The sequence below is a fragment of the Tauraco erythrolophus genome, chromosome 16, assembly GCF_009769465.1.
Source record: "Tauraco erythrolophus isolate bTauEry1 chromosome 16, bTauEry1.pri, whole genome shotgun sequence".
Classification (NCBI taxonomy): domain Eukaryota; kingdom Metazoa; phylum Chordata; class Aves; order Musophagiformes; family Musophagidae; genus Tauraco; species Tauraco erythrolophus.
The window spans coordinates 13,336,555-13,597,056 of NC_141480.1; the positions used below are offsets into that span (position 1 = coordinate 13,336,555).

General features: G+C 36.8%; 1 protein-coding gene across 1 annotated transcript; it reads right to left on the reverse strand.

Moving 5' to 3' along the window:
- Positions 1-62,196: 62,196 nt before the first annotated feature.
- On the reverse strand, positions 62,197-215,808 carry GABRB2 (gamma-aminobutyric acid type A receptor subunit beta2). Its single transcript, XM_086621411.1, is given in 11 exon segments — positions 62,197-62,225; positions 62,228-62,543; positions 66,215-66,265; positions 80,460-80,704; positions 81,787-81,939; positions 83,139-83,276; positions 131,311-131,393; positions 160,982-161,202; positions 214,479-214,546; positions 215,515-215,606; positions 215,732-215,808. Coding segments are annotated over 11 exon segments (1,473 nt in total).
- Positions 215,809-260,502: the final 44,694 nt, after the last annotated feature.

Sequence of the window (260,502 nt, forward strand, 5' to 3'; positions counted from 1 at the left end):
TAGGAAAGGCACTGGAAACAAAATAGGCCATCTCAGGTCCAATCTATAAAGGGCTAGCAGGGAAAAAAGGCAAGGATATAATATTTTCTATTTCATAGACTTACACCACTGAGACAACTTGTTTGCCGGCATCCAACAAAACATTAAACAGCCTGTTTCTCAAACAGGAAAAAATTGAGACATGAAGAAGTGTATGTTCTTTCTAGAACTGTAATGTAAGTCAGAGTAAGAGTAGTAAATACTCCCCTGTCAGTTCCCAGACATATACTTAGCTCATTGGATTACACCTCCTGACTAGACACAGGACAAGTCAACCCTTTTAAGAAAACACATTGAAAACATGGTTTTAACAGGTACCGTTGTTCCTGGAAAAAAATAAAAAGTTAAAAAATAAGGCTCACAAGCAGTTTCAGCCAATTGATGATTGTCAGGCAATGAACATCTTGTTCTAACATACAGCATCCTAAAGTACTTTCCAGTGTGTTGGGTAAAAGCTTATTTGTTCAAGGTCACTAATGCGCTGAGATTTGTTATTCTTAACATGTCATCAGTATAGGTCAAGTTAGTATAGAATAGTTTGGTACTTAGCTTTGGGCTTCTTGTAAATCCATTATTATTCTGAACTAAAAATGAAGCCAACAACCCCTTTTCCTGTGTTATCTGGAAAATGTGAGTTCAGTAAGCAAAACAAAAATAAGTTCACCTTACAAATGCTTTTGGGGAATGGAAACTTTGATTCAAAGTGACAATTCTAATAATATTTTCCCATTTTATTCTGAGTTTTCTTTATTCTGTGGAAAAACAAATTAAAAAGAGAAAATAAAATTATTTGAACAGAAGGAAGATATAGAAACTGTTAAATAAAAGGGCACAACGCAAAGATTTCAACCCACAAACCGAGCAAAAATATGAAATGAATGATATTTTAGATACATTTAGTATTTAATAACAGTAATTAAACCTAGTAAACTTTTTCTGTTATAAATTTTAAAATAGTTAGAAAGCAGGCTAAAGTTGTCATTAACTACTTTTATAATTAAAATACTGTCATATGGGAAACGACCAGCATTTTCAGGGATAAAGACCAGAGCGGATGATATGCCAATGATTTTAAAGTTGCCCCTACTGTGCCAAAAAAACATATAATTTTAAATTTATATTATACAATATTTATATAATCCACATCTAAAGAATAGAGTCAGAAGATTAAGCATGTTATGAAAATAGTGTCTCAACCCGAGTAACCTTTTATTTACTACAGATCAGACGGAGGTACTATCTATCCTTGGAAAGTAAATCTGCTCAGTAGTCATCAAGTCAAAACAACATTGACTAAGTAATTTCTTTAAGGAAATAACTGGGTAGGACAAGATTCTGAGAATCTGAGAGCACTCTAATTTGACATCCTTTTACAATTCAAGGTGAATACCCAAAAGTAAAAAATAAAGTATACATATTTCTCAATGTATAGATGTATTTTTATAGAACAACATGATGTTTGCAATTGTTCATGTCCAGCAGAAGGAAGAATTAATCCCTCAGGAGTAGGAAATTCATGGCTCCATTAGTCAAAGTGCTAGCCTTTTAGCTTCTGTATGTTTATTACTTTCAAACCTGATTGAAATGATTTATTATCCAATCTCCATATTTTATTATTTTGCCTTACACATCTTTCACTCAAGTGATTGACCATAATTCCCTGCAGTCATTCTAATAATAAAAGAAGTCTGTTAATATGATTTCCTCCATAGATCAATTAATATTCATCACACCTGGATAACATAAATGATTTATGTTGCGAAAGTGGAAGAAGCCTGCAGCTCTGTTCAGAACTGAAATTTTCAAGTATTTTTAACAGTGCCTTATTATATCTTTATTATGGCAACTGACCCATTTTGACGTCAGATCATCTGGTAGAAAATGAGCGTTTGGCAAAACTAAAGAGCAAGAATTCAATGCTGTATACATAAATTATAATATTGACTGATCATAATATGCTTTCTTTATATAGCTGTATTTCATGACAGTAACTTGATTAATATATGAATGGGAAACAAAAGGGATTCCATAGGGTTGAAATAGCAGAAAGAAATCGTACCTCTACTGAATTTAATAAGGCCAGGATTTCATCTCTGTCCTTACATTTTCAAGGTCAACCTCTTAAAAAGTATTTAAAATATTCAGGCCTGGTGAAATGCTGGATCTGTTATAAGTATACAAAAACTTCATAAATAGCTTGAAAAGGTACAGCTATGTTAAATTCAGATTGTGAATCTGAATTTTTCTATAGGAAAGAAAACATTTACTGATAGGAAAAGTCTTGGCCTTAATACTTCTACTTAGCAGTAATGATATATAACAAGATAACAAAATGTATGGAAATAAAAAAGACAACAGTGGAGACTGTGCAGGAAAAGATAGTGTAAATCTAATACTGGAAGGCTGAACCTTGAAGTAAGTTTGGAAAATAATTTCTGAAACAATAATGTATATTGGTGGATATTAATCTAAATACTATTGTAAAATGTTTTTTAAGTGCTGACTTTCTTCTTGGTGACTTTCTAATATTTGAACAAATATTAGTGGTGTTATTATCCACATATCCATAAAAACAAAGGTAAAACAAAGCATATGGTCCAAGAATTCTAGGGCCCAACTCTTGCATTAGGGGTCACAGATTTCTCTTTCTGAAAATGATCAGTTTCAAAAGTTCTTGTATTTTCTCTTCACAGAGAGGATCCCAGGTAAATATAAGAAATGTGCCTTTCATTTTGCATATAAAACCTTTTTCGGGGCCATGATTTGGTTTTGATGTGAACTATTTGAATAAGCTATGTTTCAGAATATACTTGTGATTATAGTTTTAAGCACGTATAGAATACTTAAGAAACAGCAAATCTAAGTATTTTTTTCTTACATAATGTCTGTAATAACAATGAAATCTGAGATTTGCCTCTCTAAATTTGTACACTTCAGATAACATGCCTATTCTTTGATTGAATGTGTCAGTGAGACAATAAAGATTATTGTTCCATATTTTACACAGCCATAATTGAGACATAAATACCAAGGTTTATAAAGTAAGTAAGAGAAGTTGTGTGTCTAAATTCAGATTATATATTCGCTAAACACATATCTAATCAATAACCTTTTGCGAACACATTTTACATCTGGACTACTTCTTCTCAATGATACATCGTTATCTTAGCAATTTTGCCTCTTGCCATAAAATGTTTTGATAAAGACAACCGGAAAGACAAGTAGTATAGACTGAAATAGTAAATGTCAACATGATTTAGGCAATGTGAACCATCATTAGCTGTCTTTAAAATGCCAATAAAAAAAAACATTGAACAAAGCACAGCAAGCACGTGGAAGAACCAAGAAATGAACTTAGGCCTTATGATTCCCTGTGAAATACCTTAGTTATGAAATCATTCCTCATAACAAATGTGGTGCATGATTTGAAAAGGCCCTTAACTTTTTATATCCCTATTATTGGTTCTCAAAAATGGATATGGACAAAGATTCAAATATTATGATTGCTTTAAATTCAGTTATAAGTATCTTGCTACCACTGCTAAATCAGCGTGCTGAAGAACCTGTGATTGTGTTGTATAGTCTGTGAATTTTTGGAGAATATTAGCAATCTTGTAAAAAAAGGAGTAAGAGAGACTGACATCATATGGACAATTTATCAGATACTAAGGAAGAATAGGAAAAATCCTAGCAGTTCTCGCTTATGAGCTATACTTCAAGTGGAAAATTTTCATTTCACTGTAGCCAGAAACACACTTAGCACCGTGTGTTCTTATCTTTCACTGAACGTTTGAAACATTTGAAGATTTTTAAACCGTTAAGGAGGATGAAAAAGAAAGTTAATAACCTCACTTTTTATTCAGTATCATGTTCAGTATTTTCACTAGACCCAACAACAGACTTCTGCATAATAGAGGATCTAACTCTTTTACAACTAGAGAAGTATTCCCTTTGCCAAAGTGAATATGACATATCTTATGTCATTTCTTATGACATGTTCACTGAGAAAACCTGAGCTGCAGGTAATGGTTGTCGTTTAGCTGGGAGTAAAGATACCTTTTCACTTTCATGCATATACCTCTCCAAGCCTTTATTATAGCTCACCATGTTTATCTGCTTCAAAGAAACTACCTGGAAAAACATAAAGCACTAATAAGGTATAAATCATTCCATCCAACAAAGAGAGTGATTGGTGACGGCAACTCCTTTTCATCCTCAAGTGCTAGACAAGAGTCTAAGTCAATGGAAACACCTTACAATGAACTTTGGCTTACACCATACATTTCCTAATTTGTAAAATGCCATAAGCACCAACAGTACAACCATCTTCTCAGTATCTGAGATCTCTAAGAAATCAGGATATAACATATGGCTTTGTGAGCAGTAATAAATTTAGCCTCAGGACTGAGTTGTGAATTGACATGTGCACATAAACTCAGAGGATAACAGTGTAAAAAAATCCAAACACACAGACTTGGATATTGTTTCCAGAAGCCAGAATTTCAGCTACAAATATATTAAAGTGCACCTGAGTCGCTAGAATCAAACTGCACACAAGCATACCCTGGGATTGAAGGAGAAGAAAAATCTTCAAATTCAAGACAAGGAATTAAATTATTCCTTTCACTAATTTGATCTATTTCTGAGACAGTCATATGGGGGTGTAATACAGTCACCACCATATTACCCCGAGTGATTAAGGCAGCAACAACAGCAGGACCTGCATTCTGTCACTTCCAATTTGTCAGGACACTGTATTCTTTAATTTCCGATTTCATCAGAGAGATCTATGCTCAATTGGGTTAAGATTCAGTTGGACAGAAGTATTTTGTCATTTATTATTTGGAAGGATACATCTCAAACAGAAAGAACAATTTCTGTGGAGTCTCACAGTTCAGTTTCTTAGTAAGAAAAGGCAGCAATCTGTGGCTCTCAGTATATTATTTTCCTGCACCCTACATTGTCTCCTTTATACTGTAGCACTTACACAGCAGATGTGCTTTTAAAAAGCCACTCTATTCATATGAAAAATGAAGGACTCTGGAAATTAGAAAAGAGGAGTTTTTTTGATCAAAAACCCTGGACAATGCCAACATTTCTTAGAAAAAATGAAGCTGATGCCAAGAACTGAACAAATTTACAAGCTGTGGGCTCATTTTTTGTGAAAGCCTACCGCAATAATCAAAGATGACAAATTAAATAATATAAAATGTATTACATATTTGTAACAAAATAGGAATTATGATTTAAATACCTGTAAAGCCAGGAAAATCCAGATGTCTATACAGATACTTCAGGACTTTTTATTAGACTATAAAAGAATGCATACCTTTGAATTAATTAAAATTGTATTTGATAAATGCATACTATTAAAATATATAATCCAGTCAGTATATTAACCAAGGTTTTACCATACATAAAGGAAAGAGTGGGGGAAAAACCTCTTGCTTAAGAACCCTAAGGGAAAAAGATTGTACTTCTGTAGTGAAGATGATTCCCTGGATCTCTAGAGCCAATTTGCACTTATTAACCATTTTTTATTGTGTTTCCCATTAGGTCACATCATAACTTAGGCCCTAGTGCTCCATTGCCTCCAGGTATCTTTTTTTTCTATGTGAAGATGGCTAAATTCAGCTTTTTAGAAGAATGTAGTTGACTTACAGTAGATTCACTTCAAATTTTTTGAAGCAGATTGTAAAGAATTTTTTTTTTTGCTTTTAAATTAGATTTTTATGCTAATTTTTACTTGGCTATCAGAAATTTTTTGGAAGGAACAACTTGGTTTATCCAATTTTGATTCAGTGAAAAATTTTGTTGAGGAAAATAGTTACTGAATTTTAAATACCCTTTTTCAGAAAATTTAAAGAATGGAAACCTTTTAGTCTGTTTGAGACTGTGCAAGGCTTTGTCCTTTATCAAAGCTTGTGACTTTTATTGTCCTTAGCACAACATTGCACAACTTAATGTACTTTAAGAAAATGAATTCAAGGATTTATGTTAAAAAAAAAGCGCCTAGCCTGAGATCATACAGCTCCCAAGATCACTTTACTGCATTGATCACTGCAGACTTTATTCATTGACCCTGCTGAATCAAAAGACTGTCAGTTTATGCATCCCAGTTTAAAGGGTGGTGGTTCAAACCAGCAGCTCTCATTCAACATCTGAATTTATAGACGTGGATGCCTGGATTCACTGATTTCTATATGCAAGTCTGAGGATAAAAAAGTTGATCTGTAAGAAATTACTCACATCACTAGGGCCTAAGTATGTTTAATTGTTTACCAAAATGTATGAAAAAAAATCCCTGAATAAACTCATGCTAACATAGCCTAGAAAAGGATTGGAGACTTTTTGTTTGGGAACAAAAATTTCAGACTCTTCTTTGACGTAGCTAGTTACACCTCATTAGTTGCTGAAGACTCATTAAATTTACACTTTAGAAATAGGAGTACATTGAAAAACAACAATAACATATCATTCTTAATAATTCTGAAGCCAGTGGATGAATTAAGAGAAGGTAAAATAGAATAGAAGTTAAAATAGATGGATGGTCATATGAAGAGATGCTATATCAAGTGGTGAATGTAAAGCCAAATGATGTCTTTGATATTGGAATAAGCAAGTCAATAATAATTTCTAAGAAACATTTTGGTAAACATGATATCAAATGTGTTTAAGTGAGAGCAATTTTAGTTATAGTCTTTGCTTCTAACTGTAGCATCTTTTTCACAGAGCTTAATACCTGGAAAAACTATTAAATGCTGATTTTGGTAGTTCTGATAGGAATCAGGAATCCTAAATATGTAACCTTATCAGAAGTAAACACACACTTCTTGAAACAGCTGCTCTCACTAACCTGTTTTTTCCCACTTCTATGTTCAAGTAGCCATTACCCCTAATAACTGTTTTACCTTCCCTTAAATGGACCTTAGTTTAGTTCAGTTAACCAAAATCCCCTGCTTTTACCTTTGAAGTTCTGGTCTAAGTGCCTGAAACAGAATCCTTTGAAAGCAAATCCACAACTTATTAAGAATCCAGAAAAATTTAAGTTTACATACCATTGTAACAGATTCACGAGAGAAGTTAATGTTCAAGTATGCTCTTAATATCCTCATAATCAACAAAGATAAGAAGTGGAAAATACATGCTAATATTCAATAGTAAAAACAGGAAAATGAAGCCTCAATGACTGAATTTTCTGGCTTTCAAGACAGACCAAGACTGAGTGTAAGGAAAGATGATGGCTATTTATTTTTACTTTATGAAATAATAATACGTCTAAACAGTTACTGGACCCTACTACATAAAAGGCTGCCTGAGGAACAGAACATCCCATTTGCCATGTCAAATTGGTACAGCAAGGTGCTGAACTTGCTGTTTTGGGTGAACTGTATCAGCATCATCTGATGAGCTTTCTCAACCTCCCTGCGCAACTGCGCTAATCAGTGATGTAGTAAGACCTGTAAAACAAATTCAGAGTAACTTTTATTTTGTACCTATTGGTGAAGCACATGACATTTCTGCCAAAAAAGCATCACAAGCAGCCATACCAGCTGGAAATACTTCAGTTTAGTGTAACAAGTGCAACCCTGAAGAGCTTTTAAAGATATAACTAATTCAGTTGAGCTTCATTGTAAATTAATGCATTGGGACAGTCAATAGTAAAGCTATTAAAAGAATGAAATGGTGATGGAATTATCAAAATTTCTCCCTTAGCCTGCATTTAGGAACACAATTTCAGCTACATGGGTCTCCAGTCAGTGGCAGTCATACATTACACTCAAACATGCATGAGGTTTTTGAGGAAAGGACTTGAGGAAAACAGTCTTACCAACTGAACAGCACTATGTGCATGCATATGAAATTTACTTCAGTTAACATGACAAAAGTGATAACACTGCAATTAGACAAAGAATGCTGTGCATCAGGCAGAAGCCTGTCCAAACAGGTGGGCCTTCCAATATACTTGAAGGTCAACAGATTCTGAATTTGCCGAGTATGTCAGTAATCATGATAACTTATAATCTTTCTCTGTTACAGTTGCTGGATCTACCCTGTACATATCTCAGCAATTAAGAGATAAGGCCCATGAAGCAGCTATACAAGCAAACTGAAAAAGAAACTAGATCCTCTTTTATTAAAGAGAAAAGAAATCTTGTTGGCCCTAATTGGAAGAAGGTTAAATAGGGAGGTCCAGTTTCACTGTGGGTTATTTGGATTTTGTCTATAATCACAAAAAAGCCCAATCTAGAAACTACAGGGAAAAAAATTCCTCAAAGTTTATTCTGTGGGACTTGCTTTGAACTAAGGATATTTAAGAACAGAGGTAGTCCAGCTTAATCATCAAAGACTTTTCCTCTGTATTTGGAAATTCTTTTTTATTTGGTTAAATGAGTCTTAAGTATATCCATTGTGCAGTACTTGAGTGAAACATAAATGTATATACAAAATGCACTCCACATGGAATATTGATGTTTTTGTATGCTTTAATGGATGCTCCAGCTATAAAGTCAAAGCGGGAAATTAATATTTAAGACAATTTGCATATATATGGATAGAAGACTGGGTTTGAAATTCTGAACCATAGTCTTTGGTCAGACTGAACGGGGTCATTTAATGAGCTAGGTGTGGACGATGTCTTTTAAGAGATTTCGTGCATGAAGCAATCGTACGAGAATTAATTCTCAAAGGCACAGCAGGCAGTGAATATCTAACTCCAAGTAACATTGTCTTAATACTATAGTTTTAGTAAGCAAACCAAAACACTATTTTTGTTGCACTGATACAAATCTTACATAACACTACTAAAATCACTGACATTAAATCCACTGTAAAAACTATAAATAAAAACAGAATTTAATGTTTTCATAGTAAAGTTCTCCAGGACTAAGCATACAAAGAATATCAGAAAATTCTGCTATTTTCCAAATTGTAGTGATTGATACATCCTCATTCCTCATGTACCCTTTTTTAAAAATTTATACCTTCAACACGGTTTCTTTGCTCCATTTCCTTTTTTTAAATCACTCTCCCTTGTGCCTTAAAAGACTGCATTTGAGCAAAAGCACCTACAGAATGTGATACCTAAGTCTGTTGCTCTCAGTGAGGTTTTCCTGTCTCTTATTCTGTTCTTCTTGATTAATCTGTCTTTACTTTCAGTCTATCTTTCTTCCCTCTCCTCCTTTGCATTTTCTTCCTTTGTTTTGCAATAAAAAAAAGTTCCTTGAACTATGAAAGAACAGCCTGACTTCGTTGATAAATTACCATCATCTAAGACCCTATGAAAGTTGGAAGAAAATTCTAATCGACTGGAAACACTCTCTCAGGAAATCTCTTACTCTATTAATCAATCTCATCCCTACAGTGTAGTCTGAAGAATATAAGAGGAAACTATTGCTGTTTCTTAGGTGTCTGAAAGGATGCTCCCCTCCATATCTGTTTCTTCTCTCAAAATCTCGCTTCTCTTTTTGTCACAGGGAACCTTTGGATCTACCAAGCTTAACTTGGGCGTGTTAAAGGATGCACCCATCCATCCACTCATCCCCACAACATGCCAGATGGAAAATAAGGAGGTAGCATTTAAACACTGGTGACAATACGATTCACTCAGTCTTCACAGTATATACAGTCCCTGGTACGAAACATTTTCACTACTAGACCTTATTTCCGAATTTCTTGCCTAAACCTGAAAGCCGTAGTTTGTTTTGAGAAGTTGAATGGCTGTCACCAGCTTGCTTGATAATACCTTATTCCAGGATTCAATTCACCACACTATCCCACAGTAGCATCTCTGCATGTCCAATATCACTACAAGTCAGAATAAGGGCTAATATTCTTTAAAAGAATCATCCTGTCAACTCAGCACAAGCATGCAGTGCAACATGGGTTTTCAGTCAAACAAAAAGCCAGCTTTTTATTTTAATAAAATGAGCCTATCATACAGAAAATGCTTCTGTACAGCAGTAATAAGACGTACTTTATAGGCTTCAGGTTGTTTGCAAAAAAAGACAGGAAGAACTGTCTCTGACAGATGAAAGTTGGGGCCCACAAACAATACTAGTATTTTTTAAAGGAATCAGTAAATATCTGAAGAGAAGTCCTTGTGATATAGTATATGTGGACTTCCAAACACTTCAGACAGTCCTCAGCAAAGGCCAAAAAAGCCTATGCCTTCATTTGCAAGAAAATTATTTTGTCTTGAAAGCAAAAGGAAGGTCCTTTTGTTAAAGTGTCAAACAAGAAAGCAAAAGCAGAAATGAATTATAAGGTTGCACAACAGAGGAGTTTAGCAGTGAAGTCTCAAAGGAAGATATCCTGGACAAGTGTTGCAGATGTGCATATATATATATACACATACACATATATGATCTGAAAATATGGTTGAATACTAAAATGTCTGTGCTAAATGTTTCATAATAATCAAAAGTAAAACTTACTACAAAGGGCTGCAGAAAGATCTCACAAAACCCCATGACTTGGCAATAAAATTGCAGCTGATATCCAGTATGAATAAATACAAATTAATGCACAGAGGGGAAAAAATCCCGAATACATACATAGGCATGGCTTCTAAAATACTTACAATTCATGAAAAATAAAAAATGGATTCTGAGGGAATATAAGCTCTTTCCTCAGCAGCAAGGAAAAGTTTAGAACATTAGACGAATAGATAAAAGAACTGACCGCAAAACAGAGAACACGTTTATAAATTCCAGTCAACCAAACTAAAAAAAAATATAGAAAAAAAAAAATGTAAAGACCAGGCTGACACGGAGGTATAGAAAAGCTTGCATAAGATGCCCTAGGCGACTATATAGCTGAACAGTGAGTTAGCTGAAAACTACTCTGGTTGGGAAAAAAATCTGTTTAAAAACAATAGTAATGAATTGAAACTGTTCCACCATCATATGCACCATATGGTCATGCAAGCACCTGTGCCAAAACAAGTGATAAGGCAGCATGGAGACAGGGATTAAATGAAGGGGGGGATGCTGTGATTACACCTTTCGGGGGCAATGATGGCTTTAAACGTTTGCAAAACAACAGACTAACTAGACCACAACATTTCCTCTCTGAAAAAAAAACAACTGAGGAGGGATATAAAGATGGCAAACCAAAAATTTCATAACTGAGCTCTTACGTACAATTTTGCCAAAATCATAACTGAAAGGAACAAATCCTTGTTGCACTTCGTTCTCCAAAATTTGGTGGGTACCAATTTACAGTTATCTGACAATCCTTTCTGTCCAACACAGGCCACTCTTCAGGCATTATATTAAGTTCATTAAAATTTATTAATTAGGCTACTGAACAACTTCTGAAATACAGAAAAAGTTTCTATACAATTTCTTTCAGTCACACAGCTGCTTTAAAGGAGGTGATTTTTTTTTAGTTAATTTTATCATCTTTTTATCTTTTTTTTACAAAAAAAAAAAATAAAAGGGAGAAAAGAAAAATGAAAAGAGTTGGACTGTTACAGACAATTGAATGATAGAATCATATTCTGTCATTTTATGTGAAAGATTTTCAGCCTCTGGAAGTTCTCATATGAACATATGAACCTTTTTTACTCTCCCTTGACCTGACCAGGGAGTTTATTTCACTCTCTGATGAAAGGATAATTTGTACTAAAACATAATCATTTTGCACAACACTTTTGCCTCCCCACCTCTAACTTCATCTTTCACCCACCTACTCGTACTGCCCCCTTCCTCTTAATCCCCCTCTTTTGAATTAAACACCCAGATCTTGCAATCTCTCTCAGAAATGCACACAAGAACATATTCCTTGGCAATATGACTCACTCCAGTGTCTTAGCCTCATTAGTAAGCAAGGCAGATGCCCAGATACCGATGCTGTCTGTAGCACATACATTTTTATATAACATCTCATAATTTATATATAAATGTATAATGCCTTGTCTTGGGAATACGGCATCAATTTTTGGTTGAACATTACTAAGATTCACTCATACTTAAAAGCGGCTTGTTTATTTTAGCTCACTTCATGGTTTTCTTCTTTAAATTTTGCCATGAATTATGCTTACTTAGAAGAAAGTAAACCCCCTTTGGGACATTTTCCCCTGAACGCATTGCATATTCCAAAATGTCAATGGCAGGATCTCTTACGGTGTAGCAGTTGACAGTCTGCATACTTTAATCAAGCCAGAAAGTTTTAATTATACTGCTAGAGGCATCGCATTAACATTTATTTTCTTTAATAAGGACTCTATGAGAAATTAAAAAAAGAAAAGGTAGAGCCTGCAGTTCTTTGGAAAGAAAAAGGAGGGCACTCCTCTATTTCTTAAAAACAGCCAAATCTGAACATTATCACCATGAAACAATGATATAATCTGCTTTCTTTTAGAGCAAGAAGAGAAAATCGTGATGTTTGATACTGTTAATTATAATGCTTTTGGATACTGTAACTGTTTCAACAATAGTAGGACCTTTAAATAAAATTCTCTTCCCTACCCATTTCCCCTTTTTCTGTCTTCTGGCATTTAGTACTGGGAGTGGGTAGCCCCATGCAGTTGGGAACTGTGCACCTGAACAAATACAGCTGTAAGAACAGCATGTGTCTTGCCCTATTTAAGCTCACCTTGAACAATGTCAAGGCAGGGGATTTTAGTTTGGGAAATGGAGCATCAAATATACAGCCTCCTCAGATGCCTGCTTTGGGAAAGAAAGGAACCATTATAAAATATCTGTTGGCCTTTGAAACAGATTAAATAAAAAAAAAGCAGAAGGACTCTGCTGTCGTCTATGGAGACAGATTTTCTCCTCATCTTAGAAGGGTAGCATAATTTCTTATAGAAATTTATTTTAGATTTAAATGTTATCCTATCATTGTCATTTAAGTCATGATTTCAGGTACTGTTGAACAATATTTTTTGATGTTTCATGAAATATATAGAATTAATGATCTACTTTTTATGGCCTATACTTTTGAGTCTGAGTTCAGAATTTGTCTTGCATTTTTAGGGATTTTTTTGTTTGTTGGTTTGGGGTTTTTTTTTAAGGATGAGCTCATTAGCCGCAGGGTTCCTGACTTCATTCCAACTCAGGTAGTTCTGTCTCTACAAATTCTCTTTCATCTTCATTTGGATACACTGTATTTCTCTCCCTAGTCTGAAAGTACTATTTATGTAGCATCACTGTTACAAGCTTTCCCTCGTTTTTTCTACACCATAGGTGGCAGCACTGTAAGAGTGAGAAAAATCATCTATATGCAATCAATAATGGCTGGGAAGGTACAGCTGGAAGATATATGATATATAGGACTGCTAATGTATGCCACAGTAGTAGGATAATGGACAATTTGGCTGAAATTGCACTTAAGTACTAGATCAGCTCAGTTCATAGACTTCTTGTTTGAATGACTGAATAGATATAGTACATTTAAAACGGTAAAATCGCCCCAAAACAATTAAGATTCCACAGCTTGAAAAAGAGACTTAAATGTCTAATACAGAAATTACATGGAGTTTAAACTCCTAGATCCAAAGACACAACCTTGAAACGACACACTTGGATTACATGAACTATAGGTAGCATATAAACTGAAGAGGGAGTTCAATAGGAAATTTCTTCAGATAAAAAAAAAAAATCTTAGCTTCTCTAAATGTTGAGAAACAATTAAGTCCTGAGAGAGTTAAGTGCCGTATCTCACTGTAGATGGCAAACCTAAGCATTCTTTTGCCTGCTCTTCTAAGGTCTCGAGCCAGTAGGTTTTAAAGCATACTGCAAACAAACTCATTTCCTCTTTAAAAAAAAAAAAAAAAAAAAAAAAAAATCCAGAAATAGTTTTCTTTTTCAAAATGGCCAGAAAAAGAGTGAGATTTTCCTCCCCCTTGCTTTCAGACAAAAACTTGCTCATTGGAGCAGTAACCCAGACTTCATTCTCTTTCTCTCTTTACGGTGGTGTTCAAAAACCTACATACCTGCCTGCGAAGCAAAATGCACAGATGCAAAGACAGAGATGCTTTCAAGCTTCCTATGAAGGCTGTGGTATTTTCCATACAAGAAGAGGTTACTTGCTGAGGTGTTAGGGGGAGAAGAAAGGTTGAGTATTACTCTCTGACCTATGAATTATAGCAGGCTATTGGGAAGATGGATTCTTAGGTTGACCTCCAGAATAAAAGCACAAATGCAATATAAAACATTAAGGAAGAGAAGTGAAGGAAAAGGAATCTTAGCTTAAATGCTGTCCATCTCTCTTCTTTTTCGTTCCTTTAAATAGAACCAATTCTCCAGCTTAGGCTGACTCCAGCAACAAGTACAGTACGAGAGAGTGCAGTGACTGCTTGTGTAACAACATATTTACAGCTGTTCCTATCTGGAACACAGGTGTCCCCTTTTGATATTTTTCTGGCTAGACAGCCAGCATAACATTTTTTTGGAGATCATCCACAGCCATTTCATAAAGAGAATTGTACATCTTCACTGCCGTAATTATAGTAATCATCTTACTCTGCAACAAGCCAAGGGTTTGCACCAGAGCAACTAATTTTGCTTTTACTCATGACTCCAAATTGCTACTACATTGTCCAACCTTCTCTCAATTAAAAATTGTCTAAATGTTTAGCTAGAGTTAAAGCAGAGCAAGTACTAATATTTTCTTCAAGATGTAGATTGGTCTAGATTTAGATTGTTAAGCAACATTGCATTTAACTGTGAAACAGAAGAAAGAACTACATTTTGAGGCAGCAGTTATGTTTTAACTTCATGTTTACAAAAAATCACTGTTTCAGTTAAAATGTACCTCAAAAACACTGGTTATATCAGCAACAATATTTAATATGGCCCTCAGTTTTGAAGAATGAAAAAGGAGGACTAAACAAGTCAGCTATGCTGGAAATTTAATTTTATAAGGTGTCAAAAATTGTATTAATCTATTTGAAATTAATGCCCAGTAGGTAAGTATAAGACCCAAAGAAATTAAACAATGGGAGTAAAGTGATGATGGATATCCTTGGTAAAAATAACAAAAAAATGACATTTTGACATCTGTAACATTTAGAAAATTCTCATAGAGATGTCATGATTGATCTGAAATTTAGCTGTGACATTGAAAACTACAGTATATATAGAATCACAGAATGTTAGGGATTGGAAGGGACCTCAAAGGATCATCTAGTCCAATCCCCCATATAGGAGTATGTCAAAAGCTGGACACTATTCAGAGAAATTTAAATAACAATGGTAATATAAAAGATTACATAATTATTGTCTCTGGTAGCTTCCTCATACAATTTCCTATATTTTTAAGAATAAAGATATTTAATCTGTCCTGTAGGCATAACATCCAAAGTCACATTAGCTTAATTCTGTTCCATACTTAAACAGTTATAAATATTTTGTGATTTTAAAATTATGTATACCTATGCAAACAAGACATTTTCAAGTAGTATTGAATTTATTGCCTCTACATAGAATATGACAAATGGCTGAATTCTCTGTAGGCTGCTTGAGCTACATTTCTCTGTTAACTGGGCTAGGAATTTAATTTTTTCACTGAGAAATTCTTAGTTAGACACAGTGTAGGACTGATCTGGCTTAACTCAGACATCTAAATGCTAGATGCATAGGTCCGAGCCAGTCACTCTCAATCCTTTTAATAATTGAAGAACAGGCATTTTTAAATGTTTATAATTAGATCAGATAAATTGCATCTCTCTCTCTCCCCCGACACTTTACAAATAAGGGAATTATCCTTGGAAACTAGACATGTGATTGCCTTAAAATTATTAAAATTTTCCATGTCACCATTACACTATGTTTTAGTCACAGTGCAAGTTGAGACAGTGAAACGAGAGTGATAATTCATTGCATGGTACTGCAAGGTCTCCATATCTTTTCTATATTCTTCACTGTAAATACCAAATGTCAAAATGCTGAACTTACTAGCTTTTAATGGAACTTCAGTTGTTGTTTCTTCATAGCCTTATGAAGTGTCCTTAAGTGTTCTTGAGAGATTAGGATAACCTTGAGAACAAAAGAAAAAGCAGAAGTAATTTACTGCAAGCAGTACAACCGCAGAGGGTATTATGTTGATGAGGGAATAGCCCTGGAACATAACAAATGCAAATAAGGGAGGCCGTAATGTACTGCATGTTTAAGAACTACTTATATAATAGGTAAGTACAGAAGAAACAATTTCATATCTTGTATGGCGGCTTTTGATGTGTTTTGTGAACACCAAAATGCCATTCCTAGAGATGGACCACTGCTTATCAGTCCTCCCTCCCTCAATGCATACATACACATTTGTAAAAATTATTAATAAAAACGAGCAGAATCAATTGAAATAGACTGTTTTACATATTTTAAAGTGTGTACGCTTATGGGATGAATGTTAAGGAAGACAGCTCAAAGTATGTTTCAGTATGAATTACTGCAACCACAGTTTAAATGAGACAACATATTTACACGGTAATTCTAGTTAATTGAAAGGTAATTATGAGAACAATATAAGTAGAGGTAAGTAGCTTCAAAAATACTCAGAAAACAATCCTTTGTAAATTTTATGAAGTTACATAATTAAAAGGGGAAAAGATAAACATTTAGTAGCTTAGGGTTTTGCTTAGAGAATACTTCTTTTTCTCTCTCATGCTCCACTGAAAGCATTTCAGATCCTTCAAGATTGTAGCATGACATTTCTAGATGTTCACGTAGCTGATGGACAAATGGGGTTCTAATTCATCCCAAGTGAAGTTAAGCAAGCAGGAATTAACACAAAATAATAAACTCAGCATTAATCTTTCATCTTTTAACTGAAGGATCAGATCTCCTTTCCACTCCAGCTGTCTGTTTCATTGTGGACCATTCCCCTGTCAGTATATTCAGTACGATGTTCTCTGTCCTGTCAAATGTTTGGATATGCAAGAAAGCAATATTCTCTAAAAAGACTTGGAGCTTCCATCGATTTGCCTGTTACAAAGATTTGCAGACTGGCAAATAACTCCCACAGGGCATTTTATTCTTTAAACTTTTTAAGTCTACAAGATCATTCATTCTCTCTTGCTCATCCAGAGATGTATGTCACTACAGAACACTTACATATTAAGGTACCACATTATTTTGTCACTTCTTCAGTTGAGCTAACTAACAGAAATAAGAGAAATTTTAAAGGTAGAAAATACAGAAAAATAGATTTCAGATATGTTAAGAACAAAGATGGAGAGTCATCAAAGTCAAACATACAATGACATTCTATCAGAACTCAAATGTTTCACTTGTGACAAAGATGTCACAGAAGAAACATGTTTTTAAATTTCTGTGTCTGTCAGTGATACTTTTCACAGTGACATCTGAACATCTCATCCACATTAGTTAGTTGAAACCCACGACACTATCTCTGCAAATGCAGGAAGGGATTGAAAATGAGAATTTTACAAATATAAGCTGAGGAACAAAAGAAATTATGGATCTGGTGTTCTAATACTCTAAAGACTAATTGCTCCACAGTTCTGCTTGAGCTGATGAGAGAAGTATTTGTCAAAACAAGAAACCAGTTTTCCAGCATCTTCTACAGAGGAAGTTATACTTCTGTAATTATCCCACTTCTATTTGGAAGTGAGTCTGGTTTATCCTGCATTATCTATAGAAACTGGTATGCTCAAATCCGTGGTTAAGTTACTGATGTTTCTCAGAAAGTAAGAACGAAATCTTTGATCTTGGAATAGCAAAATCTTTGCTCTAATTGCAAAAGATTTTATTTTTGCTTTCTTAGGAGTAACAACTTTAAACATTTTCATATGCCTTCCTATTAGTCAAATAATGTATTCTTTTCTGATTTTTTTTTTTAATTAAAGTTGCCTTTTGCAACTGAGTTCAGCTTTTCAATCAGAGTAAAATCACTTCTTTTCTTTAACTTTCCACTTCATATTTAGTGGAGACTTTTCTCTCTCTTCAGATATTCAAATTATTTTTCTCTAGTGAAGTTAATGTAGATTTGTACAGTATATGAAGATATTGCTCTCCATGTTTTACAGACTTTTGCCTCAACTATGAGGATGTTTTCTAGCCGTACATAAATCAATAGTTTAGATGATACTTCATTGCCAAAGAGTTGATACAAGGAGCTAATATACTAATCATTCCAATGCAGAAGATATTAAAGTAGGAAAATTTGTCATTTATCTCTCTAATCTAATATAATTCATTATCTAATATAATTCATTATGTAAATCTTTACTGTATGGCTATTGATTTCCAGATACAAGAACACAGAATCTTCTCTTTCTCCTTTCCTTAAAACAAAAGCATTTTAACCCACCTTCTGAGAGTTTTTAGCTACAAACCGCTCACTAACTTGGAAGCAGTGAGACTCTGGAAGCCTTTTATGCTGCTGGTTCAGGAGTAAAATATTCATTGAAACTAAAGAACTTCGTCACTCTCTCTCTGCAGTTGTCCCTGTTTTGATATCATTGAGCTTCTAGCTATACTGCTGCAAGTTTTCCTAGATCGTTTGCAGTGAGGGTGTATGTGTGTGTTATTTTTGAGGCTTAAGGTGTTGGGAGGAGCCTTGGAAATGACTGCTGAAAATGAAAAAAATATTTAACTTAGCTATTTAATTCCTCTTTGTGCTGAGGTGAAAGGGCTGGCACTCTTTTTAAATGTTTTTTGGGCAGGTGTGTGGCTTATTAAGCAATTTTCTGCATTCCAGTCTAACATATTTCCATACTCCAATCTCTGTGTAAGAAAGCTTATGTTGAACAAATTGTGGCTATTGGTATTTGTATTCCCCACACAGAGCACCCGCACTATCTAGCTCATTACTGAAAATTGCTTTAGAATGCCTTTAGTATGAAAGGTGTTATTATAGTATCAAATCCTACTCTAGTCTGCATTTCAAATTCTTGATTAAAACAGTATTTTGGGCTAACGGGTTCTCTATTAACATCTCACCTACATACTTTACCCTGAATAATTCTAAATAATTTGTTACAGCTAAGGAAGGTTAAGGCTGCTTAAAATAATAGTCTGCTATTACTGCTTCAAATGAGATGTTTATTGCAGTACTAGATTCAGTATTATAAAATGTTATACGCAATCAACTACTGCCAGTGATAGAAGCTCCTAAAAATCTGTGGTGAATGGGAGCTGTATGACCGGGGCTAGCATTGTGCACTGATATCATAAAGGTATGTTCTCTGAACATATAAGTGAACAGTAGATTGAGAGTTAATTTTTTCATTCACAGCAGAATGAAATAAAATTTTGGTAACACTAAACTGTCATCAAATGATGCATGCATAGGCTGCCTTTGCAGTAAGTATTATATATACTTACAGTTGCAAGTGTGCACATGGGACCAGGATCTCTTGCTTTTACTTTTGGGAATCCAGTCAGATGCACAGTCTTAACATACGTGTCTCCATAAAGGCAACCATAAAAATGTGCCTAAAAGAAATTAAGAAGTTCTGGACATCGAAAACCAAGGCTTGTTTGTGCATTTGTTTGCTTGGTTTAGCACCACTTTACTGTGGACTAGAAACAGTTAAGTACTCTGAAGGAAAAGCTGCCAGAGACTGCATTTGTTGTGTCCCTTGTTAAAAAACAAACTCTAAAAGCACTAATAAAATATCAAGAGTTTTTTGGTTGAGGGAGCAGAGGCCTAATTTAATTGCATGAGGTCAAGTTCAGAAGCTCTGAAACCCTGGATACCTCTGTATCCCAACCCTACAGCTGTTTAGGCTTGTAGGCTTTGAAAACCAGGCTGCTGGGGAGGCTCTGCAGGGGACACCTCTGGGAAGCCCCCACGTGCCTTCGTAGCACTTAGGGATGTGGTTTAGTGGTGGAATTGGCAGTGTAAGGCTCATGGTTGGACTCAATGATCTTAGAGGTCTTGTCCAACCTAGATGATTCTATGGTTCTGTGGTTTGTCCCAGGCTGTGGAATGGTGTCTACCTCAGACCCTCAGCCCCAGCCTGAGCAATGGCATCCCCACATCTGCAATGGCCTTGTGCTCCACTGACAGGGTGTCCCAGCCTGCCCTCGTTGTGGGCCAGTCTGGTTACCGCCATGGCTGGCTTCCCTCTCCCTGTCAGGTGTGGAGGGGTTGAAGTCGGTGTGCGAAGAGCCCTTGGCAGCCACATTGCCCTGCTCACCCACCCTGCAGCAGCCCTTCCTGCCACTCCCTGGCAGGGCTCTCCTGGCACCTTAGGGCTCTCCTGTCCCTCTCCGCAGGGCTCCCCTCAGGGCTCTCCTGTCTCTCCCTGGCAGGGCTCCCCGCAGGGCTCTCCTGTCTCTCCCTGGCAGGGCTCCCCTCAGGGCTCTCCTGTCTCTCCCTGGCAGGGCTCCCCGCAGGGCTCCCCTCAGGGACTCGCTGCCGCTCGCCTCCCCTCAGGAGGCAGGAGGAGGAGACAGGGCTGCCTCTCCACAGGCCTGTGTGTGCCAGCGCAAGTTCTGCGTTCTGTTGTGGGCCCTGATTCATGGACCGTGTTCGGCCATAAAGTGCCTCCTGGTTATAAAAAGTGGCCCCAATACCTCAGGCTTCAGAAGATCCCCCTCCATCATCAACATGAAGCCTTTTATTTCCAGGTGAAACCAAATTGCCAGTACTCCCCAGGCACTGGAATGCACCTCACCCTCACATAATTGCTTTCCTCAGCACAGGTGTAGCTGTAAGAAAACGCCTCAGTTCCATTTAAGATTGGATCTTCTCGCTGAAGAGAAAGGCCCACATCCTGGAATAAGGAAGCATAAAAGCATTAAATCTGCTTCAGAAGGGTTTAATGCTCAAGACAGCAGTGAGTAGGCTGAGACAAAGACAGCTTCGGAAGTGATCTAAGAAATTGGGTCAGACTTAGTTACCATCAGGGTATGCCAATCCCTTAAGCGACTTAAGTATGCACGTAAACTGCTTTATCAAAATACTTTCCTGACATCCTTACACACAGGAGAGTTTTTTCTACTATTCATACAGTTGATTTCCAACTCAAATCAAAGGTTGATTTTAGAAATCAAATATGTGAATTTTAAAGGAGATTCTCCTCCTTCTTGAATAACAGGTTGTAGGTCCCCAAAGGAATGAATTTTCAAACCTGCAGGCAAATGTACAGCTGATAGCCAGGAAACTGCAGCTGTAGCGATGGTCAGCAATGGGAAGATTGTGGAATTACATCTGCACAGGTAAATGTCAGATATTTCAGGAGCAGATCTAAAGAAAGAAAAGATTAGACGTGTATTTAGCCTTGTAACATAACTTGATTGAGTAGTCTTAGAAAATAGTACGGTTGATAGGAATATATCAGAGACATGCATCTGAAAAATTAAACACTGAAGCTTGAAAATCTGTAATGATTTATGGTAGTTCATAACGTTCCAAAATTAATTCTTACATATCTTGGATGATATTTACATTTTCAGAAGATTTTTGAATTAATTACTAACTTTAAACATTTCACAGCCTCTGGAGAACTGTGCAGACTGTTTTTCCCTGTGTATCTATGGCAAGGAGATCAATTTGTTTCAGGGTTAACTGTGTAGTTTAGAGAAAAGTGGGAGAAAGTACCCGAGAGATAAGTGTTCATTTAATGATAATAAAAGTTATCCATGAAAGTCATAGCCTTCAGTCAAGTACAAAAAAATAAAATCAAGTAGGATAAAGTCAGAAACAGAATTCTGATTTTTAAAAAGTGCATTCTAACTACTCTGTCACTTATGTTTCCTCCACGATAAACGAAAAGTCTGAAATCACAGTTTCCCCAGTGATAGCCAAGTAAATCTAAGCTGTAATGTTTCTTTGACAAAAGGATAGAACAAAATATTTTTGACACTGAAGAAAGTTAAAAAAAAAGTTTACAAAAATTTTTTACAAGCTCATTCTCAGTTCTGATGACCTTGCTCTCAGCACCTCACAGACTTTGAAATGGAGAACACAACTTAAAAGGAAAGACAAATAAGTTTGAGTCCTGTTGAGGTTCAAAGTTTAAAAACTCATATCTTTCAATACAAGATGAAACTTTGAAATTTCATTGGTTTTGCATCACCTTGCCACTCATTCTCTGTAATTTTAATAGTTTCTAGCAGAGATTTTCACTATGATGAATTTATCTATGGACTTGAATCAGAAGCAAGCAAAATATGTTCAATATTAAATTCAAACTAATCAGATCTACTTAATTTCTCATTTTCAAATACTTTTTCTCCTCTCTCTAACTCCTTAAGTCCAGCATAGCAGCTAAAATCCCAATGATTCATTCTCCCTGAGCAGGCACCATGTCCTCACAGTGCTGTTGATCATCCTGTGCCCTGTTTTGCCCTGAGTTTGAACTGAGTCTTGGTTCTATTTTGGTCTGAATTAAAATCCAGTGTAGCCAGGTACTGAAGGAAGCAAGACTAGCTGCTCATTATGCATCCTATATATAAAATATAGTTAAAAACAGGACCAAAAGAATCAGGATTACTGCTGTGAGAAAGTAGGAGAGGAACAGTGAAATATGGAGATTGTGAGGGAAGTGCTGCGACCTCCAGCCATCAGGAAAGGAGGAAAGATAAATAGTGCACAAGCCACCAAGGAGAATATGATCAGATACTAAGAATAAATGACCAATGGGTGGGCTGACCAGACCATAACCCGAATGATGAGTCTACAAAAGAGTCAAGAAGCCTGAGAAACAGAGCCCATAAGTAGGCAGGTAAGGAAAATTAAGCAAGACCAGCTGAGGTAGAAAAGATACTCATCCACCATTGGAATAAACAGATCAAAACAAAGGGGAAGAGTTTAAGCTTGGCAAGGGTGAGCAGAAAAGTCTTTGGCTGTGAAGACAGTCAATAATCTTGCAGATAACCATGTGAATGAGCCACAACAGTCTGACACAAATTTTCTGTCTGTCCATAGGATTATCCTTGTGCCAGAGGACCCTCAGAGCTAAGGCTACAGCTGAAGATATTACTTTGCTATGGAACTTATGTCCTAGGTCACAGTCTGGAACACACCTGGGTAACCTGGGATAGACCATACATTTTGGAATGCATTCAAGAGTCAAGTTTCCTGTGTCTGGCCTTGCAGATTTTGCCATTCTTATTTGTTTTTGTGATGCCAACTTCCATTTGACATCAGAGAGACAAGACTGCAATACCCTTGTACTGACAGGCATCCTTGTATCATGTAGCACAAGAGTAAATTGGATGGGTAAGTAGCCTGCACTCAAACTAAATTCAGGATTATTGTGAAACAATATGAACAGAAGAAATTGTGTAAGATCTGTTTCAGGTTAAATGCTCACTTGTAATCAGCCCTTCAAAACCAGATCATATTAATTTTTCTCACTTATTGAGTGATATCTAACCTCTTAAAACTTCAAAGCCATTTGGAGCATATCACAGAGTGTTTCATCCTCATTTGTATTAGTTTTGTGGTCCACATACACGATGAGAGCATTAGGAACAAAACTATTATCAAGTATCAATATCAATCTGGTTTGAGTGAACTGTGAAGAGTGAACTGTGAAAAGTGAACAACCAAAGATTGCACTGTGCAAATGGGAGCTGGGCAGTAATTGTATTGCTATAGACTTTTGAGATTTCAGAATATTCCCACTGTATATTGCAACAAACTAAAGCACTCTCAAAACTTTTCATGGCAAAGGAAAGAGGGAGAGGAGTGAAAAAGACCAAAACTACTTCCATACCTACTATTTGGATGTTCACTTAGGCTGTAGGGAACTTGCATTGTGGTTATTAGTCTGCTAGATTGAGAGCAGAAACTTTGGAGGCAGTTTTCCTTTCACAGGAACTACAACAGCTGCAGGTAGGGAAATCCTTTGTTTGGCACAGAATCAGTCTCTTGGCTAATCAGAAATTACTTTCAGGACAGGAAAAGGGATCTTTGCAAAGAAAAAAAAAAGTATATTCCAGAAGAAAATTCTTACTCCTAAGAAAAAAATTTCTTCATTCTTTTGTTTCAGCTGCAAGCTTTATCACTATAATTAAATTATTTGTTTCACAAGATAAAGCTCTTCTAGAAACTAGCATTGTGTTTGCATTTCTATTAATTATTCTAATTGCACGTTATCTTGAAAACACAGTGCTTAAATTACAGCGTTTACTTTTTTCTACTGTTTATTTTGAAGGCATGAATTTTCTCTGTACAGATATCTATGGAACTTTTGATAAGTAATTCTAATGTTTGGTTATTAAATGAAACTCACTGATTCTTAATTCAATTTAGAATTCAGCATTTGCTCATTTCTCTGATTCAGCGTTCAGAATCAATTCGCTCTATCCTGATACCTTGTTTATTTTAAAACTCACCCTGAAAAAAAAAACAGATTTCTGCAACTATTTCTTTAAAGTACATATTGCTGCCTTCTGACCATGAATTCAAAATTTACAGGTCTCAGGATCAAACAAAAGCAATCCAGTTGGCAAGGTGTGATATGACATCCTGCTTACCTTACCACCCAATTGCAATAGCGACAGATCTCTTAACATCTTGAGTTGCTAACCTTGCAAGAATCAATTGCATCAAAAGTGTTGATTACTTTAATGACAGCAACTATCACCGTTTCTGGTGGTACAGCCTCAGTGATGTTTGCTCCATCCCCCTGCTGTAGAGGATGTCCTCTCACTGCAAAGTGTGTACCCATCCCTCAGCCTTCGAATTTAAACACTCATTTACCTGTAACTTTAATTAAAGGTCCAGAATTTAACTAGAAATGGTTGAAACATTGTTGATTTTTACTGACTGCCAAGACACCAGTCACTTCTGACACAATGGGCAATAACAAAGAATAGAAGGATTTTTTTGTTGTTGTTAACTCTTTTAAAAGAAGCTAAATTTTAAAAAATCCTCATGTTATTCTACGTGCAGAGGTCAAAGTATAGACAATGCTTCTCTTGCATATTGTATTTCACAAAGCAGTGATAATGACATGATTCCAACTGTGGTACCAGACCAAGCAACAGGTGGTTACCCTGCTCAGAATAGTTCAAGACACATCACAGCAGATAAGAGAACTCAAGAATATAATGGAAAATGAAAATTGAATAGGGTTGTTAGCTCTGTGCATTTGAACAACTGCAGAAAGTTAAGGAGGACACAATGACACAATCCCTTTGTTCAGATAAGGATACTGTCTCTCCTGGGCTATTTCTTGATTTTTTTTTTAATTTTATTTAGTACTTTAGAGCTTGGATTTCCCATGTCAGTCACTTAAAAGCAACTTCTAGAAAATAAATTGAGGTATTTACTTGAGTTGCCTGAATCTGTTGACCTTCCTTGTTCTAAACTTAGAACTTAATTTTACTCCACGTTTTCATCTTTCTCCCATTGAAATGTGGCAGATTTTGAAGCACTCAAGAAGTTGTCATTTTCCAGCCTTCAAACATGAGGACATAAGCTTGCATTGCTAGGACAAGTGAAATCAAGACCTATCAACCAGGATGGTAGGTAAACAGATTTCTTTCCTTGACCTCATGTGGCTCATGAGATGATATTTGCACAAATGTATTTGTTTTGCAGAGAAAGGCTTGGAGAAGCTTGCATACAAATAGCACCTACTGCTTGCTCTGTGTGCGTTAAACCCTGAGCAACTCTGGTTTTAGTAGTTATTTCTTGAACTACTACTGAGTAAATGGTATGGCAGTGCAGATGCCTCTAATACTGTTAAAAAGTCTCTTCCTGCCTTCATGTTTTGTTACATTTCAAAGAGCAACTGTCTACATGTTTTAAGCACCATGCTGAACCACAGAGCATTACTGCCTGCACTGTCTAGGAGAGCCTGTGCAGTAATACTGTGGCAAAAGTGTCTCATAATATATAAGCGTTTGCTTGGTTGGCTCATAATAACAGGGAAGAGATCTAAAAATCTCATTCCTGAGTGAAACCAAAGCAACTGACGCAATCAATTTTTGTAACTAAAAATCCCCCCACAATTCCACACAATTTGCTTTTTAAAATCTCGTATTTATACAATTTGCTTTAGAAAATTCAACATAATGGAAAATTGAGGCACGTGGGAGAGGAGAAGGAGACATTCTCACTTTAATTCTGGCAAAGTAAATTGGAATATCTTGGCATCATAATTTACAATTTCATCAGGAAAACAAAGCAACTGTGATTTTTTTCTTTTTAAATCTATCAAAATTATGCAAAGCTTTAAATGGTTATGAAGAAAATTATACTGATTGAAATATTAGTGAGGTAAAATTGTCTAGATAAGAAAGCAGAGTTAAAGTTATTCAGGTAACTTTCTACACTTATTGATTCTCCTTTCAGAATTTAAACACAACTTCAAATTTTCAAAATATTATCTGACATTGATACATGAAGACCGCTCTATTCTCTTTCTAGACTTCTTTTTCTTCAGCCTTTCAGATATTTGCAGGTACTCTGCACTGTAAGAAAATCTTATTTTTTTTATTATCTTCAGGAATTGTCTTTTTTGAAAATACTTAGCTATTTGCTAAACAATATATGTGGCAGAGTTTTCTCCCCAATATTCTAGTGAAGATTAGAGGGAAATAAAGCTCCTGTGATTAAATTTGCTTATAAGAGGATAATACATTGTAAATCAGCAGCAACAATGGTCCATTACAATTAAAAGACATGAATTAAATGACCACTTTATGACAAAACGTTTCATAAACCATGAAAAGTAATCTCATTAAGAAGTATAAATTTTTTAAAAAAGTACAGCTGCATATGCCAAAGGTTTCACCTGATTTTGAAGTCAATATATAAAAGCAGCTGCAAAAATGGACTCTCATGCCAAGTAATACATAAATTTCAAGGGATGTGCTGTCATGTATTAATATAATTTGTATTAATACTTATTGTCAAATATAAATTTAATGTTAATAATCAGTTAAGCCTTATGTTAATATTTGAACTCAATCCCTGTACCTCAAAACACTCTTTCAAACAAAACAACCCCAAACCATAATCAAATCAGTTTAGCCTAACTTACAAATAATAAGAAGAGCAGATAAGACATCGATGGCTGTGAATTGGTGTAATCTGTCTGCAGGACGTGAGATCACACTATCACACGTTTGAAGATGTGGCCTTTGCTTATTTTGCTTTAGGAACTATGAGTGATATACTTATTTGTTATAAATAGCACATAGGTTTTGGGTTTTCTGCTTGACAGAAACTATCTAGAATACCAGAACTAAGTCAGTGAAAGGAATCTGTGAGAAAGCAAAAAGGAATAAGCTAATAACAAAGATGAAACCTTCATACTGAAAAAATAAATTTTCTGTACATGCATGTGCAATTGGTTACTAGTTCTGTTATGCCCAGCATGGCTGAAAATTTTTTTTTTTTTCTTAAAACTAAGCCATCAAGACCATAAAGCTTTTGAATCTGTGGTAATCAGGTAACGATGAGTGAAAGCAGGAGGGTAGTGGGGAGTACACAGGGCTGAGAAAAGTCGTCCTGACTCTCCTTATGTACGGGAGAATGCACTCTACTAGTATCCTCACTGATTTTAGTCCTTTCACATCTCTTCCTTTCTGTAGAGCAAAAACCAGTTTGGTTTGTAAAGGTTGTGAACCTTTTTGATCAGGTATAGTCATAGGCTCCTAAAAGTTTCATAATTGCTGAATTTACCTGGTAGTCTACATATAGAGGACAAGTTCTGTATTGTATTTAAATGCAGGGTTACTCAACTTAAGAAAATAAATTATTTTTATGTATTATCTAACAGGATTTATAGATTATCTACCAAGATAATTGCTCTTCTTTGCAACAATACAAAGTTATTGCTGTAATAAAATAGCCCAGTGTAAAATAAACATCTCAATTCAATGCACAATCATAAATAGGATAGCTATTAATCAATGTAAATAACACTAGGTTTAAATTTCCCTCTCTCTAAATCCACTTTTCCCTTTAGATTTAAATAATGCCATTTTTCTCTACAACACATTCTATCTTCTTCGTGTTCACTTGAGTCATTTTTTTCCTTTATTGTCAGTTTAAGTGAGATCTTAGTGCTCTACAGATCCCCCTGAGTCTCCAGGTGAACATTATGATAACTGCCAAAAGCTCTTTCTTAGGTTTTACTAGCAGCAATAATATCAGCAACAAATCAAAGATAATCCAGGAAATTCTTCTCAGTGATCTATTCTCCCTTGAAGATTTTGGACAAAAAGTGAAATAGTGGTTGGGACAGTGTCTTCCTGTCTAATCTATCACTTTAACTTGCTATCTTAACTTCTCTTATCAAGTTTAAAAGTTGTTAGGCTAGTCGGATAGATTCAGCTGAATTCAGTTTTATTTAATTTAGCTTTATCTTATGTCTTTCATACAAAGAACCTCTACGTACTTTAGAGCTGAAGAAATGGGATCAGAGTGTTGTAATAAACTGGGTACAGTTACCCTCATCCAAACAGAAGACAGATAATTTTTGAAGTTTGACTAGTGTCTTTGGAATGGGGGTAGTAATTGGGTACAGCAGGAAACAAAAACAAGACGGAGATTTGAGAAAATCTTTTCAAAGCTGCATGTGTGATTTTATGTGCTAATACCTGTGCATTCTTCACTTGGAAGCACAGAATTCCCAGCTGCACTAACAATTCGTAATTTACTCTTCATACTGGTACTGAAAATTAAGTAATACAAAATGCTGGGTAAAAAAATTACACTGATGTGACCATACATGCACTTGTTCAATCTAACACATACATATTTTTATTTATTTCTGCCTTTTGCAAAACTAACTTCCACAATACACTATCCTACTGGTATCCTATTAATACAACAAAATTGTAAAATTCTGTTCTTTGAATTTTTGTCAAGAATGAAACTCAGTAAGGAAAAAAGGATGAAAAAACAAGAACAATTCAACAGCTGTGGAAACAAAATTATTCTTTTTTTAGTATCCAAAGGTAATACTGAAAGGTACATAAGAACATAAAAACATTGACTGGAAAAACGTCTGTAGAAGCAAGGAAACACACGTCAGAAATTGATAAGATCATGAATGGAAAAAAATAAAGAGATGGGATTCTAAAATTATATATTCAGAGTCTAAGATTAGCCTCAGTATTCCGAGAAAGATCAGAAAATCAGGAAGGAGAAATTTGGAATTTCTGTAATCAATTTTGCAATCAGTAAAAATGAATTTGCAAGGGATAAGAATGTGCAGTGCTACATAATAGTCTCTAAAATGTAATTCATTCTCCTTCTCCAATTCGTATTTGAGAAATGACTTCAGGACCTTGTTGTAGATGTTTAAAACCTTTGAGTATTCTGTAGTACTAGAATTCATTAATATTTCCTTTCTTATAGTTTGATGTCCAGAAATAAGCCAAAGCTGAATAAGAGCCCAAGGATTTGGCCACATATTTTTAAAAAAGTAACTCTTGGAAAAGGCAATTCTGAATCAAGGTCCCAGCTCTATGCTTCTCTAAGACTTCGTTGATATATGAGGTCAATCGTTAACTTAAATTTTACCACTGGACTTACTAGTAATTGTTTCTAAATCCTGGATATAGTTTTGGATATTAGTTGAAACCCTGACCAGATTTGTTCTTTGTTTCACCTAAAAAATAAGAAGAAATACAAGATCCAGTCAGAGGAAGTAACACAGAAGAATATGTCTCGCGCATGGAATGAGCGTGTTAATACTTTAAGGACACTGTTGTCTTCCTTTTCTACATCCTCTATGAGATGTAGCTCAACTGGTGCCTGAATTTACCAGCTACTTACAGAAACTGTGAAATGTGAGTTTCTCTTAAACAGAAATGTCAAATCTCAACCAATGAAAATTTGTAATCTCTCAGTCGGCACTGAATACCTCAAAATCAGATTATGTGCTTTCGCTGAAAGGAAAGGGTGTTATCCATACAAGATGAGAGAAATGGAAGACTATGAAGAAAGTGTTTTATTATTTGAAGACATGCTGCAAACTGTTATTCCCAGGAATTGTGTTCATTACTCTATCTATTCTCATTGCTTTATTTAATGAAATGTATCCTAACTAAATGTGTTTTCAATAGCTCTAACTCTTTTTCCTGTTTTGAAATATGAGTAATAAATACAGTAATCAGTAGTGCTTGTTCTGGAAGATCTTGAATCTTCATTATCGTGAATTATTTCTTGGATTCTCAAGATAAAAGCTCCATTCATAAATTATTGTTTGAACAATTCTTGAATAAATGTACTTTGAAGTGGATTAATTTGTCACGAAGAAAACATGTGGAATTAACAAGCTAATACCATTTAAAGAACATGACTTAGCACTACTTGAAAGCAGAGTCATCCCTCACATACACAGGAAGGCCTTTTTATATTATAAATTCCATTTTGGGTGTAACAGAATCAAAAGAAGATCAGGAAGTAGAGAAGGAAAACAGGAAAACTTGGTGACAAGCCTTTACTTTTAGTGTGTGCCTAAATAAGATCTTGTATAATTGTCTTCTAACTTTAAAATAAATGTGGCTCACATAAACTATGAGAAACATTACATAAAGGATTTTTCTTCATCTTTCCTGTTTTCACAGATCAGAAGAAGTTTTTTTCTTTTTCAATACCTCTTAAGCACCTCTACAATCTTTCTTTTCATCTCAGTAATTCCTTTAACTCCCACTTCTGATACATTTCACAAATGGAGACTTTCTCCAGCCCTTGTACACATACCTACTTCTCATTTATCTCATCATTATTTAGTACAGTTCAATATTCTCAGTATTTGTCCCAGCAGCAAACTCAACAAATGCTTGACTGTAGTAAATCATGTGTCACAGAGCGTGGCGGGAGAGCATCGCTCTTGTTGGAGAAAAGAACAGAACACAAAGAAAAAACCAGAGAAATGGTCCTGTACAATTTAGGTTAACCTTTTTAGATTGTCAGGCCATGAATTCTACAGTATCATTTGTCTTACGTAGTTTTTAAACAAATTTAGCGTAATTTTTGCTATTATTTTGATTAAATCCCATCAAATGCATTTTCATTATATAATTGTGTCTTCAATGAGACAAGCTGGGAAGCTACTAAAAAAAACTTGCTTAAAAAGGATGACTAATGTTAGTAAACTTAAATACTGATTTGAAAGGAATTTTGATTGTATTCACATTAATAAGTAATTTGGAACAACAATAACGGATCAATAGAACAAAACAATTGGTGCTGAGGACTCAACTTTTACACTACACGTGGTCTGAGAGTTTTATTTCAGATAAGATTCAGTACCTCAGGACCTCATGTCTCCACCAGTATGTGATTCAAAATGCTCTAAATCCACATTACTGTTCTGACATAAAAGCTGATTTAGACACATCTTGCAAGTACTAGCATCATTTCCTATCCACCCCCCCAAAAAAAAAAAGGTGTAGGGGGGAAGGGAGGGTTTTCCCTTTCCTCTCACTGAAATAGTTACAGAATGATCAAATATTTGTGCTTTGAAACCAAGCACTTACCTGTGCAAATGTTTGTCTCGTGACCTCCACTATGGTCCCATTAACCCAGGCAGCAACACCATGGCAGAAAGCATTTGATAATACCTGAAGAAACATTTGCAGAAAACACTTCATGGCCATAATTTGTTGCAGGCTAACATTTGTTGTAGACACACGGTATTCACAAGCTAAAAGTGAACAAATACATCTGTAAAAAATGACAGGCTGTCCACAGCCAGTCCAAAAGCAGAAGATTGTCTCTAGCTGTTTGTCATAGCTGTCTTTTAGAAACACTATGACAATACGTTAGTGTGCCTAGGACAAAAGGAGCTAAAATGGGCAAAACAATGTTTTTCAGAACTGTGCTATTCTCTACGGGTGTCAAGGATACCATGTACCCTGCAGATCTGAACAAAGGATTTGTATATGTATTTGTACCTATGTGTATGTACCTATGTATATGTACCTATGAAAGAGCAACACTGGTATCTGAGTGTACCGAAACCTTGTTCCAGTAGAAACAGCAACTTCATGTTTTCTACAAGAAAATATATAATATTTGTTATTTCATTAAAAAAAAAAAAAACACAACAACTTTCTTAGCATTTCGTTCCTTCTGGCTTGTCGTGGTTTAGGCCGCTCCGGCAACTAAACTCCACACAGCCGCTCACTCACTCCCCCCCTTAGTGAAGTGGAGAGGAGAAAAAAATATAATAAAGGACTGAGGGTCAAGACAAGAACAGAGGGAGCACCCACCGACCATGGTCCCGGGCAAAACAGACTCAGTTTGGGAACAGAACAATCCAATTTATTAACAGTTACTTGAAAGGATAAAAAGAAACATTAACATTTATTTGAGAGGATAAAAAGAAATAAAGACAGATCTTAAAAACAACACCTTTCCCCCTTTTCCTTTTCTTCCCGGCTCCACCTCCTCCCACAGAAGTGCAGGAGGACAGGGAATGAGGGAGTGCAGGTCAGTTCATCCGCAGGGCCGCCTGCCATCTCGCCACCGGTTGCAAGGGAAAACTCAGCTCCGGCACACCTCGTCCCGCTCCATCTGCACTGACCCAGTGGCCGTTTCTCTCAGATCTCAGTCCCCTCCGGGTGAACTCAGCCCAGTGGGCACCCTGGAAGTGGGGCGTTCTCCGAGTTCCCCCAGTGGCTCCACTGCCACCATCCTCAGTGGGTGGCGTCGGCCCGGCACAGGCAGCCACCTGGCCAGGAGCTGAGGAGCAGGGCAGTGCCCTCCTTCCTTCTCTCCTTGCTCCTGGGCAAAGCACCTTTTCCGGTTCCTTTGTCCCAACTTAAACAGGGCAATTCGCAGAGACGCCGATTGGCTCAACCCCGGCCCATGGGGAAGGGGGTCTGATCTGGTGGCCAAAGCCGGGTCTGACCCGGTTCCAAAACCAGGGAAGTCACAGGGAGCAAATCCCCTCTCCTGCCACCAGAACCCCTTTGTAAGATCTTTTTTTTCTCAGATGTAATGAAAGAATATAAATGTCATAGATTGTGTATGAATTATTGTAGCTTTATTATTCCACCATAGCTTCAGCAAACAAGGTCTTTAATGTGTAAAGACTTTATCAGCAGTCTCCCTTCAGCACCTCATCATTTGAAAGCAAAATTTACTTAATAGGCTGGATGAAGGATGGTGTTTCCAACTAGGGAGAAAGGAGTCATTGAAAAGTGGGCTGGTGGGATCTAGGCTTTTCTGAAATAATGGCATTCAGCAAACAATGTTACTGTTTAAATCCAATATGAAATAGAAGAAGCAGATGGATGTAATAATTCAGGTCAACATGCATATAGAAGCTGTATGGCATTTTGGCAAATGTGCAGTTTGATGCATTTTCAGTTGTTCTGGCTGACTGTACAGGCTGGGTGTATCATAAAACCAAGGCCTATCTCCAGCAATGAACCATATCCACGGCCACAAAAATCCTCATCAGCAGTCAACTACATCTCTAACTATCAGGAAAAACATTGAAACACATCTAAGGCATTTGCTGAAAAGCCAAACTAGACGTACTACATTACTAGTGAAGAAATAATGTGGAATTTCAAGAAACAAGAAAATGGTTAATGTTATGAATATGCAGAAACCCCATTAAATCATTTCCTACTGTCTGTCCCCCATAGACAATCTTCTGGTTAATGCTTGTCACTGCAAAACATTTCCGCAAATATTGTAACCCAGAATTACAAGATTTCTACTTACTGCCACGTACTGAAGGAGGCTCCCTGGGAAGGGAATACCTGAATTTCCAATTTCAAGATGTATCAGTTTCAGCTGGTTAAAACATTTTCAGGATGTTTACAGAGCACTCAGAACTGTATTACAAACCTTACACAAGAAGATCTGCTTCACTGACCAAAATCTTGATGAGGACACACAAGTATTTGTAGATAGCTGTTCTCTTGTAGAGGTCTCACTCATATGACCTCACTCACTCACGCATATGGTTTCACTCCAATGACCCCACAAGGAGATACTGAAATTCATCAACTTGACAATTACTTCAAAGTACAGGTTTTAACACTGCAACAGTATTGTCTGCCTCTTCCCAACTTTAAATGTAACACATCCCTTCAGAATGACTAGACAATCATCTCCCGAACAAAACAGAATTTACTGGTGTTTCTACAGTACTGATACGAAACCTCAGGATGTTTTTCCACAGCACTGAAGTCTGATCTAAATCAGTGCTACCATAATTCTGTCTTGCTCTGGCTGTACATTCCTACTTCTTCCCGGATGCCAGCAATCATGATTGATGAATTGTGAGGTGGAGAAATTCAGAAGCTAAATGGGAGTGGGATATTTCTTGGCAATTTTAACTCTCATCTGATACAATGCACAGGTAACACAAAGAAAAGAACTGTTTGCCCAGAGGCAAGGGTATACAGTGAAACTTCAGTAACACTTACAGTCTTGCAGAACTGTACTCTTAGTGAGCAGCCTTGCTCTTTACAAGCTGAAAACCACATGTACACAATCATCTAGAGAATCAGGTGCAAAACAGTGTATGTAGCTCCTTAAGACTGCTGGCCACAGAGGGAATGGAGCAATCTGAGATGATAGAATTTAAAGTGAATTTAAGCTGTGGTCAGCTGGATGTGACTGACTTTGGGAGAGCCAATCTGCCCTGTTCCCTGTGTCTTCATAGGGCAGCTCCTTTCCTCTGCTATTTAGTGGCTTTGAGAGCTGAATGAACCGTATAGGGTCCCTTTGCAGCTCCCTGGCAACATGCCTTCCTCATCTTGGGGGCTTGGTTGTGTATTCACTCCCTTCCTGCTTGCAGACCTCCCTTGCAGTATCTTCTCAGTTTGCTTTGTAAAATGTCTAGAAAGCAGAGTATGTTCTGTTTCTCTAAAGTAAAATGTCACCTCCACTTTCATCCCTACTAGAATAGATGATCCATAGTATGACAGCCAGAGTATCCTCATATCATTGTCTTCCCTCCTCTCTCCTACCCATCTGAGTCCTTTGTCCATGTGCTGCACCTTATCTGCTCAAGAAATGATGCACAAGCTGATCGAACACTTATACTGTCCATCACAGTGTATGCAAAAGTCCTATTACCTATGTCGAGCAGAAGTGAGCCCTGAAAGAAATGACCAGAAATCTGAGGGTTATATGTCACTAGGGTTTTTCTTCTTTCTTTTTTTTTTAAAAAAAAACCCAAAACACAATAAAAGAGTCATCTGGAAGGAAATCAAACAGTTTAAAGTAATTATTTAACTTTGTTAATAAAGTAAATAAAGTAAATAAAGTTCCATTAAAGAACAAAAGCAAAAAAGAAAACATAAATTGCTTTAAAGCAGATCTATCAGTCTTCCACTGTGGGGTGACACTTGAATCTGTGGCATTTTACCACCATATTTGATCCTGTATTTGTGTTTATATTTATCGTTTCTAGGAGACAGCAGTTTCCCCACTCTAAGCAAAACAATAACTACATGAATATTTTTGTAACAGATCAAATGCAAAAGGTGCTAACCTTTAAGGGAAGGGAAGAATTTGAAAAAGAAGAGGGGTTAAAATGAATCCTGCCCTTCTGCTCAGGTTTTGTCCTCCAGCCAAAAGTCCATTTTTTAATACCTAGTTAAAGGCTTCCCACTGCTGCTTATGCCTGGACCACCTGTTCCCATAATGCACTCAAATCAGCAGGTTTTGGCACTGCATTATATAGTTCATAAAAACACTAGTTTAACATCAGGCATTTAGGGTGAGCAGTCTAGGCCATGTGACCTGAGCGCTATTTCCTTTCCATGAAGAAATAAATGGTTATAACCAGGAAGGGAAATAAATAAAAATATTGAATAAATTTGATTGTTGGTTAAGTTGGTGGAAGTGATGGAGAAGGGACTTGGAAGAAATACATAATGTGTATTTGTAGCATGAATGTGGCAAGGAGGGAGAAGGGACAGCGAGGAGGAAGGAATGTAGATCATAATTTGTGGAGTTAAAGGAGTGTGAATGATGTTGAATAAAGAGAAGTAAGAGGCAACTTGTCTATTGATAGATAAGAATAGGAAGAGCAGGTGATAAATCATCTCATACAAAGAGGCAAATGAGTAGTGTGTAAAAGAACGGAGTCAAGGGGGAAGGAGAAGGTAAAGTGATCGATGGCTAGCAGATTGAATAGGCAGGTAGGTTAGATAAATAACTCGAGTGCCAGTTTCAAAAGCTCTCTGAATTATAAATTTTAAATCAACCTTCACACCCAGCCTCTGACAAAACTTTGTTGTCTATAAGTATATATTCATATCTGGAAGAAAATATCTGCAAGACAGTTACAAGCCTTTATATTTAACTCATAAAAACCTTTTCTAGCTGTAAAGATGGAGCTTTCTGGCCTTTTTTTTTTTTAACTTCCTCTCATTGCTCCAGACATTAGACTGTCTAACAACTCACATCTCAGGCAGTGAGATAGTGTTGCTGTTCCAGGAGGTGAGGAGAAAGATGAGCTCCTCTTCTTTCTGGAAGGAAGAGCTTTTAATTCACTCATCTCCAGTTACAGCAGCAGGCTCAGACCTCTATCACTTGACTTTTTCATGGAGAAAATGCTTTATTCCGAGTCTTGGCACTGTAGTGTTCTTTGACATTCAGTCCACAGGGGTATTATTCCACACATAACACCATACTGTGAGTGAATGCCAACCTTTTAAATAAACAACACTAGATCTCAGACATTTCATCCACTAAATCTGAAGAGATTTTTTATGTACTTTCACAACTTGAAACTGAATGTACAACCTGATCAGGTCCGTGTCCGCTGCATATTTCCTGGTAAAGTGAGAGGCTTGCCTGGATGGAGGTAGCTTTCTCTGAAAAGAAAATGATGCTTAGCTAAGAGGTATGTTAGTTTTTGAACTTGAAGAGGAGTTGAAAGATGGGTTAAAAAAGGCCGTTCTTTATATGAAGTAGTTCAGGAAAGTAGAAACAAATGAATGATGGAAAAGAATAAAGCTTTTTGTGAGTCATTTTCTACCTGGCAGGGCTGGTGCAGATCCAAATCCAATAAAGCCCAACTATCCCCTTGCTCATTTACTCCAGTGACTCTGCTTGGAGACGTACAATTATGGGCAAAAGGTAGGTCCATTAGAGCAGGGTATGCACAGAGCTGGCTCAGATCCATAACATTCAACAGCTCTATAATATACCTAATGGTTTCTTCACACATTTTAAAAATTTTGTAGCTGAAATGTTTCATTATCCATGGTGACCTGCAATCCAGAAGGTAAGTGAGAGTTAAAAAAAATAATAATCTTTCAAGACAGTTAAAAAAAATCTTTTTATCCTAATAAAAGCAGAAATATAAGTTTTCAGAAAAGATGCTTGGGAACTAACACAACATGAACCTAAAGAACCATTACAACCATACACACCCTACTTCAGGATTCTGCTCATGTAGATACCATGACATTTTCTTTTTTAGATTTCACCGTGCATGTCAAGTGGATAGAAAGAGACATTGCTGAATTTAAGACAATTATTGAAAGAAATTTAGATTTTCTTAGTCCCTAAAACTCAACTGAAGAACAAGTCCTCTGTTCCTTTGTCATGCAGGATTGAGCCCTTCATAACAGTGCCTTTGCAGTGTCTTGCCACTTAACAAACATCAGTACATAGAAGCAGATAGAAATTATTCATATCTTCTGTTAAGAAAATACGCTAAATTGCACTGCTCGTTAAGCTGTTGAACCTGTTGTTTTCTATTTCCTTCTAGGAACAAGGATAAAGTAAGTTAGTCTTTGGAGAGCTACATTTATTGTGTGATTGCCATTTCTCAATGAAAATAGAACAACTATAATCATGTCTTATTTGACTGAGGCCCAGCTGACACACGGTCATTTTGTTTGCCCCATCGTAGAGGAGTTAGGACTTCTGCTCCTGTATTTCCCTTGGTTCACATCCCTCCACTAATATTGAACACATGCATATTTGCTACACTTTTTGACATCATCAAGCTGGCAACTGTCTCATCCAATTTGCTGGAGCAAACCAAGGTGCTGGCATGGCTTTCCTGAATGGTAAATATCATCACTGAGTGTGTAACAGCTGAGATTGTTGCCTCTAGCATCTGCCCACATGCTGCAGGACTATCTGGCACATCCACAATCTGTCTGCTAGCAGGAAAATGAAAAAAAAACCCAACCTACAACACACACTCAAAATCAAGTATTCAGCTCTAACTGAAGTTAACTCTTTCTTTAACAAACACAAAAATATCACCATATCTGCTTCAAAAAGTAACGTTAACAATGAGAAAATCACTTGTGCTACCCACGCTCTGCCTCCTCCAAAGCTGCAAACACGATACAGTTACAGAGGAAGAAATTCTGTCAAATTTCTTGTGGTTACTGTTGCTTGGGAAACCACTTCCTTGGTAACTACAATGCATTCTCAGCACGTCTCGATATCAATTTCTCTCTGGCTCTGAGACATGCAAACCTGCAGTATGGTGTGAAAAGAGAAAAAAAAAAAACAAAAAACAATAACAACAAAACCAACCTGAAGGAAAAGCAGAGAATGAACAAAAGATTTGTTGTTGCTGTAGTTTCAACTATGTCTAAATGAAAAATAACATAATTGAAAATATATCTGGAAGTTGCTTTTAACATTGTTTGGAGGAGAAATTGTTGCTATACGTCCATAAGTGTGTCTTGAATCATAAGCATGAGGTTAGAGATAGGTGCTCGTGTGGCTCTCGAGTACTGACACCGAGCCTGGTACAGACACTTGGCTGTCACTGGTATTTTCACTGTTCCGGTTTGTCAGGGCAATTGTTGCTCAATCCACACTATGATTTATAATTCTGCCTCAGAAGACATCTGTCAAAAATAACTCATAGGTATTTTAAAAATAATTTCTAAAGAAAATCGTTATAAAAAGAAGAGATTGTAAGCCATAGTGCCCTTTCACAGACTGCTCCAGAAGCATGGCTCTGGGAAGCTGTGACACCAGGAGATACTGCTGATAAATCAGTGACAGTTTCGTCATTTCTAAAAGCACACTGATCTTTCTTTTTAGAAATATTTATATGAGCTCTTTGCTCAGAATACAAAACTTTGTTTATTCACTGTTTCATTCCAAAAACCTTGCCTTTGCTTACCTGGACCTCCCATTTCTCTCTGACAACAGGGCCATGCAGACAGCTCAGCATAGTCATTGTTCACAGATAACATACAGGAAATCAAACAAATAGAAGGAGTGCTCTAGTGATAGCATTAGCCATTTTTTTGTTTTGTTTTGCTTTTTCCAGGCCTGCTATCAGAATCATTAATGTGTCATTCCAGCAGCCCAAATTAACTAAAAGGGAGAAAGAGAGAAAAGAAAGCACTGAGAACTTGTGTCACATTAAGTATCCCTGGCACTATTCTTACAAGGCAAAGCAGACTCAACAGCCTGTGCAGTGTATAAACGTGTGTGTAAAGGAGGTTTCTTTTTGCACAGATAGAAGTTATTAGGATGGTAAAGAGGAGGCAGCAGGACTTCTCTCCTGCTCTCATTTGTGATAACTAGCTTAGGACTGATAGTTCCTCTAAGCAAGCACAGAAAAATAAATAAGGATACTACAGAAATAATTTAAATCACCCTCATTCTCACTGTAATGAACTATTATTTTTATGTGTGTCTGTACAAACATATGGATAGGTATCTGTCCAGAGACACATGCACTCTGCTGCCTTTTCAAGGACAGTAGTAAGTCCTTTTGTTGCTTTTTGCAAACACACAAAAAAAATCTGGCTCATAGGTATTTTGTTCTCCTATGAGGATCATCATCCAAAACCATTAATGGTGTCATTTTAACACCTTTAGTTCAAACATGCCTTCCACCCACACTCCAAATGGTGGAGGATATATGTAAACCACATCTTTTCCAGGAATTCAGAAACTTATTCAGTCAATGGGAATGTTGGTGCTAAACTGTAATAACATAGTCATCCCTTTCCTGGTGCTGTTTCCTGGATTAAACATGGGGACAAGTGAAGAAATCTGAAAACAGAAGACTAGACTTTAGCGTTTGCACTCTGGGAATACAGAAGTTTGTAAAACATCTGCAGTATAATATGTGGCTAGGCGGGAGAGGGCAGGAGAATTACTCCTCTTCTGATTACTGGAAAAGAGATGATGGAGAGATATAATAGACCTGTGTGACAGTAATGGAAAGGATAGTATTTCTTTCTGTGATGACTACCTGGGTCAGCACTAGCTTCTCGTGAATTATAGTGTCTTAATTTAGAAAAATAAATGAGAATGTCCAGAGGAGTTGAGCTGATAGTATATTGTGCTACTATTCCCACGTACTTGAAATACTTCTTCAGCATATGTTTATGGTACTTCAGGAATGAAAAATGACAGTGGGAAATGCCAAGTCTTCCACATTGCTGAAAGAGCACTTCAAATGTTTTGGCAGTACTCTTTTCTCTCCCTGCAAAGTTTAATTACTCTATCCAAAAGCACCAAGTAGCCATTACGATCGATATTATTCAAAAACTAATGACATGAAAGCTTTAGTCTTGAACATGAAGTTGCAGATCTTCTGGTGTATAATTATTGTTATCAAATTATTCTTTGATGAAAAGCAGAAAGTTACATATACATAAGAAAACTCCACAAAACAACCAAAACTAGAAAGGGAATGGGGATAACTGAGGTTTTCTGATTTTTTTTTTTTTTTTTAAAGATGTTGCAAGGGTCGAAATGAATATTCCAGAAATGCACAGGTAATATATTGAGTCGTCATTCCTCTCCTGTCAGCACTTCTCTAGTTTCAATTTAAATACTGTAGTTACACTCCTGCCTTGGATTGGATGAAAGGAAAACGCTTGAGTGTATCAAGCGTGTTTGTAAAAGTTTAACACTGTGATTTCATCTATAAATTTGCATCCTGTAGAATTATATTTTCTTGAGTAATACAATAATGTATTAATATATCAATTAATGTAGGACATAGGCTTTCATAACCATTTAAAACTTACTTCTGTGTCTAGAGTTCATGGAAAATTTCAGCATTAAAGTCATGATCAGAAAAAATTAAGGCCAATATTAAACACATGAAAATAAGCATCCAGTGTCGTATGATGTTAGACTCGCACCTTGCATGTGGCCTTTTTTGGTTAGCACCACATAAAATCAACAAAATTCAAAGAGACTTAAGTATTTCACAGTATCCATTCCTAACTCACATAATAATAAACATTCGTGGATTACCACAAAATCAGGGGTTTAGGTTTTGCTGAGCCATTGTCCCACAGGGTCATTGTGTGAGAGCCACTATTACAGCCTACTTCGTGGGTTATGAAATGAGGTGACAACAGATATATATTCATGTAGTAATCATACCTTGTACTAAAATGACTGTGTATGTCAACTTGCAGTGATTTGAAAATCTATGTTTTGAGCAGTATTTCATCAGTTATCAGAAGCCTTCTGTATGTAGTTCCTAATGCCTTTCATTCTGGTATTTAAAAGAAAATGAAAAATTTATGCCCTCCAGACTGAAAAATTCATAGAAGATGCACCAAATCAAGATTGTATCTTTGAAGTCTCTATACATTGACATTTAACTTTCCCTGTCTCCAAATATCAGCTAAATGAAAACTGCTTAAACTGCCAATTTCATTTGAACTACATTCTGATTTTCTCTCAGCACACTGAGTAACATCTTACTTCAAGGGGAGCCCATCTAGTCTGGGTGGGACAACTTACTAGAAATGCTTTAGACAAAGAATACTTTGGAAAAAATAGAAGCTTGATTTAAAAACAAAACCACAACACTCTCGTATTATCTCACATAGGATCAGATTCTCTCTCTGTCACTCTGCTTTTAAATAGATAAATATTGCTGCTTCTTGCACTTTGCTGGCTTGATTCAAGCAAATCCATCTAGCTTTTTAAAGTCAGTGTTTGTATATTTAATTTCTCAGAGGATTCAGTTATGTCTGCAGTCCATGGAATTAAATTGAGATCATTATTCTTGCCTTTCAAACATTCATTTGCAGGCACATCAGGTTTTCTGTGATTTTTTTTTTTTAAACGTTTGCCATAAATCTGAGGGGGGAGTTCTTTTAACATGGAATGAAACATAAACTACCATTTACCTTTTAAGATACTGCAAATCAAGGTATTAATTTACGTTACCTCAGTGTGCAAGATACACTGCATTTCTTTGAGATGAGGTACAGTGTAATCAAACCCATTTCCAATATGGTTTCATTGCAGAATTTTGTCTTTCTGTTAAAATGTTCAGCAGCTGTCTGTGAAGCTTTCCAAAACGTTTTCAAAAGGCTATATTGCTCTTCAATATTAGAATACACTAATAAATTTTCAAAAGAGATGTTTTTAGTATATGAAGATGTTATGAAGCATTTGTGCATAGAGACATATAATTAAGAAGGGTTGTTCAGAGCAAAACTGTTGCTGGACTTCTAGTGAGAGCAAAGATTTACACAGAACAGGGACAAATATCTGTCTCTTTCGTACCTTTGGTGGAAGTCCTAATCGCTGAGATATTGGTATTCTGGTCCACTTCCCATACTTCTTTAAATATTCATCAAACTAATGAAGAGTGATTTGGAACATTGCCCATGACGTTAACGAATCAGGAAGAACAACATCTCGAACCTCGAGCTCCCAGCAGCTATTCCATTGTTGCGCTCTCTGATGTTTTCACAAACTTAATTTGCACGGTCCTAATTTGTTTCAGTGCAGAATAAAGACCAAATGTCAAAGCCCTGCAATTTTAAAAGTGCTTCTATTTTTCAGGCAGTCTTCCCTACCATTTCTAAAGACTTCTCCTATGGCCCAGAGGAGTCACATTCGCATAGAAAACACCCAAACACAGCCCCGTGGTATATAGGTTTCCTCCAAACTAGGATAAACAAGCAAGCAATTTGTCCACATGCTAGTTAAATCTTTCCCTATAGCCTCAGGGAGCTCAAGCAAAATCAGCTCCAGGCAAGGAATGATTCACAGAGGACCACACCAGACCATTTGGGCCAAACTAGGACCCTGTATTTCCAAACATCCTCCTAAGCCCCAGCCAGGGAGGCACAGGTGGTACACTTAAGGCATTAAGAAAAGTAGCAGGGCAAGTCTGGAGAACACCACCGTGCAGTGGGAGTAACTATTGCCTTGGTAAAGCAGGGATCTTCCAAGGAAATGTCCACAGAGTTTTAATAAGACTTTCATTATTTTCAGGCCATGACCTGACCTCTTTTGGCACTTGCCCCTTACCACCACACTATAGCTCTTGTCTCTCCATTAACATGAATTTTTGTATTGTCCCTGCTCTGTCACCCTTTGATTTCCTTTGGTTTTCTTCTCACTTAGGGTGTACGTTTCATCTCCCTCATTGGTAAGTTTAAGGCAGGGAAAGTGTAGCTGCTGTCATCTTTCCTCTTTTCCTTGTTTTTTCACCTAGTCCTCTATTCACTGTCATAAACCCCATCATTACTAGTAAGCAAAAGTAACTAGTTTTTCTGCTGTTGTTAACTGAAGTGCAGCTGAACCAGTGGCACCTATGGGAGGCAGGTTTTCAAAAAATAGTCATAATAAATTAGCCGAAAGCATTCCAAACAAAATGGTTTCTCCCTTGACGAGTAAAAATTTTTACCCCAGTTGGCATAGCACACACTGGAGTTCTTGCCATTCCTGTCTTCTCTTTCTTAATTACCAGTATAATCACAGAACCGTAGTCTCTAGGATCTCTTCAGTGGGTATTTGCATCCAATTTCATATGAATGGTGGCTCAGACCATTACACGTTATCAAAACACTTTCTAAAGCAAATATTTTAAAGCTAACACAAATAACACTGCCGCTAAATATTATGTCTACCATTAGGTAATTTGCTTTTTATTTCCATCTTCCTAAATAATAACCCTATTAGAGAGGAACTCCTATAACTGAAAGTGTTTACGATACTTCTGTTAACACTTCTCACACAACCAAACACTGAACGTACAGCAGAGACACAGAGATCTTTCCTCTCATATTTTAAAACTTCAGTGAGCTGATTAGCCAGGTTAGGTAAAGAGAGAGATGAAAGGGAGATACAATAGAGATAGATAAAATCATGAGTGCTATGGAAAAACTTAACTGCAACATTCATTGTTTGTTGTAATAAAATGACCAGGAGCCAAATCCAAACCAAAAAGAGAAACATCTTCATACATTCTTTCATGCTTTTGCCAAGAAAGATTAGACCAGATGATCCTTGAGGTCCCTTTCAACCAGGTATTCTGTGATTCTGTGATTGATTCTATGATTCTTTCAAGTCCTGTGCTGAATGTTTGAGCAGGCTTTTCATAATGTAGGAGATCACAATCAATGTCACAGAGAACACAGAAACCCTCACCTATTCCTAGTCCTAGAGGTAATTAAATACATATATGTCCCTTTTTCAAGTTTCCCAGAGCCCTGTAGCTATATAACTAGTGCTCTGACCATCATGATTGATTAACTGTACGAAATTCAACAAGACCAAGTGCCGGGCCCTGCACTTGGGCCACAACAACCCCCAGCAGCATTACAGCCTTGAGGAAGTGTGGCTGGAAAGCTGCACAGCAGAGAAGGACCTGGGGGTGCTAGTCGACAGCCGATTGAACATGAGCCAGCAGTGTGCCCAAGCAGCCAAGAAAGCCAACAGAATCCTGGCGTGTATCCAAAACAGTGTGGCCAGCAGGAGCAGGGAAGTGATTATCCCCCTATCCTCAGCACTGGTGAGGCCACACCTGGAGTACTGTGTCCAGTTTTGGGCCCTTCACTTCAAGAAGGACATTGAGGTGCTGGACCGGGTTCAGAGAAGAGCAACAAAACTAGTGAAGGGTTTAGAGAACTTGTCCTATGAGGAATGGCTGAGGGAGCTGGGACTGTTTAGTCTGGAGAAGAGGAGGCTCAGGGGGGACCTTATCGCTCTCTACAATTACCTGAAAGGAAGTTGTAGGGAGATGGGGGTTGGTCTCTTCTCCCATGTTATGAATGACAGGATGAGAGGGAATGACCTCAAGTTATGTCAGGGGAAATTTAGGTTAGATATCAGGAAAACTTTCTTTACAGAGAGGGTTGCGAAGTATTGGAACAAGTTGCCCAGGGAGGTGGTAGAGTCCCCATCCCTGGAGGTGTTTAAAAACTGTGTAGATTTGGTGTTGAGGAACATGGTTTAGGGACCCTGACAGTGTAGGGTTGGACTCGATCTTGAGGGTCTCTTCCAACCAGATGATTCTATGATTCTATAATTCTGCCAAACTGAACTCACCTGCAAGCAGCAAAGCTAGACTAGTGCATCCAACAAGAAAGCACTCCCTAAATGAGATGGACTTTTGTTAACATCACACTTGCAGAGGGTAGTGATGCTGTTGATGGTGCGGCAGTGCTGGTTCCAGATAGCCTACAAACACCTTTGGTGAAGCAGCTGAGAAATTTGATTGATCTGCCAGAGCTCAGTCAGGTCCTGCAGCTGCTGCAGCTCCAGCTTTAGGTCGGTGCACCATGATGGCTCCTGCAGGGGTCATCTCCCTGTGCCCTGGGCTGCCTCTACTTTTGACCAAAGAAGGTTATAGAACTATGTTACTCTGTTTCTTGGGGTGCTAAAGCCTCACCTGTAGATTCCATCTGAGAGGATCCTGGGGTAGGGGAGCCCACAGCAGATGAAGACCTCAGATTGTATATGTGCTTTTCAGGATTACGGCACAGATCTAAGCCAGTGACTTCCTCCTTTATCTCCTTCTCCCTGTTCTTTACCACCTACACCCAAACTTCATTACCTAAGTTTACCTTATGAGTAGCTATGGTGATCGGATAGCACAATTCTATGCTGTTTCCTGGGTAACGTTATTTATCAACACATTTATTGTCACATGCATGAAAGTCCTAAGCAAGTCAAGTAAAACACAAATGTGACAACAGGCTGCTACTCTACGAATAAACCTTTTCCTTCCATCCTAAAATCACAGGGTTAGAATAAAAATTGAGAGGGTTACAGTCTTTCCTTTACTATCCCTAGAAAGTGACAACAGTGTGATATTATATTGGTGGACAAGGGATTGAGAGGTAGTTAAGATAACAGCTATTGAGATGCGGAACAGCAGCTGCCTGACAGAACAAGTAAAATTGATTCTTGCATGCAGCTTCTGCCAAAACAATAGTGAATCAGGAGGCAATGTGTTCCTTGCACAAAAAAGGGCTACCTTGAATTTTAAAACCTAAAATCTCCAGAAAATTTACAGTGCTTAAGGATCTGAATCACACTTTACAGATAAGTAGGCTCTGGTTTCATGTAACGGAACTAAATGCTTGAACTTGAACAGAATTTTTCCTTAAATGTGGCTCATTTCTTCAAGTAATATGAATTGTTCTAGATACTTCATTTTCTTACCATCGAGATTACATTCATTTTAGATTTCCACAAATACAGGTAAAGACATAGTCTGGTCAAAAATAACAGTTTTGCCTTTTAATTATTCCTCTGACTACACCACAGTAATGTGACACTGTAAATATAAAACATACCATAATTTTGAGAAGTACTTGTATGAACAATGAACTTAATGATGTTGCTTGTATTGCACTCAAGGTAATCTCAGTTGCACTGAATTTTCTATACTGTTATCAATGAAATGAAAAAAAGAAATGAGGCAAAATGCACAATTTGCCTTCAGAGCAATAGTCGATGAGCGGATCACTTTTTTTTTTTGAAGATGACTTTTTGACCAATGTGTGTTATTTAAACTCAGCCATCACACGTCAAGAGAGACTTTCCCCTCTAGCTATAGTCTTGCTAATACTCCCCAATACGCAGTTGGCCTCACTATCCAAGGGCACACTGATCCTGCAGTCAGCTGGTTGTCCCCAAGGTCTCCCAAGCCCTCTTCTGAATAGCTGATGCTTTCTAATGGTAGAAAACTACTACTTACAGCAAAAGAATCCTGCTAAACCTGAATTTCATACTCTTATGCCCTTTTACAGTATTGATATTTATGAAGGCTGAAAAGAGCCCTTCTTAGCATTCTTCTGAATTATTTTAAGTACCTCCTATGTAATCATCAGATCTAGCCAAGAAATGCTTGTGTTTCTGAGTCTGACAAGAATCTTCATCAAATTGTTGAACTATCTTCCTACCCAGGAGTAGCCCAAACATAGAAGCAAAACGGTACTACATTTTCAGTTGTCTTCACAGATCAGTATTTACAGTCTACATTAACCTTTTTCTATTCAAATCTAACCTATGAAAGCTCTGGTTCTTCATTAAAATCAGCTTAAAAAAAACTTTTTTATTATTTATGAACCTTCAGGTTATGCATGAACTTTCTTGATGTCCAGCTCATCAAGAGGAGCTTATTAGCTCCCAGACTTCACATAACCTACAAAGAATGGTTTGAATTTTAAATCCTCATTTTTTTTTGCCGTAGACTCTTGACTTTTTCCCTAACTTCATTTAAAATGGTGGTATTTATATTATACATTTCCGTGTGTCTTATTTCGGTGTATCTTCTCAGTGCAACATTCTAAAGCCAAAAGAAAGTTACCAACATCTGCACATAAACAATTTTTTTTTTTAACTCAAACACAGAAAGACATGTTTAGCAAATTGCTTAAGTAAAGAAAGTATTTGTTACAGAATATTATTTGTTATGTATTTTAGTACCCCTTCAAGTTTTCAGATGAACAAAGCTTAGTTAGACCTTACATTTTGAAAATGTGTTTTAAGTTCAATTGGAATGCAACTCTCTCTGTGCATTGCTGGTAACCAATTCACCTAACTTAAGTCTTTTCAAAAAATAAGGCGACTGGACACATAATGTTGTAAAAATAACAGGATAACCATTCTGAGTTTGAAAATTTTAAATTAAGACATTGAGACATTCAAGATTCACCTCTGCACTCTTTTGAAGGAGTGAAAAGATGAAGTGAAAGAGAAGGAGCATCCAGAGGCAGTGAGGAGCCCTCTCCTTGGGTTTCTTAAGTAACTCTCCAGTCCTCTTCGATTCTAGAGAGAGAGGATTATTTTCTTAAGAAGGACTCCAAAGGAAGAAGAAGGGGTAGAAGCTGGGGCAGCTCGATATTTACTATTGCAAAGTCCATCACTGTAACAAAATTCCAGCCTGATATTCAGCTAAACATAACGTGTGGTGCCAAGATATCTGGAGGAAGACCACATAATTTCATCATCCATCTCTGCCTGTCCCAGAATGGAAACTGAGCTTATGGTCTGGAAGAGTCCATTATCACTGTGTATCACTTGAGTTCCACAGTTTTCAGGACCAATGGATGCTGTACCACTTTCTTAGGACACTAATTAGACTGGACGAGAAAAGAGAAAAAAGAGAAAGAGAAAGAGAAAGAGAAAGAGAAAGAGAAAGAGAAAGAGAAAGAGAAAGAGAAAGAGAAAGAGAAAGAGAAAGAGAAAGAGAAAGAGACAAGAAAATTTCTGTTGGAAGGGACCTACAAGGATCATCTAGTCCAACTGCCTAGGCTGTGCGGAATCTCTTATGACCAAGGAGATATTTCTTGCCTGAAAAGAGCATAACAGCTAGTGACCATTTTTAACCATCTTAAGATGATTTAGAAAAAAAAATCAAAACAGAAATCTTTTCAATTTTTATTTGCCTCTCTTTGTCCCTATGTTCACTTATAAATGTCTACTCAGTAGAATATATTAGCAGCTACTTAACCATGTCAGGAAATCATATCAATTAGTAGCGTCATAATCTTGCCATGTATTTTTCTTATTATACAGTAAAGCTTTATGGCAGAATTCCTGAGGAGGTACTTCCTGCAGATGATACTGATTTATAGTATATAGTATCTCTAAAGGCATTTTAAGCCTAACTCTGCTCTTTTTCGCCTCTCTAAGAAGGTGAAACTCCAGCATGGAATCAGAGGATTATGCTCTGTTTTTAAAATTTTGTTAAAAGTAGGCTGGAATTTGGAGGATTCTTATTGTCACAAAAAAACCCACCAAAAAAAATCCAAAATATTTCATAGAGCACATTTTGAAACTATGCAAGTAAACTACCATCATCTATATGTTAGGGTAACTTGTGCTTCATAGTCTTTTCTCTCTACTTGTTGTGCAAACTGCTTAGGAGCAGTAGAAACCATAAGCTCCAGGAGCCAATCTGCCACTGTTGTCTCTTTATGTAGTCTGATAGAACTTACATGGGCTGGCAGACAAAATTGCCCTTTGCATGCTTTGTCTCTAGGGGAATTTGGAAGTATGTCAAAGTTTTATAAAATAATGATAATCACAATATACGCCAAGCACAAATAACAGATTTTCCAAAGGCCTTCTCTGAGCAAGCTAAAACCATGGACAAACAGAAAATAACGTATAATACTTAAAAGAAAAGGCAACCCATTTATGCATCAAAGTTAAAGTGGGTCATTCTGCAACATAAAGCACATTTTTAGTGGATATAAATTTAGCAGCTCTCTGCAGCATTATGCATGACAGCAGTCTTGTGATATTTCAAGTACAGAACAGGTCCCTGGAGACACCATGTAATTTATAATGGACTAACCATAATAAACTGTAGCAGTCAGAAAAGGAGCTGGTTCCAACGAAAGAAGGCGTGTTGGTCTATTTGTCTTATAGGAATGTCCTGTTGAAGATCTAACGTATCTGAGATCAGATAGAAACAATGAGTAGGCTAGATGGTCGGGGGCGGGGGGGGGGGGGGGGGGGGGGGGGGGGTGGGGAAGCCCAAATGGAAACTTTCCTTCTTTGTCTTTCAGAGAGTAAGAAATTAAAAGAAAGGAAACAAATACAAAGGATTGCAGTGCACCTCCTCAGGTGACTAATAACTAGCAACCCTTTCCTCCAAGTGCACAGCAAACGCCTCACTGCTTTTTGTGCTGGCGATGCTTTATCAGAACTGGTGCAGTAACAAAACCCAGTGATACCTTCCTCAGCTTTGCTGCACGTTAATTAGGCACCGGCTGTCCACAAACGCACCCTTTATTTTTGACATATCTGTTACTTTGTTATTTCACACAGTGCTTGCAGGTAGACGGTGAGTGTCTGTTTGCTCTGTTTGTAGCTACCGAGGACTGACACCTAACAACGTGCACAGAAATATGAGAAACAACAAGCAGATTAAAGGTGCTGGTTCCCCGAACGCAGGTGTAGTTAGCATGTCTACTCAGTGCAGGGATCTACACTCTATAATTAACGAAAATATTAGATTAACCCATTCCTATTTAAGGCCCAGAAACTTCATTTCTAGATCCTAACTTCTTACAAGCCTCTGATGACCTGAAAAACTATAAAAGACATTATTAGCTTCGATCTCTGAAGAGAAAGTCTTATTTAATGTTCTCCCGTTACGTCACTTGGTCCTTCGAAGTAACAGTAAAAAAAACGCCCCAGTTACGTTGTGTTTTTCAGTTACCAACTAAGGATACAATTAAGGCACAGGTATTACAGTACCATTAATGTGATACTTAACATCTAATTTAAAAAGAGTTGAGAGGTAAAGGGCCACAGTAAATTTTGTAGGAGTGCCCCGTTGCAAACTGTTAGCAGACACCAGTGACCTAGGCAGTGCCGTGTCCTCAACGTGTGACTACGCGGAGTTTGCTGCCTGCACTCGGCACGTAACACCCAACCCAACCATTTCAGGATAGCAGAGGGGCACTTTTCTCTCCAAGGAGTGAAGGGGGATACAAACTGAGGTGAATCTTTATCTGACAGCAGGCTTATTGTCTATCTGATAAATATATTTAGAAATCTCAAAGCATCCTTCTAAAATCACAGTATGCAAAAGCTATGAGAATCTTAATTTAATTCCACAAAGTGACCTGAGTGCAAAAAACATAGTGTGAAGCAATCTGTTCCATAGATATGCATATTCATGGGTCCTACCTTTCGTGGCAAGCAGAGCTGAGGAGGCCAAGTCTGCGGAGAGATCACCACGCGGGAATGTAGCGCTCACACTTACCAGCTCTCAGAGCTACACCTTCAGCATATCTCACATAGGAATTCTAAGCTTTTAAATGAAATAGCAGCTAAATCAATTATAAATTGTACATAAGGAATCAGAAACTTTGAGAGTATCATCATCAAAGCATGCAAGCTTTTGAAGTATAAATATATGTCAAATCATTGCTAGACTTTTCTTGTCCTTTCCTACTATCCCAATTCCTTGTCATGGCAAATCTAAGTATTTCAGAGTTAAGGTGACTGCTCAGCTGATATGTTTAGATTTTATTTTCCAGACATCTTGATGGAGAAAAAAGAATTAAACAAATTTTTAACTCAAACCCCAACATTTGACATGAAAAATTAAAAATATTTTAGTTGAAAGAAAGAATAAAATCTCCCAGAAGAGAGAACTGTTTCCACTAGGGTATTAAAATAGCATTAAAGAAAAAAAGGTTAAATAACATAGTAACATGATAACACCCTTTTTGCATTGTGGAAAATACAATTCTGGTGTTTTTTAAAGTTTTCTTTAAATAAATATTTTATAAAAAATTAAATTGAAATATATTGCAAGAGTTTACAATAGTATAAAATACCCACAGAAAACAAATACCATGTTTTCCTGAGTACATGCCCACAAGGCATATATTTTTTCCATATATATTTTTGATACAACTACTCATCTAACAGTAAAAAGAACCCTACATTTTGTCCATGCAGTCACAATTGAGCAGTCCAACTATCTTTGGGGATATAGAGTACACAAGAGAAAATAAATCAGTGTCTTCAAAAAGCAAAGAAGTAACTGGAAAGGTCAAATTCAGATATTTTGTTAATGAAACAAAATCAAAACTCATCTATTACTTTATGCATCCTGAATTACTGACAAAGACATTGTTACCATGTGCTTTTAAGCTGGAAAAGTACTGGCACGCAATTCTCATCCCCTTTTGGAGATTGGTCTCAAACACAGAAACTAGCAAGAGGCATTCTGCATCTCTTCTCTGCTAAAGAATAATAGTGCAGGGGCATTACAATATAAATTTTTATATTTTCCAATGTCCATTAAAAAATGCACTGTAATTCTGGTGCAAATGAGCAAAGCCAACTCTGTTCTCAGTACTGCACAGATTTTGCACAGTGTAGTTGCCAGTTCAGCAATAGGCAGGAGCACTTGCAAAATCTAAGTAAAACATTTGCATTTACAGCCCAAAAGACTTGTCTTATCTCATTTATTAAAGGAGGAAGATCTTCCCTCTCCTCCTCCGTTGTTTTAACCACTCAAACCTTTTCCAGGGTGTGCACAGTACCTGGAAATGCTCATTTTTCAACAAGGTGCTTAACACTGTGTGAAATCCCTTGGGCCTGAGCCTGCTCACCAGAGCAAAGGGAGCAGGACTTGGTATTTGTTTTCAGGCGTTGTCAGAGGTAAAATACACACCTAGGGAAGAAGCACAGACTTAGCCTGGGTGTCTTTTCCTTTCACCAACACCAGAAGAGGTTACCTCACATGGCTTCCCTGTAAGCAATCCGAAACAGGAAAACCAGGCAATGGATGGCTGGGCTGCAGTTAAAAGACAGAGAAACATGCTATGCCAGAAAAGCAGCTTGTATTTACTTTAAAATCTTATAGCATGAGTGAGAAAACACCCTTCACTATTCATCTGCCTGTCCTTTCCTTTTTTTTTTTGTTTCTTTGTTTTGTAAATTTTTGTTTGGATCTCTTACAAAGGCTTTTTTTTTCCTCTTTCTCTCATCCGTAATTAGTTTGAATGTCAAACCTGTTCAGTTATCACATTGCTCTGGGTAGTAATGAAGGCAAATAAATAATGCTTAACCTTCCTTACAGAAATCTGGAGACCTTTCCAAAACCAATAAAGGCTTGTATAATTCACTGGAATTAGCCAAGGTCTTCATGCTAAGTTTCCAAACTTGTGTATGAAAGAAAACATTCAAATCAAGGGGAGGAGAAGGAACAAGAAATTTCTCCTTCCTACTGTCTTAAACCCTTCTAATTTTAAAGCATGTTATGAGTGGGAGAAAAAAAAATAAATCAGGCAATGCGGATTACACTTTACTGCTGCTTAGGAGGTTGGGAGGGTATTAGCTGGATTTCCTCATGCTGGGGTCTTTTTTAATATTCTTTTTTTAATTTTATTTTTTATTACTTTCCAGTGATTTTTTTTTCTTTTTGGCACACATTTCTACTTCAGCTGTCTTTTTAATAGTGACTGACAATAATAATAATGAAAAAGCCTCAATCTTTGATAACATAAAATACAGAAGAAAAGCAAAACCAATTTGTCTGCAAACCTTGCAGCTAGCTCTTGCTGTCCTGACATGTCGGTTTCAGTTCACTTCTCATCCACATTCCTTCTCCTGTCAATGTCCTCTCCTGCAAAGATATTATTTCTTTGCATGACATGGAATGGGAAATATCATCCTCAATAGTGGAACCACACTGATCCTTCCATCACCAAATTAGCTTTTGTGTGATGCGTTCTTCACTGCACATCTTGCTCTTTTTGCTACTGTCAAAGAGCATATGACAGGACTTCATTCTCTGGAACCTGCATGACATGATACTCCTGTGCCTGCCCATGATCTCTCTTTGTGGCACCTTCAGAAACATCAATGCCACAAAATTTCAATAAAAAGTTGAAGATTAAAGACTCATATGATCAATCAGACTCTTCAGAACAGATCTTTGGAAACATTTGACAAAGAGATCTCAAAGGCCACAGATCAGTCTCGTGTGGCCTTATAAAGCATCAATCTTTAGACGTATCAACTAAGCTTAGAAATGTCAGTATGTGTGACTATATGTATCCATAAATGTACACATATCTCCACTAAATACCATTTGAAAAATAAATAGCATCGAAACTGAAAACGTGCAGATTTTACATGACTTAGTTTTTAAAACATTTGTAAGGGAACATAAACAAATCAATCCAAGACCCAGAACTTCAGGAATATTTCATTTCCTTGGCTATATTTTTTTCTAAAAAAGAGAAGGTTTAAAAAACATGGTCTCAGCTGGAAGCATGCCCTTAGCCATTAGAATGCCAAAATGAATGCAGTATGTCAGCTCTGACAATCTGTCAGAAAGAGGGAAAAAATACTTTTGGTCCAAGAATAAGATGCATTCAAAAGTTTTGCCCTTAAATTACAACTACCACCACAAAAAAACACCATACCACACACACACATAAACACCTGCGTGGGCCAGAGTCTCAGTCCAGGCAAGCATATCTCCATTTACATCAGCAATTTACATCACTGATGCTCAATCTCTACTTCTGTACATAATTATCATTTTTCTTAAATTTATCAATTGCCTAGACTCATATGAATATCATAATAAATCAGTTACTCCAAATATCCTTCAAGAATAACAAGCATTATGAATTAATAATGTCATGCTGTTCATTAATTTTGATAACCAAAAAATTTATATTAGTGAACATACTTGTAGTTGTTAATGCTACATTTATTTAATATACAGCAGTTAAAATGGGTTATAAGAGAGTTCCCATTATTTGATTCTTTCACAGCTGTTCAATATTGGACATAATTTTGTTTTTTAAAATATAGATTTTCGTTTTAGAAGTTGAGAATTGTAATGTTAGATAATTTCTGACGTTTTGTTAATTTTAGATTATCGAGCTGTATTCAACAGTACAATTTACCAATAAAGAGTCAATATTAATGTTTCCAATCGGCAGTCAAGCAAATTGAATGAAAGAGTCATGTTACACAATCATGAAGTAGGTGTTAAAGCCCAGAATAGAATAAAAGGAATAAATTATTCAAATACTCTGCAGCACTATTCTTATATTTGTACCAGTGGATTTGATGTAACACTCATGGAGATGTGATAATATTAAACACATTTATAGATACAGACAGGTGAAAAGGTAGATAGACAATTTGCTCTATTTTGATTTGGAAATGATACTCATCAATGATTATAAATATTTTTCGACCCTAAAATCACAAATCTGTCTTAAAGTTGAAATACTGTGCTTTCTAGCTTGTAATAATCTCTGAAAATAAGGGCCAACAGTACGTCATATACTTTTATGCAACTGTGCTGACGTATTTTTTCTGAACTCGAATCTACTGTTCAGAAGCTTCAGAAGGAGGTGTGATACATTTTAAACAGTGAAGAGATGAAGTCATACTTGAGTTTTTCTTAACAGCCTGGAATATTTTTCTTCTCGTGTTCTATGTCTCCTGATACAGAGCCAGCATCCTACAACCAGCCGCTCCTCCCCTCAGTACCAGACGCCAGACTCTCGGGTCTTCCCATCTTCATCTCTGCAGAACTGCTGCTCTTTATCCACAGAAAAGCGAGACAGAACAGATCAGTCATTAAAGCAGTGCTGTGGTGGGGCTGGGAACAGTGAGTAGCCAGGTGGATAACTTTAAAAGGAATTACCAACTGCTGTCTGCATTTCCAGACAAAAATGAGGATTTGGCAGTTTTAGCCTTTGGCAGCCTTTTGCCTGACGGCCATTTGTTCTCTTTTCTGGTGCTCCATCTGCTCCTCCTGGTTGGATCAACTAAAGAATCAAGTTGTGGCAGAACCTGCAGGTATGTACAGCTCGGGCTACCCATGAATACCCTGTCATCTCCCCCATGTAGTGATACTTGGGGTTTGGAAACACAGCTATGAATTCCCTTTTATTGGAGCTGGTCTGGCACAGGACAAGAAAAACTAACAGATGCGAACTGTTCCCTCAGCAGAGCAAACAAAGAAGTCTAATTCTGAAGTCTATTTAATGCTCAAGATATACTAGGACAGAAAGGACCAGGAACAGAACTGTATTTGAGGACATTTTACATCTTGGGAGCACAAGAAGAGACTCAGCTTCTGGTCCCTGCTACTGCCAATAAAGTTTTGTACAAAACAGTCAGCAACAGAACCACTCCAACAGGAAAATCTACTAAATCCAGCATCGTGAAACAATCAAAAATTTGGTCATCCAGGATCTCTCCTGCTAGATATTAAACAGGAAGAGAAAGGAATGGAACTTGTGTCTTCCATATTTTAAGTCCACATAGACAGACTTAAGACCATTTAGACCTTTTTCTGTAAAAGCAAATACCATCCCATCATGACGAGCTGCTACCCTGTTTGTATAAGGACACCAGCAACTTACTATCAGTAACAGATTCACCAGAGCTACCTCCGAGAAGGAGTTACCAAACTTCTAAGATTTCCAGCTGTTCCCCTCCTCTCAGCATTTTCTTATTGACTAGCCCTGAGCATCTCACTGTACTTTGCTTATATTCCAGACAGTCAACTCTCCGCGGCTCTTGCATAGGAAAATTAACACCACGTCATGGCTATCCCTCTGCATATTAAGCCTACGTTCCAGATGCCTCAATGCCCAACTTCCTGGTGCCCTTTTTGGATCCAAGTTCATATTCACTTCAGATGAGAAGGGTAATCTTCTGCAGCTTTGAGAAGAGAGCCTGCCCAACATAACACAACTACATATACATCTTTTAGGTTTTCTTTATTTATATTTTTTTAGTTCAAGAATTACACACTAGCCAACATTATTATATATTTACATGCTGAAACTGGCTGCAATAATTTTTAATTCAAGAAAATATTTCTTATGTGCTACTCATTTACAATCATCATTTTACTACCTCATATATCCCAGAGGTTAGCAGTCCTTTTGAGAAAGACATGAAGATCTGATGCAATGATATCCACTAGTATTTTGCATTTTCTAGCCATTGGAAAATGTGCATTATGTGCATATAAGAAAGGCTACAAGGTCATTAGTAAGGCTGATGATTACTACATTATGAAGTAAATAGTACTAAGTAAAAAAAGATAAATCAGAACTGTGCAAAGACAGTACTAACAGAACCATTTAAACACCCATGCAAATAAAAACGTGATAGAAGTCAAATCATAGTCAGCTTGTCAGAATAAATCATGTTTCAAATGTTCTTTTTGTCTTCAACTGAAAGTAACAGGACAGACCATGAACAATACAGCCTGGTGAGTATCTGCCAAAAGACAGAACAGTGAAAACATACAAAATGTTATCAAATTGGAATAGATGACCTCATGTCTGAAAAACACTAAAAAAATACAACCCTCAGTATGAAAGTAGAGGTGAGTTTTTCATCATTTAAGTTTCATTTTTTGTCAAAGCACTTACAAAGAAAATAATTTTATATTTATGAAATGTTAGTGTTGCATATTCTTGTAGAGATGATCTATTTCAATTTTATATTAACGGATATTTAAATTATTACTATTTTTACAAAGTAGAATAGGGCAGTATTTTTGATCAACATTCCATTTGCTTCTTAAAAATTTAGACAAAGTTCCTAGTGCATTTTATTAAGCTTTACCTTTGGTGTTAAGCAGTGACTTATTAGATTTCCCTTTTAAACAATTTCTGGAGCGAGGATTCTTTGGCTTTGGGGGACTACGCTACCTAACGACAGTCAGACATCCTTTTTTTTGTGTAAAGAAAAATATAAGTCTACTATTAGATACCATAAGAGATACAGATTTCAGAAACAGACAGACGCAATATGCTGGCTTTCCATAATGAAATCACCAACAGCTGAATTCTCGGTTACCCTGGATTCCTTCACCTCTCCACTCACTGGAGCAACATAAAGGTGCCTTATTGTAAGCGAAAACCTGGCCCTATTTGTTTATGCTGAACTGAGTACTGAGTGCCAAGCTACTATCTTCTGTTGCCTGAAGGTTTTCACCATACAAAAGAGTCGATTGTGCTAGCAGTAACTTTGCCCCGAGGGCTATTTTACACTACAGTACTTTCTGTACTTTTTAATATCTGGAATCCAAATCTGTTTATGCAAAAGGGTGTTTAAATTACTCTGCTAGAGCACTGCAATTATTGTACTTAGTAAAAAAAAGTCACTAAACAATTACTGTATCTATCGACTGCTCATTTACAGCTTATTTAATTATTTACATAATTTTAGGACACATTAACCTAAACCATAAGTAGAATTAGCTTTTTGCCTTACCATAAAGTACAAATTAGAAGTTAAAAATGTTTAAGAAATCTGATCATATTTACACACGTTCAGCTTAAGTTATGGTTGCTCACATTGCATGTTCTATGTACACATAGCAAAATGTTATGATCACTACTGACATAGTATTGTACCCTGGCCATCCCACCCTACGTTATTCTCTAGAAATATTAAATACTTTTACCTTTTTTTCTTGGTTCCCTAAGGAATTTCTTGGTTTTGAAAACTTACTAGTGGACAATGCTGTTATAAAAAGAGAGAGAAGAAATAGGCAAGCAATGTGAGGACTAGTCTAACTTCAGACGCTAGGAGGTACAGTACTATCATCATGTCAAATGGTGCAATGCTCCATACGAATTATAAGCATTGATCTGCTGATACAGAAATGCCCGGTTACCCTGTATAGTAAGTTGGTTTTTTTAAATACATTAATCTCTTTTTCTCAAAAATATATTCATACACTGGTTGATGGTTTGAAACAAAACTAGTATTAGCTTATTCCTTTAACACGCCAACATATGAATGCATGTGCATATATATACTCAGTACGTGTATATATGCACACATATGAGCATATAGACATTTAGGTATATGTCCATATGCACATATAGTTGGATAATGTTTAACATCCATTCACTTATGTTTAGTACTGTGTTCTGGTACACAATTGGAACACAGTCTAATAATTACAGTGAAAATTAATTGAGCTTTAATTGTAATGCATATTTGCCTGAAATAAATAGGATTTGTTCCCCAGGTATAAGACCATCACTCATTTTCTCTATGCATTGTGCTTTTGTACCTTATAGATTTCATGTCTTTTGCATTAGAATGTAAAAACTCTCTGAAGAACTCTGCGACATGCTGTTATCTAAGACTCTGTTTTCCTCCCCTGGGAATGAGAAAAGAAATGGTCACAATGTCATTGCTTGAGTCTTTCTTCCCAGTCATTAAACTGCAATAGGATAGAAACGTAACATTCTTTATGCAAACACAGAAATATGTTGCATGAATTTTCAGTTCTGAAAACGTGTATCATACTTACTAGCAGTCATGTACAGTATATATTTACAGATTGATCTCAAAGATTTCATTAAAACTGTGCCATGTTAATAGTCATAATTTGCCCATGAATTTCACAAAGATGAAAAACACCTTAATTGCTGGCTATCATGTCTAACAGAATAATAAAATGTGCAACTATAATTATATTACCTAAATTATTAACTTTGTTATTTTGCTAATTGAAACTAACAACAATTAACACGATTAAAAGGATCTAGAATATTCAATTTCGGTCAATTCTAAACTAAAAGTAAATTTATTCTAGTTTACCTTAAGGGTAGCACACAGCAAACCTCATATCTCACATATGTTGACATCCTTTCTCACTTTTACTCAAGTATCTCAGAAGAGGAGTAAGTGCCCACCCTGGGCTCGAGTTATACTTCTCCCTTGACAGTGCCTCGCCAGTCTTTCTCATCCCCATCTTCTTTTTGTATCACAGTGTTAAGCCTCAGTACAAAATGATAGAATCCTTCTCTTTCACTAATTTTATACATTATATTAATATCCAGAAGGACATCGTAAAAGTGAAAGTGCTCCTTCCCCCCAGATAATATATCTTTCCTAGTGACACCTGAGCAGAAACCAGACATTTTCTTTCACTCTCTGAATAGCGACACCAGAGAGCATTATGGCTTGTACTGTAACTTCAGATAAATTTACGTGCAGTTCTAGGATTCAGTCTCTGTGGTTTTCATAATAGCTGATGCAGTAAAACAACACAGAGAGCCAACGCATTCTCTGTAAGGTTTTACATTTGATGTGTATCAACCACAAACAGGCTGTGAGCTCCCTGTATTCACACTATGCTTCTGTGAAATAAAAAAGAAGTTGGCAGCAATTTGTGAAATCAAAGAAAAGCTTGTACAGAAGAATACTGTAAGACTGCTTTTATTTATGATAATTAACACCATTTTTAAAGAACAGACTTTGAAGAAAAATACTGAATTTTGATGTGGCTCCTTTTCTTAGAATTGGGAAAAAAATTCCAACATGATTCATACCTATCAGTTGAAATTCTAAATGCACCTACAAAGCTTATTGTGTTTATGCATGAAATGCAGGCAGAAATTAAGTAAGTGAACAAAAAGCAATATTTTGACGTGGAAAGTTGATCGCATGATGAAAGCCTGTCTGTAAATATTGCAAAGTCTGAACCTGGAGGCAGTACGTGAACATACACACAACTTCCTTGAAAACAACAGCTGGTGTATACGCCTGGCAAGTCCCATTTCAGGCCCAAAACTATTCTTTCCCATTTGAAGCAGAAATAAGCATATGATATGCTCAAAACAGAGTTAGAAAATTGACCTATTAGTTCCCAGAACTGTTTTCCTTCTATGACTGTCATTCACTGTCAAATGGGGAAAAAACCCACAGAAGCTTGCAAGAAAATTACTCTTTTAAAGCAAGAACAAAACATTCAAAGAAAATATTTTACAGAAGAACTATCGTAAAGTATTGCCAAAGGAATACTTAAATACGGAAAACGTATCTGCCTGAAATAATTCCTTTGCTAGTTGGAAGATACTTGAATTCTACTTTCTTTCAGAAATTTGTACTCAGATGAGAGGTAGCACAGATAGAACAGATGTGACTTGTGTTCCATGAAATATTTTGTGTCAAACAATACTGGGGATCTGATTCAATAAAAGCCACCAGGAATTATACTTTTCATACAGTTCTTGCAAATTTTTTTTTTTATTACAGAAAAAGGTTTCACAATGGACTAAATGGCAAATTCTACCTCGCCTATAAATTTCTATTTTTTGTTTACTCTATTTTGCCTATAAAAATAAAGCTCTATGGAATGAAAAAAAAACAACCACTTTTTTTTTTAAATTTCCCTAAAGCAAAACTGGAATGTGCTAGTATTTCAATGGAAATCACCCTGAAGCAGGAAACATTCAAGAGTGTAATCAAACTCTTAAAGTGGTGGCTAGCAAATTTTTCCCTTTAAAATAGTGCCTTAAGGAAAACAAAATAAAAGCTGAAACGGTATCCCTAATCCAGACTGAGAAAATACCCTGTCAGTATTTTTTGGACTGAAGTACATATGCTCGGATCTTTACTGTTGAGAGAGGTACGATACCTTTAATCGAACTGGATGGAAAGCGTTAAGCATAACGACAGTAGCAAGTGTAACACTGGAAAGATTGCCAACTTGGAAGAAATCACACAACTCCACAGGAATATTTCAGACTAAGATATGTACTATAACTGACAACATTCATTTGCACAGTGTGTGTGTGTGTATACATACACACACATACATATATATACACACACACATACACACTTTTACATATATGCAGCTTTCCCTCTCCTTGGCCATGTATTGTATGACTGCTGTCTCGCTCTCCCTACCCTGGAAAGTCAGGGCATTGTCGGTTTCCTTCAGCCACCTAGAGAATTGCCATTTGGCCAACCAATTTGGCACTTTGGACAGCTGATTTCCTTTCTCCAACACAAAACCAGACCATATCTACCCATTCAGAGTTGATGCATTTTTACACCATTGCTACATTTCTCTATTGGTCAAAACTACAGTCATTGTGATTGTGAGCATACGTTCCCTCTTTAAAATCCAAACAAAACTAATACTTTTTGCTTCAGCTTCTGTGCAAACACCCAACCCTAATATTATCAGTCAAAGGTTTAGTTCTTTCAACAAATAACAGGAAATACCTGAATATGGTTGGGAAACCTCTGACCATCATCATCTTGGAAAGATGATAGGCACTACTTGTTTTCAAGTTTACATGTTTAAAAAGTAAAGTGTATACGTGTCATAAGCATAACAACTTAGTACACTCTCTTCAGTGCAGATGCATGTCTCAGATATGCAGTTTCCCTGGGAATGGTACGTACTGCTGTTGAAATTGGAACTTGTTTCTCAAATGCCGCTCTATAATTGTACCACTAAGCTCAAATAGTCATAAAGGAAAAAAAAGAGAGAGAGAGAGAGTGTGAGGGACAACGAGATAGAAATGATTGTCAAAATCAAATTTGCCTTCACACTCAAAATGCACTTATATTTTGATAAGGGGATATGTCCATACTGCAACTTAACATATTTACAATTTAGCAGATACAACCAAAACATTATAAAAACAGACCATAGAGTGGGCCAGCAACTAAGGTGTTTTAAAATAACTTTTTGTCCTGAATAGAATTTTTCTAAGTCCCACTTTTGGCTGTACAACCGATTTGAAGAGAATCCAGTTCTTGCTTCCTGGGTGGCTTTGTTTCTTAGTTCACATAGTAAAGCCAATAGACATATTGAAGAAGGAAAAAACAACAGGGAAGAATATGCGCGACCATCGATCTATGGCATTTACATCAGTCAAGTCAGGAATGGTAATTTTCAGTTGAGATGCACGTCTCCGTAGTCTGCTTTTCTTCTGTGCCACATGTCGCTCCAGGGCGTTGCGACCAAAGCTGTGTCTGGGTAAGCCAGCTTTCCGGTACTGGATGCTCGAAGTGTCATAGGCCAGCATAGTGCTTCTAGGGTCCCCAAGCCCCATCACAGCCTCAGAGGCAGCCATCTCATTTTTAATTTCAAGTGTGCTCAACAAAATATTTTCATGTGGATCCATCTGTAAAAAAAAAAAAGCAAGCAGAGTTAGCAGGAGAGAAAGGAAGGCCAAGCAGTTGCAAACTGAAGCCATGCTGACAAGGGCTCAATCTAAAGTTACTAATTCACTGGATGTCAGCCAGTCTAAAAGATTTAAAGCAGAGCTGTGCCTATATTTATTGTCATTTATTTGCAAACTCAAGGAGCAATGAGGCCGGCATAGTACAACGGAATAAACGGTGTTTCCCTAGACCCCATGTTCAGTGAGCAGAAGTGATATGTACTTCTGTACAGAAGCGTATATACTCAGCTCCTGAAAGCAGGATTCTGCCACTGAGTAAGATATCTGGGGCCAAATTTGAACTTTTCAGGGTTTTGGAGGGAAATCAAATGGAAAAAAGTCTGCTTTGATTTGTTTTTTCTTCTTTCAAATGAAAGCTTCTGCTCTGACAAAAACTTCAGGTATTCACAAGGTCTCTCTGTCTCTATAAAATGAGGCCCAGAGTACAAGAGAATGTATATTTCCAGTCCCTATATTCCAAACAGGACTGCTCATTACTTCGGGAAAGGCACCGACATAGTCTAACTGTACCTATGTGGAAACTCCATTCCCCAGTGCTAATGAATTTCAGAAATGTAGTGCATGCTGTGGAGACCTGAATGCTGGAATAGCAGAGATGTGCAGTTTAGAGCAAGGAAAAACACATACAGAGTGTAATCACATCAAATGTGCCCTGAACAGTTGTTTCATGCAACAGTTGTTTCAGTTTTAGCCACTATATATTCTTTTAAGGGTAGTTCAGTGAAAAAAACATTAATGCAATGTTGTAAAGAAACCTCTTAGACAATTAAGAGGATTTCAAAGACAAGGAACTAAATTTTACTCTTAAGCAATCTGGAGCAGATCTGAAATATGGTAGGAGAACTCCAAAATAATTCATTTATAGAAAACAAATATAAGGTTATTTAGAAAGTTCTAATTCTCCTCAGTCTTCCCTCTAAGTATATATTTTGAATTGTATGATTACAGAGTATAATTAAATAAAAATACTTTAAGAGCAATAATAGCTAATGAGCAGCTAATTAAGTACACTGACTTAGCGATGGTAGTGCAGATATACTTCAGGTCAAATAAGAGATTACACTGTCCCAGAGCTCCTTTGAGAATAACTCAGCCACATTATTAATTTGTCACGTACGTAGTATATAATATGATTATTATTGAAAGTGCACAAATTGTGACTTTAATGGATTTCTAAACAATAACATGGCATTAGTCTATTCTGTAATATTTAGAACCCATCAGTCAGCAGCACATACCTCGCTGCACTACCCAATATAGCACCGTATTTGCCATCATTAAAAAAACCCTATGTAATATTTCACATGGCATGGTGAGAGAACTGGGTTGAAAACAAGATGCTTTTTAGTAGCATCCGCTGCACAGCGTTATGAACTGAGGAGTTGGATACTCACAAAAGTACTTTGGACCTACTGAAACACTGCCATTTGAGTGATTACATCTGTTCAAGTGATGCATAAATATCAGCATTGCTGAAACGCCAGATTTCCCTCTCTCCTTTTTTTCCTTCCCAATCTATGTGAGTTTGCACCCCTCTAGTTTCATTATACTTTAATTTTAGATTAAATGTAATGACTCAATGTGAAGTAGCCAAAATAATCTATTATTGCTTGCTTTCCATCAAAGCCATATGAAATCTTTGAATTTTTTAGCATGTTAGGGAAATCAATCTTGTTTGAGAAGCACTGCAAAAATGGGAAAATTCAGCTGGAACTCAAGAAAAAATCCTTTAAAAACACTATAGCATAATATTGAGCATGGTGAGGAAACACTTTTCTAGCCAGGAAGGCCACCAAATCAGTTCTTATCTGCAGTAGACAAAACTAAGGCAAAAAGAGTATTCTGCTATCGTAATACAAACAAAAGCAAACATGCAAAAGCTTTCAAATAAATCTATGAAACTTTTCAAGACAGCTTTAAAACATTTTCTTATAACGCATGCAGTTACTTAGAAAATTCTTATGTGATTTTTGTGGTAAGACAAAATTTGCTGTCACTTTTGTTATATGATCTCAGACAAATAATAAGCCTTTCAGTATCCTGAAAATAAAAGTGATGATAGGCACTTAGCATTCATTGATTCCAAGAACATTCAAAAACAAATAGGGGAAGTATCTTACGAGAGGGGTGCAAAGCCATTTGGAAACTACATTTTCCATAGTTTCACATAGCCTTAAGAAAAGAATAGGAAATTCAATTCCAATGGCATCAGGGGAAGTTTGACATAACATCCACTAATGCAATGGTTTTACCCCTTAGCCCACAGCCTGGGTTATTTTCACCTCAACGTTGTGCATTCTAAGATACTATCTTTGGAAAGATTTTAGTGCCAACAAGTTTTTTCACATCTTAATTCTTCTTAGGATGAATTTACTTTAAGCATTTTATCCTTTTGATCTGTAATGATATTAGAAATTTGAGTGCTTTTTACACACTCGTACACTTCCTACGCGACACAAATGCAAGACAAGTTAGTCTACCAGAGTTAGATACAGACATGTTTTAGTGACATGATATCACTCCTTCAGTTAACTTTCTGCTTTGATTCTTTTGTTACTTCTGTTCTCATGTCAGTAAATTTCTTAACACAGCAAACTGCGGCAGATATCTGGTAATCTTGGCTGTAGTTAGTACGACTAGTGATGCTGGGCTGAAAAACATTTAACAATATTCTAAACTATCTTCTAGAGCAAAGCATCTTCTTCTGCACATATCACACTGATACTAGAGTTGAAGCATAGCATTTTTCAATATTCCAAGAATTTTTCAGAAGAAATAATGCAAAATAAAAGTTAGTGATGGGCGAACCTTCAAGTGTTAGAATAGCCAGGTAAGGACCACAAAGTTCATGTGCTTCTTGTGCACTAATTGACCCTCCTGCACCCAGAACAGTGGATTAACCATAACAAGAACTGCATTTTTCATGGTATTTTGAATACCCAATCTGAAGAACTCCCAAGGTTCCAAACCAGAAGGACAACGAATGTGAAAATAAAAGAAAAGAAAGAAAGAAACAAACAAACAAAACCAGAACAACAACAACAACAAAAAACAAAACCAAAAAACAAAACCAGAAAGAAATTAACCTAGCTTTTCAACCTTTGACAAAGGTTCGTTGTCAGATTAGAGAGAGCTGGGAGTGTTACTTCCACAGAGCAGGTTCGCCCAACTCTAAATAAAACATGCCTTTGTAATTAAGCGAAGCCTGAGATAGTACCATAATCAATTACATTTATTGTGCACAGCATCGCCCATTCAAAAGGATCCCAAAGCGCTTTACAAGCATTAGAAAGAAGAATCACTTCACTTCCCAGTGAAGTGCAATCACCTCTGAGGCGAAATGTGGTGACTGACAGTGCAGAACAATACACTACATTTTAGTCGAGGAAATGGAGAATGCTGTAGCCAATTGAAACTATGGGGGGGTGAGTGGTGGTGGGGAATGTTAGGTAAGCAGAACAGTCACATAAATTGATATTTGGCCAGAGGCTTGGGGTTGAGATGACCACGCTATTAAAAAAAGTGCCATGGGATCTTTAATGACCATAAGAGGTCAGGACCTGAATTTTAAGTCTCTGAGGATAAAAACATTAGAAAACAATGAAAGATACCTTTGTTGAATACATTTCTGGACAATGATATGTGCCAATTATTCTTCTGTCCTGTAAGTTAATAAAATCAAGACCAGTTTCCTTAGAGATAAGGCAGCTATTATCTTTCATTTAAAATTAAAGCACTCTAGGGTAATAATAGGACAACTAATTAAAAGATATATGGGCCTCTAAGCCAACAATTAGTATAAGTATATTCTGGCTTCAGAGGTGCTATTACTTGCCTTGCTCTGCTCCTCAAGGTAACATAACATTGTGATGTAAATGTATTTTTTCCAACTGGTCACTTGACCAAGGAAGATATGATGATATGAAAACAATTGTTAAAATTATTCTGGGGAAAAGTAAGTGTAAAAGTGGTTTCAAAAGGAGGTGGAAGAAGGTTAAAAAGATCTCTTGGTGCTGAGGATTGTTCAACCATAGAACTAGGCCCTTTATGGTGAACAGGAGAGTTCAAACTTAATGGAGAAATTCCCATGGAAAAGGAAGGAAGGGAGGATGTGAAGATGAAGAAAAAGCAGCAGCAAGTACTATGGAAATAAAGGTGAAAGCAGAAGTGAGGAGAAATGACCAGAGCTCAGCAACCATGCAAAAGGGTGGGTTTTTTATAAATCAATCTTAAAGGTGGATGACAAAATATATGATGCAAATGATATTCAGTTGTAGGTCCAGGTCAAACTGGAAGAAAAGCTGACTCTGGAGCCCTTGAAAGAGGCCATGACCTTCTCGATGGCCTCAAACAAAGGGAATACAGAGGAAAGTGTAGAAATGTTACCATTATATATTCTTCCTGCTACCTAGAAACTCCAAAATGATGGCTTTCTTGAGGAATTCCTCTTATACTAGTATATTAGCAACTGTAAAATACAAGGAAATTACAACTCCCACACTCATACATACATACACACCTTATGTACATTAGGAATCCTCCAAGGATGACCAGATCTCTGAATCTAACATCAAGTTAAACAGCATTTGGTGATTATGCTCTACTGTTATCCAAACATAGCTTTAGAGTAGAAGGGAAATTAATATTGATGAATTGAAAAGACCTAATACTGACATTTTTCATTCCTCATATACTGTTAATTCTCAGTTATAAACTTCAATTACAGGCAGTACTGATGGCTCATTTTAACGGTTGAATGGCTCAGAAGCCGTGGATAAATAGAGAGTAGGGCTAGAATTTCTGGTGGAAAAACCCTGTGAAATAAACCAATTGTAAATCCAAAGAAGTATATTTTGTTATGTAAGGCTGCCATTAGCCAAAAGCAAATATGGTGAGCTAAACCAAGAAGGGAGAACAGAAGTACCCAGTCTATTACAAAGATTAAAACCTGAGATTAGGTCTCAGCATTTATAGATCCTTTGAACTGACGTTCTTAAGAACTGAAGACAGAAATAAGATCTCTTTCTCAATGAAGACCAACATGACATGCCTAGATGTATAATTTAATTTGTTAGAGATAGAGACCTGAGTATTATCTATAGTACAGTTTCCCACCTCTTAGCAGCTGAGCTTTGCTTGGAAACCAGTAACATCCCAGTCCTGACTAGTCACAGTAGCTCTGGCAAGACTAGGTGAAAGTACGAAGTGCACTTTACACATAATAGGGATCTTCACCTCACCAGCAAGGTTTGACTTACTCATTAGGAAACACTGATCTCTGGGGATTGCACTGACTACACAAGGTAATGTGTGGAAGATAGATAGTCTTGTATAAGCTGCTGCTACGTTAACTCTGGAAGAAAAAAGAATTAATGATTTTCAAATGGCACCTGCCTAAAGCTATACAGACATTTTTGACATGATAAGCAAGTCTGCTGAGATAAAACTATATGAACTCATAAAGCACAAATGCCTTTAATATTTTGAAACATCCATATGTGAAACAATGTCCTTGAGAATGTAACAAACACTGCATTTACATTATCTGTACAAAAATTGGATTTATTGCCATCATTGCAGTACTGGTTTATGAACCCACGTTAGCATGCTCTGGCTCAGATTGCGTTACACACCTATGATTTGGGTCAGGCTGTGAAGCATGCAGTTAGAGAACAGTAAAATTGACTTGTAATTTCAGGTTACTTTGTTTGGTTTCAGGTCAGAAAATCTAGAGAAACTCTGCCAATTCAATCAGGATTTCTTTTGGTTCTTGTGCTTTTTAAAGTCTAAAAATCCAAGCAAAAAACCAAGAGACCTGTAAGAATTTAAAGAAAAAAAGTGAGAGATAGTGCAAGATCTGGACAGGGAGCTTTAACACTGCTCTAACTACTTGCAATTCAATTTCCAGGCATCCAGTCTTATTCTTTGATATATGTACTTTCTTGATCATTATAATTAGAAATACATCAATAATTTAGTCATAAGTATTGTAGGATTCTGGAGAAATGGTTGAAAACATAGGCTTTCTTTTGGCATCCATTACTTACACACAAGATTCCATAAGTAAAACATTGCAGAACAAGTGCCTGTATAAAACGAAAGAGGCTAAAGTATCTTTGGCTTGATGACATTTGAGTAAAACTCATGAAACACAGAAACATAGCAAATTGCCTATATAAGAAAGCTTTGTGAAAGATGAAAAATGCATGGAACATTCGATTATCATTGCAACTGGCAAATTTTCTAAGGTACGCTTTGGATATAGCTATAGCTATATGAAGTAGACAGGAAAAATAAGGCTGATAAAGTTCTCCTCTGGAACAGACCTCTGTAAAATACATGGATGTTATTTTTCCTGTTTGAAGTCAAATACAATGTGTGAAGCACTACACAGCATATACGTGTCATGAGGGTGGGTGGACTGTATGGCAGTCTACCAGTGTTTCATCCATCTGACCATGATATACTCACTTGTCAACAGATTTAGGCTTGTGATTTTGGGGAAAACCAACAATATAATTCTTGGGCCCAGCCCAAAGATTAACATGGCCAGAGGCAGCACGAGGTCCAAGGAAAATCTTTGGGAGCAGTGACAAATGCCAGATAAAACACTGGGAGAGAAACTGCAATTAATTCAGGGAAAAAAAAAAAGAAAATTATTGAGATTTTTCCATAGAAAATCGCTGACAAGTTTTCATTATAAGGAAAAAAAAAGATGAATTCTGACAATGAATTTCCAAATTAAAAAGATATAAAAATGTACTTATTATGATCACGTTCAGTGCTGATTAGAAACCTGAAATACTGCCAGTTCCATGGCTTTAGATACTGCAAGGCTCAGAGGACTAGTCCTGACAATATCAAAATGAAAATTCTGCTGCTTAAAATAATTGGAGAAATCTGAATTTGTTGACTAAATTATAACGTTCTGCACGATTTACTTGAACACCGATAGTCTGCTGTTTGGAGAGAGTCTAACATTTTGTCACTCGTTTAAAATGAGTGACAAGAATGAAAAAACTTTGTTGCCAAGACATGGTTAGTCATTTCAGATTGTTTCTAAGTAAACTTATGTGTATGCAAAACATATAACAATACTCTGTATTATACTTAAATTGGTTTTGTGCATGCATTAATTCTAGAGAAAATAAAAACTGGATGATAGCTTTCTACCTGACATTTCAGTGGCCTTTTATGCTTGTAAACTTAAATAAAACTTGAGTTTGATTAGTTAAACATATTGTAGTTCTATAGCAATATATATACACATATGCATATAAAATAGAATACATGGATAGTAGAAGAATTTTAGAACACATTTAAAATGAAGCAAAAAAGACTGGTTTTCTTTAGCAATAGTGTGCAGTTTGCTTTTGACACAAATAATTTTATGGAAACAAGAGAATAAAAATAGTTTACTAATGTGCAGACCTGGTAGGTGTTTATGTAAAACACGATTATGTTCAATGTTATAGAAGTTTCCTAAGATGCATTTCAGGAAGAGTGAGCTACTCACAATGGAGAAAGCTATTAATAAGTTAATGAGATCAAAAATGGGCTTATTTTTAAATTGCAAATTATTATGTATTGTATATGCCTCATGACTCAAAAAGGAAGAGGAAATAAAAGCTGAAGAATCATCCCTGACAACAGCTAGGCCTCCTCAAATGATACCTACATAGAATCGGCTTTTGGATCTTCTCCTCCAGCTATAGCATCGTATACTTTAATAAACAAAAGACCTTCCATGCAACAACTGAGACTTATGTAAAGACACTTGTCCTACCTAAAACTGCTACAAGCTTGAAAGTATAAAACCTCTAGCAAAATGTAAGCTAAAACCTTCCATTTCTGAAGACCTTCTAACGGTATTAGACCGTTACCTGCAGAAATCTTTGAATATTCAAAGAATACATGGACAAAAAGTGTCCCAACAAAGCATTACATGAAAATAATGCTGATTCAGGCTCTGTGACTTTCCCCATTGCCTCCCTCAGTCAGCTGAAAAGCATTAAGTTTCTGACAACTATATTACCAGAAAGTCGAGTTAATTTTGAGGGCATAAGCAAGGACAGGTATGTAGGGCTTTCTGTACATAGTTTTAAGATGCATTAAGTTTAGAGAGAAGGCTCAACAAGATTTTCGGGTGGAGAAGAAAACTAAATTCAAGTCTCTCACACTTTTAAAAAGAGGAATGGAGACATAAATAAGATTTAGACTTCTGTGTTTTAACATAACCTTATATCACTACAGAGGAACTCTTAAAACTAGTATCTAAGGAGTAAAAAAAGATGTATTCCTATATATAAACACATATGTCTGTACATATACACACACATATTAAATTTAGGCATAATCCTACTGACCTTACGACATTTTTCCTAAGTTATGTGAGGAACTAACTCCTGGTGTCTCTCTTTCTCCATATGCAGAATTCTGGCAAAACAGCTAGTATCCAAAAGAATGAGTACCTAAATGAATTTGCCAATAAATATAGGTCTTCATAGTCCACCATGAGTGCTTTGTTAAATTTAACATGCATGTATGCAACACACACCCTAACATCCTTTAAAAAAAGAAAAAAACATATATAAGAAAATACACAATCTGTACATGTCTACACGGATGCCCAGTTCATATGCTCCATTAGTAATATTTGTTATGAGTACTGCTAGATACGTTATTCCGAGGTTGTTTGGGCCATTCTGCTCATTAACCTTGCTCTGTCTTCATCTTCATGCAAGACAAGCAGCCTCTGTGGCGTGCTGCAGAGTCACTGCACCATGTCTCTCCTGGGAATTAGAATCTTCCACAGATGGGGCAAGGGGAGGAGATTTTGAGGAAAAAATATTTCTGAAATACTGGGAAAAAGTCTTTAGAATGTATTCTAACACAGTAATTTTGGGGTTTTTTTTAGTTGTATTGAAAGTATTAACTTGCTTCAGTCTAGGTAATCTTACAGCCTAAAGAGCAAACAACAACACAGGTAAAGCATCATAACTAATAGCTAGCAATAAACTAAAGATGAGCAAAAACTATTAAAGAGAGATTCGAAATACATATCCTCTTCAACAAGTTGAGATACTATCATTCTGATTATGTGAACACTTCTGATATGAATTTTGGATCACCTGAAATCAATTTCCCCTAAATTAGATATAATGATGCATTGCTATCTGCAAATCGAAATCAAAACAGATGATCATTTTAGAGACTGTAAATACAGCAAAAGGGTTGACAGTCATCTTCTACACTATAATAATATTTCACCACTTAGTGCCACCCTAGTGTATACACCCAGTGATCCCGAGCTTCGCGAGCACAACTAGGTTACATCCCCTAGCACATAACATTTAGAGTTACAACATTTTTTGGATAGAAACTGGCTGACTCACGGCCATTGAATTAAACCTTGGCAAACTCTTTAGAGCTGATCTGCTTTGAAAAATCAATTCACCAAATTCACTAGCCAGACACGTCTTCTGGACTGCAGCTACATATATTTCTTCAACGTTTCTGTACATCATTTGTCTTTTTTGTACCTTGTTTCCTCACAAGCTGAAATAAAGATATAAACTGCATTAATGGATTCTTTTTTGCAACCAAAAGCATATTTAATTCAGGGTCACTGGTGGATAGCAGGTTTGTAGATGCAGTGCAAAAGCAAAAGGGAGAATGTGTTTTAAACAAATAGAATGTAGACGCACTGTTCTTACATTAATTAAACATGACATTCGAAGGAGCGCAGCTGCAGAAAGAAAACCTCACGCAATTGACTTGACCTTTATTCAGATGTCATATGGAATATCACTACAGCTCATGGAAATAAATCACCTTCTGACTGCTTCTGCAAACTGCTGCAGGCTAAAACTGGAACTTCCTCAAATTTCACTCCTACCAAACCTCTCGTTTCAACAAAACGCAAAGAGGCTGGCAGGGCACTCTGCATGGCCGATTGTTTCCTACGCAAGTTATTCCTTGGTAATGCATGAACATAAATTTAGCAAGAAAGGCTGAGCTTTTATACTCCGTGCCTACTTTTATTACACATCCTTCAGTAAACTTCCATGCAAGGAACACCTTCTGACCCTGGATCAAGAATCAGTCCTCGTGCAGTTTTACCTGTACTGCAAACAAAAGCAAAACTCTCCTTGGAGAGGAAAGGAAGAGAGGGAATGCTTTCACTGAAACCCAGACAGTGCCAGCATTAACTCCAGCATATGGAGCAGTGAGGACCTGAGATTTTAGACTGAATTTTTAAGACCTTCATGTTCCCTTAGTGTTATAATATTCTCTTCAGTTTATTAACTGAGTCTGTGTATACAGACTTTTTAAAATTCCTCTTTTTCCAAAGCTCTTACAGTCTTCTGCTTACTCATGTTTTATACTAGAAGTACCTCTGCTGCATAGGGTATAAGGTGCAGTTCTATGTGATAAATACTGACTGGTTTTAGGTACCTTTGCAATAATTCCTCCTCACTAGAGGTGCATTTATATGATTTCTTCAGATAGAAATGAACAAATATTGGTGGGGACTGAAAAAATCAGAGACAAGCCCGCAGTAAATCAGAGGGGAAACAAAGGCATTAGCCAGGCCTAAGCTAATGAGCATTGCTTTGAAGCAAGGTATATTATCTTGGGCCTGCAGCCCTGGTAATGCATCTTCACACCTTAGCCTGAAAACCAAGGAGAGCGATCTCATCTGTTTGCAGTGCACTGAAAGCTGTCACAGGTTGGCCTGCAAAGGGCCACATATATACATATATCAATGGATTCACATTGGCTAAGTTAACACACCCCATCTAATTCCACCCCTAATGCACAGGCTCTTCCACTTATTCACTAGTAAAGTGGTGAAAAGGAGCTTGGCAGCTACCACGGGAAACAGCAGGCAGCAAAGCAATACCTGAGCTGACTCTACGCCGTTTCAAAGCATGCTACTGTAATGGATGGCATCGTTGGCACAATGAAGCAGAAAGCACTCAGTCTTCATGGGCCAGTGAACCTGAAAACAGGCACCTGGAGAAGGAGGATGCTGTGGGAGCCCCATTTCCTTGCTAGACTATACAATGGGCAGAAACTGTCCATCTTCAGTCTGCCCTGTTGCACAGGTGAAATAACTAGGTTAAATCACTTGTGAAACAAGTAATTGCATGGTCTTGTTTGTCTTAAGACTGATAATGCAGTGGAGTCCTCTAGAAATGAAAGATCTGAGGAGAACTATTCAACTTTTCTGGTTAAACTTGGTCAGACTCTTTTCCTCAGACAAAAAGATGTAGGGGAAAAAACTCAGCAGCTGAGACAACTTGAAGGGGAAAAAAGTTACCATGTTAAGTGCAACCAAGGGCAGGTTAAGCTTCTATTTGTTCTTTCCTTGTCATCTGATCTCCTTTGGCAACTGCGTGCTAATTCAGATATAACAACAGTGGGTCAGGAGCGCAATGAATTGCAAAGATACCCGTATCTGTTTAAGCCTTCTTTGCTCACTAAACCCTCCACTCATTCTTCAAGAGGACATTTCTTTTGCGATTCAGCTCTATTAATATGCTGTTTAATCTCATTATCATATTAAAGTGCTGTGTTCTCTAGTTGGTACCCAAATTTCTGATAGAAAACCATCATTAGTCTGCCAGTTTCACTTGTTTGTGACTTGGCACAGTGTAACAGCAATGCACGGTAACTCAGGCCTGCTGACTGAATATCTTATGTAACACAAAGACTACTGAGTAAAGAATTACTCATTGTTTTAAAAATATACTCAGTATATTTAAAAAAAAATCTTTGTGTTCAGAAAAAAGCCCTTCTCTAAACACGCAGAGGTTAGCAATGCCAGTTCACATTTATTTAAAAAAAAAAAGACTGAATGAATCTGTATAAACAGTTTTATGAAGTGTTGCATAATACGATGACATTTTTCCCCTCTTTTCCAGAGGGAAGTTGCTTCATTAACGCTCACAATACAAACAGCATGATTGCAAAATTAGAGGTAGACTTTTATTTACGTGACTTACATTATCATGTACTTCAGTTATACAGCCTGTACACTTACAGCATCTCTGTGCTTTAAGCTACGTTGGAAACATCCAGGCTTCAATTATTACTGCAACTGAATACATTCTAAAACCACATTCAGTGATGTATTCACACTATGCAAAACATAATGCCACTTCTGTGAAGTGGCAAATCAAATTACCTTAAAAGAATATAATAAACAAATTTTATATAAGAAATGTTAATTTGCAATAATTAACTGTTCTAAACCTAGATAATCTTAACTATAAAGAAAAAAAATAATTTAGAAAGAATTTAAACACTACCTGAATAACATACCTGTGAGAATTAGAAAGATAGGACCAGAAATGGAAGGCAAGATGCGCTAAATCATTAGATGGTAATGCCTTTACAAGTGTTGATATCTGGGTTGAAAAAATGCAAGTATCACATTGTGTTTTCAGCCAATATCCTGGTAAGGAAACCATACTGATGTCTAAGAAAATACTGGCAAGGTGCTCCATCAAGAGATGTAGCCCTTCTTTTAACAAGAGCCTTGATGTAGGAACTGGTATCAATACGGCGAGTATCCTCTCTGCTGCCTGACACCCTTCCAGTCTCTCTTGCTTTGGAAGAGGATGGCATACAGCTGCTTTTCCATTATAATCACCCCTTGTCAAACGTACAGCTGGCAAGATGTAAGAAGCACTTCTTTACAGAGGAAGAAGAATCAGCTTTTCATTTAGCTCAGTACATTTACCACGGTCTTTACAGGGACAGTTCTGGTTTCCATTAAGTTACCACACAGCTGTAACAGAGGTTTTCTGATCTATCCAGAATAACAAATATACAGATATCACTGATTCTGAAAAGCATTTTCACCTTACTTACACCTCCAGAGAAGTCAATTAATGTATGTAGCTGTCTAGATAAAATGAGTTAGATGAGCAACAGTGGAAAAAAAAAAACAGCAATGAATCCAAAAGATGTAACAACAGCATAAGCAGCAGGTTCCCTGGGAAGTCAGTAACACAGGAAAATATACTGAAAATACAGAGCTTGGGAGGTGATCAGACTGCAAATCCTGAACAACATTAAGACTAGAAGATGCATCAGACACATCACAGTGATCAGCATCAGTAAGCCCATCTAAACCAGAACTCCAAGATGGAAACACTCAAGGTAAAATTTTTTTGAATCGACCATGTAAGAAAAATTTAAAAATTAATCAAAATCACCTTGGCTACTGGATTCTGGAAGAAACTTATGGAGAATAAATCAGTACTGAGAGAGCACCAAGAAGCTTGTTATTTGAACTGTGATAATAGAAATTAAGTATATTAAAATGGCTGGGAGTCTACATCAGAAATCATTCGCAGTTGCACCAGGCTCTACACTGAGATTCCTGTTAGGCTAATCACCTCCTTGAAGACAAAGCCAGGCTTCATAAAGGAGAAAATTTGAATGGTTTTATCACAGGAGAATGTTTCCTTCCCTCTGCCCCTTCTATCTCAAAAGGAAACAGAAACTAAAATTATAATTAGAAGAAAAAACCCTCATAGACGCTTCTAGATCAAATTCTTCTAGACTATTTTTATGTAATTACAGAATTAACAGAAGTTATGGATTTCAGTAAACCCTTTGACACAATGTCTTAAAACTGAAGAGATGATATGGCCCAGATATATGTACAATTAACCACAGGAAGACAGTCAGCTGAATGATATTGTGAAGCCAGAAGTTAGAATTTGGCCCTATTTTTTAACATATCTGTTAATCATCTGGAAGAAACATAGGCAATATGTCAGATTAGTGCCCTGAGCCTAATGAAAAGATAATGTGCAATGTGCCTACAAAGGATCAAAAGGATGTTGACGACTGTCAACATTCCTATTTAAAACAGAGAAGTCCGCAGAATAAAACTGCACGGCAACAGGTTAGAGCATATATAACATAGTTTATGACACATATTAAGTCTTTAAGCAGAAACACAACACTCCCAGATTATCTGTCCTTATACATACACTTGCAGTACTATGCCACTGAGAACAGAAGAGATTCTAAAACTTAAGACTATCAAGATAGTGCAGGCATTTGAAGAAATGATGTAAGAGAAGATGATAGGCTTGAAAAGAGAGGTGAGGAAATGATGTGAATGCTATCTCTAATAAACGCAGGACGTCTAGAGAAAGACGAAAGGCAGTGATTAGCCTATAAGCAACAATATGACTGTTTACAGAGAGAATTAGCCTTGACAAAGGCACAAAGGCAAAAGATGACAAGGTAGACTAAAGGAACAAACTGCTGAATGCAGCTTGAGAAGCTTCAAGAATGGAATGATCATACACACAGCCATTTTAACCTGAGTCACTGCAAACAAAATTGAGCGTGTCTAATATGATTTAACATGTCTGTGATAACATATCTGCTTCGTAACCAAGTCTGAATCTTCCTTGAGTTTTATGTCCTTGAAATTTCTCCATGATTTCATTAGTCAGGTTTCAGAATTCAAAAAGCAAATCAAGACATAAGCCAAATCCTTTCTGTTCCTCTCCCTTACCCCAAACAGAGCCAACGATCTTTGAAAATGAGGGAGTGTATGAAGTTAAAATCTTCTGTGGTGATTCAGACTAGATATAAGGAAGAATTTTTTTTATGATGAGAGTGGTGAAACACCGGACAGGTTTCCCAGAGAAATGGTAGACGCCCCATGCTTGGAAACATTCAAGGTCAGATTGGACGAGGCTCTGAGAAATATAATCTAGTTGAAGATGTCCCTGTTTATTGCAGGGTGGGGTGTGACAAGATGACCTTTAAATGTCCCTTCCAACCCAAACTATCCTATCATTCTAAAAAAACAAAACAAAATCAAAACCACCACATTCATTGGGCATGTGACATGAAAACAATATGAAATTTAAAGAAAGATTTGGCCACAGTTTCACCTGGAATAGCCCAGGGGAAGCTCTGCAGCCAGCCTGATGGTGTTCACTCAAACGGAAAAAACAGGGCATTCTCATCCTGAGTCACCAAATCTCCAAGGGATTGCACTGGATTCAGCAGATACCACAGTCATGGAAAAGCAGCTTCTGTTGTGCTTCCATACTGTTTTGTAGACTCTCTAGTATCTTCTGAACATCACTGAGCAAAATTAGAGAGACTACCAATGTCTGTGCCTGCCCTGGAATCTCCACCGGAGAATTCAACAGCATAAGGGGACTATGCATTAACTTCTACTTTGATTTTGCAAGTAGTTACGGATAGAAGGACTAATCAGCACTTCTCAGTACATTTTGTTGTTCAGAAGAGCTGTAAGAGGCTGTTACAAAAATTGGTGCTGGAATCTGCAGAAATCTAGTACAGATTTACTGGTCTATACTGTATGAACAAAGATGCTGCACTACAAGCGGCAGTTCCAATAACTATTCATTTGCCTTTTGTACAATGTTCATGCTGGATGCAGTAGCAGAGCTGTATAGAAGTTTTCATCCTCATGTTCTGAGGTTTATTACACATGGTATTATTCTTTTCTCACATAGTATCTGAAGTCTCAAACATAAATTCATAGTATTCCATGTAGTGATACAAGAGAAACCTAGTAATATCACAAAAGAATACTCATACTTCATAAAATGAGTACTTCAACTGTTGGATCCTAATTAGAAATGGAGCGTCTTCTTGGTGCCATTTCTAAAATACTTGGGTTTTCATGGCAGCCTGTGTCTGAACCAAATTTGGCAGATCCATTTTTGTTTCTTGTACATGAAAATAATTATATAATATTTAGCCCCCTTTCATAGATAAAATATTCAGGTCCATTAAATATGAATCTCTTTTCTCGCTGCTGGTCAAACAGCAAGAACAGCTGTCAGCTCCCTTCCTCCTCCCCAGAGCAGTTTATGCACAGTAGGACAATGTTCTCTGATCACTGCTCTGTTCTGATCCTCTGCTATTTGCTTGTCTATAGCTTAAGGGATTGCAAACTTGATTATCAGATCAGAGTGTATCCGGATACCAGAGCAGAACTGCCATAGACTTTGGACCATGCTGGCCTGGTACAGTAAGCAAAAGGCTCAGTATAAAAAAATACAAATAATGTAAAATTATTCCAAGTATACTTTGTGTTAATCCTGTAGGCTGGTGAATTTCTGCAACAGTTACAGGAATTAATTTACTCTGCTTACTGGATTGGATTAGTACACTAGTCAGTGCCTCAAACTCCAGTTTATGATTAGCAATTTGCCACTAGACTTTGGCTATTCTGTTACCTGGCTGGAAGATCTATTGTGTGAATAGGTGTATAGAAAATATCACAAGTGAAACAGCACACAAAAACAGAGCTCAGCTAGTGGTGATATTCTGACACATATGGATCTTAAATTTCCATTGGTGTTAGAGGAAAGGCTTCAGGTAAACACAGATTTAGTCTCATAAAATTACCTACAGGGTTTCTAAGTTAATAGCTTTGATTATTTAAAGAGAAACAGATTTTCAAAAAATAAACTTGACAAATTAAATAAAAGCTTGTAACTTTTTTTACATTGCTGAAAAATCACTAATAGAAAGAAAAAGATTTTATAGAGTCATCATGAACTTTACAATGGTAAAATGTGATCTATGGCATCATAACATCAAAATTCATCTAATCATTATGAATTTGCCTTCATTAATGTTTCTCTCAAATTACAAAGAAAAAAATAAATTAATTAAAGGGTGAGCTCTGAGCCATGGCAATATAATCCTCCATCTTAAAAGACTATAAACTATAATCTATAGAACTAACTGGTTTATGCTATCAACATGTGATGGATTTTTGTTGTTCCAGCAAAAATGCAACAAAATGTTCTTCTGTCTGCAGACACACTATGGTAATGTTGATGTTCTGAATAAACATGAGAAATTCCACCACGAGAGCTGTATGAAACTTATGTTTCCACTTCACAAATAATCAGCTGGTTTTTTTCTGGTTTAGTTTTTTAAAAAAAAAAAAATCTGATTTTGATTTTTCCCCTTAGAGTATCATGCTGAATTCCAAATTCAGAAAGCTTCCCATGCAAAAAAAAAAAAAAAAAACAACTTTATTTAACTTTCCAATTTTGCATATGTGTGAAAGTCTATGTTTCACACCGAGTACATGTTAGCATTCAGCCCAGATTTGTCACTGTGTGAAACTCATCCAAAATGGCCAAAGTGAAAAATGACAAGTGTTTTATGACAAGTGCTCCATTTTCATTAAGCATAATGTATACTTTTTCCAAAAGCGTGTATCTTGGCAAATGTATTTTTGCCTCAATTCTCCATCCCCAGGGGATTGGTTTTAGATTCAAAATTAACTGCACAGCAAGTTGATGCTTTATTTCTGAGCAGTTTCTCATTTAGTCAACAGTATATGTTGGCCATTATATGTTGTAAACATGCAAACTTTTCGAGCTTTAAACACTTCCGTAGCAAATATTTCCTATCCAGGTCATCTGAAAGATCTATCAAAGTAGGTTAAATTTAGGTTTTATTTCCAACGTTCCATACAGCTCTTACTAGACTATCAGCTACAGCCATCATTTTGGATTTGTTCCTTCGGAAACAGATCAAACATATTTAACTCTACATCCTGACTGAGAAAATACCTCACAGTGAAGCTTAACTGAGTGCATGCTTTAAAAAACAAGTCATTCAGTTTTCCAGGCTAGAGGGCAGCATTCATTGCTGAGGTGGCTAAGAACACTGCTATGCAGAGCTAAGACAAGATCATTATAATCCCACTCCACTCATTTTCTACAAGCAATTACATTTTAAAGCTCTGTCTGGCAGAAGTGAAAGTCTGCCTTCCTACGACAATGCTAAAAATATATCCCCGTTTCAGTCTACCTTATTGACATCCATTCGCAGCTTCTCATTGTTGGCACTGGCGGCCTTTTCTGCCGCTTTCTTTTGACGTTGAGGTCCCCTGCCAAAGAAGATGTAGTTGACCAACGCATACTCCAGCAGAGCCATGAAAACGAAGACAAAGCATCCCATAAGGTACATGTCAATGGCTTTCACATATGGAATTTTGGGAAGAGTCTCTCGAAGATGGGTGTTAATTGTTGTCATTGTGAGCACAGTTGTGATTCCTGGAAAAAAGAATTGACAAGTCTATTGATTGAATTAATTTTAATTTTCTAGTATAATAGCTCATAATATTCAAATGATAGAGCTGAAAAATTCTAGGAGATTTTTTTTCCCTGGTGGAATAAAACCACCCTCAACCTGCGTCTATATTGTTTGTCTTTAATTTTTTGTACAGCAAAGAAGGTTACACCTGCAACAATTCGCATTCAATCAATCAAACAGTAGTTGGATTCGATGACTGTGTTTTTAACCAGCCCAAGTGTAATCTTCTCCAACGAGTCTCAGTTATAAATTACCAGCCTAGAGTCACTGTTACCTTGCTTTCCTCCAGCATTTTCAGGATGTCTGCAGTTTTGAATTCTTATGGGAAAATGGTACAGAGAAAGGCCTGGTAACACTCGGACAGTATTCTATAAAGCTGAAATGTAAAATTCTCCATTGTATTTCACTTATTTTATCTGCATGAGGGCTGTACTGGCAGGAATCTGTTTGATTTATATAAAATTTGGCAACAGATACTCATGTTTATTTTTGTAACATGCTTGGATTCTCTGACGAGGGGCACAGCAGAAACAAACACACATGGGATTAGTGATGAGATATCCAAGTACTCTGGAGATTAATTAAGGAAATTGTTTTCCTTTTAGAATGTAAGGTAAAACCCTCAACTTAAAAAGTTAGCTACACCACCTTAGTAAAACTTTATTTAATTCATACCTGAAAGGAAAAGCAATTTATAATCCATAACACAGTGCTGAATGTGTGTTCTGGACTGCCATTGGCAAAAGCAAACTAAATGCATTCTCTTTGCAGAAAAACAAGCAGTAAAACAACAACAGAAAACGTCGAGACAATTAGGCTAATTCTGGTTACAATGATTATACAGTTAGCTAATTCAGACATGAAATCACTTTAATTTTTATTTAAATTGAGATGATTTGAATGTTGATTCAAATAATACAAAGCTTAACAAGCCAGACATAAAAAGATCTAACTTATTTATTTTTCAAATCATGCACTATCCTCTAAGCCAGAAGCAAGAAAAAACATTCAGCTAATGCATGAGATGTGTAAAAATGCCTACCTAAAGCAACTCTTGCAGCAGAAGCATCATAATTAATCCAGAAGGAAACCCAGGATAGGATAGTGATCAGAATAGAAGGCATGTAGGTCTGCAGAATGAAGTAACCAATGTTTCTCTTAAGTTTAAAGCTGAGAGAAAGCCTTGGGTAGGCACCTAAAAAAGAATATTTGGTACAGCCATAATTTACTTGTATAAAAGTCTGAAAACATTTTTTCTGTCATTTTTTGGTTTTATTGTTTCATGCAACATAGACTACATACAGAGTTGAAAGATCCAGGATAATTAGCTTCAGAATTTCTAGCAAAAATTTGGATTAAATAATCTTTAACTCTAAGGGTACAAGGGTGCTCTAGGTGCTTATCTACTGGTAATCATAATATTCAACAATCAACAGCCAAAATACACTTCAGAGCATCAAAGCATAGAAACATTTTTTCCCTGACAAGTTGCAGCACTGCCTACTTCAGTGCAATCCTTACTCTAACCTCTCCAGCAATGCAACATTTGCCTGGACTGGACACCAGAAGTATTTTGGTGTATAAAACACTTGTTGAAATAGGTGCCTAGAGATCACTACTTAAATCCTATTTCTGCTTGGTTTTGAAGAATTTGGGATGTGCAATCCTTCTATACAGCCTCCAAAAATGATTTCTATCCATACCTGGAAAGTGAGTTTTGAAGACTTTTTTTTTTAACACACCTAGCAGCTTTCTCAAGTAGGTAGAGAACGTCGCACAGTAATAGCCCATCCCAACTCTTGTCTCTCCTGAATGATTTAATATGTCATTGAAATGTTCTAGTTGTTTCTCATTTTGTTTTTTTTTTTTTTATGAAATCTAATCTTATTTTCTACTTCTCCCCACAAAGTATCTTTTCAGCCTTCAGACAGTCATATGGTTGCTAGCATAGGCTAAACTACAAATCCTGTGGAACAAATATTTTAAAGGTTTTACAGTGAAGACAAAATAATTAGTCTAATATATCCACAGCTTGGCACAAGGAACATCTAGAACTAGCGAAAGAAAGGTTCCTAAATTTCCTACAAGCTGAATTACTTCTTGCTGGGTTTAGGGTGCTGAGGTGTACAAGGGGCTTAATCAGTTTTCATAGGAACACAGAAAATACAGCTTATTTAAATGAGCCTTAACATGACAAACTACTGTATCCTCTTCTTATATTAATGAGTGATGCCTTATACACTGTCAAAGCTGTAATAAAAACTGCTCCTTTCAAAATTCACAGTTCCTGCTCTAATTTATTCCCATTTCTAAAATTTTTGCTCAGATCCCAAACTGCACATTGAGAATTAACCCATTTCTAAAAGTCTTCCCAGTGATTCCCCCTCTACAAACCTGTAGAGAAAACAACATTCTTGGTGATAAGCTTGTAGTCTACAATGGAGAACTGTGGCAGTTCGATCTTTGTCACTCCCGTGACTGCATTATCACCCCCACGCCAGTAAAACTCAATGTCATCTGTTGTATAGCCATCTATAAAAACAGGAGTAAATAGTTAACATACAAATCTCTTCTGACATCACGGAGAGCGGTCCAGAGAATTAATTCAGAAAATAACTTCAAATATGTTTCTAAAACTAAACCATTAAAAACATAATGGATATAAACACACAGATAGACGAGTAATTCTAAATATGATTTTAAATGGCAATCCTAGGTATACTTTTATCTTTTTTTAAAAATATATTATATCGACACATTAATAAAGCGAACTCTTTAAAACAAATTAAGACTACGCACATCCTATATACAGATAGTAACTGTACATTCAGCTTAAGGTGGCTTCTGATCCAAGGCTGGATAAAACAGTGTGGGTTTGCTGTAGTTTAAGCCACTGGGCTGAAACATCAGCACTGGTAACAGAAACATGACGAAGTCACCAGTGAGGCCTAGAAGAGATGCATTTCTGTCATGTACACCATGATCAGCATAGGAAAGAGGACAATGAGTAATACAGGTAAGAGAGAAGAAGTTATCTCAAGATATTTCCTTTGTATACTATGTAGTTTATAATCTAACTATAGATAAAAAGGACAAACTCCAGTTAAAACTCATTTAGATTCTACTTGTAAAAGCATTTTTTTTCTGAAAATGGATTGAATGCAGTAAAAGACAGTCACGTTCAATGAGGCCCTTGGAAGAAGCAAGTGTAGCAGATGCAACAGCTATCACTCTGGATGGCAAAAACACCCACCAAAAAACAAACAAAGCAAAAATATCCCATCACACACACACGAAAAATCTCAGAAGACAGGACATGTTCACGCAGTCGTAAAACATATGCATGAAACATGAATCCGAGTTTGCCAAATGGCAACTGAGCTAACTTGCATACTCCAGAGTTGGTATGCAGAACTGATCAGCAGATATCAGAAAAAAACCTGTCACAAAACCAGGAAACAAGATATTCTTGAAGGTTTGTAGCCTTTCAAAGGTTTTTGTTGTTGAAAACTGAAAATGAAAGAACAACTCAGAGACCTTTTGGGAAACTGACATAATAAAATTATATATATTTGACCTTGATTTTAAGTTCTCATCCACAGACAAAAGACAAAATTATATAATAAACACCATTTCAGAGTGCTCAAATAGCACTTAATTTCAAGGAATAATGCAGATTATGCATTTTGTGATAACCAAGAAACTATAAAACTGTTTCTGCAAATCATTAATTTTTGATAATTCAAGTATAATCCAGGTGCACAGCAGAAGCAGACGGCAAGTGAGTTTGAAGATATGAATCCAATAGTCTGAACACTGAAAACACTGAAACAACCATAAAAATCTATCCAACATACAGTAAGTTTTAAAGTATTTTGGTATTTGCATTCTCATACCATATTGATAGCAGTTCAATTTTTTTTTACATATGCAACTCTTTCATTCTGATTTTCATGGCATTAGCAGCAAAGCTGAAGTAATTTGATGGCAGAAAATGGAAAACTAATTTCAGGAATCAGAGCCATCTCATTCATACAGGACAGATTTTGAACAGCTCGTGAACATCAAGAATTCAAGATGGAACCTGCTCTTCTTTCAAAGTTGCTGACACTGACAGCAAAACTGATGAGAGAATAGATTTTTAAAATGTTTGTGAAACAATTTCTTCCTTAATCTTTCCATTTACCCAAAAGCTCTCTAGCTTTAGCTGATGACATCTACCAAAGAAAAAAGAGACTTGTATCTTCTAAATAATCTTCAGGTTAATGGAGAAAAAGCTCTACAAATGTGGAACATGATATGTTTTTGACATACCCAGAACTCCGTAAGAAACAGAGTTCAAATTCACACCAACAGATAGCTTACATCAATGGTTACTGGTTTGCTTCCTCTCATACTTTCTCTCCTGTTTCACCAACATGAGAATCATCAAAGGAATAACTGAACGTAATTTGGACTAATAACTTCTCATAATAGTTAGCTTCCTTCCTCTGTTTAGACAGTGCCATCCAAAAAATTGGCTAAATTCCTCTACATCGAATTTTTGTAGAAGAAAGAATCTCATAGATATCATAATCTTTACATTTACTCTATGTTACTTTTTCAGAGTCTAAAACATGAGAAGTTTGAAAAAGAGCCAAAACTACTGCTATCTGTCTGTAGGTGGCCTATCCTCTGTAATGAAACAAGCATCATCCATGACTTGACAATCATATTGAGGCTTCTTACGCACTTTGTGATACAAAGTATGTTCAAATCTGCATTTTTAATCATCAGAATTCATCAGCTTTGAAGTTGTCTCATGAATATCAACATGTGATTGAACTTTGCTTTTTGCTTACAGCAACTTTGCATAGGAAAACCTTTAGCATCCCACATAGAATTATCTCAGATGAAATTTACAGCATAAAATTGTTCCATGTTGAGCAAGAGATCCTGTACTTAGAGGTAATAATAGTTTTAACACAATGATTTCCAATAACTAAGCAAGGTGTCCTTAGCTCAGCCAAGACTGTTGTCAGAACTGACTCTGAATTGTTCTACAGTATCAGATAAATTATTTCAAAAGAGTAAAATTACAGACTTTTCCAGGAGATTGGAATTGTTTTTACATAAGGAAATAATGTATTTTGCTTCTTTATTATGATTTTTCTGAGACTGCCTAGTTACATGAGAGCCTCCCCCTCTATCTCTCATTTCTTCAGCTTGTTCTATTTCCTCCACAATGTAAAGATGGCAAAAGGTACACGACAATAATACACAATACTTCAAAACTTTCTTTCCTTCTAAAATGACTCGAAGTACTGACGCACTTCTATGTATTGAATGTTTTAAGAAATGAAGAATACTTGCACTTAGCTACATAATTGAGACTACCATAGTTTATGAACTTACAGACTTGAGCTGTGAAATACAACTTGAAAACTTTTGACAATATACTTTAATCCTTAATTTAGCTTTTTTACATTCATTACTTTTTCTGGTAAAAGCTTATAGGAAGTTCTGGCTTTGATACTGTTCATGTAACATCTTGGTAATTCCTCTCCTCTTCCCTGGATTGTGAGTATGAATGTCTCATCCTGCCTGTCCCCATCCTCTGGGTCTCCAGTGGCTATCTGTAAAAGCTGTATTCCAGCAAAGAGACCTTGTTTTTGCAAATTGTTACTTACCACCTGAATCCACTAATAACAAAAGGTCTTGTCATGTTCCCAAATACTGCATGGAAAGAAGGTTCTCTGTCCTTTTTGGGATGCACGTAGGACCACTACACCTATTTGTGTACCTTATCCCAGTGGAGAAGGTTGTTTGACAGGAAAGAAAATTACTGTTAGCATTGGGGCACTGGCTGTTGACAAGTTGTTTCTACTCTCTGCAGGGTACTAGATTTTAAGCACCGCTAGATCTGCTTCATTTTCTTTAAAAGGCACTTTTCCAGGAAGATCAATGGTACATGGATGGATGTCATGAACAATTGTGTTCATGGCAAGACAGGTCCACTTCAGTAAGGCATTTAAAGGGAATACATTTGTTTCAGCATTTGTGTGAAGCACAAATCCTTCATCAGTGCAGCAAGATCTTTGGTCATTTTCCAAGGTTACATGGTATGAGGAACATGTGCAGATTCTGCAGACCTGAAACTCATCAAGTTGTCATGATATCTTTTACTTTTCTGGTCAGAAGTCTATCTTCAGAAAAAAGGCAGACAGCTTACTTATGTTTCCTTGTGTATCACCACTTTATATCTGTCAAGTCTCACTCTAGGCTTCCAGAGAGAAAATAAAATAAAATCTAAAATAAAATACAGAAAAAGAAATAAATTGGCTAATCTTGAGATGTAAAAGCAAGTATATGTTATGAAAAATACAAAATAACATTCTTGGAGAGTTTAGAAAGAATATTATTACATACCTTGTTGTGAGGATTCACTCTTACCTTGCGATACTGCTGAGTTTTGCTGATGTTCTATCTCAAATCTACCTTGCCCTCCAACAGGAAGTTCCAGATTCCAATATCATTTACTGAAGTTGGTGGAATTAATCAAGCTAATTTATTTAATTTTGAGGTAATTTAACCATTAGACTTCATAACTAATAAATCCATCTTTCATTTATCTTTCTGACACAGTAAATGCTAAAATAAGTCAGAGCAACAAAAAACCCCCACTTTTTATGTAAGAGAAAACATGTTTATAAAAAGCCCAAATGGCTCTTCATTTATTTTATTTTTTAGGACATCTGCTAGTAGAACTTTTCTAACTGGCTATACATGGTTTGACCTTGAACCGTCAAATCATACCAGGGTTCACGCAAAAAAGAATCATAGAATGGTTTGGGTTGGAAGGAACATTAAAGATCATTTAGTTCCAACCCCCCTGCCATGGGCAGGGACACCTTACACTAGGGTCAGGTTGGCTCAAAGCCTCCTCTAATCTGGCCTGGAACATTTCCAGGGATGGGGTATCCACAACTTCTCTGGGCCACCTCTTCTGGTGCCTCACCACCCTCAGAGCAAAGAATTTCTTCCTTATTTCTAATTGAAATCTTCTCTCTTTCAGTTTAAATCCATTGCCCCTTGTCTCATCACTACCTGCCCTTGTAAAAAGTCCCTTCCTGGTCTTCCTCTGGACCCGTTCCAACAGGTCCATGTCATTCTTATGTTGGGGGCCCCAGAGCTGAATGCAATACTCCAGATGGGGTCTCATGAGAGCAGAGTAGAGGTCCCTCTGGATGTCATCCCTTCCCTCCAGTGTGTTGACCACACTACACAGCTTGGTGTCGTCGGCAAACTTCCTGAGAGTGCACTTAAACTCAGTCCAGCACAGTGAGCTTTCTGTGCACTCTTCCTCGCTGACCGAAGGATCTTGAACTCCATCATTTCATGGTCAGTGCAGCCAAGGCATCACCTGAGCTTCACGTTCCCCACCAGCTCCTCCTTGCTGGTGAAAATAAGGTCCAGCATAGCACCTCTCCTCCTTGGTTGCTCTGTCACTAAGAACTCCAGGATTTACATTCCAGCAGACTGCCAAATGCACCAACATTCCCCCTCTACCAGGAAGATGTCGTTAAGCTTCTCCTTGTGTTCTCACAGCCTTAATACTAAGCAAATATCGACAACTACTTCTTAAGGAGAGCTGAACCGCTTTGAAAATGTCACCCAAAAGTTCAAACCAAAGATTCCAAAATACTCAGCTCTGGGCTACTTTGGGGAGACCGTGCAGAACTCTCTGCTGCGTAAGGTACTTATGTTGGGGAAACGCTAAGCTGAGACTTTAACACTGAATGACAAGACCTGTTAGCAGGTATTGATAAGAAGAATTTCAGGAAGTCTCTTCAAGCTTTCATTACAATACTTCTCTCTCCAAGAGATAAATTTCCAAGAAGGATAAATTATCACATTCATTTCATAACATGGAAAAGGAGAGAAAAGAACATTACAGTCGTCTACAAATGAATGCTATTGTGTACTGCGAAAGTACCCAAAGATAATTGCATATAAGTCTAATATCTGCAAAATATCTGCCAGGGGAGAGAATGAGCCTATTCATGTCTCTAGTGAATGTTTCACAGATATTGAAGTCCAATTACCTGAGGCTATAATAAACTCCATCTGCAGGTATTTGGGACTCAAAACAACTCTACTTACAAGTTAAATTTATTTAAAGACCAACCAATTTAAAATAGTAATAAGCAGTCTAGAAAGAATAATCTGTGGCTTTTGACAAGAAAAAGGCAGAATTAATGAATGTCGGCTCAATATTTCTAAATTATCAGATCACGTGTCAGTAGCATAGAAAGTAAAGCATACTAAAATCAAAAACACTGCAAGTCCTTTTTGCAATAATCTGAGTTCAGCACAAAACATTATTTGATTTAGATTGTAAAAGAACTGTTGTTTTACTACATATAAAATTGTATGTAGCACTGCTACCAGCACAGGGAATCTGATTAATTGTGTTTTCCTAAACTGTTTATATATCAGCAGCAGCACAATTTACTTCGCATTCAGAAAGTTCAGTTTTTCATTTCTGTCACGCATCACACATCGGCAGTCAACCAAATCAATACATTGTCCTGGTAATATGGCACCAATCCTGAAAGAAGCAAAGCATTCTCGACTGCCATTAACATGGACAGGGAGTTTATCATGCCCATACTTTAAGGAATGATAGATGATGGAGCACTGCAGGAGAAAAATAAACAACCAGTAGAACATATAATAAACCCCTCTTCATACAGAAACTGCTAAAACACTTTTTTTTTTCTAGTCTATCCAAAAAATGTCAAAATTCAGAATTTTTTTAAACACAAGCAACCTAAAATGAAAGCTGTAGCATTACTGGTTGAGCATAAAAGTATTTAGGCACGTGACAGCTATCAGGAACACCACACAATGGAAGAAGCCAACTTCTTTAAAAAGCTCAGGATTTGTCAGTAGGATTCACTGCCTCACAGAGCTTTTGTGACAGCTGGGCTATATTTTAGATTGATACATAGACACACATACACATCCATAACGTGCACACTATGCAGCAATTCAAGTGGTCCATATTACCAATGCTATGGTAGCACACGAAGACTAAAGATAAAGACAGTTGTTCTTTGGGGGGGGGGCAGAACCAAACATGCAAAACAGTGAAAACATGGCTAAACCAGAGAGGATTCTGAGGCCATGCATTAACCTCGCTCTGCTCTGAACCACCAGCAAACTGACTGTTCATTGCTGGAACAGTATTGGCCGCTACATACATACATTCAGCATCACATCCGAGCTAAGGAGAACTACTTCAGCATTAACAATGAGGCAAAAGGATCCTGTTCGGAACGGTTTTAATCCTAACCTCGTCTGCTCAAGCTTATCCAAAACAGTGTCCCTCTAGTTACATCTTCTATCAGCCATTCTGGACACTGTCAGCATGGAAATATGATGAAGCGTAATTTGGCCACTTCAACAAGATTTCTGCTCAGCAGGTCTGGAGGCTCAGTCAGAGCTGGTATTGCACCAGGTGATCTTTCTGATCACCTGAGCTATTTGTCTTTTGCTCACCAATATGAAACACTTGAGAACTCAGCTTACAGCAGGTTCTGGAAATAAATGCTACTATAAAGTACAAGAAGAATAGGATATACATTATGGAGAATAACATAGTTGCATTATACACATGGTATTTCTTGAAAAAAAAAATCACAAAATTACATTATAATATAAAAAAATCTATGGACTCATAGTTAGGGAATAAGTACCAAACTACTTAGTCTCCCAGGTCTCTGCTACTATCAATTGGATTTTCTTTGCCTAGCAACTCACAATATAGTAGCTTCCTAAAATAAAATGGATGATATCTATACCAGACTCAATGTTTTGATAAACAATACACAAAATATTCTTAGCTGACAGTCTTAAGACATATTAATTTATTTAAATGCAGGTCATAGACTATCAGGCTATTTGAGAAACTTGACATCTACAGGTCCTGTACCATGAGATGAATGCTATACAGAAATATTAAATAAATGGTTAATCCTGTTTATATTACAGACCATGGAACACCTTTAGTAGCAATATCTATGCATTTTATTTATTTTTAATCATAGAATCACTAATTTCTCCTTTTTCAAGAATTTCTTCAGCAGTTTTGCATTTGCTCAGAGCAAACAGCAAAATTACTTATAAAATCTTAAGTAGCAGGCAAAGCAGATTTTGAAATTCCAAAACCCTTCAGAACACTCAAGCTTACTTCACTGCATCACTTCATTCTTCACCATCCACTCATTCATTCAAAAACATAGCCAGAAAGAATAAGTTAGAAGTCTTTCTTTGAATATACAGAGGTCTTCAAAGCTGAGGAGAATACAAGTCACCATACACTGAAACCAATGGGATGATATTAAGGAGAGAAGGTAAGTTAGAGTTTATGTACTGCTGAACACATTTGGCATTAGAGAAACTGGAAAAAGCATACTGGACTTGTTTCTCTCTCCTCTTTCTCACCCTCCCAAAATTCTGTCTTTCTGCATAAAACATTAAAATTCTTTTTACATTTCACTTCAAAGACTTTTTCCCCTAAGGCTCTGAGGATTTGGATACAAAACAGGATGTACAATTTTCTGACTGCAGTGAAACTCAATTGATTTTTAGATTAAATTGGTAACATTCTCAAAAAACAATCACCTTCCAGTTGTACAAATGGTTCCTTACTGGAGAGATTGGGTAAGGAGAAGAAGAACGGGAAGAACGAAATGCGACTCCATAATTACGCAGGACAATATACAGCTATTAAAAAAAAGGTGTTTTGATGGACAAGTTAAATTACAAAATTGATGCCAGGGCCCAGAGCAGGCTTTTCATGGTGCTGGCAGAACCAAGTTTAATTTTCACCTAAGGACTTCAGGCTGATTCGTGCTTACAGTAAGCCTAGTAACTTACAGAATAGGTGTCCTGGCACAACCCATTAAATGTCATTTTTGGTCTTTTTCCTAATGATTTCAGTGAAAATCATTTGTACTTTAGGGTACTTGCTGAAAAATGCTTTCACAAGTAAGTTTCCACTGTTACAATATTTCTAGGAAAAGAAAGAGAGATTAGAAAAAGGTAAGGAGAACTGTATCAGGGCAATAATATTCAAAAACCTTCTAGCTCCTAGAACTTGGCAATTTCTTGCAATCTTTCTGCTTCCATAAGCTCAGCTACTCCCACCAGTATGAATGATCTAAAAAGTTATTGGATTCAACACCGTGGAGATCTTGCAAGTCTAAATGTTCCTCCCATAACAGAGAGACGAGTATATGCAGCACAGTGGTGCCTGGTGACACGGAGCTAACGATGGCTAATTAGCCCAAAGCGGGTGTCACGTCATCAGAACTATATTCTTTCTGAGACTATAGCAACAACCAGGCACCACAGTCCAGCACTAGTCTCTGACTACACACTGGCACTTTCTGGTAGCTTGGAGTACAGATCTTTCCCAGATCTGTGGGAATTCACAAGTCACACACAAGAATGCTCTTTGTCTTTTCCTTCTGACCTCCATCATTCATTTGTGCTTGGTGTTTCCTGCAGACCAAGTGCTATGTTTATGCATTGAGCATAACCCAGAACACAATAATGTATAATACATCTGATCCGGTTTTATTTATTTAAATGTCTAAAGTTCAGGGATCTCCATCACTATTGAAATTACATGTCTGATTTCTCTAGGCAAAAAAACCTAATATTAGATAACTATGCACATTTTATACAGTACCTAGAAACATCCTATCTCATAGTTTTGCCACAGTTTGTGTTATCTAATCCACTTCATTTAGCAGACGACCTCTTCTGAGGATAAGGTTGACAATGATATGTTAGTTTTGTGCATTGATTAACTCTGGATCATCCTCAAAGGGGATTTTAGCATAGCATGGGTGACATTAGGAAAACGCTATGTGAAGAAAACATGAGTGGTGACTGTTGCCGATATAAAGATAGCACTAAACATACTTATTTCTCACTTCTACTAATAGTATTACAAAGAAAAAAATCCCTCAATCTGTAAATCTCAAAAAGCAGATTATTATACATTACAGTTCTGCAATAAAGTGTATTAATTCCCTGTTAAACATATCATACAAAAAAGGAGTTCCTAAGCACACTAGTAACTATATTAAACATGACAAATCTGTCTTACATATAAAAGACTTTTGAAGGGGGGGGGAGGAAGTCTAGTTTAATTTTTAATTAAAAGCAGACTATGGCAGAATACTGAGAAGCTGAATGTTAAGAAGTCCAGAATAATGGTCCATTTTCTTGAAGCTCAATTTGATTATCAGCGATACTGAAGAACCAAGAAACTTACTTTCACTTCTCATGAGAGTAGATCTTCAAAGACACAGTAGAAATTGTAATAGATAACTGTGAGGATAATATCAATCATTGCTGAGGAAAGCAACATTTAGGCAGAAGTAACAAACTGCTATTTAAACGTGAACCGCAGCTGACGTAAATATGATAAAAAAGAACACATCGATTCTTAAGTTATCTATTTCAATGCCATTAAATCACAAAATGAACAGAACTCAAGTGAAAATAACCATTTTGAAAAGACAAGTGATGTTGAAGATCCAATTTGGGTGCAGAGGGAACAATTTTTTGTACTTCAATGCAAATATATACTGAATTTCTCAACTGCATTCCAAAAAGATAGTTTTGAAGACTGATGGAAATGTCCTAAACCCCAACTTTTTGCATAAAACTGAAGACTGTTTCTGATATATGAAAACAATTATTAGCAACTGTCTTCTACCTTGGAGTAGGCCATGTTTCCAGGAACAGAACTTTTACAGTAAAATCACACTGAGTAGGTGTAAATGACCCATTATTTTCTCCTCCCACCCTTTATTAAGGGCAAAGATCATGTGGGGGAAAAGATACTTACATTTGCACCTTACCATCGATTTCATCATTGCAACCTGTATTCATCCTCGTGTTGAGCTGATCCCTACACTTTTATCTCATTCAGCTACATTAACTGGTAATTTATGCAGAGGAAAATTAGTGTCCAAAACAGTTATATATGCTCTAGAAATGATGAAGGGGCTCAGACGTTGAATATTGGTTTTGAACAGGTGAAAAAATCTCCTGATTTTCTTACCTAAGAGAAGACTCAATTGAAAGACTATATATGTTAGACTTTCGTCCTTTCAGCTGATTTAAGAGTTGGTCTTTCCAAAACTGGAAATAGAAGTGAGGGGTATATTCAAACAAATGAATCAGTAAAACATCATCCACACAAGCTCAATTTTTAATACCCTACAACGTTTAGTCTTACATAGCTAAGTTCCCCACGACCCACTAGCAGCCTACATTTTGAATGCTGATGTACATTAAAAAAAGAGGAAAAATGAACATCTGGCAACCCTAACATTATTTATAAAATTCCATTAATACTTCACTCTGCTTAATTATTCCATAACTGTATTAAAAATCCAAGGCCACAAGAAGAAAAACTAATTTGGGGAAGAAAAGCCTCCTGTCTGACACCTTTTGTCGTTTGTTCAATTTAGAAAAATATTGATTCATTGAGATACATTAGCTTGCAACACAGTGTGAGGCAGTGTTCTGGAAGAGTATTCTGTCTTTACCTGCAGCATTCAGGACATCACAGTGTCTAAAAGACTTCTACTTTTAAACAAAAATCTTGCTATGAAAGAATAGGAACATTGCTCTCATTGACTGTCCAATAACAATACACTAAAAACTGTTATTGATAGGAGGTAGACATCATTAGAACATCAAAAAAACACGTTTTTACACATGTAGAATTAAGGTTGGTTTTGGACACTTAATTGATCTTGTAAAAATTAATTTTCTTTTAGCAATGAGTAAGTTATAATGTATAATTTTTCTAATGTCATCTATATGCATAAATTTGGGAACTTTTTCTTAATACGGTGTCCTATCTGGATAAGACCTCTGTCTTCTAAAAGTTTTTCAAAGATAATTGCACATACCCTTCCTGTGGAGAACTATTTATACAGTACCACGTGACAGAAGTTTATAGGCATGTTAATTATAGACCCTGATTTTTTAGAACTACATCAATATTTCCTCAAAATTGCAAAAGACCTGTAACACTCTCAAACGTCCTTCACACAGACTGGTTGGTATCAGAAACCACGTTGCTGCCTTTTCAAAATATTTCAGTGGGAGCTGTGTGCCTCAAGGCACAGAGGACTTTTCCGTAGGAAACTCCGTTGTGACACTTATATTGGAAAAGACAGCACGAGTTTGTTGGCAGTATCCCAACTACTTTCCCAGGATATTGAAACAGGTGAGAATAAATTCTTCTGACACCTAACCCTCCAGGTTGTAGAAACAGTATACAAAGAGAAGTTATTTGGTGGGTAACAAGATGCTAACAGTTGTGGATAGGAATGCACAAGGCAGCAGGAACTGGAAGTGTTTTAACAGGAGATGGGACAAGGCCAAAGAAGGAGAAAAATCTACTTCAGCTCTCTGCATTTATTTGGCATGGTTGACTGTAACCCTGAAGAGCCCCAAACATGTTGTTAAGCACCTACCTTCCGTGAAATCCAGGGCAGAAGCAATCTCCTTTCGCATTTTCCTCACTAGAAGAGTTCACTTATTCTAGTTCAGTTTAAAGTTTTAGCATTTATGTACCACAAAGTCATGTTAAATCCTGCTCTATAGGCAATATCCTGTTTTACTTGGTATCCTGTATTCCCCTGCAGTTTGCATTGACGTTGCCAGGTATCACACCAAGACAACTTCATTACTACATTTCAGAAGTTTTTAAGTTAACAAAATTGTCTATAACTTTTCTAACATTCACTTTTCTTCTGAGTAGCAACTGCAGGCATTGCTTAGGGCTATGCCTATTGCTTGAAGTAAATGTGACTGAGACAAGATAATGCCAACCCTTAAAGGAACTTTTTCCTGTAAGTAGATTTTAACACACTGTTGGCTTTTATTCTGTTTTCCTCTAGCTCTAGTATCGTAACTGTGTCAATATGCAAATATGTATTACATAAGGTTGCCTCTTGGGCCGGAAAAGCAGGATATCTGCATGTAAATGTTCATTAAAAGGAATCCAGTACGATATTTTAACATACATAAAAGGGAATCAGCCTCAAATACAGAAGTTAAAGCCCTACATCTTTATGCTGAGAGCCCCATGTGGACTGCACCTCTCTCGTGCCTTTGAAATAAATACCCTTCTTCAAAAAAACTAAGAGAAAAAACACATGAATAATACAATAATGTATAATACACAATGCAGCAGTGGAAAATGCTATTATTAGTACTTCATAATCACTATATTTTCCTGACACAACTGCCCAGCTTCATTCTTGAAGGAATTATGACTCAATTCTGCTCCTAACTAAAAAAAAAAAAAAAAAATTGAAATCAAGCAATTTGACAATATTTTCATATGAGCCTACAGTATTCCATACCTGTGCTTGCGAGTTCCCTATTTAAACTGCCTTCTTCCCCGTACAGTGAAGTTCCCAGCATATCCTTACAACCCAAGGCTTATTTGCATCACACGTCAGTATCTACATTTATATTCCTATTTTCTAAATTTGTCCTTCCTTTAGAAAGTGTTATCCTGTGTGTGTCTGTGGGATTCATGAATCAGAAAATTATTTGCAGGGAATCATTCACATCTGCAAACTCGTAACAACGCAGCACTGTTTAAAAATAGTCAGTAAAGTTACACACAAAAACAAAACTAAAAGGATCGAGGTGAAATAGCCCTTACTGGAGGACCACACAGGCTAGAGTCTTCATTTTGAAGGAACTGTTTGGCTGTTAACAACAGTAAACATTATACTAATAATAACATAAACATAGATGCATGTGAACATAAAGGAGAGGATTCATCCCCAACCCCAGAAAAAACTAAAAGTACCCACATTCCTGTGCTCACAAGCATAGTAAGCACCAGAAGGCCAGGAGCAGAATGGTGAGGAGTAGCTCTCAGAGGATGCACCACTGAGCTTTAAGCTATATGCTCAACCTCTGCACCTCTTTGGGGACCCTCTAAATTCTCCTTGCAGCCTTACTGTACAGGTAGCTGATCACTGATTAAAAAACTTCCAATATCAGAACCACAATTGTAAAATAGATCAACATCTGTACAACACTTACTAGGACAAAGGGAGAAAAGAGAGTCTAAAAATATTAAATGCCAAGTGGGCAGTAATTTAACTATAACTTTCCTTCCAATTTTTGTTTGTTTGTTTTGCTTTTGGATTAAATCCTATACATGGGAGACAGCCTGCCAGCTTAGTGAGAATAAAAAAAATAAAAATCTACGGTGCACTGATCAAATTGTTGTCCTCTTCGCTAACCCAAAGTGTTCATGACCCTGTTTATTCTAACTATTTGACGCATCATTAACTAAGAAAGATAGCACTATATTGTTAACATTTTCTGTAGGAGCATCAGCGTGCTTGGAATAAGGTCAATAGTTGAAGATATGGAATTATCATAGTACCAGCATTTAAAAAGCCTACTGGCAACTAGCAAGCAATCCATTAAAATCAGGAGAATATAGGAAAAAAACAAATGGAGCTTTTTTTCTGAAAGCATACATAAAATATGCTAAATTTCTTTTTAAATATCCAGATTTTGAAATCTTTAACCACTCTAAATAGCAGAGTATGAATACATGGTCTAATGCATAAAAACTATACATGTAAACGTGCACCTAGCTACAGATATTCTCTACATAACCTGAATATCAAGTATATCAAGAAAGATCCCATATAAATAACAATGAATATCAGGAAAAAAGAAAAATAGGAAATCATCAAACTGTCGTATTTGTTGTAGATGACAACGACAAAATTACTGAGGACTTATAGCTGAACTGCATATTCAGGAATGATACCTTCTTTGAAAAGAATTTTCACTGATTTTGTTGAGAATGATCTTTAAGTGTGTGCTGTTTAACCATGAGCAGACATATCAGAAGCTGCACTTATATCACCTGTGTTCTGCATAGTTACCATATGTCAATATTTCAGAGTCATTGGTAACTCAGAAACTGCAGTAAGATTTTTTTTTTTTTCTGAGAAAAGATAGCAATACAGTGGCAGTTGCTCAGATGGTGTTGGTTGTCAATAGAGTCATGAGTGTTTACACCTGTTGAGCATCTTCCAATAGACATTTTTCAGGCCAGCAAGGTTATCGGAAAGAAGGTGAGGCTAACACTGGGTACATGTTTTCGGTTGCTTTTACCATCATGGCAACACTAGAGAGCATTAGAAACTCAATCATGTGAAAAACGGCACTATCAAGGGAAAATTAATTCCAATTTAGAAAGGCTAGAATTATTTTAGCACTCAAACTACAGGAAGACAAAAATCAAATCAAATTTAGAAAAAAAAAAAAACCACCACAAAACAACCACCAAAGAGAAAAAGATATTGCAACAAAGAAAAGTCCTTCTTAACAAGGAAAATTAATTTGAAGCATATTAGAGAAAAAACAAGGGACAATTTTGCTTTCAAGCTGTCTGCCTTACTTCAGCTTTGGTAGACTATAAAGTGTTTAGGGCTTTATTATTGCCTATATCCAGTTCTTGTATATATTTAAAGTATGTGCAAATTAATCCATAGTGTGTTATGGAGAGCTAACTTGTGAATGGTCTAAAGCATAGAGAAAAAACAACTTTTGGTAGCATATTCCAAAATATGTCTGCCTCATGAGAACAAAAATTTCATATTCCAAAATATGTCTCATATTCCAAAATATGTCTGCCTCATGAACCGCTTAGATCATTTTATAACCTGTCTTTATACTACACTCTCCTTTTAAATCAGTTCTCAGCATGGATGACGTTAGAGTATACGGGTTTTTTTGAAGAAGGAAACACTTTACAGTTCTACCTGTACATTCCCTGGAGGTAACCCTCTAACACAGTTTTCAGCCAAATAAAATCACTTGAAAAGACTGAGGGAAACAAAGAATCAGTCTTGTCTAATGAAGATTTCATGGATTGTACCTATCAGCATTAATAATTTTTAATCACCTCACAACTGATAAGACACTGTATTAGGGGGTAAGGAGTATGTCACCTACCAATTAAATGCAGCCATTTAGTAGCACAAAGCAGTCTCACACAACAATTTATTGCATACAGTGAGGAATACAGAATCCAATTAAAATTTCAGGGGAGTTTAGCAGGGCAGAATTTAATTAGCAAAGGTACAATTTTGCCAGGAGACTGTGGCTAACACCTGTTCTGAAGTGTAAAGTGACAAGAAATATGTAGTAACAACATTTGGGTCATAATTCATGTTCATTTGCTAGACAGCATTTAAATCCTGTTTCCCTTAGACTGAGAGAAGCACTGCTTTCTCAGTTCCCAGCACTGCTTGCAGAAGTCTCTGGACTCATTCCAAATCCTAATCCAAACCAAACAAACTGTTGAGGCATGAAATACTCTTATTTTCATATTTCCTGCACACAGTCTAAATCCCACTTAGTAGCATCTTTTACCGACTCTCGGCGAACAGCTGCGATGCTCTTGAGTGGCCACAGGGACACAATAGTTGTGCCTACACCACGTGGCAAGCAGGCAAGGAGGTGGTGTGAACCATCCTCAAGTCTTTTTCCTTTGCAAGCAAACAAGGCCAAACAGGCGGGAGAATGCTCAGTGAATGAATACGTTTTTCTCATTGGGATACCACCGAAATGCCTCATCTGAAGCAGATGGTCAAGAGCACCTTCTCAGCACATATGCAGAACCAAGAGGACTCAGTTCCATCGTATTTTTAAAGCCGACTTGATCTGAGACTTTCTTAAATCCCACTATTTATCTTTTTACATGCCCAAAGTGAAAATTACAACACTAATTTACTTAAAGGTATTAGAACACCTCCTGAAATTTTTGTAAACGTTCCCAACAGTAGAAGCTTTAACAATGAACTGAAATAAATCATGAACTGAATCACCATCATTTTCTGTTACACTCTTTTGGTATTTTTGCTTGCTTAGGAGAAAGTTGGTATTTGCTTTGATACGGATGCAAAACACCCATGGAAACACACCTTTAATTCACAGTTCTAGAAGTGGTATCTTGCAAAGCCTAATAAGAGCATTGCATACATGCTATCTTAAATGATTGCAGTTAACGTTTTTTCTCTAGATTCACTGGCAACTTCATTAGCATTAACAGCAAGTCACTGGACTACCTCACTGATGAAAAGATGAAGTCACTGATTAAGCCATTCATTATATCCATCAGCATTATACTTGCAACTTAAAATCCTATCTATTAATGATGTAAGAAAAGAAACAGAAATCAGAAACCCAGCATTAATGAACCCTACTGTTAGTAAATCCACATGTAGCTGCAGTACAGGAAAAATAAAGCATCAAGATTAAAGCTTTGAGCTTTGATAATTACATAAATAATGAGAGAGAAAATATTTTGAAAGCCTCACTCAAATTCTGGCAATATTTTTCTAAGTAGAAATGCAAAGAGTGTTTCAAAAACATTCATATTTGCCTTGAGGCTGCCCTTTGAACAACAGAAACATGGAATACCATTACTTTAATTCTTATTTAGAATTTTCAATTCAATATTGAAAATATAACTTTTCATCATAAAATGAAGTATATGCTCTGCATTTCTTACAATTACTTTACTGAAAGGACAATAAAATTTTGTAATTCCGGTAACTGTGAATTAAGTCTCTATATACTGATTCCCCAAATCAACTGTACAATTTAAGGCTTTCATGTAAAAAAATTAAACATATTAAAAGATGAAAAAATAATTCAGAAATTATGTGACCAGTTCAGCTGTGTATGTTTGAACATGGTATTGCCAGATTACTAAGCTCTCATTTTCGGAAAGGTGAAAAAGGAGAAAACGCACTTTCTGGCAGCCACAGCAAGAGCCTATCTTCCATCAAAAATATAAAAGCAATGAAGGAAGAACGAGTGAAGCACTGTCAGGTTTTGAATAAAGACAAGTATCTAGCACTGGCAGTCCTTATTCTGAAAAGCTCCTCTCTAGACTTATTTTCCATATGTCTACTGCAGTTGCCCTCTTTAGCAAGTTGCAATTTTGAGTCCAAGTTTGCTCCAAATCTGTCTGACAAAAGACACAATGAATGAAGAACTACAGCATAGGCTTGAATCTCCACTTCCCGTTATGGCCTTGTCTCCATCAGCAGATTTAAGTCTATGTTACGCTGATCACCATTGCTTTCCTTTTCATTGTGCTCCCGCTCTGTAGCCACCTGGGTCACAAGTGCTATGACAGTAAAACAAGACTAAGATTACTATTGGTAACAGATCTGAGAAATTCTAGTGTGCACAACACAACATTCTGTTCTGGGAGTTAACGCAACTAGGAACATATGCAATTGCCATGGAAGAAAGATGCTTCTGGTGCTCAGGCTGGGACTCACAGTCATATGAAATCATTTACACATTTTGCTGTGCAATGATTGAAGCATATCTAAAGATTGATACAGGCATAACAAGACAGAAACATATAATAAATACTATATTTGTATGAGAAGTAACTTCAAGGGGAAGGTAAGAGCATACCTACTCTAAGATTCCTTTCATCTAAGCTGAATGAATAAAAAATGAAAATTCCTGGAAAATTCTCTCTCATCTAGTTCATCTTTCTTATTTTAATAAATTATGTGTTTCTTACATGCTTTCTGCCTTTGTTGAATATGGCTGGTGGTGATGCTACCCAACAGTGAACTTTTTATGCTTTTAATTGCATGTAGTGACAATAGCAAAACGATAAAGCAATCTGTCAGCAGTTCACTTGGGCTGGCCAATAGTTTAAACACAAATAAACGTTTTTGTGGGAACACAGAAGAGTATTTTGAGTCTTATACACAGAGCTCACTCTCGACTTGATTTAGATACAAGGTACTACTTTATAATTCAGCCTTTAAAAACGCCATTCCACCTCTTCCATTGATTTTTCTGTACATTAATGTTCATAACCAAAACCTAGATTTCTATATTAGTACTCATATCATTTGCCTAGTACTTTAAATAAGCAACTGATGCTTTAGAAGAAACTAAAATGCTACCTCATGTTAGCTTATAGACATATATGTAGATATATACTCTACATATATTTAACATAGACCAATTTAAAGGATTTCAACTTATGTATACAGTTTTTTTTCCCATTAAGTATTTACAAATTCCTCTGGTTTTCTTAAGACATATAATGAACTACAGGAATAGTTTAAGAATTTGCAATCACTGAGAAATCAGCAGTCCCCTACACTCACACCTCCTCTCCATCCTAATGATGTGCTTGAAAAAAAAACCACAAACTAAATTAATAGAAAAAAGTACTAATTCCAAACGTTTCTTTTCTATCTAGGAATAACCACTACTAAGCTGGATCAGCTGTTACTGAAGGTTGGAGAAGTCCCATCTCATTGGGATTTAGACAGCTTCGATCAATAAGCAATGCTGAGAAGTCACTTCATCACATCATTTTTTCACATAATACTGTTCCTTCTTCCTCCTAATAATGAATTCCCTTAATAAGAAAAGTTTTGTAACTAAAATGAGGCAAAGCAGCTTTAGGAAAATTGAAAGTTATGCAAGGAACATGCTTGCACACATTACTTTGGCTTTATACATCACATCAGAACAATTCAGGACTAAAGATATAGAGGAGATGAGATACTGAATTGTTCTGACCCCTCACCTTTGCTGTCAGGATTTACACTACAGAAGGGAAAAACCCCCAACAAACCCAAACAAAAAAACAAAGCCCCAACAAACAGCTCTCAAACCCATCCTACAAACTGGATGAAAGCCCTGGCTGGTTGCAAAGATGACAAAACAATTGCAGCATCTGAACCAGCATGACCTTGTTGCTCACGTTTTGCTGAAACCTCTAACCTGAAGGTTCCTCATTGAAATATTCCAGTCCCTCACGTCTCCTGGAGCTCTGCTACTGTAATAACATGAGCAGCAGGGCTTATTCTTATGTTTTGGGGTTTTTTTTTGGTGTCTTTTCAAGTTCTTCAAAGGAGCGTCTGTTCCTGTGAGAAATGTTATGCTCATACTTGATACGCTACAGTTTTAAAAGAAAAGAAAAAAAATCTGTTTGTTGAAGATTAGTTGTGACAGAAAAGCAACATTTTTTTTCCCCCCCACTGCACTCACATTCTTATTGCAAATGCCCTCAATATTCAAAGTGTTTAGTTTTAGTCAATGTCAGCTTTGTCAGCAGCAAAAAATAAAATGCACCAATTGAGCCATTTCAGACAGAAGGAGGCTGGCCTGAGTGTTTCTGAAAATTACACTTTCTTAATTAGCAAAATTCAAAATACTTCTCTGTTTTGTAAGAGAATAAAAAAAAAGGAAAAGAGAAGTATACAGTCAAAGAAATAGAGAAAGGGGACCAAATCAGGAATCCATGCATATGTTACATAAATGCAATCAGGTGAAGTGCATTTAATCCATTGGATTTCAAGATATCTGCTCTATTTTTCAATCTTGTTGATACTGAAAATCTCTGATTACCTGAAATGATTTACTTCCCTTGAAATAACAAAAATAAGTAATACTGAATTCCCCTTTCTTTTTAATGTTATATGTAAGTAGTGATAGGATATAAATAATATTTTAAAGTATAAAAATATAATACTATATCAATATATTATTATTATATATAGAAACATAATCTGTTAATTGTGTTCCAGAAGGACAGTCAGCATATAGCCAGTAACCTTCAGGGAGAGACAAATCAGATTAGTGTACACTTATATACTGCGTGATGCTATCAATTTCTGCTTGGAATCTGTAAGAAAAACATGAAACAATCATTGGAAAAATAATGTGTTACAGACTATAGTATTATCTTACTATGAGGTTTGCGCTAATGGGGCCCATCTGTATACAGTGTGCTTTCTCTCTCCTCATTAGATGCCTGAATCATAAAACATTATGTGGAGGAAGAGAAAAAGCTTTACGAAAACGGCTTTATTTAAAGTGGTAATTAGATGCAAAGGGCATAACACTGATAGCAATTATGGCTGATAACCTGAAAATACAATGGACTTCAGTAGTTACTCCACAGTAGTACCATTTCCTATTAGAAGCTACATTATATCTCACTTATACTTCTCTTACTAAGAGTAGCATTTTAATATTCTATACTGCTAACAACCAACTCATTCTAGATTACAACAGCTTCAACTCCTACAGTGGGTTTGTTAGCCAGAGGAACATTAATATAGTGAAAAAAGAAACTATAGCACAGATAGATGTACCACAGGTCACAGAAGTAGCCAAATTAGTAGTAAATGTAGAATTAGAAATCTGTTTCCCAGTCTGGTGCTATCCCACACCAGATGCTCTGCCTTACTGAGACACAACTCTCATAAATGAGTTTTCTTTGAGATGTACAAGATTTTGTCAACCTAGTAACAAAAACTCGTGACCTGATGCATAAAAATAAATTCATCTTCTCTTACACCTTACAGCAATGCTCATTACATGGAAACTTTCATCAGGTACAGTCTCCTGGGGCTGGTGCCAGTGTGCACCACTTTGAAGTGGGTTACATACCTGAGATACTTGACATTTCCTGCTCTTTTTCCTTGTAACCATTGTATGCATATATCAATTAGCATTTAGTCACCAATTTCATCTACAAGATAAGAATTTAACCAAAGCAATACCACTCATACTAGTATGGCATGATGTTACTGAGTTGGCTTTTAATCCATGAACCACACAGGAGCAAGCTGCAAAGGCTCTGCCCAACACATAAGGGACAGTGTTTAGGGATGGGTTGTGTTTACATAGCCTCAACATTAGAAAAATATGAAGGGAAAGTGCGCCAAATGTTAGATACACCAAGCCTTGCTTCCAATGTTATAGTATTAGCTCCTCTAGTCCAGATGACCCATCATTCTAAGGTAACTTTGGAGTTCAGAAATTTTCTTTGAGAGAATCTAGATAAATACTTATATAAGAAGGTTTTTTTCTTGCAATACAAGAAGATGACTGAAGAAGTACAGTCCTTCAAATCATGATTATATCTAACCTGATAATAATAAATAACTACCATGATTAAAGCCTCTTGGGATTCAATGTATTTATACAAAGACAGGTACTCATGGGCAAGAATTAAGACTCATGGTCAACTGTCTAGATTATAGAGTTGGTGTTTGGATATGAAATGCACATTCCATAGACATAGAAAATAAGGTTTTGAAGAAACTTCCAGTTTCATCAACAGAAGAAACAAGATAGAATATACCTTAAATGATGACACTGCAAAAGCACAAAATTAACATACTGGGAATTCGGAGGACAACATCAGTGCAATTTGGGCTAGAGAGAGATTTATCATCCCTAACGTCAGATTCCTGATCTTGAGACTCAGACTACACAAGCAGACTCTATCTGCAGAAACTGGAAAGAATGAACAACCTCCAGAAGAGTATTCATCTCTTAAGACAGGTGTGACGACTTGATTTCTGTGGGATATACAACTTTCCCTTGGCAATACTGGGAGACCCAACAGTTTATTTAGCTAGATGCCTGACTTTAGATCATTATCCTGGCCCTGGAGACGTTCAAGGCCAGGTTGGACGAGGCTCTGAGCAACCTGATCTAGTTGGAGATATCCCTGTTCCTTGCAGGGGGGTTGGACTAGATGACCTTTGAAGGTCCCTTCCAGCCCTAACCATTCTATGATCTATGATCCTTAGGTGAGCTAAACCCAACTCATCAGACAAATGCTACTCAGGCTATTTTGTACTTCTCTCAGCATCTAGAAGAGTTCTGCAGAATCATAAAGCAAATGGACACCCTTGAACTGAAGGATGTAATTTCTTTTAATACTGGTCTCATACTACAGGGAAAAATTGTCAAAAAATAAAATTGTCTCAGACAAACCACAGTCATGAAACAATATGTTCAATTTGCCTATGAAACCATGCAATTTTATCTCTATTATAAACTGTGGACACTAATGGTCTCAAGAAATGTAAAGCATCACAGATAGATAGGGTATGCTGCTGGCATGTATGTGAACAATATTAAAAGGACTATTATCCTCAAACATCTCTTTCTCCAAAGTATATGAAGAATGTAACACGGAGGATCTTAATCCAACAGTAGATCCCTCTAGTTGAACTTCATTACCTTAATCACTGTACTGTACACTTGCATTATGATACAGTCTGCAGTAAGGCAATCATACAGCATTTTTCCCACACAGCCCTACCTACTCCATAAAGCAAGCCAACAGGGACTTATAAGCATTGTTCTCTCAGATACAGAAAATATGTCAGCAATTAAAAGTAATTGTGTACATGGATATATTTTGCTGCATCCTCATCTTTTCATATTACAGAATATACAAAACTGGGCACTGATTTTCCTCCCACTGTTAATAGTTTAAAAAAAAAAAAAGAAAAAAGAGAAAGAGACAGAGAGAGAAAAGTAAGAATACATGTAAGAAGTGCAATATTCAGGTGCATACATCTTCCAGAGTATTCAGAAAATCAATCAGAGCCAATGTGATCTGAATACACATGCAGTAATAATTTTCATCCTTATTCAAAAGAACTATTCTTCTATCGCAACGTATCAGGTAGGAGGATCGAGGTAATCCTGTAACGTATTTTTAAAAATTATGAAAAACAAAACATACCTTCTAAAAAGAAGCTGGAATATGTCCATTTAGACAGCTATAAGAGTGGCCAGAGCCAAGAGCACCTGATCACTTTCGAAGAGCTCCTCACCCTAACAGTGTAAGACCAATGACAAGTTTCCCTCTTGGGCACAGACACTTCCTAGGTCCTGGAGAGCTCAGTGCAGGGACGTGGCTGTCCTAGTGACTGCCAAGATACCTGGGATATGCCATCCCTTCGCCATGCTTTGCACCTAGTCACCCAGGAGACCTGCCGCGAAATGCCTCTTCACCATCACGTAGAAACGCTGCCTTGTTGGCGCAGCGACTGCACCAAAGGTCTTCTGTCACAATATTTAGCAGGAGTTTACCTTTTGAGAAAAAAAATCCAGTAAAGAGATTTCAAGACTCTCCTGTCCCAGTGTTTGATTAATCACTGTAAGTATAGCTATCGACATGAAGTATACTAGAAAGTATTTTAACTGCATCACCTGCAGAATTTCAACAAAATCAGATACATTTTTATGGGGTGCTAGTGATGTATTACAGCTTGTTACATTACAAATCATGTTCATAAAAAAATAGCTGAATTCAAAAACTTTCCATAACACAGAAAAACATTTACACTGAGGACCAACATGAATACTAGAAACTCACTGTGACTCAAGCATTTTTTTTCATGCAATAGCATTTCTATAAAACAAGCAGCATGGTAATCAAAACCTAAGTTTATAAATTGCAACACACTGAAATAATTTAGGATTTTTCTTCAGTGTTATAGACAGAGCTTTTTAAATTCCAGTTCCACTGGAAAAGACCTTCCCTTGATTATTCCTATATAAAATTATTTCCCTCAGAATTTCCTCTGAACAAAATTTGTCTTCCACTTCGGCACATCAGTTCCATGGTTTATGTTGTATTTCTATAGTGTCTGTTTGCTGGGTTCCACACGCCAATGCCCAGAGCAGCAACCCATGATAACAAGAAGACAGCAGCAACACAGATTTCCATATGGCAGGCTGCCAGTCTTCAGCATACTCAAAACTAGATGCATCATTTCTCTTTCCATAAATGCATATAAAAGAAAAAGAAAGTTTTGTTTCCAGCGTCAAGATTGTTTTTGAGTAAAACTTGGTTTTGCATTGTTCTAAAAAGACTACTACTTTCATTATCCTAATAAATTAGCAAGAAAAGACAACTCTGTTGCAATCATGTTACATAAACATCTCACCGATAGAAATATATCATTAGATTATATTTTAAGCTCCCATATGTCACTAGAATTCATGGTGAAACCACCTTACAATGCAATCTTTATGACAGATTTCTGTGGATTAACCAGTTTCCAGTTTTCTCTGACATTTTGTTAAAACTTTAATACTCTAAGCACTGTCGTTTGACATGCTTTCTGCCACTACTTTTGCCAAGCACGAGCATATGTTACAAAACAGTAAATGCTGCTCTTTGATTTACAACTTTTAGCAAGAAAAATATTTTGCACTGGTACTGCATATTCATTTAAAAGTATTAAGCTGAATAATACTTTATTTACGTGTGACTCTGCTTGCATGTTTTGTTACTTTTATCACAATCTGTTTAGATAGAATATGCTAATACTATGAAACTCACTGACTGTTTAAATATGCCGTAACTACCTTTCCCTGTCACAACAAAGAGCTGCTAAAGTTAACGACAAGAAAGACGACTCCTTATAACTAAGGAGCAGGACAGAGTACAACACATACCAGGGAGGAATAAAATGATGTTTGAAGACAGCAAACAGACAGCCTCTTGCCACTTTCTGGGCATAGACCATAGATCCCACGTTACACAACTGCTCTGGCAGCGAGATCCCTGGTATGTCCACTTTTGAGGTAACAGTATTATTCTGCCTTTGTGCTGAAGGCTGAATTTTTTTCTTGAAAAATCTTAGGTTAAGAAAGATGACTCCTAGATTTGAAACTGGATAAGAAGAAACCACATGGCATGAAGAATCCAAATCTAGATTTCTGTTTCATTCCTACATGTTCATCTGAAAAATCCTGGAAAGACTTGCTGCAATATGGCATCTTTAAATGATGCAGCATGACATTCCTTCCCCTGCTGAGTCCATTCTGTAAGGAGAAGTGGAACCACAACATCACCATTTCTTCTTCACACTGGTCTCCTTTAGAATATCAGGACCAGCTATAACCAATACCTGATACCCAAATTAATAAGCAGTAATAGCAGAATAAATGAAAAGAATGTAAAAGGAAAAAACCCTAATTTCCAGAGCAAAACATTGGAAGAAAAACAGAATTAACAGAAGAGAATATTAGTTCCTAAACAGCAACACGGAATTTCATGAACATCCAAAGCCAGGAATACTGACAATCTGAAATTGCTCAAAACCCACCAATGCCACTGTTAGTTCCACAGGACATTAAACAACAGCTTTCCAACAAGTCCGCATTTCCTGGATTATAACATCACATGTTTTTATGGGCTCTTTCTTTCACTGTCATAAGCAACAGAAACAATGAATAAACACACACACAGTCTTGATGTCAGATCCTGTCTGCAGGTAGCAATTTCTCCCTCAGAAAAAAAACATCCCGCAACCAAAATCACTAGTATCCATTCTAGTGAACAGGTTGCCCAGAGAGGTGGTGGATGCTCCATCCCTGGAGACGTTCAAGGCCAGGTTGGACGAGGCCCTGAGCAACCTGATCTAGTTGGAGATATCCCTGTTCCTTGCAGGGGGCTTGGACTAGATGACCTTTGAAGGTCCCTTCCAGCCCTAACCATTCTATGATTCTCTTTTAAGCCATTTTCATAGCATAGAAATTACACATTGAGACATGATACCTACTTCCCAGGGCCATTCTAGAGGAAAATCCAACACAAATTTAAAAAGTCTGAGCCTATAAAGCTCAACCCCTTCTGCAGCTACAAACACTGAAGGATGTCCTCTTTATGCGTACCTAAATACCACCCAACATGAACAGCAATATACTTATTATTTACTGATCCCTGTATGTATCTCAGGAGGAAGTGTATGCCATCACATGCAGCAAGCGTACACAACCCTCTACTAGAAAATAAGTCAAAACAACCTTTACTCTCTTGAAACCTGAAAAGCAGGGAGGGAAGAGTAGGGGTAGGGAGGAGAGGAGGACAATGCTGTAGGTTACATTCAGAGATATTTATTCTAGGCCTGCTTCAGATCAGTAAGAGGGAATATAGTGCTTGAGTAAGACATGTCAACTTCTTGAACTGTTTGTCAAGTCTTACTTTTAGGTTTTAATCAACTATTTATACAATGATAACTTCATGCTAGTGTATCCACCTGCCATTCATGTAAAAACTACTTATCTGCAAAGTTAGGGGCAACTGTATTTCCACAATTCCTGTGAAACTAGATTTATTTGCTTGTCTTGAAAGCCCTCCTGTGGGTGGGCTACAGTGGGTAAAAGTCAGTCTATCCCTACATCTAACTATGGTTATCATTATACTTTCCCATCCCAATCATTTTCACTTTGAACTTTCACTGCTTCAATCTAAGCTCATTACTTCTTGTACTAACCAATGTCCCAGAGAACACATTTTCCTCTTCCTCTTTGCAGTACATTTTGTGTATTTGAAGACTCATCTCATCTCTTCCCTAAACTCCTCTTCTACCAGAACAAGCCTCACTCAATCTTTCTTTCAAGTCATGTTTTCCAGGTCTTGGATTAACTTCATTGCTATCCCTTACATATTCTCTAATTGAAACAAATCGTTCTTGAGTTGCAGCCCCTGGAAGGACATAGCCTGACCACCGAGTACTTGCCACTATGGAATAGAGCAGAAAGATTACTTTAGTTATTTTAGAAATAGCAGTTCCATTTATAGACACTGATGTCAGCCTTACCATTGTCACAGCATGCTGATACGGAATCAGTGTCACACTGCAAGCCATGATATCTCCCCAGAGTTGGTTTTATTTTGTTTCGATTCCCACACCCCTGGACTGCCATCTACCCAGTTATTCCCCAATTCTGAGGTGCCATTCTTAGGTGTAAAATGTGGAATTTCATTTTTTTCAGACAATTTCTCCAGCTAGATGAGATCCTTTAAAACCTAACTCTATCTTTTCAAGCCACTCAAATGTTTAGGTGAGTTTCATAATTTTCACATCATTAAATGAAAACACTGAATATGAACTTGATTCAAAATTGCTGCCTTCCAGTAAACTCCACAATCACGTTCTTCATGTTATCTTCCAAATGTGGTTTTCTCTAATCTGTGTTTCTCCACCTTGTTTATAAGACATTCAAGACAATGTCGGGAACCTTATTAATGTCAAAATACAGGACATCTACTGCCTCCAGCAAACTACACTGCTGTTCAGAAACAGGCTCCACCACATGGGATCCACTCATGAAAAGGAACGTTAGATTCAAAATAAAAAGATAGTCATATAAATAGGAAACGTGCACAGGGAGTGTGGGTATATACAGCTGACCAGCTTTCCAGACTAGAGTTTTAAAAATAATAATTGGGCAAATAATTCTGTTGCTCATTTAAAATCATTAACACTTCCAGCTCTTACAGTGACTGTGCCTAGAGATGATTTTTCCCTGGAGACTGTGCCTGATGGTGCCATGGTGCTGGCAGCAGCCTCAAGGGCTTCTCGGTTGGCAGCAGAGGGTAGAAAGTGTCTCTGTGCTGCCAGCTTTGCAAACACTCTGGTGCATGTTTTATTAAAAAAGGTTTGGAATCAGGAGAGCAATCAATTGTTGATTTCAACACAGGAACTCAGAAAACAAATAATCATAGGTTCAGCGTGAAACCATCAGTAGGGAGATAAATTACACTCCCTGTAATGTGGCAAGGTAGAAACACAGACTGCATTAACTCTTACATTTGCACCAGTGTCACTGAGCAGGACACACTGTCAAAGGCGTAAGGAAAAGCCTGGAAACATATTTTCTGAGTGGGGCGTGTCTTACTAATCCATTTAACAGACGCCTACAGATGCATTTACAAAGGAAAACGGTGACAGAAAACAAGGTAGAAAAAGACAAGGACAATCAAAAATCTGAACAGCCTAGATTTGTTTTTATGACCAAAAAGGTAACTTGCCAATTTTCTGTAGGCAGACATCCTTTTAGGAAAATGCCCAAGAAAAAGTTTCAGGTCTAGTCAAATGTATGGACGTACTTTACAGGATATTTAATATGTGTAGAGTTATGACACATGGGTCATAAGGAATTCAAGTAATCAGTACGTTGAGAAAAAACATGAGAACATGCGAGTAGTAAACTTGGTTTACAGTAGATGGATAACAACTGCTAAGCTGGTGCTAGACTGCCATCCTGATATTGTGGGGTTTATTACCAAATTGTTAGGCTGTAAGTGCACAAGAATGTGGACTTTGCGGAGCTTTGAAAAAATCCAGATGCTTTAAGAACGGGTGGAATTTTACAGATAAGTGCAAGACTTTTTTTCATTGCTCAAGAGGCCTGTGATAACCCCAGCTGCCTTTTATATAAGAAAATACAGTGGTCAAGTCAGCTGTTCTCCCTCATTTGTAGATTGAAGATTAATAAACAAGAACGGATATTCTCAGAAAATCTGAGGTTTTAAGGCTGGTACTTCAGACATACTTTAACAGAAGAGACAGAAGAATTAAGACTGATCATGAGAAAGAATGAGAATGAAAACTGAATCTAAAAAGTAAACTTGAGACCAGGGGAAAAAACCTGCAGCTACAGCGGAGGGCAAACTCAGGTGGGCCACTGAAGCAGGGAAATTCCATAATCTGCACTAAGATCCTAAAATGCATCTTCTGTGAGTAAAGAGCACAGCAATGAAGCATTACGTATGTGACAAAAACCCAAATGCGATGGAGCGAAATTCCTCCTTGTTACAAACAAATGGTGACAGAGTGCTGCTGACACAGGGCTCTCTTGTTCACACAACCTTCCTCATGACCCTTTTTCTCCCCCAAATATTCCAAAGGGGAAACAGATAACTTGTATTTTTAATTCAGGTTGAAAATAACCCCCATTTTAAAATATTTTATATAAAAATTACCTTCTTATATTTGATTCTAACAACCTAAAAATTCAAATTATCAAAATCAAGGATATCTAGCATTTGAACTAGCTGGACTAGTCCTGAGGAAGATGCTAGCTTTTCTTCATGTTCAGAAAAGGGAATACTGTGTAAGGTATCAACTCCAACAGAACACCTTTTCTTTCTTAAAAAACCCTCAAAGTTATTGGACCTTTTTTTTTTTTCCATTCTTTACTATCATCAGTTTTCAGGGGAGTCATACAGAGCATACAGATAGATAAAAAATGGATGAGGAATGAACAATAACCCTGTCCTGTAGGCGAAATATTCAACCATTAGCAAGATTTATGGAAGCACAATTATGCTTTCATATAGCAGCATATCTATCTTTGCAAAACAGAAATTTCTGCTATCTATCTGATCATACACATCCCAAGGTCTTTTTGCACTAGCTTGAGCAACCCAAAATGTAACAATATGTAACTGAGCTACAGACATTCAATAAATAGTACTCAATAATTTCCTCATCAAAAACAAAGTTACAAATAAAGAGAAATTATATTTAAATTGTCATGGTTATTCTGAAAAACAGAAAAATCAATTTTACAAATTAGTATTTATTTTTGTGTTCCTTCCCATAATTGTAATGCTGTACTGTCAAATGTGGCTATGTTGATCAATTACAAATGTCAGTCTAGAAGGATTGAGGCACTGACGCCAATGTTAGGAGACTACTCAGATAGTCACAGGAGACAGGTGTCCCTTGAGGACGACACAAAGCACAAAAACCTGCCTTGTCCAGATGGCAATTCAGAGCAGACTAACTTCAAAACTTTGCCATCTAACATCAACCATCAAGAAGAGACTGCACGAGTTCCTCTCTGAACAAGAAAAATCTCATTCAGCCACTATATCACGCCGATGACAGCAGAATGCTTCTGTGGGTAAAAACTCAGTACGCTGATGACATTTTCCCATTCTCATGCAGTAATTTGGAATCCAAATGCATTTATGAAAGGCTCTAGGTATCACCACACAAACAATAACAGGTATTACATGAGACCAGCAACATTCAGTTCAAAAGTGATACACACACTTTCAGACCACATCTTCCAGTTGCAAGAATGATGTCTTTAGACGAGAACATCTCTTCTTAAACAAACATCTTTAAATGGCAGGAGTTTTTAGTCAACATCTATTTGGTCAGATTTTGGTAAGAGATAAAGACTCCGCATCTCTTTTTGCCAGGAACTCCTCTGCTCATACAGACCAGGATACTATACTGGCATCAGCTGTTCCCATCACAAGCAAAATCAGAACTTTAAAGTTCCACATACACTGTAGGATGCATTGTACAAAATAACACCGAATTACTGCTAGATACTCCTTTTTACAGGGAGCTGCAATGCAGCGGACAGATACTAAGATAACCAAGGGGCTGAAAATAGTCCAGGTTAAAATACACAGTGCTCCACATCAGCTCATCTGCCCTTCTTTGAGTCTGTAAGAACAGATGCACACTATCTGCTAATTATCTTCCTCTGTGCAACTGATTCTGATATTTTGCGCAGATATTTTTACTGCATACTTTGATATTTTTATCATGATTGGAAAAACAATTTAGATAAGGAAAGATCTAACTAAAAGGCTTGCCTACTCATCATCCTCATAATTATTTAAGGCTTACATTTGGAAGCAGTTTGTAATCTATTCTGAATAGCTCACCAGGGATGATAGCGCTCGAGCTGATAGCTCTTACCTCTTCGAAGGTCAGACACTCATGGAATAGCCAATATTCATAAGCAAATTAGGAAATTTGAAGATATGTGTCATAACAGAATGACAGGCCCTTAAATAAAAGCACTTTAAAACAAAGTATTATCTCTTTTTTAACAGACAGTTCATTTTTGGCTAGTCAAGTGGCCTCTTGTGTTAACTGATGAATATGTGGAACCAACAATGTTATATTTTCAGTCCCAGCTGGAGTTTCCCTAGTGAGCTTTGTTCTACCTTCTGGCTAAAATACTTTTCACAATCATCCAAATCCCTGAAGGGAAAAAGGATTAAAAATAAATAAAACACCAAACAAACTCAAAACCAAAAACATACAAACCAAGCAGCTGCTCTAGGTTGTCTGAATCACTGTATTTAAGGAAAACATGCTGCATTCAAAATCACAGTATTACCCAGTAAGAGGCAAGTGATACTATAAAATTGCATTGTTTCTCTATAACCTGAGATCCTTCTCATCTCCAGAGCAGCCTTGTTAATATCACAGTATTAATTCAAGATAATGCTTTTCTATTCTAAGAAGAAACAATCTTACAGAAGTGGTCACAGGAGCTTGACTCAGTGGGAGGTGCTAGTTTATACTCTAGCAAAGACAAGCGCAGCAGTCCTTTCAGGAAAACTCTTCTTCCAACAGCAGATTTCATACTCAAAAAAAAAAATGCAGTACTTTTACAAAGCAGAGACAGAAAAGCTGCTTAGAATATAGCATTGTTTTATTGGATAGTATCGCACAGGTACAGCAATACAAGAGAATACTTTTTTTATTAGCTAAATAAGTTTTACTGTGCCTAGCTGCCTACTATTCAGCATGATCTGCATACTCATTCTGTATGAGTTGCTGTAAACCAGTGACTTCATGCGTTGAAGAGTAAGCAAAAGTAAGACTACGGTCGATTCTATCTAACTGTCTAACCACAAACAGCACAGAAAGCTAGACAGCAGGCATTTTCCCTCAAAGAACTCAGATTGCCACATGTAGGCTACCGAAACTAGTACTATGTCCTAAAAAGAAGAAACACAGTGATAAATTCCAGTATGTCTGTCCTTGTCAAGAGTAACATTTACTACCGTAGTCATCGAATCTTACCCCAAACAAGACTTAAGATCACTTCATGATAAAGGTAGTAAACCAGATACTAACTCTGCCCTATGTTCACAACTAGACTTGAGAAAAGTACTACACTGGAGTTCCTTAAGGGTAATAGAGCTATCTAAGCCCTGATGAGATCCTCGAGTACTGCTGTACAATGAGTAGCTATATTTCCCTAATCTGATAAGCATACTCTCAAATCAACTGAGAGCATTCAGACTAAATTATTGTTTTTACCATGCCAGAGTCCATGAAAAAAAAACTATACACTCACATCATGTGCCCAGCTCTTCTCTGGTTTGCCTCAAGAAAGAATATCTCTCTAGACACTTAATATTGGGCTGGCTTGATTTTCATTACATGTAGTGACTGAGAGAGACATTACAGCGATTTCCTTTGCTTTCAAGACAAAACGCCAAATGACTTTTACGTTTCAAAGGCTGTGTCTGATATGTACCTTGTCTTGGTTCTCCACCTTGGTAATGAGTAATTCTGAGAACCACACATGCCCCCATCCCCACCAGTATTTTACCTTCAGAATTAATCTGAGACTCAAACTTGCTTTTGCTGACTGTCAGCTGTAAAAAAAGACACAAATTAATGCTGCTGTTCCCATACATGCTTCTGTAGAGAATGATGCATGTTAAACAACTATTCTTATTCATCTGTGTTAATGGAACTATAAATATTTCAGGACTTCATTTGGTTAATTTTTCCTCTAAAGAAAAGTGCACCGACAATGATTCAAGAGATTAACTTAAAGAGCATCTACAGTTTATTTCCTATAATAGCACAGGTACAGTTACTAATCTTTTTTGTTAAGTTGTTGAAATTGTATTTAGTTGAAGCTAGAAGTCTTGATTTCACTGTTATTTATAGACTTTATTTAGCAAGATTTCTCTCTGTATCATAGAACAGAGTTAAAGACAGAACGAGTATTGAAGTTGGTTTTTTTTAAAATAAAGCTTCACAGAATACTTTTATGCATTGGTTAGACCCTTCAGAGAATTTAAGTAGCTCTCTAATCTTGCTCTCACTGAAATCAATCGGCGATATATCATTGATTTGTTTACCATGTCAGGATATCTCAAAGTACTTTTGAACACTGCATCTGTCAAAGTCTCCTTCTGTCCTCTTTTGTTGGATGAATGTTTTTCTTTGCCTTACTATTGAATGCCATAGACATCAAGTTTTCCAAGTACTTCTCTTATGTCTCCTAAAAAGCTAGAATCCGAAATAAAATGTTTAGTTTAAAAAACTTTGAATTCATCTGTTAAAATTATTTTCTTCCCCCTGCAAAAGCCCAGCCAACCAACCTTGACCACGTTCTTGGCCTATAGGTACACCAACCTAGAGCGATTATGTTCTGAATAGTCTAAATAAAATTGAGAGTCCTAATATCTGTAAGCATTGTCTATGTCTACAAGGACAGTATTTTTCAAAGGCTGAGCTGGAGCTTCGTCTCAGCAAGGGATCAAGTGTCATAAAATTTGTTTGACTACTATGATATGTAGAAAAAATTCAAACAATCCTCAAGTGTCAAGAGTCCAATTTTTTTGTTGACTTCTATCTCCACAGGGAACTGCTGACAAGCCTCAGCTGATGGTCTTTTACAAGTAGAAAAGATCACATGGAAAATATTTGAAAATAACAAGCACTTAATTTGAGTTTGCAACACCACTGTGAGAGATTGTTGTACAGGATCCCTGTGAAACTGCTGTTTGCATTTGCAGTACTCTACCTTGAGGCTATACTATATCAGAACTATGAAGGAAACGGTGGATTAAAACATGACAGATTGCTTATGGACACTTTTAAACCAGAACAAGTGAAATGGAATGGCAGTAGAGATTGGCAGATTTTCACTGGTCATAAGACAGTCAAAAGATACCCTTGCTCAAAAACGGCTACAACAGAGGTGTAGATGAAGCACCCTGGCTCCAGTTTTGGCTGCTGATTCAGTATTCCCAGGAGACCAAAGCTCAAGTTTGAATCAGGCTAGAGAGCTCTCTGTAAATGCAAGTCATTTGAAGATGTGCTTTAAAGTATGAGAACATGTTAAGATGCCTGTTCATACATGGCCATTAAAACTATGAAAATCATCCTTAAGTTGATAATTACATCAATAAGTAAGTATTGATAATTACATCAATAAATTTACAACATGATGTTTGGTAAAATTACGGCCATACCATTTGTAACAGGCATAATGACCTAATTTATCAATTTATCTTTTTCTTTATTCCTTAAAATCAAAAGCAAGTTGGCATCCAGCCACAGAACAAAGTGTCCGTGAGTACAGTTTCAAGGCCAAATAAGAGCTAGTACATATGTAAATATGTGCAAATAGGAGGCCACTGTTGAGTTGCAAAAAATGTACCTTCAAAAATACCACAACCCAGTAGCACAAATTGACAGGAATGTGCACAGTACAAATGCTACTTATATTTGCATCACTTTCAAGATCTCCCATCCATAGTAACAATTTTAAAAATATATGATATTTTATATAGAATTATTTTTATACATAAATTTATATACATTTTTGTATATAAAACCAGAAAAATCAGCTGTCAGGGATTCCAAATTTGCAGTCATCTTCTCTCAGCAGCCTTTAAAAGTTTCCCATGTTTTATTGTGTTCAGAATTCCTTTACACTCATAAAGAAAGCACACAGATACAACAGTTAAAAACAGTTTTATTTCTTTAAGAAAGTTAACATATTTAGCCAAGATCTTGAATTTTTAATGAAAGTAAGTTTCTCACATTCATACAATCAATTCCTCAGTTACAGGTTTTTCTGCCCTCATAGCAAAATGTAAAATCCACTTCTTTAATCCCATCTTCCTAGAAATTAATAAAAATTGAGATAAGAAAGAGCTAGTTCTTCTCAGTCAGCAAAAGAATAAACGTTGATAGGAACTTAGGTAGGTTTTGCAGAAGAAAAGTATCATTTGTTTACCTAATAAGACTACGGATCTTTATGGACTTGCAGAAAGTTGTTCTTGAAACCTGAAAGAAAAATAATACTCTAGTTAGTACATGTATACAACACCACAGCACCACCAACACCAAGTATGCTACAGCAACATAAGCAACTTACAGCATAAATGCATTGCATTTGCAACACTTTGATGCTCATCTGCTCCCCTGCACATTCATGTTAGCTGTATTTGAAGAACGAGAAGTTCCTTGGTATGGATACCATTCCTAGGACAATAATTCTGACAGAATAGGGGTCACCAATGTTACTGCTTATATTACTCATTTTGGCTCTGCAAAGAAGATAAGAGAGGGACCATAGGTAAAAAGAAAAAAGAAGAATCCACTGTTACGTTCTTTGCCCCTTTCCAGAATTTCCCCAAAATAGTGATAGAGCATGTGTCAAGTAACAGGTTACAAAAGTCCAGACACAAAACCCGAAAGGAATAAAAGTAAAATTCACAACCAAAAACTTAACTTACCAGCATTTCAGTGTCACTCAAGTTGTCTGCATAACATTTTTTTACACATCAGTCTTCCATAAGTAAGCTGTTGAAGACACTTGACAGTTGCAGGCTGTGGTCAGGAGAAAGAAATTCCTGTTTTCTTGAAGAGCCCCTGATGTGCATAGATGAGCTCCTGCACAGTAAGATGCAGGTGCCTGCTCTGCTTTTATGAAACTAGTCCTCGTAGCAGCCCACTACAGGTCCGCCTTGAACAAAGCTACGTCTGCTATTGAACATATACTCACTTCCAATCTATGTTGACTGTCAATTAACTGTTTCAGAAAACAAGATAAAAGTGATGATTTTACCAGGAAATTGTTGCATATGGTTATGCAAAGACCATCAAATGCTTGGGTAGTCATCTTTTACACATCAATAAAGTACCTGCATTCAGCACTGTTCTTGATTCCATTCATGATAATTGTAGACTGCTAATGTTACAAGTTATTAATTCCAATATTGCATAATCTTCCCTAGAGCATGGTGCCTGTACACATAATGTCCAAGTGGAAAGGTGTGTTCTTAGACATACTGTTGAATACTAGCTTCCACCAATTCCTTGGTTTTTCTGTTACGCTACCCTGCTGTTATGTAGGACGATTGCCTGGGCTGTGGTAACATCTCAAACTCTGGCTACAGCAACATATCAAGCACAAGATGAGACAAGCTGGTATGATAGCAAACGCATGCAGTGCGTTCAGTCTGAAGCTGAGGAGTAGAAATATGACATATCACAAGTTCCAAAGGTGTAACCTAAATAAATGCATTTCCAATACATCCCTGTAAAGCTAACTATTCCTATCTGTGCTCCATACAAAACAAAGACAATTTATACGTTGTGCAGTTACAGAATATTAAGAATTGCTTTTCAGATGTGTGTAACAAGAAACATGTTACTGGGCAAATCATCATAATGAAAATTCTTAGATAGTTATCCAAGGGAAAAGATCCTTATTTTGAGAGTTTTTAAATCTCAACAAGAGATTGCAAACAACAAGGTATACAGAGACATTTCAATCTATATGGTGGGAGTAGTATCTGTGTAACTGATAAGAGATCCAAGAGATACGGAACAGATGTCCCATCCCTGGAAGTGTTCAAGGCCAGGTTGGATGGGGCTTTGAGCAACCTGATCTAGTAGATGATGTCCCTGCCCATGGCAGGGGAGCTGGAACTAGATGGTCTTTAAGGTCCCTTCTAACCCAAACCATTCTGTGATTCTAAGATTACACCACATCAGAAAATGATAAATGGAAGGAAAACTACATAGTTTAACTCATTAACTCAAAGATGCCTTTGTCAAATTACAGGGCTACTTATACAATTTAATTTAATTGGAGCATTCCCATGATACTGTCATTCAGTTATATGACTTATAACTTACTTTTTTACAATATAAGTTGCACAGCACTTACATTCCATTTCAGATTTGTAACAGTAAATGCTTATTTCTGAGGCAGATGCAGCATGCCAGGACAGGATAAACCAAGGACACAATGTGGCCCCTTTCCACAATTCCAATTGAACTTCTGCTTGTTAGGAGGGTCAGACACTGAAACAGGTTGCCTAGAGAGGTTTTGCACTCTCCATCCTTGGAGATTTTCAAGACTGAACTGGACAAAGCCCTGAGCAGCTTGGTCTGACCCCAGAGCTGACCATGTTTTGAGTAGGTTAGACTAAAGACCTCCTGAGGTCCCTTCAGTCTGAATTATTCTTGAAGTATGCCTTGAAAGGTAACACACATTAATAATCTACTTAGTGATTTCTCTTTCTCCACATAAAAAGCAACATTGAAAACAAAACACCTAAATCATTATAGAAGAAAAAAAGATAACCCCCAAAACCCCAATCCTTCTGTAAATATAAAATAAATGATTGAGACTATGATCTTTACAATTTCTCTCAACTACTTAAATATCCCTTCCTTCATAAATGCCCTTTCACAAAACATATTTTTGAGGATACTTAGAGTAATAACAGCATTATTTGCACTTGACACAGAACAAACGCACATCATGAGAAAGTTTATCTAAGAATTAGAACTTTTCATACCTAAAAGAGACAACTTTCGAATTTCCATCCAAATAATTTTGGAAATTGTGTCAAATACATATTGAATACTTTGACTGGCATACGTATCCAGAATATTTCTAAAACTAGAATAATTTCCTTCTGTAGTATTCCTTTCATGACTCGCACACCAATACAATACTTGATCAAATCTGCAATCACATTTTCTCACATCAATTACAGTAGCGTTAGACTGATAGAAGATGACAACTAATTCCCCTAGCATTGCCAAAGTTGAATAATACTATGACTTAATTCTTTTTAAATGAACTACTACTATTGTAAGCAACACTAACTCTGAACTCAATATCCACATTTAAGACATAGGAACATGGGACTGCATCCAGTAACAGAAAGTAGCTTGTATTTTCTAGACACAAGTGGAATTTGAACAGTGTGAACTACCAGTAGCAAAAAACATAAGCAACTGAACAAAATTAACTTTGCTTGACAAAGCTCTCATCATTAGAAAGGAATGAAAAGATTGTGATGTTTAACTCTGCAAATGTTTCTGCTAATTCAATTTCTTCTATGTTATTCTACCAAAGTAAAATACTGTTTCCCAGGCTTGTCTGCTTGAAAAGTCAATCCTTCTTCTACACAAACCCAATGTCATAATCAAAACAAAAGATGAGGTTATTCACTTCAGCTTCTATTTGCTGAAACAAAAACAATGAAATTGTTTTCCCATTCAGTGCCCAAAAGTAAGTAACTTTGCATTTGAGCATCAGTAAGAAAAGCAAAAGAAATTTAGAGTTTAGGAAAAACCAAACAAAAAGACCTAAACAAGAAACCTCGACCCTGCTGGAGAAGACAGATATTTCTTCTCTTTAATAGGAGCCATTGAGGAGAATTAAGCTCACATTTGAGAGATGAAGTTTCAATTCCCACTCCAGAAACTTCCGCCAAATGGAATAGTATCAATGGAAAGCAATCCAATACAGAGCACACTGCACATCTGCTCATTTGGGTTGTCCCTCAAGCAGCAAATTCAATTCTCGTCAAACTGAGGAGGAACTTAAATGAGCATCGCTATATCTCACCCAAGTCTCTGACTGCTGTCAGCAGGGAAAGAAGGGACACTGTTTCCCAGGGCAGGGTATGAGTGCATCCTATTTTGTTTATTGTTGTTGTTTTGTAAACAGGCCAGAATTGCTTGTCAAATTTCATCTGAATACACAGTTTTATGATGACCCAACTGTGCATTTTCTAGTCCTTCCCCCACTGAAGGAATTCACCATTATGGTAACTATTTGCATTACTGTTACCAGTGGTCAAGTGCAAATACAGATCAAACTGATAACAGACTCAAACGACTGCCTTCCTGTTCCTAGATGTTTTGCATGCTCATCTTCAAAAAAAAAAAAAGAATTCATTTTTTAAATATACATAACATAATTTGATTAACAAAGGACAATTACAGTTAGACAAGAAAAGTACTTTTCATTAATGAAACATCCTGATAAGTAAAAGAATATCTGAAGCCACATACAGTACTGCTTACTATTTGAATTCCAAAAACTAAAGTATCCAGACAGATGTTTCTCTCAGCCCTTAAAATTACGGATAAATAGTTGATAAACTATCTTTTGAGATATAAAGATCAACAGTTTGAAACTATTTCCTTGGAGGAGAATCATCAAAGGGGTTTAGGTCATTAACTACACCTTCACAAGTATCTCAACTGACTACCTTTTGTTTCATCTCCAAAACACATCAGGAACTGAACACAATTTGATCAATGGTTAAAAAGTAACTCAATGGAGTATATTTTGATTTTTCACAATGAAAGTGAATTGATACTTATTTTCTGTAAAACAGGAAGAGAAATGTGGGGGAAAAAACACCTGTCTTAGGAAATAAAATGACTGTAGAAACATATTTCAATTATTTTCAGAAGTATGTGATCACTGTGAGATAATCACAGTCTCCCTTGCCTTCAAAAGCATAAGACCTGAAGTCAAATGATTCCAGCACTTGGTAAATATTCCTATTTCATAAAAGCTGTACCATGTTGTAGAAATTATTTTATTTTGAACAAGAAAAATTACTACTTAGGTAAAATGATACTATGGAGAATAAGCCATTATTACCTTTCAGCACCATTTCCATCACCTACAATGATGTAAAAAAAAAAAATAATAAAAGAACCACCTAATCTTTCGAAGTTTTTGTTTTAAATTCCTTTTCTCATTTTGACTTACCTTCAAAGGACAACTTGAGACCTAACATGCGGGCAGAGTAATTTCACACAGTAATTTTGTTTTCCTTGAGACAAGAAAGGATGGATTTCTCTTCTCAAAGGAAAAACAATTTTAACTTTTTTTCTTCTGAAATTCATAGTGTATAGGAATTGTAAAGTGAAGGAACATTTCTTTAAATCTGTGAATGAAGTAAAATGACAATTTGCGTGGGAATGGGGAAAAAAAAACATCAAGGATTATTTATATAAAACTTTCTGCATTCAAAGTCCTCTGGTACGAACAGGAAGTTAGATAAATTGTAGTAACTCTTCATTTGCCACAAAGTGTTTTAGTTTTGTAATGAGACATGGATTTAGTTGAATTAAACTAAAAAAAAAGGTAGATTGTCCTTTTTTAGGAAAAAAAAAGGATAGACTGAAATATATTTGAAGTTTGCTTGTCACAGAAGGCCTGATGGACATTCTCAGTTCATCATGACACACTGAAAGAAAGAAATGCTTGAAAACTGGAAGTGGACTTAGCACTACATATGAATGCTGAAACATTTCCCTCCTCCACAAAATAATAATTGTTGTAATTACGTGTTATCGTTTCTATCTGCAAGTGAGATACAACTGCCACATACAAGAGGTTTTGATAGAGGTTGGAGTAAGTGCATTATTTACAAATAGCACTTTGTTCTTTAGGTCATTTCACTAAGTCCCGAATAAACCTTTTTTAGCACTAAATTCTGCAATCCAAGTAAACCACACATTACAGGGAAGCAAAACATTGTATATCAATAATGGTTTTGTTGTTTAAAAAAGAGAAGAGAGGAGAGAAAGGACTGTTCTCACATCCCACTGCAAAGTCAGTTCGGCTGTTATGAACTCAATACAAATAAACCTCAAAAGAGTCCACAAAAGCTGTAACATAACCTGCAGCTGCCATGATGATAGAAAAAAGCATGACAAATTAATGTGTCATTAGATCAAACTCAAGAAGTACTGCCACCTTAACCCTGGGATCAGACAATTGCTGGTATTGCCACTTCAAAACAATGGCTACTTATTACCAGGAGCAGCAGCCTCTGATGTAACGTGACCTCTTGCTGGCAAGAAGACAATGTGTGCCAGCACCGAGCATGTTTTCTCTGCCAATATTCTTTGGGAGATTTGTGTATTTTCAACTGTGATTCTACAGTTGATAATGATCAGGCCCAACACGCAGAAGCACCAGGCAGCAAGTGAAAAATCACAGTTGAGGAAGCTACTGCTTAACTGAAAGCAATTGCTTTTGTGCCTAAACCAAAATAAGAGATCTTGGCATAGCAATGAATATTACTGATAGACTCAGCATACCCCAAAGATTTTGCCTGAATTGCTCACTGACTGAATCAAGGCTTTAAACCATTTTAAGTACAGCCAGCTTCTAATAAAAAATAAAAAAGGTACTCCAAGGAAAATAATAAAAATAAACTATAATCTCAGATCACACACTACATAGACCCAAGACATGTAACAGTACCACAGATGTCCTTTCCAATAGCACTTATAAATACTTCTTTTTCTTGAAGAAATCACCAGTTACACAGTGTCTGAAAAGAATACTAGACCTATAGAAAAACACTTACCTAAGTATGAGAAGTTATAACAGAGACCCTAATACTCAGTTCATTAAAAAAAAAAGAAAGAAAAAAGGTATTTACCTTGTAAAATTCACACCTTCTGGAAACAGGACTGTAAAGTGCTGACCCATCAGCTTTCCACCTCCAGATAATTTATTGCATATAAGATTATCAGAGTAATCATTAGCAATATCTTCTTTTTTCTTGGAGGGCATCTTTCTACAACATGTGAGATGCCTTCATGGACTTCAGGTTTTCCCCAAATCTTTAGCAAATAAATGTGGTGCTTTCTGACTATGGACTCTTTGAACTGGGCCCTTTTTCTTTCCAATAATCCCATGAAAAAAGGTAGGGTTATGTGCAATAAAGACAACTGTACTCTAGCTCAGATTGGATATAAAAGGCAAAATGCTTTAGAAGTTTTAAAATCATTTGCATTTTGTCTCTATATCTTTATGATTCTAAATATTCTTCATATTCAACTGTAGAACAATTAAAAAAAAAAGCTTCCACCTATGAATTTCTCTGTGGAAAACTACATTGCCTATATCACCCAGTGCTGATAAGCAGAGATTGGATATTAGTATCTTGGATTTCCTTTTAAAATTAACTCCAGGTTGTTTCAAAGCATTAAGAAGCTGTAAAAGAGTTTCTGTGTAAGACTGCTGTAAAGATGCACTGAAATATAAAGAAAATAAGGAATATACTTCCTTCTTGCCTACCCATAGAGTAACATATCTTGGACATTACTTGCCTAACTGAAGTCCCCAGTTGTGAGAGGGGTTATCAAAACCTTACAACACTGGTTCACTTGTATACAACCCGCTCCGATCATATGCACTGATGGTTAGTCTAAATTTCCTTCCCTCTTCAGACTAGCTAGAAGAATCATCTACTGTTGGGGTTTTTTTAGCCCTTACTGAATCATCCTATCTGCACACTGAAGAGGAGTCAAGGATTTCCTGTTCATTGCCAGCATACATTATGCCACTGAAATTATAACTCTTTTCTTCTCTTTTTGACATACTTGAGACGAAATTAGTAAGGACAAATAAAGACCAAAGTACCTGTCCCAAAGAATCACACTATAAGTTGATGTTGTTGAAATGGATAGAGTGTGAGTATAGAGGTGGAATTCATCCCTGTGTGTTAAACTACAACTCTTCCCCCCACAAAGTGCTGTACAGGCTGAATTGTCATAGAACCCAAATTAAGACATCCTAACACATAGATGATGAACAAGGAGGAAAAAGGGGCACTTTGATAAGGTCACCTTCTACTGATAGAAGAGTATGCTTCCTGTACAAGAGCCACTATGCAAAACAGACTTAGCTGAAAGGACAAAGGGGACAGGACACATGCTAAACTTGATAAATGGAAGAAAAAAAAAAAAAGAATCACTATTAAAATTCTAAGCTTCAGTAGCCCAAAAGTCATGTATTTAGCTTTCCATTCACTGTGTAATTCTTTGAAGTGACATGTTCCCACAGTATCCTCCTTTGCTGAGCACCCCACTCCCTGGGGATTGGCAGAGTCTCTTGCCTGGCATCAAGCACACTCGCCTCTAACCCAGAAAAGCCTCATCTGGTCAGCTCCCAGAGTTCTACCATTTGTCCCATGTGACCTGATTATAGCTTTGATCAATGGCCAGAGCAGCCATCTGCAAAGTACTCAAGACTTCAGCAAAAGGCATCTTTGATTTCTTCTCAGTGCCTTAAATGTGCTTGTAAAGTCACCTTGAGCACACAAAGATGACTTCTGTTTCTCTTGTTGATGAGCTTTCAGATGATCTGATTAGAAAGTGTTTGATACTGGGCTGCACTGCCACTGGGAGGAATGATATTCTTTCACCTCTGTTCTTTCTGGCTTTTTCTACATTCTGTTATTGAATTGAAGTTTTTCAACTTATCTTACTGTGCTTCTGTGGCCTTTTGCTCATGAAACAGAAAACAAAATAATTTAATGATTTCTGATTCGAGCACCCCAGGCTGTTACATAAATGAAATATCCTGAAAACAATTATTTCTCATTCGTCAGCAAAGCAGTCCTTCCTACCCATCTGCGCACGCTGTTCTGACTCTGCCCTTTTTCCCTGGTCAGTACATCTGAGTGGCAAGCTCCTTGCTTGCTAAGGCTTCAGAGAGCAGGGCTTTAATGAACTTTTTTTAATGCCACGTCTTTAATACACCATGGAAAATGTTTCTGAGAATATTTTTCTAAGGAGAAACTCAGTGTGTTCTTGTTTGTTCCACAGCAATAAAGATATTGAAAAAAAAAAATCACTATCACAAAGCAGGCAGTTTCAGTATAGCATAAATATAGTTATGTCAAACACATTATGAAATGAGATAAAGAATTGAAGTGAATTTTTGTCTTTATGTGGCACCACATAATTGAAATGGACAAAGGTCTAAATGTACCAGATGAATCTTGAATGATTATATTTAAAAATATTCAGAAGAATCACAGTCATTTCTCTCTGTTATGCTAGAGGATGTGCAATATGGTATTTTATTTGTCTACATGAATATGAAATATTCTTCAAACTCCCTTGTACTTCTTTTTGCCTTTGAGCTCCCACTAGTTTTATGATTGATTGGCTAAGACATTCCCTTCAACAGTTACAACTCCAAAGAGGCAGGGAACAGCAGAGAAACAAAATTATTCTAGAGCATCATCAGAAACTCAGCAATGCTCACCGCGGTAGCAGAGGTGGGGAGTAGAAAGAAGAGGTATTTTACTGAGTCAAGTCAATATTCAACTAAAAAGGAAAAAGCTCTCTGTTGCCTGCAAGTTGGGAAACTAAGAAATGAATACACGGGAAAACTGATTTCCCTCTAGTATTATAACCCTGCTATTCAGTGTGTTGGGAAATAACAAAAGAAAGGGAGAAGTACAATACCTCAGATTAGACTCCCTTGGAAAAAGACGGCCTACAGATTTAGAAGTGGCATAGCAAAATCAAACATTCAACCCGTTTCTGCCCTTTAAGGACGAGCAAAGCCAAAAATGATCACAGAGATGTAACTAGCTATACATGAAAAAAATGGGATTTCAGTTCTTAAATTTGATACTCTATAAGCTAACAGGGTGTAGTCCTCTCTTATACTTTCAGCATCTAATCTCATTAATACTAACTTAAACCGATACAGGAAAAATGCTGCCTCTTGTATCTTAATAGACAATACCACCTCCATCATTTCATTTTTTATATTTTACATACAACTTTTTTCCACCATAATGTATAATTTACAAATTAATTTAGATTTATGCAAATCTAGATTTAAAATAATTTTATATTGATCACAAATTTCAGTAAACACAAGGAGACATGGAAAAACGTAACTCAGGCAGCTAAGAAGCCAAGCAACTCTGGCAGCAGTAACAGGATGAGGAGGGGAAAGGAAGGAAGAAGTGGAGAAAGAATGGAAAGACATAAGAGACATTTATGTATGGAAATGCGATGACAATCTATCATGACTTAACTCAAAGGATCTGGCTGGCCAATAACTCCTTTTTTAAAACAAAGCATAACTAACCCAGACTTTATTAAAACATTTGATATAAGACTAACTAAGAATAGACAGTTAGTTAAAATATATAAAAGATGTGTAGGAAATTGAACTGCACTGAAAAAATAGACCATGCTCAGTACAGAGAACAATTATAAGCAAAGCTCTTCCTTCTTGGCATTAATATTCTTTAGCATTTCTGTGTTAATGAAATTTCTAATGAAACAAAATCTGCAGGCACTGTTAAAACAAAGGACGATCCGAACAAATATAGCAAGAACTGAATAACCTTGAGGACTGTAGCAATATTAAGAACATTGATTTCTGTGAACAGTGTTATGAAATGCCAAGTCATCTGTTGTTAGTACTATGCAAAAAAAAATTCTACCACAAGCTAGAGCTCACTGCTGGAGAATGAGTGAGGAAGGGAAAGACCTTACTGTACTGTTCCAGGAAAGACTATCATCTTCATCTAACTGTGAAAGTTATGCAGTTATGAAGAAAAGCAAAAGTGGCTCTTGGAAAAAGGGCAGGATTAATGCCATAGTGTAATAGAGACTTCATCTGAGATATTGTTTATGGTATTAGTTATTCCTAATGAAGAACTAGCATTAACTAGTTCTGCATTTCTCTTAAAGTGCTCTTGTATGAGAAAGCTAAAAGAGACTGGCATGTTCACTTTCATGAAATGAAGCCTATGAGAAACTATAACTGCTTTCTTTAAATGTATTATGAAGGTCCCAGCAGGGCTGGAGAAGACTTTGAACTAAAAAAAAAATTGTTTACACAAGCAGTGAGTATAATTTCATCCCTTCAGAGCCATGAAAACAGTTGGGGTAGAATTTAGAGAATTACTAACCATCACAAGAGAGCAGTGGTGAAGCAGACATCCAACAATGTCTGTTGCCATCCAATGGCAAGAAACCAAGTAACTTTTGGCATGCAGCTTAACCAGTTTAAAGAAGTGATTGTGACTTGAGTACCTGCATTGAACAACTTGAAGTCACTTTCACTCTACCTATCTACCTACCAGCATTTTTGTCTGAACAGATTCATAAAGATTAGACAGACTCAGAAGACATATATGAAGAGCAATAATCTTCTAGATCAGCATAGAAGCATTTCAAAACACAGTGCAAGTATCACTTCTATCTGCATTCTTTAAAGGCCTTTGTTACTGCAATGAAAGACAGGCCAGCTATATACAGTATTCCTGATTTAAATCCATTTTGCTTTTGTGATGCTGCAACAGAGCTGATAAATCCACAAAGGAGCTCTCCTACAAGCATCCTAACCACTATGGTAAATTAAACACCTACCCTTTCTATGATACAAGGTGTACTGTGCTCTTCATACCAAGCAGAAAAACAATTTTGAGAGCTTAATACCCTGTTTTCCAGGTTTGTTTCTTGAAAGATAACTGATCTCTGGTTTCAACTTCTACTCCAAATCAGATGAAAGAGAAATTTCAACCCAGAAGTCCCACATTCTAAGCCTGAACAAGAGCAAGCGCTCTCATTGAAAAGTAGGGACATAATTTAATTCTCAGTCTTGCATAAGGACTGACTTCGGAGGTATTTCCTGGGAATATTTCCCAGAGTGAGTCCTGCAAGCATGACAGGCAGGGGATATTCAGTTTGTGAATCCCAGGAAGATTCAAGCATCTCAGCAATGCAGAGAGATAGCAAGATTTTGTTGACTGTTTAAACAACGCTATAAATAGAGAGAAAGGACTCTCGAACTTTCCACCTCACACATAGAATTGGAAAAAAGAAAAATTCCATGTCCTTGCTGCAACAACAATTAAAAGACACTGGCAAAATCAGTTACGCGGGTAGTTTTCTTGCACATTAAAATCAGCCTGCTAGACTTGTAAAAGGCTGCAGGTATGAAATTTTGAATCAAATGCTATCAATCGAAATTCTACTGAAAAAACCCACAACAACAAACAAAAAAAACACCCACCGAGACTTTATCCATTCTCAAATGAGCAAAGTCCATCATCACGTTTGCTGCTCGTGTATTTCAGCAAAGAGAAGGGGTGAACTTTAACAATAAAGACTCGTTTTGCTTATTTTATGTGCACAAATTATTTCAGACAGCAGTGTCACAAGTTTAATTCAGGAAAGGATTTCGGCATATCTTTAAATTACGCTAAAATGAAAGAAACCTGGACGCAATTTAAAGCACATTCTTAAACGCTTTCTAGAATAGGAGAAAGACGCTCAGCTGTACCAAGTTCTTACCAGAGTGTAGCACTATCATTTTGTATCTCAATGCACACAGAAATCCCACATAATCTTTTATAATATAGAAATTACTTTAAAAATACATACTTTTGTGTACTGTATTTTAAAACATGCCATTAATTTCCACATTCCACTTACTAATACACCCCAGCTGAATTACCTATGGTTCTCCTGAAAAAGGAAATTTATCTTGAAAGTGCTCATACGATCTTAATTAAAGTGCCAAATAATGCGTGCTTACAATACTGTCTTTATAAAAGTGATCATGAATTGTTTTTTCTCTTATATACTTAGATTCCCTAAAGATTTTTCAGTGAAAAGAGATTGGAAATTTTATTTCACAACACAAGTTTTTATCTACACAGAAAGTTTGATAGAGACACCAGCTATTAAATCAGTATATATAACAGACTGCATTGTATACATCGAAAATTTAACTACAGCACAGGGGTTAGAAAAAAACCACAAAACACCTCTTTCAAGGACAATTCTAACCTCTTGCTGTCATTTATAAATGGAAACAAGCTGCCACACAGTTCAGCAGTAAAGGAGGATAAAGAACTGATAATAATCCTCCTGCTCCTCACATGAACTCCAACAAGGCATTTGAATGAGACTTTTAAAGCTGTAAATTGTCCATCAAAACATAGAATAACTTTTGCTAATCCTTGTGCCACAAATTACTAATCCATCTGGAAAGCTTTTTTTTTTTGCATGTGTTTACAAGGATCTAAATGTCATCAGACAGAAAGACAACTAGGTTAGTAGCATGTTAAAAAAGAAAAAAAAAAAAAAGAAATAAAAACTCTGAAGCAGCTGACCACAGAATAAGTAGGATTTGCAGAAGTACTTACAGCTCTCAATCTCCAGCGTGCAGTTCTGCTCATCCAGCGGATATCTCCGTAGGTCCATCATACAAGCAGCTGTTGTTGTAATTCTAGGAAGGAAACAGAAGAGCTTGTTAGTGTGTCTTGTTCCAATCTTTCCGTGATCACATATAGTTGAAAGAAGAAAACGTATTTCTATACAGCTGACACTCTTGCCTGTTTTTACCGAAAAAACATGTCTGATGCTTACTTGTAACTAATGCTGCTCTAGGAAGGTTATGCCAGTCTGGTGGGTGAAGAGAGAGCTTCCCCTTTACATACCATTATCGCAGCGCTGTAAGCTTTAATAATCACCAACCAATTTATCCTGACAAAATGAAGCACGATTTAGGATAGCAGCATTTCTTTCATTTTGTAGTGGAGGACTTCAAGGCAAAAATGAAAGGCTCTAAGAAAGGTGGCAGAGGAAATGTCAAGAGGAACAGAGAAAGACACATATTTCACATCCTGCGTTGATAGCCTAATCCCTCATGAAACTTAATTCTTCTGTTCACTAGTGCTTTGTAAATGAAGTATTATTTTATCTTCACTTTAGAGAGCAAACATTTTCAGGACCCTTTCACAAAACATTTAGACCATATTTGTGCCTCCAGATTACACCAAAACTACTAACGTTAACATGTGTTATGTGTGCCTTTTAGATGTTGAGAGAAATGTCTGTAGAGAGAGGTTTTTTTTCATAGTTTTTTGGTGGGGAGGTTTGTAGTTTTCTTTTGTGTAATACCCTCAGTATTCCATATCGATGTGTATATTATAGTCATGAGTTTTAGAAGAATTTTGGTAGTTCACAGAGGAAAAGGCAGGAGCACAGATTTACAGCCTGCGTTAAAATGCACAAAAGAATCATGGTAAATAGTAACCTGGTTGACTACTAAGTTTTCTAATACCTTTCTCTGCACTAAACGCATTTCTCCTACCAGAGTCTACCAGATCAGTGGCTTCAACAGAGAAAACAACACACCTGTGCTATCCTCAGCAAAGTGTTTATTCATACTGATGGTGGAGCTGAGCACTCACAATTCTGACATATCTTCAGTAGGATTTTTGGATGCAACAAATACCACACAAGGGGCCAAAGGCTGCAGACAGTTAGGATAAAAGCTCAGCAGTGAACATGATTATCAAATCATTAAAAGACACAGTGTCTTGCCTCATCAGAAAGTAAAGAAAAAAAAGTGGCACAGTAATGAAAATGATTGGTAGAACAGAGTTTTAATTAAGTCAAAAGAGTAGTTTTGAATAATGTATTTACTTCAACTCACTTGTTCATTCTGGTCCATAAGGCAAATCCATTGAAAGTAAATAAGATAAATAAGAAGTCTGTCCTTTCCCCTCTTCATAACTCCCTCATATTTTTTACCCTGACTTTTCTTGCATTTACGGTGAAGTAGAAAAAGTTCTCTTTCATATTCAAAATTATTTAAACAAGAAAACTACCTTTTGATAATTCTCAGTGGTTTGCAATTCATGGTGAATAGCTAAACCAAATTACCAGTGCAAGAGCATACAAGAATTACCCTCTTAGAATACTTTTAAAGTTGAGACACATGACCTATGCCTTTTCAGACAGGGGAAAAAACAGCAGTTCAGAATACAGAATACTTGAAACAGGCATAAAGCCTCTTCCCCAGAGCAGAGCTATTTCAATTTTCATAAAAGAATTAAAAATATTTCTATACAAACTGTACTCACACACAAAATATAACATTGTATTTTGCATAATGTAACCTCAAAAACAAACAATGAAAAAGTGAAAGCTTTAAAAAAAAAACCACTGTGACTCAATGTGCGAGTCATTAGAGACGACGACAGAAAAAAAGACGACGACAGAAAAAAAGACGACGACAGAAAAAAAGACGACGACAGAAAAAAAGACGACGACAGAAAAAAAGACGACGACAGAAAAAAAGACGACGACAGAAAAAAAGACGACGACAGAAAAAAAGACGACGACAGAAAAAAAGACGACGACAGAAAAAAAGACGACGACAGAAAAAAAGACGACGACAGAAAAAAAGACGACGACAGAAAAAAGACGACGACAGAAAAAAAGACGACGACAGAAAAAAAGACGACAAAAAAGAAGAAAACAGAAAAAAAGAAAAAAGAGAAAAAGAAAGAAAGAAAAAACAAGAAGCACCAAACTGACTAAGTAAAGTATTATGAAGTAAACAAAGAAAACTCCATGTGTCAAAACAAGCTTAGCTACAGTGCAAAGAAACCTGCACCATAACTAACTTGCAGGGAAAGTAAAGTTTGCTGTCAATAATTCAAAATAATTCAGATAAACTATTATTTCTGAGAAAGTTGAAAATCTGCCCTTGTCTCCCGTTTTGGGGAGGTTCTATGATTCAAGTAAGAACTGGAAAATGGCAATGCTCCTTTCACAGGCCAGAGTTGAAGGCCGTAAAGACCTTTTTTATAACACTTTCAAACTTAGAGTGATGCAGAAAATAATACCAGTGACAAATACTATCCCAGCAGTGCTAATAGTCCTTATTTTTCAGTGCTATGTAGGGGACAGTTTTCAAAATCCCATAGATTTTGCTCTTCTGACAAATTCAAGTGGGATTTGAAATTCAAAACAGCCACTTAAACAGTTTTAACACCATTGGTGAAGAAAAAACAGCACTGAGAGACAGGAGAGCAACGCTAATGATACATGGAGATGGACAGAATCCAATTCCCTCTTGGAGCTGCAGTGGCTCTGCAAAGCTATGGGAAATAAACAGCAACAGAAACTTATCTCTGCCCTGGAAGGAAGCAGCCCTGACCTGTAATTACAGGGAGAACAGAAACGATGAGGTGACAATTTCAGATAGCTCCTCTGAGTAGAGTGATAGTGTGAGAACTATTTAACACACTAGCACTGACAGATGGTCATCCTATTGAGTCAAAGACAGAGTTGAAGCCCAGGAAAACATAAAGACTAATTCTTTCTTTAATCGTATGTAAATACATCCTTTCGAAAGCAGTGTGAGATTCTGCTTCAGATTTGCATGTCCAAGGGCAGACTATGGCTCCCCATTAATACTATCAGGAGCAATCCAAAGAACTTGCGAGGGTGCCGTTCTCTACAACAGACTCCATCTCTTTATCATGGACTTCATGAGAATCCTCTGCTCACGCTGACTGGGAGTCACAAACTCTCTGAATCAGTTACTGAAACCATGCATGGCAACTAAACCGACTGATCACTTCTCCTTCTTGGAAACAGTCCTGCTGAGCGACAGTTGGAAACATCGGCGGCGGCAGCAGCCAGCAGAACCAATTTCAAATACTTGGAAATCTGGGAACAAAACTGTAACGTGATAAATCTCTCTCCTGAACGATAATATTGGATTTAGACATAAGTATCAAGGTTGTTAGAGATACTAACGTATCTACTTTTAAATTAAAATAGATTTATTGCTAACTACAGCGTTGACAGAATTCTTCCTTCTTCTGCCTATTCACATAAAAGATAGGCTTCCCTTGTACGATCACAGGTTGAGTTGGCTTTAGCAAAGGATAAACAATAGCGACATTTCTACAAATCCATCATTAAACCTGAACATTCAGTTACTAACTGCTATAATCTTTCAACTGCAAACTGCTTATAGAGTTTCTCAGTGTAGTTTTATAGAGGAAAAAATCCCCAATTGTTTTATTGACATTGATGTCTGAGTTTGAGATTAAATGATATGCTCAGGCTGCACAGAATTTATAATATGCTCTCTTCTAATGCCACTTCTCAACGTTTCATGAGTATCCCAATCTAAGTTCCAACTTGGCTCATTTTTCTTGCTCCATTTGGGACTGGCTATCTAATGACATGTAGATATTTTCCCCTTCTTTCTGTTGTGTACAATCCTTGAATAGCTCGGCACTCTCTGAAAGCACTCAGTGTATTTGTTCAAGCCAGAAGGCACAATCATAAAACAAAGTTAAGGATAAGAAGGATAAGATGATAAAGCATTTTCTAAATATAATACAAGATAGGAAAAATTTTTGTACCTGATAAAACACAGGGAGTCAGAACACCTACAAAGACTTCAAGATCGTTAAGTTTCATTGTTTTTTATACTGCTGATAAAAGAAGCATACAAGATTTTTAAGAGGAAACATATATGCCTCTGATCTTTCTTGGGAAGAAGCTCTGCATTTCTCTGCTTGTTGCACCGTCTGCATGCGAGCTGGGAAAAGTCATGGAAAACTGGAGAATTTGTTTGTTATTTCATGGTAAAGGAATTCCAACTCAGAAGAAACAGAATATTGTTGCAGATTTCCATGCAATGACGCCCAATTTTCTGCTATATCTGCATGTAGCTCTCTAAATTGTTCTTCAAATTAGATAGCATTGCCTACTACCTTGTCACTGAGTCCAAAACTCAGCCACGATATCATGCTCATAATTTCAATCCCTGTAAAAATCATATATGACTCTGCAGTAAAATCTGCTGGTACAATAACCTTGGCTTTCAACTGAAGTTATTCAAGCCTTTCTCTGAAGTAATATGTGCTCCTGTAGAAGATAACACCCATACAACACAAGGCAGCAGCTATGGCAGAAGAGCTCAGAGGAGCACTTCATAATTTTAATATTTTGTCACTGGGAAAAGTATCCTTGTCTTTCAGCATTCACTTCACTTCTCCCTTTCAAAAGAAATAAAAACAAATAAAAGGGAGAATGTTAAAAAATGACAAGACTTACAGAACAATGAAACAATATGAGCACGATGGCTGAGTGACTCAGTATGCAACAAACAGCCTTGGAATAAAGAGCTAGTACATCTCCTCCACTTATACAGAGTTCATAGTCCTTTTGCTTTATGACCATCACTGGGAAACCGAAAGTTTTACTTTTGAATATTTTGTAAAGCATGTTCCTTATTCTGTTTGCGAAAATTGCCTGTTTATTTCACTCAGATAACGTCAGCATTGAAATACAAAGTGCATTATTTCAGCTTCTTGCTCTTACAAATTTCTATTGGTACCACCCAAGACATGTTGCATGCTACGAACAAATCATATATTCAAAAGGTCTTTCAATCAGTTTTGTCTTCCTCAACAGGAAAAGAAGTTTGTCATTCATAAATTTCTTAGAGAAAAGTGTATAAATGCATTTCAGAACATACAAAACACTTTCCTCGCAATCTTTCAAGGGGGGTATGTGTGCTAGTAATTCAACTTTATATAAACGAGAATACAAGATTATTAAAATTTATTGCATTCTTTTTAAAAATAGCTAACTAATGTAATATTGGAATTGTAATACAGACTCTCTTAAACTATGGAAGGGAGCTACAACTTTCTCAAGAGACACATGGATTTGGTGGCTTTTTAATTAATTCTCAGTGCCTGAAATAACTGGTGCTTAGTTCTACTGAATCAGCTGGACTGTACACATACCCTACATTAACAGTTTTTTATTTCAGGATGATACAGATAAAACGTTTAATTAAATCATTGAAGAGCTAGGGAAAAAAAAGAGTAGCTTCTCCACAAAACATGCACTGCTTCAATGCGCAAATTGTGCGGATAACATTGCTGCTAAAAGTGTAGAAATAAGGAAGTACATATTATCATAGGTAAAATAGTAAGACTTTTGCCCACTGGCTATCTTCGATGTCTTAAGCGAGTAATAAGTACAGTAGCACTACCACCCTACAGTGCAATGCTTGTCCTTGGAAGAACATGGTCTTGCTTCCTTCAGGTGCCTGTGTCTGAACGTGGGTCTTAGAGAATAGCATGTAACCCTCTTCTCCCCATCCCTCAAACGTCTGCAGTAGTCGACCTCCAGCAACTGCTGGGCACAGCTCCTCATGGAAACAGCCTTCAAGGCAGATAACTGCCTTCAAGGCAGATATCAGTGGTGTTTACACAACCCAGGGCTCCCCCACCTTCCTCTGTCACCGAAGAATTTGTGCTCTGGATGGCGAGCTCATGCAGAAACTGCATTCACTGCTTCACTACGTTCTTAATCTATACTTTCTGTGACAGATTCAATCCTGCAAAATCCTTTCTTCTCACAAAATGCCACCAAGAATATTACCTGTAATAATACCTCCCTAATCAGGGAGGTGTCTGAGCAGTAGGTATTTTCACCCTTCTGGAGAAAGGAAGTTCTACTCAAGCTAAAAGTTAACGTGAAAGTCAAAACAATCTTCAGTAGAAAAGGCACATTCAGTTTTATGATTGCAGCTTATTTAGTAATTCTTACAGAAGAAGTCAGATAAGAGCCCAAAGCTCCTATTCCTGTGGCTTTTGTGAGTCAGAATAAGAAGGCTCATTTTCCACAGGGAAATGTCAATAGAAATAATAAATTTAAGTGGATTCTTCATAAGCAGAATTACTCTCAGATCCAAAAAAGTAGAAAAAAAGTCAGTCAAAACCCTCTGGCACAGACCTGAAATTAAGTTTCTTTCAAGAACCTTTACAACAAAGCAGTAATCCATAAAATTCTAACCCTCACAACATTCTGAGACAAAAGTAAAATGAACTCTCCCTGTCCTAAAGCTGGAGTCATGCTTTAAAAGCAATCAAACAGGGAGACAGTTAACAGTCAGAATAAAGGCAAACTGGGTAAAGCGAAGTAGAATAATAGACACAGATTATTTCTTATTAATTCAATTATGATTAGAAATTTTCATCCATACAGAAGGATAGTTGCACTGCCTCTCTATGTGACTGTTGGATTTCAATTAGACCATTTACTTCCCACGTTCCACTCCGCCCGCTCCCCCCCCCCCCAACAATCTACTCAATACCTTTCTAATTCTAACAAAAAAAGCTCACAACCATAGAATTTCTTTCCTCTTCACTCTCCTCTAACAGAACTGCACCACGGCTAGGAATGAAGTATTTAATCACCTTCTCTTCATTTCTTCTTCTATTTTCTGCTTACAGACAACCTGACATTCCCCAAAATGTATCCGAAAGTTTTTCAGTAGAGTGTCAAAGTGACTGGTACAAACCACCACGGGTGACTTGCTTACCATGAAGGCGAACGGGTAAGGGAAAATAATCCTCCTCTGAGCAGATCTGCAACCACAGCATCGCGTGCTAATATTGCTGCCTTTGAGTAAACACTATTGTCCAGGCTATTTCTAGTACCCATTTACACAAACTTTCCAGATAGCATTACTCTAGACTGCCTCTATTTATGACCAAGTCTTCAATAAATATAGATTTCTTTTTTTTTCTGTTCTTTTACTGATGTCAGAGGATGCTCTCCCATTCCTTCTCTCTAAATAGATGTAAAAAGTCACAAACTTCCATTCACAAGATACTAAGATTCAGAAAACAGAGCACGTCGAGCGATCCCCAAAAATAAGAGCCCCTGGTTAAGTATCACAAGGAAGCTCATGCTGAGCAACTCGACCTACTACAGCACAGTTACCTCATCTACTGCAGCTGTAATGCGCTCTGCATGCCTTGAAGTACTCTTGCAAAACGGACCTCCTTACCTCTGGTAACAGATACCTCTTTCATCCTCCACTTGAGAGAGACCAGTCACTATCAAAACAATTTTTTTTTATTTTATTTCTGATAAGAGCTGAAAGCACAGGCAGCAGCTAAGCACATCAGAAAGGCCTTCAAGTTGATGTAGCTAAAATCTCTGCTGTCCCCACCTTCCATATCCCCTCATGTTTCTTCTAAGCTTATGACAATGCAACAAGCAAAAAAGAGAATAAAAACCTCCCCTTTTTTTGTACTACTATTGAACAGCTGATTAAATCTACTGTAATCATTCTGTACAATAAACAAAATATTCTTGTAATTGACAATTGTCATAAGATCAATATCACTTGGTTTGCAAATAAACATTTCAGCTTCACTCTGGTACTTAGGGAATAGTATGAGACACGTATCCAAATATGTAATTCCACTCTACTGACATCCTTTCAAATATCACTGTAGTATCAACTGTCGATAAAGAGAGAATACAAACAAATATCACAGATGATCTTAAAGCTCCAAAGAATCTGAAGTACTGCCCTCAGACTTTACACTTACTATACTAAAATATTAACCATGTCATTGGCCAGATAAGCTCATTGATAGTAATTTGTCATTTCACTTTTAATTTTACTAAATGACCATTATTTGTAGTTAGTAGGTGGTAACGCTCCACCTCCCTGTGGCAATAAGGGGAGGCTGTGTGCGTGAAGTCCATGTGATAGATTGTAAATCCATGACAGATATTGCAGGGCTCAGAAATGCATCTATCACTGCTACCAGTAAACAAAAAGTAAAGGGATATTATATATCAGTGAGGTTAAGACTGTCCATACTGCCACTAATCCTGTATCTAGAATGTCAATGCATGCAATACTAATTGCAAGTATGTTTGAGTATCCTCACCCAACCAGCATCTCCAGAGGCTGTGCACAAGGTTTAAAAGTAAACAACAAATAAAATTATACCTCAAACAAGAAACCTGCTTCTCCCCTCTCTCCTGCCTTCCACTTTTGATTGCAAGCTTCGTGATCTGATATTTTCAAACATACATCTTTCAGGACTTAAATTGAACCCAAAGACAAAGAAAAATGGTAACTTTAATTTTGGTACTACTTCTAAGTACATGTCTTGCTATATACAGTGAGTCTTAAATTACACAAAAGCATGATTTAAAAAGAAAAAAATAAAAATACCTTTGAAACATTCATAGCAATTCAATCAAGTTCACAACTGAGCAGCCATATAAAAAACACTACTGATTTTCATTTTGCATTCATATGCATCATGAATGACAAGCAACACAAATATCCATGCACGTGTATATATATATATAACAATATAAATAATATATGGTCCTTAATTGTCCTTCCTTGACACATTCTGTTTCTGACTTGTAGGGCTTCTCCCTGTAGTTGTATTTTCCTTTTTTTGCAGCCAAATGTTATTTTCAATCCCTTTCAAACAGACTAATAAGAACTGGGTTTCAGTGGTTAAAAAGTATTTCATATCACCTACTTTGTTATCCTTGATTTTACACAAATCTTTACCACTGATAATTCATGAACTGTACTTCACTGCTGCATTACTTAAATCAATGTATAGATTTAACACAGAAAACAAAAGCTGACTAAAATATTAATGCCGTGAGACTCCAATTAATAGCTAGCACTGATCTATAGTTTCATTCCTAAGGATCTTATTTTTCACCATGATTTTTATCTCATTTCTTTACACTATTCGATTTACTAATTTCTGTAACTCATGTTAACAATAAATCTATCATCTTATCTCATGGTTTTTTTTAGATTTTAGTGCTCACAGCAAAAAGTTATCACCATATGACGGGAAAAAGTAATAAACATAATTAGACTGAATTAATCTTTCTTTTTTTTTGACAGCTCTGACATCAGCACATCATACACACTACGTACAAACATATCACTGGCCAGTTTCCAAAACCATGTGAACTCATGCACTTAAGAGTGTAGTCATAGCAGTACTGAGGGCCTATTTCATGATATTAGAATGGTACAGCTGATACAATACGTAATGACCTGGAACATCTCGTAGAATTAAAAGGGACACTGTGAAGTTACAGATAAATCCTTGGGCAAAGGATTTAATGGTTCTTTCTGCAGCAATTGTCATGTCCATAGACTAGTTATTACTGAAGAGTATAAAGTCTACCATTCATGAGCGAGGAATTTTTTCCCTAGAACAGGGAGAAATTTAAAGGGTACGAAGTACTGAAAGACATTAGATACTCAAAATAGGGGCGGGGGGAACCTCAAACAATATACCTATAATAAAATTTAGTTTTAATACTGATGTTAATCATGCACCATATAGCAAGCACTTCACACTAGCCTCCTTGTACAAACACAGACCTGCAAGACTTTTAGATCCAAGCATCTTTAAGTGCATGACAGGCACCAGTTACAGAAAGCTCACAAAACTGCAGAGGGACAGGCTAAAGACTTTTAAGATAGAATGAATTCTTTCAGTGCCACAACCTTAATTAGGACTCAATAGTTAAATTCTTTAGTCCAATTTGGTTAATCACAAACTATTTCCAACTCCTTTTCTTGCTTTGAACTTTACGTAGGAATTACTTCTGCTCACCTGCTTGACATCATCTACAGCAAGAGACTGACCCTGTACCAGTAAGTGGGTGGGAGGCAGCATTATCATACTAAGAAGGACAAGCAACTATGCTGCTGAGAAGTTTTGAATTGCTTGGTCTTGTTCCAGTGATGTTTTTACTTCCAGAAGAATTTTTTGGTTATATTACGCAATTGTATCGTTTATTCTGTAGAATAGATTTTTATTTTAAAATATCTATTATTTAACAACTAATGTTTTAGTGCTCATATTTACTTTTCCAAGTTACCTAAGCAGCTGTGCATGTATGCCAAACAGGACATCAATTCCTGTACTGAGCAAATAAAATGCCATGTCTATCAAAGATGGATAATAAAAATACAGATAGCAGGTATGCAAATATGAAAAAAATGTATTATACTAGTATACATTTTTTCTATTTTGGAACAGTATTTTGAAATTATAGAAGATAAATTGCTCACTTAAAATAACTACCAGAATTCTTCGAATTGGCTACAATTTATTCCAGTTTTTGCTAATCATAATTTGTATTAAAGTACAGATGAGAAAGACACATACTATTGTAGAGCATCATGTGCACTAAGAACTAACTCCTAGGGATATAAAGCTACAGAACTTCATCCTTCACCTGAGCCCTGTATGACCAGGGTGTCAGCAGGGCTTCTCCACACCAATTAACAGCCAGATCTCGGGCTGTTTAAGCTGTCTTTAATAAATCACCTGTTGGCATTGCAGCTACATACCTCATCTGAACAACTATTCTCATGTGAACGGCATTTAACTGAGGACAATGAATAAAGATTTAGCATATATTTATAGGTCTATTTTGCAGCGTACAGGTTTCAAATGACAGATTCCTATTAACATCAATTGACTTTAGGTAAGACTCCTGTGAGGGCGGAGGGGAGACAAAAAAGAGACACATATAGAGGATTTTATATATAAAATGCTACAATAGGTAGCTGCGAAAGGAAGAGCATCCTTCTTGTTCATATAAACACTTTAAGACAGATATGACTTGGATAAAATATGAACAGTTTATTCTACACATTTTATTCTTAAATATTGATATTTTTCCTACTTGGGCTAATCTGCAAGTAGACATCTGTGGAGAAATCCTGTTTTGCAGCTATTTCTGATTATACTTCCTCTTTTATTTCTTCTGATAGGTCTACTGATCAGATATCTAAGCCAGTAGAATATATTTTTTCTTCAATAATTAAAAAAACCCCAAACTTAAAAGCACCTCCTATCACATTCCAGATGTCACGCCTCACCTCAGCCCTCTTCTCATCTATTGTGTTAGGCTTATACTGTCAATTGTCTGTTTCATATCTGGTCCATTTTAGACACCAAATACCAACTAAAGTAGCAGCAACATTATTCTGAAAATGGGAAGCCACGTTCTCCTTTCACATTTCTGCATCACTATCTACATTTCAGACCAGTTCAAGGGTGTATTGAATGCATGCGAGATGCATACAGGTGTTAACTCCAGTTATCCTGCTGAAATCCACACCGTTTCCCCAGGCTACATCTTCTCTCGTGTCAAAGTTCAGATGTTCAGTTACAACTTTTTTTCTCCTCATCTTCATTTCAGAACATTTGTAACTTTGTTCCAAATAGAAACGAGAAAAACATCTGAAAAACTTCTGACATACTAGCTGCATCATACTGGCAAGAACTGAAAGCCTGATAAGCTATATAAAACACTGAACATCAGAAATCTAAACAGAAAAGCTACATAGAGCTGCTTTTTGATATTTTCTGTTGGCCCTTTCCTGTTCCTAGAATAATACCTTTGAAACTTCTCAGTAACTAGATCTCAGGGGCTAGAACACTAATTTATACACTGCAGAAAAAATAAAAGAGGCTGTTTCCTCCTAGTGACCATATTTTGCGGCAGAATGTGTTTTTAATAAATCAAATTTGTATGCATTTAAGACAAGCTTCACTAATCTTACCAAGTTTTTCTTTTCCATTTTAATGCTAGTAAGATCCATCAGTATCTATAGTCAAAGTTATTTGCATTTACGATCAATAAAGCTATCAGATTTGTAAGATACTCGACTCTGACCTGCCAAACAGCCTGAGATGATTCTGTACGCCGTGCCATTATCAGATAGTTTATGACCTGAGTCTCAAAGAGAACCAGAGGAGTTCAACTGATTCTAATCAGAGTTTAATCAGGTCTCTGCTTTCCATATACTTACGCAGACATTGGTTACAACTTTTAACGTTTTGTATATCCAGAACTGCATTTTAACACTTGATGCTGCAGTGAAAGTCGAATCAATACATAGGCCATACACAAAGCATTATCTTCACATTTCTTACTTTCATGATTTAATTTGGAAAACATGTCCCCACCATTGCTTTTCATGTTACCTTGGCTATACATGAGGCTTTCTTTTCTCGAAGAAACCAGTTATAACGAGTTCACATTTGAGGTGGACGAAGAGTCAGCTGATAAATATCGGTCCTACTCTGAATACAGCAAATACACATTTGATGAGAAAATAAATGCTTATCTGAGATATGTCAGACCTGTCCTGGAACCATTCCTTGTATTCAGGAATTTTCTGAAGTGATTATTTTGCTGTAGAAAGTGTTGTGGTTTTTTTTTTTTAACCAATCTCTAAAATTAGTCCCATGTTTTACTTGAAAGTCATACATAAACAAGAGGACAACACATGCTGAAACTCAGTAACTTAAATTCAGAGCATCAGGAAGGAATTTACTTGATTAAATGCACAGGTACTTTGAGGTGAATGAAAACACTGGCATAAACCCACAAGGTGAAAGCATCACTTGCATAGCAGGCTCAGCACAGAGCCATGCCAGAGGCACAGCAGCAAGTCTGATGGCTGGTGTGTCCTCTTTTACACACCCTTTCCCCACTCTTGAGTCCAGGTACGGGAGCAACGGCTATCCAGCCACAGCCCTTTGGCAAAGCGTGGACAATTTGTCACAACATCAGCCTGTTTCATAGGCTTTAGCAGAGGGAACTTCCAGCTGCAAAACAAATGTTTCCTAGGACTCACATTTATAAAGCAGGAATTTGAAAACTCAAGTTTGAGTTCATTGCCTTTTGACAAACCTGGTGTTTATCAGAGGAACCTTCACTGTAAAGAGCACTGAGCATCTTTCATAAATGTTATTTTTCACATTATGAATGTCCACGTGTCAACACCGTTATCTGATACCAAATCATGATAAGAGAAGATGGTAGTTTCCATTAATCATCTGGCAAGAATACCTTTTAATTTTCTTAAAATAAAAGGATAACAACAGTTTGCAACTCCCTCCATGAGGTATAATACTTATGGGAAAGATCTTTGAAGAGATTTTTTTAAAATCACAACTCAACAGAAAAGTCTTAGCAGGGATGTAGACTTCAAATCAGCACTGGCTGCAATATGGGGACACTAGGAGAGAATAGTGTACAATGAAACAGCCAGACTTTTATGGGCAAGCAGGTTTCTCAAAAGAGTAATATGGAAAGGTACATTAAAATTATCTCTGTCATGTCTTGAATGGGTAAGATAGTTCTGTATAAGCCAGTTATAGAATCATAGAATGGTTTGGGTTGGAAGGGACCTTAAAGATCATCTAGTTCCAACCTCCCTGCCATGGGCAGGGAAACTTCCACTAGGTCAGGTTGCTCAAAGCCCCATCCAGCCTGGCCTTGAACACTTCCAGCAATGGGGCAGCCACAACTTCTCTGGGCAACCTGTTACACTGCCTCAGCACCCTCAGAGGGAAGAATTTCTTCCTCCTATCTCACCTAAATCTCCCCTCTTTCAGTTTAAAGCCATTGCCCCTTGTCCTATCACTACACGCCCTTGTAAAAAGTCCCTCTCCAGTTTTCATTTAGGCCCCCTTAGGTACTGGAAGATTACTAGAAGATCTCCCTCCCTGGAGCCTTCTCTTCTCCAGGCTGAACAACTCCAGCTCTCTCAGTCTGTCTGCATAGGAGAGGTGCTCCAGACCTTGGATCATTGTTATGGTCCTCCTCTGGACCCACTCGAACAGCTCCATGTCCTTCTTATGTTGGGGACCCCAGAGCTGAACGCAGTACTCCAGCTGGGGTCTCATGAAAGCAGAGTAGAGCGGCAGGATCCACTCCTTTGACCTGCTGGCCACACTGCTTTGGATGCAGCCCAGGATAATAGGGTTGGCTTTCTGGGCTGCAAGCAGGCATTGCTGTCTTGTGTTGAGCTTCTCATCAGCCAACACCCTCAAGTCCTTCTCCTCAGGGCTGCTCTCAATCCATTCTCCACCCAGTCTCTATTTGTGCTTGGGACTGCCCTGACCCATGTGCAGGACCTTGCACTTGGCCTTGTTGAACTTTATAAGATTTGCATGGGCCCACCCCTCAAGCCTGTCAAGGTCTCTCTGGATGGCACCCCTTCCCTCCAGCATGTCAGTCCCAGCATTCTTCTAATTTCATGATACATATTCCCAAATATCTAGTCAAATGCTGCACAGGGAGAAATAACCATCTGTTTGGGTTTTTCGTTTTGTTTGTTTGGCTTTTTTAATTGTCACAACATTTCAGTATTTCACATACAAACTTACTTCCAGATATTTCAAGCACTGACCAGAACTCCCCACTACTGTCAAGCACTACATATGTTCATTTAAGCTAAAGCTAGAGCTAGTGACTCTGCAAAATCTCTCTTATAGGTAGTAAATCTCAGTTCTAACCATCGACCAGGAATTTAGCAAATAGTGTCAGCAGTTTGATAACTTTCTTCTTAAGGTTAAATGTTTTTTCCATGATATTCCTCCAGGCTGACAAACGAGAAGACTAATCACATGAACGTCAGTACTGCACTAAAGAAGTAGGCCTTCAGAAATTGGATGAAGCCTGCTTATATTGTAATTCACATTTCACAGAGGTACAGACGCTGAGGTCATAACCAGATTGCTCAAAATTGCTGTACTTTTCAGAATTTTCAACAGTCAACAATCTCAAATTTATGATGCTGAAAGCATGCAAGTATGCTTGTGACCTAAAGGCTCATTACCCTCTCAACCTCTCTCCTTGCAAGCAGCTTTAAGTACAGAGGTATTAATCTCTGTATTGCCATGGACAATATATATCCTTGATAAGGAGACACTAGAAGTGGAACTCTCATTGAAATGAAAAGAACTGTTCTCTCAGTTTGCAAAAATAACTTTTAAAGAGCAATTCTGAATTTCCTTTGATTGTATCTGCAACACAGGATCTCTCCCCTAAACAAATGAAAACCAAAACAAAGCATGAAAACCAAACCTAATTGCCTTAGTATTTGCAAATAATGGTCAGGAAGCCAGGAGTGATACTTAAATCTAAACAAGCCTTTAACTTATGAGTAAAATATATAAAATCAGTGACTTTTGCAAAGAACAAATCCAGAAAATGTTTGAACACAGAAATGGCAATACTATTCTGTGAAAGAAGCAATAGTAGATAATCTGGTGAGTAGGATGGCCACAACAGACAGATGACATACAAGAAGAAATGAAATTTTAAGGAATTGCCTGTATTAGCTGTGCCTAAATTATTATTTTTCCTCTTGTTTCTTGCAAGTCATAAGATTGCATAAATGTACAAGTAGGAAAGAAAAGCAAAACAATAAAAAAAGCGGTAAAAGTATTTACTTTCTATCTGTCATATACAAATCACAGCTGAATTCTAGTAATTCGAAAAAACATTTGCAGGGAAACTTAAATACCTGTAAATCTTAGCTTAAGTTTTGGCTAGGTTACAGACTGACAAGTCTGTGAATCTCTTGAATGCATAAGGAATGACTTAGAGTTACCCACATAAAACAGGCACCACAAGTTTCACACGTTGTCAGTAGGAATGAAGATGAAAATTCAGTGCTTCTGGCTGTGATTTACTTGACGGTTTCAGCCAAAGCTTTGCACAGGTGTGCTTAAAAGAAGAAAGCGCACATCCAAATTCTGCCTCTTAGCAACAAGATATAATCTTAGTATTTGATTTAAAAGGCAGGTGATGAATCACAAATCTTCATAAATAAGGAGATGGCAATACACCCTCTTTGTATGGTGTAAATGTCATGAGAGGAGGAGATGGAAAGCGAACTATCACATAGCTAAGCCACCACCATCTGCACAATTAATATATGTTCTAAGCAACAAGGGAGTAGGAGGGAAAAGCATCATCACTTATGACTATGTAGTCATTAGCCAAGATCCTAATCTCCATTAGACAAACGAATTAAAACTCACCATTTACTGAAGATGTCACAGTGGCTCCAAAACAATACTCTAAAAATGGTCCCACTGGAGTTGGATGAAAATGATGCATTTTGAAGGAGTAGTTAGTAAGCAGAAGCATGACATCAAGATAAACTGACAATCTAATGCTATTAATCTAAGGCAACCCTCCTCCCTCCCCGCTCAGTTTAAGCAATTTTTACATTAAGGAGGAAAAGAGAATAGAGAACATCGCAAATTTTAGAGGAAAACAATGACTCGGGATAAATAAGGTCTGTAATTGAATGAAAAACTGACCACCAAAACACAACTGCCTTTCCAAAAGATTTAGAGATTGTACAGAATTTACATTAGGAAATTGCTGAGCAGAAAGCCTGGATGAGGACACAGTGATGAGGCAGAACAGTTGAGCTAAACAAAGGCAGAAAGGGAAAGGATAACGCATTTTCAAAGCCAAAACAAGGAAGCAGAACTTTGTCAGTGCTGAGAACATATTTGACCAACTACAATTCGGGGCGCAGGGGAAATCTCTCACACTGCCAGCCACACATCTCAACTTACCTATACAATTTGTTTTCATTACTACTCAATATTGAAAATAATACAAAAAGTAATGCTCAAATGGGGAAGGGGAATGTTTTTGCGAACATTGACTCTTTTTGCCAACATTGAGAGGCACTTGTTTATCTAAATGGAAACCGTCCCGTGTTCCTGCCTACAAAGTGGCTTCACTAAAGCTTTTTTAGTAGATAAATCCTCTGATGCAGAGCTGACATGTTGTTCTCTTAACTGGTATCACACTTTCAAGATGAGGACAAAAGATTATTTGTCACACTAGGCCTGAACTATCAATGTCTTTCAAAAAGCACTTTGATCATCGTATTTGCCAGGGCTGGGCAGAACTGCTGAATAACAAACCACTGCAAGGAGTAAAACTTTTCACTTGCTCATCCCTGTCAAAACTAATGAACACAAATGAACCCTCATTTTCTGCTCATTTCTCTCAACTGAAATGGAATTTTAAAAGTCTGAAACTATGAGGATATCTTATTTCTATAAATACTTCTCGTTTTCTGCCATGGGCGCAATATTAAGTTTGTCACATTCCCACTCCATTTTGCGGCGGTGGGAAATGCATATTAGTTAAATTCTGAGATATTTGCTCAGGCCCAGTAAACACTGCAGGTTTCTCAGCTTGGCCATCAGCAACATATGTAGCAAGAGAGAACACACAATATATAGATCCACTACTTAACAAAGCAAAACTAAACGCTATTTTCGCTACTTACTGCACAGATGAATACAACTTAATAAAAAAAGACATCTAGTGAGAAAAACTGCTTTATCAATTTTTTTTATTTCATAAGGTTAAGTCATAATTATCTTTCCTTTCTTGAAGCTACATAGTCCAGGCATTGCATCTATTAGTCATGTATTTCCTAATTGCCTTATATTGATCCAATATCTATACCTTCCACTGAGCAAATTACTAATAAGATTCTGTAATAGCTATAATGAATAGCAGAGGTAACGTTTAATATTTACTTTAATATTTGACATTAAACAAATATCACTCTCCATGTCCTTTTTCTTGTGTTCAATTCTGTGGGGTTCTATTCCCACTGCCTATTCTTAGTCTTGCCACTATTTCTATGACCAGGACACAGTATATTTTCCTAGCAATCCCATAGATCACAGATACAGATTGTATTGAAATTAAGGCTGTATTGAAATAAAATGAAAAGATGAAGCTTGAAGAAAATTAAATGAGGTGAAGTAGACAAGATGTAACCAGGTAAGACAGATAGAATGGGAGTCTCTCCTTCAATACATGAAAAATACCTTCAGTATGCATGGAAACAAAATATTAACACAGAAAAAAAATACCATAATGTCACAGTATCAGATTCTGAGACATCCCTACACATAATGGTCTTAGATGGTTTTGCAGATATTTAATGTCAAGTCTTCAATATAACAAAAGAAAGAGTACTGTGATACGTAAATTCATTACAAGCTTTGGGTCTGTACAGTTAAATCAAAGGAGAAGCAGAAAAGAGATGATGACAGGAAACCTGACTTAAACAGCAAACTGCAGTTGCCACTGATTTACACGAGTCGGGCCTCATGTGCCGCATCACTGGATATCGACAGAGCCACCTGTGCAGGGGGAATGTTTTTACCTAATTCTTGTGCACGAAGATCTTTATACTCTCAAACAATGGGATTTTCATCTCTTCTGGAACTGTAACTTGCACTCATGCCTCCTTAGATTTTTCAGTTTTATGGTTTGGTGTCTTTTTTTTTAAGCTAACTAAATATTTTCAAGACATCATAACTCTGAATCCTGCAGGATAGGTATCTGGAAAAGACTTCAGGATCCTTCAGAACCAGGTTAAGTTTTATGTATTTGTATTGTTGAAGACATATACAACCGCGAACTACAATCACCTTCCTGGACACCAGCATCCAACATTTTATCAGTATCCTTCAGTCTTAATGACATACAAATAATCTCCCTGAAATTATACTGTCTTCTCTACGACATAAAAACATGTCACATCAGAAGCTGAACACAGAAGGCTATGAAAAGTAATTAATCTTGATTGTATCTTCAGTATCTCTTCCTTCAAAAGGAAATAAACTACCCAGTCTGTTTGAGGGAGAGGGGTTCTTGTTTGTTTGTTTTAGTGCACAGCACTGCCCTTCCACAATTCCTCTTCAGATAAATATTTCAGCTCTAGAATGTATTTTATTGAAGGCATACCAAAGTTATATGAAAATGAATAATGGCTTATCTTTCTTATGGCTACTCTATTACTTCTTTAAAAATAAAAAAAAAATCTAACAGCAACAAAAGTCATCTCCTCTCTGTTGTACATGCTGTTTCTTCAGCAACACTAATGCTATGAAACAATATTCAAAGGCATTTCAGGATAACCATAGCGTAGTATTTGTACATTAGAATTATATGTGCTTTGGAGACCCTCTTGTTGTAGAAACAGCCCACAGACTAATGTTTAAAGACTCACAGTGCTTTATTCTCATTTGTTAGCTGAGAATAAAATGTAGTCTGGAACATAATTATGAAATAAGCTTCTAATGTGTATAATTAAAAATAAAAGGAGAGAGATGAATATTCAGTATGCGTCTCCTTGCCTTTGTCTCATTTCCCATCTTGTGCGCTGATTGTCATTTCTGCTTTTTACATACAGAACCAAATGGAGCAGATACGAGCCATATTCTAGAGAGAGAATGAGAAGATGAAAACACAGATGATGATATCTCACTGAAAGGACAGAGCTTATCAGCAAGGTCTAAAAATAATTTACCTCCTCAGATGACCACATACAAACATTCTGTAGTCATCTGAGTTCAGGGAATTCTTAAGCTCTTTCCAACTGGTTTATCATTACCTGAAATACGTAATATTTTGGTAAAAATATCTACAAAATAGATTGTGAGAAGCCTTACCTTCATGGTAAATGAATGCTGTGTTGCTCTCCCACATAAGCAGAAGCATTCAGAATTTTGTGGGAGTGTTTCTTCCTATGCAGTATCAGCTATATTGCCTTGTTAAGGTACATGGCTATTATTCAAAAACATATATCTTGGGTTTAGGTATATATACACATAAAAAAACTAAACACAAAATAAAACTGAACTACACAGACTGATTATTGTTAGCTATTTTTTGCTAGCACTTCCACCAGTAACACCTGCCATAAAAACTGGCACAACAAAGAAAGTCACAAATAGAAAATGACAAAAAAGGGGACAGAATTTGTGGATGGCAATATTGTAGTAAAGAAGCTTTTTCTTTTAGCTCCAATATCTCTAATGTTTACCCAGAGACCTCCAAACAGAGGTAGGTTCAGGATTGACAGAAATAAAACAATAAAGGGGTTTAGGAAAGTTATGGTCCATGAGAGGGAAGACTGCAAAATAAATGCTAGAAGACTTGGTCCTAATCATACTGCACCAGTTAATGCAAATGAAACTGAGTGTCGAAGTGTTTCCCCAACAGCGACTCATCCCACCTTTTTTTTCCATTCTGACACTGAAAAGAATGTGCTATAACATTTTTCAATATATACCGAATAAATTTTCCATAAACGCTTTAAATAGGCAAAGCACTGGCATGCAACACCTTCTACAGTAAAACTAACTTAGTCTTGCAGTGGTCGTTAAGGTCCATCTCTACATTTTCTACGTGGAAACAAACGTTAGCTTTATAATCCCCAGTGGCTTTACAACGCTGCACAGGGCTTTGGGAAACGTAGGAGATTTTTTCCATATAAAGTTCATATGCTTTTATATGCCTTTCATTTTTCAAGATAAATTGCTGGAAAAAATATTTTAAAATGTCAGAGTTTTAGAACACAGTTCCAAGAGAGAGACTCTTGTCAGTAAACTAAACATATGTAAAAGCTGTAACTATTTTCACACTATTTGTGAATTGACATTCACTGTGAGCAATAGACATCATCAACCAAAATTGTAACCCACTGAAAGTTGTCATTAATATTCAATAGTCTGCATTTATTGCAACTTTTTTTAAAAAGAGTGTTCTCAAGAATGACGTACTGTGCCGTGTGAAGACGGAGAAAATGTAACGATTTCTCAATTCAGAAGCTGAGGAGAATAATGCATTCTGGCAAATCCTCCCTGTGAAATGCTGAATGTGGATTTACCATTCGTATGTGAGAATAATTTAAGAACGTGAACATTGGTTCTTTTCAGGCAGTTGCCCAGAAATGAAAGTGTCCACAGACTACATGCCATGAGGATCTGCACAGTATTGATTACAGCCCCGTGAAACACCTTCTGCTATGGAGACAGCAACTTCTGAGGGACAAGTCTCCAGATCACATCACTGAGGCAATTGCTAAGGTCCTCTTTGTTCTGACACTAGGAACACGTCTGCATGTAGTTCTTTCCTTGTGATTTGATCTCACAGTCTCCTTCTGGCCTTGAGACATTTTTCCCATCTGCTCATACAGATGGCACATTGAAGTGAATTTAAAAGAATGGGTTTCCAAACTTTTTCTGTTCTCTCTCCTCAAATTATATGGTTCTTGACTAGCAGAAGCAGAGAGTGTTCTAGGGATGCCTATTCAGAAGGAACAAAGCACCGATAGACAAATAAATAAATAGTTTTCTTACACAAGTGATTTAGAGGAGGAAAAAAATCTATTCACTGAATGGCTAATGCAAATGCCTGCGTTATAGTCTAAAGATCAGTGATAGGCATGGCTTAAAAGTGCTTTTCTGCAGATGTTTACACACATTCCTGGAGTACTCATCTGGAAGCACAAAACACCCAGAATTTCTTGTAAATTATCCTAGTTTCTCTCCTAAGCAGGACTGAATATTGTTCCAAGAAAAGACCTCCTTGACTGCTTTGCACATTCAAGGACAAAAGAAATATAAATTTTCAGAAGAATAAATAAATACTCAGGAGATATGGGAAAATATAAAAAAAAAAATAGTTGCATTTTAGGAGTTTAGGCAATTCTTATTTTTCAGAAACAATTTTACCACTTTCTAAAGCTCAAGAACAAAACATGATAAAACAGCAGGTGATCAAATCAGCTATTCTCTTCATGGAAAGCGCGTTCAAAAATAAAGGAAGACTTTTTGAAAAAAAAAAAATCACTAAAACTAGATATTTAACTGGAATTAAAAATGAGATCGAGTACTTGCACCTTCAGATAAAACACTTGCTTGGAAGAAAGAAAATGCTCCTATCATTTAAGAAATAGTATTCAACAATGTCTTTCTTACAGTAATGTTCATAAAAGCGTAAAAGAAAAACTTCATCTGTACAATTACAAGAACTAGAAAGTGACTATTTGTGACCCACAGAAACAGGGGAATAAAAGAGATATTCTTAGTTCTACACAGTGTTTTAACATTTTTCTTACAAATGCAAGACCTTAAAATTCCACTCATAAAGCTCTCTGACTCTGCCCCTACTTATGATTTCCATCTCAGATTTTATTATTTTTAGACAAAAAAATATGTACAAGTAGAACTTTATACATATATATATGCACTGTATTTATATATCAAATATATGCATCATGTATTTAAGCATATGTGCCTATACATGCATTTAGCATGCATCTCATTAGCTAAGCCTTGATCAGAGCATTCTGAGACTTTATTTATGTCCTTCCTATATAAAAATTTCCATTTTCAAGATCACCAACTACCAGCTAAAATTACGTGATGAAAGATATTACAAAAGGAAAATAAGATAGATTGCTGTAACTCTCAATTAGGCTAATATTTAAATTTCAATTCAAGATTAAATGTTTGATGACCTCTATTTGTTTTTGGAATACGCAATACCCTTGGAGCAATTTAAACTATTCCATGATTCTATAGCTGATGGAGTTTTTCTTGCTAATATACAGTAAATGCCACAGTTCGTCTGTTAGACAATGAAACTCAGGATTTTTTTCACTTCATTGCAATGTAATAATCTTGGATAATAGGGCTTTTAATGGAAGAGATTCCTCTGACTTAAAGCTTTTTCCTTATTAAGCTTAATTGAATTAATTATTGACATACTAATGATTTAACAGCACTTCATATAAAATAAAAACAAAAGACCCTCTTGAATACTTATCCCATACTTAAGATCTAATAAGGAACTGAAGTAGAAAGAAATCTTTGTTTTCTTTCAGATAGGGAGGTATTTAAAATCCAACTACCCTCCCTCCTGCTGCGGTTGGAGGTGTTCTAAAATGATACCTTTCCAAATCCTATAGCAAAATGCATCTTTAATCTATTAGTCCTTAATTGAAAAAGATATTTATGATAGTTAGCAATCTCCTCTTTATTCCAAAAATTGCATCTTTCCTAAAATTGGCTCGTTTTTGTGAACAGGCTGCTATGTAGGAAGAGTGGAACAATGTGATTCTAAGGAGATTGAACAGATTTGTATCTATAAAACATCTATCCCAAGGTGCATATGAAGGCTAGCATTTTATAATTCTTCATAATAATGCTTGGCACTTATGTAGTGTTTTATGGGATCAAAGTACTTTACAAACTAATTAATTAATCTTCACAACACCCCTGTGAGAAGGTAGGTTTTAGTATTCCAATTTAATAAATGGAATAACCAAGGCAGAGGAGCTGTATGATTTGTTTCATGTCACAAAGGGAGAGCAGGTCTTCAGTTTATATATCATTAGAAATAACAGTAGTAGTATTTCTGTGGTGAATTCCGTGAGACCTTCAATGAAACTATTTGCACGAATAAGGAAAACAGAAACTGGTCCATACTTTGTTCCAGACCGATACCTTGTTTAGTCAAAACAATAATTAATTCACTTAAGCAACACAGTGGGATGTGTCGCTTAAAAAAAACAACAACAACAAAAAACAAACATAGGAAAAAGTAGCAACATAAAAATCAGATGATTTACTGAAGGATGTCTGGTGTGAACAATTCACCTCTCAAACAGTATGTTCTGAGAACTGAAGGCATTTAGAAAGGCAATTGCTTTTTAAACTGTCCATCAGATTTTGTAGATAATAAGTTGTATATGAGAAGTTAAATTGCTGAACAAGTCTACTAAATACAACAAAAATGCCCAGGGCTATTCTATTAGAGTGAAGAGTAAGAGAATCTGTTTTACTTGCAACAGTGCAAATTTCCAAGCAGCTGAAAGTAAGTGAGCAGAGACCAGAAGGCACATCTGAGACAACACGAAATCCAAGCATCCAAGACTTTTGAATTCACATGACTCCATGCTCGTAACAAGAAATAAAGAGAGGACAAAGTAAGACCAGCATACACATAATTCTCCCGTTTACAAGAGATTACTAGGTTATATCTACCAAGTAGTTAGGAATTATTCCTGCTTGGATTGGAAACTTATAGTTGGCAATGTATTAAATAGATCTTGGCAAGTAAAACTGTTGGGCTTTCAAATGGGAGAAGTCTTTCATTTCTGACAAAACTACTCTGTTGTACTTCCTTTTGTTTTTCTTTTGGCTAAAAAGGAGAGAAATGTCATTGCCTCATAGGATGTGGCCTCTATCAGAAGTTCTGTGTCTATTTTATTTTATAGCAAAATCAACCACAGTGAATAACCCCCACAAGCTTCAGTCACAAAAAGCATAAAACTGGTCTACTGCAGAGATACAAAAGTACACAACACTTTTCATCATCTAATTATCAGTCCTCAATGATGAACCCGCTGTCGCAGAGTTCACTCGTGAGGACTGTTAGGAGAAGCGTATGTAAGAGTAAATATCTTTAAAAACAGTCTGTTAATGGTGCAAAACCACATGAAATATCTTTGTCTTCAGCCACTTCTTCAACTATATTTCATCCCAGTATTCTCAATTTAGTATCCTCGTTATTCTGACACACAACACCCAAATGTTCTCTTACAGCAAAGAGGTGAGTTCCAGAAAGACACCCTAAGAAAGTCACACAAAAAGCAGCAATTCCAAATTGGCAAACAGAAGGGTCTTGCCCGTCACCCTTCTCAAATCTTGTATTCCAACTGTGGAAAAAAACTCAGAAAACTTCCACAGGCTGCAAAAATCAGAGAAGTGATTCTTCCCCAGAATTACACAAAATAAACCAGAAGACAGCTGAATTTTCTGTCTGCATTTTAGAACAGATTTGATATCAAAAGTCAGGGGAATTTTTTTTCCCAATATATACACGCATCTATATCTATATATTAAAAAAAATAAAGAAACAACAAATCTTATCTACCATAGCAACTATTTCTGCTACATGCATTACACAAACCAGATATTTTAGAATACAGAAATTTAGTTAAAGCGATATCTGTTCCTGAATTCTGGCTGCATCTTATTCAAGCTTGGCTCAACCTACTGTAAACTGATTGTTATCCTAGATTTGAATCTTGCTCCTCTAAGTTTATTTTTGTATATATGTTGTCAAATCCCTAATATCCTATTGCAAGTCATCTGAACTACCAACACACAATAATTTTCCCTGTAATGATTCTTCATTTAAGACTATAAGTTGCAAATTTCTACTATTTTAGTGATGTAAGTATATCATCTATTGAATGTCCTGGTCTTGGCAGCACAGAATAATTTTCTTGCCAGATGGAATATGAAAGCAATACGATACAAAACATTTTTAAATTGAAAAAAAAAAGTTCAGTCATATTCATAAATACCATACTGCAACTGGAATGTAAGAAAAGCAATTTTCCCAAAACATAAACAACTGGCAGCTGTCCCTCAGGAAAAAAAAAAAAAATCCTTCTAAACCTAAGTAAAGGCAGCCAGTATGCCATGTTCTCTGTAAAAAATTGGTCACAAATCAGTTATGTCCTGTAGCTGTGAATAGGGCAGGCCAAGAAGACATAACTACCATATAGATGTCTACATTCATTACTAGCCCTTTCTCTCTCTCTGTCCTCCTTTTCGGTGACAGCATAAGCCAGGTGCTTACAAAACTGCCTCCTAGTCCTTCCTGAAATTTACCTTCACGACATTAAATCTAATCAGATCTGACACGCATACCGTGTATGAATTCTGTTAGGAAAAACAAAAAGGACAACGTTAAGGCATCACCACTTGCTATATCCAAAATAGAACTCAAACTACAGGGCCCTAAAAGAACGGGACAGTTATATTTATACATTACCATTGTGGTAATAAGATTCCTTGCAGCTCAATGAATTTGGTTACAGCAATCAAGGTTAAATGAAACTAAATTCACAGAAGCATATGTATATATGTGTGTGCACGTATGCACATTAATACACACGTGTTTATATATAGATGTACAGTGAGGCAAAAGTGAAAATTTAAGACTGATATTTAAAGGAATCTCAATTTAGTAGAATGCATCTCAAAGAAAGAATATGCCACTGTAAGTATAAGCTAAAGTAAATTAATGCAGCAATAGAAGTAGTGATTTCAGAACAGTAGTAGTGCACAGGTGCTGTTTTAAAATCATCTGTAACAATTATTAATAAGCACACATTTTTAAAATATGTGGAAATCAATACTCAACAGGCATTAAATATGTCACTACTATGGACAATTTAAATCTCATCAACTTTGAATTAATTTTAGATTAAATAGCTAGTTAAAGCTATTTAAAGCTATAAAACTGAAACCCTAACATTAGAATCATATCATTGACTGCCACATGGTCCAGTGAAGGCAAAGGCAGAATATGGCTAATTGCATAATTCTGTTGTGTTACCAGGATGTGTATTCGCCCCATCCATCCCAGTGTTTGAAAGACATTTTAGCCAGAAAGCCTTTCTGAGACCTATTCAGCTGAGTCTAAGGAGGAGAAGGAAGGATCTTCTACGTTTCATCACAAAAAATTGGTCCATAGATAATTAATAATCAGGATACATAAGAAAAAGGTGGTTTTTTGGTAAATATCCAACTATGACAGACCTATATTGATATTCAGGTTTGTCTCTTGCACTTGGCAATCCCCTCTGCAGTCCTCCTTGGAATCAGGCTACATCCTGAGAAGGACAGGCAGATAGAAATCTTACAAACTGGAAAAGAAAAAGATTAAGCTAGAAATAGACACACTTATTTTCAAAATAATAATAATAAGGCCTTTGCAACAGATTCTTAAACAGTGTAATCTTTATATATGTTTATATATGTTACAACAAACATGTACACAGATACGGTCAAGAGTTCTCTAAAACAAACCTACTTATTCAAATAACTGAGATAAAAAAAATTCTTCATCCAAACTTATTAATTATTGTGTCTTTAAATGTTTTCTTTTCCACCTCAATATGTCACAAAAGCTAGACAAAGCCCCCTAATCATAATTTTCTTTTTTTCCACTTGAAAAACAAATAGGGTTATGTTTCCTCCAAAACTCAAGACAGAATATGTGTGTGAATTTATTTAAGAGGCGAAGAGATCTTCTGTGTTAAGGAGCCAGAATGACAATGCCTTGTCACAAGTAGCAATAGAAAGCCAGAATTACTGAAAATATTAAACCTGATATTTGTTTCATCATTTATCCTAAAAAATAATAATATGACGCTTTTAGAGTCCTAAATTGAAATTTACATCAAAACCTTTGCTGAGCTCTTATTGCTCTCACTCTATTAATGCAAATATGTGTTAAGTAGTTGTTTTATATTTCACTTCACTGTAAATAAAGAGTTTCACCATTTTAAGGAACCAAGTATCTGCTGTTTCATTGAATACCAAAAACTCCAGACTTGCTCCCAGCCACAGCATCAAAGCCCGAACTGCTCTCACATGGAAAACATAACTGGACACAATACGAATTAGTAAATACTAAAACCACAAGGGAGCACAACCTGCAATTCAAAATTAATTCCATTTAGTTATATATGCCAAAAAGTTTCTCTACGGTTCGTGACTATCTGGACTGTGTTACAGATCTAACAATGAAATACATTGTTTCAGTTTCTGCCAAAAGAAATGGGGGGGAGGGGAGGGAAGCATATTTTTTTGCATGTTTTAACAAAATTCTCTACTTGGTCTTATGTTTCATAAAAATTGCCATGCTGCTGCTCTTTCACTTACGCACTTTCCTACTGTGGTTCTACTTCAAGAAGGCATACTTTTGCTAGGTACCAGACAAAGCTACTTTATTTCATTTCTTTTAGTAGCTATCATGGCCCTTTATTTTTCTTTCCTTACTTTTTAAGTAGAAAAATAATATGTCAGTGCTATTCCTTAAACATAGAGGAAGCTAAGGAGTCAGGAAAAGCCCAGATCTTTTCCACCAAGTGGAAGATGCTCTAGGTTCTACAATGAAGGATGAAATCAACGTCTTGCACATTAGGAGACTGCCTCAAAACCATGAAGTACCTGTTAAGTGATCATTTTCACACTTTTCACCCCCCTCTTCTGTAGGTGAATCACCGTCTAGCACAGACAGCAAGAATACAGGGATCGTCCAGACAGGAGGCATTTGAAGCCTGGCTCCAGCAGAGAGGTGAGAGCACTGTTCTAGTTTCTCTCAATCTCAAGGAGAATGGATTCTACCTAAGAGCCAGAAGCCACCTGCCCTGAGAAAGGCACTTCCTGGCACAAGTGACTGGCTAAACTTTGTCACTCTGGAAATTTTTAGGTTTGGGCGTGAAAATTGAAGTTAAATCACAAAAGTACTAAGCCTGAAGTCCTAGGATAACTTAAGATTTAGCTTCAGACGTTTGAGTTCGAATTCCAATAGCCATGTTATAAATAAAAGTCTCTAAAAAGAAACATTAATACATATCAAGATTAGTTATATTTGCTCAGCTGTATCATTAATCCAAGTAGTTCATGGCAAGAATTTCCAGAAACACCTGCATGTTAAAGTGCAATAGCAACACTAAAGGCATCCAGATCACTGACTTGTAACAGATGACCTTAATTAGATATGAACTTCATGGTTCATGTTTGTTCAAGTGACAGAACTAAATGTCTAAGACCGTGCCACTCTCCTTTATGGCTGGATAGAAAATAACCCAGTCAGAAGTGCATGTTTTTTGACATGATAGTTACAGGCAGACAATAGAAAATTCTCACTGAAAATGAAAGAAATACACTAATAAAAGTGTTAAGAATTAGCTTCCCAAAATTTATTATTGTATATTATTCTCAATGTGAAAATGAAACATTCTAGATGTAAGTTCTACAACATTTTCTGTTTTTTTTTTCAGTCAATGCTTTCTTTCTATTTTCTTACCTACTCACACCATACTAAGTCATCTTTTTCAGAAATATGTTGGTAATTATTTTTCCTGTAAACAATACTAAACAACATTTTCTCCCAGTTTTCAGAACTTCTCAAGATGGAAGTAGTTCTGTTGGTTTCTTCAGTCACCACTTTCCATACACAATAACAACATCAGGCTGAAAACCATTTCAAGTCATACCTTATTTTAGTGAAAATCAGAAAACTGATTCATTTGGGTAGCATACAAACCAATTTCATATTCAATCAAAAATATTTATAAAATGTATCATTTAGTTAAACTATCAATTCAGCTGTCATATACATTTTCGCTTTTTTCCTCTAATCCTTGTTTTGTGTTTGTTATTTGAATTCCTTTGAGGAAGCAATTCTAAAACTGGCTTTTAATCTAAAATAAGTATTTAAAATAATATTTACTTTATCTTATCTGCTCTTAATGCAAGTGTCTGACCTATACTAAAAATGGCAGTTTACCTCCAAAATTTAGATTAAAAAAAAATTAAAAAATCCTTATCCATTCTTAGAATACTGGAATATCATCAGTTATACAGAATAGAGCAATATTTGAAGCCATGATTAAAACAATAAAAATAAACCACAGAAGAGTTAGAAATGGTTCATACTGACCTGAGTCCATAAAGGACTGTCCCATCTGGATGCAAACGGATCATTCTGTTCTTCACAGTGACACCATGTACAAATGACTTCTTGTCATTCAGAAAATAGGTATCAGGAACCCACAGTTGATCAGCTACTCTGTTGTCCAGAGTAAGGTTTAGAGGTATTACATTATATGACAGCCTCTTATCCCTCCACGCTTGCTGAAAGTACATTGTCAAGGTATAGTCCTGTGATTATAAAAACAAAAAAAAGTTTGCATTGAAAGCGACAGTATACATATGCACAAAAAAAGCAAATACACATTTATTTATTGTGATTGTTCTTAAAGAAAAACATTTCCGCTCAGAGTTTCCATAAGTAGATTTATTTGTTTTTACAGTACTGAACATCTTGTGTATACTTAGTAACAGAAGGGAGAATACAGAAAAGATGGAGTATTTACATTTTATGAATGACTTGGGCGTTCTCATACTAATATTTAAAAACAAAATGGAAAAAAAAATTGTAGGTTCTTAACAGTCTGCAATTTCTGTAGCGTTTTACAAGCCTAAAAGTTCGAGGAAACAGGAACATTCCCAGATCTGAATTTCATCTCATAGTCTCCACTGCATTCAACAGAGCTCTGGATCAGGCCTTGATCTCGGAAGTTGCAGCTACCACCCAAATACTTCTCTAAATTAAAATCTCTTCAAAGTCTGTTAACCTTCCCCTGGGCACTGAAAACAACAGGAAGTCTCTGAGGTTTCTATGCTACAGAGTCTTAGTCTTCTACTTAATTTTACAGATGAAGTGACTCTGGTTACTTCAATGGAACAATTCAGAGAGCACAATTAAGCATCTGGTTAAATATCTGCAGTATTATGAGACTTGCTTTGTCTCAACCCAAACCACTAACGTACACTACGTTGGAGATGCTTTTATCTTTGGGTCTTTTAGAGAACAATATAATTACAAAAATTACATTTTTGTAAGACCTATTATACAGAGACAGAATATTCATTATATATGAGCCTCCACTAAAAAAAAAAAACCACTGTACACAAAGGATCTGATCACGAATCACTGGGTCAAGGGCTGTGAAACAAAACTGAAGGAATACCAAAAGGAGGAATATTCTAAATCCCATATTTTGTTTTGCGTGTTCTACAGAACTCATAATCAGCCTCAGACTCTTTTGATTTAGAATTTGTATTTAACATGGACTTCATTAAACAGTGAGAACTATTAGCTTACAAAAGATTGTTTTCAACAGAGTCAACAAAAGCTGCTGTGATTATTAGCAACCCCAGGATTCAGCCATGTCAGAGTATGAAAGTCTGTATCTATGCATCAGTCTGAAGAACATAAAAAAGAGAAATCCCACTTAACTTAGAACAAATAATTACCTATGGTGTCTACATCTCACCAATTAATTTCTAGCACTGCATAATGAAGAAAAGCATGCAAGATATTAATATTTTATTGCACAAATTGCAATATTAGTTCTCATTAGCTACTTTATATTTTAAAGGAGAGACCACTATTGAAACTGTTTTTATTACAGTTGGCAAAGAAACATTAATCTTCTTGATGAAATACTTTAAAAGCACCTGCCACAATTGCATTTTACAAGCATTTTAATTTAAAAATATATTTGACCCATGAACACTATACAGAACTTCTCACAAAATACAAAAGTAAAATTTTCTTATATTGTAGTTTCACAGACTAAACTTGGAAAAACAACAAAAAACTATAAAAATGCACCTGTAAGAAATCACTGAAATTTACTTTACAGAAAAAAAAAAGGAAAAAGAAAAGTTTTACATTTCTAGAAATTATCTTTTTACAGGATAGGACTTGATAAACACCAAATCTCACAAAAGTACACAAAGTTGCCTTCCTTGGGTACTGGCAAACAGACACACTAAATTTCTTCCACTGCTATGCAGAGAATTCGGATTCATCCTCCTTAACTTCAAGCCCTGGAGACACGTCTCTCCATTGATTTTAGAGCACCTAGGGCAATCAGCCCTAACCTACGCGTGTCGGTGAAATGCCTCCAGTTAAGCAACATGAATTTAAGCCAGTGTCAATGGCAAATTGAGAAGAAAATCAAAATCAGATCTAACTTTTATTACCAAGATCTGAGTATCCAGAAAACCGTTTTCCCTTCCTTTATTAATGAAACTTTTTATGCATAAATTAGTTGCTGTAATTATTAACTTCAAAAAGTACACGGTCCACCCTTAAAAAACACGCATTAGGGAGAGCCTGTGACAACTATGGCTGTTCCAGCAGAGTTCTCTAGGCAATGACACAGCACCTGGAAACTAATCGACCCTGCCTTTTCTGCAGAGCAGCGTGTGCTCAGATGAATCAGTATGAACTGTTTTTCTACAGAGATGTGTATTTCCATGGTGGAAACACTCTTATTTTTTATGCATCTTTCCCCACAAGAGCCCACATACATGAGCTTGAAAACGCCTCTTCAGCTTTCACTGAAGCAGGGAGAAATACATGTTCCTGTTGAGAACAGTTACAGCTTTTCTTCCTTGTCAACACAAAACCAGAATGGCAGCGCTGTCCCCTCAGTCTTCCTCCTATTTGCGATGGTTAAAGGTTCATCGTCCTCACTGGCTGTGCCTTCAGCCCTGCACTGCAGTTGCTAACAGAAGGACGAACATTCAGCCCACACACAGAACACGTGTCACAAACATTAACAAGAATGCGCGGTTACAAGTAGGTAAACACCAAATCAGTTTTTCCAATTATTTTACTACCAAATATATTTAGCTGGTAACTATTCTAATCTGATCAGTTTTAATGATCTGAAATCTCTTCCTCTCCCCATCCTCCCAGGATCAGGATGAGTGTGCTTTCAAGAACATTCCACCTACATCTAAATAATTTTACTGTTATGCTTCATCACTGTTCTGCAGTATTTGACTCATAACAGATACCAGAAAACGTTCAGTAATATATTACCAGTAAGAAAATGTATTAGTCTTCATTACCCTAACATATCACAACATAAAGTAGGTGAACAGTGGCAATTGCTCCCCTATTATCTTTGGGAAGTTGCATTTTATTCCTATTCTAAGGAATAATCTACATGTACTAATATATAGCATATATATATGTACATATATATATGTAATGTGCTTCCCTCTTTACACCTCAGTAAAAGAGGAAAAGGAGAGGAGGAAGAAAACAAAACATGCATGGTTCAGTGTATAAAAATGAGTTACATAAAACTGTAAATTTGGAGCAGCAGTATAGCTGAAAGAAAAGCCAAGTAACCAGGCTGGAGTTCAGAATCAAACACACTGTGTTCCAGAAACAGATCTGGTGTTCCAACTGAAAATTATTTGTCATCTGTTGGCCCTAGTTTTCAGATGTGACTGGAGTTTCTGATGGTCAAAATAGGACACCTTAAATATTTTCTTATAAAACCCTCACAACCTTTCAAACGTAGGTGGGTTTTTTAAAAATAATTATTAAAAATAAATGTGTTCCAAGCTACATATTTCAAGTTATAAGTGATTAGTTAGAAAAAAAAAAAAAAGAAAACCCATCACATCAGCTGTAGTTCATTCTTTAGAAAGGAGAGAGGCATCTGTTTTCAATAATCCAAATGAAACAGTAATTCAAGACCATGTGCACCATGTGCAGGTACAAGATGTTCCTCAGGTATCCCAAGATATATACCTTGAAATTAAGAACACGCTCATCTAGCACAAATACTACAAGAAGAAAGTCTGTTAATCTCATTAAATATTGGAATTCCCTTCTATTCTAAGGATAAACATCAAAACAAACATGCAACCATCCTGTCTCTTTAGGAGGACAGGCACACAAAAAATGCAGAGAAATAGAAGTGGCAAGTAAAGGATGATTTTAATTTGTTAAGGCCTTAGCATCTTATTAAATTTACAGTATGAGATTGTTAGAAGCTTAGTGTAAACATGAAGATGAAACAGGAGTGAATTTACTTAAGAAGTCTAGCACAAGGCAATTACAATGAGTTCAAAGGAATATGAAACAAAACCTCGGGATGACTGTAAGGGTATACACAGACATAAACCACAAAGGCACAGACTTCGTGTACAAACACAAGCATACAGAGACACACCGTACAAATATAAATAACTGGGTTCAGCAGTTACCCTGAGCACCTGAAGCTTGAAATGCTGTACAAAATTTTATTAGTATAGACAAAGTTACAAGTAAAATCTAGAATATAAATAGACAAATACTATATTTGTATCTGTAAACACACAAATAACATTATAATTTGTATAGCTTTCATCTTTATCCCAGTGTTCACATGCATGTAAATTTAATAAAGTTTTTTTATTCCTTTCCAGACATAGAAATTGAGGCAACAGAAACTGGATGGATACTCCTATTCTATCCTGATCAAAGAAATGATCTCTCCTCTTTTCCTCACCAGTTAAAAGTTCAGCTTCCCACTTGTTTTCTTCTTTATTTCACACAACAAACAGAAGAGCAGCAAATACAAGACAAAGTTAATCTTACTGCAAATGTTCTCATACGAATAAAAAAGTTTTATTAGTATTAGGACATTTATGACTAACTTTTATCCTGAATGTTATCTTTGTGTGGTGGTTGTCTGCAAACACTTTTAGCTGCTGAAAACATATATACGCTGGGAGATTTAAATTTAGATAAACAGAATTGTTACAGCCAGCCAAGCTGCCAGTTAATGCCCATCAACTTCAAAGATACTATGCAGGAAAGCATTAAATCTGAAAACTAGCATTCTTACTTATATTCTCTCATTTCATTAAGACTCTCAAATAAAAGTTTTTTTAAGTTAAAAAAGGAAATGCCAGTTTGGGTCTATTATTAGCTTGAACAGATTAGAACACAGGCCTTAGCTAAACCCACCCCTGGACCAATAACCGTGAAATGTATATTGCTGGTCCTCTTTTCGTATCAGAACAAAGATCAAGGCAAAAAAGGAAATAGATTTCATGAACGTTCACCATGACAATGAGAGTCTAAGGCAAAAGACTGTGCCAGATATAAAATTTTTCCAAAGCATAAGGATAAAGTGCCAATGAGAGAAAAACAACATTTAAAATATAGCTCGTCTCCTACGTTACACAAAACAGGATTGATTCACAGTGCAGCTTAAAAATGTATTCTATTAACAGGGATGTAACATAGCTATTGAAACACTTTGGAAGTAAGAAAATCAGGAAAGTTCAGAGGAGAAAAATGAATAAGTAGAAGGAACATTCTATTAATTCCATTATAAATATAATATTTATATACTATAAATATCACATATAGCAGCATGGAGCTGAAGAAGCCATTTATCTCTACTCATCAGTAATGAAGGGAGAACTCATTTGTGGTTTGGCTGAAGTCCATTTCTCATCACCTTCCTGGTGATTCCTAACTCATAAGAATACTTCAATACATTTCCCAGGACGGCATTTTTAAAGCCAAACAATTTCCTTCTGAAAACGCTTCAAGATTTTGCCTGAATGCTATATTTATTTACCACGTACGTTTAAAAAGCTGTCTGTTGACGACGTATTTAGAAGTGCCGTTAAGTAAATAATTAAAAGTATACATCTACACTGCAAATGTATTTTAATCTATTAAAAGCTATTAAATACTTAAGAAGAAAGGAGCAAATGGTAATTCTCCTCCCTTCTCAGACTCAAATGAAGTTCTCACTGACACCTGCAGTTTCTACAGTGGGAAGCACACAATAAGTTGCACTACTCGAATGGTATATAAAACAATCCAAAACAATGGACTTCAAGCTAAAGAAGCTTCAGTGGATTTATTTCCAAAGCAATGACTTTCCCTGAGTGCCGACTGACAATCCTGCCAATCCTCATCTTGTTTGAAACCAACCACTACAACGTTTGCTTCATAATTACCTATCTCACACTCATGTCAAGAAAACTAGCATAAAAAGTCTGCTTTGTTAAAACACTGGAGAGACCACAAAGTGACTTACATAAAAGTAGAGCGAACTGTTGAAAGAATCATATGCCCTTTCAAAAAAGTATTTTTCACATTCTGTAAATCTTTACTTGAAAAAAATTACAATGACATCAAGACCCTTACACAGAGTTCATGTTGAACATTCTCATCTAATGAGTCCCACTTCCCATGCTGGCTTCAAATCCATGGAACACTTGTAGTTAATTTTGCCTCCTAAAACTTACCATGTAGTTTTTCTGGACAGGAATCGTGAGATCGGAAGTCTACAATCTTTCCAAACATGAAAATATCCCAGCAAGTAAGCTTATCGCTTATTCTGCAGCAAATATCTTAGAATTTTTCCTCAGTAAATCTCATTTTTCAGCTGAACAAATAAGCAAAGATGGGCTGTGTATCTTCTACAACACTTCTCAGAAAAACGCAGTATTATTGAATCAAGCAAGAAACTTGTATATGAAAGCCAAACGACTGCCAGCAGAGCTTGACTCCTAGACATAAAACTTCTTACTACTGATTATGTGAAATCTGTACTAAGAGACTGTTTACCATTTCAGCAACAAGATCATGTATTTGTGTCTCCTTAGCATTACTGACAGTAGCCAATATTTATATTGTTTCTGCACAGTGACATATATTGCACTGTGATGCAGCATCACCATATTTCATGCACTGAAATGAAATACGGCAGTTACAGCTGATACGTTTCCTGTAACGTCAATCAGTTTAGCAAGCCACTGCGACACTTGATTTTAATTTCTGACAAGTCACCCAGACTGAACCATGATACCGCACTTTTACTGAGCTAGCAATCTGCATGTCATTCCAATCAAAAAGCGTCTGCCTTATGTCTTTTAGCTCTCTCTTATCTGCTGTCTCTAGACAATAAGAGGAAGATTGATTAAAGTGAACTTGGACTGAAAACTGTAATCTAACTGCTACTTGCTTAAGAGAGTCACATATGTGATATCTTCAAATTTTCCTCTTTTGAAAGGATCTAGTTGTCTTTATACAGCATTGCAGGATTCTCAGATGAACAATGCAAATGATGAATAAATGCAAACTGTACTCACTTAAAAGAAAAGTTATGGAAACAGTATTTTTCTGCCTGAGACAAAATTATGTGCTATTAGTATTAAGTCATGTATTTGAAATAGAGTAAAATATTTTAAGCCACCAGAAATATCAGAAAAGTTTATTTACATTTGATTTTCAAATATTTCTTTACTCATGTATCACAAGCCATTTCCCAGAGAAGAATAATTCTGAGTTCACAAATGATTTCCTATGCAATTGTACAATCCTATGGATAGGAAAGGTAAATACCTACAACAGAAATCATATTTTCATTGCTTTTATTACTAGGTTTCCCTTATTGGAGCCAATTAATAGTATTGCAAAGGGTAAAAAAAAAAAATTACTGAAAATACTCAAGAACAACAACAAATCATAACTTCTTAGAGTGGAAGTAAACTGGTGATTAAGTAGAACTGGAGATCTAATTGGAAAGCTTCATGAGACCAGATGGTGGATTGAGCTATTGTTTTTCAGAAGAGACTCAAAAGAAAAAAACCAGAAACAGCCACCAGAAACCTGAGCATCTTACTGATACTTTTAAAGAAAAAAAAAAAAAAAAAAAAAAAAAGAGCCAGGATAAGAATACAGTAATTGACAGTGAGATTAAATCCAGCTGAAACATGAGAACAAGTTGTACTCAGGTGCAGAACTGAACTAGCCTAATATTTGGATGAGTGCTGTTTTTCCTGATGTTTTACAGTTTCCTGAGTTGTTAACATATAAGCAAAGCCTTAAGAATACATTTAGAAACAGAAAAAATTGTCAAAGTAATGCTGCTCCATATCATTGTAATTAACTTCTGAATAACATACAAAATTAATAATAAAACAAATAGGTCTTCATTTAAAGTCTAAAATCACAAAACCGTTTGGGTTGGAAGGGGCCTTAAAGATCATCTAGTTCCAACCTCCTTGCCACAGGCAGGGACAACTTCCACTAGATCAGGTTGGCTCAAAGCCCCATCCAACCTGGCCCTGAACACTTCCAGGGATGGGGCAGTCACAGCTTCTCTGGGCAACCTGTTCCAGTCTCAGCACCCTCAGAGGGAAGAATTTCTTCCTTATCTCTAATCAAAATGGACCTTCTTTGAGTTTAAAGCCATTGCCTCTTGTCCTATCACTACACGCCCTTGTAAAAAGTCCCTCTCCAGCTTTCCTGTAAGGCCCCCTTAGATACTGGAAGATTACTAGAAGGTCTCCCTGGAGCCTTCTCTTCTCCAGGCTGAACAACCCCAGCTCTCTCAGGCTGCCTGCATAGAAGAGGTGCTCCAGTCCTCGGATCATCTTTATGGCCCTCCTCTGGGCCTCCTCCAGGTCCATGTCCTTCTTATGTTGGGGACCCCAGAGCTGAATGCAGTACTGCAGGTGGGGTCTCATGAGAGCAGAGTAGAGGGGCAGAATCACCTCCCTTTACCTGCTGGCCACGCTTCTTTGGATGCAGCCCAGGATACAGGTGGCTTTCTGGGCTGCAAGCAGGCATTGCTGACTCATGTTGAGCTTCTCAACCAGCACCTCCAAGTCCTTTTCCTCAGGGCTGCTCTCAATCTATTCTCTGCCCAGCCTGCACTTGTGCTTGGGATTGCCCTGACCCACGTGCAGGACCTTGCACTTGGCCTTGTTGAACTTCATGATGTTGGCACAGACCCACCACCTCTCAAGGTCCCTCTGGATGGCATCCCTTCCCTCCAGCACGTTGACCACACCACACAGCTTGGTGTGCATAAGCATATAATACTTTAGATAAGTATTTTACAGTATTTTTCAAGAAGAATATTGAAATGAATAAATGTTCCTAGAATTTATTTACTTTTAAATATAGCCTTGTTTCTTTCAGTCAAGGAGATGCCACTCCATCAAGGCAAGGAGACTCCAAAGACAAAAGTGACATTAATATGCCAGTTACTAAGCTAGCTAGCTCGTCTGTCTTTTTGCATCTAAAAGGATGTATAACAATCCCTGAATTCCAACTGCAGGCTTTGGTCCAATAGAGACTGAGACTTAATCAGAATAAAACGCTTTGAGATGCACTCAGTGTTTTACCACGAGAACAGGTTGTTTATTTACATCCTTCACAATCTGCTGAAAGATGAGGTTGTTAGAGAATTTGGCTGCCCATTACAAAACCTGTTAAACCCTCCTAAACCCTTACAGCTCTTCCTTCTAACATACAGCCTGCTGACACTTTAAGGAGTCCTGTATCATCTCACTTAATCTTACACACCAAAGCATTCATTTTGCCTGAACTACTAATAATTATCAGCAATTCACAATATTTCAGCCTCAAGAATTGAAATCTGAAGTGCTGTAAGCAAAGCCTTCTCACTACTAGGTCTAAACTTCCAGATGTTACTATACCAGTAATTCCCCAGAGTCCAAACTAAAGCACAAACAAATTCCCAATCCATCTCTGGAAGCAGTCAATTGTGCTGCTTCAGTCCTGCAAAGAGCTGGGAGCATGTTTACATTTTACCATGATACGGTGAACCTCTGAGGTGTTTTGTGCAATGAAACACTCTAAATGCTTACAAAACTATCAAAACCAGCAATAGCAACACTCCTGTCACTACAATTACTAAAATAATCAACAAAGTTATCTTAATGAAAAAGTATAGATTTAATTTTAATATTAAAAGAGAAATGGATGACAAAAAATTATCTGAGTTTCAGACAGAATTTGCATGCTTAGTGTTGTTGAGAAATGCAGTATTCTAACAAAAATATGTCCCTTCTTTGATCTCATTTAATCGGGCTGCCTGAGGATGCACTTTTTGAAAAAGAAAAATACTATGTGTATATTTTATTGGTTAATTTTTATAGGTGAAGGAATTTACTTTGCTATATTTAGTTTGTTTTGCTAAGCTAATTACTTTGCAGGTATTTCTTTTCAGGTAAAAAGCCAGCTGTCTCCTCTGTTAGCAACGGAAAAGCTTCTGCAAGATAACTTCCACAACAGACACACTAGAAAAAGCATATATATGTATATTCTTCATTTTCCTATACATGCTCAAGTCATTCTTCTATTCTGCCGTTCTGTTCTGGCATTACTGCTACCCTCTCTTTGTTAAATATACCTCATGTTCCCTCTGTATCACTGAATATCAAAATATTTCAGGTGGCTTTGAGATAAATTTTCTGGTCTTCAAGACTATTTTTTTTTCCTCCTATGAATTTTTTCACAGGTGAGAAAACTATTAATTTTGCTTTGCTTGTAATGTAATATCTGCAAGATCACGACAACCAAGATCTCATTAACCTCTGTGAAAATGCCCTTTTAATTGAGAGAGGGCTAAAGACAACATCTCATAGCCTTACTGTGAGTATAAGTTATTAAAAACAATGGAGTAAGTATGAATTTTAATCAATACTAAGGCAATATTTTCAATAGTCTCAGCATTATGAAACTACTAAACATCACCTTCATTTTAAAGACAAAAATGTGCAGAGAGCGCAGAGAAGCTCAGACTAAAGTACTTGGTCAGTCAAATTTTAGAATACATCAGAGTAAGATTACTCGTCAGCCTGGGAAATACTGTAATTTTTCCAAAATTTAACTTAAGTTGTAGGTAGTCAATAGTCAAGAAAAACCCGTTAACATTAGCATTGGAAAAGCAAACAAAACCAGAGCACTTTTCTAAATGTTGCCCTAAACAAAGTGTCTGATAATATAATACATAGAACTCATTAATTCACAAAATGATTGCTCTCTTCAGTGCTCCTTGACACGGAACACTATCACATTGTCTGATCTGTCTTGGAATATCCTCTAGCAAGATACAGATTCAGTTATTATGCAGTTTTGTCAAGGTAGTTATGATTATCTTACATTTGTAACTTCCAAAATTAAATAATCAAGGATAGAGTCAATAAAAATTTTAAAGCTAAATTTAAGATCATCTCACACAGCAATGTTTACACTCATTAAACAATAATCTCACAGAGAATATTGATGTAAGAGCAAGACGGTGAGTATGAGCAAGAACGTGAGTTGGGGAAAGGTTTTATAAAAAAATCCAAAACATTTCCTCCAAGATTTTGAGTTCGTCTCAAAATTATAAAAAAAAAAATAGGATGCATAACATTTTCTTTAATAATGTACTGTATAACTGAAATAAAGTTAGACTAACTGATTTCATTAGCTTATTATGGTCTTCAAGAGCTGCTGATACTTCACAGAAATCTACAGGAGAAAACCAGCCAGGTATGTGCATGACATATCCTGATTTTATTTTTGATCTGTTTTTCTTCTAAATAAAATCAGAGTCCTTCTCCCTCTGTCTCTATCTGTGCATTTTCTCACATGCTACTACTAATCATGCTAGATTTCTATGCTGTGTTTCTCTGTAATTTTGAGGGCTTTTTCTTTTAAATATAAAAAGAAACAAAGGTTAGGTGGAAACCCCCAAACATCTCACTTGCTTTTATCAAATGCACCCACTTTGAAAACACAAATGGAAATGGTTCTGGGCAACTGTAATCTGCCAGTTATTTTTAATGCCGTTGTCCACTCGCGCACGAAGCCCCAGCAGCTTCTGTTAAACACTGTCACAGACCCTGCAACACTGTCTCTCTGGCCTGCTGATTCCAAGAAGTTCTCTAAAACGGTTCATTAATCTGTTAGCAACAAACTGATGTCTTGAAAGAAGCAATGTGCTCTGGAGAGCACAAATCTCCCACAGATAAATTCCTATAAGCATTTATATATCATGGTCTAATACACCAGAGGCTACACGCTGCACTTCAGACTAATGTGTTTCTTCCGTGTTAACATATCAATCTTGTGGGAATAGACCAAACACCTTGACTTAGCTGCCTGCCTTGGCCAATAATCTCGAATCCTGTAACCTTACATGCAGATTTCATGGGGTTTGAACAGTGAAGAGCGTGAGGATGAAAAAAAGAAATAGCGTCACATCACATACGCCTTTTCCTGTATTTTAAACACGCTCCTCCCCGTAACCCAAGATGTGACAGGCTGCTTCTCTCAAAAATGTCAAGCACTGCAGAGAACTGCCAGCATTGAAGAAAAAAGACAATTTAAAATAAGTACATATCGTTTATTTCATTGTGATGACAAGCCTGTGGAAACTGATAGAAAGTCCGATTTGCATGACAGCCTGACACTTCAGCAAAGAGAATACACTTCATAGAGACACTTCCAAGAGAATAAGTGACGCATTCAGATGAAAAATAAATGAATATTATTATGTTCTAGGGAGAAAAATTTGAAAGAAAATCAGGTGGAAAAATTTTGCATCTTTAACAGTCACTGCACCTGCATTAATTATACTTTAAATTTCTCATAGTTTAGTAGAGCCAAAGTCTATTGGAAGAATTTCCATTCTGAGTGCCCCTATTACAAAAGTGTATTTTCCTTGAGAGATACAGAAAACTTTATAGCAAAGAACAGTTGTAATGCCCACAACAAAACACCTCTAGTTTTCCACAATCAATCTGCATGTTTGACCTACAAGAAATCAACAGGAGATGAATATTGGAAAGATTCGCAGGGACAATGTTATATTAGTATTTCATATTTTCATAGGATTATAGGAAAATTCAGGCTGGAAGAGACTTCATGATGTCTTTAGTCCAACCTCCTGCTCAAACCAAGATCAGCTGTGAGATCCCACCAAGTTGCCCAAGGCCTTAACCAACCTGCTCTTCAAGACCTCGAAAAATAGAGACTTTTCTTTCTTTGTATATGGATTAGAACAACATTTTAATAAGAATGAAATTGGTATTTGCATTTAGAAAGAAACTCCCTATGTTTCAAACAGGAAAAATCATGATGGCCACCCTAATCTAGCAATGACTAGATTCATTTCGCTTTGATTTAAAATCACCGTTGTCCAATTTTTGGAGCTATTGCACACTACTGCTTCTATCTATTCTGTTCAGGGTATTCAGGTCTTTTTGTCTCATTTGCTCAGTAATTCCCTCCACTTTTTAGTCTCACAACTATTTGAGTCACTTAGAAATCAACAGGATTCATCTACCATTGAGTTTCTAAACACAGATATTCAAGATTTCCTGTACTGTCCAATTGTCACAAACAACTTTACTTCTCATGAAATTATTCCCTGTTCCTATACACTAGATTTTTTAAAAAAATTTTTTTTTTGTTCTCTCTCTTTTAATTATCATGGCTTCCCATCTGTGCCAGAAAGCTTCCTATGCATTTAAATCATTAATTTCCATTTTCCACAAGAGTTAATAGTTATTTTGTAAACAGTCCTGATTGTACTTCGTCAGACTGAAACTATCCTGTCATCAAGACCTATTAATTTAACGTCATTACACTCCTAACTTTCAATTCTCAGAAATATACTCCAAGAATAAAAATAAAATAAAACTTAAAAAAAAAAATATCAATAAATAATCTGGCATCCTTCTTTACTGAGTGGATTTATTTATTTGTCTGTATCCTACTAGACTAAATATCTCATCTCATCAGCCTTCAAATTTTGTCTCTTTGTGATTCACTCTTTCTCCCAAAGCTGAAGACAAGCTTGTACTTCAGTGACCAAATGGAAGCAACTGGAAACATCAATAACAAGACAGAGCCTTGCCTTTTTTTCAAGGCATGAAAGGTAAATGGTTAATGGAAATGGCATGAAAAGTATTTCTTATTTGGCATTAATATGAATCCAGTATATTTTAATAAAATAAGGATACAATACATCTTTTTAGGTCAGCCTGCTTGTCATGCAAATAGCAATAAACGTATAACTGGTTTTGTTGGGGTTTTTTTTATCCTTTCTCACAGATTCAGATATAAGTGCAGCAGGAAATTATTCAGGAAAAATAGACATAATTTTTAATTACGCAGCTTCATTATAATCGTACTTTGAATGTATTTGATTTGGCAGACACTCTTGCGAAAACATGGATGGTTTTTAAGCAATTTTCAGAGCTTGCACAAAGCGAACTTACACAGCAGTGCCCTCCAACTACTCTTACTGAAAGGCATTTGCACAACTCGTTGGGACTCTTGGTTTTACATTAATTCCTTCCATCTAAGCATCCAAACCAGTAGTCTGGATGCAATCTTTTCTATCTTCTCTTTACTTTACTCACTTGATATTTATTGATATTTCTGGGAGACAAAATGCCTAGGAAATCATGAACTCTATGAATACTTCAGAAATAACTGAGAACAGAGTTTCATTTTTTTCTTCAGACCTGAAGGAACACCAACTCAGAGTTTACAAGAGCAGTAGTCATTTTGCACAGGTAACAAAGCAACGCGTTTGCTTCCTTTTTTTATGCATGGAATTGCATTATCATTCTCACATCTTTGTATACTTCAAAAAGATTAAAATTGACCAAAAATCACAAATTAAAAGTGGTGATTAGAATCTAATTCTTAAAAAGCTCCTCAAGATTGGGCTGAGGAGTATCAAGAACCCACCCCTAGACAGCAGTTTTTATGAAAGTTATCAGACTGATCCATAGGACACCTTGCAATTAAAAACACACTAAATACCTTCATCAAGAAAAGAGGTCTTTTCCACAAAATACATGAAATGTTAAAAAAAAAAAGTGTTTTCTTTTCAGCAAAATTTTTGTATTTCCACGATAAAAAACTTCCTCTTTACCTCATATTTGTGTCTGCCTGTTCCTTTTCAAAATCTAAAACCAGGTAAGAAAAACTCATAGTTGGCTCTTAGTCACTAAAGCTCATATGTATCTTCACTGTTCTCCCCTGCCAAATAAACTGCCATAACACTGGACAACATACAATTGCATAATACATATTGAATTCCATACAGTTATACTGTATCCATAATACATACTAAGTGTGTGTATATATATATTTGAATGCATACACATTACTCATAATATCCATTTTGTGCAATTTAAGCACACATATAAACAGACAAAAATAATCAAAACGCCCTGTGATGACTCCACTGAGATTGCCCTGAAAATAATGACCCATCTCCTGGCAGCTTGTTTAGTCTTGATGAATCTATAACGCTGGATTTCTGAATTCATTTTGCACCTTCACCTTAAAGATGTTTTTTTTTAATATTTTAGTCTTAACAGGTTCAAAAATACATTAGCTGAAGTGTTTTGGTTTTTCTCTCAAATTATCAGACTTGAAGCACAGTAAGTGAAAGGCTTTAGCAGGTGTTAGACAAGCAAAATCTCAAGTAGCTCATATATTTCTAGCTACGACCTCATGTGCTTTATACAGTATTTCTGCTTGAGCACACTACGTGCTAGTCAGCAAGCAGAACGCATCGATTTGAAATCTACTAGTTAGTAGCTGGTTAATTCATGCATGAAATGCATTTACACATCAGTTCACTGGCTTGATTTATGACACATCTATTCTTTTAAAATAACAACATTGTTCTTCCCTCAAGAGTCACAAAAATGCTTTACAACATATTCTTATATTGCCACGCACCAGATAAAATCTAGGATTTTTTTTTTAAAAAAAACCTCCTGAGATACATTCTTAACCATGTCCAAATTATATAGAATTTCTCTAAAATTTTCCCTGTACAAATAAGATTTCACTCTTTCAAATTGGACAAAATTAAGTAATGCACTTGTCAATAAGGGTGTTTCACGAAAGTGTCAGTGATCTCATTCTCTTCTCCATTTTCCTCCCTCCCATTAAGTAAGCACAAAACCGGCAGCATTACTTATACCCTAAAAATTTGTTCCTACAGGGCTTTGCTTACCAACACTCTATTCTTGAAATCTGATAATCATCTTTTTCAGAAAGTCACACTGAAAACGAGAAAGGACTCAGATTCGTATTTGTAAGGAAACACAATAGAACCAGCATTTGATACCAGCACCACTGAAAAGGAGCAATGCGTTCCGTTACAGGCAAGTTTTATTTTTAAATGATATTATTATTATTTCTAGCTAGTCCATAACAAGCCACTAAGAAGGTTGATACTTCCTTTGCTGTGAAATAATTACAAAAGAAAGCAATTAAAACAGAGAAAAAAAAGTAAATTCATGAGTAGTACCCTATATGCACTGCCCTACTACTGAGGCATTATTAGCAACAATTATTTTAAGACAGAAGTGCCCTACCTTAGATTATTTAAATTTAAGGTGTAAATTTAGCTGAAAGTTGGATTGGAAAATGAGACTTGTATATGAGGATTCTACCCACAGTTATCTCTCAGTTATAGTGCTTTCCCAGGAGAATCACTACATCTAAAATCATTACAAAAAATCACATCTACAGTATATTAGTTAAAGGTTGCATATCTTAAAAAAGGCACTATACTAGTGAAAAGCACTGATGTTAACTCCTCATAATGATGTTCCTTCTTTCAAAACATATGATAATCAAATACAGGTAGTGGATAGATAGATGTGTCTCACATCAGCACAATGACTAAAAATCATTAGCGTAGACTAAATAATTATGTTTTTAAATTAAAATCTAAAATATATTATGAGAATATACCAAATGTTTTCAAATATGCATTTCGAATCATAAACATGAGAAGGATTTTGAAAATCCTATTCAATAGATATTGCTATTATAACTGGACACTTATATTGCCTCATGGCATTACTATTCCCATACCTAAGTCAATCCTAATATGTTAAACCAAAGTCTTCCAAACAAACAGTAACTGTTAATTTCAAAAAGCATTTCAGAGTCATTGCTTACATGCTCTTCCTGGAAACGTCTTTAAATACGGATTCTTTATTGTTTGCTTTTTGCTTTGTTACTTGGTATAATATCTCTTTACTACCTGTACCAAAGCTCAGCTTCCCTTTACTACAGTATATTATGGATGCTTGGAGTATATGGTAATTGCACTGGTATCTCTAAAGAAAACACTGTGCCTGATAGCCCTGACACAGACATTCGTGTTCTAAATCACAGTCTTACCCACAAAACTTTTGCAAAGTTTTGAGGTTTTTGTTTAGCAGGGGTGGAGGGGGAAGAACAGGGAACGGAGGCAAGAATGTTTGGTCTTTCAAGGCCCCTTCCAACTTGGGCTGTTCTATGAACATTTTGAGACAAGTACACCCTAAATTAATTGCTTAATTTCTTGTATTAGACAACTTGCTATTAATGTCACTAAATATTACAATTAAGTACTCCTCTTAAACTATCTCCTCATTTCTGTGGTGTTCAAAAAGTCAGGCTAGACCTCAACCAGCCCACTGCATAACGTGATTACCTATAGCAGTTCATAATTAACGCATTATAGTTATGCTGCATGCGCTCTCAAACACACTCTTTTAGGAACTCACTGAAATAAGAATCTTACTATCTGCTGCTTTGAGCTATTCAGCAAGGAAAATTTACAACTGAAGACGCTCTCAGAACCTGTGATAATTAAAGACTCTTTAGATGAAACAGGGAAAAGAAAATCTAAAATTAATTATAACAGTTGCACAAATAGAAGTCAAACATCTCAATACTACATGAAAACACCTCTCCTGAGGAAAGCGTTAAGTGCTCAAAACTAAGCCTTATCCCTCAGTGCTTTCCAAAGATGCTTTGAGCACTTTACCAAATCAATACCAAGCAGGGTCTTTGAGGCACAAAACTTCACATAGGTCTGGTAACCCTGCACCCAGTGAAATCATGGACAAACTTCAGCATAGGGCTTTGAAAAAAATTGAATTACATGGACTATTAATATAGTCACAATTCTGATCCTGAACTGGCGATATATGTGAGCCCTTTATAAATGGATTCTTACGATTGTTTGATTCTGAAATTCTATTTAGATCTTTATTTCTCTAGATCTGAGTGCAAGGAAAGCCTCTATGTACCCAATTCCATTTCTAGTAACTTTATTTCACTTGCATTTTATTTACATTGCTGTCATACTGTGTAAAAAGTTAACCATTAAACAGTTAAATAAATAGTAAATATATTTTTTATTCTCTAGTATAAGTTTATGCTAAATCCTTACATGAGTGTGATTCCTTCGAGTCAAAGGAACGTAAGTCTGTTAAAAAGGAAAACCAACCAACCCACCCTGCCATAAACTTCTCAATATTTTTTTTCTTAACAAGAAATAAACATATCTCTGCACTCTGCTATATCAAGATGCATAAGAGTAAATGACCATTTGGACTTAATCAGAAACTTTCTGACTTAATTTTCTTAATCAGAAATTTCTGACTTAATCAGAAACATAAAACTCCATACCATAAACCTCAACTTCTATGATCACACCATGTTACATTGATCTAGCTAACTTTTACACTCCTGCCCCAATGAGGTTAAAACAAAACAGACAGAAGTGCTGAAATATTAAGTATTCTTCTTAAGGACACCATGACGCTTTAGTACTACAGTGTAGGGATTTTCATTGTTTTAGAACATGACAATACATCAACTGCCAACTCAGATCTAATCTGTTACTTAAAACAGATTTTTAACCTGTTACACAGTCTTTGAGAGTGGTCTATATATTCTGGTAGATTGTCCACCAACAGTAATTTTGAAATTCGGACATGACTCCTTGCTCATCATTCAGAAACTATCCCTCTGCATGATAGTGGCAACCCGAGCAGCCCATCAAAACAATTCTTCCCCTCCCACCCCCACTGTGTGTGCATCAGGTGTTTCAAACAAAGTGAAAGAACCTTAAATCAACCATCATTATCTGCTTCTATAACTTCTATATACCTTCTTAAACCCTTTCAGGTGTCACAATCTGGATTTTGTGAGAAAACTTCTTTCCACGCCTATCAGTGTCAGATTTTTATTTGTTTGTGGGTTTGTTTTTTTTGTTGTTGTTTTTGTTTGTTTGTTTCTGGGGGTTTTGGGGGGTGGAAGAGTTGGGAAGAAGCTAGTAATTTTTTTATTTTTTTTTTTAACTCCTGTGTTCAAGAACAGTGCAATCTCACAGGATCTTTCTAGTCAATAAGGAAACCTCAGCGTATCTGTTAGCCCATGCTTATTTGTAGCACAACAGCAACTTTTTACACTCACCTGAGTTCAGTATAGTTAGCCATTCTGCTTAGAACAGAACAGACAATAAAATGAAGGGGTAAAATCAGGCAAGAGGATTCAGATTACAACCATTGGATAATTTACAAGATAGCCATGCATATTATCTAGTATTAACACTAAAACTCACACTTTTAAAAATTGGATGTTGAAATCTAACATTCCTGGCTGCCAGCCATGCATAGAAAACAGACAGGCTAATGCTAAAGAAAATAAATTTTTATTCATTTACCTTCTGTGTGAAATAAACTGTGCAGTGAATTATTTAGAAGAGGAAAATTGTAATTGCATGTGTAATAAAGCTGAAAATTAAGGAGAAGCAGATGGAAGACTAAAAGTTCTTTTTTTGTAAGTGATAAGAGGATGATTCATAAGTATTTGACATTAGTTAAAATTACTTATGGAACAAATGTTTATTGAAAAATGTTCTTCTTAGGACAATGTGCTGTCACATAACCAGCAGAAAATTATCTCAATTGAGACTCCTAATCAAAAAGAGGAAAGGAAATAAACTAAGAAGGAAGAAAAAGGTCAACACTTGTTCACTTCTCCTGAACTTCAGTGACTTGTGTCTTAGCTTCCTACCTCAAGAATTCAGGCCACTATCAGAAATGTCACAGATCACAATAATTCAACTAATTTGTAGTTTCAAGGGTACTTTATACTGTCACAAAACGGTAATGCACATCCAAAAGGCATCTCAACAGAACGTAGGGAAGGATAAGAGAGATGTAAATGCATGAGATTGGTGGTGAAGTTACCTTACTTTGTTGTAAGCACCTCTGAGAAGAGCCTTTTCTAAGGGTCCATCTACTTCTAGAGAAAAATTGAAATGAAAGCCAATGATCTTATCCACACTTACATTGCTGCATATGACTTGAAATATAGTGAATGAACTTTCTCATATATAGCTAAATATTTAAAGTATCAGGAATAATGTAAAATATACAGATTAATTTCTTTTCATTGTTTTCCTAACGAAAAATGCAGCTACCTTACAGATGATCCTTCAATGTTTTTTGTTCATAGAATAAGCCAGCACTTTTGTTATGCACTCAAGGGTTCTCTCCACTCTAACACAAACACTGATTATTTCTGTGTAGCACAGAAGCCAGCCTTGCTGTAGTAAAAGTGGATGGTGCAGAAGAAGACTTAAGTGGTTTGTTGTGGTCTTTCAGCAGCAGGAAAAGCAGGTGCCTTTCCATTCTAGTGTCAACAGCATTCATGTTTTCATCCAGATTTTTGACACAGCTAACAGCTTGAGTTTAAGGTATCGTTTAACTTGTGCTCTAGTTGTGTGCATGCAAATGCACGTGAATACACTATGTTAATTTGTAAAATTCAAATTATGCCTAGAGCTAATAATGCAGTAAAGCACATCTTAATTATTCTATGATACTTTTGGTTTAAAATGCATAGTTGAGTGTTACTGTCTCTTTATAGCACCTACTCTTCTAGGTCAGATTTTTAATCACTTATAGCTCTATATTACTTCTCATAGGTATTTATTAAATATGTTAATCATGTCACATACAGAAGGATTCACTGAGAATTTGAATACATTAGTCCCTAATCTCTATTAACTGTTAATAAGTATTAAAAAAGGTCTGTAAAAGCAGTCTGCATATTGACCTTCCTCTTCCACACTGGCCATTTAAATTGATTACTGATAATACAACAGGACCAATTTGCTCTTCAGTATTGTTTGGAGACAGAATATAAATGACAAAACTATAATGTCTGCCACTATTTTGCTGCAAAATTACCAGCCATGCAAGTTGTATTTTGGGTTAAAAACTAGAAGGGAGAATCTCAAGAATAATTATTAATTCTGTAATTTAAAAAATAAAAAAAAATAAAATTTAAAGTATCTTAATATTTCCCCTAGGTTTATTATTGACATTTCATTCCATGACACAAAGGTGTATTACCTGCACAAGTGATAACAGTGGTCTTATGTGCTTAAAGAGCTTTCTCATTTTATTCTTCAATTGAAGAAAATACACCAGCGTTAAGAACGTTATTTCCTTCCTGTTAGATGAGACAAGTTAGCTCTTAAGGACTGGACTTAAGTACCTCTTGGACCTACTGTGACGTAGGAGAACTGTGGCAGATGACATTGAAAAACTCACATTTAGAAATGGTAATAGAATTCTCTTGCTTCTTCAAAAACTAACAATATTTTGCACCCTTTTATGCCAAACAGTGTTAACTGTAGAAAAATATATCTACTTAAATCCCCCAGTACTGTCAATATATTCACTGGTACATAAAAACGGAGCACTGAAAGAACCGATAGCTTCACACCTATGAAAAAGGCTTGATAAAAAGAGATGACAACTATTTTTTACTTTTGACTTGTTCTTAGATACTTTTTCCTCCATCTTCATGCAATGCTTTGAAACATTGATATTATTTCCTTCATGACCAACTGGTCAACCTGAGCATGATAGATCTATTTTTTGAGAGTTAAGGCAGCCTTTCAGTTTATATTCTCATAGTAACTAAACGTACCATTCTTTCTTCCCATAAAAGTAGCTAGTGTTTATTCCATAGCCCTTAACAATGTTTTGAGAATTAATCTCATCTGGCATTTCAAAGAAAAAGGTATGCTGACTTTGATTCTCTTGGATTTCTCCAATTCGTTTATCGGTCTTCCAGACAGAGTTATAGATTACAGGATTAGTCTTAGCTTAAGTATTTATAAAGTGTCCATCTGTTTAGTTGTTAATATCTGAGCAGAGAAGCTTTGCTTCTGGTCTTGCTCCACTTTACCACACACCTAGTCCAATATGCTAATTACAGCACTTAGGTTCACCTGTCAGCTGATTAAAATTTATTCCAATCTCTTACTCTGCATCTATGTTACAAACAATCATCTGATGAATACAGAAGGACCGAACCTCTGGGAAAACCGCTAACAATAACAAACCTAAGGAAAATCCTGAAAAATCCTCCTCTCTTTTCTGTGATGGTCTGAATTAGTGTACAATAATAATTCAGTCTTTTTTGTTTAATGCAAGCAATGAGCATTTCATACAAAAGATAACAAAATTGTGGCTTTTGAGAATATAGGTCATGCTACAGAGATCTCCAGATACAAACACAATTTCTGCCATGGAATAGGCTGAGAAATTTTATTCCCTGCCTTTTTTTATTATTAAAAAAAAAAAGAGTCTAGTAGATATTTTTGCACTGATCACTGAGTTTGGTGAAAGATAGAGACAAATAGCCAAGAAAATTACTGCAGAAGGTGGCATGCTGGTATCATACAACACATGGCAAAATCCAGGACCTCGTGTAGTGAGGAACGACACCTCTGCCAAAAGCCTGGCTGTTACCAAGGCTGAAGATCAAAAAACCACCAACAAATAGGGGCCAACAAACCAATCACATATCATAAACTGCCTTCAAAAAAAGTATAAGGTTAGCTTACGTGGTTTTCTAATTAAAGTTTTCAGATTACTTTTTTCCCCCCTAAAATCATAATCAAAAAAAGACTATCTTCCTTTGTTTTATTTAAACCATAAGAAAAACCTTGAATGCTTCCTATCAATAAAACACCTTGAGAACTGTCCCTGCTCACAATCCTATCTCAATGAAGGGAAGATGCAGAAGACCAACAGAAATTAACTGCATGAACTAACATAAACTTCACATTTACATTTTGTTTTCTGTGTAGAAGGAAACACCTATTTCTTTCTGTAACAGTATTACTTAAGAGATAACGTCAATGAAATAGTGCATTGTTAAAGCATAATGCTCTCCCGCTGCTGTTAAATGCCAAGGCATAGCTAAACTATTTATTTGCAAAGCAAGGGACGTTAATCTCATGATAATATTCTACTAGAAATGACATTTCTATTATACTGAATAGGGTATATTGATTCATATTTCAATCTGATACCTGCTATTGCGACAGAGCGACAGTTACTCGAACGTGCTGCTCTGAACTTGCAGCATTTGAACTGACCCCCTACAGAACTCTGCAGCATTTGCAACCTTTACTCCAAGCATATAAACCTCAGCCAAGTCTCAAATATTTTTACGGCCATTTTGCAGATAGAGAAACTAAGGCTTGCCCCACCTTATAGTACAGTTTAGCAGAATGACCAGAAGTAGAAATGGAGAAATACTTACTTTAAAGGAGAGGTATGCTTTTCTATCTGGGTTTGCAATCGTTCACTAGCACATAAAAACTTGGATGTGTTTTAGATCAGCAGCAGGAAGGGTTAGTGTCCTTTCAGCCTCCAGAATGAGGTATGCTATACACCAAGAAAGAGGGCACGGAGGGCATGTGGGCATCATATTTCAAAGATTTCAGGTATCTAAAGAAAGTAGACTGCTCTCTTCCTTTGGCTCGTTGTTCATGCACCACTCCGGCCTCAAAGCTGTAATAACTCTGAGATTAGTTTGAAGTCTCAGAAGCATGACTCAATCACTACTTTAAAAACATTTGTTTTCTGAATTTCTGCGCTGAGATGAACAAGCAACTCTTGGAAAAGACCCTGCAATCCTTCTTCACTTGAGGGAAAAGCAAATGATTTGAGCAAGTTTCACATGTCCATGGATTGGTTGTATCTTCAGACATGTTTCCCGTTTTCTTTAGGTGGATGGAGATTTGGGATGGCCTGTAGGGCAGTCTAGTGTAAAAGAAGAGAGAACTATGATGGCGGGTCCTGTTGATGAGTATCTTGGTGCCTGACCATAGCCCTTACTAAGACCATACAACTACAGTGGATAGAGCTACTGTAGCCAAAGTGCTAGCACAGCAATAGCCATCTCAAAATGTATCAAGAAGCAAGGAAGTTGCCCTAACTGTTGGATAATGCTGTTGACCAAAGAAGCGCTTACATAACACTTGCAGAGAGTGCAAAGACTATAGGAAACCCACCAGGGAGTCCAGAGCCATATGGGCTAAGGTGCTCAGCGACAGCAGTGGCAACTTGACTCTTGTTGCACAAATGACTGCTAGTGAAGAAGGTCTGCTCTTCGCTATTGACTAGTTCATGGCACACAAGCGAGGGGCAACAGCATCTCTCCTGAGACACATGATGGCTTGCATGTCGGTGATGCAGCTGTGGCCAAGAGGCTTTTCAGAGTTTCCAGTGTCAGAAGATGCAAGCTGAAGAATCTGAAGCTTTCGGTGCATCATTTCATAGCCTGGCATTTCAGTGTCCAGTAAGTATCTCTGGATTTAAGTACTACTCGCTGGCTGGTTTTCTTCCTTCACAGCTGGCAAGCTGGTGTCCTAACAAACTTGACAGAGTGGATAAGCACTGCAGTGCAATGCAAACTCAACCATGATTAGTTTATGGAAAAACATAACTGAAAAGCAATTTACTAATTACAGCAAGGATTCCCTGTGGTCCAGCTGAATATAGTAAAAAATTAAACTTGCCTATAACTCAGACGGCAGGCACTTGAGAACAGCAAAGGCACAACAAAAGATCCATTTCACATTTTAAATACTAAAAATATCTTGAAATTTGGGAGCTTGAAACACATGTATATCCACAGAAAAATACGTATATAGACAACCACTGGAAACAGATGCAAGACTGTTCTAATGACAATCATATTAATTTCAGCAACTAATAGATGAGCTCTACAGTAAAAAAATCTTATGAAAGTGTATACTCTTATAGGTTGCTTCCAATATTTTATTTTGCTTAGTGTAATTGTCATCCAGCTACCTCTAATGATCTATCATAGATTTCATATTCAAAACTAGATGTTACTGTATAGCTTGGTTTCTTTTAGAAACGTCAAGCTGTATTTTACTTCACAGAACTCTATTTATTGCACTATTGTCTTTCAATTTATATCTGAATATAAATATCAATTTATATCTGAATATAATATCTCAGGGAGCTTTCACAATAAATAAAAGCACTGGATCTGCCATAAGTAAAACCATCCCTATAAATCAGTAATTCAAAGGTAACTTATGCCATCAGCGCCTATCCAGTTCAGACCAGGAAACCATATGCACGTACAACCAATGTGACGTAAAAGCTTAAAACAATTCTTTTAAGGAAATCCAAGCATACAGCCTTGACCTTTTTTATTTTTATTCTCTTTTTAATCTTGCAGGGCAGGCTAGGCCCAGAGCATTTTTACCCTCCACTCTCTTTATACAGCCTCCCTTCTTCGTTTGACGGTTTAGTGATCATCTAGCGATTTGGGCACTAACCCTCAGTTGAGTTCCCCTGCCTTCTACAAATTTCTTTTGTAATCAGGAACAAAGCACTTAAGACATTCTGTAAATTAAGCTACATTCTCCTGCTGGGGGAAGTGTCTAAGTATATTATTAGAAGACCTGGACATGCCAAAATTTACTATAACTTGACCAGAAATCTATAGATTCTTAAACTTATCTCAATAGACACTAAGAAACCATTAATGCTCTGGAGGTAGACTCAAATTGCATGTGCTGCATGTTTGTGATTATGTATGTCTAAATAAAGGATTGTTATTTGCTTCCTTATACTCCCTGCGGCATAAGGTAATGTGCTAGCTAAAGTAAACAGCACCAGACAGACTTAAAAATTGATCCTACAGTTCATTCTATATTTTCCTAAAGGGCCTTTCATTAGTAGTACCCAAAGAGTGAAAGCATAATTTACCTTATGTAAGGTAGAGTTAATTATCCCACATTAAAGCCCCAGTGACCAATCTATAAAACAGTTGGTAACATCTTTTTTAAATTGCAAAACCATTGCCTAATCTACCCTTTTTTTTTTCTCCAGAATGCTATGTGCAATTTTTCTTGGTAATTTTTGCCTGCCTTATAAAAAGATGACCTAATTATCTCCACTAAATACTGCATTACTAATGTCAGAGCTTAATAGATGCTAAGGAAGTGCAAAATTCTTTCCAGTTTTGCAAAACCTGAACGATCTTAAAAAAAGTGACAATTTCCATTTCTGTATTAAATTTTGCACATGGTGCAAGTAAGAAATTTTATGAACAAGTTCTTCAGTCATTAGTAATATTTATTCATAATGAATTGGGGCTATCCTGGATAGCCCTAACTTTCTAGATCAGAAGCTTCAGATTCTGTTCTAAAAAAAAAAATAATAATCCCAAAGCAATCCCATACCACAGACAACTCTCATACATAGCAAAGGTGTAACAGCCCTGTAATAAACATAATAATTTTCTGAAGACATCACACTTGCAGCGATAGAGTTGCATACCTATAATCAATCCACATTCTCATGACTAAATTAAAAAAAAAAAGGTGATAATTTATGGACACAATAAAACCTTTGTCAACTACAAGGCAAATGGCTCTCCTGACAAAACCCTGTCTGACCAGCAATGTGTATATACAGTGCTAATAATCATCACAGGGCAAGACAACAATTGATAAAAAAGTTACATTTTAAGGATGTCTGTTCTTTTTGGTTTCTCAGTATTTAGCAGAGCTGTGTTCTATATAATCATGAGCAACACATTCATCTTAAGCCATAACTGTTATTCAAATACTTGATTTGAAAAATTCTGACATAGTTTGTATAACGAACACTGAAAAATACGGATCTTTTTCCATTCCAAATTACAAGGTATGCAGCAGCAATAACCCCAACATATCACTATGTTTTTCACAACTTGAAGAATTACATATAAAAACCCCAAATATACAGACTATCATCATTTGATTTGCTGTCTAGAAACTTATGTTGCTTTAAGCAAGGTAATAACATAATTCAGTTTAATTAAGGGGTATCATGATCCTACTGTAAACCAAAAACATACTTGGTACAGTACAGAGGCATCCACAGCCTACATGTAATGGCATTGGGTTTTCAAATCTGCCAACTATCCTGATAGGTTCTGTGACCTTGGTATTTTTGACCTCTGGATATTAATGGAATAAACCAGAAGGAATTAAACAAACTAAACAACTGTATTATAGTTCAGTACAATAAAAATCCCTGTAAGAACACGGGAGGCAGTGGGAGAGAGGCAGTTTTCATTGTACCCCTTTGCCCTGATGATGCCATTGCTTTCTAATTTTTTATTCTCACCGTCAGGTCATCCCAGTTGGCCATTGCCAATTGTTAAGGTTGCTACAGAACAAAGCACCCTCCTAGGGTTCTTACAGAACAATTTCAGATGGTTCAGACCATAATCTATGCATAAAGTGCACTTTTCCTTGCAGGTCTGTCTCTCTCTTTTTAAAAAAAATTCATTGTGCATCTAACATCAAAACAGATAGAAACCTTTGCTGATATTGAATAGATGAATACTACAGAGAGAGGAAAAGAAAATTCTTCAGAGACCTATCATAATTGTTACTACTTGTACGACTGCAATTAAGGCAAAGCCTACCAAAATTCTTTTCTTACACATATTTCTTCTGATGAGAATAGAGAATTGATGAGAACAGAACTTGCTCATTTTTCCAAAAATGGAACACATCATCTTTTTTTCCACTTTTCTGTATCATGCATTTTTAAAAGTCCGAAGTATTTATGACAAGAACAACTTAAAACCTGTCATTGCTGCAGAAATGTTTAAGTGATACTACTGGTATATTACAGAAAGAAATCCCACAATATTAACAGTATGCAATAGTCAAGAAAGGTGCAGAAGCAATGTTAAGTGTTTAATTTTAAAACACGATGATATATATTAATAAGGTATTATCATAAACACCAAACATATAAACTTGTGCATTGCCATATACAAAAGAAAAAATAAAAGTCAGAGAAGGACACTTAAAATTAAATTGGTGACCATTTCTATGTAGTCATAAAAAGGCTTATTTAATCTTGAACTCAATGCCAATGAACTTACAAGTGTAAAATAGAGCATGATAATGTACTAGAACTTCTCAAACACAGAGAATTTGCAGTACCACCAGTTCAAATGTCTTTCCTCTCCTAACATTACTCTGAAACGACAGATATTTACCTCTTTTGTTTTCATCATTTCTGATCATTCCCCGAAACTCCCATGATGATACAGATGTGTTTTTCAGAGTGCAAAAGATTGTTTACATCTTTCCTGCTTCAGATTAGGTGTGAAGTTAGTGTATAGCATATACATGATAATTTGGCCACTGAGAACCTATGCAGGTGAATAGAGAAGTGCTCATGTCCCCTGTAGTTCATAAAATGTGAGAATCATTTCTGTAGCATCCTCAAAAGCTATCTTTGAAAGTCAATTATCTCTAGAGCAATGCACAAACAAACCAAATTTCTCAAGACAAGTGTACTCCCAAAATATTTATAGAAAAAACTGTGGTCAAAAATCCTTTTACCTATTAAAGCAATAGTCGTTCAGTTACTGTTTCCTTCTAAGGGAAGCCTTGCAGGAAGATGCACATTTCTGAACAACATGCTTTTGTTCTTCCCAAAACCAGATGCTAACACAGATACTGCCTTGAAGCTAAAGGACTCACTGATCACCCAATTTTTACCCTAGTTAACATAACTGCAAACGTGCTCTGAAATGAGTCAAAGTGCCCAACGTATGACTAATTTAAAAAACAAATCAACAAACAAAAAAACCCCCACAAAACTCAAATTCTTTTCACAATGGTGCTGAAGTAAGGTCCAAACTTCTTTGTCTTGACCATTCTTGCATGACTAGTGGGTAAGTGCTTTGGCTTGACAGAACATTTGTCTTCCTGAATCTTTTTCTGCCCTATGAGCAAGATCATCCATAAGTCATCTCATGGCATTTATTACATAAACTACTCTGCTTTAAAAAAAAAAAAAAAAGAAACAAATAAAACTCTGAATGGAATAAAACAGATTTTCCTAACTGTAACTACTTCTACCATAGAGCCTTCTCAGGGAAGCAGGTAAAATGACTCGTAAAAGTCATTACGAGTTTCTCATTCTTTTCATTGTGCAAGGGAGAGTGATGCAGAAAGGAGGGAAGGAAAAGAAAAAAAAAAAGCATCTTTATTGTTACTGAGGTGAAAAATTGGTTTACTTTTATCTGAGGCTTTGGATTTGTAACTACTGCTATTTGATGCATCTTAATACCTCCAAAAGCATGGAAGAAGCATATTGATATTCCTCTAAAATTTGTAACCTGAATGTTTCTCCAGACAAGCAGCAACTCAGTCCATCTGAAGATTCGACATGAAAGAAAAAAGAATATTACAGTGAGAAGAATGCAAATAGTTGCACAAAAATGCATTCCTTTCTCAGCAAATATAGAAAGACCAGAGCTAACACTGTCAAACTATCCAGCTTTGGGCTAGACAAAAAAAAATTACTTTCACATATAAAAAAAAAATCCATTATGAAATACAAAACTATCATAGACATTAAGAAAGAAAAAACAAATGGTAGATAAAGCTTGTATAAATCGCCCATCATAGATTTCACGTAGGTGACATCATTAAAGTGCTAAATCTTTTAACACAAACTTGACATAGCTGTGTTCTTCTCTCCACTTCAGGAACTCTGGAAAAAATTACTATTCTCTTCCTCCATAATAATTCTTTGTCCCTTTACCAAAAGACTCCATTAAATACCTTTTTTTCTTGTTTGAGTTCTCTTCTTTCTTTTCACACCTCCTGAAGTGCCTCCCTGTGCAGATCCACTCGTTTCCACATAGTCACTGGGTGTCTTAAAGCAAGGTGACTTGCATTCGTTAGCTCCTAGTTTCTAGTAATTTAATGTCCCTCTGCATCCTTGCTGCTATTACCAATGACTGCATTTAAACATTTTGTGTCGATTTAAACACCTTAATATTACAAGTTAAATTGTAATATATAACGATAGCTCTGAAAATAAATCTGCCTGTAATTAACTGCTTTATCCATACAGTTATACAGTCATGCCTTTTCCTGAAGACCACTTGCTTCAGAGTCTTAGTCTGATGGCAACAACTGCACAAATGTTATTGCCTAGAGTTAGCACTCAAAAGCTCTGGCAACAAATTAAAGCCCAAATAGGTTTGGCACTGGCCAAACCCATAACAAAAGAATGGTCTCTGCTTCAAAAAACTCAGTTGAAGATTAGACCACTCAATCGTTCAGAGTTGCCAAAGCTGCATCTTCCTACAGACTTTCCTCTCGAACAACAGAAACACTGCCCTTTTCACTTACAGCTGGCTCTCTCCACTGAACAAAATCATCAGTTCTGGCTGATTCCCCATATGCCAACTGTTTGTCCTCTCTCTCATGTTGTGGTCCTCCGTTAAGTACCTATCTGTATCTTATAAAATAGGTCCCGCTTCCTCATTCATATTAATTCTTTAAATCACCTTCCTTAGTCCTATTTTGCTCTTTTCAGTATCGGCCAGATGACTTTCTACTTAACATAGTGCACCTGAATTAAGATGTAAACTCAGACAGGAACGCATGCAATTATGCACAAGATGGAATGCTCCAGAAATGAGTGTTTTCCCTCAGTAGAAATTAGAAATATTTCATATTTTAAAAATCAATGTTGTCTTCTGTCTTAACATGCAGTTTATGTGTGGTTGTAATACACAAATACCTACTCATCTGCTGCTGAGAAGAACCTTGCAAATTTGAAGACGCACATGCTCATGAAATCACAACTCTTGTTTCCCATCAGAAAATCCTTAACAATCTCTCTATGGAAAGGTGTGAGGAGCCATGAGTACGAAACAGGAAAGATGCAGTAAAGCAAACAGAAGCACCTGCAAATAGGAGCAGGCAGTCATCAGGTAACAGGCCCACACAGGAGGATGGGGTAGCAAAGGCAGGTGAGCTGCAGAAGAAGCCTAAGTCAGGAGCTTAAAGCAAAAAGTCAACTCTTTGTATTTCAGAAGGGTTGGCTAAGGGGTAGCAAGAACAAATGGAGAACCAGAACCAAGCTTTAGAGTACACCCAAATTACACATTCTTCATACTCCTCCAAAAAAGACTTAATTTGTAAGTAAAACACAGCCAGAGAGGAAAAGGTGGAATTTCCCAAATTAGGGAAGAGCTCCACATTCAACACTTGAAAAAAATTCTTATCCCCAAAACATCCAAACAAAATAAAATGAAACACAAGGACAGAAAGGTAACACAGTTGATGTGGTCAGTAAGACCAATTACTAATACATAGAGCAAATAGACTGAAAACTGAGATCTGTCTCCTTACTCTCATCACATCATGCACCAGTTATATATTGCTCACAGCAAGAAAATGACATTACTAATTTTAGTTTATTTTGTTCAATTTCATTCACTTCTTTAGCTCTTGGTTCACTCAACTTACTGACTGTCATAAAAAGTAAAAGCAGAATTATGAAACAAAGCACTTTTCTGTCTACTAAACATCAGCAAGTAACACTGACCATTGACATAAGATAATGGCTGCTGCTCTAAAATTAGTATGTTGTAGTTTTTGGGCTCATCTGTTTTCATTCTTATTTCTTGGAAAATAGTTCCATTGAGATATTATGAAAATAAAGTGTGGAAATAAATACAAGATTTTCTACTCTGAAGACTATTTACGAAATGGAACCAGTCAACACTGATGCTGAGAAGTGGATTATGGCGTGCAGCTGTGGTCTGGAGGAACCGTCCATTACTAAGAGTCTGCTGTTCTTACATAAGCCACTTCAATTATATAGGTTTTTTATTTTTTTAAAAGCCTTAAATCCAAAAGGCAATTATAGAGATACTGAAGTGTTCTTGAGCCTCTCTTTTTCAAATGAAGTCCTTTTAAATTACAATGATTTTTTATTGTGTTGCAAACACTAGTTTGAATTTTGGGCCCAAAAATTGAGATTTTCAGGTGAAGCATTTTAACATACTACATGCTTCTGTCTTTCCTCTTTACTCTCAAATCTGCAGTTCAGCCCTGAGAGGTGAGAAGTAATTCCTGGGAAGCCCAATTCCCATAATCTCCAGCACATGTCATAAGGATGGGGTTTAAAGCACAGATTGACAAACACAAGTCAGTTCCCAGAAAGAATTACAATATCATTAGGAGTACAAATTTGGAATTTGACAACTCTGAAGAGCCAGATGATGTTTGGAACATAAGAACTTTTCTGAAGATTATATATGTTATACTGAGGTTTCCAAAATAGAGAAGCCAAGTAATATTCACTTTAGTTTCAACCTTGTGTGGACTATTAATGGAAATTGTCTGCTGTCTGTCGTCACATCACTTGTGGCTGCACATTGCCCTAAACCACGAGCATGTCATAAGCTGGTTACTAATTTAAGCTTGTTCTATTCACTTCAGCTCTTTCTGTTTTTTTTCCTTTTTTACTGTTACAAAAAAGAACAAAAAGGTTTTTCAAGGGATTTCTTTCTAATAACTCATGAATGCTTAAAGAAGGAACTATCTTTTTTGTCAGGTGGAGTACTGCTGCTGATCTATTTCCTGCATTGCTTTCTACATGTTAAAATATATGCTCATATGGACATACACAGCTATGCAATCTTTTTTACAGCCCAGTTAATTAAAATAATAAGTTATTCAAAGAAATGCAAATATTATCAAAATATATCAAAATATTCAAAGAAACGCACTGCTTAGCTCAGTGATTATTACTGTGTAAGACAGGAATAAGGCATAAATGTTCTACCTTGAAATCAGAATTTGATATAATTTTCTTCTGGAAAAAAGTCTACTCACACAAAGAGGATTTTAAGTGAAGTAAGGTACTTCTCAATGTGAGAAAAGCTATACTGCACAGTACTAAGTAACATTTTGCAGTTCTGATTTTCTTCAGTATGTTCCTGCACATATTCTCTAACCATCAGAATGTAATGACTCTTAAGGCCTACTTATGTTGTGTATATATGATTAAAGTGCCCTAAACCCCAAATTGGAATTACTTTAAAAGCACAGATATATTTTCTATTTGGGGGATAAGACTAAGATAATAGCCATGCACTCTTCAATATCCTTATAGAAAAGCAGATAAGATTCTACTGCAGGCAACTACATTCATTTAACCCATATTCACTTCAATTTTTTAAAGTACATTAACACTTAGACAGCCTCCTAAAAATAACTTTGCATTTGCCTGAACTGTACAACTGTCGAATATAGATATCGAAAGACTGCCATGTTTGTCAAATTACTTTTACATGTCTGTTTTTACTCAACTGAATTCCTTCATTCACTCCATCATTTCATTTTTCAGACAACCTAATAGACATATAATAAAGTACTCCATCAAAGATACATACATGTCTTCTAGACCACTCTGACTTGCCATCTACTAACATGAGAATAACCCCAAACTGCACTGAAGAAAAAGTCTGGAAGTTACAGGTATAAAGGATTTAAACATCTCATATTCAGAGCTTTATGAAAACGTAAATAAAAACTTTCTTCTTGGGAGAAATAGCATCCAGACATCAAAGGCACCTTATGCTTTATTGCAAGTGCATCTCAAGACCCATTGCTCCCATGTGACAAAGTTTGTTGCGATCATACTTTCTGATGCACTTTAATAATAAGATCAATAAAATTACCTTAGCCATAGGACAATGGCATGTGGAAAGCTGCTGAAGCTGAAAATTATGTTCTCCCAATAACTTTAAAGATAAATTAAATCACCGAACAACAACAACAAAGTGTGACTGAGATAATCCTGCAGAAGTAAGGCTCAACCACTATCCTTATACCATTTTTAAGCAACAACTTAACCGTCATTTGTTGACCTAGATACTTGGCTTGGACTCCAGATGTTCTCACATACTTTGCTGCTGGATTTGCTTTCTTATACATAGTATGAATGAGTATTCCATTAAAATTCTGAAAGCACTGGATAGTCACAGGAATACAGAAGTGTTTTCCACATTCATTCTTAATGCTCTTAGCCTACATTTTTGTTTCACTGTTTTTGTTCAGTAATAAAGGTTTGGGAAGTGTTAAGGAAAAAAAGCTAAAACAAGCTGTAAAGAAAAACGGGTTAATAGTACCTGAAAAAACTGTTAACAACCAATTACGTATTAGTAGTACTTAGTACACCATCCCTTCTTCAGTGAACACTGACTACAAAACACTCACAGTGGGCTCTAACCTAAATGTTACTGTCATTACTTTTTAGTTAACAAAACAAGTATTATGTTACTGATTCCCTCTGTGCTACAGCCAGCCTAGAGCCTGGACAAAAGTTCATAATTAGACATTTGAAGTTAACTAGACCACGTATTTAATTTGCTGTTCAAGCTACACAGGATTGACAGCAGGAATATGGCTAAGGGGAACTGAAGTTCAGCTTCTATATTCAAAGGATTTGTTTTAGAGAACTGGGAGGAACCGCACGACAGTGCTGAGATGCTCCAATACATGATGCATTAAAATCACTCTTCACAGATTATTTTGTCAGCCAGAGGAATGCACGCTGTATTCTAGTCACATTTCCTTCTCTAGGCCACACACTGACATCCTTCTAAGGCAAAGTTTATAAAGATGCAAGAGGAAAACTGATAGGATAAACAGTGTGCATTTGATAAAAACACTGTCAAACCTTATCTACATAGAATAGATAAAAAAATGCGTGCATTAGAAGTGTCATAAAAGGAAAAGGCAGTATTTACCTGAAGCTGCTGCTCAATGATATTCTGGAGCGGTTACTTCCAAATATACAAAAGTTCTAGCTCAGTTACAACTGTATAGATGTCACCAGTAAATGATGACTTTTTAAAGGCAGTCACTGCAGAAGTTATTTCAAATCTTTTAAAATAATCAATGAGTCAAAGTTTATCCATAAACACACATGGAGCTAAAGGTCTTAGTGTGAAGACTGTTGTATCTTTCATTCAGATGTCAAATTGACAATCTTAAGTTTTAATCAAAAAAGGGGCATATGCAGCCAGACTGCACAGCTTCCAGAGAAAGCTGCTAAGTGCCAACAGGTGTGTAAAGAGGAAAGCATTAACAGTCTTGAGCTTTTGTAAACCAAACCACCTCTACTGTAGCATTATTTACTATAAAGAACATACAGGTTCATAAAGAAATCTTTCCCATCATTACAAATACTACGATTACCTCTAGAAAAACACCTGGGTTAAAAAAAACTTAAAAAAAAACTAAAGAAAAAAAAACACAAACCAAAACAAACAAAAGCACAAACAAGAAAACAGCAAAAGTAACAGTTAAAGCTCCTTCCCAATGCTTAACCATAATCACATGAAGTCACCTGGTGCTATTTCCACACCTTAATTCAGAAAAGAAAGAGTATAGGTAAGATGGACCCAGAAATCAAAGAGAAAAAACACCATACAAATCTAAAGGAATGCAGAGTACTAACAGCAATGCATGGAGGGTCATGCAAAGAGATCATACTGAGGTTTTAGTGTGTCACTGTCAGGCAGATGGATTCCTCGAAGAACTGCAGCCCACAGTTTTAGTTTGCAATCTAACGACGGCATAACCTTTTCTAGTAGAAGGGAGGAATACAGAACAGTATACCTATAAAATCTTAGTGATGGTAACTCAAGGAATGCCACTTTTAAATGGTTGCTTTTCAGTGAATATCTTTGCAGGTCTGAACAATGAGAAAGGTTTGATTAAGATTTACCACTACAGGCAAACACACAAAGACAACAAACCAAAGAAAGGACAGAAAAAATGTGAGTACAAAGAAAAATATTAACAATATTACAGAGAAGATTAAAAGCTGGTTCTTCTATTTTGCCTGTGTCACTTTAAAAATTATTTTCCTAATGACAATAATTACAGAAAATGGATACTGCTGATATGCTGGAACAATTGGCTTACCTGAGTTCCACCTGCTCACTTTAAACCTCCTTCCCTTCTGCTACTCTGGTTCACCTTTAGAGGAATCATTACCTCATTACCCTTTTCCTACTAGACCATGCTTTAGGCTGAAAACAGAGAAAGTTAAAATCTCAGAGGAAGATGAATAATTACTACTCTCTCAAAACCAGGTCTTAAAAAAAATAAAAAATTTGAAAGTGCCGCCACAGTTAGGTGCCTATAAGAGACAAGCACAATCACTACTCTCATAAAATCTCTATGCTGTAGCATATTAAGCACTCTGTAGCATATTAAGTACTCTGTCTTTGCTTAAAAGGGTATTTCCTTATCAAGAATTATTTTCATTTTTGCCAAGTTATGCTCACTTATAAAATAAATGACTAATACGATATTTTATTTTCTCTAGACATATTAATGCAGATGGCTTCAGGAACCAGACTGCTGTTCAGTTATATTTAGAAAACATGAGGGAAAATAGCCCAACGTGGCAATTCTTTTCTGCTGGTGAAGATTTCGTTTGAGACAGAAGCAATATGGCAACTGTTCTTACCTTCATGAATAAAGGCCTAGGTAAATTGTAGGTGTGAATAGTAATCAATATTTTTAGAAGCAAAATATTTTTTATTCTTAATTCTTGTAACTTAGGTGCTGAAGGAAGGGAAAGTTTTCTAAAGTCAGTAATAAAGATATGCAACCACAAAATTGAAGTCTCATTTATAATGTAGCCACCACTTTAGTAAAATGCTGTGTCAAAGGTGTACAGAGGTGATGTAGTGAACAGCACCATTGTTCCACATCACTTAAAAGATATATAAGTAGCATCTTGGGAGCCCAGGCACAAGGGATAGTGGAGTTCCACCATCAGAGAAAAGTCTGCTCTCAAATAAACTTAATTTCAGAAGATAAACATGGTCATGTTGCTACAAGTCTAACAAAGAAGCTAATTCAGCTTTCCATAAAATAGGACTGGTAGTAGTTTGGTAGGATTGAGAGGCCTTCCTGAAACTCAGGTCTTTCCAATATTTTTAAAAGTTTTCATCACACGCTAAGAAAATGATAAGCATCATGAGATAATGACTGCCATCATATTAAAAAAAAAAGGGCAACAGACATTACAGTTAATGCCCACAGTTAAAGTAACTACTTTGCTTCATTCTCTCTACAATTCTTTCTTATAAGCAGATGTAAGGGTAAAATGAAAGGCAACGAAAAGCCACTGCTCTCTCCCACATTAGCCAGCTGTAGAAGGTCAAACAATATTTAGTACGTCAGATTTCAAATAGATACATTTGAAACTGGGAAACAATAGATTCTTGAGTTAAACAGATGTTACGGTAGAGTTCCAAGGTTTAACATCACGCTCAAGGTCATAATGACCTTTGAGTTCTTCAGTTCAAAGGAATTAATCAAAACCTTAATCATCTCTCACACCATTGCTTTTTACATCGGTTCATTTAAGTCTCAGGTTCTCTTAATATCAGGAGTGTAACTACACGAGCAGAGAGAAATAAAAAAAACCCCACACAACACTAACACACACCAATAAAACTCTGACCATACAACTCAGCAACTCCAGCCGTTTTACTTTTGTAAGTCCTAGACTCACCTGTGGAGTGAGTCACTGGAAAATAAGCGTTTTTTTCTGGACTTGTTTTTGTTTGTTTGCTTTTAAATACAGAAACACAATCCCGGTAGGATAAAACTTGGCCCTTCTAGTCGTAGATGTTTCTACAGTGGATAGTTTCCAAGTTTGCACCACTGCTACTAGTTCTGGAAGCCCTTTCGTCACCAGTGAGCTTCAGAAGTAAAGTTTATCATAAACTGCTGCATTTAGTGACAGCCATACAATGTTTCTCTTGCTTTTTGTAGAAGCTTTTATACACATTTTAAAATGAACCTTTTGGGGAGTCTTTCAGATAGCAGGAGAGCTAGGCTGTCGGTTACCGCATTGAGACAAAAGTTGCAGTTCGTCTCCTTCTAGCACAAGATCTTTGTCCTTACTACAAGAGGGTCATCACAAGGGCTGGTAGCTGCTACTGCAAAATAAACGGCAACTGTAGCGCTACATACCCCACAATTGGGAAGCTCTTATTGTGCCACGTGTGGAGAAACTCATGATAATGTCAAGCAAAAATTAAAACTGAAATCAAATTCTACATAAATTGAATTAAATCTAAACTCAAATTTAAGCATTCTTTTTGTCTAGATAGTCATGGAGGACTTAACTTCAAATATCTCGAGACTACCCTAGCTCAATCAAAATCCCAATCAAGTTTCCCAATAGTCAACAAAAACATGAAGATAAGTATTTTGTTTCTCCAGAATAACAACAAATTTAAAACTAGACTAGAAACGTACAGGAGAGATGCGAAAGAACGCTTGTTCTACTGATAATATGTGATACGGTTAAGACATATAATTTTTCTCCCATTGCTATTCATATGCTGTCAGTGATTTCCACATACAAGTGGAACAATTTTTTTCTCTTTGAAGACATTTGTTATGTTTTGCCACCAAGATCAAGCTCCCACCCCAAAATCAACACCTTTCTCCCTTTTCCCCAAGAAGAAATTGGTTCAAGCTTCACTTGCCTCTCAAAGAGTAATTTTTTCACCCTGCAGTTCCAAGAGATTACACAGAGTAAGTTCAGTAATTGGGAAAATTTTTAGTTTTGGTGCAAATGATAACTTGCATAAGTGCTTGTCTGCAATGATGGCAGTAACATGTTTCTATTTTTTTTAGGAACTTCCAATATCAGGCCACTACAAAGTCAGCAAGTGACAAGGATTGACTAAAACTTCTCATGCCAAATAAATTATATCACAGCTTTTTTTATTTATGCCCAGAGAAAGGTTGCTTTTCCATCTTCACACTTGGCCTCCAGTGTACCTATCCACTGTTCAGTTTAGCACACTCAATTATTTAAAGCACCAGTTATATCTAATTTTACAAATTGCTATACTGTTATATATTCTAAATGTAATACTTCGTAGCAAGGTAAACTTTCTAAAAATAATACCAATGAAATATGAAAAATGTCTGTGAAATCTGATTATTATAATCAAAGTACATAAACAAATCCTGAACTCCGGAATTGTGAATTTCAAATACATTAATCACTTTATTTCATATTTGCTACTGATAAGTCAGCTTCGATGTGCTAAAATAACATACAAAAGACATTCTTTCCCCTCTCAAGATTTTTATTTCTGCATTATAAACAAAATGTTTCTTTTGTTAGTATTTAAAAATGACATTAAGATGACACAGCAAAGTGGTGTGGGTGAGAATGTGTGGGAAGCTGATCAGAAGCACAACGAACTTCTTGGATGTTCAGAGAACAGTTGACGCCTCAAGGGAAATTTGGAAAAAATATTCTGCATAGAAACAATTCTGCCTATATATCGCATTTTATCTTTCTCTCCAAAGGTTCTTTATCACTGAGAAGATTTGCTGGAAAACAGATTTTCTCTCTTTTGATGGTTGTCTAATCTGCCACTTACAACTCGAGACAATCTTGTTTGTGACATTACCATAAGTTCCAACGGAAACCTCCCCCACCCCCCAAGCTATAGTCAATTTTGCAGACTGAAGTCATGATGATCGAAAGGACACTGTTCAGCAGAACACTTACAAGTTTAACTTCTAGCACATGTTTATGTCTTAAAGGATATGTGTCCTCAGCAAACAAAGATGTGAGGACAGAACATACCGAATTTATTTTTCTATCTTGGTGAGCACTCAGGTTGCCGTTATTGCTGCAATCAGTGCCACGCTGTAACAGCGGTGCCAGCTACATTAAGGCCCATGTCAGACATTTACACATTACAAATTCAACTTCCCATTTTTTGTTTGCAAACATGCTTACGCTTGCTGAACCATTGATGCTCAACCATTTTATTGTATCAGCCAAAATAAACATAACAGACCAGGGAATTGAATGAATGGGTACTGTTACACACGCATATGAGGGGAAGAGGAAGAAACGAGCACTGTAGAGTCAGGCGAAACCAACAGAAATCAATGAACAACAAATAGTAAGAACAAGATGCCACAGTGGAGAAACAAATCGGCTATGATGAGGAGAAATTTGTACTTCAGCTGATGTTCAATACGAAGAAGATGGAACATACCTTGGGCGATTGTTTACACTGACACTAGCATTAAAATCAAAACAAACAAAAAAAACCACACCAGAAACACAAAACCAAAACAAAACAACAAAAAAAATAAACAACCCACAAACCACAACCAACAACAAAACAGCAAAAACTCTATGTCAGTAAGTCTGCAAAAGGACTAATGATTGATCCCAGAAACTCCAGCCACAAATACTAATCAACATAAAAACTATACATTTCAAAAGATGAAGCCTCTTTCCCCTAGAAATTCATATGAAATATAAATATTAACACCAACAAAAAACAGAGCCACCCTTACATTTCTGGTCTCAAAGAATTCAATCCATGGGACACTCCAACTAGAACCACTCAGGTTGAAAGCCATCTTACTATTTCATAAAAATAAGGACACATGAAGTGATGCTTCCACATAACCACAGCATGTGTATTTCAAAGTTTCTTGGAAAAGATAATTCTTGCAGAAGATGATTGGTAAAATCATAGGCGTTTAACAACACAACCACCATATTCACGTTATCTACCTAATAAGCACCAGAATGACTTAACTGTAGCACAGACACATGCTGGAAACAGATGTGCTAAAGGTCTCAAATACATACTGAAAGTAAGGCTGAACGCACATTAATAACATATGCAAATCACTAAATTTATGTGGTCTTCCCTAATGTACTGACCACAGTGTCTGGTAAAGGTACTAGACTGGAACAATATTCATTCCTCAATAACTGAAAAAAAAAAAGTTAAACTATAAACTGAAAGAGAAGAACCACTTTTAGGAGTGAAATTACTCACTCTCTCATTTCAGACCACATTATATTATCTCTAATGTCAAAGAAATGACTCCTAAGCCATATCTGGCAGTCTAACACAACCACACAGAAACACAGCTAAACACCATTCCCTGGATGATGCAACACATAGAAACTTAAAGACTCAAGTCCTTCTAGATTAATGAATGCAAAAAATGTTTAAGCTGTGCAAAATAATTTCTTATCATTCATTACCAAGTGACTATATGTACCTCCACAACGAAATCAAACAATTTAATACATGTAAATATTGCCAGTTAACTGCTGGAATTACTTGTGCTCTTATAGCTTTCACACAGCTTGTATACCCGAATATCACAATTATCAGAAATGTAAAACAAAGTCTGTTTTCATAAACTAGCATAAAACTCCCTGTTGTTATACTATAGGACCTGATCTACTTCCATATGTGCTTATTCCTCTCAGGTCCCCTTGTTCAAGATTTTGCCTTTCTATCTTCTCAAACCAAGCTTTCCTTCTTGTCACTTGCTTTCTAACTAAGCCTAAGGAAATAAAAAACAGTGACTAAAGAAATGGGATCTTGCTCTATGTCTACACAGACAATAATGTCTGTTGTTTGGTTTTTTTTAAATGGCTATTATTACTTTAGCCCAACAATAGTTATCCTTACCTTAAAGATGATAAAAAAATGTAAGAAAAAGGTTAAGGGATACATTTTTGAGGCAGAAAAATTTCGAGGCAAAAATCAAAATTTAAGGTAAAAATTTAAGTCATACAAAATAACTCAATTTGGCTATTCTGTTAATATATTACAACACTATTCTCCTGATTTGCCCATCAGATATACAGATTTTTTTTTCAATTTGTGGGAAACAGTCTGATTTCAAGCTTAAGTAAACAGTCTGTCGTTTATCATCTGGGCTATGAAACAGCATTAATTTATGTATTATTAGTGCATTAATAGTATTAATCTATAAAAATCTATTTAATAATCACTTTTCCATTATCTCAGACAGTGCAATGCAGATATTGTCTCACCCCTTTAATTCCTAATTAAGGCTACCCAAACACAGTTCCTTGCCATTTAAGATATCATTCAAACTAAATAAACACAAATCTTTGTTTAGAATGCTAACTAAAATGAAGTCATTTATTTATGATGTTAAACTCCTGCTGTGCATTTCTGACTCTCTCCTTTCTCCCAAGGCAGGATCAACTAGACCTATAACCTTTCCAATGAAATCATAGCTGTTCTTTAAAAGAAACATAAATCATCAATTTCAGCCCTCTGGTACTTGTACTACTAAAAGTTTTGGATAATATCTGACCTGAATTTTGATGCTGAGGTTTAAACACGTTACTTCTTGTATTACATCCTGCAGTTCTGAATAGTGAGCTTCAAAATAGCACAGGTGGACACAGGCTCCACATCAGCCAAAAAACACAATAACATGCTTCTTTTGACAGCAAATGCTCCTCAAGCACAGAGCTCTGAGAAACAAGTTTCAAAAGCCAAACAGCAATTGTACCACTGAGTTGCAAGGAGCCACAAGCATACACAGATTCACTTCTAAGATGGTGACGCAAGAACAACAGTTGTATGTCATTCAACAAGAAAGGCACAGCAGAGTATGGACAGAAAAGACAAAAAATAACCCCAAGCCCCAATAGCTGTGGTATCTTGTTAGACAGAACCTGATAAAAGTGGAAATATTAACTCTCCAGCTAAATAATATTTTGGTTCCTAACACACACAAAGATAAAAATGTTGTGTATACTGCAGCCAACAAATTATTTAACTATAACAATATGATAACCAGTTTTTAAAAAAAATATGCTTTTTCCACTACAATTTGCTAATGGATACTGAAAGGAAAAAATGCAGACTATCTAAAATTAGAAAAGAAAAATTAATAATAGTTTTACCTGTCACCAGCACTACATGCTCCATTTGAAAACATTCTTTGGTATTAATTACTTTTTGAGAAAACACATATGCACATTCATTGTTTTCAAAGCTTTTAACTCGAGAGAAAATTTAAGTTACATATAACATGAAATACTTTCTAACAAAAACAATTGTTTCCCCATAAAACTGAGTAACCCAAAATCTTGTTATATACAAGAGCAGCAATTTTGATTGAAATCTTATTCTGAATCTTTACTAAATAATTGCTGCCTTCATGCTTTAACAAAACTGTTATGTAGTCAGCATATTATTGTAGCATAGATGTCTATCTCCAAAATGTCAAATGCCATATCAAAAGTTCATCCATCATTGTGTTCTCAAAAAGCCAATTCAATTAAAAAGTTAATCAAAATTTAATTCGACACTTAAGACTTTGCATTACCCTCTACCTTACCCAAGATGACTTTAAGATTTAGAACAAAAAGGTTCATTTTTATTCACTTAACTCAGAAAAGGATGCCAGAAAAATTGATGTAAACTTATGTCTTCCGATTATCAACAGGCAAGGTTTGGCCCTGGTAGGCACCACAAGCCTCCTAACACTGCCTCACCAATGCATTTGGTGATGGTATAGACTCAAGCCTAAAAGTAAAAAAACTACACTCTTCTACAATTGGACTCATCAGCTATTAAATATCCTTAAACCAAAGCTGCCAGCAAGGTGTTATGACTTTCCATCCAATAAAAACTGTCAAGCACATCCATTCACTTCAAAATAACATGTATCGCACAGCAACAATTTTGGAGACTGCTGCCATGCCTTCACTCACACTTAATGTCTGAGACATTATAGGAGCCATCTTGTACTGCATACCGAGCCATTTAAATACCCACAAATCTTCTGTGAAAACAGGGCAGAAGCAGCCTCAGTGGAAAAATCAGCATCGGATTTACACATTTTAAGGCTTCAAAACAAGTCTCAAGTGGAACTTGAGCTCACAAAAGCATTCTGCAAAACCTATGCACAGAGGCGGGTACTTTTAACTGCACTCATGCAGCCAGTTAACTAGAATTATCATGGATTTCTCCGTAAGTGGTCACTTGTATCACATAATAGCAGATCAATGAAAACTGTATTTATTTCTAGCATTTACACTAAAAAGAATGATTATAGTTAAGGGTCTCCTGGCATTTCCATTACAAATCTATTTTTTGAGGACTTACACATCAGCTATAATAATATTTTTTTGACTGAAACTTGATACAAAAGGTCTCAGCTCAGTAAACGTTCCTACACCTTTAAAAAGGCTTCTTTCAAAACTGGAAAAAAGAAAGTAATTTTGCAAGTCATTTTCTTTTTACTTAGGTTCTTAAGCATTTTATCCTGAGCAACCTAAGGTGGCATATGTATAAGATATGAACATTACATCTCTAATTCTATTAGGGATGGAATTTCTAAAATCATCTTGAATGCAAAATGTCAGCGAAAAAGAGAAACAAGACAGTAAGAGACTGACTTCACATAAATTTTAGGAAGATTTCAGACTAATCAGTCATCTTTGGTCATTTCTGGACTTACACAATTAATGAAATGATGCAATTAGTTGCAAAATGCTGCTTTTCATTTGTAAATATTACATGCGTATTTGTTCAATCCTATTTCCTTTTTCCCTGCATATTATCTAAAAGAATAAACCATTTCATAATACGGAATAATAAAAAAAACAAAAGAGTTACACTCCTAAATTATTTCATTTAGGAACTCACTTTACTGGATCTTCTAACTAACTTTGTTTTACTTAAGTTTTATTACTCCTTCAGTGCACATCTTGTCACACACAGATTAACGTTGTTACTCTGACGCCCCTGAGGGAGCCGACAGAGCCTATCGGGTCAGCAGTACTTGAAAGAGGAAAAAAAATTTCACAATGCTCTACAACTCCTTTGGAACTGTAGGGTTTATTAACTCAAAAATATGCTTTATAAAATAAACAAATATGGATTATACAGTGGACCATAAAAACTTCTGGACTACTGGATAATAACCGTCATGTGAATGACAACACGTATTTACCTTCACAGACCATAAGGAATTAACAATATTTCACTCCTTTCACTTAATTGGATGCAATAAAGTATGTATAGATTTTTTTAGAAAATATGTTTTTAAAGGCCTATAAAAGAACAAACAAGTTTGAGCACTAATTCTACTTAGTTGAGCAGAAAGGATCTCTGATCCAAGTATTAAAAAACAATTTAAACTTCCATTTTAAAAAATAACATTAATCACAATAGAAATTAGGACCAGATTTTGGTCTGCAAAAGGTTCTGCATCCATGGCAGTGAAAAGTTTTTCAAAAGGCTTCAGTATCTTATTCAGATACTTAATTATTAGATGTTTTAATAGGTAGTTCTCACTGAGAAAAAAATGCCTTCTGTTCCTTGAAAGCAATAGGAACTTCTGGCTACTCCACAGCCGTACGCAATGGAAGAAGCTGAATGAGAAACACTTCTGAAAATCCAAACCACAAGAATCACAGCTCTCAGACATCCCTAGTATATGAAAACCTACAAACTTTTCTGGAAGACCTTCTCATCTCAAATGGGTTTAGCATGATCTTTAACAAACTCTAGGCTTTCTGTCCTGTTTTTCTCCAAGGGTCAAATCCAAAGAAAGAAAAACAAAGCATTTAGGGCATTTTGCACATTAGGGCCCTTCTCCCTATGTCAATCCAAAAGAACTTTTCAAGAAAATTGTCTGCGATGACTCACTTCTGGAAAAGATTACATTCACAAGTTTCTGTCGTTTTGACTATTTTCTTTCCCAATTCCCAAAGATCTGTACTGCACTCCTAGTCAGGAAGAAGCTGTTCCAGGTGAGCTGGCACATTGTTCCTACTTAAGCCCATTCAGACAGGTTTACAATATTTAAATCTCATTAAAAAGTAGATAAACTTAGTATGCTTAAGTTATGCCTAACATAACAGCAAGTCAAAAACATTTCCAGTAACAGGGGAGAAGGTAAAGGATGTGTTGGCAGCCTTTTGGAGGTTAATTCATGACATGAAAGACCTCTGTTCCTGGTCCTCTGCAACCCAAATGCTTCCACTCACAACCACCACAGGCTAATAAGCCATCTAGAACAGAGGTTCACTGCACTCAGGCTACTATACAGCGAAGAATTGAAAACTCATGACCACAGAAAGGACATAGTTAAGAGCAGCAATCAGGACAGTCAAGTGTGAAGGAAAATTCTGGGGTTTAATTCATTTTCACAGAGTTGCTTAGTTAATGGAAATGCTTATTCGTTACAGAAGAAAAGAAAGAAAAAATAGTCCAGAGAGCAGGCACTGAAACAAGGACTTTCCACTTGAAGCAGCTGGATTTTTTTTAATATGCATTCATTAGGGCAATTCAACATACTACCCTTGTCCAAGGCCAAAATTCCTATAATTTTTTCTTCTACTTGTTCAACACTTAGAGCTGAATTTGTCTTTCAGCACAATCACAATGAATCAGTGGTTTAGCTATAGGAACACCAGCGAAAATACTCTGAACTTCCATATCTACTACAACAGTACACATTTGAAATGCAAAACACATCTCTCAAAAGAGTTAGCCTTTTTCCCACATAGCTAAATTCTTATTATTTGAAAACTAACAAATGAATCTCTGTCAGTATTTATAGAATAAAAATTAATAGGATTATCTCTTGATGGAGATATGCAAAAAGCTCTGGATAGACAGAAATAGCACCGTCTCCTTGTTCTTTTAAGTCTGGGGACACAGGAAGAGCTCAGACTCGAAACGCTTCATCTGGCCTGTGATAGCCTATGTTAAATATGATCTACAAATTCTATATTTAGTTGCATACATGTCAATCTCCTGAATGTTAAATGTCTTTTTGTATTTAGAACAGAAATTTTAGTTTTGATTGGGAAGTATTTACATGCTTATTTGCAAAACTCGTACAAAAAGGACACATGCAGTCAATGTGATTCCAAGTCTGGCAGAATCTTTGCTTTGATTAGCTAATTTGAAAATACTTAGCCTGACCATTTGCATGCAAAGATCTTTGCAAGCAAAACTTACAAAACAAGAGCACTGCTACTTCACAGCCTGGCCTTCAGACAGGTAAGACTATAACTGTAAATACACCCACTATATTGCTATTCCTAGAAGCTTGTGTTATATTGGCCGTTATATGTCCATAGTATTGCTGTCAAGAAACGTGAACAAGGTGGGAATCCCTGTAGAAGCATAGTAAGAGTAATTACAATAAAGCATAAAGTCTGCTTCTGTCCTATTTATCTTTTTGTCAACCCACAGTATGCCTGCAATTTTAATGTAATTATGCACATTTGTTTATTTTTAAATTACAGATTGCATCCATCCATAGTAGCCAATTTTTCAGTATTAATAACTCAAGACATTTGACCATTTGTAAAGTTATTAACTCTAAAGACAAACAAGATGCTAGTTTCTGTACTTAAAAGAGGCGTTTCAAAAATTATCTCACAGATAAGCATCTTCCTTTGAAGTGAAGGGACTAAATCTTGCTTACCTAATTCATACAAGCACTTGCAGAGACCTACACCATTAACCACTAAAAGTCTACAAGGAATCTGGATTACTTCTAGGAAAATAAAAGAATTATTACTATACAAGACTGTACTTCAACACAGCTGAATACTACAGGATCTACTATAAAACTTGCAGAGGGCTGCACAGGGTATGAGGATAAAAAAGGGAGGGAGGAATAATAAGGATTTAGTCACGGTGCACTGACAGACTTTAGAGTCACTAAGAAGCAAAAATACGACCATTGAAAGAGCTTAAACTTGTAACAAGTTTGTAGAGCACAACATAAAAATCTTTCATTCTACTACATGGCTCATCTATAAAGATTTTATGTGATTTTCAATAGAGAAGTTATGAAATAAAGCAGCCTATAGCAAGAGCTAACAAAGTACACTTCAGTGTTCATGCCCACGCTTTAGCGCCAAGACACTGCCAATAAAACGTATTAAATATAAATCTATCTTTTCTTCTACAGCAGGAGTCAAATTACTCAAATATTTACAGGTCAAGGCTTTCTAAAAACAAGGAGTCAACAATTATTAGTGCAGTTGTACAAATCACCTCCAAGGCAACCTCTTTAAATTACTGACAATCATCCCTTGGCCTGCCAAAGTGAGAGATCACTTTGAAAAGTCACCACCACCAATGAAACAAGGCGATTTTCTACTGATTAAAGCTTTGCAACACTGTAGCATACCAAAAGTGCAATCCAATTACCAAACCATTAATATTGACATTAAAAAGAAACAAGAATGATGTCACTTTTTATATATATATAAAACATATACATACACATAATATATATATATATCTCCCTGTTTCTGAACTAGCTTATAAAAGTAGTTACAAACTCGCTGCATTCCTGCATATATGTTCTAGAAATATAATTTCATACTGTGGCTACATATATTCTTGCAAAACCAACATGAAAACTTCAATCTGCATGTAGCGTACCAACAGGAATATTTTTTCGGTCCCCAAAAATAAACATCTTACTTGAACAGGGGAGGTCTTATTTATTTTGGTATACCTTAAAGCTAAGATAGGAACAGGTATAAATAAGCAACATGTAGTAACAAGAAACAGAAATCCACACTAATGTGATTTACTCCATTTTGAAAATAAAGTTTTGTGATGTTATCTCAGACAATAACTGAAGGAACCGGTAAAACAGGGCTTTCAGTAAAAAAAGTTCTCACTTCTAAGATATTCATCTCCTGCTCTGCATTCACAGGAGCCTTTGTAGGCACTTCAGTATAAGTTAGTAGCGCACAAGGACAATAATTTGGCAAAAGCCATATTCAAACTGTCCACTGAGAAATGCAATTTTGTGTGAAGAAGCACATGCATCTATGACACGGGGAAACAATAAAAATAACAGTCTCTACCAGTAGGAAGTATTTAGGTTTAGGAAAGCAATACCTTCCTAATATTTCTAATATTTTCTTTTCAATGCATGGATCATGTACAGCAGCATGTACAACTAGAATGGATTGACAAAAGAAGAAATTGCTGACAGGAACCACTTGCCTCACCTCTCTCTGTAAGGTTTATATAGGACACCTTTTCCTGGTTTATGATTTTCTTTCTCTTCATTTTTCTTTGCCAGGACTTTTCTCCTGAGCTTTTTGGTTTGGAACAGCTCCACCTTATTTCCTTACCACTTAACCCCCATTTCTTTTTATATCACAAGCCATCTCTTCCCTTTTCACACATAAAGATAATTGCTGCTACTTGAGAGGTAGCCACACAGCTCCCGTTCTTTTCATAATCTAAAACTATGTCTCTTGAGCTTTGTTAACATCTCCTATTGAAAACGCCTCAAGAAAACATGAAAGATTGAAAAAAAAAAAACAACAGTAGTGGGTCTCTATTACCAAAAGCAACGGAAAGACAGAGGTCTATCAGCTAATTACAGCTGTGCTTGTACTTTTTTAGACTAAGAATATTCTGATCCATTAGTATTATACTTATTGTTTTATGCAACTTTGGCATATCTCAAATATAGCAGTGAAATATAATATTAAAAAAGCTATGCTGGTTTGGGGTTTTTTTAGAGCTTTGAATTTATTAGGTTCTGTTGTGTAAAACTTGGCATATACTAATAAGTAAACCTTTCCCTGATAGATGGTAACAGCTCCTTTGTTTCTCCAACTCCCACTTGATGGAAGGATTATGCACTCAATCAACCCTAATGGCTCCCACTAAGACAAACAAATCTATTGTATCTGTTTAACTTCATGTACACATACTGAGTCCACGTGCCAAAATCTGTACAATGATAAGCAAGCAAATACTTTAAATTAAATAAAGTGTTCAGATTTCTCTCTGCATACCCCCAATGACCCACAGAATGAATAGTTATATTTAATTAAACATACAGTCCATAATCTCAAAAAGTGTGTATTTCCTGGGTAAAAAAATATATCCATGGAACATTTCTCTCTCTTTTCAAGACATCCTGTACTAGTATCCCAGAATAACCACGGATCGGGGGGGGGGGGCGTGTGTGTGAAATGTTGACCTATTTAATAGGGAATAAGCCAAGACATTGAAAACCACCACATGACCAACATTATCCATAGAAATCCTCCTGTCTTATGTAGATAGATCAAATATCCTCCTGTCTTATGTAGATAGATCAAATGCACAACATGTTGTGAACAATCTTCAGTGGTATCTAGGGAAGAAAATTTATTTCTGTACTGCTTAATGAATCTGTACCAATTTTTTAAAACAGTTTATAAGGGAACTGTTGGGAGGAAAGGGGAGAAAATTAGAATGGAGAACAGTCTTAGTAGTTGCATTGTCAAAGGGTCTACTCCAATAATTAACTAAGGAGATGCAAATGTGGATATGTGATATCCCAGCTAACAATGGTTATTTTTAAAAAAAAAAAAAAGAGAAGAGACTATTAAGCTCTTTAGAGATATTATTTTTACAATGAGAGGTTAGTATTCAAGAAAAAGAAGCTAAGAAGAAAACTCTAATACAGTAAGAAACATCTGGAAACTATCTGGAGAACATTGCATTAGACTCACTGCATTACTGCTAATCTTATGTAAGATCAAATTCATTAGCCCAAGAAAAAACATTTTAGTAGCTCTCACTTCTCCATGTTTGTTTTCCATTGTTACCTGAATAAGAGACACCTTAAGAAAATCTACAGTACAAGCACCATAACGCATACACTCAACAATACTGCAGGGCCTGGTCCAGAGAGGTGAGTGGAATTAGCCAGAATCATTATTGTACTGCATAAAATCATTACCTGATGTATATTATTTCTTTGCAAAATACAAAAAAACCACATGAGTTCAAATAGTCACAACACTGTCAACAACTACACGTGCCTGAAGCTCTCAGTTTTCTCATGTGCATTCAGTGCGTTCCCCAGAGCTGGAAAGAAGTTTGTTCACAAGTACCAGTACTTCGAAACCGTTCTCGAAAACTACGATAAACACCAGTTCAAGTTTAACTACAAAATGTTAAACAGCTTACAGTTTCAACTCTGTTGCATACAAGAAATATTTGGAAGGCAGCTGTAAAGCCTGATAAACTACAAGTTTGTTATGATGTGAAGTATTTATCACCTCTAAGAATTCGAAGTGAACAATAATATTCTTGAACATCCTAAACAGACATTTACTTTCTATAACAGCGACTCTAAATTCTCTTGTTCAACAAAGTAAAAACCTTTTTATTTACTTCATGACACTGGAGACAAGCCTTCTGACTGCAGAGTGGCACAAATATATATGGTAGATGGAATATGTCAAGACTGGAAGAGAAAAAGTAAGGATGATAATTTTCAAGTTAACAGTGGAATTAACACAAATGATCTCAAGCTAAATAACTATGATTGTTTAGCCTTCCTCCCAAGACAAAAGTTTGATCCCACTAATGTTGATACACAACCCCAGGCAATGATTTGCCTTTATCTCAAGTCAGTGGTGTTTGCCATGACCACAGACAAAGCAACAGCAAGTCCATGGCTCAAAAAATAGGTCCATAAATCCAAAAGATTCTTTCTGTTTCTCCCATTATCTCAGAAGGCTTTTCATCAGCTCACATTCAATGGTATTCCTCCTGGTTTCTATCCCAAGTTCTGGTGACTTTACAGGGAAAAAGTTAAGGCCTTGTATACTAAGTATTTTGTTGTTTACTTGCATGTCTCTTCTCATTTATTTCAGGCCTATCAAGGTATAGTAGTATTTGTTATGCTATGCAGATCATTGTAAAATGAACTGTTACATGTTACATTTTGCAGTTAAAGAGAATAAAAAAATAATCTTGGTTTGGAATCTCTTCTAAAACTGGAAGTGAAAAAAGTTATGTTAGACGAATGTCTGGTTTTAAGAAATAGGTAGCTTCTTAGAGTAAAATAAGCCCAGAACTTAAATGCTTTAGGCAAATGTGTGGGACAGAAATGCCTTCCCTACATTCCCCCCTCTCCCCTGGAGCTCTGCAGATAGCCTGAAAAGACTTTTTTGACAATGGTGAAACATTTCATTCTAGAAACACAATAAACTGACTACAAAATTCTGAAAATAATACTCAGTTTTATAGTTAGTCTGTGTCAGATCACCGTATTCTGATATGCTGTCACCTTTAATCAGAGACCAAATTTCTAGAAATGATTGAAAGAACCAAAGAAACGCAAATTCACAAGAATCTTCACAATTTTTCACAAGAAAAGAAAACATTTGGCACTACCTTCCAGTTTTGAAGAGATTTGAGGCTATAACACTGACCTAGTAGATTGCAGTTCCATCAGGAAAACTCTCATCATTCCCACACTGCTCATAGCTGTCTAATAACTAATGTACAACACCAAATCACAAGTTCAGTGAAACCAAGTTTGGAAGCCCATTTTAGCGCCTTAGAAACTTTTCACAAGTAATGTTGCTCAAGGAGAAATTATTCAGTTTTCCTGGTACGGTGAAAAAGAGGAGTATCAAGCTCTCGGTCATCAAGACCTCTCAGTCTGACAACACAACCATCAGTAATATCACCCTCAAATTAGGCCAAAGGCTGTATTTTAAATAATGAAAAAAAAAAAAATCTGTACATCACACAATGCATCCACTTTGAGAACAAGTGTTTGCCAATTCATTCAGTGCAACATGTCTGAGAACCAAAACATGCCACTGAGGAAATAAACAAAATACTTTAGTAGTAGAACATTAACACAGCTGATGCATTTGAAAATAATATTTTGAAAGTTATCATTACAGCTATAGCAACATCCCTAAAATCACATTTGTATTCAGAAAGATGTTTCCTTACAACTTCTTCAAGAATAAGAGAAAGTTTGTTATAAACAATAAACTTCTATCACTAGTAACAAATAGTTCACAAAACCACATTTATTTTGTATCAGTTGCTACTACACTGTTTCAGTGTCTTTATTTTATCCTTCATGTATAAACGCCAAAGAGTATTAGGCCAAATTCTGTGTCCTTAACCAAGTAATATGTAAGTTAAGACAACAACTTGGGAACTTGACCCCAAACATTTTCAAATAAGAAAAATAAATGTTAGAAAAGTTTAGTCTAGGCCAAGAACAGCTTCTTCTACAGTCTGAATCTGAGACTTCTCCAATTTTCTCCACACTGCATTAGCCCCCCATGTAATGAAAGTAAACCACAGAAAGTGTTGAGTTGTCATGCTACGAACAGGTTCACCATTTGAGCACAAGCAGTTCAAGCTATTTAGATGAGATAAACGTCTTGAACAATTAAACTCGTAAAACCATTGACTCAGTCACGACCATCCAGAATTGTTTCAGGCCACAAAAACAGTTGGTAAACTCTGGATACACAAAGAAGTAAAAAAAGCTTTTTTTTTTTTTTTTTTTTTTTACACAAAAGTGCACTGCTAAGACAGAACGACAAATTATTTTTTTAATATGACAACAGAAAATTAAAGCGAGAAGGGCATCAGAACAGGTCAGCCCTTAAAGCCCCGGCTCCGCCCCCCGCGGGCCGAGCGCGCGGGAGCGGACCCTCCGCGCGGCGCCCCGCGGAGCGGCAGCGCGGCCAGGCGGCGGCGGGTGCCGTGCGCGCGCGCGGCCGGCAGGGGGCGGCCTTGCTCGCGGCAAGGCGGCGCGGGCGGGCAGCGCCTCGGGAGCGCTGCCGCAGGAACCGGCCTTGCGCCCGGCGCCGTCGGCTCGGGGCTCCCACCTCCCCCAGCCCCATCGCTGGAGGCGGCGGGGGGACACGACCCTCCTCTCCCGCCTCCTCCCGCCAGCCGACCCTCTGGGAGGCGGCGCGCTCCGCCGCGGCGGCGCTCCGGGGCAGGCGGCCGCGCCGGCTCCTCGCACGCCCGCGGGCACCGCTCCGCCTTGGCAGGGGCGGAGGAAGTGACAGCCACCCCCTCAGAAAGCAACCAGCCCCCAACCCTAAATACTCACCATATTGACTTCTGAGACCATATCTATACTGGCAATGTCTATGTTCATGCCAACAGCCACTGGGGGACCTGCAAACCGACAAGATGGTCCGCAATGTGATCTCGAAGAACTTAACTCATTCTTAGCGGAGTTAGGACTAAGCACAGAAACGCCCCGACGTTTAAACAGAACCGGAAAGTCGGGAAGAAGGCAAAAAGTGCTCCCCACACCTTCCCTCCCCCGCCCTCCCCCAAGCGAGCAAAGCAGGCTCCCACCCATCCGCGGGGAACGTGCTCACCCTGCGCGCCGCCCGCCAGCCGTAGCGGTGCTTTATGTAACGCGCACACACGTGCGAACTGCGCGGCGCTCCGCGCTCCGCCGGCGGCTGCGCACCCGGAGAGACCAGGGCGGGCAGCGGCTCGGGGCCAGCCGGGGTGCCAGGGGTGCGGGGGCGCCCCCGCCCCCCAGGCCGGGAAGCGCGGCTCCGGCTCCGGCCTCCGCGGTCGCGACCCGCCTTGACACCCTCAGCCCTGCGCTTTGGCGGAAGGGGCAGCCCTGGGGACGGCGGCCAGTGGGCCCCGGGGGGGAGGGGGAAGGGGACACCCACAGCCAACACGTCCGAAATAAACAAACTAGGTCGAAGTAGGAGCACGCAGGGGGTTAAATGACATTTTTGTATCAGTTAACAGCACATCTTGTACTCAAAAATAGTAACTGTGATCACAGGCACATTAGGCTGAGAGGAACAAACGGGTAAACTTAAGCATCTCAACAAAACCAGTCACACAAGGGTCTAATTACGGGTTAATAAAGTATCAGCACACACGCAAAATGAGGGACCGATTACAAATATGCAAGAGGTTTAAGCGATCGCATTAAGAGCGTCCTGTGCTAAGAAAATTCAGTAACAATGGGCTTAACTTTGGATCAGCTTGAGAAAATGGCAACACACACACACCTCAAAGCAACAGCACCCACAACACGTTTAAAAACCACACACGGCAAAGGTATACAGCCCAGATATGGAATCCCTCTTATTCAAAAGCAGTCAAATTACCTCCAAAATCTGGCCTCAAGCGAATGTCATAGCCCTTCAGCAGTCTATCCACGGTCTCTTTTACCAGTGACATATTACTAGGGTCATTGACACTAAAGAAAAAAAAAGAACAGGACTATATTATTTCTTATTTCTCAGACCCCAGCTATGCATTCCTCTCAGCAGCAGCATGCAGTGCATTTCAAAGTAAAGCGAAAGAGATACCTTCATCACTTACCTCTGCGCGCACACCACGGCTATTATTAAAGGGAATGACCAAATCCCAAAGTAACCCTTTTTCCGGACTCTCAGCATCCCTTTAGCTTTTGATATGATTTAGGGTTTCAGTGAAGAGAAGAAGAGATCCAACTTATTCTGGCCAGTGCAGTAATTCTAATGTGAAGCGCATGCGCACGGTGTACCACAACATCAAAAGGAGCAGTGGTTGCTGCTGGAGATGGAGCAAATTTCCTTGCCAAAAAAAAAAAAAAAAAATTAAAGGGGAAGAAGGAAATGCATTATTTTTTTAAAAAAAGAAAAAGTCATCCACAGGAGGATCTAGCATATTTTTGTTGTCCTTTTTGTTTGCATAGAATATAAATCACGGCAAGGAAAGAAGTTTTAGGAGTTGCAGGGTACGGCGGCTTTGCAACCTAGTTTAAAGGAGGGAGGGGGGCGGGGGCTGGACAGACTCGGATTAGACAGAGGGGGAATAGGTTAAAAAGGGGAACGCACAGCGTACGTATGGTGCCAGGGCAGGTGGGGGGGAAAGGGGGCAGCTTAACTTTGGGTCCCTGGAAAGAGCCGCCTGGAGCGGGGCGAGGTGCGGGCAAAGGAGCCGGCGCTTGCAACGGGGGCGGGCGGTGGGGGAGGAGGGGAGATGGGCGCTTACAGTATTTCTCACGAAGGGAGGAAAAAAAAAAGAAAAATGATGACGAATAGTTTCTTGTAAGAAGGGATTAGGCTGTTTCCTTCCTTTCTGTGCTGCCAGGCGCTGTTACAGGGGCAGAGGCACTGGGGACTGAGGGGGTCGCCGGCTGCCGCCGCTGGCTCCCACGGGTCATTTGGTGGTGCCTGAGGGGCGGGCGCGGAGCCCCCGCGGCCCCACTCCCCCCCGGCCGGGCCCACCGGCGCATTTTCCATATATCGACCGATGCGTAACCCAGGGATGCAAGTTCCTCAGGTAGAGCTAAGCCTGGCCACGGGGCTGGGGGAGGGGGAAGAAGGGAAAGAAAAACACCACACTGAAAGGCAGTTAAGCTTTTGGTGACCATTCAGACCCGGTGCAGATTCTTAAGCCCACTTACCTTCGTGGGTAGAACACCCAAGCTCTTCAAATGCAGCGTCTGATCCAATTAATGCCTCGGAAGAAACCGGAGACGAGCGGAAAGCTGATTTGGGGATGCTTTGAGTGACATTTAAATCCTGAGAAAAAAAAAAATAGAAAGGAGAGAGGGAAGGAAAAACCAAAACCCCGAAAAACAACAAACACCGGAGTCAAATTATTCCTCGCAGATCTGCTTTGTGCTCGTAGCTCCTTTTACACCACCCTCCTCCTCCCGCACATACCCGCTCGGCCCCGCGGATCTGTGCTGCTTCACCGAGCGGATCTGGGCGTGCACACGTCCTCGGCCGGCCCGGGGAAGAGATTGGGAACACTTGGGGCGTCAATTAACAAAAGAAATATTTAACTCGCTACAGGAGGGTGGAGGAGGGGAAAAAAAAAAAAAAAAAAAGGAAAAAACCGGGGAGGTGGGGAGAAACAAGGGTGAGCGCGTTGCACGGAGCGCGAGGCGGGTGGGAGAGCCCGCTCGCCCCCCGGCGCAGCTCGGTCCCGCACGCACGGGGCTGAGGAGCTCCGGAGCTCCCGCCCTGCCCCGCCGCCCCGGGCCGGGCCGCCGCCGCCTGCGCTTGGCGGAAAGCGGAGGCAGCCGCCTCTCACGGCCGGGGCCGGGGCGCGCCCCGGCGTGCACGGCCCCGAGCCCGCACACACACGCACCCTGGCCCGGGAGCGGGAGCAGCCGGGAGGGGTGCGGGGGAGCTGCGCGAAGAGAAGAGGCGGCGGCGGCTCCCCGGGATGGGCGAGGGAGGAAGGGCTGAGGTGGGGGCGGACAGGGAGGCGGTGGGATGAAGCCTCACCTGGGGGAGCGGGGGGAGCGCGCTGCCCCCGAGAGACGACAGGGCCGCTGAAAAAATAAACAGCAAAACCGTACAACAGCCGGCAGCCCCCAAAAGCAGGCAGCCATTGAACACGGACCGGCAGCTACCTTGGCCGGAGCGCGAACGAGCGGGGAAGCCCCGCTGCGAGCACCGCAGCGCCCAGCTGCCGCTGAAGCGGGGCCGGCGGAGACACCCCCGCCCCCCCCCCCCCCCCCCCCGCCCAGCGGCGCGTCCGCCGGCGCGGAGCGGCTCCCCCGCCCCGCTGTCCGGCCACCGACACGCTGGCGGTGCTGCCCCCGGCGTGAACAAATCCTGCCCCCCACTCCCCCCACGGTCAAAGCCTCAAAACACCACATTGTGCCCTTGATCTCAAGTTAAGTATTTGCTTGTTTTCTGGTTCCAGAAAAAAAAAAAAAGACATTCTACGGGGAGGAATTCATCAAGACATTTTTACCACCTTCTCCTATTGGTAAAATTGGAACTACAGAGGAAGAAAATACACTTTTTTTTTCAAATAAAACAGACAAGATGTTATGTGTGCGATAAATATCTCATTTGTGTATTCAAAAGAAAAAAAAAAATCACCCAACCCAAACAACTAAGTTAAAGAACATTTAAGCATTTGTTAAGATTACAAAACGCACCCCCCCCCCCCCCCCCTCCATTTTTCAGCTTTCAGTTCCATGGCTGATGGTACAGAGCCACTCTCCCTGTTCACCAGTGGAGGTTTCTGTTCTCACACAGCTAGTCTGCTTCACTGCCAAACCTCTTGAAATATAGCCCTGAAAGGAAGATGGTGGATACCCTGTGCAGCAAATCATTTTACTTTAGATGTATAATAGGCACTTTTTTTTTTTTCCTTCTGCAGTCATATGATAAAAACCGGAGCTCTTGAGGTAAAACACTTTAATCCTGCACTCTGAAATTCACCTGCAAGTGCTAACTTGGGACTACATCTGACACTCCCGATTTCCGAGCTGTTTCTGAGTCTCTGTTATTACCATTACACTACAGAAAAGTTTCATTCACCATGTCTGAGTATGAACCAGGTATCAACAAGAACCTGAGGCTGAAGGCTGGTAATATTCAGTGCTGGACTGACAGGAATTTCTGATTTACATATCAGCATAAAACAAGGGGCAGAAAAGTAGTGTATTTCCATGGGAATGTTAGAATAGTACACCCGCAGAATTCAAGCTGTGCCAATATATCTAGCATTTGTTCTCTGATCTGGTGTATGCTCTGATAATCGGGAAACACTCGTCCTGCACCCAGAGTACCACCGTGCCATGTGTGGTGAAACCTGCTCTCAGTCTGGCTATTACAGCACAAATGAATGGAACATATCTCAAATTCAATACATATGGATATCGTGGTGCATTATGCATGGAAAATTAATGTATATCCTTGGGTTTTGGAAGTGTAAAGGCTCTGTTGAGCCATGCTTGGGATGACTTGCATAACTCATTATTTTTGCTAGCTGTAAATCCACCACTGTCTAAATGGGTCAATACCAGTAACACTTCCTTGCCACCATTCCAGGGTCTGTGTGCCCAAACAAGTCTATGTGATAGTGGTATCATCATTATATATTGACATAGAGTCCAAAGTCATACAATACTTTTCCTTTTGCAAATGGTTTCATGTTTTGCTATGCACTTTTGACAGTACCACTTTTTCTCTGACCACAGGGTTCTCGTCTATCTCTGTCATTTGAAATTTCTCAGCACCTTCAAAATCTCCCATTTATTTTAAGCAACTTGTCAAAGAAACCGTTCCCCTCTTCCTCACTTGTGTCTGCCTGTTTGATTGAATAGGAAAGGAAATAACTGGTGTGAACACCAGTATTGCTAAGATGCAGAACTGTTCCTGTAACATGTTTGAGGATTGCTATCTAAGATTTTGGGTGTCTTACAATAGGGAAACAACCTGATTCCCAGCTGGGTATGATACTTCTAGATCTAAAAATATCTCAATGAGGTTACAAGTACTGCAATCTTGCAGAGAAGCCAGCAAAGACGGTCGTATTTTAAATGATAATTGCAGATTATTTTGATTCTTAGCTTTCAAGTTTGAGGAGTGCAAAAGAATTCCCCCCATAATTGAAATACTCAAAATCAATGGCCCGCAATCCTTGCTGACCAGTGTGTGACACTATGCAAGAAATGGGTTATAAACAACACCATAACTTGCTTGTCTTGTCAGCCCTTGACTGTAGCAGTGTATTCCTGTCACCACCGCAATATCCAAGACCATGTACTGAGAACTGCTCTAAAGTGGTTTTCAGATGGTTTGCTGTAAGTGTATAGACTATGCAAATTAAGTTTTCAGATGGAGTAAGAATTTCAAGATAGATTCTCAAGTGATCCAATCACTCAAGTCAACAGAGACAGAAGAGAGGCTGATTTATGCTAGCCCAAGAACAGTAGCCCTGTACCACAAGTCACATAACAAGGGCAAAATCCCACTTTAAAAAAAATAAATTCTTTTCACTGCACTCCAACAGGCTAGTATCCATACGTTTTTATGAAAGTGATGTTTTCCAAATTTTTGAGCATTTTGATAAGATGCAGTAGTATCAGTAACATATGAGAGTTGTTTCCACGCATCAGATGAGATTATTCTCTAACTTACAGAAGAATGTTAGTAATAAGTTGTTTTGATACATTATTTCCATTTCCAACTCCTGTAAAGCTATAAATTCATGTAAAATAAAACAAAATATAGTCAACCCTTGGAGAAATTTCCTGAAATAATTTTCAATACACTTTATCTTGGTTTCACTTGTCATTTTAGGTCTTCAGATCTAGTATGTCACAGTCCACGCACTACACACCATCCCATTAGCAATCAGCCTGTCAGCATAAAGATCCCTGTTACACGACACACAGAAAAAAATTATTCAGGTGTATGTTGATTCTGCATTTCATGGGCAATGGAACTCACTTTCACAGTGACAATCTTCTGGGATTTACAGGTTCATATTAACTTCAGCTACTGTATATCTAAAAGAATCCAAAGTGGTAAATCTATCAACAAAAGCAATAGTGTATGACCTGCCAATTATACTGCTCTTGGCCCTTCAAAAAATATGATATGATCAGGATTGCACAGAAATTGAGCATCACAAGTTGCTTAGGAAACAAGTACCCGCTTGATACAGCATGAATTTCACTTAATTGCAAGAAAAGAGTGAATGGGAGGGGCAAGGAATAGTCTCTTAGTGGTTTACATCCTTAGGTAGGACTGTATTTGCTGTAGCTTATATTTGTTCATTCTGTGACTCACTGCATGGCATCTCCACAGGGTTAAGGACACTATAGATGAGAACTTAGCCTGGATCAAGATCTAGGTTGTACTTTATGAGTCAAAGATCTGCTATATCTTTTAACAAAAATCTTTTGTGTAGCTTGGGATCAACAGAGCTTAGATGTTTTTAGAGCAAAGTCTTTTAATGCAAAACTGAATTAAAGATTAAAAAAATGGAAGTAAAAGGTTGTGCAAGACATCCACAAGTGCTTTGATTGCAGACAATTGTTAGCAACTCATGGGGACTGGAGCGAAATACACAATGCCTGGCACTGAGCCTTATGATGGAATGAAATCTACAGTCCTCTTATCAAATCATGAAAGCACCACAAAAAGCGCTATTTCCTTCAAAGTGGTGGAATAAATTAGTTTAACAGCTACATAGACAGCAATTTTTGAATTCCTCAATTTTAGCTACATTGGCACTTAGCTAGGAAATATCTACAGCATATACGTCCTTTGATAGCAAGGCAGGGCAGGGTACAAGGAGCCATCGTATGGGGTAAGGATAGTGAAACACTTAAAAGACGGCACAAAATGTATGCCAAGATTATATCACTCTGTGTCCAAATCTCTCCCATGCTGTTTGTGTAAGATTCAGCCCTGAAAGCAGATTGCAGAAACCTGTTATTAAATTAATGGAGTGGCATTTGTCTGCATCAATTGATTGCAGGATTTGGTCTTCCTTCCTAAGCTCTCTTGGACTGAGAGTTGGTTTCCTAAATTTTTATATTGGGTAATACATTCCAGAACACCACTATAAACAATATCTGAGGGTTCTAAAACTTCCATTGGAAATCTTGATGAAAAAATGAAAATTGTTTCTTTTTAAAGCCATTTAGCTTCAAACATCAGTCTTGGGTCTGGACAACTGTATGCAAGTTTTAAGACTAAAATGAAAATCTACGTTGCTTTAAGTGGATTTTTCTTAGCTGCAAAGACTTCACTACCTCAGAAAACTCCTCCTCATTATTACCACCACCTTCACCAGGTGACAGGACAGCAGTGGGGAAAAAAAGAAGCAGGAACCAAGACAGGAAAAGGAAATCAGTAAATTAACAGGACATATGAACAAGTAGTAAGCAGGGAGAGAAAGAAGAATAGTGGAGGCAAGTGTTATGCTATGGCATAATGAAATATAAAGAGAGGAGAGGCATTTATTTAACGGGGACCCAAAAAAAGTTACTGCTCATTTAAGCTAACATGTAAAACGTTAAACAGTCCTATCTCAGAAGTCAAACACAGTTCCTACATCAATTCTTTATTCTCTAGACAAAGAGGGATTACTGAAAAGTGATCACTGAGACTCCTGACCTCTGTCATACGAACTATCAAACATGTTTTGATCCAGACAAAACATTGAGACTTAAAATTTATTTTTCCAGTAAATAAGAAAACTTCACAGGATACTTTTAATCTAACTTGCCATTTGCAGTTGTAAATTATATTTTCACATGAGAAATATCTTAATAAAAGTAAACAAAACCCAAAGAAACCAACTGTGATCAGCATACAACTGCCGAAGCATAATCAGTGGATTCTATTTTAATAATGCAAAATATTTCACATGTTTAAAAAGATACCAGTATTATGCAATGAACTTTCTAACTCAAACAAGCTCCCTATATCTTCTGGTAAACACTCACGCAAGTTAAAAAACTTAGTAACAGAAAGAGTTCAAGGAGAACCGCTATCAATTGATATAAGCAATACTGTAACTGCTCTTCAAGCAGACTTTTTTTCAGTAAGAACTAGGAGAGAACAAGGTTTTATCTTAGTGTAAAACAGATTACAGCTGTCCTTTTATGGTGGGCTAGAAAGGGAGATGAAACTGCTTTTTGCAAACGAATAGTGCTATTACTTCAAGCTTTCTTGGAAAACAAATGGAGAACACACAGAGCTCCTCATCATCTTTCACCTTCTGGCACGCCCAGCCCAAATGTGCTTGTGTCAATATTCCTATACTTTCCTTGCTGTCCTAAAACCTCAACTAGTCCTAGCAAGGAGGCTATGTCCCACAGTGCTGCAGTAAGCATAAATATATGTTTTGTAACACATTTTGCCCCTGACGGGTGCTTTCTAACTTGGTGTATACAGGCTAAATATTTCATGGAATCAGTACTTGCTTTACGTGTGATCTGCCTCTATTTACAGATGCTAGAAGGTAGAAATTTCAGACAGATGTTTCTGTTCAGCAGCAATTATTAAGTCTGAATGGAATAGTTTTGCTGACTTGAGAGTGGTTTTATAGAGCTGTAGTATCCACTACGGAAAGGGTATTATTACTTAAATGGTATACCATAGAAACATACTGAAGGCCAGTCAAGATAGCAAGGCACTTGTCCAGCAAATGCAAAAACTCTATTTCTACCTATCACAGAGAATGCTTGAAGAAGTCACTTAGAATTTATGGGTATGTATCCATCAAAGCACACCTAAAGCGGTGCAAAATAGATAAGGCCAGATAAGTGCATGAACCACAAAAGTGGAATTTGAAAACAGAAAATAAAATTAACTTAGTATGCAGTACACAGGTGTTGCAAATCAGTCCTAGAGGAAATTACAATAATCCTGGGAAAACAATTCAGAATGCCAGACAGGGAAAAAACCCACCACAAATCATCCAGACCAACAACAAAACTAATTGTGGAATAATCCCCCTCAAGAAGCTATATACAGAACAAAATTTAGTAATACTGTTTATCACTTTGCATCCAAGGACCTCTTTAAAAAAAAGTCAATGTTTCTGTGGATGGTTATCTTTCATTCTCTCCTCCCACCCCATTTTGTGCTTATACTTGGTAATCTACAAACAGCTATGATCTGGAAGAGAACTCGTTCATGCAAATAAGTAAGTTTCTACAATATTATTATGCCAATTTCACAGATGAGGTAGATGAAACACACACTGGCTAAGCACCCAAGCCAATTCCTACTGAAATTAATGGTAAAATCCACATTCAGCTCAGAAACTTGAACATCAAGACTCATCTTACAAAGCACTAAATGGCAGAAAACTGGAAGAGTGCCCCAGAGTCATGATTATCCAATAACTCCTTACCAATATGGTTTGTACCCCGTTCTCAGGGAAATTAAAAATAAATATTCATCTTTTTTATCTAATGCAGTACTAGATGGAAAGGAAAACACTCCCAGGTTCTTAAATGTTTTGAAGCTAGAGCTTCCAACAGAGAGAATGTGTCTTACGGTAGAAATGTCAAAGTCTGGCACAGGTATGCTCAGTCCTTCAGCAGTGGTAGGGGAAGCTCAGAGAGGGGCTGAAACAATTGTAAATTACCATTCTGAATTCAGTTTGGGTGACGTCTAGGGACATGTCATATCTATCCCCCATATCCCCACATAAGGTCACTTCAACAACTAGTATTATTGATCACTTTTCCAGACATAGGTAGTTCAGTGAAATCTTCAACAGGGCAATAAAGCCGTCTTCAGAGTTACTTTAAAAAATTTAAACTGTGAATTAACCAGTCAGAACAAGTCACTGGAAACATAAGAACATCTGAGTAGTAATACTAATCATGGTATTAACTTCATAAATTTATTCTCAACAGGTGAAAAAAGCAGCCGAGTAATACCCATATTCGATGTTGTTACACAGCAGACTCAAAGTACTGCTCTGCATTTTATGTTTTAAAATGGCTATTTTGGACATCTCATGCCACTGTAAATCAGGATTAACTCTACAAATTTCACACCATTACAAAAAAACCCTCAAAAGTAGAGTTTAGAGCAAGACCTTCTCTCTATAGTAAAATAATTATGCATCTTTATTTATTTAGCTTAACTTTGGTTACACTCAGCTGTTTAGCTCACTATGAAAAATCAAGTATGGTTTGTGTAACTCCCACAACAAAGCCTGATAACCCTAACTCTATACATAACTTGTATGTCCATCGTGCCTCAGAGTTCAAAAGGAGCTGGACCTGTCTTTCAAATATCTTTTAATTTCTCCCGTTACACTATATAAATATATATAAATTGCATCACCAGAGGCATCAACGGTCATTTGAACGTCAAGAAATTAAGAGTTAAACACTTTCTTTTCTCTAGTTTCTTGAAGTTTAAGTCCCATTTAATTTTTTTCTGTCTTGACTTTGACCAGCTTACCAGCATTAGTTCCTATTACCATGTTTTATGCTAAGTAAAAGATACAGGTGACACTGTCACAATTTACCGTTGAGGCTTCTTTTGAGTTCTTCTCTTTTCCGGGCAAGGCTGATGGATGTTGCTGTCATTCACTCGCAATTTTTTTCAGAACTCATCAGTTTTCTGACGATGCTGTATGAGCCCATAGCCCCACAGGGGAACATGCCATATGCACAGGAGATTCGTCCATTATTGCCACATATAATTCTGCATGAATGACCTCTTTTTTCTTAAAGTTATTACAATATAAAAGTTTATTATTATTCTAATTTACACTGCCTCTACAATCAGAGCGATTCTTTCACCATTCCTTTACTTCAGCCTTCGTTTTGAGAAAAAAAAAACTACCTTCCCTTTCCTTCTCTTATTTCATCACCTTCAAACATTCTCATAATAAATTTATTTGCAACAATGAATTTATCTGTTGCAAGGAATGCAAGCTCTCCAGTGCTACTGTTTTGAATATCTTCATTAGTAACCCTGTCTTTCTTTTAAGAAAAGGATTTTAGAATTTTCATCCCTACAGCCTATACCAGAACAGAAAAATGGTGAGCAGTATAACAAAGCCTTTTGAAATAAATACATTAGTACAACAAACAAATAAGGAACAAAATCTGCAAACATGAGATTTAAGGTCAGCTTCACAGTGTTTGGGAGAAAGTTTGCACAGTGGAAACATGACAAGACAAATATTTTCAGCCAATGACAAAATACACAAATACATAAACTTTCTATGAAGAAAATCAGGGTTTGTATAGACATTTGGGAATATGTAGTGTGTTTACATTGTATATACACAGTTGGACATGCATATACCATGTATCCTGAAAAGAAAAATGCAAATGACAAGACAAAGGCTGTTCATTAACGCTACCTGTGGCTCTTTGTTGCACTGCCCTGGTGATAATGACTCTATTGATGACTATATACATCCAGTACAGCACTACAATGTTTTGAAGGTCACATCAGTTTATATGGTCTTTCCGCACTACATTGAATATGTGGTTCAGGATCAATGTGACATGAGAAGTGTGTCATGTCTGTCCTCCTCACCTCAAAACTACTGCTTTTTTTTCCCTCCACTGGACAGGCACTGGGCTGGTACATGAAACTTCTGGTTCTGTGCACCTGAGAGATAGCTTTTATTCTAAGATGGTATTTCTTGGGCCAATTTAGAGAGATTTCTAAGTAAACAATGCTGTACATGTAGGTCATAAGTCAGAATCTAGATAGGTTCACACTACAGCATGATCCAGGATATAGAATACTCTTACATTTGAGAGTGTTTGCTGGTCTTCAGAGAGATTAGGACAGTCTGTAACAATGTCTGTTAGGACAATTATCATACCAAATGTAAGTGAGTTGGATGTCATATCATAACATAAATTGGAAAGACAATTTTGAAAGTAATAAACAATTGCATCTTGGAACAGCTCATTCTGAGGCATACAAGAGAACAGGCTATTCTTGACTTTGCCTTAAGTAACTTTCTGAAATAATTCCTGTAAATAAGTATGATTGAACTGCTAAAGAAAAAAATAAATGTAATTAAATTTGACATGTTTCGTGAGATCAAACTAAGTGGCAGTTTACAACAGTGAAATGCAGGAGCCAGATTCTTTTTAAATGAGTAGCTACAGCATTTTGAAAGACAATGAAGTAAAAAGAACAGAAAACTAAAAACCATAAAATCCGTAGGAAGCAGCCTGGACACCATCCTGTTAGACAGTCAGGAGAGAAATCTGAAAACTCTCGTATACCAAAACAACAAAAAGTGAAGCGAACAGGGCAGGTACTGAAGTGTTTGAAATATAAAGTTTTTAGGTCTTCAAGCCACTTGTTCTGAATAGAACTCAAATTATGGCAGCAAGTAAGATTCTAAACAATGTCTGGTTAAGAGGCTACCATTCCAATATGATTGCCAAAAATAAGAACAAAATACAGTAAAAAACCAAACTTTGGAAGATAGCAGAATGCATGTGGGATGCCAGTACCCCCAGAGATCTTGCAGTGAGACAATTTTTTTTTTATTTAGTTCTTTAGACATAGTGAATATGAAATACCTATGTACAGAAAAGTAGAAAGCAGCTTTTGAGGCATTCCCAGAGATACAAATATCAAAAAGTATAAGAACAGTGGATGAAATAAGAGGAGGAATCAATTTTTCATAAAATTGAGTACAATGGGATGTAGAGTACTCTATGTACTCTACTCATCCACAACTTCTCTGGGCAACCTGTTCCACTGCCTCACCACTCTGAGTGAAAAATTACGTTCTTTTATCTAACCTAAATCTGCCCTCTTTCAGTTTAAATCCATTGCCCCTTGTCCTATCACTACACACCCTTGTAAAAAGTTCCTCTCCAGCTTTCCTGTAGGCCCCCTTTAGGTACTGGAAAGCTGCTTTAAGATCGCCCCAGAGCCTTCTCTTCTCCAAAAAAAAAATTTCTACATAATATCTGTAGAACTCCTCAAATAATAAGAATGTTCACTCAGGTTAAGTCTTAATGGAGACATATGTCGTCTACTACATTATTCTAATTAAGGACTCATAGGCATGCAAACGTTATAGTAAAAGCTTATGCTAAGATTAGTAAGATAAATAAAATAATAATATATATTACCACTTCAGAGTATCTCCATCAGTCAGATGAAAAAGTCTCAGCCTTTCACAGATGCTTCAAGAATATACAGTTAGTCAGAAGTAGAAAGGGGAATATCTATTGCCCTCTTTCTGGCTCTGAATTCTGGACTGCAACTCACAAATGATCATAGAATAAGACTTCCAACTTAGTTGCATCATGTGGCTTCACACCTTCCTTTTAAGTTCTGTTGTTGACCATTATTATGTACAGACTACTATTACAAGTTAGGAATAGAATACATATGATAATACCATCGGTTTAGGTCATTCATGTCTAGATGCAGTATGCAGAGTAATCATGCTGATTTAGTTCCTGCTAGCTTTGGAGTCCGTCTATGGCTTGCTCTTCCTCATGATGTATAATTCAGGACAGCTTTCCATTGAATAAAAGAGAAACTAGAATGTTTACTGTGGACTACAAAAAGGTCTGTTACACCTATCCCAATGAAGCCCTACTTTAATCCTTCAAGAAAGACTGAATTAGTGCATTGCCTCTGCATTTGTACCTTTCAAAAAAATACATCTATTCTACTGTATCTTTGGAGGGGCTTCCTGTGGAACTATATTTAGCCTAGATACCAGGAGTTCAGCTATAGCAGCACGAAACTCAGCATGCACTAATTAGTCAGGCTTCTCAGAAAGCACTTGCAGGCCACACTGAGCTCTGTGATGCTGCAGCTTACTGCTGGCGTTTGCAATACATGCTAGCCTAAAAGTTAGCTTAGTCTTGTTGTAACTGCACTATAGGAGACCCTGCAAAAAGATGTATTTTGCCCTTGATTGCAGGTGTCAATGTGCTTGAAAACAAGCCATCAGGCAGCTGAGGATGAATGCAGGATATACAGATATACTGTGTTATCTCATATCTTAATTATATCTTCTATGTATGTATATAGAGAGAATATATACCTATATAACATATTATATACACTTCTGGGTTTTTCTTTGCTTTGCTTCAGCCGAAAGTTGTATATTATGCACAAAACAACTGAATCATGAATAACAAAGGCATGCTATTTAATTCTCTTAGTGGAGACCAGCAATTATTATATACTGACTGTTCAAGGGTGTTATTTCTGTAAACAAGAAAGAAACTAAATGAGCATAGAATTCATCACTAGGAAATAGTCTCTTATTCAATTACTACACATTCAAAATGCATGTGCTCCGGTCAGTGAAGTAGTGCAGGAAAATAGGAAGAGATCTCCCAGGGTGCAGCACACCCCGCTTTCTCTACCATATGCCTACTAAATATGTTCCTCTGTGTCACTATACTCACAAGACAACTTGCTGATTCTTGGCAAATTGATTCTGATACATTAAAAACATATAATTCCTAAACAATAGGCTTTGCTTATTAAAAAAACACCAACAAAACAACAACAAAAAAACCAAAACCAAAACCCAAAGAAAAACACTCTTACAGAAGAGACCAGTGAATTCTGGCAACAGACATGTACTTTCACAATTGTGGTGCTGTCCTTTACTATCTGGAGTAATTCCATCTAATGTCCCATTCCTTTCCAAGCTATAGCCTCAACAAGGTGCTGAAAAACAAAGCTTAGAAACCTCAAGAATGCTTCATGATGCATGAAAAACAGTAGTAGTATTTATTTGGATGAGGTACTACAGACAAGAGTAGTTATAAATTTAGAGAGTGCATAACAGATTCAGGGAAACCATAAACTGTTTTAAGATTAGCCTAACTGTGGATTAAAAAAAAAAATTAGTGAGTTTTCAAGAAGAAATCTCTAATATATTGCCCTTTTTCCTTTTGAATAAGGCTAGAAGCAGCCTAAAGAATTCAAATAATTAATAAGCTGCTGGTAAGTCACAGATTTTAAATAATATACTAAAATTGACAAATAGAGCATAAATCTTCAATGCTGTTCAATAAAGTTGCGCAACAAATTGGGTAGGAAGCTTTGGTCCTAAAAAGAGGCTTTTAAAGGCCCTCCAAATAGCCACAGAACAAGGAACTATTAAGAGGAGATGAGGAGGTAGAGTATAGGGGAAGAAGAAATAACTGATTTCTATAAAATTCAAAGTGTATTAACACATTTTAAGGGGTGTATGTGTGTTACAAAAAAGAATAAGATGAACTGAGGTGAAGTAAGTTTGGAAAAAGGTAAAAGTAGCAATAAATTAGCATCTACAGGTGATAACTGCCATTAGAAATTCAAAAGCTGAAACTTTAGCAATTACTGTTAGAAACTCTTTGATAACTGAAGAGGTACAAGCTGATTGGAAACTAGTGATTTGTTTCAGTACTTAGAACAGCTTTCTTAAAATTATTTAAAACAGATACGCATCTACAAGTTCTGCATATCTTTACTATGAGCTTTAGAAACAGAAATCTCAGTTTGTGTTTTGTCTATTTGCTTCCTAAACTTAAAACAAGGAGGAAAGCTTTCCTCAACAACTCCCATAACCTACATTTCTAACTACATAGCCCACAGTCTAAGAACTGCTTGGATCTGGAGAAAATTAAATGTTCTAGTGCTCAGTATTGCTGTGCCCAGCCACAAGTCCCAGATACCTTGTTCTGTTTTATCTGAACTTTTGCAGTCGGTGACATCCTAACTGCTAACTGTCCTGAAAGTGCTCTTAAAATCAGTTCTATGAATGGCAAGTTTCATTGAGTCCAATGGGCAGAAATAATAACCAAAAGAGAAAAGGAAAAAGAGTGTGTATAAATTCATGAGTGTGTATAAATTCAAGTGTGTATTATTCATGAAATAGACTTGGAAATGTGTGTGCAGACACACTCCTATGACTGCGTATTATACAATATAACAAATGTATTTTTTACAATATGAAACAATTCATATCTAATGCAGAACCTTTTTACAAATGGCTGTTTCAAAATATGAGCGGAAATGTCCATCTGCAAAAAAGATAGATAAATCTGGGAACTAGTGAATATTCATTGGGTAGATACAATTTATTTTCACTGTTCTCAATAGCATCCATCAAAATCCATCACATACAATGTAGAAAAGATAGGATCTATGTTAAGAAGATTTTAGTGTTTAGAAGGGTCAGTATGAATCTTTTTGCCAAGTAAAGCAAAAGCTAAGACATTGCATGTTACAGTAGAGGGACTAAGGAAAATTTCAGCTAAAACTTGACAGTGATTCCTGCTGTAGTATCATAACTCTTAGAAATTCATCATGTCCATTTTAAGAAATTCAACCATGCTACAAATCACAGATAAATGGAGCTGTCTTATTGTATATTCATAACACCTCACATAATATACAACGCATCTTGTCTATCTTGATTTAGATTTCAGCCAAGGCTTTAGTTGTTCTAAAATAACGTATAATAACAAAATATGCAGTGACCACTGATACCATCAACAGTATAGCGTATTGCTGGACAGTTGGTAGGGTTTTTTTTTTTCCCATCTTTAAGCAGTAGCTTTCTGTTCCTCAGAAAAATACACAATTGGACATTTGAATCTGAGGTTTTTATTGTATTTATCTAGATAAATCTGCTGGATATTACATCTATAGTCAGGGTCTGAAGATGCACCACATGGCATTCTTTCCACATATATTCATTCCTTAAGACTGGTCCCTTCTTCAATACTCAAAATTTCCTAAACAACAAAAACTCTTATTCAAGCATTTTAACAAAGTTATCACCTTTAACAGTAGACAATAATGTAAAAGACTTCCTATTACAATGCTCAAAGAGACTGGTATTTAAAGACATTTTTTAGATTAAAAAAAATGCTGTCTTATGTGCCAAGCTATTTGCATCCTCAACATTGAATTTCGGCTATTCCATGACAAAACTAACACTTAGCATCTAATGTTTTCTTCCTCAAAAGTTTGCTCAGTTTTATCCCTGCAGATATCTTTCTGGCTATTCACATTTAAAGATCCTTTTGAGACCATTTTGAAAACGCAGCCACTAATGAGAGGGATGATTAAGAGGCCTAGTAGTTTGCTATTAGCATATGGAAAAGTGAAACAGTTTCCATCTGCATACCTATTTTTATCTCTCTGTTTCTTCTCCTGCCCTTAAAGCAGAACTATAACATTAGGTAATCTGCCTTGTTAGGGCACTGGAAAAGCCATCTCAAGTGGGAAGCCTCTTATGAGTACTGAGTGAGCCAGTCCGGAAAAGTAGTAGCTCATCTGCCCATTGTTATCTTTGGACTATAGTCTATCACAGAATCAGTGCTGTAGTTGTGTTAACTGACACCTTTGAATTTAAATTAGTTTGGGGTTTTTTTGTGTCAAATTCTTTGAGGATATTTCAACACTTCAGGTAAATAAAGATGCATACAAAGATGTCATATTAACATCAAGTAAATTAACTGATGTTACATGTTAAGCATCTCTTCCAAGTTCATATATTTAACTTTTGGCTTTGATCCTATCACAAATAAAATGCATTTGACAATTACTTGTGACTATTCTATGTGGTACATCAGGTTTAATCTCCAGTATCCAAGGTTAAATCTGCTAACAGTGTCTTATTAACCACAGGACCAAAAAAAGTAAACAAATCTATCTTCCATTGGAACTCTGCACTTCAATATATTTTTTTAATGACAACAACTACCCAATGCTTAGGAGAATGAATAAATTCAAGAGTACTGATAATCTGAAATTTCAAATATGGTTAATGTTGAGTTCAAGTTAGGGAAGACTTTAATTATTCTTCAACACATTAGCAAAACTACAACTGTTTCTATGTCAAAACAATAGGCATATCACCAGCCCCAAACTTAGTACTGAAGTACTTGCTCTGAATTTCTTGTCTTTAGATTGACCCCAGCAAGAAGTCAGTGTGTCAAATCTGGATGGCCAAGTTAGCTTTTGCTTTAGGAAAAAAAAAAAAAATCTGTATTAGCCAGACCAGCCAGAAGACTTGGTAGGCAAAATGAGACAGCTTTTGGCAGGAAATTTTATTAAACTTATAAAGGAGGCAAGAAATTAAAATTTGAGTAACTAGTCATTGCCTGCCCTCACTTTTGTGTTGCTTCCTTCCTAAAAGGGTAGAAAGAGACCAAGGTATGATACAGTATCTGCACATGGGATCTTTCAGTGAGCTCCAGGAATATGCATCAACGGACTGAAGGCAGTTTCTGAATTCCCTCACTGTGTACCCCTTGACCATGTCTAGCGGCAGAGACACTCTCAAACCACACTGATGCGCCCAGCATCAGACCAGTTTGTCAGAATAGCCGTAAGAACTTAGAGAAGTTTGAATTGTGCAGCCTTCCTACTTCCTACAAAACAATGCCTTCTGATTACTGTAAGTTAAGAGTTTCAAATTACAATATCTAATGACATTTCTTAAGCACAAGTAGCTCTACAAATTTTAAGGCATTGTAGATTATTAGTAGTTTGAGTATAACTTTGGAAACAAAAGTGGAAGAAGGCAGATATCCTTCATCTGTTCTTTTATCAAGTTTCTGCATTTATTTTAATGCATTTTAATAATATATTGAAGAAGTATTTACACAATTTGAATCAAATATTCTTCTGAACATCAATCTAGCAATCAAATGTGTGTGTTTTCAGGAAAATAAAAAAATAACACAAAACAACAACAAACAAAAATTAAAACCCACATACAATAGGCTGACCAATATTGCTTGCCTGGGAGTATGAATGATAGTAATTAGACAAAATTGTACCAAACAGAAAGCTACTTCTAGAAAAGTCGAATGGGCTGGATTTTTCTTATATTGCAAATACAATACACTGTCCAGAACACACTCTCTCTCTATATATAGAGAGAGCACACAGATGCAATAAACTGAAAGCAGGCTTCAGAGTGGCTTACTTATCAGTCAGGTAAGAAATGAGCAGCAAGCAGCTACTGAACTATTTCAGTATCTGAAATGTATTTCAGTGTGATGCAGTAAATGCATTTGCCTAATTTTAGGTAAAAGGTAGAGAAAACTGTGCTTCATCTCAGAATCCCCATAGACAAGGAAGAGTATTTCCAATTTGATTCACCTATTTCCTCTTGAAAAAATATTGCTATATGAAGGCAGTCACCATATATTCTAACGTTGCCTATCATCCACTTTGGACTACAAGAGGCAACCCTGTCCTTTCTTACATAAATCCAGCCAGGTGAAGATTTAGTTTAATTGAATTGGGCCTGTAAGCAATCTAAACACAAGCAAAACATTGATAGACATTCAGTGCCTTGAGTAGTTTTTTTTGTTTGTTTTTTTGTTGGTGGTTTGTTACCACCACCAGCTGTTCCAGCTGCTGCGTATCTACCAGTCCATCACAGTGACATTTCCGAAGTCAGCTTATTTTTGCAAACTGGTGAGATGTTACAGGAGACCATTTCCCAGTCTAACTGTATATTCGAAACAACATCTATTAAGTGTTGTCACATCCTTAGCCACAGGGACTTGTTGCTACAAGCACCTAATATCCCACGGAATCGTTTGGTAAACCAGCATGCTGTTCAAGAGCTGCAAGGCACTGCAGCTTTTTATCTGGGATGTGTTTCAGCACCTCCCAAATCTCTAGCACCTTAACCTTCACAAGTAAATCTTTGAGATATGAACCAGCTACTAAAACAAAGGAAAAGTCTTTTTAACTATACTTAGGCATGTAATTGTTTTAAAAAAAATTCCTGTATTTGGTTTGTGTGGTGGGGATTTCTTAGCAGGAGAGGGGCTACAGGGGTGGCTCTTGTGAGAAGCTGCCAGAAGCTTCTCCAGCTCCAAGTCAGACCCACCTCTGGCCAAAGGTGAGCCCATCAGCAACAGGGGTAGCACCTCTGTGACAATATATTTAAGAAGGGAAAAAAAAAAATCATGCTGTGAGGACCTGCAGCCAAGAGGAGGGGGAGGCATGGCTGGCTGGCTATGCTGGGCTACTGCCCCTCACTTGGTGGCAGGTCAGCAGTCACAACAGCACTGTGGGGCCTCACAGGTCCACACAAGTCCCCAGGCCAAGGAATAATTCCCACAGCCTGGTGGTGTCGGCCAAGGGCCTTCACTCTCCCTAAATGGAAACTCAGGGAGTGCTACAAAGCTCCCTACTCCTGGAGCAGCCACTGGGCGAGGCTCATCCCACCCAGGTCCAGTGTGGCAGTGGGGAGAGAGGAGTGAGATGCAAGAAACAACTCTGCAGACACCAAGGTCAGTGAAGGAGGGGGAGGAGGTGTGCTGGAGCTGAGATTCCCCTGCAGCCTGCAGTGAGACAGCAGGCTGTCCTCCTGCAGCCCGTGGAGGTGAACAGTGGGGCAGAGATCTACCTGCAGCCTGTGGAGGACCCCATGCCAGAGCAGGTGGCTGTGCCTGAAGAAGGCTGAGACTCGATGTCCAGGCTGTGCTGGAGCAGTCTGTTCCTGAAGGACTGAAAAGCCTTGAAAAGAGAAGACTTCAGGGGGACCTAATAGCTGCCTTCCAATACCTGAAGGAAACTTACAGGAAGGCTGGGGAGGGACTTTTTACAAGAGTGTCCACTGATACGACAAGGGGAAATGGGTTTAAATTGAACAGATTTAGATTAGATCTTGCGAAGAAATTCTTCAGTACGAGGGTGGTAAGACTTTGGAATAGATTGCCCAGAGAAGTTGTGGATGCCCCCTCCCTGGAGGTGTTCAAGGCCAAGTTGGACAGAGCCTGGAGTAGCCTGATCTAGTTGAGAGGCGTCCCTGCCCATAACAGGGAGGTTGGATCAGATGATCTCTGAGGTCCCTTCCAGCCTATGCCATTCTATGATATGACTGCACCCCACGGGAGGGACCCATGCTGGAGCACTTTGTGAAGAGCTGCAGCCCATGGGAAGGACTCACATTGGAAAATTTTGTGGAGGGCTGTCTGCTATGGGAGAGACCCCGTGCTGGAGCAGGGGAAGAGTGTGAGGAGTCCTTTCTCTGAGAAGGAACAAGCAGTAGAAACAACATGTGACAAACCAACCACAACTTCTGTTCCCTGTCCCTCTGCACCACTCAGGGATAGGAGGCAGAGAAATCAGGAGTAAAGCTGAGCCTGGGAAGAAAGGAGGCATGGGGGAAAGATGTTTGTAAGATTTGTTTTTATTTCTCATTATCCTACTCTGATTTGTTTGGTAAAAAATTAAATTTATTTTTCCCCAAGTCAAGTCTGTTTTGCCCAAGACTATAATCGGTGAACGATCCCTCCCCCTGTCCTTGTCTCAACTCGCAAGTCTTTTGTTAGATTTTCTCCTCCCCATAACACTGCAGGGAGGAGTGAGCAAGCAGCTGCGTGGTTCTTAGTTCCCAGCTGGGCTTAAACCACGTTACTTCCTGATGTCCAAATCCCATTGATTTCAAAATGAGTTAAGAGCCTCAACATCTTTACAAACTGATCCCAAGTGAGTTGCCACAGAATATAGATCTGGCAATTCAACCAGGGTATGCCCAGTCCTGTCTGCAACAAGGGCACAGTTAGTAGCACTGCAAAAATCTTAGAAACAGAGTGCAACACAAACAATTTTTTATGGAGAAAAGCTGAAGCAAGAGAGCAAGAACCAGTGGAGAAGGCAAGTCCAGAGACTGTCGAAGGGACAGGAAACAATGAATGGAACAACTCAATACAAGCAAACCAGGCAGCAGCAGTCCCTGCCATAATGCAGCATGTTAAGATGTCCTGTCAAACTAATGACACCTGAGGGTGCTACTCTGTGTCAGAATCTGACTTTAAACATTCAAGCATCATTGGAGAAGGCACTAAGCAGCATTCCAGGTCCTTGAGATATCATTAGGGAATTCTCCACAAGCCTCAAGACTTCATCAAATGAGAGATTTAGAAAACAAAAGTTATGAAGGTAACGCTGCAAAACAAGCAAAGTATTTGTTCGGTTTGCTAAATTTAACATATAGGAATGCTATTACCAGGCAGATCTAAAGTGTGGGGAGAAAAAAGCGCAAGCAATATTTTTATCACTCTTACAATTGAAGGAAACCATTTGCTAGATGGTTGATATGAAGATAATGTTAATTTGTATAATATTGAATAAAGTTTTCATGAAAAAGAAAAACCAAATGGAACAGCCTGAATCTTTATATATAAAAAGGGTAACTTTCTAAATAGAGGACTAAAAAAGATCATCAATAAAGTATTACGTAACATAACAGTAATTGAGATACTAAGATACCAAACATAAAGAACAAGCGAAAGAATGTTTCATTTGTTTAGATGTCCATGATAAAGACTGAGTAATATAAAAGATAAATTAGAAATTCTCACTGACGAGAAATGAATACATATATAATTGATCTCATTGATGCTGATCGTTACAGGAATTGAAATCACTGATTATAAACCATTTAAATTAGTAAGCAGATGGAAATTTATCACTTGTTTCAGAGGTCCAAGAACCTCAAAATCACAGTTATAAATGCATATTTCATGCTCTAAGCAGCCCAGGAAGGCTCATCCCTGCATAAGTCTACAGAAAGAACTGTTTCTTCAACACATATCTGGAACCTATGGGCTCAGCAGTGTGTTAGGAGAACTCAATTATGGAAGGCTGGCCAACGACCTCATGCAGCCAGAGTAACAATGTTATTAAGTTTTCAAAACACAGAAGACACAGCAACTGATGCTATTCTGGACTTTGGTGGTCATTTAAAGACTAATCATCCTGACCAATTTCTTTTAATGTGAACAGTCAGCAGTTCCCATCTTCAGTGCTTAAGAAGGGTCTCTTTCCCTCAAAACAGGAAATCTGTTGGCCAGCGAGAAAAACTTAGACAAATAAGATTGAAAAATAAAAGGTTTCTAAAGATCAGAATATTAAAAATTCCAAATTTATAATAGTACTAGCAAGAGACAACTTCATTTCAGTGATCAGGTGAAAGTGGAAATTGGATTAATTAAAAAAAACCACAAAAAAAATATCCCAACAAAGCATAAAACAAAAAAACAGAAGGAAACAGTAAGTGACATAAAAGTTATCAAGCATGGAAGAAAAAAAAACGATCAGCTAAAGTATAAAGAGTGTATTTAGCTCATCAAATCTCAAGATATTTAAGCATATTCTTATTTTGCAACTTTGATTTTAGGATTAGTGGTATAGAAAACATTAAATAAGTTCTATTCTTCACATTTCAAGAAATATAGCCATCTCAATTCATTCTGTCTCAATTTGTGTTTAGGATCCTCTCCCAGACAGTTGGATTGCTAAGATTAAGTCAACTACGTAATTTTTAATTTGGAATAAATTTTGGAGTTTTTTTTTCTCCTAGGTACAATCAGCTTTAGCATGCTGTTCTAAATAATTTAGTGTAATTTCATGAGAAGTAGAAACCCCATATAAAGGAGAAAAAAATGCTGTATTATATATACAATACCAAATGATATAATTCACAGCAGAATAACTGGGGATACAGTAAAAAAAGTACAAACAGCAATGCTTTATATGACAAAAAACACAAAACCCAGGATAAGTTGCTGCAGAGGAAGATGACAAATTAATTTGTTGACAATTAATTATTAGGAAGGATAATATATATAATATAAGGAAAGCTTACCAAAGATAAGCATTATAAAAATCAGAAAACCTAGAAGGAAACAAAACAAAACCACAAACAAAAAACCCAGAAGAGTTACGAATGGAGAGAAGGCAGAGGAAACCTCTTGTCTGCTAGCATTAATCTTCTAATAAATCATGGGAAACTGGAGAAACTCCAGAAGACTAGAAGAGAGTCAGTGTTGTGCCCATACTAAAAATGCCAAGAGGCATGAATCAGGTAACCACAGGCCAGATGCCCAACTTCAGGTTTTGGCAAAATAACAGAAATCTGCTGCAACAGTCTGACAAATTAAAGCATAGAATAGTACTTAATTCCCAGCTACATGATGTTAGAGACAACTGGTCTGGACAAAAAGCTTGATTTTATTCTTTCAGAAGATTACAAATTTGGCTGACGAAGGTAATTGCCTACATGTAATAAACTTAATTTTTGTGAGGCATGAAAAATGATTACAATTCAGTACTGTACTCCATACACGCAGAAAAAGGTAGCTAATTGCTCTGGAGGATTAGCCCTTGAATTCCTGGGGTTTGCTGTTTTGAAAGAATGAGTGATACAGCTACAGCAGAGCTGAGAGGTTGGAGCAGCCCTGCAGATGTCTGTGCCAAGTGTCTTTCCTTAACATCTGACTGTCCAACTGGTGAGCAAACTTTTAAGAAATAAGACAGGACTTTGCTTCAGATCCCTTTTTCACAAAATAAATAATAATACCCCTCCCAAAAAGGCATAGAAAGTGATTTCAACAGAATACTTCTGATCCAGAGCTTCGCTCAGAATATTTTTGACCAATTTGAAACAGGAAGGAAGAGGTGACTTCTGCGGGCACTGCTGAAATCTCCGAAAAGGGAATTCTGCATCCAGCTTCAATATATGCATGTCATGGTTTAACCCAACCGGCACTAAACATCATGTAGCTGCTCGCTCGCCCTCCCTCACCTCTGGGGAATGGGGAAGAGAATTAAAGGGAAAATGGGAAGGAGTCTCATGGGTTGAGATAAGAACAATTTAGTAATTGAAATAAAAGTAATAATGACTATAATAATATATGATAATATATAAATTATGATAATACATACAAGCACTAATTGCTCACCACCCAGTGACCAACGCCTATCCCATCAAATGATCCCAAACCAGATAAGTTCTGAAACCACAATCCTGGAAGAGTGAGAGGCCAAAAAAGAAAGCCAGAGAAAAACAGAACTCCAAGATTCCAAGCAGAGATCAAACTTCCCGGTCAACCCTCATCTATACACTGGACATGACATTGCATGATACGGAATACCCCATTGGCCAATTTGGCCCCACATTGTAATTTTAAGTTCAAATCATAAGAGGAGTTGTGGGCCCTTTGTCCCAGCCATGCTGCCCATCCTGTTGTGCTCCTGCACACTCAAACACACAAGAAACATTGGCCAAAAAGGCCAATGGGATACTGGCGTATATCAAGAATAGTGTGACCAGCAGGAGCAAGGAAGTGATCCTGCCCCTGTACTCGGCACTGGTGAGGCCGCACCTGGAATATTGTGTCCAGTTTTGGGCCCCTCGCTTTAAGAGAGATATTGAGCTCCTGGAGCGAGTCCAAAGAAGGGCGACTAAACTGGTCAAGGGGCTGGAAAATAAAACTTATGGGGAGCGGCTGAGGGAGTTGGGGCTGTTTAGCCTGGAGAAGAGGAGGCTGAGGGGAGACCTGATTACGGCCTATAAATACTTGAGAAAAGATGGTGGGGAGGTGGGGGAAGGGCTCTTTACATTAGTGATGAGTGATAGAACAAGAGGAAATGGGCATAAGCTTAGTCAGGGGAGATTCAGGTTGGATGTTAGGAAGTATTTCTTCTCTGAAAGGGTTTTCAGCCACTGGAATAGGCTGCCCAGGGAGGTGGTTGAGTCCCCATCCCTGGATGTGTTTAAGAATAGGGTGGATGATCTACTTGAGAATACGGTTTAATGGGGATTAGGGATGGTTGGACTCTATGATCTCTAAGGTCTTTTCCAACCTAGAAATCTATCTATGAATCTATGAAACTGAGAGGTCGTGGCTGTCTCAGCATCAACTATGAACATCAATGTGCTACCACCATTCTGCTTGTAACAAATCACATACTTAATCCAAAACACAGAGGAATTCTCGCTGCTAAAAAGAAAACTAACTCTGTCCCATCTGAAACCTGGACAATGCATTACAAAAAAGTTTAAGCATTTTTGCTCTATCCTGCCCAGGGTGACCAAAGGACTTACCGGGTAGACAAATTTAGTGCCTGTCTAGCTATTTGTCTTGATACAGTCTGAGAAGTAGCTTGCTTGTATTTAAGTATTCACTTACAATAAGAGAGGCACTTAGTACAAAAGAGTTCTTTAACAGGACAAGGAGTAATGGAAACCAAGACCCAAAAGCTACAGCTGGATAAACATTAGCTGGAAAAAAGAGACAATTATCTCAGAGATGGTTCACAGCATAGGATAATTCAGGCTGGAAGAGACCTCAGTGATCATTTAGCCCAATCTCCTGCTAAAAGCAGGGTCAGCTCATGTCAGAGAGGATCACTCAGAGCTTTATCCAGATAGGTCTTGAGAACTTACCAAGATGGAGACTGCAAAACCTCTTTGGACAACCTTTTCCATTGCTATTAATTACTATCAAGGTTGAGCATAGAGGTGAAGATGTCCTTTACCTATACATTATTTTCTAAATTGAAAAAGCATCTACTATCATGAAATAAGTAATGGAGGCATTCAAGAATGAACTCCTAAGAAAGTAGCAGCTGAAAACTAAAGATGGTTAAGTATATCTCTAAGTGGTATAGTAATTTTACTTTACACTCATTCTTTCCTCCTAGTACAATCAGATAAACATCCTAGAGTTATCCGGGACATTAGTTCTTTGTAATGTGATATAAAATCTTCACTAAGATCAGATATTTTACTTTTCTGACTGACAACGATGGTCAGGTAACTTCAGATACTGGAGACAGCACCAACGTATAGGGGAACTACATTATCATCCATGCCTTTCTAAAGAATTTCTTGAGACAACGTTTTTTGCATTATGCCATACAATTTGCCTTTTCAAAACTAACTGAGACAATTTGACATAAGGAGGCCTTAGTCACCAGTGAATTTTTGGTTGAAAACAAAAAATGTGTTCCTATACTGTTGAAAAAAAACTGTAAGGAAAGCACAATCAAGGATATTGAATGCACCACTGTGTAGTTTATCAGTATTCATGAAGTCAGCATTGTCAGCAGGACAGCCTATTAAATAATTTTGACTTAAATTCTTGAGACATAAAAAAGGGGAAGAATATAAGCAGTTCAAAGGATGTGAACTGCTCCTATTCCTCTGACAATATAAAATGAAAGATTATATTTTGTAACAGTAAATAATTTCTTACAAAGATCTGTCTTGTTTTCAGTATGGGGGTTTGGGATTGTTCGGGGACTTTTTTTGTTTAGGTTTTTGTGGCTTTTTTTGCTGCTTCTTAGTGCCAGAAGCATGTCCCATAGAAGATATCACCAGAAAAAAAAAACAATCAAGGAATAGCTCTAGACATGAAGAGTTAAAGGAGTGTATGGCAGGGGAAAAAAGAAACCAAAAAACACTATAGCTTCAAAAGAGATTAAATTTTCAATCCATTACTCATTCCAATCAAACTTTCAAGGCATTAGAGATGTACTGCTTCATGTGGCTTACTTCAAAATACCAGAATCTTAAATCGTGAATCATTTAGTGCTGCTTACTTTGTGCAACCTATGAGATGTCTGCCACTTGAAACTGCCCACGACTTAATAATCAATTGGAGAAGGCAGCCAATCAAGTTTCACCCCACAATAGTTTCCAAGGTAACCGACAAAGATACCGACAGGGACTGCACACAGTGGAGAGAAATGCACAAAAACCACTGCTGCATTCCCACTTTTTTCAATACTTCGGATTGTATATTATAAAATGCTACTCAAAAAATAAATCGATATTGACAAAGCCAGTAGCAAAAACCAAAGCAGAACTAAAAGACGGTGATGAAGCACTTGTGTCCCCAGTGACTCAGAAGGGCTACAGAGCCTCCTGAAGCTCTGCTTCTCCTAAGCTACAGTACGGACCCTCCCTTCACTGCCATGGAACATGAGAGCTGCAGCTCATTATCGCCATTAGGACACCTTCTCTGCTTTGTCCCTGTAAATACTTCATTAAATTGATAGTTGTTTGTCAGTGATCCATGCAGAAGTGAGCCGCCTTTGTCATGATGCAGTATGAGACACTGATTTTTACACAGATCTATGCTAGAACTTGAAGTTGTCAGCCAAAATAAGAAAACAAATAAGATCAATAGTACTTCAGTGTAAAGGAGGAGCCATCAAATCACTCCTTAGAAAAGCTCTCCCTCCCCTCTCTTTTCTTAGCCCATCCTGTCGTTCAAAGCAGAATATGCAGGGGGAAAAATGTTGGGTTTTTTGTTTTGTGGTTGGTTCCCCCCCCCCACTTCATGCTGATACCAGAATTTCAGGTCCCAGTTTCTTTTAACTAAAATATCTCCGAAAATCATGATCTTGGCAAAATGAATCTCTGACAGCCAAACTAAGCTTCTACTACTCAAAGACTTAAAATTGGGATTTCACAATACAGAGGTTCTGTGACCATAGCACCGAGTATCATGTAGCCATACATTGGGAGCCTTTTCAATGGTTAGGGGCTCTGATACAGGAAGGTTTTCCTGAGAAGCATCTTGACACAAGTTCTCTAATTATGAAGTTTTCCTGATCAGAGATTGTCAGTCATGTTTCTTAGCACAAAGCCACATAGTGGATAAGACATCACACTCCCCAGAATCTAATATGATCCCAAGGCTTGGTTTTTCTTGTGAATTCATCAAAACCAGAATCTTTGATCTCCAGAGGAGTGCTTTCTGCATCAGGAAAAAGCTGCTTTGTCTACTAGGTTGCCTTCTAAAAAAAACCAAAAAACACCCAAACAAATAACCAAACAGAAAAAAACACCCACACCCAAACAACAACAAAAAACAAACCAGAAAAACCCAGATCAATACACACACAAACACACACAAACTCCAGTCATTGGAACTCTTTCTTTCTGCCTTCTGATTATCATACTTTACAGGGCAATTCTTCTGTGGTTAGAAAGGAATTTTTCTTCCTCATGAAGAAAAATTCTTCATGAAAGCATTTAATTATCTTTTATTTCATAAAGTGCTGAATGACACAAGCTGTTTGGTGATGCTTGTGAAACTGACTCTTCAAGCCCACAGATTGGTCTGAGCAGCTTGAAATGTACTACAGACTCAAATGATTTTTAATTAGTCAAACTGGCTAGGTTATTAGATTTAACAACTGCAGTAGTTGCTAAATATTTTTAAATGCAATAATACTTTTTAATTATTGAAAGATTTAATGCTAGCGGTCTAAGATAACCAAATATATAAGCATCAGAGTAGATCAGGAGTTGGCAATCGAGTTCTAATTTTAATTACATGTACTTCATATTAAATCTTGCTGTAAGATAAAATGGTTTCAGAACATAACTAATTCATTTAAATTCTACAACCCTTGTGAAAGAGAGGCACAGTGGAATCAACTTCCTACATTATTTAATAAACAGCTCTGTAAATAAAATGAAGGCCAAATTTTGAAAGCAAGGTGCAGGCAATGAAGCTGCAATAACCTTTGTTTGCACATGCAAACAGGATAACTACATGCTTAGCCATCTGTCTGCAGAAATACCAGCTTTTATTCTTTGACTCAGAGAATATAGTTTTGAAATAGTACTCTGAAACTTCATAGAATACAATAAAAAGTAAGATTTATTTTTTTAGTCCTCATACTATACAGTAGTAAAAAATAACAACATTTCTTGGAAATATAAAGATGCAATTCTCCTAGCTTGTCCATTTGCTTTACATTTCCCCATCTATTCAGACGGCACAGGGGGTGGGAAAGAATGTGTTTATTAAGAATTTGTATGAGAACAGATTGACCCAAATGTCTGTTACCAAAATAGATTATATTAGCTAGAATGGAGTGTGTTGCTTCCATGCAATCAGCAACAGCCTTATGAAAATGTCAACTCTTATATATACATTCCGATGCAGGGTAAGTCAAATTCTTTTTCAAGTCTGTAAAATAAACACATTAGAAATACCATGCATTGTACTATGGGCACAGAATATAACTCTCCTAGAAATACTATTCTTGCAATCAGTTTCTTTCAATGCTGAGTTTTATTTATCACTCTTGGTAGACTACCAAAATAAACCAACCAGTTTGACAGTCCTCTCAAGTCATTAATCACTAACATTAGCAGATAGCCAGCTGCTATGACCAATAGTGTCCTCTGATAGGCCAGTCTAGAGCTCACTGTGTCTGGTCGAATCACCACTGAGCATAAGACTATAGCAGCTCATACTTGTAGATTTAGGATAACATGTAGTTGTGCTGTAGACTGTAAAGGACAGGACAAGTCTTTTGCTCTGAAATCCATTGCAGTGGTTACATTTCATCTTACATTATCAGAAGGAACCCCTGGGTACCAAAGATGCCAAAGCATTCAAGTCTAAGATGTCATTAAACCTGAAACGTGTTGTAATCTCCTACAAAGAAGATGGTGCAACTTGCTGTATTCCTCTTTAATATCTTTCTTAACCATTTGTCATTTAGGTTTTCATTTATATGCATCTCTAAGGGCACATAAGGGAAAGGCCTATTTTAGTCTCAATATGTTACAGCTATTTCACTTTTATCCACAGTCTTCTAATAATTAGCTAACACAAGAGCAACAAAGCTGTAAGATCTGGGTTAGATTAAAAGTCACTGTGGAGTTAAGTGTTATCTTATTAATAATGATCTCCAGCATGTTTTATAGTCCCACAGAATCATTTGGTAAACCAGTAAATGGTCATTCGATTCACATCAGTAAACATAGCAAAGGAAGAAACAAAACAAATAAAAAGGGAACCTCTTTTGGGCGTACTCGTCCAATAGCAGCTTGCAGCTCTGCGTATCATCGGCAAGCTATTTCTCTCGTTAGACTCTCCCCTACACTTGTTTGCAATTGGTAAGCCAGTTACAACTCTATGTGCGAGTGATCAATCTATTTTTATTGCCTTCTAATAAAATACTTTTGCAAGTCACAACTATTTAATCACCTTTTTGGTTTTTTATACATTTTGTAAGCAAAAAATGTTATTGGCTCACTTATGAAGTAGTAAGTGCTGCTGTTGCTTCATGTTTTCATCCTTTACACCTTTCAGTTAATTTAGCTGCATCACTTAAGTTATCTGATATTTCTTTTACTTCCTGAATAGATTATTCTAAAATCTACTGGGAAACATGCAAGTATTTACTGGGCATACTCAATTCCTTGCAAATTTATGTGCTACCTTTTCATTAATAATCTTACAAACAGCATTTCCTTACTAAAATGTAAGTACAAACAAGCCACGGATAATGTTGCAGCAATGTTCTGTGTTCTATATGAAATTAAATCTTCAGACACCCTTAATGATTAATAATAAAAAAACTCTAGCCTGAAAGCTCAACATTAAAATATGAATATGTTTTTGTAGGCTATAAGCTTCTGGATTTATACGAATTGATTCATTATAACAATAGGTGCTTAAAAAAAAAATATATAAACAGTATTGTTCTCAGACCGTACTAGCACATTCACTCATCCTTCAGTCATATCTACCTTTTTTAGAGTGAAGATTTATATTTACTATGAAGCCATGCATGTTTTGAACACAGATTTAGCATACTATATGATGCATTTAGAACTCTCTTCCACGCATTAAGTTGGATAATATCATGAAAAACAAATGGTAGTATCAACTGAGTCTAGAAAAAACCCAACAATGTCCATTCCTCCCTTCTGTGTTCTGGCAAGGCATCATAACAGACGGTTGTATATGAAGATATGTTTCCCATTGTTTGGTTATATGAGTCATCTGTTAAATAAACCCATCAAAGGATTTGGATACTTGTTTTAGAATTGAAATATCAGCAGTGGGGGCTTTACTCATCCCTAGTCCATACTACTGTGTAAGCTTAAAAAATAGAAAAGCTTAGTATATGTATATTTAAAAAAAACATCCCAAAACAAAAAACAACACCAAGCACTATAATTTTTGTCTCATATTCTGTAGGAGCTGGTTACGTAGAACATAAACAAAAAAGGAAACATCTATACTTAGTTGGTTTTGTGATTTGTTAATTTAAAAAAAAACATTAGAACTGGTCTTCAGCCAGGAATGTTTAATAGTTTAATCTATCAACGAGAGGAAAAAGAATGGGGAAAAAAAAGCAAAGCTGATCGAAGTGCTACAGTTGTGGTTACATTTCTTCGAAAATTATGTTAGTGAAAAGTAATGTGTACAGATGTTTTTAACAGGTCACGCTGACTAAATCTCACAAAAAAAATTAATATCCCCATTGAACAACAGTCTCTAAGGTTGAAACTCTTGTTAATTTAAGGATTAGCCTTAAAAGTGCGATTTTCTTCCAATAGTGGAAAACAGAACTCTGCCCATAGTTTTAACAGATTTCAGCTATTCAACTGTCTTTGGGCCAGACATTTGAAGTGCCTAAAGATGTAGAAGATACATATAGGACTTACAGAAATGACTAAGTGAAATTCAGTGGGAAGCAGATACTGCTGTCTAAATTGCCTTTAAATAATTCTGTTAAACTTCTGTCAAAGCACCTAAATAGATCTTTCCTTAGTAAACCCATCTCTTGGTCTTCAGCATGCCTGGACAACATCTCTAGTTGTTATAGATCTTTTCTTTTTGTCTAGCAATCACACCAGCTTTGAAATGTTAAGAAACATTCGGAAACATTATTTGAAGTAATTAAAAAGTACAGTATGTCTTGCAAACTGGAAGTCATATTGCATTGAAGTCTCTCAAATTCAAAACCAGAAAGTTTTCAAATTTTGAATATATAGTTGCATTGTACAAAACAAAGTTTTCATTTAGGTTCACTACTTTAAAAATAAGTCATTTTTTACAATTGTTTGATTATATTCATTTTATAATTGCTTTCTTGCAATTGTATTACATGAAGTAATGTCCTCCAGAGGGGAGAGGAAAAAAAAGAAGAGGTGAGACGATCATAACGCTTATATCTGGATTAAAGATATTATAAAGATATTATGGATAAAGAAACAACAGAACATGACCAAAATTTCCACAGCTGTGGAAATATATAATGGCCATGAAAGGTAAAGTAACTTTGATAAGGGTATGGAAAATAACACACATTTTATTAAGGCAATTTTAAAGCACTAATGCCTCTACTTTTAGAGAATTTACCAGTGGAATTCCACAAGATTTGCTGCTGTAGTCATAACCAAACTGTTAAACTTTACAGGCATCTTTGCAATAAATTAAGTATTTTTGTAAATGTTTTAATAAGTGCATACTACTACTAATACAATTAATTAGTGCTACGAACCAAAACCAAAAGAATAAAAATCAATGATGCCTTAATACTCATGATCAATAACTTATTTCTATTGCTACTCTCCAAAACCTTGTGCCTACGGATTACAGGGCAGAGGAAGCTGAAAATAGGATTACTAACAATATTTTCAAGAAAGAAAATATCTCATTCTCATGCGTATTATCTTAATTGGTTATTGCAGTCATTTAAAATGATACATAACAAGAAAATTCGGCTGAATGCTAAAGTAGTCCTCAAGTCTAGGCAATGACACGTCATTGCAGGCAATTGTGTAATATAGCCTCCTCCCAGTAGATGGAGGTAGGAAAACAAACGAAATTGATGTACAGCAATCAACTTTTGTTTAACTTTCATTGGTTTCTTAGATATCTGCATTTGTCAAAACCACTGCAAAAACCTAGCTACATCAGTGTTTTATTATGTTGTTTCTAAGAATATTTTCTCTTCCTCAGGTGCTCAGAGTACATTCAACGGGACTAGTCTTGAAGCTGCGTTGTGATAGAGCACTGTGAGCTAAAGAAGGCTCATTGCTACTCTGCCATTATTACACCCCAATCCCCTCCTTCCCCATTTTCATCTACAATTGCACATTCTCTGTTATACTTTGTGACGTAGACTATTATTATTTCCTGTTGTTCAGTGTCAAATGCTGATTATGTAGTTGTATTTCCTTCTGGCATTTCAGCTAACTCGTGCAGACTGTCAGCAGCAATATGTGCGAGGGAGATGGGAAGGGGTGGGGAGGAAAGTTAAGTTCCAAACACAGTCAGAGTTTCACTGATGACAAGACTAACTTTTGATGCAGCACAGGAAGACTGAACCCTAATCACACCTTTCCTCCCACTTCTAGATAGGTTGTGTGTTATACATTGAGAAGATTCGGATTGTTTCTTTACTTCCTGGTCAACAGCAGTAATGCACCAACACCAAGAAAACAGAGAACAGATACAAACCGCACAAACGGAAATTCCAGCTAGATAAATAGGAATAAAAATTCACAGTAAGATGGGTCAAACATTGGAACAGACTACTCAGGATGTGAAGCTCCATCCTTGGAAACACTCAAAACTGAGGTAGATTTGACCTAAGCGTATTGATTTTACTTTGAAGCTAGATCCAATCTTTGAGCAGAGGTCTACAACAGATGACCTCCAGAGGACTCTTCCAACTTAAATTATTTTATTATTTTATGAAATATATCTCAGATATATTCCTTATCTCAGATATAACAAAACAAAAGGTACAAATATCATGATATTAGCAAAAGGAAAAAGGAAAGTGACTTGTTATTTTTTAATTTTTCTAGGACATTAAAGAAAATAATCTGAACAAAGAGGACCAAGGTCCAAAGATATTTCACTTGGGAAGAAATGTTGCCAAAACTAATATTTTTGTCTGTTGATAAAATCCTACTTGTCAGATGACAATAACTGAAATTATTTGCTAGTCTTTGGTTGCTGAAACTGACAGACTTTCAACAATACTCCCACAGAAAGAATTTTTGACTGGAATTTAGCTGTTAAATCTGATGTTGATGTAAAAAAAAAAAAATTATTGAGAAAAATCTGGCAGCTCCCATGAGGCATTCGATTAATAATTTTCAAAGCTTCAGTAGATGTTACTCCATCAATAAAGGCTGTCATGCAGTAGCACCACAAGATCCAATTGCATTAGGCACTGTAGAAACTAAGATTATCAACAGACCTCTGCAAGCTAAATCATCTAAATCAGCAAGACAGACACATAAGAGAAAGGAAGGACGAAGAAGACAGTATCATCATTACCCTTGAATAGGAAAAGTCAAAGTTTTTTTTTTTGCAATGAATTTTGACATTTGCATTTATAATGGACAGCAAAATCCAGAAACATAGACACTCTGCAAAGCTTCCACTTTATTGCAGCCTTCCAAGAGGGCTTTCCTGATCTGTAGGTAACGGGAGCCCAGATAATAAGACAAGGCAAGCAGCCACTCTCTCCAGAGCGTTTAGGAAGGACAGAACCCTAAAGGCTTAGAACATGCTCCTCTATCTAGCAGACAGTGACTGCTGAGGACCTCAGTCAGAAAAGCTTCAGAAGCCTACGGATGTTCCTCATAGGAAGACGACTGAGGTTCTCTGCAGCTGAGACAAAACTTAAGAGTTCCCTCAGAGTACTTATTTTGACAAACAAATTTCCATACGAAATTTTATCATCATCAGAATTTTTCCATTTGGATATTATTATAAAAAAGTCCACACTTGAAATTATAAAGTTATACACAGAAATAAATTTTAGGAAAACTTTGGCCTTTATGAGACTATCCCATCTTCTTGTAAGTTGTAGTCTTCTCATCAGGCAAGATTTATATATGTTAGTTCTCTTATGTATCAGTATTCCTGCATTTATGTGAGCTTAAACATATCAGCTTGTAGGTTCACACTCAAAAATATTATTTGAATGTATTATTACAATTATTGTTAGAATAGTACACGCAAGAAAGAACACTACTAATAATTTCATATTTTGGGATAGCTAAGCAAAACCTGAAGTAGTTGAGGTTTCAAAGACATAAAACGATGAGTTGGCCAAGAGACACTACATTTGGCTGGAATATAAAGGTGGACAGAACTCACTGGACATAATAAAAGCTGGAAAAGTTAACAGCCAGGTAATCTAAACTATTTTTAAAGCAAATACTACCTGGGAGAAAGTTTAGAGTTTAGTGACAGGAAATTCTATTCACTTAAACTTCAGGTAACAATTATGCAAAAAATAAGCACAGTAATACAAAGTACAGATAGTGGAATTGCCTTCTCTGTTTAAAGTTTATTGGGCAGAAGCTGTTCTGCATCCAGTCTAGCTCCCATACATGTCATATAGCAAACAATATTACAGTCTCATCAGTTCAGAAACTATACACAACAGTTTGCATCTACTCATCAGTTTCATCCATTGATCTCAAGGCCTCTCAAAGGGAATCAGTATCCTTCCCACATACTCAAGCAGTCAGACTTCAGAAAGCTGAATTTATGTTGGAACCTTAAGGCCACTATGACCCAACACACTGATTAAACTGAGAGGAATAGTATCTGTATCTTATTATCTACAACTGTAACATTTGCATAGAGAAATAATGTTTAAAATTCAATTAGAAATACCCATACTGTCAAAGAAAGGGTTGATATATCTAAATGGAAATAATGTGCTTACAAAATAATATGAGCATTAAGCAAGTTTTTTTTTTTTAAATCCTATGAATGCTTTTGTGAGAAACGGAGAAAGGGTAGCTATAAAAACCGGGAAAAACAAATTAAAAGAATACATTACAGCAAAGAAAAAAACCGGTATATTCACAGAAGCCTGCATGCAGAAAGGAGGACACTGATCCAGAAATAATTATACTGGGAAATAGGATAAAGAGGATAAAAATAGCTGCCATTAAACTGTTATTTTTCCTCCAGTTGTCCTATAACAATGTTTTTCGTCCACTGCCTGAACTATTTTGTTTCACATATATTACATGTATTAATAAATGTAGGAAAAGATGGCAGAGCTGATTAAGATTATATAGTTATATGGATATATGTAAATACATTAAGTACTATAGACAAGAACTAATAAACACAAAGCTGCCAAAACAACAGAGAAAATGGAAATCTTTTAGGTGAACGAAATATATAGTTTCAGGTGGATTTTATTTTAAGTTGATGGGTTATTTCACTGTTACCAAGTTTGAATGAGGCTATGGAAAGTAAAATTACCAATGGTGAGATGGAAGCAGATGAATGTACTGGGAACAGACAGGCATCATCCCATGGAACTGTAGGTTTGATAGCAAGCATTCTAATACATCTGCTAAACTATAGCCTCACTTGATTGGAAAAGGCAAATACGATCTCCATGCTTATGCTGCAACTAAATCCTACACAAATTAACACTGTGCAGCCTGTGGATAAAAGCAGACGGGTTTTTTGTTGTTGCAAGTAGCCATACCTGTTATATTTGTCTTACTGTATGTGATGTAATGCAACTGCTGACTTAGACTTTCTTTCTCCAGGGTTCAAAGTAAAGTAGCAACTCAGCTCTCAGGCACTGTGTACCTGAGGTCTAGAGCTTTTGTACACAGAAGAGTTTGCCATCTCTCCATGCTGTTCAGCAGAACCAATGACTTGGAATAACAGCTCTCCCTCCATAAGTCTATACATAAGAACCAATGTTCAGGATCAGATTTCATAATCCTTGTCCATGTTTCTTTATTTACAAGAGTCCTGGTGATTATAAAAGAAGATGGGAGAGTTCACTAAGTAATATGAACAGGGCTGGAATATTTGTCGGGAATAGCACAGAATCATAGAATGGAGATATCACAGACTGGAATATCATAGAATCATAGAATATCATCTATGAAGAACTATCAAAAATTCACTTCAATCCAGCTCTTGACTCTTTTGTTTATTTATGTATCTTTCTATTTCAAGACTGAAAGGAACAATTTTTCATTAAGATAGAAATGTTAGCAACTTCAGAAGCCTCTGAGTATTATATCTCTTATAATAAAATTATTCTATAATGTATTTCATTCTCTCACCATATATCATGTCAAAGAACATCTGGCAAGAATCTGAAGCAAACAAAGAGAGAAAGAAAAAATAGAGAAATTGTGTCTTTCATTTCAGCCCCTGTCAGATCCCCTTTCTAGTAAAGGCTATAAATATCTAGAAAGCACTTATTCTAATCAGTGTTTCTATATTTAATAACCAGTGACAAATTACTGATTCCAAGATGCTCATCTGAGAAATATGATTTTATCCACTGCAAAAATAGTAGTAAAGAATAGCATATACAGTACCATAAATCTTTGAAGATAGAAAAAACCTGCAATATATTACAATTTTGAATGCAGTTGAAAAAGAGGGGCCGATGATTCAAAATTCTTAAGAATTGTGAGACTGCTAAAGAGTAAACTATTAAAACATTAATAGATTATATGGCTTTTCTGTGAAATTCGTCATAAATTATTTTAGCTTAAATATATAGCAAATACATGAGCAGTCTAATAATCTTTGATTCACATAATTCTCTATATAATTAATTCCGCATGAAATTTTTGAAGTAAACCTGCATATTTAAATTATTTTCTTATTCAAGATCTCATTGGAAAAAGATATTTATTGTATTTTCTGAAAATAATTTATATGTTTCTGTTATGTTTTGGTGTTTGTTTTTTTTTTTTTCCCCCCACAACTCATGCTGTTGTTTTCGTTATTTTAAAAAATATTTACATATGAATATTGCTTACTTTTTACACTAGGAGAGGGTGTAAAAACAGAAGCAAATTTGTGTCCTAAAGCTGCATCATATTAGTCTTCATTTGAAGCCTTTAAACACATGTCAATTGACTGAGACAGCTAGCTCCTGCTTATAGTAAGGCATTTAGGGACGATCATTACCGAAGCATACAGCAAAGTAACTACGTTACTCTACGTTTATAAAACTAGTTATGCATAGAAGTTACCTGCTCCAAGAGGCCTAACAACATTTGTTAGAAAATAAATAAATGCAGCACCTTGGATGTAACTAGTGATTTAACTGCAACAAAAGAAAGGGCATGTAGTTTTTTTGCAGTATGAGCAATTAACAGTTTAGTGCATTCATTTGGCAGCCTGAAATGTTTGCAAACAAGTAAGCAAAATATTTGAGTATAAAATACATCAGATTTACAAAGGAGATGTAATCAGGAGATTTACAAAGACAGGCTACGTTTTTCAAGCTGATTGGAAATTTACAGTACTGTAACTTTGATGATGCTCCAATATAAGGTTGGTGTGAAATAACAAGTACCTTTCAATACGATTACCATGAATATGCAGGTTAGGTGAATACAAAGCCCGAGACAGAAAAAGCTGCTAGCTCCACAGGTAAAATCTACAATAACTGTCATTTGTATTGTTCTTAATATGTCGGGAAAGTTGAGAATAAAACATTTTTCTTATTCTTTTTACTAATACAGAGCTTTAAACCTACATCTTACTGGTTTCTATAATGCAGTCATATAATCTTCCCTAATAACTTCAAGCAACTGTTGAGAATGAACCTAATTAAGGAACATTTAACTGGCTTATCTCTACCTAAGCCATCAACAAGAGGGAAAGATTCACATGTCAGAAAGGGTGTTTTATGCAAGCATACAAAATAATCTCCAACACGGGAGGTAAAAGAAATGTCAATACTGTGAAACAAAGGAAAATAGGAGACACTTAAGGATTAACAAATAATCCACAAGTAATAATTTGAGAAACCTTGCTCCTTCCCTTCTCCTCTGTTTTTTTTTTCCTGGGAGAGGATGAGGAAGAAGGAGGGGAAAGACTATGACAGCCTTTTACTGTCAGTTATGTAATTTTACATAATTACATGACAATTATTTGTAACACTAAAAGGGACAGTGAAAAACTTTCATTTCATATATTTATCTTAACAGCTTTCTTATAAACTCTGCCCTATAGCATACAACATTTAGAAGGTGGTTTAACTTATGACTGCCAAACAACTTCGACAAGGTGCTTGCCTTCTGTTTAGCTGAGTATGCAGCTAACGGCGTGTTCTTAAATGTACAAAAATACAAGTGCATGACTTTGGAACTCATCCATTTAAATTATGTATTTCAACTCCATAACTGTTTTTGAGAGAATATATAGAACAGAGACAAATAGAGATGAATTAATTTTACTAAAGTGCTTAAATATCTACAGGGAAGTGACATAAACCCAATCTCTGATCACAGTCAAGAAGCGTGAGCTAAACGGGATAATACTGGTTATCAATGTATTCCACAGTTACTCCAGAATGAAATATGAATGTGTTTAGTATAATAAAATATATATTTAAGACATTCTGGATCTGACGTGTATTAATCTTCTTCAGAGCTACTGCAATAAATTAACACTTCTACAGTAGTTTGTTAGGTAACATACAACCCCAAAACCAGTGAACTGTAAGATTCTAGGAGAAAAATATGTATTCTCTAGACACGTAAGAAGTGCCTCAAGTGACTAAGAGGCAAATAAGCTTGCTCTCTTTCTACCTCCCCTTTTGTTCTATTTCACTCTTGAGTAAAAGCAAGCAAACAAAAAAATTCAAAGATTAAATAAGTTGTTAATTATTTCACCTTTCTTCAGGTCTAAAATGAGTTGAAGTTTTTTAATCATACTTTTGGGAGAAAAAACAAACATAGAAATATCTGACAAACAAGTTTATAAGAAAGTTACCTTTATCAAAAAATGATATAAAAACAAATGAAATTCAATTTAACTTTACGTCTCTACAATAAAATAAGCTTCAGCAGGTAATAGCAGGTAAAGACATATTAAATATGCATCTGAAAAGTGGGTTGGTTCTTTTAGCTTGATTTCTAAACGTGTACTCCTAAGGAAACGTGCTCAAGGAGAGAACATTAACCAGTATATATTGAATCACTTGTCTAACTTTTGTATCTTGTGCAGTCTTGCATATTTTTACCCAGACAGTTCTATCTTTATATCAAAGACAAGGATATTGAATGCAACTACGCTCCACCTGTAAGTCCTTGAGAGACTACCATCTACATGACTGAATAGAAACCCATTTACCTACTAACACAACTAATAAAAGGCCAGCAAAGATTTACTGGGCTTTTTTCACTGTACATTTGGGCTCAGCAATCTCTCCAGACACTGTAGAAAAGGACTAACCTCCAAAAAAGCAGAAATCTTGAGACTGATTCTTGAAACGTGAAGACGACTACCAGGCTGGAAACCATCGCACCCTTGTCAAGCAGTTCCCGTTCACTGCAAAGAAAGAACCACCACCACCATTACTATTATATAACCACAGGGATTGCTATTAGTTAACACCTGTTGAATTCACTCAGCTTCACACCAATTCAGGTGCAGTCAATCTGCAGTTGCCAGGGCCTCCTACCCCAGGTGCCGCTGCTGGAGAAGAGTTTCCTTCTCACCTGGAGCTTGCACCTTACACCTGTGCTGGAAATATATCCAAACAATCATATGACCAATGTGTGCTGGGTTGACAGTCACATACAGAGAACTTGCTGCTTCTAGATTAGGACTGGGATGCTTGCCAAGGCAGTCAAGATGGCAAAGTTTATACAAGATTCAGAAAAACAGAGAATATACAGTAGAACCTGCTTCTCTTCTGTTATAACCATCTGCCCTAAAACAAAGGGTACTACATTCTTCCAGAAAAATTAGTGCTAAGCTTCATTCTTTAGTGTGAATGGCTCTGTAAAGATTACCTTTACTGAAGTAATAATAATGGATAATTAGCACCAGGTACAGTTAACATAACCTAGTAAATCAGATTTTTGCTTTCTGTATAGTATCTCTGAGGCACGAAAGAACATCCTCTTTTAAAACATGTCTGTCTTTCAAACACACACTACTGAAATAGCATAAGACGACTGGGAACCTGACTTCATAGATGAGATCATCTGGAGAACCAGCAAGGTTTCGAAAAGTGAAGCCTTCCTTCCCTTATTCACCTACAGAACGATCACGCAGCCATCAGCGGGTGGGGATGGTGCTTACAAAAACGTGACTGAAACACGTAGAAGCACAGGATGACACAAACTGTTAAACAGTATTGCTGTCACTCCCCGGTTCCCTTCCCTCTGCAACTGGGAATAGGGAACGGTTGCTGCCACTAAGAGCCCTCTTGTCAGTCGATGCTGAAAGGCGGCTGGTACGGCAGGTGGCAAAAATGCTGACAACAGAGAAGGTCAGCTGAGGCCAGGGGGAGTTGCGCAGCTTACTCCTACGTGGTTCCGACCGTGCCTGTTTTGCAGCGTTTCACCTCCACACAGCAGGGAAGGAGCCTGCGGGCTTCGCTTTGGTTTAGGTTATTTGTAGATGGCACATGTATGAGGCATGTAGAGGGGCAGCCATCAGCTTCCATAGAACGATTCACGGATGCTTCGTATTTTCCAGGAAGCTTTAATCATTATTATGACTGATAGAAATCGCTAAGGAAAACAAGGAACCACGCAATACTTGTATCGATTTATACACTACACAGCCAGCTCCATCTGTACCTTGAAATGTCATTGATGTACCTGCACGGGAGGTGGAACAAGTACTAGCAGCTGAGCAAAACTCTGTCCCATATGCTTCAAAAATGTTTAATGAAGAATTTGTTTAATTTGCTGCCCAGTAGAGCTGCCAAAAGCAAGCTTCTTTCCTTTACTAAAGTTTTTATGCTAGGCTGCACTTGAGTAACATCTAAGAATCAAGCTGAGGTTTGGAACTATATGTTATGGTTTCTGTCTGTTTGGACCTTGGATTTTCCTGGACATAAAAGCAAACTCAAGCTCAATCTCCTATGCATTCAGGTCTAACTATTTAAGCATTTAATATATAAAAATAAGAATGTATGTTTGTATATGTGTTTGCAGGTGCATTACTCAACTTTGTACGTATCAATTAGAAAATAATTTTTCACTGTGGTTGAGATTTGTACAGGACAAGAATGAGTAGGACAAAGGCACCTTCACCATGGCGTGCTCCCTCTGTTCTGAGAGCTGCTCTATCCTGTGCCAGCTCCCCGGGTTGCAAGGTACCAATACGGCAATCTGTGAGCAGATGACTCATCCACACTCAGGATTATCAGTGGCAGGGTGGGGTGAGCATCACAGGTAGCAGTATGTGAACACATTCTCCCTCAAGAGTTTTGAAAGGAGAGGAAATATACTGAAAGCGTAAACAGAGTAAAAGCCGTCCTGTGACACAAAGATGACCATGAAGGAATAACGATCTGGCATGCATCTCATTTACACAGAATTGTACAAGGATAAAACTATTTTACTTATACCTCTGCCTACAAAAAAAAAAAATTCTTCACTGGGAAATAAATACAGCAAGTGAAAAAAAAAAACAAACAACAAACCCAAAACCTTAAAATCCAATTTTTTCCACAAAGTAAGGGCACTTTTTAAAGAAAGTTTCCCTATGTCCTTTCAATTAATTTAGTAATAACATCCACATCATAAAAGTATATTTTGTCCCATCCAGTAGGTAGATGTTGAGGAAAAAGAAATGAGGGGGGACACACATGTCTGTCAGGGGCTGAGCGGTGAGCATGTATCAGATTAACTGCAAACACCACGGACTTAACTGCAGTCTTGTAGTCTTTGTGCCAAATTTGTCATATTTTAACTTGCTAGTTGCCACAGAAACTTCAGTCAGAATATCTATTTTCGTTTCAAAATTCCTCAGTTTCAAGAAGAAAACAAACACATTTCTCAAGAAGTTTTCAGCTGTTGCAAAACTCATCTAATTTTCAGCAATAGTATTCCCAAATGAATCAGAAATATCGTCTTTCATCACAGTGCTAATGACATCCTACAAGGCGATAAAATCAGCATCTGGAAAGTGTAATCTTGTCACCACACTTCTCAATTTGCCATTCACTTCTTCCAAGCTGTTGTCCAGTTCATGCCACTTTCTCAACAAATTTCCAAATTGTTTGTTTGCTTAAACGTCAAAAGCATATGTTGCTGACAAATTTTTATATGATAAATATTTTCATTATTCTCATGAGAGCTTTGTCTCCCAAGAAACTTCTCTTCTTGTCTCCATGATCACTATTCCTTTAAAAAGCTTGCTCAGATCACTTACAAAATTATGATTTCCAAATAATTTTCTCAGTTATGTTTATCCTCAAACTGGCCTGATAACCACAGTCTCATTAAAATTTGCTGATAGTTTGATCTTTTCTGATAAAGGAATTTGTGTGTTTGATAGTGCGAGCATTTCTCTTCATAACTAGAAAACAAATACAAGAGTATGTGACTTGGTTCAAATAATTTCAAAACTGCTAAGAAAGGGACTATATCTGTTTCACTCTTGAAAATTCCAAATCCACAAAAAGAACACATTAGCTGGAAGTTCAAGATAAATTAGATTAAAAAAATCTATCCAAAGCCTATTTCAGCTCATGAAACCATCTAGCTCTGCAACAGACAGCGAAGTCCTTTCTACTGCCTTTACCATGCAAAGGCTGTTTTCAGCATTTTAGAAGGCAGGCTGGAATATTGTGAATGGCTTTGAGATTTTTTTTCGCCTCTCTCTGCATCTCCTCTGCAAATTCCTTACAAATAATATTATCATGTCATTTTCCTGCAGGGAAATCCCAGACTGAAATTATATGACTCATTCAAACACTGCAGTCCACTTGCCCAAGTTACCTGCCTTGCCATCAGAGATCCATGCTGCCATGCAAGAATTGCTAGGCTAGACTCAGAAGTGAGATAATAATAAACTAACAGAGTCCAGAGGGTGTTCAAGCTGATGCACGTCTACTGTCCTCTAGCCTCTTCAATACATGTATTACACTAAGCTGGATTTGCCCTAAACTCCCGCTGATTCTCTGCGCTTAGACTCGCATTCAGCTCCCAACTTCAGCTTGCACTCCGTTATTTACAGCATTCATCCATTAATTTCTACAGCGGTGTAACAACAGAGCAAAGCCCGGTGCTGTGTAGCAGAATGAAAGCCAGCCCAGGGCCCAAAAGGGAAGAGCTGTGTGGCACAGAACCCCACGTCCATTTACTTTGTCACTCCTGCAAATCACCCTTTTCAGCAGGGCAAGCTGGCATCAAGAGGTGTGCCCGACGCTCCGTACAGAAGCAGTACTAAGCTTGGACAACCGAACACGCTGCTGCTAGACCTCGCTTAACTCTTGGCTGGGATTCAACACAACTCTCCAGTTGGAGGACAAGTGTCATGATCTATATTTTATTTTGAAGGCAAATACTGAATTGTTTATCTGTCCAAATCATCCCTTTAGCTTGCCTTACCTTAAGTGAAAAGGATAAACAGAGCACAGCGAACTCCTAGAACATTTAGACTCATACAGCATTTCTTTTCTTGGTTTGTTTTCTCCACAAAGCACCTATTTTCCAGTCCAAGTTACAAAGTAGGCTTTCATGGATGGGCACACTTCTAACCCCAAATGTCTTAAACCCTGCACTTACATGGATGCTTTATAGAATCATAGAATCACAGAATCATAGAACAGTTTGGGCTGGAAGGGACCTCAAAGATCATCTAGTTCCAACCCCCCTGCCATGGGCAGGGAAACCCTCCACTACACTAGGTTGCTCAAAGCTTCATCCAACCTGGCCTTGAACACTTTCAAGGATGGCTCATTTTATCTCTAAGGGGACATCTTTATCTATAAGACCATCACAGATATCCTAGAACAGCTGCTGCACTGTAGGTCCAACCTGGTCAAATAGTAAATGTATGGATCTCCCCGAATTTCCAGGGGAAAAAACCCAAATATTCCATTTCTCTGACTCACATCCTAGTCTACTCTTGGTGAACGAGACAGACTGTTTGTCTTTTTACACAAAAGGAGTCTAATTTGGAACAGGGTGCTATTGAACAAAAAGCACTTGTAAACTATATGATTAACAGAAAAACGTGTTCTTATCTAAATCACAACAAAGCAAAATGAAGTAAAAGAAATAAGGAGCGGTTTGTGGCCCAATGTAGCACTGGGCTTTTAACGCCCAAGAGATGCTTATTAAAAGAAGCTGCTAAAATAAACCTTTTAAAAGAAGACTAATAGGATGTGTGCAATGAAGCTGGGGGATGCTGATTGGACAAGGCATGTGCTTAATTTTAAAAAGCTTGCTCCTTTTGCACATTTTATGAATGAAATTAGAATACTCTTGCTAACATTTCACCAAGACTACTTCTTCCTTTCATTCGAAAAGGAAAAGGACAT